At 43.7% G+C, this 288,358-nt stretch overlaps 1 protein-coding gene across 1 annotated transcript; it reads right to left on the bottom strand.

Annotated features, from left to right (window-relative positions):
• Nucleotides 1-65,256: 65,256 nt before the first annotated feature.
• TET2 (tet methylcytosine dioxygenase 2) lies at nt 65,257-213,010 on the bottom strand. Its single transcript, XM_075350340.1, has 10 exons — nt 212,743-213,010; nt 97,285-100,276; nt 95,724-95,814; nt 95,100-95,193; nt 92,637-92,845; nt 92,378-92,528; nt 83,424-83,513; nt 83,116-83,253; nt 81,498-81,864; nt 65,257-80,845 (listed from the first exon to the last, which is right to left on the bottom strand). The coding sequence occupies exons 2-10, from the start codon at nt 100,229-100,231 to the stop codon at nt 79,470-79,472; spliced, it is 5,463 nt and encodes a 1,820-aa protein (XP_075206455.1). The 5' UTR covers nt 100,232-100,276; nt 212,743-213,010; the 3' UTR covers nt 65,257-79,469.
• Between the last annotated feature and the right edge of the window lie 75,348 nt (nt 213,011-288,358).

The following is a 288,358-nucleotide window of genomic DNA, read 5'->3' as shown; positions in this document are numbered from 1 at the left end:
TAGGTGCGTGTACACCACAGGTTGCAGAAGAACTCACACACAGTCTAGAAATGTCTTTCAGGGTTTTTATTCACTTTTTGCTGGTAGAGTGAGACAACTCAGGCGATGCTATGATGAACCAAGTGGAACCAGGTATCCCTCAGGCTGATATAGGGGTGACTGCTGACTCGCCTTCCTAGCACCTTTGTTTCGGACCACTCCTGACTTGAAGTATATCGTGGGATGCATCCAGGGAAGTCGCTGCTGCCTTTCTCCCCTTTCTGACCCGTTTGCTGACAGTGTGGACCAAGGATAAGATGGCTCCAGGCTTGATCCTCCTTATGGGCCCCCTCGTTGCTGTTGATGCTGTGGGTTCTGCGTTGGTTGGCGTGGAACCTCTAGTCCCACCGCCTACAGGATTTAGCAGACCACTAAATGGAGGTCTGACTCTAGGGACCTGTACTCCATGTGTGCGTTCATTACCAGCAGTCCCCGTACTCGACTCCTTATTGCTCTCCTTCTTCAGCTGTCTTTCAGTCTGACTTGGTGGTAATGTTCTCCCCCGCCAGCAGCCACTGCACGTGCAGGGTCTGACAGTGTTCAGCTCTTCATCCCTACACTTCAGACACGGCTGCTCCACTCCTTCTCCTCTGACTGCCACTGCACAACTCTCCTCCAGCTTCACTACAGCACCACACTAACTGAGATGCGAGGGTTACACCCCCTTCCTGGGTCTGTCCAGGGGTCCCCTCTAATGTGTGTGTGTGTGTCCTGGTCAAAGGGTGCCTCTGTGTGTCCACACCCTACTCAGCCTTTGGGATTACCTGTTTGTACTGACCCAGGCGTGGGTGCAGTACTCAGTGGTGCCTGACCAGGTCAGGGGCGCCACATTTCCCCTTAGTTATCAACAGCACGTTCTCGGGCTGTAAAGAGAACATTTTTAAAGTGCAAACTTTTCACATAAAAACATTTAAAATCATAAAACATTATAAAACATTGTACCAAGTACCACTTTTCACCACCCTTCAACCACAAGTCCATTACGCACCCAAAACCCTCTCATCTTCTTTTCCTGAGGATGGTGGTAAAAGATAGGCCCCATAAACAGGCATACCCGCTTCCGTGTGGTGGAGAGCCAGCCCCATAAACAGGCGTGCTCCCTTGTCGTAGGCGAGCCAGGCCCCATAAACAGGCGTGCTCTTGGCTTTTGGACAGCAAGCGCCATCAGTGATCACACGCATGCTTCCTGGTGGTGCAGAGCCAGGCCCCATAAACAGGCGTGCTCTGAGTTGGTACCTCTGGGGTAACTTTATACACTGCGAGAGTTTGTGGCTATAGCCAGTTCATAGCCTTATGGTCCGTATTTTCAAAGTGCACAACAAAACCAGGTGCGTAAAAGAATTCTTCAAAGGTTCTCACAACAGTACTTGTGGGCACATTATCTTGAACTTTAAACATTGCTTAACTGGTAACACTGTAACTTTTCTTTACTTTTATTTTACTCTGACTCTTCAGCTACATGGACCTCTTCTTCTGGTGCATCTACATCCAATGCTGCATCTTCCTTGGCACTTTGTACTGTCTCTTGGGCTGTATCTTGTTCTTTGTCTTGTAGGTCTTTAGCTTGTGCTTCTTTAGCTTGTGCTTCTTTTGGTGGCGGTGTCTTTAGGGACCCGGCAACAGCAATAGAGGTGAAGTTTGGTCTTGCCACGGCGCTCTTTGGGCACTGCATTACATCCAATGCATACCAGCCTCTCTCACCCTGGTGCCTGGTGTATTCCACGAGGTCTCCTATATATAGATCGCGGCCAGGGTGTCCTCTCTGCAGGTGGGACTGGACATCCCTTCTGGACACAAATATGCCCTCCTTGACCCCAGGCTCCACTATAAAGCCGTAGCCGGTACATAGGTTGAACTCCTCGACTACCCCACAGTGGAGAGGACCTCTGACCTGGTGCTTGGCTCGTCGTAGGGACTGCTTCTCCTCTAGATCTCAGCCCATCACCAGCTCCTTCTCTGGGGAGGTTGCACTGGAGGTTTTCTTGCCCTTACGAGGCACCGTCCTCTGCTGGCTGGCCTCCGCATCTCCATTACTTCACTGTCTGTGGGCTCCCAGGTCACACTCATGTTGGGCATGAAGACGGTCAGCTCTTCATCCTCACTCGGGGTTGCTCTGGGCTCCTCTGGCTGCTTGTGCAGCAACTATTCGGAGGAGCTGTCGTTAGCTGGCCAGGGTGGTCGTGGTCGTGCTGGCTGTCTGTAGCTTCTGCTCTTGGCAAGCAGCTCAGCCCATGGCAAAGGTGTCGGCTCCTCTTTCTGCTGCTGGTATACAGGATCCGCTTCTGTCTTGAGCGTGGGACCCGGTTCCTCAGTCAGCGACTGGGGCGCTGTGACCGCTTCTGATCTGGGGGTAGAAGTAGAAGGCGTTGCGGCCTGGTCTGGTCTGGCCGGACGGGGCGTTGCTGCGGCCTGGTCTGGCTGGACGGGGCGTTGCTGCGGCCTGGTCCGGTCTGGCCGGACGCGCCGTGGCTGCAGCCTGGGACGTCACCGCAGGGGTCGCCTCTGGGATCGCAGTGGGGATCGCCTCCAGTACCTCTGGCTGCTGCATTAAGAATGGACTGTAGAGGAGAGAGTCTAGTTAGGGGGAGACCAATTAATAGAGAGTTTCAGTAGTCAAGGCGAGAGTGGATCAGGGCCACAGTGAGGGTTTTTGTCATTTCCATTGTGAGAAAGGGGCGGATTCTAGAGATGTTCTTGAGGTGCAAGCGGCAGGAGCGGGCAAGAGATTGTATGTGGGAGGTGAAGGAGAAATCAGTGTCAAGTATAACACCCAGACAGCGGGCTTGCTGCCTTGGACTTATCGTTGTGCCACACACAGAGCAGGAGATGTCAGGTTTAGGAAGGTTGGGAGATGGAGGGAAAAGAAGAAGTTCAGTTTTGGAAAGGTTAAGTTTCAGATAGAGAGCAGACATGATGTTGCAAACTGCAATCAGGCAGCCACTAGTGTGTAGTACAGCGGGGGTGAGCTCAGGGGATGAGGTGTATAGCTGTGTGTCATCAGCATAAAGATGGTACTGAAAGCCAAATCTGCTGATGGTCATTCCAATTGGGGCAGTGTAGAGGGAGAAAAGAAGGGGCCAAGGACTGAACCTTGAGGGACCCCAACAGTGAGAGGAAGAGGAGAAGATGTGGAGCCAGCAAATGATACACTGAATGAGCGGACAGAAAGATAGGAAGAGAACCAGGAAAGCACAGTGTCCTTTAAGCCGATAAAATGGAGCATAGAGAGAAGGAGATGGTGGTCAACAGTGTCGAAGGCGGCAGAGAGGTCAAGAAGGATAAGCAGAGAGTGGTCACCATTATGTTTTGCTGTTTGTCTCCTTCCTCACTGGAGGGACAATTTGAATAATTCCCAGAGGGGCAGTGCAGCTATAAGTCCCCTTATTGACAGCCAGACTGGTTTTTCAGGTCTCCATAATGAGAATAGTCTTCCCCGTGGTCCCCACATAGCTTCTCATAAGCCAGATCAGATACCCACACTTTCTACTGATGAGGGGCAATCACCCCGAAACACCGTGTCTGCAAATTGGTATTCTGATCTGGCAATAAATCCTAAAGGCTGCTTTACACGCAGCGACATTGCTAACGAGATATCGTTGGGGTCACGGAATTCGTGACGCACATCCAGCCTCGTTAGCGACGTCGTTGCGTGTGACACTTACCAGCGACCGCTAACGATCCGAAAATTGCCAAAAATCGTTGGTTGTTGACACATCGTTCGTTTCCCAAAATTCGTTGCTAGTTTGGTACGCAGGTTGTTCGTCGTTCCTGAGGCAGCACACATCGCTACGTGTGACATCCCGGGAACGACGAACAACAGCGTACCTGTGTCCTCCGGCAACGAGGTGGGAGTGACGTTCATGCGGCTGCTCTCCGCCTCTCCGCTTCTATTGGTGGCCTGGTGTGTGACGTCACTGTGACGCTGCACAAACCTTCCTCTTAAAAAAGAGGTTGTTCGCTGACCACAGCAATGTCGTTAGGAATGTAAGTTCGTGTGACGCGTACCAGCGATAGTGTTCACCACGGGCAGCGATTTGTCCGTGATGCGCAAACAACAGGGGCGGGTGCGATCGCTAGTGACATCGCTAGCGATGTCGCAGCGTGTAAAGTGGCCTTTAGTCCTATGTAAAGGCTTGTTTAAAAAGCCACATTTGACTTTTAGGATTGCTACTTCCAATAGGTGGCGCTAGAGTTTGTCTTCTTCCTCACTGGAGGGACAATTTGAATAATTCCCAGAGGGGCATTGCAGCTTTAAGTCCTGTTACTGACAGCCAGACTGGTTTGTCAGGTCTCCATAAGGAGAATAGTCTTCCCTGTGGGATTCATTGAAGTGTTCCAGAGTTATAACCTCATAACATGCCACTGCCATTGAAACACTTAACCTAGTCATGAATGTGAAAACAGTCTTTGGAGTGAAGGGGTGTCTTAAAACTAAAAATGACAAAAATTTTGTCGCAAACATTAGTGTTTATTCCTACTATCCAACATTCTTTGTCTCTAGCATAGTTCTAGTACGGTGAAAACTGATGAGAAGGGGAACCCATCCAAACAAAGTATCTTTGACTGAGTTGAATGACTATGTAAGGACAAGGGTGGCCAGTATGCAGCTTCTATATCACAGTCTACTAGAATTTATTCTTATTTCTGTTTTTTGCAGTGGATTTGGGGACAGAAGGATGACTACAGTTAAACGCACTTTAAAACCTCAAAAAAAAAAACATAACGCAAACACTAGATCAGTATTTTCTCGGGCTTTAATGTTTCCTGTGAGTATTCTTAAAGAGCTCATTGATTCTTTGCAGATGTTCTTTGAATGCTAGTAGTCTGAAATTCCATTCCCCAGAACCTTTCAGAATATTGGCATGGATTCAAGTGCTTGGCTTTCTGTGTTTCCACTGACAGCATGCAATATATTGGCAAACTGTTTAAAGCATTTCTAGATTCATGCAACGTGCGAAGTAAAGATATTAAGATATCCCCAATTACATTACTTGGAGATTTATTTAAGAGATTCTGCATAGTCACATTGAGCTTTGTTGCCACCAGTAAATCTATAGCAAATCTTCCCTCTAGCAGATTTTGTCATTACTATTGCTGTAAAGAAACAATGAGGTGAAGTGATCACATAGACTGAGGTCATTTTTAGTGTGGTAAATGATCTTCTGGAGGCGTTCCAGTATAAACGTAATCCCTCAGACGGTAAAGAGCTGTTAGAGTGAGCAATGCAACTTTTACCATGATGTGCAAAACCAAATAAAGACAAAAGACATGATGACCTAATGGTGAGGTTGCCACGTTCATCCTTAGTATGCTTAAAGCATTCTGCAGTCATCCTTCAGTTATGACAAGAGAACCAAGTTGTAGGAGTCTACCAGCCATTTAGCTCAGAAATAAATGGTTTCCTGTTTCCCCTGACGTATGTTTTTCCCATTGCCTACATAGCTTCACAGCACTCATATCAGTTCCTGTCTTCAGTGGTACCACAAATCTTCATTTTCATATCTCAGACGTGCACAAGAAGCGAACTGGCTATGATATTGAGCCATCAGCATGTTTTTACAGTTCAAAAGGAAATCCAGGTACCTGGGGAAAACCTATCACTCCTTGTCTAATTCAAACCTAAGACCGCAGTATTGCATCATAAAGCACTGCCTATGATCTTTAAAGGAGTTTTCCACTACACTACCGGGGCAATCCTTTCACAATCTGTATGTTTCTTGTTTTTAAAATAACGACAATTACACTCCCCTCCGATGCCAGTGACGTTCCCGCAGTGTCAGCACTCGCAAGTAGTGGACAATCCTTGTAATGTAACATTTAAGGAGAAAAATTGTTAGATTGTGTAACATTGTGGTACTAATAGGACTTCTACACATACAAATAAACAGTTTTTATTATTGTTTTATTTTTAAAGTCATACATTTATTTTTAAAAAAAAAATGTTATTTGTTGCATTTAAAACATGAGTTTTTTCCGGTCCTATAGATAAACATTTGAGAAGAATTCCAGATAAAACCCTATATGGAGAGGGTTCCTCAAAAAATGTACTATTGCTGACTAGTTAGACAATAGGTTTGCACTATGTTTTGACACTAAAATTAAGCATCAAACATAGGTTAATCAAATAGTGGTATTACACACTTAACACTCAATGAGTTTCCCCTCTGAAATAGGCACATCAAGAGTGACAGACATTTTAAATAATCACTTAACTTGAGATGGTTCTGCTGAAATGTTAGTTAGGCATTCCAGTTCACGCACAGTAATGTTGATTGTCCCATTGGTAGCATGTATCTATTACTCTCATGCCCGGCTTAAATCTTCCCTGACCGGAAGTAATTATAAACCAAATGTGATGCCAAGTGTGGACCATCCTGCGTTCCACTGCACGTTTTGTAGACAGCGTGCACGTGCATAGGATGCAAGGCACCAGTGCCTGTAGGCATGCATTCCACTGTGGTCAGGCTGTGTTTCACGCTCCACAGTGGGTTTTATTTGTTCTATATACAGCCATAAAGATTTGGGCCCAATTTACCTACCGTAATGCTTAAAGGGGTTATCCGGCTTCTTTGACTTTTTTTCATTATTACACTATTGGGCTACATTGGGGCAGGTAAGTAGATAGAGACCACTTACCTGCCCTGCTGTCAGCCCCTCTCCCCGGCTCAGAGTGGTCATGTGACCGCTCCTGCCGCGATTTTGCTGCTTCCGGTCATTTCATGTCTACATGGGCAGGGCCATGTTGACATGCAAATCTGGAACAGCATGTCACCTCCCTGCTGGGCTGTACAGTGCGTGGAGTCCCCGCCCCCATTCCCTGCACCCTCCCACACATTCCCCTGCACCCCGTACTCTGCCCACAACCTCCCACACACTCCGTAGTCTCCCTCCTCCGCCTCCTGTGCCCAGCTACGTGCGCCCTGAATTCCAGCCGATTCAGTGTTCAGTTCAATAAGGCAAGGAACACTTGCTGTCAGATACACTGTCAGCGCTGTGTCCCCAGCGCTTTATCATGTTTACTGCCTGACGCCCTGGGAACTGTCTCCCCCCCCTCCCCCATGCGCACTGTCTGTGTCATCATGGGTCACCTGTGTGTGTGCATCAGTCTGTGTCCCGCACCAGCCCCACAGATGCCCGCACTGCAGCGTGTCAGTGTTTGCCCCCCTCTGCAGTATAAGCTGCTTCTCACCCTGCAGTGCGTGCAGCCGCGGGGATGACGAGCGCTGCTTGTCATCACTGCCCGTGCAGTCTGTATCCCGCTCCCTGCCAGCCCCGCAGCTGCCCGCACTGCAATGTCAGTGTCTGCCCGCAGTATCAGCAGCTTCTCACGCCGCTGGGCTGGCGGGGAGAGGGACACTGACTGCTAAAGGTGGTGTCACACACAGCGAAAACAACGTCGCTGCTACGTCACCATTTTCTGTGACGTTGCAGCGACGTCCCGTCGCTGTCGCTGTGTGTGACATCCAGCAACGAGCTGGCCCCTGCTGTGAGGTCGCCGCTCGTTGCTGAATGACCAGCTTTATTTTTTGGTCGTCGCTCTCCCGCTGTGACGCACAGATCGCTGTGTGTGACAGCGAGAGAGCGGCGAAATGAAGCGAGCAGGGAGCAGGAGCCGGCATCTGGCAGCTGCGGGAAGCTGTAACCAAGGTAAACATCGGGTAACCAAGGTGGTTACCCGATATTTACCTTCGTTACCAGCCTCCGCCGCTCTCACGCTGCCAGCGCCGGCTCCTGCTCTGTGCACATGTAGCTGCAGTACACATCGTGTAATTAACCCGATGTGCACTGTAGCTAGGAGAGCAAGGAGCCAGCGCTAAGCAGTGTGCGTGGCTCCCTGCTCTCTGCACTGTGACATGTAGCTGCAGTACACATCGGGTTAATTAACCCGATGTGTACTGTAGCTAGGAGAGCAGGGAGCCAGCGCTCAGTGTGCGCGGCTCCCTGCTCTCTGCACATGTAGCTGCAGGTTAGATTAGATGAGATAATTACCTGCTGTGACGATCTCCTGCCTCCTGACGTCACTGCGATCACTGCCTTCTCTGCCCGTCTCGCGGGCGGCCCGAGACTGTCACTAGCAGTGACGTCACGGGCTCTCGCAATACTGCGTAGAACGTGGCAGCATAGAAGTCAGTGACTGCGCTGATGTCAGGAGTGCAGGAGATCGTTACTGCAGGTAATGATCTCATCTAACCCCCTGACGGCAGCGCTCGGCATCCCCTGCAGTGACCTGGGGTGACCTATTGATGTTAGCTCAGGTCACTGCATGGCTCTCCCAGCCAATGGGGAACATTTTGTTCTTCATTGACTGGGAGTCTCATTGACTATGGTATGGATCGCCGTGCGACCCCCTTATTGGATTATGCCGGACCCGGATTGGATTGTTCTTGTCAATAAATTGTTGAAAGAGGGAATGTGGGGAGTGTTTTTTCAAATAAAACTTTTTTTGTTGTCTATTTTTTATTCCTTACTGACTGGGTTGGTGATGTCGGGTATCTGATAGACGCCTGACTTCACCAACCCCAGGGCTTGATGCCAGGTGACATTACACATCTGGCATCAACCCCATATATTACCCCGTTTGCCAACCCACCAGGGCAACGGGATGAGTTGGGGCAAAGCGCCAGGATTGGCACATCCAATGGATGCGCCACTTCTGGGGCAGTTGTAGCCTGCTATTTTTAGGCTGGGGAGTGTCCAATAACGGTGGACCTCCCTAGTCTGAGAATACCAGACCACAGCTGTCCGCTTTACCTTGGCTGGTGATGCAATTTGGGGGGGACCCCACGTTTTTTGTTTTAAATTATTTATTTAATTTTAAATAGCGTGGGGTGCCCTCTGTTTTGGATTACCAGCCAAGGTGAAGCTGCCAGCTGTGGTCTGCAGGCTGCAGCCGTCTGCTTTACCCTAGCTGGCTACAAAAGATAGGGGGGACCTCACGTCGTTTTTTTTTTAATTATTTATTTATTTATTGGCTAAATACAAGGCTAAGCACCCTTTAGTGCCACATGAAAGGCACTAAAGGGTGCCAGCTTAGAATATGGGGGGGGGGTAGGACATTATATTGGTCTTTCTCATCTATTATCTATCCCTCTATCTATCCCTTGATTCATTCATCCATCCCTCTATTTATCCCTCTAGCTATCTGTCTCTCTCTATCCCTCTATCTATCTAGCTGCTTCCGTTTTTTTGCAGTATGAAAAAAATAGGAAGGTACGCAGATGACACACGGACCATATACAGAACGGAACGGATGCCACACAGTTGCATCCGTGAAAAAACATGACCATTTTTTTGCAGACCGCAAAAACGGGGCAGTCCTGTGAATGTAGCCTAATCAAGAGGCTTATGAGGGTGATGCATTTATTTACAAAAAACAGTTTTTTCTTGGTGTATGTGTTTATTTACTGTCACTTACAGATTACTAAGGGGGGGGGTGTCTCATAGACCCTGACGATTAATATCTGGCTTAGAGGCAGCTGTGGGCTGTGATTAACTTCATATTAGCCTGATTGCCACCGCCCCAGAGCAACCAGGAAGAGCCAGGTAAAGTGCTGGGATTGTCACATCTAATGGATGTGACAATCCTGAGTGGCTGCAGGCTGCTATTTTTAGGCACGGGGCGGCTCAATAAATAGGGGTCTCCCCAGCCTGACAATACCAGCCCCCAGCTTTTGTGGTTTATCATGCCTGGGTACCAAAATTCGGGGGGACTGAATTTCGTTTATTTTTAAATTATTTTTGTAAATCAAGAAAAAAGCCGCATGCAGTTCCTCTTATTTGGATACACAGCCAAGATAAGCGCACGGCTGGGGGCTGCATACTGTAGCCATATGCTTTGTCTGTTCTTGGTGTCATAATATGGGAGAAAAACACAGTGAAAAATTTTATGCGTTTTATACCACAATAATGATCCGCAGAGTTGAATTGCTTTCCCGCTCATCAACCGTCTTGGCGCCCGTGATTGGTTGTAGGCAGATGCTGTCACATACGCTAAGGGTGCGTCTGACTGCAACCAATCACAGGAGACAGGACAGCCGGAGGACGGGGAAAGCAGTGCATATGAATGAGCAGTAATTAGCGGCCCAGCAAGTGCAGGAGAAGCCACGGGAGCAGTGTACAGCTGCAACGGAGCCTCGGTCAGTATGAAGCGCTTTCTTCTTTTTTTTTTTTTTACTTTACTATTCATTTTTAATTTCACAAGTGCCTGATCCGGATCACACATCCGGAATCCAGGTCCTGGTTCTGCGCAACAATAGCCTTTGATACTCTGAAAAGAGGGCTGTTTACCCCTACACTGACTGATAGAACGAGTTTTTTCAGTAGCTACTCTGAAAAGATGATGCAAAGTTTCGTGAACCTCCATTTTCAACAACCCACAAAGTACAGTTTCATCAACACAGTATGATAGCACCGACACAACCCACCACATTTGATAATGGCTCACACACAGTATAATGCGCTTCACATAGACATCCAAATACTATAATGTCCCCCTCATACAGCCCAGCAAACTATATTTTGGCCCCTACACAGATCAAAACAGTATAATGGCTGCCCCACCTAATGATTAAAAAAATTACTCATCTCTCCCCATTCTCCCGCTGCTCCAATCTTCGCAGCAGGTGTCCTGAATGTTCGGCACTGGTCTGCAGAGGGTGCGTTGAAGTGACATCATTGTGCCCTCTGCACTGAGACATCAAAGCTCATAAGCACAGGGAGAATAATGGAGGAGGGAGCCGTCAGATCATTGCTTTCAATTATATTGGCATTTATCGTTCAGTTGAACGTGCAATACAGGACGGAGGAGGGTCCAGTGCAGGCCCTGGAACTGGCCCCCTGACTCACAGGTCCCTTAGTAGCAACGTGGTCTGCCGCCATGAGCGGTACACAACTGTATATATCTTTCAATTTTAAATAAATATTATATATATATATATATATATAATCTAATATATAAAGCTGAGTGTGTGAGTGTGTAAGTGTGTGAGTGTGTGTGTGTGTGTGTGTGTGTGAGTCCGCTAAAGGAATCCGCACTCTCATTTACAATAAAGTTTTTTTGCACAGATGACCCATGTGACCCAGGGAACGTCGTAGACTACGGTTTCTCAGGAAAATTTAACCCTGCGCTTTACAGTTACTCTCCAAAAAACATGACTCCATTAAAGTGAATGGAGCCTGGAACTACAGTTTATTAATCTCAGCTGTGATTGGTTACTATAGTAACAAAGGACAGTGTTAGTATAAGAGGTAATAAGATGTCAGTGGGGAGACGGATAGAGAGAGACAGACAGGGAAAGAAAAGGGACGGAAAGCTAGAGACAGACAGAGACAGACGGTGAACGAGACAGACGGTGAATGAGACAGTGTGGAAATGAAAGCCACCTCACAGACCTGCATCATGCTAGTAGTGACATAGGCATGCTGCGATGTATGACAGCATGACCAAAATATCATGTAGCCCAAGGAAAAAATAGTGGTCAAGATTTTTCACAAAAATCTGCAGTAACTATATTTTATTGTAGATGATGATGATTATTATTATTATCGCACTATTTCTTGCTTGCTGCTACACAGTGTAGATATGTGAATCCTCACATCACATGCAGCAGACACAGTTGTCGACAGTCAGAATGAATGGTCATGTGACCACTCGTATGCAATCTGCACACTCTACATTCGGAGCCCAATGTGTCAATTCATATAGTGACACATAGAGGGATAAGCCTGGAGAATCTGTGTGCATATATATATATATATATATATATATATATATATACACATAACTATATGACGCAAACCACGCACCCACACACACACACACACATGTACCATACATACATGGCGTATATATCTACTATAGACTCACATTGGGTGCTATATATAGTCTGCCTTAGGCCCGTTTCACAAGTCAGTGAAAAACAGTGACGTTTTTCACTGGCGTGTAAAACACGCACATGTCCCTCCGTTTGCTGTGAATCACGGCACACGTGGGTTGTCTAAGTGCAATCCGGGCTCCGTTCTCCGTGGCCCGTGATTGCACTTAGTAATCAACTCACCTGTGCCTGCTCCCGCTCTCCATGGTGCTGAATCTTCCCGCGGTGCAGCATCCGGCCGGTGCTGACCCCCGCAGCAGCTGCTTCCGGGTCGGCTGTGTCGCGCATCATGAATATGCGCGACAATAATGAGCCGGCTCAGAAGCAACAAGCTGCACGGGCTGCAGAGGACATCGCTGGACGCCGGGTGAGTTAAAATGTTTTTTATTTTAAAAGCACGTTTTTTTCTGGCACATGTCTCACAGATCACACCACTGCGTCGTCCGTGGAACATCAGTGATGCCAGAAAAAAATGGACATGTCTCCGTGCGGCAATCACGCACACGCGGGTACGCCGCACGGAGACACGTGCAGTGAAAAATCACTGACGTGTGAGCAGACCCATTCATTATAATGGGTCTGCGTATGTCAGTGATTCTGGTACGTTTAAAAAAAAGCACAAACTTACCAGAATCACTGACGTGTGAAAGGGGCCTTACACAGTATTCATTTACCTATAAGGGGTGAGGAACATGTAACAACTCTTTCTGTTACCATTGTGGATGGGATGTGAGGTGATTGCTGTGTCACAGATGAGAGAAGCTGGATCTCTGCTCTGTCACATGCTGAGAGGTCAGGTGCTGGGCTGAATACTGACAGCCATTGAATGTGCAGAGGGAGGGCAGGGGGCGTTTCTGGACACTGAGGCCGGGCAGGGGGCGTTTCTGGACACTGAGGCTGGGTGGTGCCAGCTCTGACTGAGGTTTGGCAACCAAGAATACAGGAAATTGTCATGTTTGTTGGAGCTGAATGTAAACAAGGAGCTGCAGAGAATAAAGGGTGAATTCAAGAGGAACAAAAGTTAGAAAACTAAAAATAACAATGTAGGGGTGATTTATATGACAATACAGCACAGATTAGATTACAATTTTTTTTGGAGTGTATGTCGGATAACTCCTTTAATGGTACAGCATGGTGGCTCAGTGGTTAGCATTGTTCCTTTGCAGCACTGGGTTCAAATCCCACCAAGGACAACATCTGCAAGGAGTTTGTATGTCCTCCCTGTGTTTGCGTGGGTTTCCTCCCAATATTCCGGTTTCTTCCCACACTCCAAAGACATAGTGATAAGGAATTTAGATTGTGATCTCCAGTGGTGAAAATGGTGATCATCACGTCTGTAAAGCACTGTGGAATTTATAGCGTTATGTAAGTGAGGAACTAAATAAATCCTAGTGGGCACATTTTACCTTATATTTAATGGTACAATACTAGAAGGTGTTGGCCTCTGGTGGAGTAGATATGTTAATTAAAAAAAATGGTATGGTATTGTAGGTAAAGTACAGTATAGCCAAGCTCTCTAAGTCAATTGATGGATTATATATTACTCATTTGTACCAAAATCAATTAGAATAGCCGTAGGTGAAAACTGATACAAATCTTATGTCTAGAACCACGCTTGATTAAAACACCGATTAGATCCTACAATAATGTTGGCATTCATGGTTCTCTCAATGAACTGTAGCTCTCCACAGCCAGCAGCACTCATGGAGCTCCCACCACCATGCTTGACTGTAAGCAAGACACACTTGTTTTTGTACTTCTCAACTGGTTGCCACCACATATGCTTGATACCATCTGAACTAAATACGTTTATTTTGGTCTCATCAGGCCACAGGACATAGCTCCAGTAATCCATGTCCTTAGTCTGCTTGTCTTCAGCAAACTGTGGTTTTTTTTGTGCATCCTCTTTAGAAGAGGCTTACTTTTGGGATGACAGCCACACAGACCAATTTGATGCAGTGTGTCGCATATGGTCTGAGCCCTGACAGGCTGACCCCACACCCCTTTAACTTCTGCAGCACTGCTGGCAGCACTTACACATCTATTTTGAAAAGACAACCTCTGGATTTGACGCTAAGCATGTGCACTCAACTTCTTTGGTCTACTATTGCGAGGCCTGTTCTGAGTGGAACCTGTCTTGTTAAACTGCTGTATGATCTTGGCCACCATGCTGCAGCTCAGTTTCAGGGTATTTGCAATTTTCTTATAGCCTAGACCATCTTTATGTAGAGCAAACATTTTTATTTTTCAGATCCTCAGAGAATCCTTTGCCATGAGGTGCCATGGTGAACTTTTAGTGACCAATATGAGCCATTCTAGTGACCATTTTGACACCAATTTTAATACACCTGCACCCCACTGACACCTAAGACTTTGTAACACAAATGAGTCACATGACATCGGGGAGGGAAAATGGCTAATTTGCTCAGTTTGGCTATTTTTACTTAGAGGTGTACTCACTTTTGTTTAGACATTAACCCCTTTACGACCCATGACGTACTGGGTACATCATGGATCTTGTGAGGTTAATCCCCACCATCTACCATGGGCAGTCTGCGGCGATCCGCACACATATCAGCTGATATCAATAGCTGACATGTGTGCGCAAGTGAGTGGAATCTGGCAGGGAGATGTACTATATATGCGCACAGCCATAACGATAACTTACCCGCCCCCATTGAAAGTCACGAGACATGATCACATGACTTCTAGTGGTTGCCATGGTAGCACAGGGTCATGTGATGACGGCTGTAGCTATCATGAGTCACTTTCTCTCAATGCCGGCAGAGCGCCAGCAGTGAGAGTAAAACAGCATATTTGCAGATCTCAGCTGTATAACTGTGATCTGGAGAAATGGAAGAGCGATCAGATTGCTGATTGTTATAGTCCCCTAATGGACCTAGTAAAATAAAAAAAGTTAAAAAGTTTTAAAAAATTAAAAAAAATAAAAAAAAATAAAAGTTCAACTCACCCCCCCATTCGCCCCATTGAAAATTAAAGGGTTAAAAAAATAAAAAATATACGCATATTTAGTATTGCAGCGTTCAGAAATGCCCGATCTATCAAAATATAAAATCAATGAATCTGATCGGTAAAAAATTCCAACCGCCGAAATTACGTTTTTTGGTCGCTGCAAATTTTGCGTAGAATGCAATAACAGGCGATCAAAACGTAGCATCTGCACAAAAATGGTTCTGTTAAAAATGTCAGCTCAAGACGCAAAAAATAAGCCAGTTGGAACCTTTGTCCCAACTGTATCACTCTTCTTGGGTGCAGGGTGTCCACAACTCAATTTTTCCTCCTCCCAAGTATCATCCTCGCTCACAACTGCCTTCTCCTGTCTGACTCAGTGCTGACACCACCAGAATGGTCATCTTCTCAGCTTCCAAACATAACTGATTAGTGCAAGGCTCTTTTCTAATCTCATTTACACATCAAATACAAGACAGAATCAAGGCAGGCATAAATATTGGAAAAACATTAAACACAACAGGTGGGCTCTCTTACGACTGGCGGAACAAATTAAGAGGCTGTATCACCCCTTTATATACTGTACATGTTTTTAATCCAATCTTTAATCCGGCAGTGCATGCTCGTGCTTATTGCAGAATTTTTCACTTGAAAGTAATGAAACCTTATGGCATGAGCGCCATATGCAAATAACCAAATATTAGTTGAGGCTCTGCTGAATTTTTATTTCCCCTGATAAATGAAATAAGCTTAGTACAATTTCCGTAATTAGCCACTGGCTGTTTTCAATTTGAGGTTAATTAGAGTACACTTTAGAGATCAGTTCGGTATGTAGAATGCAAAAGTGTACTGTGTAAAATGTTACCATGTTCACAGCATATTAGATGTAGTAAAAGTCTAAGGCAGTGTTTCCCAAACGCCAGTCCTTATGGCTCCCCCACCAGATTATATTTTCAGGATTTCCCTGGTATTGCACAGGTGAATTATTATTAAGGCATCAGCTGTGCAGTTTTAAGGAAATCGTTAATACACGATCTGTTGGGGGGCCATGAGGACTTGCATTTGGGAAACACTGGTGTAAGGAATACTTTGAGTAAGGCTGGTAACACACACCAATTTTTTCTGGTCAGTAGCATCGACAGTCAAGTTAGGTATTGCAATCCAAGCATGTATATACATATTATGTAATATGTACAGTATATACACACATACAGTGGGGAATATAGATATTTGATGCACTGCCAATTTTGCAAGTTTTCCCACTTACAAAAAATGGAGAGGTCTGCAATTTTTATCATAGGTACATTTCCACTGTGGCAGACAGAATAAACAAAAATTTAAAAAATCCAGAAAATCTCATTGTATGCTTTTTAAATAATTAATTTGCATTTTATTGCATGAAATAAGTATTATATCACCTACCAATCACCAAGAGTTCTGGCTCTCACAGACCTATTATTTTTGCTTTAATAAGCCCTCCTACTCTACACTCATAATCTGTATTAATTGCACCTATTTAAACTTGTTACCTGTATAAAAGACACCTGTCCGCACACTCAATCACATTCCAACCTCTCCACCATAGCTAAGACCAAAGAGATGCCTAAGGATACCAGGGGAAAAATTGTAGGCCTGTACAAGGATGGGATGAGCTACAGGACAATAGGCAAGCAGCTTGGTCAGAAGGCAACAACTGTTGGTGAAATTACTAGAAAATGGAAGAAACACAAGATGACTATCAATCTTATTTGGTCTGGGGTTTCACGCAAGATCTCACCTTGTGTGGTAAGGACTATTCTGAGGAAGGTCAGTAATCAGCATAGAATTAAATAGAGGACCTGGTCAATGACCTAAGTCTCAAAGATTACCATTACGCCATCATGGATTAAAATCCTGCAGGGCATACAAGGTCCCCTGCTCATGCCAGCAGATGTGCATTCCCATTTGAAGTTTGCTAATGACCATTTGGATGATCCAGAGGAGGCATGGGAGAAGGTCATGTGGTCAGATGAGACCAAAATAAAACTATTTGGTATCAACTCCATTAGCTATGTTTGGAGTAAGAAGAAGGATGAGTACAGCCCCAAGAACACTGTCCCAACCGTGAAGCATGGGGATGGAAACATCACACTTTGGGGGTCCTTTTCTGCAAAAGGGACATTATGATTGCACCATATCAAAGGGAGGATGCACGGTGGATGCATGGTGTCATGAATCGTGAGATTTTGGCCAACAGCCTCCTTCCCTCAGTAAGAGCATTGGCTTGGTCTACCAGCACGACAATGACTCGAAACAAACAACCATTGCAACTAAGGAGTGACTCCATAAGAAGCATTTCAAGGTCCTGGAGTGGCCTAGCCAGTGTCCAGACCTGAACCCAAAAGAAAATCTTTGGGGGGAGTTAAAGCTCAATGTTGCTCAGTGACAGTCCTGAAACCTGAAAGACCTGGAGAAGATCTGAATGGAGTGGGCCAAAATCCCTGCTACAATGTGTAAACTTACAGGAAACGTCTGACCTCTGTAATTGCAAACAAAGATTTATGTACCAAATATTAAATTCTGTTTTTCTATTGTATCATATACTTACTACTTGCAATAAAATGCAAATTAATTACTTAAAAATCATACAATGTGATTTTCTGTTTGTGATTTTTTTTTATTCTGTGTGCCACAGTTGAAGTGTACCTACAATAAAAATTACAGACCTCTCCATGCTTTATAGGTGGGAAAACGTGCAAAATCTGCAGTGTATAAAATACCTATTTTCCTTCTTGTATATAAATGAAGCAGTTAGCTCAGCCAAGCAGAACTGATGGTTTCCAGGTATCTACATATCAGCACAGTCTGTGTAATAAGTAATAGTATGCTGAAAGAATATTGACAATATCATCGGAGCTATAGGAGGCTTCTTTACATATCGACTGTTGGCTAATCCCGTTGATATCTGCAGGTTTGCCCAAATTTAGTCTAATCTGTATTGAGATTAGCAGAATGGTTGCTTTGTTTGAGTCCTCTTTCACAACTGTTTCAGTGATATTTTCTAAGGGGCTGGAGTTTCCAATACACAGTGGCAGTGGTCACTGTTATTCGATTATATGAGCAAGCAAATGCATCCTACGGTGAGTCTGGGATGCTCAGATCACGTAATTGAAGATCCAGATACTTAGGAAAGCGTTAATCAGCTGACACTCTTAACCTCTTCACCCCCGGGTGATTTTTCATTTTTTTTTATTTTGTTTTTGCTCCACTTTCTCCAAGCACCAAAACTTTTTTATTTCCCATCAATTTCGCCATATGAGGGCTTGTTTTTTGCAGGACGGGTTGTGCTTTTAAATAAAACTATGAGTTTTACCATACAGTGTACTGGAAAACAGCGATAAAATTCCAAGTATGTATTAATTGCAAAAAAAGTGCGATTACATGATTGTTTTGGAGGTAGTTTATTCAACGTATTCACTAAATGGTAACACTGATGTAGCAGTATGATGCCTCAGGTCGGTACGAGTTTGTAGATACCAAATATGTTTTGGTTTACTCTTATCTAAGGTGTCAAAAACAATCAGGTTTGTCCAAAAAAAGTGGTGCACTTTTTGCACCATTTTCTGCGACCTGTAGCATTTTCATTTTTCGGGATCTGTGGCTCAGTGATGGTTTATTTTTTTACATCTCGAGCTGACGTGTTTAATGGTACCATTTCCGTTCAGATGCCACATTTTGATAGCCTGTTATTACATTTTGCGCAAAATTTGAGACAATCAAAAAATGTAATTTTGGTGTCTGGAATTTTTTTGCCACTACGCCGTTTACTGATCAGATTAATTGATTTTATATTTTGATAAATCGGAGATTTCTGAACGCGGCAATACCAAATATGTGTATATTTTTTATTTTTTTAACCCTTTAATTTTTAATGGGGAGAATTGGGGGTAATTTGAACTTTTAGATTTTGTATTTTTTTTTACACTTTTTTTTTTACTTTTTTTTTATTTTACTAGCTCCCCCAGGGTACTATAACGATCATCAGCCTGATCGCTGATTCATTACTGTTGATCAGAGCTGCACAGCTCTGATCAGCTGAAAAGCTGCGTTCTTGTTACAGCCAGTGCTCTGCTGGTTGTAATAGGAACTACATCATGATAGTGACAGGAGTCATCACATGACCCGTCACTACCATGGCACCATGAAAAGGCGATTTCCCTGCCGCGGCCATTTAAATTGCGCTGTCACATTTTGATAGCGCGATCTAAGGGGTTAACATGCATGAGTGGATCGCAGATCCCCCTGCACCTGCGAGGCACACATGCCTGCTGTTCAAATCAGCAGACAAGTGCAAGGATCTCTGCCAGCTCACTGCAGCACCCGTGGTGATCACTCCTTTATGATTTAGGACATTCCAGTATATCCAGTATGGCCAACATGAAGGGGTTAAACCATGTTGATCTGGGAAAGCTTTGTCATTAATTTCGGCTTGAAATCAATGGAAGGATTTTGTACTTTACAGATGTGCTATATCTGTATTAGTTATTTGACTACTTTTGTTTCATCTATATTGATTCATATCTTGGGTTGACTGTTTGTCTTCAGAACCATTAAATAAGTTTTTATGGTGGTAAAAATGGCCGTCCCAGTGCAAATCAATGTTGTAACTTAAGGGAACAATGTATTGGATGAAAACACCATTCATTTGGCTCTATAGAATAGTTTTACATGAATTTTGTTTTGCACCATCTCCAGTAATATGTAAGAGTTAGATGACTGAGAATTGCACATGAAATATGTAATCCGACAAGCTGTTGTATATCCTGTGCATTATTTTTTTATTTGGATCAAACATTTTCTCATTTGTTGACAGGAGAAACCCAAAAAGCCATTTAAACAATGCAGTATTTTTTTTGTCTTCTTAGTCACTGAGAGCTAAACAAGGCATATGTGTAACCAGGAACACAGCAATAAAAACTTGAACTCCTAATCCCTAGTGCAAAACAAATTAATATCAGTTGACCTTAAAAGGGTGGTTCACCCCTTTTCATAACTGGCCACATCCATATGTTGAGAAACAAGGTTTCTCTCAAATACCTTGTATTGCCAATAGTGGGTGTGAGCAGTGCTACTGCGGTGCTCTCACCCCCTTTGCGTGAACCCCGGGCTCCGTGACTTCTGATGCCCAGTGATGTCATGTCAACTGTGGCGGGCCACAGTCTTCCTGAGTGACTGGGCTGTGGGTGGCGTTTCACTGCTCGTCACAGCCCAGCATCTCCCTGCTCCCTTCTTCACTGCAGAGCACCACAAGCTGGAGCGATGCTGGGCTGTGATGAGCAGTGAAACGCTGCCCACAGCCCACTGATTCAGGAAGACTGGGGCCGGCCGCAGTGATCTCAGGTCAACAGGAAGTTGACGTGACATCACTGGACATCAGAGGTCACAGAGCCCGGGAGTCACGTATAGGGGGTGAGAGGACCACAATAGTGCCGCTCACAGGCACTATTGACAACACATGGTATTGCACTATTGACAACACATGGTATTTGAGAGAAACCTTGTTTCTCAACATAATATCGACGCGGCCAGTAATGAAAAGGTGTGAACAACCTCTTTAAAACTTCTTTAAAATCACTTTCTAGTACAAACCCACTTTGCAAAAAAGAAAAAGGATACAAAAATATAGCAGAGGCATTGAATGTTTCTAGAAATATAGCTGAAGGTAAAGTTTGCAAGTTCACTGTTGTATTTACATACGCTAAGTATTTGGTTGCAGAAAACTCAAATGCGCACTACACATCAGGTTTCTCATTATCTTTGCTGGCATAAGGATTTGCTTGCAGTTTTGTGACAAAACTGCACAAAAAATGCATTAAAAAGTAAGATAAAAATGCACTCTGTGCACACAGCCTGAAAGGAACACTGACTAAACTACTGGGAAATATAAAAAAGAGAAAGGCTTTGATGCCTGCCACCAGATTCCTGAATAATACTATAAGCAACAAAAGAGTAGCGATAGGGAGGCATTTTATTGTGATTTTTTACCCGATGAACACTTTGGTACAAAGTAAAATAAAAAAAAATGTATTTGCACTTTTAGTAAAATATTATACTGGACTTTACGTAAGCAATAACCTAATTTAAAAATAGAATCAAGCTCTATGCATTCTGATACCAGCTGATAGCACTTGATAGAAACTCATTCTTCTACTATTTGAATTTAGTAAAATACTGAGGAATTAGATGGTCAAAAATTCTTAAGTGACTGCAAAATATCTGCTGCAAATTTGGAGGAAGCAGATATTGAGGACTCAGGTCATGCACATATCAAATGCATTCAATATTCATGGTCAAACTCGAGTACACATTCCTCCTCTAGCCCAAAAGCACAAGAATAGCTGGCTCCAATATACGCAAAACAAAACAAAAAAGCCACAGAGGTTTTGTGATCATTTTCTGTGAAGCAATGAAACAAAACCAGAAGCTTTCAGGCCTATGGAAAAGAACGAATGAAGCATATGCTGAAAATACCACCATGCCTACAGTGAAGTATGGTGGTGTCTCGGTAATGCTCTGCTGCTCCTTTGCTTGATGCCTTAAGAAAACGCTTTACCTTCTGTGGGAAACTGATGCTTTAGGGTATGTTCACACTTCCGTTGTTTTGCTTCCGTCACAATCCGTCACCTTGAGGAAATAAGGTATTCTGCAAAATATTTTGCAGGAATCCATTTTTTCCCCATAGACTTATATTAGCGACAGATTGTGACTGATGGCCTTGTGTTGCATCTGCTGCGTGACAGATCAGTCGTTTACTAACTGACCGCCAGGCGGGAGTAATGCTGAATATAACGTTTTTTGGAGCGGCAAAAAAACGGACTCCGCAAGTGTCTGTCTCCATCCAGCAAAAGCTATAATGGATGTCTACGGTGCTAGATTCTGCCACAATCCATCACAGAACAAAATCCAGTGCTGGATTCCGTGATGCTCTACTGAGCATGCCCAGCATGTTTGGCACACCCATTGGGCTGTCCCAAACACAAACGGATCACGACGGATCCGTCAAAAAATGCACGCACAACAGATGTAAGGCCCCACTCACACTTGCGCTATTTCGACACAAACGGAATCCGTCAGTAATGTAGTACAGTTCATTTATTTACAGTGGAAGCGCGACACCATGTGGACACAAGCGGGTACTGCATGACACACACACGCGGCATATTAACGCGCTTCCACTGTAAATAAATGAACTGTACTACATTACTGACGGATTCCGTTTGCGTCAAAATAGCGCAAGTGTGAGTGGGGCCTAACGGACACGACGGATCAGTTTTTTCACAGGATTCCTGTGAACGGAATCCTGTGAAATAACACATCAGTTGCGTCATTTGACATCTAAAAAACAACGGATCCGTCGTTGCAACCTGACGGCTGTGTGCCCACGCTGCGGAAAATTTGTGGAATTTGCCGCGATTTTTTAGAAAATCAGCAGTACAGCAAGTCCCCAGCCATTTCTATGGCATTTTGGAACTGCTGTGCCCATGCTGCGTTTTTTTCCGCAGCAGAAATAATGCGAATTTCCCTGCGGAAAAATCTGCAGCATGTGAATTATTCCTGCGGATTTCTCCTCAGGATCCCATACTTACCTGCTTTGATAAAAGACACCGGAGTCACTTCCTCTGGTGCAGAGAAGCACGGTGGAGCCAGGAGCAGGAAGGGAGGAGGTGGAAGGGGCCTGCATGAGCTCCGGTCATGTGACAGCCAGAGCTAGTTCAGGCCCGCCCACCTTCTCCTGCACAGTGTAGACACAAGACCGGAAAGTGAAGTGCTGCGTCATGGAGGTAAGTATGAACTCACTGATCACTGCAGCACTTGGTCTGCATTGAGGATGCAGTGCCGAAGCCATGGTACTGTATCCTCAGTGCAGATTTCCCGCAGCATATCTGCAGGACATTCCGCAAGACATCCGCAGCACATCCGCAGCATGAAAACAGACAAAGTTGTGCTGCGGATTTCTGGGAGCTCCTGCGGAATGTCCTGTGGATATATCCGCAGGACACTTTCCCCGTGGGCACATAGCCTTAGTGTCGATAGATGTTCCAACAGGACAATGATCCCCAGTTCATAAGATGCTTGCTATGAAGGATGTAAATATTTTTGAGACTGCAATAGTCAGTAAAAGTTTCATTCTGATTTGAATTTGGAAAACCACTTTTTTAGGTTTTTTTTATAAATACTGTATATTTTGTTCATGTTTGATTGGTTTATTGCAAACATCGGAAAGTTTGTACACAGTGCCAAAGCAAGAAGTAGATAGAGATAGGCACCCATATAGAGTGCCATCTCATATTTGTTTGGAGAGCTTTAAAAAAACTATTAAGTTTTGGGACGCACCAGTCTGTCTTGGTCTGCCTGTGCACAGCTCCAGCACTGTACCCTGATCTCCATAGAAATTGTTGGATCTGCTGCGGCAGGTGAAGGCACTGAAAAAGAGTGTGTGTCATGCAGGAGAGGAAAGCTGGCCAAGGATCTTTGATAGAATCTCTTATTAGTCAGTGCTTCTGTCTTTCATGGTATGTTTATAAAGTTGATGACGGAGAGCTACCGGCGTCTATTGTAAAGGGTTGGCACTGCAAAATGAGCTGTTGCGGTGCTACGCTCCCTTAATAGCCTCCACTGTTCTCCTCTCCATATAAATAGCTGTTCCAGCAATCTTCATTGAAAGCTTCTAAATGCTTTTTACAGTTAAACAGTAAGGATACAGAATGAAGGAGCAGGGGAGGGTGTATGTGTGGCGCCCTGGACAAGCCAGGACGTCACAGGTACTGCAACAACACACCCCACACCCCGGTTAGGAACATCAAAGTCAGACACAAATCCTTGTTGCCTCCCTCCAGGAACTGATGTCCACACCAGGTGGGGTGGAGCCAGGCGGTTGGCTCCTCCCACAGAGGAGTTCACAGCCCTGGAGGCGGGAAAAGGGAGTTAGTTGGTGAGGGAAAGTGAAGGAGAGGGAGTAGTAGTTGAGGAGCTGGAGCAGACTGACCATGTCCGGGTACGTGGCCCGGGCACCTGAGAGCAAGGTTGGCAGATGGTGGTGACCGTCTGCAGGAGAGGCCGATTGACGCACAACCGTAAGGATCGGGGACAAGCGGTGGTCCGCCGGTACCGGATCGGGGAGCAAAGAGAAGCCAGCACCATCGGGCAGGGCCTACGGACCCCGACCAGGCTTGGAGTTGCCGTTAAACCGGTCAAATCCGTCAGCGACGGGAACCTCCGGGGTTTCCCAGCAGTAAAGACCCGACTGAAGGCAACCGCTCAACCGTGAAGGGAAATACAGCTACCGCCACAGCTAGGGTTCCCAGGGCCAGCGCCTGCGGGCAAAAGGGGCTCCTCTGACAAACACACCGCTGGGGAGCGGGCTACCGGTGGGAAGCCATCGGGGCCGAAAACACAACAAAGGTGCAGGGAGAGACAGTCACCGCCAACCTACCGGGAGTGATCACCGCAGCCGCCTGTGGGACCCGTCCATCCAGCCGTCTGTTTTACCAGAGACTCCATGTGCGTTACTGGCTGAGTGAGTACCACAGTGCCGGCTGGCACTGCGCTGCCGTCCCCGCGACTTTGCACCCCACCAAACCCTGCCATCCACCTTCGAGTCAACATCATCGGGCCCCAGGACCACCAAAATTCCCCCTACCCATGGAGGGGAGAGAACCATCCCAGCTGCTCCCTGTCATCGCTCCCGGGATCCCCGTACCGAGCAGCGGTGGTGTCCCAACCTCACCACATACCGTGGGTGGCGTCACAAACCGACATCCCAAACTCCTACAAACCACCCCTTTCACTCACGGGCGAGGAGCGCCGCTCGAGACAACTTGGCGTCACTAACAGGATCTTACCGTTCTACCGCCTGGTAGAAGTGCGCCTTGTGTCCCGCCGGAGGTGTCCGGCCGAAAATTTTCAGAAGCCGCCATCTTGGGCGCGAAAAGTTCCCCGCTTGAGCGTCTTCCCGAGCAGTAGAGGCGTGAAAGCCGAAGCTCCACCCCTGAAGAGGAGGTGCCGGAAAGAAACCAAAGGGGGCACAGATGGCGTCTGGCCGCATGTAGATTGCGGCTATAAAAGCAGGGACGCCAGAACTCTGCGGCTATCTTTTGGTTCCTGGAAGAGGCCGCTGCTAAGATGATAAATCCGTCCGGCAACACCATCGTCCCCGCGCCCACGCCTGGTACCGCGTCCAGCTAAGCAGCCGTCTGCAGGTCCGTGTGCAGCTCCTCCTGGAGGAGTGGGAGGCTGACATGGCGGACGTGGTGGCGGCTATACGGAGATGCGAGGTGGAGGAAGATCTGGAGGAGCGGGTAAGAGACCCACGCCCCTGTATTCCCAAGGGATCGGCCGCTGCGGCTGAGGGGCCCGGCCTGCATCCGCTCACCCTGCTGCCTCCCCCGCTACCCGTGTTAGTTGCTGCCGCCCCGCCACTAGGCCCGCTACCCGCCCCGCCACTAGGCCCGCTACCCACCCAACCGGTAGTGGTACCCTGTCCGTCCGCCCAGGCGGACCGACCTGCAGCAGAAGCCCGTGACCGTCCTGAACCGCTTCCCTGGAAGCTACTAAAGACCGTGTCTGTCAGGGATGCACCGGAGGCACCTGCAGTGAACGTGCCTAGTCCCGTACCGACCCTGGCAGCCCGTCCCGTGCAGGAGGAGACGGAGGTCAAGCGGGAGAGGATCCCTGTGCCCATCCCCCACGCCTCGGCTGAGGCTGCGCCGGGTCGCCGCTGTGAGGCAGCACCCCAGGCCATGACACTGCGGGACCTTCCACCCAGAATGCCAGTAATGGGCAGCGTAAAGGAGGTCTCGCGGGACCCGACCCGCGCGCAGGGGCTTGCAGCAGCCCCTTACTGGGACAGAGAGCCGACCCCGCTGGGCCAGGAGATTGCGGAGAGGGAGAAGAGGAAGGCGGAGCTGGTAGCCCGCACTATTAGAGAAAAAGAGAGCCTCCACAGGGCCACCTTCCGAGTACGGGGCCCAATCCATGAGGGGCAAGTAAGGAGATTTGATGTCTGTCGGGGGTACGGGTTCATATATGAGCCGGGCCTGGAGGCCGAAGTCTTTATAGCCCGACGGGACGTTAATGCCCACTTACCGGAGGACCACCCGGGCCGCAACCTGATGCCAGGGGATTTGGTCCAGTACACTAGACATTGCGGGGAGAGGTGCTGGTTTGCCCTGGACGCTAAGCTAAGGGGCAGTCAAGAGGCCCAAGTACCAGCCCAGCCCCCTCCTGTGGCCGACACCGTGGATTTGAAGTGAGTCAGCAGTCCTCCGCCGCAAGTTGTCCCCGTTGGGACCACCAGTACCGTTAAGAAACCGAATGATAAGAGAAAGTAATCAACCGAACTGTGACCAGATTAGCACCGTGATTGAACCGGCCGTTGCCGGCAACTAGTCCCCGTTGGGACTTTCTGCACCGTTTATGTAAGGAACTGCTTACGGATAAGCCTGAGAACTTGCAGGGCAACCACAAACTAGTGGCATGTAAATAAAAATGTTGGCTTATACCGTTACCGCCTCCGGAGAGGCAGATTGGAGGAAGGGCCCGCAGTGGAGTAGGCTGGGGCCCGGCCACCACCTGGACCGGTGGCCACCCTCCGGGGGTCAGGGGTCCCCCATGGACGTGGGTCCCCTGAAAGGGACCGTACCCGCTCGGGCAATTTGGTTCTGGACTGGGGCAAGGGGTGCTGCCCACTTCTTAGGGGCAGCATCAGGGCCAGGTTGTTTGAGCGGGGGGAGAGCGGAAGCCATATGTTTAATAAACTTGACTGCCGTTTAGTAACGTTTAAGAAAGTGCCTCCCATAAGGGAAGTTTTATAAAAATGCTTGTGTTTTACATGTTTTACCATTTTTCTACAGAATTGAGAAAATAAAACCGGTGATGGACGGGCAGCCCGCGGACGGTCTACGTTTAACCAAGGGGGAATGTGGCGCCCTGGACAAGCCAGGGCGTCACAGGTACTGCAACAACACACCCCACACCCTGGTTAGGAACATCAAAGTCAGACACAAATCCTTGTTGCCTCCCTCCAGGGGCTGATGTCCACACCAGGTGGGGTGGAGCCAGGCGGTTGGCTCCTCCCACAGAGGAGTTCACAGCCCTGGAGGCGGGAAAAGGGAGTTAGTTGAAGTTCCGTGAGGGAAAGTGAAGGAGAGGGAGTAGTAGTTGAGTTGCTGGAGCAGACTGACCGTGTCCGGGTACGTGGCCCGGGCACCTGAGAGCAAGGTTGGCAGACTTTGGTGACCGTCTGCAGGAGAGGCCGATTTACGCACAACAGTAAGGACCGGGGACGGGCGGTGGCCCGCCGGTACCGGATCGGGGAGCGAAGAGAAGCCAGCACCATCCGGCAGGGCCTACGGACCCCGACCAGGCTTGGAGTCGTCGTTAAACCGGTCAAATCCATCAGCGACAGGAACTTCCGGGGTTTCCCAGCAGTAAAGACCCGACTGAAGGCAACCGCTCAACCGTGAAGGGAAATACAGCTACCGCCACAGCTAGGGTTCCCAGGGCCAGCGCCTGCGGGCAAAAGGGGCTCCTCTGGGAAACACACCGCTGGGGAGCGGGCTATCGGTGGGAAGCCATCGGGGCCGAAAACACAACAAAGGTGCAGGGAGAGTCAGTCACCGCCAACCTACCGGGAGTGATTACCGCAGCTGCCTGTGGAACCCGTCCATCCAGCCGTCTGTTTTACCAGAGACTCCATGTGCGTTACTGGCTGAGTGAGTACCACAGTGCCGGCTGGCACTGCGCTGCCGTCCCTGCGACCTTGCACCCCACCAAACCCTGCCATCCACCTTCCAGTCAACATCACCGGGCCCCGGGACCACCAAAATTCCCCCTACCCACGGAGGGGAGAGAACCATCCCAGCTGCTCCCTGTCATCGCTCCCGGGATCCCCATACCGAGCAGCGGTGGTGTCCCAACCTCACCACATACCGTGGGTGGTGTCACAAACCGACATCCCAAACTCCAACAAACCACCCCTTTCACTCACGGGCGAGGAGCGCCGCTCGAGTCCCCGGGATCCGGCCCACCGCTCAAGCCACCGAGCAGCAGCAGCAGCACCGGACCCGGGCGTTAGCGAGCGCAGCGCCCCGCCGCCCGCGATATATGCAGGAACAGTACCAGCTGTGAGCCTCATCTGACGGAGGAGGCTGCTCAATATACACATCTGCTAAACTACGATGCCAGCTTTCCTGTATAAAGTGTGTGTTTGTTATGTACAACACGTTTCATGTAAATGTTTGTGTATATGGTATGTATGTAATGAGTTTTTGTTGTATGTGCTGTATACATGTATATAATGTACATACAGTGCCAGCAAAAAAAAAAAAAAAAAACAATCTTCACACTTGTGCGGGAAAAACACTTCAGATGTAAAATCCGCATCATGATTTCACTTCTTAAAAGTGCACACAATGGAGGAGATAATCAAAAACTGTAAATAGTAAAACTGGCTTTGTTGTCCATAACAATTAATCAAAGCTCAGCTTTCACTTTTCACACCCCTTTGGTAAAATGAGAGCTGCACTCTGGTTACTTGGGAAAATAAGCCAGTTTTGCAATTAGACAGTTTTTGATGATCTCCCCCAGTGGGTCAGAAGAAGCTTAAAATGGAAGATAAATCCTGAGCCTTGACTCTGCTAGAGAAGAGGGATTCGGTGATTGATGTAGCTAGAGATCTGGCCATGTCAAGAGAGGCAATTTAGCAATTGAAGCGGTCGGCGGCATCATTGTGTCCTGGGATGCTACCGCAGAGGAAGCTCTGGTGCACCTAAGAAGACATCACCAATGCCTGATAAGAGTGACACGATGTCAAATCCTTCTGTAACCGCTGTTGAACCCAAAAACAAGTACCCCACACTCCTACAGAACATCGTAACTAGGACAGTTTGAAGGATCTGGGTCTACCAAGTCGCCATGCCACAAAGAAGCCCATGCTCACAGCCCCTGCTCAAATGGAGAGGAAAGCCGTGCCTTTTGTAAGAAATATCAAGATAAAACATCTGAAAACTTTCAGGGGTCATTAAAAATTCTGCGGCGTCCGAGTACCATGTCACGGTATGACCTGAAATATATGGTTAAGACTGATAAACACCCTCATGGTATGATGGAGGGGGGTGCATTCAGTAGAAGCATGGATAGGGCAGGTCTGTACTACCTTCTCAAGAATGTAAGTATGAAAGCAAGCAGTTATATTAATGTTTTGGAAGAGCATTTGCTTCATTTTTGGGTGTTTCATCAGTGTGATTATTTTATGCATGAAGGAGCCCCTGCCCATAAAGCCAAGGCCACGACAAAGTTTCTCAATGGCCATTACGTTAACATTTTAGTACGGCCAGGTAATTCCCATGACATTAACACTATAAAAAAATGCCTAAAATTTTTTGAAAAACAAGGTTCAAGAGACACGACTCGGCAATATCAGCGATCTAAAAAAGGGACTAAAGACACTGTGGTTAACCGTCGACTCCACGTACTTCATGAGCCTGGCTGAATCCATACCTAAATGATTGCAGTTGGTGATAAAATGTATGGGTGACATGATAAAATGATAATTATAACAAAACATCCACAATAAAACCCCTGAATATTAAAATTTGCTGGTTTCATTCAACTTGTAAGGATTGGTTTTGCAGGCACATGTTTGTGTATATGATGGATACGTATTGACTTTTTTTTGACCAGTATGTATGTTCTGTGTATTCATGTGTGTTCATATGTACTGTATAGGTATATGTTTTTGTATATAGCATCATCAAGTAATATTCTGAAATATATATATTTCATGTTGTACTCTATTGAGATGATAAATTATAGGTTTTATTTACTATCCAGTCGCCATTGGAACTGTTCATGGTAGTTTCAGCTCATAGTCGATCATGTGCAGAGCAGTTTCTAAGCTGGTGTCACAATTGTTTCCTTGTTTTTGGAGACTAGTGGCAGCTTGAGGTCTGGAGCTCACTTATCTCCAGGGCTCTGCATTTAAATTTAATTTTGTTTCCTTTGGCACTGAAGTAGTTAATGCCAGTTTCTCTGTTTGCAGTTCTCCTGCAGTTGAGGTCAGCTGCACCTGTTTTCTAGTCACACCCCCTTGTGCTTAAATAGGAAGGTATCCCAGGAAGCTTTGCTGACTATACAAATCATTTGTGGAAAAGCTGCCTTAGAGGAAGGAAGCTGTTGCGGAGAGTCTTGGAGTCGTATCCTCTCTTCTTTTGGTTCTTTATTCCCTATTTGTCGACCTACCCTTTTGTCTCTTTAGTGCAGTGGTGGGTCTACTGAACCTCACCTGCCTCTCCCTAATCAGGGCCTCTATAGGGTTTCTTAGGGACCCAGTGTGCTGCTCGGAGACAATTGCAGAAACTGTATAGGGATTGGCTAGGAGAGCAGAGACTGCTCAGGTGAGGTTAGAAGGTGACCATCTATCCTCTCACTAGTGCCAGGGCCCAGCGTTGTTATTGTGTCCTAGGTGTTTAACCCTTGTCTGTGGTATTGTTTAGGTGTTTTTTTTGTTGTGCATCAGATCTCGGTTGGTCTGAACACGCTCACCACGCCCGTTGAGTGACAGCTGACTTGCATGGCTATGCTCTAGGATGTATCTAGAGTGGAGTTTCTACTGTGAGAGATGATGTTAGAGAAATGTCAAGGTCTTCTACATTACACTACAGAGATCTCATAACTGCAGGATATGGCACTGTATAAAGGGGCTAAAAGGAGAGCTATAATGTAGGATGAGACTCTATATAGATGGGTGAAAAGGAGAAGATACTGATGGATGGGGCTCTGTCTACAGGGGATAGATTAGTTAAGTTATGTTTGTTGCCTGGCACTTAAAAATCATAAATGTAAAACTACTAATGCTATTGATGCATAGGATTAATTTCTGTCATATGCATCTGTGGCGCACCAGCGGTCTGGTTGCCACAGTAGTTACATAGTTACATATAGTTACATAGTTACTAAGGTTGAAAAAAGACCTAGGTCCATCTAGTTCAACCTTCCTCCACCAGTTCTACACCTGGTCACCAAGTCATTTATAACCAACAATGTTGTGTGTACTGAGGAAATCATCCAGCCCTTTTTTGAAAGCTGTTATAGTATCTGCCATTACTACTTCTTGTGGTAGGGAATTCCACAGTCTGACTGCTCTAACTGTAAAGAACCCTTTCCTATTTAGCTGTCGGAATCGCTTTTCTTCCACTCGCAGTGAGTGCCCCCTGGTCCTTAGTATTGTCTTCGGAAGAAATAAGTCATGTGCCAGTCCTTTATATTGACCACACATGTATTTATACATATAAATGAGATCTCCTCTGAGACGTCTTTTTTCTAAGCTAAACATATCTAACTTTTTCAACCTGTCATCATATGGGAGGCCTTCCATTCCTTGTAGTAGTCTAGTTGCCTGCCTTTGAACTGACTCTAACTTCTGAATGTCCTTTTTAAAATGTGGAGCCCAAAACTGAATCCCATATTCCAGATGTGGCCTTACAAGTGATTTATAGAGGGGTAACAATACGTTGGGATCACGGGATCTAATCTCTCTTTTTATACACCCTAGAATCTTGTTTGCTTTTGCAGCTGCTGCTTGACATTGAGTGCTGCTGCTCAGCTTATTTGTAATGAGAATACCCAAGTCCTTCTCCTGTTCTGTAGTCCCGAGTTTACTTCCATTTAATGTATACGCAGTTATAGGATTACTCCGTCCTAGGTGCATTACTTTACATTTATCAACATTAAATCTCATTTGCCAAGTATCTGCCCATTCTGACATCTTATCCAGATCTTTTTGTAATATTATACTATCAAGTTCAGTTTTTAATATCCTACATAGTTTGGTGTCATCAGCAAAGACTGACACTTTACTATCAATCCCATCCACAAGGTCATTAATAAAGAGATTAAAAAGAATTGGTCCTAGCACAGATCCCTGCGGCACCCCACTGCTGACTATGGCCCATTTAGAGAATGTTCCATTTATGACTACTCTTTGTTTCCTATCTTTTAGCCAATTCCTTACCCAGTTGCATATAGTTTCCCCTAGTCCTTGCTTCTGGAGCTTTAGAATAAGGCTATTATGTGGTACAGTATCAAATGCCTTTGCAAAGTCCAAATAAATCACATCAGCTGCATTACCAATATCCAGGTTTGCACTTACCCCCTCATAGAATCCCAACAGGTTGGTTAGACACGACTTATCTTTCATGAATCCATGCTGTCTGTCAGTTATTATATTATTTTCTGCAACATATTTTTGCATGTCATCCCTTAAAATGCCCTCGAAAACTTTGCATACTACTGATGTCAGGCTTACTGGACGATAGTTGCCTGGATCTACCCTCTTACCTTTCTTAAATATTGGTACCACATCAGCAATCCTCCAATCTTGAGGCACGAACCCTGTTACAAGTGAGTCTAAAAAGATGAGATACAGCGGTCTGTCAATTACGGAGCTCAATTCCCTCAATATTCGTGGATGAATGCCATCTGGCCCTGGGGATTTGTCAATGTTTAATTTTCTCAGACGTAGGTGTACTTCTTCTTGTGTTAAATTAATTATATCGGGTGGTGAACTTTGATTTTTCACTTGTTGAATAATGCCTGGTACAGTCAGTTCCTTGGTGAACACAGATGAGAAATGCCTATTTAATATCTCAGTCTTTTGTTTGTCCTCTATAACTAACTTGTTATTATATTTTAAGGGGCCAATACTATCCTTTGTTTTCCTTTTGGCAATAATGTATTTATAAAAGATTTTGGGTTTTATTTTAATGTCATTGGCGATTTTTGTTTCAGTAACTAGTTTTGCTTGTTTGATTTCTTTTTTGCATTGCCTATTGATATCTTTATACTCCTGCAATGCTATTTCTGTATTCTCAGCCTTCAAGATTTTAAACGCCCTTTGTTTTTGTTTTATTATACTTTGTACAGTCTTATTTATCCATAGTGGTTTCTTTTTATTCCGGGACGTTTTATTACCAGAGGGTATAAGTTTATTACAGGATTCTAGCAGTATATCCTTAAACTTTCCCCATTTATGTTCAGTATCCCCAGTTACCATGACTTTGTCCCAATCTACACATTTAAGCTCTTCCCTTAATTTGTTGAAATCAGCTTTCCTAAAATTCCAGGTTTTAGAATTTCCCCTTTGAAATGTTCTATTGAATATTACGTTGAAGCTTACCATATTATGATCGCTGGTGCCCAAGTGCTCCCGGACCTGTAGATCTGAAATTGTATCCGGTCTTTTTTACAGGACCAAATCAAGCAAATTATCTCCCCTCGTCGGTTCATCTACCATCTGAGAGATGAAATGGTCTTGAATGGTAGATAAGAATTTACAGCTTTTAGCACAACCAGAAGATTCTATGTCCCACTGTATGTCTGGATAGTTGAAATCCCCCATAATAAGAACCCGATTATTATTATTAGCTGCCTTTTCATTTTGTTTCAGCATTTCACCCTCTATTTGTTCAGGTATGTTAGGAGGCTTATAGCAAACTCCAATTAGCATTTTTCCATTATTCCCCTCCCTATGTACATTTACCCATACTGAATCTACATTGTTGCAGTTCCCCCCAATGTCATCATTCAACACAGGTTTTAGGTTAGATTTGATAAATATACACACCCCACCACCTTTTTTGTCTTTCCTATCCCTCCTAAATGTACTATAACCCTGTATGTTTGTCACCCAGTCATGGCTTTCATCCAGCCAGGTTTCCGTAATGCCCACCACATCATAATCCATGGTTGACATAAGAGTCTCCAATTCATTCATTTTGTTTGCAAGACTTCTTGCATTTGCCAGTAGACATTTAATCCTATTAACACCTTTATTACTCCTAGCCTCCCTATGTTCCTTGCATGTCCCATCCCCCCTAATCCTTCATTGACCCCTACCATCTCACTGTCTCTATCTGCTCTATCTATCCCCTTTTTTGCTCCACTACCCTCCCTCCCCCCAGATCCTAGTTTAAAAGCTCCTCCATCCGTTTGACCATTTTCTCCCCCAGCATAGCTGCACCTTCCCCGTTGAGATGCAGCCCGTCCCTACCGTAGAGCCTGTAGCCGACTGAGAAGTCAGCCCAGTTCTCCATGAACCCAAACCCTTCCTTCCTGCACCAATTTCTAAGCCACGTATTTATCTCCCTAAGCTCCCGCTGTCTTTCTAGTGACGCTCGTAGCACCGGTAGTATTTCTGAAAACACCACCTTGGAGGTCCTGGACTTCAGCTTCTCTCCTAGTTCCCTGTAATCATTTTTAAGGACCTTCCACCTGCCTCTAACTTTGTCATTAGTACCAATGTGCACCATGACCGCTGGGTTATCCCCAGCCCCACCCAGCAATCTGTCTATCCGATCCGCAATATGCCGAACCTGAGCACCCGGCAGACAACACACTGTTCGGCATTCTTGGTCTCGGCGACAGATGACCCTGTCTGTCCGCCTAATTATAGAGTCCCCTACCACCAACATCTGTCTTGGCTTTGCTGCACTCCTATTTCCCTCCTTCCTACAGCAGTCGTTTTCCTGGTTGCTAGGAGCAACATCCTGCTGTAGTGACCCTAGTCCTGGCCCTTCATTCCTAATATCAGCCAAACAGGCATATTTACTAGGTTGCGCCAGGTCAGGACTAGGCTCTCTGACACTTTTACCCCTACCTCTTCTTCTAACTGTTACCCAACTACCTACCTCTTGGTCCAGATCTTCTCCACCTCCACCCTCCTCCATATCACTGGCCCCAGCCAGAGAAAGCTCAGTGAGCTCTAAACTCCTCTCCAGGTTTGCAATGCCCCTGAGTGTTGCAAGCTGCTTATTTAGATCAGTTACCTTGGCTTCCAAATACGCAACATGCTTGCATCGAGTGCAGACATATTCACCCTCGAACGGCTGCTCAAGGCATGCATACATCTGACAACATACACACCTGGTAGCATTGTCCATGGAGCACCTATTAAATGGGGATAAACGTTAAAGTAGAAAAACAAGAAAAAAACAAAAACAATGGGAAACGTATAAGGATAAATTCAAACTATGTTCTTGTGTTAAACTATGTAATTGTGTTGAAACTATGCCACACTTATTTTCAAACCTTGCACACTTTGCTTCAGAACCTCGCAGGCTCAGCACCTCGCTTGCTCTGGCTGGTTTATATAGTTTTACAAGGACTTCTAGAAGCTGCCAGAAGCTTCTAGAAACAGGTGTGACTAATGCTACTGATTAAATCCCAAGACAAACTTTTTTTTTTTTTTTAACAGTATCACAGACAAACAGACAATCAATTCCCTAATGAAATTAAACAATTACAGTTATCACCACTATGTAATTGTGTTGAAACTATGCCACACTTATTTTCAAACCTTGCACACTTTGCTTCAGAACCTCGCACGCTCAGCACCTCGCTTGCTCTGGCTGGTTTATATAGTTTTACAAGGACTTCTAGAAGCTGCCAGAAGCTTCTAGAAACAGGTGTGACTAATGCTACTGATTAAATCCCAAGACAAACTTTTTTTTTTTTTTTTAACAGTATCACAGACAAACAGACAATCAATTCCCTAATGAAATTAAACAATTACAGTTATCACCACTATGCAATTGTGTTGAAACTATGCCACACTTATTTTCAAACCTTGCACACTTTGCTTCAGAACCTCGCACGCTCAGCACCTCGCTTGCTCTGGCTGGTTTATATAGTTTTACAAGGACTTCTAGAAGCTGCCAGAAGCTTCTAGAAACAGGTGTGACTAATGCTACTGATTAAATCCCAAGACAAACTTTTTTTTTTTTTTTTTAACAGTATCACAGACAAACAGACAATCAATTCCCTAATGAAATTAAACAATTACAGTTATCACCACTATGTAATTGTGTTGAAACTATGCCACACTTATTTTCAAACCTTGCACACTTTGCTTCAGAACCTCGCACGCTCCCTTCAGAACCTCGCACGTAGTGTTGTTCCACAAATGTCAATACTAAGCCTGGAAGCAAGAGGGGTGAGTCCTTTGGCCAGTAAGTACCTATAAACAATACAGTTCCTACTCAGGTCAGCAGGGGTTGCTCTGACCTGGGAGAGGAGTTAGTGAGGTAGTGAGGAGAAGCAGTTAGAACCAGTCAATTCTGGTCAGAGTAAGAAAAGTGACGGTTGAAAGCAGACCGTTAAAGAGACTGGAGCTTGAGTGAGGAGCTGGAGTAATGCGGACACGCGAGCTGGGGTCTGGGGCTAAGATAGCTCAGCCCAGAAAAGCAAGGTCTGTAGAGAGGCACAGGAGGAAGATTCTGGGGAGAGTGGAGCTGAACCAGTTCGCCTCAGAAGAAAACGCTAAAAACTGGACATCGGAGTCCGTGGTTGTCAGGGTGCTTAAGTCCCGGTAACCGAATCCGAAGGGCAGGAGGACTGCAGGTCTCCTGGCCCCAAAACAACCTGAAGATACAGCGACAAATCAGGGACCTGGAGTTGTTGCCAGCAGAGAGGCACCAGTGAAGGCCCATGCAGCCTACCATATGGGTAACGGGTAGTACCACAAGTCCCAGCAGAGACGGCCTCCATTAGACTAACTCAGCGGAGTCCTGTAGAAGAGAAGAAGGGCGTAGACAGAAGGCCTCAATACTCACCTGGCCAGGGAGATACCCCTCAACTGCTTCCAGGCCAACCGGATCATTACCACCATCTGTACCAGTCTCCCAGGACTTCACCGGTTGTTGCAGAGTAAAAGGAAGGAGGTAAAGAAACTGTTGTGTTGGTCCGTTATTATCCATATCCCGACACTGCACCCTGAAGTTCACCAGGTTCCCAAAATAGACTTTGCAACCATGTCCCGAGGTCTCGCTCCACCTGTGGGGAACACGATCACCTCAGCTGCGCCATCACCAACTGCCCCGGGGAACCCGCAGCGCAGTGGCGGCCCACCTAGCCGAAAAAAACCACAGGTGGCGTCATGAATTTTACCTAATATTAACTATAACTCCCATCATCATCATCATCTCCCCTTATTATTAAAAGATACTGCCAGGGTCACGGAGCCGGACCCCACCACCGCTGACATCCCCGGACTAGTCCGGCCCGGTGCCGAGTGAAATTTGGGTACCAGCAGCATAAATAAGCTGATAGGTTCCCTTTAAGCCCTTCAGCCCCCAGCCTATTTTGACCCTAAAGACCAGGCCATTTTTTGCAATTTTGACCAGTGTCCCTTTATAAGGCTATAACTCTGGAACGCTTCAACGGATCCCGGTGATTCTGAGATTGTTTTTTCATGACATATTGGGCTTCATGTTAGTGGTAAATTTATGCCGATATTTTTTGCGTTTCTTTGTGAAAAAAACGGAAATTTTCCGAAAATTTTGAAAATTTTGTAATTTTCAAAGTTTGAATTTTTATGCTCTTAAACCAGCGATACATATGACACAAAATAATTTATAGATAACATTTTCCACATGTCTACTTTACATCAGCACAATTTTGAAAAAAAAAAATTCATAAGGAAGTTATAGGGGTTCAAAGTTTATGAGCAATTTCTCATTTTTACAACAAAATTTACAAAGCCACTTTTTTTAGGGACCACATCACTTTTGATTTCATTTTGAGGGCCCTACATGAAAGAAAACACCCAAAAGTGACACCAGTCCAAAAATGGCACCCCTCAGGCTACTCAAAACCACATTCAATAAGGTTATTAACCCTTCAGGTGCTTTACAGGAACTAAAGCAATGTGAAAGGAAAAAATGAACATTTTACTTTTTGCTACAAAAATGCAAATTTAGCCTCAAATATTGCATTTTCACAACGGTAGCAGGATTAAATGGACCCAAACATTTGTTGTGCAATTTCTTCCGAGCACACCGATACCTCATATGTGGCGGAAAACCCCTGTTTGGGCGCACGGCAGGGCTTCGAAGGGAAGGCACGTCATTTGACTTTTTGAACGGAAAATTAGATGAAATTGTTAGCCGCACCATGTTATGTTTGGAGAGCCCCTGATGTTTCAAAACAGTGAAAAATCCCCACATGTGACCCCATTTTGGAAACTAGACCCCCAAATGCATAAATATAGATGGGTAATGAGCACTTATGTGCTTAATACATTGAGCCGAAAAAACAAAAAAGTACTTTTTTTTTCCACAAAAATGTTATTTTGGGCTCAATTTTTTTAATTTTTACAGGGGGAACAGGATAAAATAGACCCCAAAATTTGTTGTGAAATTTGTCCTGAGTAAGCCGATACTTCATATGTGGCAAAAAACACTGTATAGGCGCACAGCAGGGCTCCGAAGGGAATGAGCGATGTATTTTATCAGGGACATGGTATGTCAATTTTATATTTGTGTTGTGTAGGTTTTGTCAAGTCACCGTCTTTGTCGTGTAGTGTGCATCAGGTCACCATCTTTGTCATGTAGTGTGTCTGGTCACCATCTTTGTCATGCAGTGTGCATCAGGTCACCGTCTTTGTCATGTAGTGTGTCTGGTCACCATCTTTGTCATGTGGTGTGCATCAGGTCACCGTCTTTGTCGTGTAGTGTGTCTGGTCACCATCTTTGTCATGTAGTGTGCATCAGGTCACCGTCTTTGTCATGTAGTGTGCCTCAGGAATTTTAGGTTGGCATATATCAATTTAGTACCCGGACAAATGATAGACTTTGAAGCAGTCATTCATACAAAGTCCGGGTTTGTCGGGACAGGTATCGCATTGATACTTGGTTTCCCGCCTCACCCCTTTTATATAGCACACCCGGCACCTTTTCTGCGCTCTTCCTCTTCCGGTGGTTTGTGGTACCTCACCAGGAAAATGTTGCCCTGGTATGACACGGGAACCTTCAGTTCTAGAGGTAGTAGGAACTGCTGCTTCTTCTTCTTCTTCTCCTCCTCTTCCAAAGATCATGGTCTTGATTACTACCTCCTTGAACTGAAGGAAGGTCTTGGTCTGGCCTGCACATCGTGAGAGCCCGAAAGCATTGTATAGTGCCATCTGCACGATGTGCATGGCCAGCTTTTTATACCACACCTTAACCTTCCGCATGGCATTATAGGGTTGGAGGACTTGATCAGAAAGATCAACTCCTCCCAAATGTTTGTTGTACGCCAAGCCACAGTCCGGTTTGCGAACCAGTGCTAAGGTACCTCGAACATTGGTGGCTGAGGTGCCGGGACCATGTATTGTGGTCAAGAAAAGGACGTCCCTTTTGTCCTTGAACTTAACTACAACCATGTTGTCGCTATATTGGGCTCGGCTCTCACCTTTTTGGAGCAGCTGCCCAGTTAGTGTCACAGAGAGGCCCTTCTGGTTTTTCCAGATCGTACCGCAAGCTGCGGTACCTCTGGAAGAGAGGGATTGGAAAAGTGGGATGCTTGTATATGAAGTTATCAACATACAGATGATAACCTTTATCAAGCAGTGGGTGGATCAAACTCCACACAATTTTCCCACTCACCCCAAGAGTAGGTGGGCATTCTGGGGGTTGGATCCACGTGTCCTTTCCTTTGTAAACACTAAAGCTGTGAGTGTACCATGAGGTACTCTCGCACAGCTTATAGAGTTTAATGCCATACCATTTCCTTTTACTGGGCAAGTACTGGCGGAACTTCAGTCTCCCCTTGAAGTGGATGAGGGACTCATGCACACAAATTTCCTTCTGGGGAACGTACACTTCAGCAAACTTTTTGCTAAAGTGTTCGATGACCGGACGAATTTTGAACAGTCTGTTAAAATTCGGGTCATCTCGGGGAAGACACTCCAAATTGTCCCTAAAATGTAAAAATCTGTGGATAGCCTCAAACTGTTTGCGGGTCATAATCATACCAAATACTGGAGTGTTGTATAAAACATCAACACTCCAATATTGGCGAAGTTCAGGCTTCTTCACTAACCCCATGTGAAGAGCCAGACCCCAGTACTTCATCATTTCTACTGAATCCGTTGGGGTCCAGCTAGAATATGATGAGCGAGGTTTTTCGGCCAAAAAATGTTGGGCGTAAAGATTTGTTTGCACTACCATGAGACTAACGAACTCTGCAGAGAAACAGACTTTCTAAAAGGGAGTTATGATGCAAGACTCTGGCATCGCTCTTACGTGTTGGCACTGGGCCAACCTTTACAATAAAAAAAACCAAAAAAACATGAGCAATTATGTACGTGATCACTAATCACATAGCTGATCAGCGCTTGATAGTGGTGGTGGGGGGTTAAAGGGGGTGAAGGAGGAAAGGGGGGGGGAGTGTGTGTGTGTGGGGAAAGTGGGGGAAAGCTAGAAAGAGCTAAGATCAATAATCACTCAGCAGCAGGAGAGATTGGAGCATATCGTCCACGCAGCTGATGGTGAGCCAGGACATGGGGGCAGCGGTGGATTGGGGGGTGAAGGGAGCAAGGGGGTCGGCGGTGGATCGGCATCAGAGATGGATGGGGGAGGGGAGCAGGCACTGGCAGCAGAGATGGATGGGGGAGGGGAAGCAGGCACTGGCCTGCGATTAAAAGCAGTCAGCGGAGCGGGGGCAGCGGCGGGGCGGTGTGGGGGCAGCGATGGTACGGTGCAGGGCAGCGGCGGGGCGGTGCGGGGGCAGCGGCTGGGCGGTGCAGCGATGGTACAGTGCAGGGCAGCGGTGGGGCGGGCTGCGATAGTACAGTGCGGGGCAGCGGCGGGGCAGTGCGGGGGCAGCGGCGGGTGGTGCGGGGGCAGCGGCGGGGCGGGGCTGAGATGGTACAGTGCGGGGCAGCGGCGGTGCAGTGTGGGGCAGCGATAGGGCGGGGCAGTGATGGTATGGTGCGGGGCAGCGGCGGGGTGGTGCGGGGCAGCGATGCGGCGGTGCGGGAGCAGCGGCGGGGCGGAGGAACAGCAGTGGATGGGTTGGGCAGCAATACTCACCGAGGATCGCGGGCTGGCTCAGCAAGGATCACGGCGGCAGGATTGCTCTCCTCAGCTTCCACAGATGGAATGAACCTGAGGTGAGCGGTAACCGGCAGTTCACCGGCACCCCGATTCACGGTGATTGGAGGGTTCGATCACGAGGACGATCCCTCCAATCAGAGCTGGGGGGGTTGAAACAAAGGTCAGCCAATGATCTGTGTTATAGAAGCACCGATCAGGGCTGGATTGCAATGTTTTAGCCATTTTTATTAGCTGACGCATTACAATGCCTGTGATTGCTTATTGTCACAAATCAGCCAATCACAGGCACCGTAGGTCCGGGGTGGAGAAACTACCCCTCGGAAGGTCAAGCAGAGGTCCCCTCCTTCTAGAAAACGCTGGAAAATTCCACCGATTGCCATTACCGGGACCACAGTGCCGCGATTCTGCCATGACGGAAAGATCCTTTAAAGTTTTTAAGTACCAGGCCATCATGACGGATCTTTCCGTCAAAGGTCGTGAAGGGGTTAAGCAGGGTTTAATAATAGTACAGAAAGTCTATATTATTTTTATTGTTGTGTATTTATTAGGTTTAGGCAGCGAAGGACTGCTACTTATGCCATTGTGCTACCTTTCCTTATGATGTCATCATCACAATACAAAAATCAATAAAAAGAGTAACGGAAGATAAAAAAGAACTTAACAATCACCTAGTCTCTGTGCCCTGCAGCATCTGATTCCTGGGTACGCACAGGTTGGTTAGAGACCAGTTGTGCCTCGCTGTTCTGTACACTTATAATGTGTCACCAGGTTTATGCTGCCCCTATCAAAGCAACATGAAGAGAACAGAGAGACCCTGACATTAATGTTGGGTCACAGTGATTTTAATGAAATCAATTGTTTTGTTGTAGCTCTGCCAGTTCTCTCAATGATGAGCTTGTGCTACAAAGTCCTTTATCATTCTCCATCCCCAATATTGATTGACAGCTACTTACTGTACCAAAGCTGAAGCCTCCCATCAGCAACCTGGGCAGGCCATTCGAGTTCTAGTCAACCTCGACCCCCATCGCTGATTGACAGCTCAATTTTGTATGTTACACAAAACAGAATAGAATCAAGGAAGAAGAATTAATGCATCTCTTTGTGTGTGACTTCTAAATTTTATGTTTTTTTAACCATTCCCAAGCCTCTGACCAGTCAAAGAGAATGTATATTAGCAAACAAATCAAAACATATAAAGAACAGAGATAAAAATAACTATTGATATTCAGCAGAGAACGTCTTATTAACAGGTTAATATTGCCCAGAAGATTTTCCTAGCAGGCATAGTGTGTCATGCTTACTAATTGGTGCCTTGAACAGCAGAGGTTTACAACTAGCAGCGAAAGTTTAATTACAAGGGGACCAACCCAGGGCAAAGTTTGCCAAGGTTTTCACGCAAGAGCAGATTGCACATCTCAGCCTCTTTAACAAAGAACCAAATGAATTGGACATTAGGGAAATAAAAGGAGAAATCTGATTAAGCATCCATTGATTCTGAGAAAGAGCCACAGGGCCAACAAGCCATCGTTAGCATCACCACATCTGCCACTTTGAGCTGCATTAATAGATATTCATGAACAAACCCAGGAGCTACTATGGTGCCGATGTGTGCTGTCTCAGGATATTATCATGTCTCCACAAAAACATCTGAATGATCCATCAAAGTTTGGTTAAAGGCTGTAAAAACTCATACTTCAATTAATTCAGTGAGAAGTGATTCCTTCCAGACCTCACTAACAACGAGTAGGCTAGAATCACAGTAATGAGATAACAGTAACTGTCTTGTGTGGTCCTACAATTGTTTATGCCAATTTGATGCAGACAGAGTGAGGTTCCAGGCATGTATGGATGATTTTAATAGCAAAAACTGTCTCCTTCTGTCAATAATTTATTATTGTAGTTAAAGGGGTTGACCACTTTCAAGAAACAAAAAAACTCAGGAGGTTTTCACATGGTGTCTGGCTCAAAACTTGCCGAGTGTCAGTACTATGGATGCTGTTCACACAGCAGAGTCAGACGCTCCACACGATGCTGCTTTTGAGTTGCACAGACAAGGCTTGGGCATTGACCAGTTCAGCTCTTGTTAGTAATTGGGTTTGCTGGAGTTAATTTCTGCCAGCCAGTGGATTACTGCTTGAGTCACATGTTGCAGGAGACCTATCAAAGTCACCTCTGCCCTTTTTAAGATGGTGGAGCTTGGTCTCCCATGCCGATGATAGCTTTTGCGATCTTGTTCCTTGTGTTTTGATATTCTGTTGCTGGTGAACTTTTGTGTGCTGTTTGGTGTGTTGTGGAAATATTCTTGTCTGACTATTTCATTTTTTCCTTTCATTTCCTCCTGATCACATATTGTCTATACCTCTGTGAGTGATTGCTGTGAGTTTGAGTTTTGTTTTTTCCCCATCTGTTTATTTGTAAGGGATTAATCACTCCCGCCAAGGCCCTCTCCTGGGTGGAGGGAGGGGTACCACTAGACCAGGGTTTTTCAAGAGCTAGGGTAAGGAAGGAGGCCCAAACTTTGCCACCTTAAAGCGTATCTTTGAGATCAGGGTCAGCAAAAGTTCCTCTAGCCTGAGGGCCAGTTTAGGCTTCCCTGTTCCTAATGATCCCATCACACCCCATGACAGAGGAACTCAAACTCCTTGGGTCCAGTGCCTACTCTCCTCCAGTCTCAGTATTTTGGCTGTAGTGGTGACGTCTTGTCATCAGCATGCATCACCGGTCTAGCCAATAACTGAGTTCAGAGGCACAGCCTATGAACTCAGTGTCTAACTAGGAAGCCAGTGTTGGATCCAGGGAGGGTACCTACTGAAATTTTTATTTCAGTTATTTTATTGAGTCCTACTTTGCAAAAAGTGGATGACCTCTTCAATGAAATTGCCAAAGATTCACCTATACATTTATCTTTATCTCTTAAAACCACCTTAAAAACACAACACACTTTCAGAACACATATTGTGACAGCATGGATGATAGGGACAGGCTCTAACTAGAGTTGAGCGCGGTTCGTGGTTCTCCAGTTCTAGGCTCGAGTGATTTTGGGGCATGTTCTAGATCGAACTAGAACTCGAGCTTTTTGCAAAAGCTCGATAGTTCTAGAAACGTTCGAGAACGGTTCTAGCAGCAAAAAACCAGCTAAATCCTAGCTTGGTTTCTGCTGTAATAGTGTAAGTCACTCTGTGAATCACACTATTATGACATTTCAGTGTATAGTGTGCGTGAACAGCGCCTTCAGATCACTGCTGTTTCTATAATGGCGATCGCCATTTTTTTTTTTTTTTTTCTTGTCTTCCTTCCCTAAGCGCGCGCGTCTTGTGGGGCGGGCCAGCATGTCAGCCAATCCCAGACACACACGCAGCTAAGTGGACTTTGAGCCAGAGAAGCAACGGCATGTGTGATAGGATGTCCATGTCACATGTCCCTGCATTATAAAACCGGACATTTTCTTCCAGGATGCCATTATCTGCCTTCTGCGTCTTTGGTGTCAGACATCACTGTCGCAGCTCCGTCCTCCTGAGTCCTATCGCCGATACAGCTGTATGCGCTGCATACACAGCGTTACACAGCTTAGGGAGAGCACTTTATAGCAGTCCTTTTAAGGGCTCAAACCGGCAGGGTCAGAGAGCCATAGGTGACAGGTCCTGAAAACAGCGCCAGCGTCTGTGTAGCCAAGGTCAGGGATTTCCTCCCTGCATTTCACCATTAGGAGGGAATAGAAAGGCAGGCTTCCATTCCTCTACTCAGAGCACCACAATCCTGCCACTGTACCCTCTTGTCCTCTGCACACTCCAACTCATTATAACTAAGCCATTATACTAGCAAACACTCAGTGTACCTAGTGGCATCCTAAACGTGGCTATTGGACTTTGCTATAGTCCCACTAGTGCAAAGACATTTGCAGAGCACGTCTGCCTGCATTGCACACTCCAACTTTTTTAAACTAAGCAATTTTACTAGCAAACACTCAGTGTACCTAGTGGCATCCTATACGTGGCTATTGGACTTTGCTATAGTCCCACTAGTGCAAAGACATTTGCAGAGCACGTCTGCCTGCATTGCACACTCCAACTTTTTTAAACTAAGCCATTATACTAGCAAACACTCAGTGTACCTAGTGGCATCCTAAACGTGGCTATTGGACTTTGCTATAGTCCCACTAGTGCAAAGACATTTGCAGAGCACGTCTGCCTGCATTGCAGACTCCAACTCTTTTTAACTAAGCCATTATACTAGCAAACAGTCAGTGTACCTAGTGGCATCCTAAACGTGGCTATTGGACTTTGCTATAGTCCCACTAGTGCAAAGACATTTGCAGAGCACGTCTGCCTGCATTGCACACTCAAACTTTTTTAAACTAAGCCATTATACTAGCAAACACTCAGTGTACCTAGTGGCATCCTAAACGTGGCTATTGGACTTTGCTATAGTCCCACTAGTGCAAAGACATTTGCAGAGCACGTCTGCCTGCATTGCACACTCCAACTTTTTTAAACTAAGCCATTATACTAGCAAACACTCAGTGTACCTAGTGGCATCCTAAACGTGGCTATTGGACTTTGCTATAGTCCCACTAGTGCAAAGACATTTGCAGAGCACGTCTGCCTGCATTGCAGACTCCAACTCTTTTTAACTAAGCCATTATACTAGCAAACAGTCAGTGTACCTAGTGGCATCCTAAACGTGGCTATTGGACTTTGCTATAGTCCCACTAGTGCAAAGACATTTGCAGAGCACGTCTGCCTGCATTGCACACTCAAACTTTTTTAAACTAAGCCATTATACTAGCAAACACTCAGTGTACCTAGTGGCATCCTAAACGTGGCTATTGGACTTTGCTATAGTCCCACTAGTGCAAAGACATTTGCATAGCACGTCTGCCTGCATTGCACACTCCAACTTTTTTAAACTAAGCCATTTTACTAGAAAACACTCTGTGTACCTAGTGGCATCCTAAACGTGGCTATTGTACTTTTGTCTATTCACACTATTGGAACGATATTTGCAGCACGTCTGCCTGCATTGCACACTCAAACTTTTTTAAACTCAGCCATTATACTAGCAAACACTCAGTGTACCTAGTGGCATCCTAAACGTGGCTATTGTACTTTTGTCTATTCACACTATTGGAACGATATTTGCAGCACGTCTGCCTGCATTGCACACTCAAACTTTTTTAAATTCAGCCATTATACTAGCAAACACTCAGTGTACCTACTGGCATCCTAAACGTGGCTATTGTACTTTTGTCTATTCACACTATTGGAACGATATTTGCAGCACGTCTGCCTGCATTGCACACTCAAACTTTTTTAAACTCAGCCATTATACTAGCAAACACTCAGTGTACCTAGTGGCATCCTAAACGTGGCTATTGTACTTTTGTCTATTCACACTATTGGAACGATATTTGCAGCACGTCTGCCTGCATTGCACACTCAAGCTTTTTTAAATTCAGCCATTATACTAGCAAACACTCAGTGTACCTACTGGCATCCTAAACGTGGCTATTGTACTTTTGTCTATTCACACTATTGGAACGATATTTGCAGCACGTCTGCCTGCATTGCACACTCAAACTTTTTTAAATTCAGCCATTATACTAGCATACACTCAGTGTACCTACTGGCATCCTAAACGTGGCTATTGTACTTTTGTCTATTCACACTATTGGAACGATATTTGCAGCACGTCTGCCTGCATTGCACACTCAAACTTTTTTAAACTCAGCCATTATACTAGCAAACACTCAGTGTACCTAGTGGCATCCTAAACGTGGCTATTGTACTTTTGTCTATTCACACTATTGGAACGATATTTGCAGCACGTCTGCCTGCATTGCACACTCAAACTTTTTTAAATTCAGCCATTATACTAGCAAACACTCAGTGTACCTAGTGGCATCCTAAACGTGGCTATTGTACTTTTGTCTATTCACACTATTGGAACGATATTTGCAGCACGTCTGCCTGCATTGCACACTCAAACTTTTTTAAACTCAGCCATTATACTAGCAAACACTCAGTGTACCTAGTGGCATCCTAAACGTGGCTATTGTACTTTTGTCTATTCACACTATTGGAACGATATTTGCAGCACGTCTGCCTGCATTGCACACTCAAACTTTTTTAAATTCAGCCATTATACTAGCAAACACTCAGTGTACCTACTGGCATCCATAACGTGGCTATTGTACTTTTGTCTATTCACACTATTGGAACGATATTTGCAGCACGTCTGCCTGCATTGCACACTCAAACTTTTTTAAATTCAGCCATTATACTAGCAAACACTCAGTGTACCTACTGGCATCCATAACGTGGCTATTGTACTTTTGTCTATTCACACTATTGGAACGATATTTGCAGCACGTCTGCCTGCATTGCACACTCAAACTTTTTTAAATTCAGCCATTATACTAGCAAACACTCAGTGTACCTAGTGGCATCCTAAACGTGGCTATTGTACTTTTGTCTATTCACACTATTGGAACGATATTTGCAGCACGTCTGCCTGCATTGCACACTCAAACTTTTTTAAATTCAGCCATTATACTAGCAAACACTCAGTGTACCTAGTGGCATCCTAAACGTGGCTATTGGACTTTTGTCTATTCACACTATTGGAACGATATTTGCAGCACGTCTGCCTGCATTGCACACTCAAACTTTTTTAAACTCAGCCATTATACTAGCAAACACTCAGTGTACCTAGTGGCATCCTAAACGTGGCTATTGTACTTTTGTCTATTCACACTATTGGAACGATATTTGCAGCACGTCTGCCTGCATTGCACACTCAAACTTTTTTAAATTCAGCCATTATACTAGCAAACACTCAGTGTACCTACTGGCATCCTAAACGTGGCTATTGTACTTTTGTCTATTCACACTATTGGAACGATATTTGCAGCACGTCTGCCTGCATTGCACACTCAAACTTTTTTAAATTCAGCCATTATACTAGCAAACACTCAGTGTACCTACTGGCATCCTAAACGTGGCTATTGTACTTTTGTCTATTCACACTATTGGAACGATATTTGCAGCACGTCTGCCTGCATTGCACACTCAAACTTTTTTAAACTCAGCCATTATACTAGCAAACACTCAGTGTACCTAGTGGCATCCTAAACGTGGCTATTGTACTTTTGTCTATTCACACTATTGGAACGATATTTGCAGCATGTCTGCCTGCATTGCACACTCAAACTTTTTTAAATTCAGCCATTATACTAGCAAACACTCAGTGTACCTAGTGGCATCCTAAACGTGGCTATTGTACTTTTGTCTATTCACACTATTGGAACGATATTTGCAGCACGTCTGCCTGCATTGCACACTCAAACTTTTTTAAATTCAGCCATTATACTAGCAAACACTCAGTGTACCTAGTGGCATCCTAAACGTGGCTATTGTACTTTTGTCTATTCACACTATTGGAACGATATTTGCAGCACGTCTGCCTGCATTGCACACTCAAACTTTTTTAAATTCAGCCATTATACTAGCAAACACTCAGTGTACCTAGTGGCATCCTAAACGTGGCTATTGGACTTTTGTCTATTCACACTACTGCAAATCTATGTGCAGCACCTCTGCATGACAACCTCCTGCTCTGTTTTTAATAAGCTATAATGATAGCACAAAATACTGCCATTTAGTGGCATCATAGAACTGGCTGTTGTATTCCATTAGTGCCCCACTGGTGACAAGCTATTTCTAGCACCTCTACATCACACCCTCATGCACATTTTGCTACGCTAATGTTATAGCAAACTCATGGAATTCATTGCTGCATTTCATAATTCGGAGGGATAGAAAGTCAGGCTTCCCTTAGCTTTTCCTTCTGTTCATAGACAGCATCTCCAAGAGCAATTTCCCCTCCACGTCTAAGTGTGGAGAGGCAGCTAGTGCGCATGCGTGTGCCGATGTACCCCAGCTGCAGCATAATTACAGTGTTTCGCGTAGTGAGTATGCTCAGCCTGACTGTGTTATTCCTGACGCTAAGTCTTCTTTTCGGGATACAGCGCATGCTCCCACACTAAGTGTGAAAAGCCTCTTTGCACAGGTGCTTGCATTCCGTGCCGGGTCTAAGTCCTGTTTTGTGCCTAGACACCATGCTAAAGCTGATAGTCTTTTTTCAGAGACTGTATTTCATGCTACTGAGCATGCTCAGGCACTTCCTGCATCAGAGACTAGGTCCGGTAATGAACTCTTTGGCCCTGGCCCTGATGTGGGGGTCCCATATAGACCACAGGGCATCAGGTGTCCTCCCAAATGGCTTGCAGAGGCCCACACCTATGACTTGTCACCGCATTATTGATGGTCAGACGATGACTGGTGAGGTGTTTGGGTCATGGCAGCCATGAGGTCATCATTGAAGTTGCGTTTCCAAATAGGACGCTAGTTATGCCACTCATGACGTGTCACTCTACTTTTGTCTCCAGGAGGTGCATTGTGGTTCACCCTGGTTTGGGGCGGACCCAGGTTATAAAAGGGGCTGGAGCCAACAAGGAGGTGCGCAGTCTTCTATTATGCTCCGAAAGAGCACACCTCCATGTGTTGAACCCATTGCGGCTTTAGGCCAGAGGTAGGCAGGGATAGGGTGGTGGATGCAGGCCACCACCACAGTTGGTAACGCAGAACGGTTAAGACCAGCTCCTGTCCTACCAGTCCTGCTTGTGCAGCCCAGTGGTATTAACAGGCCTGCTGCTGCTGATGCGCCTGCTGTCCACAGGTGTGGCCCCTACGCACACGGTCAGCGTACTCAATGGCCCCTGTGTTGTTAACAGGGAGTTCCTGGGCTGGGTGGGCATGTGGACCCTGTGACGCTAACAGGGCTCACAGTCTCCAGATCCGAATGGCGTCTAACTCGGTTCAGGCTACTATTAGTTTCATAGCCACACAGCTCTGTATCCTCCACCAAACCTTCCAGTTGCCAACCTCTCCTTTTCCAACTGGGAGCACGGTGGACACTGACTGCTGATGGGGATATATACCTTTCTCTTTCTTTTCTTATTAATTTTCGTTATATAGCGGTCACAGATTATATACCACTTTATCCAAATCTGCCAGTCCCACTGTAACAGATGGTGTTTCTTCAGCAAATGTTACAGTTGCTTAACCACCAAATCCACGGACCAAAACTTTTTTCCCCTTTCCAACACACCTGTTCCCCTTTCCAACAGCATCTGTCCTTTTTAAACTCATTTTGGGATATGACCAAAAGTGCAACTGTGCAGGTCCCTCCGATGTGGACAAGTAAAAGACCATTTCCTCCTATCCATGACAAAGCATTGAGATTCACTCTGTGCAGCACTGGTGTTTAGTGGAAAAGTAGATCTAAGATTGCGTACCACATTCTGCAGATACTCCTGTATACGTGCGTCCATTTCTATGGCAGGAATTAGTTCGCCAAATTTTGTCTTGTACCGGGGATCTAACAGTGTGGCAACCCAGTATTCAGGATTACTTCAAATTCATACAATCCGAGGGTCATGTAGGTAGTGCAGCAAGAAGGCGCTCATGTGTCTTGTGCATCCAGGAGGACCAAGTCCTTGGTGTGTTGGTGGCAGAGAGGTGAGAATCGTGCATCCTTCCTCTGCCCTCTCCCCACAACCTCGCACAACCGAAATGTGAGCAAGCTCTCACTCATCTGCTGAGTCTTCCATGCCCATCGCCAGTTCGTCCTCCATTTCTTCATGGGCTCCTGCACTTTCATCAACACTTTTTGCTGATACTATGCGCCCTTGTTAATCCCTCTCCCTCACCATGACTGCCGCATAGGTGCCGCTGACCATCTGGACCTCGTAGATCTTGTTATCCCTTCCGCATATGACTCCTCCTGTACTTCCTCCCCTTCCTCTTGTCCCAACACCTGACTCCGAATAATAATTACAGTGTGCTCCATCATGTAGATGACCAGAATTGTCACGCTGAGAATGACATTGCCAGTGCAAAACATCTTCGTCGACATTTGTGAACTTTGTAGCAGGGTGCATAGGTCCTTGATCTGACACCACTCCAGCAGCGTGATCTGCACCACCTCTTGATCAAGTTATCCCAGGATATATGTCATACCGTATTTCAGCAGGGCTCTGCGGTGCTGCCACACACGCTGCAACATGTGCAGATTCCAATTCCTGCGTGTCGGAACATCGCATTTCCGGCGTTTAACTGCCAGACCCTAAGACTTCCGGAGTGATGAAAGTTGTTGAGCTGCTGTGTGCGCACGATGGAAGTGAGCACATAGCGAGCGTGCCCGCTGCACAAGGCCATGTAGGCCGTGATGGTGTTTTAAAAATTGCTGGAGAATTCGGTTCAACACGTGAGCCATACAAGGCACGTGTGTCACATTGCCCTGAGGATGGCCCGCAGCCAGGTTTGCATCATTGCCGCACACGGCTGTTAAGTCACCAACGGAGTCCGCTCCGTCAATTTGTACTCCGGTCGCCAGGTGACAACGTGTTCCTTTCATGAATAGTGCTGATGATGGGAGAGTAGTCGATGCCAGCGGCGCAGGTGGACGCAGGTTATGCTCACCCACTGGGCTGCATTACCTTGACAGATGCAGAATCTCTGGCTGAATGTAGCTGGTGGGTATCTCACAGATGAAATACCATCATTCAGCTACAACCAATGGGAAGACACCACACCCTTTTTTATGCCCATCCTGTCTGCAGACCACTGCCAGACATAGCTATGAACCTCTGGTTAATTTTACCCCCAGTTCAGTTTTAGGATTTTGTGTGCTTGTTACCTGACTACTTTTCCTGCTTGCTGTTTATGTACCTTGTTGGCCGATCCGCATTTCACCTCTGCTTGTTTTCTGATTAAGTCCTGGCCGTCCCATTGTGTTCCTGTTCCTCAATTAATGTTTTGACCCTGCCTGACTACTATTCTCTGGAATAGCGGTGTGACTCACATTTCCCATACATTTCAAAGTAAAACTTTGACCGCCTGATGGCATTGAGCTCTGCTGCCAGCATAGTAAGGAGGTGTGTGGTAGTCCTTGTACGCAGTTGCAAGGAAGGGTGGCCTGACCACACAGGGTTTGCGCCAAGGTGGAGGACCCACACGAGGTTGAAGAGGCAGAAGCAGTGTATTAACTTCTACATACAGAAGAAGGATTGAAACAACTCGTGGGGACGGCAAGACTTGTACAGCAGACCCTTCTCCATCTCTCACCATAGTTTGCCAGTGCCCAGTCAGTGACATGTAATGACCCTGTCTATGCTTACTGGTCCAAGTATCTGTGTTGAAATGCACCCTGTCGCACACAGATTTTCTCAAGGAAGTGGTGATGTTGTGTGCGACATGCTGGTGTAGCGCGGGCATGCTTTTCTTGGAGAAGCAGTGGTGATTGGGCATCTGGTACTGGGGCACAGCGACAGACATAAGGTCTGTAAAATCCTGTGTGTCCACTAGGCGTAAAGGCAGCATTTCGGTAGCCAACAGCTTACAGAGGGATAGAGCCAACCACTTAGCTTTGTCATGGGTCGCAGTAAGTGGCCTTTTATTTGACCACATCTGAGGGACAGAGATCTGGCTGCTGTGTGTAGACGGTGTTGAGTAGGGTGTCCCTTGAAAAATGCAGGTTTGTGAGGAAAGTGCAGGCGGAGACATGATGTTGCCTTCATCCAACGTTGGTGCTATCGATGTTTGAGAGAGCTGTACACAATCACTTGTTTCCCCTTCCAAACCAACTGACGACCTACCAAGCAAACTGCCTGTTGCGGTTACAGTGGTGGAAGTTGTGGGTGGAAAAACAGGTGTGACAGCTGTCCCCACAGTCCTAGAAGATGACGAGCGCGCGGATGCACTGGAAGGGGCAGGCGGTGGATGGTTGGCTCCGCTAGGCCGCATTGCAGCACGGTGAGCTTCCCACCAGGCCATATGATATTTATTCATGTGACGATTCATGGAAGAAGTTGTCAAACTGCTGAGGTTTTGACCTCTAGTAAGATAACCATGCCAAATGTTACAGATCACATAATTTGGGCGATCTTTTTTTATGTCAAAAAAGGACCAGGCTAGGCAAGGCTTAGAGGCCATGCGACCTGTTGATCCACCCCGAATAATGCTCAGAGGCAGAGTGGTGGCTGAGGATGCAGTTGTAGACGTGCTACCAGTGCTCCGACTGTGTCCAGGAAGGCGCAAGGTTACTTCGACGTCGGTTGCATCCTCCTCCACCGCCTCTGTTGACCTCCTCGAGTGTCTGACTGTGGGTTGACAGTAGGTGGGATCTAGAACTTCATCATCAATTGTTGTGTTTGCACTCCCCTCCCCCTCAGACCGAGCCTCTTCTTGCCCTGACCGAATATTTAAGTTGTCATCCCAATCGGGTATCTGCGTCTCATCTTCATCAGTATGTTCCTCATTGTCTATAACCACAGTTGTTGGAAAGGCAGCATTTTGGTAGCCAACAGTTTGCAGATGATGAAAGTCAACCTCCAAGCCATGTCATGACCTTCTAAAAGCATGTAAAACACAGCGAGGGGACTCCAACCACAGTCTCCCTTGTTTCCACTAACTGGGCCACACACACCCCACTTCACTGGCATCGGTTGAGCCCCCTTTTGAAAAAGAAAAAGATGCTTTGCATGAAGCACTCTCAAAAATACGCGTGCCTTTCCCGTCCCCTGGCTGACCCAGGGGAAGAAAAGTCCTCTGAGAGCCATGACTTGTTCATCTTGGTTCTTTTAGAGACACAGCGAGGGGACTCCAACCACAGTCTCCCTCGTTTCCACTAACTGGGCCACACACACCCCACTTGACTGGCATCGGTTGAGCCCCCTTTTGAAAAAGAAAAAGATGCTTGGCATGAAGCACTCTCAAAAATACGCGTGCCTTTCCCGTCCCCTGGCTGACCCAGGGGAAGAAAAGTCCTCTGAGAGCCATGACTTGTTCATCTTGGTTCTTTTAGAGACACAGCGAGGGGACTCCAACCACAGTCTCCCTCGTTTCCACTAACTGGGCCACACACACCCCACTTGACTGGCATCGGTTGAGCCCCCTTTTGAAAAAGAAAAAGATGCTTGGCATGAAGCACTCTCAAAAATACGCGTGCCTTTCCCGTCCCCTGGCTGACCCAGGGGAAGAAAAGTCCTCTGAGAGCCATGACTTGTTCATCTTGGTTCTTTTAGAGACACAGCGAGGGGACTCCAACCACAGTCTCCCTCGTTTCCACTAACTGGGCCACACACACCCCACTTGACTGGCATCGGTTGAGCCTCCTTTTGAAAAAGAAAAAGATGCTTGGCATGAAGCACTCTCAAAAATACGCGTGCCTTTCCCGTCCCCTGGCTGACCCAGGGGAAGAAAAGTCCTCTGAGAGCCATGACTTGTTCATCTTGGTTCTTTTAGAGACACAGCGAGGGGACTCCAACCACAGTCTCCCTCGTTTCCACTAACTGGGCCACACACACCCCACTTGACTGGCATCGGTTGAGCCCCCTTTTGAAAAAGAAAAAGATGCTTTGCATGAAGCACTCTCAAAAATACGCGTGCCTTTCCCGTCCCCTGGCTGACCCAGGGGAAGAAAAGTCCTCTGAGAGCCATGACTTGTTCATCTTGGTTCTTTTAGAGACACAGCGAGGGGACTCCAACCACAGTCTCCCTCGTTTCCACTAACTGGGCCACACACACCCCACTTGACTGGCATCGGTTGAGCCCCCTTTTGAAAAAGAAAAAGATGCTTTGCATGAAGCACTCTCAAAAATACGCGTGCCTTTCCCGTCCCCTGGCTGACCCAGGGGAAGAAAAGTCCTCTGAGAGCCATGACTTGTTCATCTTGGGTCTTTTAGAGACACAGCGAGGGGACTCCAACCACAGTCTCCCTCGTTTCCACTAACTGGGCCACACACACCCCACTTGACTGGCATCGGTTGAGCCCCCTTTTGAAAAATAAAAAGATGCTTGGCATGAAGCACTCTCAAAAATACGCGTGCCTTTCCCGTCCCCTGGCTGACCCAGGGGAAGAAAAGTCCTCTGAGAGCCATGACTTGTTCATCTTGGTTCTTTTAGAGACACAGCGAGGGGACTCCAACCACAGTCTCCCTCGTTTCCACTAACTGGGCCACACACACCCCACTTGAATGGCATCGGTTGAGCCCCCTTTTGAAAAAGAAAAAGATGCTTGGCATGAAGCACTCTCAAAAATACGCGTGCCTTTCCCGTCCCCTGGCTGACCCAGGGGAAGAAAAGTCCTCTGAGAGCCATGACTTGTTCATCTTGGTTCTTTTAGAGACACAGCGAGGGGACTCCAACCACAGTCTCCCTCGTTTCCACTAACTGGGCCACACACACCCCACTTGACTGGCATCGGTTGAGCCCCCTTTTGAAAAAGAAAAAGATGCTTGGCATGAAGCACTCTCAAAAATACGCGTGCCTTTCCCGTCCCCTGGCTGACCCAGGGGAAGAAAAGTCCTCTGAGAGCCATGACTTGTTCATCTTGGTTCTTTTAGAGACACAGCGAGGGGACTCCAACCACAGTCTCCCTCGTTTCCACTAACTGGGCCACACACACCCCACTTGACTGGCATCGGTTGAGCCTCCTTTTGAAAAAGAAAAAGATGCTTGGCATGAAGCACTCTCAAAAATACGCGTGCCTTTCCCGTCCCCTGGCTGACCCAGGGGAAGAAAAGTCCTCTGAGAGCCATGACTTGTTCATCTTGGTTCTTTTAGAGACACAGCGAGGGGACTCCAACCACAGTCTCCCTCGTTTCCACTAACTGGGCCACACACACCCCACTTGACTGGCATCGGTTGAGCCCCCTTTTGAAAAAGAAAAAGATGCTTTGCATGAAGCACTCTCAAAAATACGCGTGCCTTTCCCGTCCCCTGGCTGACCCAGGGGAAGAAAAGTCCTCTGAGAGCCATGACTTGTTCATCTTGGTTTTTTTAGAGACACAGCGAGGGGACTCCAACCACAGTCTCCCTCGTTTCCACTAACTGGGCCACACACACCCCACTTGACTGGCATCGGTTGAGCCCCCTTTTGAAAAAGAAAAAGATGCTTTGCATGAAGCACTCTCAAAAATACGCGTGCCTTTCCCGTCCCCTGGCTGACCCAGGGGAAGAAAAGTCCTCTGAGAGCCATGACTTGTTCATCTTGGGTCTTTTAGAGACACAGCGAGGGGACTCCAAACACAGTCTCCCTCGTTTCCACTAACTGGGCCACACACACCCCACTTGACTGGCATCGGTTGAGCCCCCTTTTGAAAAAGAAAAAGATGCTTGGCATGAAGCACTCTCAAAAATACGCGTGCCTTTCCCGTCCCCTGGCTGACCCAGGGGAAGAAAAGTCCTCTGAGAGCCATGACTTGTTCATCTTGGTTCTTTTAGAGACACAGCGAGGGGACTCCAACCACAGTCTCCCTCGTTTCCACTAACTGGGCCACACACACCCCACTTGACTGGCATCGGTTGAGCCCCCTTTTGAAAAAGAAAAAGATGCTTGGCATGAAGCACTCTCAAAAATACGCGTGCCTTTCCCGTCCCCTGGCTGACCCAGGGGAAGAAAAGTCCTCTGAGAGCCATGTCCACATTGTCAGTGGACAGACATGTGTGCTTATCTGCCAGCAGACCCCCAGCAGCACTGAAGACAGGTTCCGAGAGAACGCTGGCTGCAGGACACGACAAGATCCCCAAGGCGTACGTGGCGAGCTCAGGCAATTTATCAAGATTGGAAGCCTAAAATGAGCAGGGCTCAAGTTGCACAATAATGGAATCGATGTTTCCTTGCATATACTCATATATCTGTGTGTCCTCCTCTTTTTCCTTGTCCAGCTCTTTTGTTTTCACATGAGTATATGTCCTTGTCACTTTCCCATGTGTTGTGAGTTGTTTGTCACCTTTTGGACACCTTTGAGGGTGTTTTCTAGGTGTTTTTCTGTGTTTGTGATTGCCTGCCATTGTTTCCTATGCAGTTCGAGTTCGGTTCGTCGAACGTTCGACGAGCCGAACTCGAACGGGACCTCCGTTCGGCGAACCGACCTCGAGCCGAACCGGGACCGGTTCGCTCATCTCTAGCTCTAACATCAATTTAGAAAATCTTTTGAAAGGTTGTCATAACTGGAAATATACAAGAATGAGTACACTCCTCACTTTTCTTGTAATTTTTTTTATTATAACTTTTCACGTGGCTACACTGAAGAGATGATAGTTTCACACAATGTAAAGTAGTCAGTGTACAGGTTGTATAACAGTGTAAATTTGGTGTGCACTCTAAATAACTCACCACACAACAATTAATGTCTAAACCGCTGACCCACAAAAGTGAATACACCCCTAAGTGAAAATGGCCAAATTGTGTTCAATTAGCCATTTTCCCTTCACAGTGTCATGTGACTCATTAGTCACATGACTCATGGTCTCAGGTGTCATTGGCGTGCAATTGTGTTAAATGTTGTGTTATCACTCACATACTCTCTCATACTGGTCACTGAAAGGTCAACATGGCACCTCATCGCAAAGAATTCTCTGAGTATCTGAAAAATAGAATTGTTGCTCTACATAACGATTACCTATGCCAGTTATGGTGAACCTATGGCACGCATTCCAGAAAGGGCACACGTTCCAGAAAGAGAACGCAGAGCCCTCTTTGTTGTAGCTATACCAAGATAGGGCTATGATGGGGACATATATACCAGGATGGGGGACATTTACCAGGATGGGGAACATTTACCAGGATGGGGGATATTTCCCAGTTTAGAGGTTATTTAGCAGCATGAGGGACATTTACCAGCATGGGAGACATTTACCAGGATGGGTAACATATACCAGGATAGGGGACAGCTATACCAGGATGGGGCTATGATGGGGACACATATACCATGATGGAGCTATATACCAGGATAGGGAACATTTACCATGAGGGGGGACATTTACCAGGATGGGGGACATATACCAGACTGGGGCAAAGATGGGGACATATACAAGGATGGGCCCAAATATATCAGAATGTTGGGCATATATATCAGGATGGGGAAAATATATATCTGAAAAGGCCCACGATGGAAGACATTAGTACAGGATGGGGGACATTACTACATAATGAAGGGGGAGGGGGCAACTCTTTATAGTATTTAGAGATGGTCACAGTTTGAAATGAAGATGTAGATTTCAGGGTGGAATCTGCTTGTATTCCATGCTAAAATCTATCTCCTATCTATCTATCTATCTATCTAATATTCTGCATTTTGTTTCCATAAAGATCAATCCAACTTATGTGCCTGGAAAGGGCAGTGGTAGGGACTCAGCTTCAATGTGTGGTAAGCATGCATGAGCTTGATGCGTCCCTGATTAAGAGAAGGCTGCAAAGATAAGTTTAAAATCAATTAATTGTTTACATAGTAGAATTAGTTAAATTGCCATGTTGGCACTTCGCAATAAAACGTTGGGTTGCAGGTTGCAGTTTGGGCACTAGGCTCTGAAAGGTTTGCCGTCACTGGCCTAGGTTATAAGAAGGTTGCCAACACGTTGAAACTCTGTGGCCAACACCATACAGCAGTTTAATAAGACATGTTTCACTCAGAACAGGCCTCGCCATGATCTACCAAAGAATTTGAGTGCATGCGCACAATGTGATATCCAAAGGTTGTCCTTACAAATAGATGTATGAGGCTGTCAGCATTGCTGCAAAAGTTACAGGGGTGGGAGGGGTCAGCCTTTGAGTGCTCAGACCCTATACTGCACCCTGCATCAAATTGGTCTGCATGACTATCATCATAGAAGGAAGCCTCTTCTAAAGATAAGGCACAAACAAGTCTGCAGTTTGCTGAAAACAAGGAGACTAAAGGCCCCTTTACACTAAACAACTTACCAGCGATCCCAACAATGATACAACCTGATAGGGATCGCTGGTAAGTTGCTAGGAGGTTGCTGGTGAGAGGTCACACAGTCAGACGCTCCAGCGATCCCACCAGCAACCTGACCTGGCAGGGATCGCTGGAGCATCGCTACACGGGTTGCTGGTGAGCTGTCACCAGCAACCAGTGACCAGCCCCCAGCCAGCAGCGACGCACTGAAGCGATGCTGCGCTTGGTAACTAAGGTAAATATTGGGTAACTAACCCGATATTTACCTTGGTTACCAGCGCACGCAGCTACACGTGCAGAGAGCAGCGCACACTGCTTAGCGCTGGCTCCCTGCTCTCCTAGCTACAGTACACATCGGGTTAATTACCCGATGTGTGCTACAGCTACATGTGCACAGAGCAGGAGTCACGCACACTGCTTAGCGCTGGCTCCCTGCTCTCCTAGCTACAGTACACATCGGGTTAATTACCCAATGTGTGCTGTAGCTACACGTGCAGAGAGCAGGGAGCAGCGCACACTGCTTAGCGCTAGCTCCCTGCTCTCCTAGTTACAGCACACATCGGGTTAATTACCCAATGTATGCTGTAGCTACACGTGCAGAGAGCAGGGAGCAGCGCACACTGCTTAGCGCTGGCTCCCTGCTCTCCTAGTTACAGCACACATGGGGTTAATTACCCGATGTGTACTCTGCTACACGTGCAAGGAGCAGGAGCCGGCACTGACAGTGAGAGCGGCGGAGGCTGGTAACGAAGGTAAATATCGGGTAACCAAGGACAGGGCTTCTTGGTTACCCGATGTTTACCGTGGTTACCAGTGTCCGCAGAAGCCGGCTCCTGCTGCCTGCACATTTAAGTCCCCTTTACACACTGAGACTTTCTAGCGATCATGCTGCACAGCGGGAAACAAAGGACCAAAGAATGGTCCTGAACGATTTGTAGCGATCAGCAACTTCACAGCAGGGGCCAGGTCGCTGATGTGTTTCACACACTGCAATGTCGCTGGGGAGGTCGCTATTACGTCATAAAACCGGTGACGTTACAGCGATGTCGTTTGCGATGTTGCAGTGTGTAAAGCCACCTTAGGCCCCTTTCACACGTCAGTGATTCTGGTACGTTTGTGCTTTTTTTTAAAAGTACTAAAATCACTGACATACGCAGACCCATTATAATCAATGGGTCTGCTCACACGTCAGTGATTTTTCACTGCACGTGTCTCCGTGCAGCGTACCCGCGTGTGCGTGATTGCCGCACGGAGACATGTCCATTTTTTTCTGGCATCACTGATGTCCCACGGACCACGCAGTGGTGTGGTCCGTGAAACACGTGCCAGAAAAAAACGTGCTTTTAAAATAAAAAACATTTTAACTCACCCGGCATCCAGCGATGTCCTCTGCAGCCAGTTCTCCCTGCTGCTTCTAAGCCGGCTGATTACTGTCGCGCATATTCATTATGCGCGACACAGCCAACCCGGAAGCAGCTGCTGCGGGGGTCACCGCCGGCCGGATGCTGCACCGCGGGAGCGATCAGCACCATGGAGAGCGGGAGCGGGCGCAGGTGAGTTGATTACTAAGTGCAATCACGGGCCACGGAGAACGGAGCCTGGATTGCACTTAGACAACCCACGTGTGCCGTGATTCACGACACACGCAGGGACATGTGCGTGTTTTACACGCCAGTGAAAAACGTCTGTGTTTTTCACTGACGTGTGAAACGGGCCTAAAGGACATGAATTAATGGAACAATGTCCTATGGTCTTTGAGACCAAGATAAACATATTTGTTTCACATGGTGTCAAGTGTGTGTGGCGGCAACAAGGTGACGAGTACAAAGAAAAGTGTGTCTTGCCTACTGTCAACCATGGTGGTGGGAGTGTCATGGTTTGGGGCTGCATGAGTGCTGCTGGCTGTGGGGAGCTACAGTTCATTGAGGGAACCATAAATGCCAACATGTACTGTGACTTACTGAAGTGACGCATGATCCCCTCCTTTTGAAAACTGGGCCGCAGGGCAGTATTCCAACATAACAAACCCCAAAACACCTCCAAGACGACCACTGCCTTTCTAGAGAAACTGAGGATAAAGATGCTGGACTGGCCAATCATGTCTCCAGACCTAAACTCTATTAGCATCTGTGATGGAAGGTGCAGGAGTGAAAGTCTGTAACATCAACCAGCTCCATGTAATCATGGAGTAGTGGAAAAGAATTCCTGCAGCAAACTATGAAGCTCTAGTGAACTCCATGCACAAGAGAGTTAAAGCAGTACAAGGTACATCTATAGATGTATAAAATATACTCCCCACTATAGCGAAAATATGGATATATATATATATATATATATATATATATATATATATACTGTGTATATATATATATATATATATATATATATATATATACATTCCTGATATACAGAGGCATATCGAATAGAATATCATCAAAAAGTTAACTCATTTCAGTATTTCAAAAAAGTAAATACATTTCCAGAAGCACCTCCGAGATGGCAGCCGGTTGAGAAAGCCAGGAGGCCACAGAGCTCACCATCTGCTTCAGAGAGTCCCCCATGATGCCCACTGACTGGTCTGTCTCTTACCCCATCGGGAGCTGGGGTCTTCAGGTGGCCCACAGCCCTTTGATTAGCAGCTGTCTGCTGGTTGGCAGTGCGAGCTGCCTTGTGCATGGGCCAATCTGGGCCCTTTTGTACCTTTGCCGACCTGAGCCCTGGGGACGGCGCATCATGAACTGGTCTTCACTAGACCTAGTGGGACGGTTTCCGAGGGGTTCCAGCTCTAGAATGTGAAGAAGCTGACCCCAATGTTCAATTTCTGCCTTTGCCTACGTTTACAGGCTAAAGTTCACAGGAGATACCCCCCCGTTATATGACTCCTTAGCTATATGTTGTATAGCTACATGGTCAGGGGGCAGGGGGCACAACTCATTCTCGGCTCCCTCTCCTCAACCATGGTGCGAGAGATGGGTGTTTATATCTCTTTGATGCACAGTTGATGTAACGGATGCATACCTCACCTTTATGTGTCCTCCCTTTTGTGTGTACCCCGAGCCTTACTCACCCTATCCTCTCTTTCCTTTCTTCTACCATTCCTGTCTGTTACCATCCACTGTTTAGGAAATTAAGGGCTCTCCAAACGTGACATGGCGTCCGCTATCTATTGCAGACAATTTTACACTCTAAAATTCAAATGGCACTCCTTCCCTTCCCAGCAATGCTATGCACCCAAACAATAGATTTCAACCACATATGGGGTATCAGTGAACTCTGGAGAAATTTTACAACAAACTGTATGGTGCATTTTATCTTTTTACCCTTATGAAAATACAAAATGTGAGGCTAAAGTAACATTTTTGTGGGAAAAAGTAAAATTTTCATTTTTTCCTTTTACATTGCTTTAATTCCTGTGAAGCACCTAAAGGGTTAATAAACTTGTTGGTTGTAATTTTGAGTACTTTGAGGGGTGCAGTTTTTATAATGGTGTCACTTTTGGATATTATCTGTCACTTAGGCTTCTCAAAGTCACTTCAAATTCGAATGTGGTCCCTAAAAAAATGGTTTTGTAAATTTTGTTGGAGAAATTAAAAATTGCTGATAAACTTTGAACCCTTTTAACTTCCTATAAAAAAAATTGTTTAAAAAATTGTGGTAATGTAAAGTAGACATGTGGGAAATTTAATTTATTAATCATTTTGTGTTATATAACTCTCTGGTTTAAGGGTATAAAATTCAAAGTTTGAAAATTGCTACATTTTCGCCATTTTTTTCACAAATAAATGCCAAAAATATTGTCCTAAATTTACCAGTAACATGAAGTGCATTATGTCATGAAACAACAATCCTCTAATCACTGGGATCTGTTGAAGCGTTCCAGAGTTGTAACCTCATAAAGTGACACTGGTCAGAATTGAAAAAATTGGCGGGGTCAGGGAGGTGAAAACAGGCTCAGGGGTGAAGGAGTTAATGAAAAAATGTTTTGTTTAAACTTTTCCACAAAAATGCATATCAATCTGATTAGCTCCTCCTGCTCTATAGCATCCTGCCAGCAAATACAATAGTGTTCAAAATAATAGCAGTCCAATATCACTAACCAGATTATTCACTGTTTTTGGTAAAAATTATATTACCACTTGTCAAACAATTTACCAGTTGGTGGCGTAGATTCTTAAGCCTGCTTTACACGGTACGATCTATCGTGCAATTTCACGATCGATAGTACCCGTCCCCGTCGTTTGTGCGTCACGGGCAATTAGTTGCCCGTGGCGCACAAAGTCATTAACCCCCGTCACATGCACTTACCTGCTGTGCGACGTCGTTGTGGGCGGCGAACATCGTCTTCCTGAAGGGGGTGGGATATTCAGCGTCACAGCGATGTCACACATTGGCCGGCCAATAGAAGCGGAGGGGCGTAGATGAGCGGGACGTAAACATCCCGCCCACCTCCTTCCTTCCGCATAGCCGGCGGGTGCTGTGGGACGCAGGTAAGCAGCTGTTCAATGTTCCCGTGGTGTCACACGGAGCGGCGTGTGCTAGCCCGGGAACGATGAGCACCCGGCTCCATTTTAATTAAACAAGATTATGAAACCGAGCAATGAGTACACGACTCCCAATTTGTGAGCGATACTGTGTCGCTCGGAGGTGTCACACTGCCCGACATCGCAAGCGATGCCGGATGTGCGTCACAAAAACTGTGACCCCGACAATCTATCGCACGATAGATCGTCTCGTGTAAAGCACCCTTTAGAACAACCCCAGACTCAGCATTCATGATCTGTAGGTTTTTGAGTCCGTGAATAATTAATTGAATGGGGTGTGTTCAAAATTATAGCAGTGTGGAGTTTACATTAGTGAGGTCAATCATTCTGTGATGAAACCGGTGTGAACCAGGTGGCCCTTATTTAAGAGTGAAGCCAGTATATGTTGTACATTCATTTCGCCTTGAAAGACTTAGAAATATGGGTAATTCGAGACATTGCTCAGTAGAACAGCGTACTTTGATTAAAAAGTTGATTGGAGAGGGTAAAAGTTCTAAAGAAGTGCAGACAATAATCGGCTTTCAGCTAAAATTATCTCTAATCCTTTAAAATGGAAAGCAAAAACAGAGACATGGAAGAAAATGGAAGACGACAATTCGAATGGATGGAAGAATAGCCAGAATGGCAAAGGCTCAGGCAATGATCAGCTCCAGGATGATCAAAGACGTCTCAAGTTACCTGTGAATACTGTGATAGTGAGAAGACACCTATGTGAAGCTAATCTATTAGCAAGACGTTCCCGCAAAGACCCTCTGTTAAAATAAGACACATACTGAAGCCGATACAATATGCCGAAGAACACATCAATTGGCCTAAAGAGAGATGTAGAAACATTTTCTGGACCGATGAATGCAAAATTGTTCTTTTTGGATTCAAGGACTACAGACAGGTCATCAGACGACCCCCAAACTCTGAATTCAAGTGCCACGGTACACACTGAAGACTTTGAAGCATGGTCGTGCAAAGATCATGATTGGGGCATGTTTCTCTTACTATGGTGCTGGGCCTATTTACCGCATACCAGGGATCATGGACTAGTTTGCATATATCAAAATACTTGAACAGGTCATGTTGCCTTATGCTGAAGAGGAAAGGCCCTTGAAATAGGTGTTTCAACAGGACAACGACCCTAAACACACCAGTAAACAAGCAAAATCTTGGTTCTAGTCCAACAAAATTGAGGTTATGGAGTGGCCAGCCCAATCCCCGGACCTTAATCCAATAGAACACTTGTGGGGTGACATACAAAATGTAGTTTTTGAGGCAAAGCCAACAATTGCGAATACATTGTGGGATGTAGTCAAAACATTCGAGGCTGGAATAACTCGTTGACTCTAAGTTGGTTGACTCTATGCAACATAGATGTGAAGCAGTTCTAAACTGTTGTTATACAACTAAATATTAGGTTAGTGATTCACAGGAATGCTAAATCCTAAATAAAAAGAGGTCAGATTTTGAGTATGTAAAGACTAATGCAGACACTGATATTTGTTGGAACAGCCCAGTGTTCATGTTTTGATATTTTCTGTAAAGTAGTTAAAAATTATAAACATTTCTTTGCATGTATTGATTTAGAAAACAGTCTGCAATGTTCCCAATGCATGAAAATAAAACTATTAGAAAGATTTTGGGCTCAGCTCATGTTTATGTACACACTGCTATTATTTTGAACACAACGTTATCAGCATAGTGGTCTTGCAGCGCTGGGGTCCTGGGTTAAAATCCCAAGGACAACATCTGAAGGGAGTTTGTATGTTCTCCTCATGTTTGCGTGGGTTTCCTCCCACACCTCAAAGACATACAGATAGGGAATTTAGATTGTAAGCCCCAATGGGGACAGGGTTGCCAATGTATGTAAAGCGATGTGGAATTAATATCGCTATATAAATGATTAAATATTATTATTATTATATAATTTCAACAACATCACAGGTTCCCTTTTAGAATTAATTTTGTTAATGTTTCATATATAACATTTTTCACTATGGTAGTTTGTAAGTAAGAAACACCTGACTGATTACATTTATTACAGACACAGGAATAATAAATTATGCCTTACGTACTTTTGTTGAAATCATACACCAGCCGATCAGCCAAATGCATTAAATAAATATAAATTTTATTAAAAACACCCACATCTCAGCATTATCAGGAATGATATAATAAACAGTTTTCAAATAGCCTGCGTTCATTACATTACATTACAATACTTACAGTATTTATAGCCATCATTAGATTTTATACACATACCAACATTTTATGAAAAAAAACAAAACAAAAAAACAAAAGAAAACAAAAGAAACTTAAAAGATAAAAAAAAGCCTCTATAAAGTACGCAGAGAAAATGCACACATTAAATCATTACTTTAGTGTCAAATTGTATGGATTCCTATACACATTAACTATTAGCTTTAGAAGTGACGACACTACTGTGCACCTATTAAGATGAAAAGGTTCGTTCAAGTAAAGTTGACAACACTCAAAGCATTTTCAAGTATGGCTATAGTCAGCCTTGCAAACCCTACACTAGCGCTTTCACGTTTGCTTTCTACCGTTTCTGGATCTGTACACCAATTTGCCGATTTTATTTATACAATACGCTGATCCTTTAAGCCAACCTTGGTTTATTTATTTTTTTCCGTTTTGTTTTTTTTCCATTCATTTTGCAAGCAGTTTGGCAAATGATGTGTGTTGCTGCTTTATAATTTTAATTTTATTTTTTTTTTTTTATAAATAAAATAACAGTAATAAAAAGTCACATGAATGATAACATAAGCATGTTCATCTCTTTATGGGGCACAACACTCTTTCTATATAGCCTACTACAGACTAGGTACAAGTAAGAGTTTTATACCTCATTTGGAAACACCGTAATTTTACATGACAACAAAACTGACTTATCTAAATTAAACAGAACACAATATTACAAAATAAAGTATTAAAGGTATTATAGTGTGCACAGGCACAATGTTCATACAAAATTAATGTACATATATACATTATGTGACTGGTTAAAAACACAAATTCCCATTCCATTGCAATGGGGACCAGACTTAAATTGAAGATGAATATTGCACAGTATGACAACTTGTGAAAAGGGATTTCGACTCTGAAGAATGATCACGGAAGCCCAGTGATGTATGTATGTATGGTGTCCATACCGAAATTATGTACACTAAAGTTGAAGGGTGCTATGCACTGAATTACATTCTAGCAAGTCACTTCTCCACTCTCAGCTCCATGGTAGTCATCTAGATGAGGGGTAGAAAAGCTTTGACTACAATGTACAGGCCACCTAAGCCAATTATACCAGCTTGAAGTTGGCCATCCCGTATGAGAACATAATGTGACAGATTAGAAGATCTATATGCCTATTTTATTCTAACCTGTGTACTATAAACTCCCAAGACTGACTTCTCAAGGTTAGCAAATCTGAAGAGCAGTTACCTTCACCCCGACTAGGCATTGACATATCCCTAAAGGAAAAACTGTCATTAGCTGTGTCTAAAAGTGAGAGACTGCCATGTAGACTCGTTAATAGTGAGTAGAAAGGACTGGGATCTACAATTTAATTAAATATTCAAATGCTTAAAACACACTATATATACAAAATGACTTATCATTCATCATTACTTCACTGCTGGCATGCTACCCACACATAGGGCAGCATGTTAGTCTTGATAAGTCCAATTTAAGGCCAAACAAATATAGGGCCAATGGATATATAACTTTCGAGATTCAAGTTAGTCATACCGTTTAGATGGCTGTTAACTGAATACTTGTTTAGCCAACAGCTTTTCCTCTCGACCTCCTGATATACATGCTCACTATGATCGAGAATACTGAAATCTAACATTCCTAATCCTTCTCTCTCCTGAAATCTGTTGTCAGAGAAGAATTGGGACACCTCAATACTTTCTAGCTGGTCGGCTGGATTAGCCAAGATTCATCCAATGGTTATGACCACTTTTACATAAGAGGAGTCAGCATCATCCTATCTTTCATTCATTCATTAATGATGAGTTCCCAAGTGCTACATTACGGCACACTTGCTAAAACCATGTCAATGGAATTAACCAGTAATGCAATTTGGTGCATGAGCCATAAGAGCTGCCAAACCTTTGCCTTACAACCTGTCCCTTTCATATATCTCAGTGCATTTAACTTCCACTAAAAACATTCTAAACTTTACATATTTTACAGTTTGAATTTTTTTTTACAAAATTGGGTTTGGTTATACTGTATGTGTCAATACTTTTACACATACAATGGAAATTGGGATCAGAACAACAGAAAATGATAGGATATAGCCTACTAGAGCCTTACAGAAACATGATCGGTTGGCGTTAAAAGAATCCAAGCTGAAATATCCCTGAATTTTTAGAAGAAAAAGACTGAAGTTCAAGTTATACTTGTTACGTTATCAAGTACTTAGAAGAGTCATCATGTAAGTTTCTGTTTCTTTGATTCATTTTCACTCTAGGTGTTTGGGACACAATGATGGTATGCCATGCAACACACTTCGCCCCGTGCCCTACTGCCAAACTAGTGCTGAGGTAAATGACAAGTAGGACATGCTCTCAGACCTATTGTGTATCCTTAGCTCACATTGTGAAAATTGGTAGCAGGGTGAATAGCACCATCTCAAATAGGCTTAATTTTTACAAGATTCTAGATGTATCTTTAATCTGAAAGAAATATATATATATACAGTACTAAAAGAAAAAACTAAAAAAATATACGTTTATAATTTTTTTCTATACAGATTTTACTTGTTAGTTTATTTGAATTTTCTTCTACAAATTCATCATCTAAACTTAGTATACCAAGACAGCTGCCTTACATTGTGCAGCTACATTTCTAGGTGTAGCTTGGTTTGAAGTAACAGTAGGCAAGTTATCGGACCTGCTTCCCTGAGGAAAGCAGGCTATATGTGGACTGCAAGGCAATCAATTCAGACCAATAAGAATGTATGTGCCTGTCAAATATAACAAGGCATTTAATGCGTCCAAGAAAATAGTTCTCCACCTCCACACGTGAAGTATTTGAGCACCAAGAGTTCTGAAAGATTTCCTCCACTTTACGCAAACAAAATGAATAATTTGTAACAAAAAAATACATATGTTCATGTACTCCATGTGTCACTTTAATTCACAGGGAGTAAAAGTACCTATTACCTGTTAACAGTTTGTTTTGACCTAAATACATTAATTGGCAAAATTAAAAAAAAAATCTAGTAATGAAAAAATGAGCACTAACTTGTCTGGGCAATGCAAGGTACGAATAAGGATTTCATAGTAGGCTCTAGATTTTGTGATAAGAGCACTGCAATGCTCTGCTATGTTTGTCAAAGCAGACAAACCTAGTAAAGCTATAAATTACTTTAATGGAATTGTCCAAAATTAGAAACTGTGCCACACATATCCACAGGGGGTTTGTAATATTGCAGCCCCGTTCCCTTCAAAGTAATTGAGCTGCAATACCAGATATCACCCTTGAACAGACGTTGTGCTGTTTTTGGAAAAATACATGTATATTTTTCTTTAACATGACATTTATAAGCTGTGCCCTACCTGGTAGATGGAATCTATTGCGACAATCTGTGCCTTCTGGCTTCTGACATGTACATTTGGTACTAGTCTTAAATGTTTTCTGAAATTTTGAGGCATTAAACAAAAAAATACATATATAGGGAAGTTACTGTCTTTCTAAACCTTCCTGGAGACTTCCAATTCGGAGTTTGTGACCCCCGTCTATAATTACTAAAAATGGGAACAGAAACCAGTTGAAGGGGAGAAGAGAAACATTCAAATACATATATTTTATCTCTCCTTCACGGGATTCCATCCTCAATTCTGATATTTATAAACCTACCAGAGAATAGATCACCCAACTGCAAGTGAACATGGCATCTTATAAACTAACTTCGAACTTTAAGACACATTAAGGGAATTGTTTGAGACTAAACAATTAATGACCAATCCATAAAACAGTACAAATAAATATTACCAGCTACTCCTAGGAGAACAAAGCAAGTGTAAGCAGTGGTAAGCTGCTGTGACTGCATTATTAAAAATAACCTTAAGCTGATGGGAGGAGGGCTTAGTCAAATATGGAGGCAGTCACCTCTTCAACTAGTATACAACAAAAATAAAATTCTGGGCTAAGAACCTTCGTTTCATAAGTATATTTTACATAGCAGTTATGCAGTACAAATTCATAGTTCATGGTTTTTAAGGTTGAAGGTAGACTTAAGTCCATCAAGTTTAACCTATTTGATGGCCATGCTGAACTCGTGCCTGTACTCGTCTGATTATAAGTTTAACCTATAGCCTAACATGTTGATCCAGAAGAAGGCAAAAACCCCATAGGGCACACATACCAATAGCTTTATATTAGGGAAAAATTCTATACATTCAATGTTTGCATACATCTTAGCGCTTACATTGTGATACTGTATTCTTTTGTTTTTACATTATGCAGTCATTGCAGTTTGCACCTCTTCACACTTGATTTATTCTGTTTGAAGGTGATTGTCAGTTATTGTTTTTGTTGTAGTATACTATTGAAGGTGACTGCTTCCATATTTAAATGAGCTTCTCCCATCAACATAAGGTTGTTTTTAAATTAGTGCTGGTTCCCAACTGCCCTTTAATTTTGTAGACTTTTAGCCCAGGAGAGGCATGTTTGATAAATATTCAATTTTGGATACTACCAGAGAACAGTACGCCCTGCCATGGCTAATAGGCACACATGAACTGGCCATTTTATGCTCTAAGTACTTTCATTTACCTTATCAGCATGTTCAATATATCAGTGATGTAATTTACATTTCATGTATTCATTGCTTTCATACAACTTAGCATATATAGAATGCAGCTGTATTCTTTTGTCTATCTATAGGGTAATAAATAGATCAGTGGGGTACCAAAACCCCCACAAATCATCTGAAATTTGCTTTGGCAGGTTGTAAAAAAAAGGTGGGCAGTAGTCCCACTCCAGTCTAATAGCATCAGGAAATGGGCATTAACTTCTCAAATACTTTATATACCAGGTATGTAGGTATTTAGACTAATTTTGATTCTTAGGGGAGTTGAAATTAGCCAGAAACAGAGATAAGGAAATCATTTAAAAGATAATTGAATTCAAGTTGATTTTCATGAAATTCACAATTTCTGATTCCCTTTGCGCAAAATCTCAAAAAAATCCTGTTGATTTTTTACACATTGCAGAAGTTTGCACTAGCCATAGAAGACTGATATGACCTCAGAAATGACAATGCGCTTTCCCATAATGCCTTGTAGGCATCAGATTACATGGTATAGTAATGGTAATCATCAGGAACTATCATAGCCTGAATAAAAGCTTAGGCAGGAAATGCATCAGTCATTTTTGGGTAATTCAGAACAGAGAGAGGACATCATACCTCACAGCAATGGAGATCGGAATAAAAAGCCTGAGAGCATTGGATAAATACTTCACACAGTAATGTGTTGTACAAGTACAGCAGTAAAGAAGAGGAGTGTAGTAATTTGTGAACAAAACAGATTAATTTATAGAGAGAGAAATAGAAATAGCAGCAGCAATGACAGACTCAGGGTAATTGATCAGTGATCTTGCGTAGCTGTCATCTTTCATGCTGCTTTTAAATTACAATATGATATTTTTAGTTCTTCACTCTTAATGCACTAGAAAACAGCAGCTAGACAGCACTATATTTTTTCTGAACTCTGTTTCAGTGGCTAGCCACAAGTAACTTCACTGGGTTAATAATTTTTTTTTCTGATCGGGTGGGGGAATATTTGTTTATTTAAAAATCTAACAGAAAATTTCCCAAAATCCGAACATTTAACTGCAACTGTCTACCTCAACAAATGTGTGTGTCGCACTGCTACAGGTGTTGATTTTTGGATGTATACCTACCTAGCATTTATACTCATGTTATTTTTTCACAAAAGGATTGACTTTTGTTGCAAAAATAGAAAAAAGTTTTAAAAAATGTAGATATTTAATGGTGCATGTCTGTTTTTGCACACCTGTTTTAATAATACAATTTCACAACCATACAAGCCACACCTAAATTGAGGAATGCTGCCACATTTTGCTATCCTATGTGTACCTATCCACCTAGCATTACTTGTTACAACCTTTTTTGTCAAGGGTTGAATAGCTGGGGTTGAAAAGATTGACAAAAGATTGTCATAGTGTTCTACAAATTGTATGGTAAAAAATAGTGGCAATGGCAATGGACATAGTTACATAGGTTGAAAAAAGACCTAGGCCCATCTAGTTCAACCTTCCTCCACCAATTATTTGTCACTACGTCATTTATAACCGACAATGTTGTCTGTACTGTGGAATCATCCAGCCCTTTTTTAAAAGTTGTTATAGTATCTGCCATCACTACCTCTTGTGGTAGGGCATTCCACAGTCTGACTGCTCTAACTGTAAAGAACCCTTTCCTATTTAGCTGCCGGAATCTCTTTTCTTCCACTCACAGTGAGTGCCCCCTCATCCTTAGTATTGTCTTTGAGAGGAATAAGTCATGTGCTAGTCCTTTATATTGACCACACATGTATTTATACATATAAATGAGATCTCCTCTGAGACGGCTTTTTTCTAAGCTAAACATATCTAACTTTTTCAACCTGTCATCATATGGGAGGCCTTCCATTCCTTGTAGTAGTCTAGTTAGCCGCCTTTGAACTGACTCTAACTTCTGAATGTCCTTTTTTAAATGTAGAGCCCAAAACTGGATCCCATATTCTAAGATGTGGCCTTACAAGTGATTTATAGAGGGGTAACAACAATACATTGGGATCACGGGATTTAATCTCTCTTTTTATACATCCTGAAATCTTTTTTGCTTTTGAAAACATGTACTATGGCTAAGAATGTGGAAGTCACTAGCAGCAGCATAAACTAAATCCAGGCCACAATTGACAACTTTTGCCTCTGACAAGTGTATGTGGGGAGGAAACAGAGGTCGTTATGGACTATCTGCACATCACTTGCCTCAGTAAAAGCAAGATGATGTTACGTCTTACAAGGAGTCAAATGTTTAGGAAAAATTTCATGAACCAGGCAAATTTGAATTTGAAAAGATTTTATCATCTCTAAATGGGAATTTTTTTAATATTCTAAATTTTCTAGCAGTGGTCTGTCTTAATGTCCACAGATGAATATTTACTATGAGCTTTACAGGTACTTATATTCTTTGAAACGTAAGGGTCAATGGGGCCAATTCAACAATGGCATAAAAGCTTTAAAATTTTGAAATTTTTAGGCAACGATAAGATGCACAAAAATGTTCAACTTTCAGTGTTTTCACACGCAGAAATGGGTGGAAGTGGGACAGCGGTGTGGCCATGCCTGCCCGTCAAACTTTTCAAAAATGGCAGAGCTTTGTTTGCCAGAAATGCTACTCCACTGGAATAGCATTTTTGGTAAGATGCACTGAGGCGCACGCCACAGAAGAGATGTGCCGAACTTGGCTCAGGGTACTCCAGAATGGATGGCATAGCATGAGTGTGCGCTACGCCAGTCTCGATTAATTGGCTCCTATATGTGCACTCGGTTCTAAGTTGAAACGATATAGTTGGCTTACATGTTTGCATAGCCACAAATTTTACAGTTAGAAAAACAGCCAAAAATAAGTTCAAACCTATGAATACCCCTTAGTATTTGTGTAGCTTTGAGGCACATGTACTACTGAGCCAGTGCTATTTATGGTAGCTTATTGTATTCATCTGTAAACTATGACATCAAATTCAACATTGTATAAATGAAAAATAATTCTGAATGAAAAACTTTGGTAGAAAAAAATTATAAAACTACCTATCAATAGTTTAAAACATAAAAACCTTGCTTAATCCTAAAATGCACCTTTAGTTATATGAACATGTATTCTCCCAAGTAAGTCAATGCTGAGAAATTCACTATAACCAGTTGTGATAAGATTATTGATAATATCTAAACTTCCAGATCGCTTCCACAAGGATTAATAAAATGTATTCTACATTAACCTTCACCATTAAGATATCAAATGGATTATGTGCTGTCAGAAAACAAATTAATTATACATAGCTGGCGGTTACGCCACCAAGGTATGAAATCTAAACAGCCTCATGGAATCCAACATAATCTTGGCTTCAATTAAAAATTATAAATTAACGTCTAATTGATTTTTCTGATTTCTGTAAAACATGACGTCGTCAGCGCTTATTTTGCTCTTGTTTTCCACAAAATTCATATAGTTAATATTTCATACATATAGTAGGTAAAAGCACAACAGTCCGTTATCTCGCTGGAACGCAATAAATGTAGATATTTACAAGCAAAAGAAACCAAAATGAATATGACTACTCATGTAACACTTTTACTGATGGTTTTGATAAAGGGGTTATTTAGAAGTGTGCGAATAGAAATAAAAATGAGTACATGTATTATGATCATCAAAAAAATCTAACAAATTAATGGGGCTTGAAATAAAGTGTAATTGACATCTCGACCACATTCCGGTTTTGGGTGATCACTGCAGACAACTATTTGCATTTTTAAATATTATTCATACATGTATATTTTTGTGTGTTTTAAAGAGGACCAACTACCAGGATTTTGTGATATTAATTTAAGACAGTGCCAAACCGGAACTAAGATGCTGAATCTAGGCATACCTGTTGTAGAAAGATCCAATGCTTGGTTGCATCTTTAATCAAAGTTGTAGAAATACACTGCACTTTGACAGGTGCAACGGTTGCAGGCCTTCGTGGGTCAGGTTCTTGCTGTAAAGTCCTCCTACAGCTTCCTCTATGACATGCCCCCTTTTCATTATTTGAATCTAGCTCCGCTCTGCCATTGCTGTTGTTGGCGGCGCATGCACATTGACACAGTGATTCTGTTTTCATTAAAATGGTGCAGGAGTCCGCACATGTGTGAACCGCGATCTCAGGCACGATTTTATTGAAGTTACCACTGTGGTGAAGACTATGAGAGGCATTGGCGCATTTGCAGATGTAAAAAACAAAAAAAAAAAAAAAAGGCGCACCCGCCGGTGCCTCTCACAGTCTTGACCGCAATGGCTTCATTAAAATGGCACTGGAGAGTTTGTCAAAGAATGCTCCCTTGCAGCAATCACAGCTTTGCAGACCTTTGGCATTCTAGCTAATTTGCTGAGGTAATCTGGAGATATTTCACCCCATGCTTCCAGAAGTGATGGGCACTTTTTGCGTACAATACGGTCAAGCTGCTCCCACAACAGCTCAATAGGGTTGAGATCTGGTGACTGGGCTGGCCACTCCATTACATATAGAATACCAGCTGCCTGCTTCTTCCCTAAATAGTTCATGCATAATTTGGAGGTGTGCTTTGAGTCTTTGTCCTGTTGAAGGATGAAACTGGCTCCAATCAAGCGCTATCCACAGGGTATGGCATGGCTTTGCAAAATGGAGTGATAGCCTTCCTTATTCAAAATCTCTTTTACATTTACAAATCTCCCACTTTACCAGCACAAAAGCAATGCCAGACCATCACATTACCTCCACCATGCTTGACAGATGGCGTCAGTCACTCTTCCAGCATCTTTTTAGTTGTTCTGCGTCTCACAAATGTTCTTCTGTGTGATCCAAACACCTCAAACTTTGATTCGTCTGTCCATAACACTTTTTTCCAATTTTCCTATGTGCAATGTCTGTGTTCTTTTGCCCATATTAATCTTTTCCTTTTATTAGCCAGTTTCAGATATAGCTTTTTCTTTGCCACTCTGCCCTGAAGGCCATCATCCCGGAGTCGCCTCTTCACTGTAGACGTTGACACTGGCGTTTTGCGGGTAGTTTTTAATGAAGCTGCCAGTTGAGGACCTGTGAGGCATCGATTTCTCAAACTAGAGACTCTAATGTACTTGTCTTGTTGCTCAGTTGTGCAGCGGGGCCTCACACTTCTCTTTCTACTCTGGTTAGAGCCTGTTAGTGCTCTCTCTGAAAGGAGTAGTACACACCGTTGTAGGAAATCTTCAGTTTCTTGGCAATTTCTCACATGGAATAACCTTCATTTGTAAGAACAAGAATAGTCTGTCGAGTTTCATATGAAAGTTCTCTTTTTCTATCCATTTTGAAAGTTTAATGAAACCAACAAATGTAATGCTCCAGATTCTCAACTAGCTCAAAGGAAGGTCAGTTTTATAGCTTCTCTAATCAGCAAAACTGTTTTCAGTTGTGCTAACATACTTTCACAAGTGTTTTCAAGGGATTTCTAACACAGCAAACACAATGTACCATTAGAAAACTGGAGTGGTGGTTGTTGGAAATGGGCCTCTATACACCTATGTAGATATTGCATTCAAAACCAGACATATGCAGCTAGAATAGTCATTTACCACATTAACAATGTATAGAGTGTATTTCTGTTTAATTTAATGTTAGCTTCATTGAAAAAAATGTGCTATGCTTTCAAAAGTAAGGAAATATCTAAGTGACCCTAAACTTTTGAACTGTAGTGTATTTCTGCAACCAAGCATCACATTATTCTATCACAGGTATGCCTGACTTCAGCATCTTATCGCCTGTATGACACTGCCTTTAGTTCATATCACAAAATCCTGGTGGTTTGTCCTCTTTAAGATGATATTTTACAAATTATTAGTGTGGCAGGCTGTTTCTAGACATGTAGTAACTTGTATATTATCCAATTGTATGCTTTTTTCCCTTACATTTGCTGTTTATTAAATATTAACTACTAGAATTCAGACTACGCCTTTAATACAAAAGCTATGCCCCACATTTATCAGTGTATATGCATTGATTACTTTGGTGTAATCCAAAATATTGTCTTAAAGAGTCAATAAACTTATTATTTTATTGAATTATCATTCAGGCATTGAAAAGTCATGAATTTTTGAAATATACTTCAATGTTGCTTCCTTTTCTCACAAACATTATGCTGCAGTGGTGATTCAATATCCATGTTTATGCTTCTTTAGAAGCTCCTTTCAACTGCTGCTCTGCAGTAGCTGTAGAATATATCAAACACTGTGTGTGGAAATTCTTTTTCCTGAATACCGTGGTTGGGAGCAGAGATGCTCAGACAGGGAGAGTCAGGTACAGATATTGCTGAGCAACAGTAGAAAGGAGATTCTAAAGGAGCATAAACTGGAATCTTGAGTTCCATATTTTTTTGAGAGAAAATGAAACAAAATGAGTTAATGAAGTGTAATGCAAAAATGTATAACTTTGCAATGCCATGAAGATAAATAAATAAAAAAATCTTTCACAGCTTTTTTTGCAGCTATTTGAGGCTTGCTCATCAATTTGTAAAAATGAGGTGAAAACATGTGTGGCTTACTGCTTTGCTAGGATTTAGTCTTTAAGCATTAAATTTAAGATTAAAGGATTTACGAAAAGTGACTTTTTAATATGGTCCAAAAAAAATTGCTCAAATCATCAAAAAGTTGCATCTGTACATATATGCCCTGGCACATAAACCGTAACCTGATTTGAGCCAGTGTGAAACTTGCTATATATTGTGACAGATTAGGCATAGAAGATAACTTATAGTCAAAAATGTGTCATTACATACATTATGTCAATCATAATGAAATGACACTACTTTGATAAAAGTGGACCTTTGTGTTTGTAGAAGTAAGTGCTATAGAGAAAGTAATTAACTTGAAAATAGCAAATGTAGAATATAGGATAATGTTTAAAAAAAATAAATAAAAATAATAGTATATGGTTCAGTACTTAAAATTATAAATAAATCTACACCTCAAATTTTGGCATGTGAACTGTTCAATATATCACATAGATTCCATCTACATATCCGCTATTTCGTATATGGTTGTTTCTACTGTACAGTAGTAAGTAATTTAAAGGGAACCTGTCACCAGATTTGTCCCTTATAACCTGTGGCCACCACCAGGCTGATGGGGGCACTGGACAGAGACCAGCGACACTCATCTGACTGGACCGCCCCCTAGGAAAGTATAATAATGGTTTTTTTCGTTATACAGAGTGGCTTGTGCTGTTAGATACAGTATTCTAGACTGCTGTATATAAGAGCCTACTGGTGGTGGCCACAACTTATAAGGGACAAACCTGGTGACAGGTTCCCTTTAAGGATGAGTTCAACTATAAGTTGCTTTACCTTTAAAAAACTTTAAGGGGTTGTCCATGTCCAGGAAAATGGGCCCCAAACTGTGTAATCCCCTTAAAATAATAAATCCAGTAGGTACTCACCCTCTCTCGGTTCAGAGCTAGCTCCACACCGTTGCACAATCCTGGTATTTTGACTACGGTGGTGACTCCACATCAGGAGCGCAAGTCATTTTTCTAGCCAGTCACTAAGCCAAGCATCCTGGTGATTGAGCTCAGCATTGTTTGCCGACAACTTCAGATTACGAGCACGCAGCACAGTGAGGGGCTTGATTGGTAACGCTCTTGACATGATATCACCTCTCTATACAAAACATCGGGATTGGAGAAATGTTGGGGAGCCATGATGGACCCAGGTATAGTGATTACCTGATGAGTTTATTGTTTTATGTGTTTTTCACAGTTTGGCACCCACTTTCCTAGAAGTGGACAACCCCTTTAATATTGGAAGGTACAGTTTGTGATAAACATTCTGAAATAAAAATAGAACTTGAAGAGGAAGGATTATTAATATAATTTCTTTAATGCAAAGTTTAGGCCATATATCTAAGAGATATTTGTGGAAAGGAACACAGTTCTTGAAGACATAATGGTTTAGGATAGTTCGATACCCATATATCACCATCATGTTTCAACGTGCAAAGATACATTTTTTTTATTTTGCTGTCTTGTTTTCTGCAGGTGTCCACATCAAAATACCAAATAGGTATCTGCTAAGATTGTATTTTACTGTATTTTTTGCAGCGTTTTCTCCTTTTTTATGTTTTTGATCTTTGTAATGCAGAATTTCTGTGATTCTTTGATTAAAATGGGGTTTTTTGCCTGTGTTTTTTCAGGCAGGCCCACTAGAGAGGCCGATAGGAGAAAAAAAATACAGCAAAAAATGCACAGTGGGAATGAATTTTCATGAAATCTCATTGATTTTGCTGCTTCAACATTTACATTTTTTACATAATGATCGTCACCGTTCAAAATTAATGAATTTATCATCAAGGTCTTGAAAATCTCATACTACAAAATTATTTTAATCCTGTGTTTTTCAAGTTTCATGTATTTGACCAAGGTTAACATCAAAGAATAGTTTAAAATGGGCCGTCCAGACAGAAGACATCGATGACTTCTCGCGGATTGGTAGTGGTCCAACACATGGCACTGCCACCGATATGCTGGTTCTCAGCATTTACATCTGGACACTGGTGGAGATTAAGTCAGCTGATCGACGGGGCGCCGGGTTTTGGAGCACTACGATCTGATTGGTCATCAATACCTTCTGACCAGACAACCTCTTTATGGAAAAAAGATTTGTAATAATTTAAGAAATCCATCATTTAAATGAATTGGTTATTATAAAAACATAGTATGTACAAATTAGATATGTGATATAGGACATAGCAGGTTATATAGTAGGCTCTTTCACTTGTGATCACTAAATGCTAAGAATTTAAGTTAGTATATAACAGACCGTATATAAAACAATTAGAATTGATTTAAAAGTGTACTTTTTCTCTTTTTCTCTTGTTTAATTTATATATATTCATTAAATGGTATTATTCTTTCAAGGCATTAAGAATTCATAAAGACGCACATGATAGCACCAATTTTTCTAAATGTCCAAATATTTTCAGTGTTTTTTTTTTTTAAACTATGAATTGTGTATCTACATTACTCAGTACATTGGAGGTCATTATTAAGCTATTATAGCGTAGGTTAAAAAAAAGTTGCAATTCCAGTATCGTTTAGCACATTGAGAAGTCAGCACCACAAGGTCTTTGTAAGATTCCTGATGTAATACTACAGCAAGTTTATTTCTGGCTCCTACCTAGGCATTTTTTTTTTAAATAAAAAAAGTGGTCACAGATGTACAATGTTGTATGGTCAAAGATAGAAAATACAATTTTTCTTCATCCATTAAAACCTTTTCTTGATATCCGCTGACACCATTGCATAGGGTGATTACATTCTTTGACTTATTCTGTGACCTGTTAGTCAAAGAAGAGATAACTGATGATGAAAATACCTTTTCTTGGTTTTGCTGGTATTCATTCCCATAGATCACATTATTGATTAGTCAAATACTGTCCCTTCTCAGTCACAGCATTCCACACAACTAGATGAACAATCCTATCAGAAAATGGTGCACCAATCTGAAGTATGTGAGGTAACCCAACAGACTATATGTATCTGTTGTAAGGACCAGTAACCCGTGTTAAGGCGTATGGAGATGTGGTGACTTGTGTGTCTGTGGTCATTGACATTGTTCTCTGTGTGAGTGATTTGATGAAACGTAGGTAAGTTGGTTCAGCAGGCTCATGGGTTGGTTCAATAGGTTCCCGTTTAGCCTTTTTATTATAAGTTTTCGGAGCAACATAATCTGGACCATACCTTTCACAGTCCTCTTCTTTTTCCCTGGCTTTGCCTGCCATCTTTGCTTCCCACAATGCTAAGCCATGCTTTGGCTCATTCATGCTCTTATGTTGATAAAACACAAGAGATATCCTAGTAGGGTGATTCCTATTGGGATTTTTTAAGGGGGTTGTGGCGTGAAGCTCACGTTTCGCACATTCAATGAGGATTGAACCATGAGTTGGGGCTACTGCCACTCCTCCTATATCAGGATCTAGAAAACTTTGCTCACTATCTGACCAAACTTCTTGTGGGTCTTCTTGGACAGTTGCGGAGGCCTGTGATAGCTTTTCCTGAACATTAGCACCATTAGCTCTACTTTGACCTCCCATAGTAGTTCTGTCATGATTAAGACTTGGAAGCATTTCAGGTATCCCATTCATTACATGTGATTGCATGTCGTTGTTTTTACCATGAAGGTGCAGAGGGCCGGCTCTGCCTCCTGTGGATACATTGCTTTCGTGAGCCCGGAAGGAGTGTGGAAGGGAGTAATCACCATTCTTACTCAGAGAATTGTAGTCTGTATTAGTAAGGTTAGGATTTGCCTTTGAAACAGCTTCCATCATGTGATTATCTCCTTGATGTAAATGGTAAGGGTTAATTGATCCCATGGGGTTAGAGTTTGGTTTGAGATTGCAGCCATTAAAATCCTCAACTTGCGTGCTTTGGTTTCCATAATTCATGTATTTATGACCATAGGCCTTATTATTAGCAAACCTCTGCTGGTTCAATGACTGACCTGGAGGCATACTAAGATTAGCCGCTGGATCTTGGTTTTTAAACCTGTAAAACATATGTTGTTGAGGTGGAGGATAATGATTGAGATACGGAGAATAGTTGTCCATATTGACATTTCCATTACATGGATACGGGGGACATGGACTACTTTGATTTAAGGATCCTTGGTAAGGGTTCATTGGAGTGGAGGCACAGGAAACTGCTGAGTTTGGAGGTGTATGAAAAAGATCTGTGTGATTAGAACCGGGAAAGTTGGAGGAGGCATTCTGATAAGGGTCGGCCAGGTTAGGAATTCTTGCATAATGGTTATTTGGATCTGCTGTAGGAAATGAATTCATATGGTTCGTTTGACCAGGGTTAGGAATAGGGCCTTGTTGCATGGTGGGTCCTGAAATTCTTAAAAGTTCTGCAATTAAAAATAAAAGTAAATTATGAGTTCACTTTACAAAGATAATTGTATATTCAATATACATTTTCATATGCTATATGAGCAGTTTTAAGGATAGTGTATAAGTTTGCAGAAATGAGTTCACCAAAGAAGCCAATCACTGCAGTGGTACAAAATTATATTTATCACGTCTAATTATAGTTAAATTCCCAGACAATGTGTGCTGTTTTTACACTGATAATTCTGAAATGATTTAATAGAGCTGCACACATAGTAAACTAAACACTGTACACTCAAAATCTCTTATGGAAGAAGGATTTCTGTTTTTTCACTTGTGTTTCCATGCTGATTAAGAAGAATTGCCTAAAATTGACCATTTGCCATCATTTAGGTTCTCAGGTCTATACTTATATATTTGGTTGCAGAATTGTATAGAGGAGTGCACAGGGACACATAGAATAGCATACTTTGTTCTTGATTGACAGCCTCCTCTGGTTTAGCATGTATACAGAGAGTCACATCACTCTTTCTTTTTCGAGGTGATGTAAGACGCACTAACTCATTGCGTTTCCCAAATACAATTCTTTACTAATGGGTAAGCAATGAGTATTACATCCCAGTGTGCCGCTATTAATGGCTTCCAAAACAGAGCAAATATTTATTTCCTTACCTGCAAGCTGTTTTTCATGGTTAGTCAATTCAGAATGTGCATTTTGTGCATTCTTGTATCGAGAAGATTTCTCTTTTTCACTTTTGCTTGGGCCGTTTTCTGAGTTTGCTGACTGTCTTTCTGCTGCTGCTTTCTTGGCTTCCATTTTCTTTTGCCGGCAGGTTTTCACAGGTTCCGCCAACATTCTCACTTGCCTACGGAAAGAACTCAGAACCTGGATAGCACCTGTTCTCTTTTTCTCTTCCTGTGCCTCTGTGCTGCCAAATTCATCCACATGGGAGACTTTATAAAGAGGTAACACGTGCAGCTGCTCATCCTGGGGACGTTTCCCAATTTCTCGATTGTCTTCTCTGGTTAAAGTGCAAACCTGAAGGACAGTGGGAAAACAATTTTACTGAGTTTGTTGGACTGATATAATAAAACAACAATTATATGCAGAGTCATTTTGATTACTATATGGATAGCTGCTTCACATTTGTATGAAGAAAGTCCAAGAAATAACATATATAAATGTAAGTTGCATATGTAGAAGAAAAGGAGCAACATATAAAACTAATATTGCCCCAGTTACTTTGCTAGTTTCACAGGTATAGGAAAAGGCTCATCTGGGACCATGCACTTTAAACGTAGTTTTTCCTTTTGGCTTATTAAGGGTTAATTCCTTCTCTGGTGCAGCAGCAGACTTGCTCAGTAGCAGCAGTTATTCGTCTTCCAGCCAGAATTTAAGGCCTCTGCTTTCTGGGCTTGGTGCTGGTTATTCTATTCAGTTAGGAGCTAGCCTGGGAGCAGAGAGGATATGGTTGTTACTGTCTGCTGTGGTTTGTTGCAAGTTGTATTGTTTTTGTACTATCACCTTTCCCTTGTTATCCCTTTCCCGTTCATCCTTGGTTGTTCACTAGTGCAGGTTTTAGGTGTACATTAGGTTTTATTTTACCCCTGTCTGCACTTTGTTGCTTTAGGGGTTTTGGTGATCTCTGTCCTGGTCAATCCCCTGGGTGGTGGGTGGTGAGGACTTGTCATCAGGGTCAGGACAGGAGTCAGGGCCAGGTTGGGGGCCCAGACCTTCCTACCTTCAAGGGTACCTTCGGGTGTGAGGGTCAGCTCAGGAAACTCAGCTTTAGGGTATCCATAGGTTACCCTGTCTTCCCTGGCCATCTTCTGCACCCAATTCCTAACAGCTAGGTTGCCACTTGTGACTGGTCTCATATTCTCTGCACCCCTTTGCTTGTTAACTGTGCCATGAACTCTGGTGCCTTGGTTACATTTCTTTATGGATCTCTGGTAACAGGCGGAAAGTTGTGCCAATGGACCATGGAGTTAGTGTCGCAGCATATGAGAGAGAACAACCTGAATTAATGCCAAATAGTCATTTTTACTACCAATGACAAAGGGAATGGGACCCCCAGAGCTGAGCTAACATTTTTCATTTAACTTGATGAGGTTATTTTGCAGAATGTCTAAGCATCATTCAATTTACAGACACATTTGTAGTATAATCGTTTTTCTGGATATACTAGACTTTCAGGTGTCTTTTTGATTAAATATCCAGGAGTCTATCCAACATCTAACCTTCATGTATGATTTTACTAATTAGTACAAAAATTAAAATCTGAGTTACCATTGTGCTGCCATTTTGCATATTGTGCAAATCTCTGTGGGAATGAGCGCAAAAGTCCAAACAAGCTGTAACTCCTGAGAAAGGGCGACCTTCCTTTTTGCCAAGTCGACAATCTGGAGCTCTGTGTTCATGTTCAATCTACAAAGCAATGACAGAGATTGCGTGGGTTATTAAGGAGACAACTTTTTTAAAAGCGAGAGAACAATTGGTGTTGCCCTTTAGTTATTTTTGCCGAAACATGTGTTCTTACTTAAATGTGCAGCAAATGTAAGCATAAAAATATTCACCTATAATAGAATATTAAATACCTGGTTATTATAGGCATCTGGTGCAAGCTTCCTGTAGATTGGAGCCATCAATGTCGACAAGTACTGAAGACTGTCTTCCAACTTCTCTTCCTATGTTAAATAACATATAACAATAAATTAATCTCGTCTTTTCAGAATTATTTTTCCCATAGAATTTGCAGCCTAGAAAAAAAGTTTATAATTTTAGATCTAATTGTATATTTCATAGATAAACAACTTAAAATACTATTCCAAGCCAAAAGAATGTATAATATGATTAGTAGTGATGGGCGACCACAAAAATGCTCGAATTCTCGCTGCTCAATTTGAGCTGGTCAGAAGCTTGGACGAGCTCAACACGAGTAAAGAGTATTATGGAAAGTCAATAATTGGCCTGTTCAGGTCTCCGCCCACATACAGCCTGCCATAAACAGAGCATTTCTGGAGGGAGGGCGTTTTTTTTTTCCTGTTGGCCACACTACGTCCGGTTTTATCCCCCGGGAGAGCCATTCCCAGCCTGTGACTGGCTCTCCCTAGGGCGCCTTCTCACATCATGCAGTGAAGCAAGCCTGTGTGTTATGGTCTTGTTTCATAGACAAAACATTTGAGTACCTGTGAGTACCCGAGCACGCTAATGTGCAATCAAGTAGCTAACAGTGCCGAGCACGTTCGTCCATCACTAATAATTAGGTAAAAGGCTAACCGCTTCATTCTGGTGATTGGTGAGTGTATCAATAGCCAGACCCCACACATCATTTATTGGTGGACTATCTTGAGAATAGACTATCAATGAAACATCTTGGGAAATCCCTTCAAACATGTAATCTAACAAATTGTACAGTGATATGAAAACTATTTAAGAGTAGACATTTAGAAGAGTTGGCCAAGGGACAACCCCTTCTCAACTGCTGAATTCCTTAAAATAAGAAAACCATTTATTCACCTTTTGCACCAGCACTGATCAGCCACCACTGATTGGCTGCAGTGGTCACAAGACATAATATCACATTAACCACCAGAAACCGCAGTGCCAACATTGCTGGAACTGTGCTTCTGCAGGAGGTGATTATACACTGTTTTTACTTTCTTTGGGGCACTGAATAGATTAGGAGTGGTTGTTCAAAAATTTGGAGAATTGCAATTTTGTAGCATGAAGACTGTTTCTGAAGTATAGAATAATGTGTCTAAGATGTTTTAACGTAAATGAAAAATGACACATCTTTTCCACACAATATTTTTTCCATTTTTTCTATTTCACATTCTGGAATAAATAGAGCCAAGGGTTTTAAGAAAATATATTGAATATGATTTTCTAGTGTGGGTGGTTAAGTGGGATGTTGAAAGTTAAATTAATGACCATTATTCTTTTCGTGGATGTAGTAACTTCACTATATCCTGTTTACATGAGCAATTTTGTAGAGTGGTTGGCCAACTTGAATTTTTCTCTTTTCTCATCGATTAACCCAAAAATTGATTCGGAAAACCTGGTCTGTTGGCCATGACCATAATCTCTGGCTGCAGTATAGGAGGTCTAAAATCTGCCTGATAGCATCAGTGGCTCTTCTTCTAAATAGCCTGCCTGGCGTAACGTCATTTGCACAAACTCTACTCTCTGTAGATGCCAAATATCCATTATAGGAAATTGTCAGCAGGTTTTCGCTCTGTAATCTGAGAGCTGCATGATATAGGGGCAGAGAGCCTCATTTCAATAAAATCAGTGTTGTATCAGCAGGAGATTATCACTACAGGACTAGGTGTCTCCTGCCTTCTAGTCAACAGCTCTGTGTAATCCTGCCCAGACCACTGATTACCAGATTTTTCCCTCTACAAAGTGTACATAGAAAGCTGCCGTATCATGGTGTGTGTGTGTGTGTTTGTGTGTTATACAGGGATCAGCATTCAGAGCACTGTGAAATCTTGAGAAAACAGTGATTGTATCAAAATCACATCCTGCAGACCAGCAAGTGATACATCACTGTAGTCATGGTCTCAGCCATTTACATCATGCTGCTCACTGATTACATAGCAAAAACCTGCTGACAGATTCCCTTTAAACATCAAAGTTCATTTAAAGAATTTTTCCATTTTCTTGTATTGAACTGTTTATTGATATTCTGGAGCTATGTCTAATTTTCAGTTTGTTTTTGCAAAGGTAAAGTAAAATTGAGCAACTGAAATCACTGTATGAAAGCAAAAGGCAGCAGAAAGCATACCTGTTTGGGGAAAAAGAGCAGTGGCATTGAGATATGTTCCTACAGTTACCGTGAAATCAGTCACTTAGATTAAACCAATTAGTATGGAAACACTCCGCCATTCCTGCTGGAGCCTGTCACTCTGATAGTCTGACTATATGTATAGACATAACAAGATGATACACCAACACTACCAGCAAATTACCAGCTGCAAGGCGCTAGCAGCTCTAATTGTCATCAAAACACTGAATACACAGAAGGGGACCATAAATAGCGAGAAATGGCACCTACTGTTTAGGTGGCCCAGCTTAACACTAACAGTCATCATGACATGTCAGAAAATTACGCATTTCAAGTCATACCGCTCATAATTGCAAGAAGACAGGTACACAATAGATGGCAAATGCATGATGCGGAAGTGTGAATATGTCATTTCATTTATAATAGACAGTACACACAGTTTTCCACCCAACAGTACAGTAATACATTTCAATGTAGAGTTCCATCAATTATCTGCCATGAATTGTTCTGGGAATGAATTTCCTAGTAAACACATCAGACAAAAAATTATGTGTCCCAGTAAGTGAGGCATATTTATTTTAACCCCATCACGACCTAGGACATACCTGTATGTCCGATGTTATATCTGGCCCTTTAATGTGGGCAAATGCAGGGAACCCGCATTATTTCCCTATCATGTCTGCTAATCTGATCAGCAGACGTAAGCAGATAACAGGCGCGGGTGTATCAGTGATCCACTTGTGCCAGTTAACTAGTTAGATACCATTGTCAAACTTTGACAGCGCAACTAACGCGCTCCTCCCGGGATCGTTCCATACCCTGCTGCCATTGGTGGTGTCATGACGTGATCACAGGGCATCAATAGCTTGTCATAACAGCTTATGACCCCTGTGATAACTCACTTCCTGTAAATGTAGGCAGAGCGCTGGCATTTACAAGAGATCAGCATTTTGTACAGAGGGATGATGAGGCATCGCTCTGAACAGCAGAAGCGATCAAATAGTGCAGGCTTCAAATTCCCTAAGGGGACTAGAAAATCAATAAAAAGTAAAAAAAAATGTTTTAAAAAAAATATAAAAAACCTAGAAGTTCAAATCATCGTCCTTTTACCCAAATGAAAATAAAAAAAGAATAATAAAAAATTACATATTTGGTATTACCGTGTTCATAAATGCCAGATTTATCACAATATAAAATCAATTACGGTAATCTGATCAGTACATGGCTTAGTGAGGAAAAAAATAAAAAATGCTAGAATTACGTTTTTTTGATTGCTGCAACATTGAATTAAAATTCAATAGCAGGCGATCAAAAGATTGCATCTCCTCAAAAATGGTATAATTAAAAGCACAATTTTTTATTTATTTTTTACACCCTTCTGAATTTTTTCACCACATAGATAAAAGTAAAAGTATACATGTTTGGTATCTACAAACATTTTCTGACCTACTGAATCAATCGGTCAGGTCAGTTTTACCATATAGTGAATATTGGTAAATAAAAACCCCAAAAAACAATTGTGCAGTTGCATTTTTTTCCACAATTTCACCGCACATGGAATTTGTTTCCCGTTTTCCAGTACACTATATGGTATAATGAATGGTGTCATTTAGAAGTAAAACTTGTCCCACAAAAAATAAGCCCTTATATGGCAATATTGAAGGAAAAATAAAAAAGTTGTGACGGGGTATGCGACAGAGCAGGCAGGGACACCAGGCCGATGACTAATCCAACAAGTTTTAATGAGGCAGGGAGCATAGAACATCCAATATCAAAATGGTTCTTTAGAGTCCACAATGAGGCCACACAAAGGAAACAGATCCAGGGGCGACTCCCAGCAATCCGACGCCAAAGAAAATGCAACAACAGTCCTTAGGTGAGTTCCTTAAATCCAGCAGAGTGGCCAAGACAACACAATCCCACGTACCAGACGATCTTCAACGTCCAATAGTCCATACATGGGCATCAAGACCTGGTCTCAGCAACAGATCGCAGCCCTTCACCAGACATAGCATCAACTAACTAACAAACATGTGGCTGATTTTTCTACCTCTCCTTAGATCCACCCCCTGGATGGGAAAGGGTTCACACCCACTTTTTGAGTATGTGGCTTTATATGGAGACGTTCCTAGAAACTACAGGCTTGTATTGGATGAGTCCCATGCGGAGAAGAACAAAGACACAGTCACCCACTAGATGTTGACCTAGGCCTGATTACATTAAAGTCCAGACACATAGGCCAGGGAGGGACACGCTGTTACTGTTATGACTCTTGGATGTAGGGGAAATAAAAACGAAAAAGTGAAAATCGCCGGGTGGTAAAGGGGTTAACAAACATTTGTTATGCTCTACTACCCCAAAAGGAGAATTTCTAGTCATTTGTTTAGGCATCATTTGTTTACGTGTCCAGAGGGGTAACTTGAAGCTACTTAGCTCCAATGCAGAATCTGGAATATGCCCATGTGACCTTTATAACACCAGTGACTTCTTTAGTGGGGGGGCCTTTGTTCCTTAATAGAGCCTAGTGTCTGGGGCCTACTGCTACTTCTGCACCCTCCTTGACAATGCCCTTGCCTATGTTTAATTAATCACTGACTATTAGACCAGAAATTATTGTAGTGAGTAAAACTCTGTGCACACTGTGCATGTAGTGAGATTACATTATGTTACCTCTATAAACCACATGGTGGTATTAAAAGTCAATGGACAGTTTTGTGATTACTGGGAACATTTATTTAGGAGTACTTTCATGGCGTTCTTTTTTTCATATGACAGTCTGTATACTATAAATATACTGTTGTGTAATGTAACAACTGTTTTTCCATTTTAGCACTACGTGATACAGATCAGCTTTTACTCTCGTAGTGAAACAGTATGAACCCCTGGGAGGTATGTTCGGACACCAAGTCTCTTAAAATTATTATTTATAAAATATATCTACAGTGCCTACAAGTAGTATTCATCCCCCTGCAGATTTAGCAGGTTTGATAAGATGCAAATAAGTTAGAGCCTGCAAACTTCAAACGAGAGCAGGATTTATTAACAGATGCATAAATCTTACAAACCAACAAGTTATGTTGCTCAGTTAAATTTTAATAAATTTTCAACATAAAAGTGTGGGTCAATTATTATTCAACCCCTTTAATATTTTGTGGAATAACCCTTGTTTGCAATTACAGCTAATAATCGTCTTTTATAAGACCTGATCAGGCCGGCACAGGTCTCTGGAGTTATCTTGGCCCACTCCTCCATGCAGATCTTCTCCAAGTTATCTAGGTTCTTTGGGTGTCTCATGTGGACTTTAATCTTGAGCTCCTTCCACAAGTTTTCAATTGGGTTAAGGTTAGGAGACTGACTAGGCCACTGCAACACCTTGATTTTTTCCCTCTTGAACCAGGCCTTGGTTTTCTTGGCTGTGTGCTTTGGGTCGTTGTCTTGTTGGAAGATGAAATGACGACCCATCTTAAGATCCTTGATGGAGGAGCGGAGGTTCTTGGCCAAAATCTCCAGGTAGGCCGTGCTATCCATCTTCCCATGGATGCGGACCAGATGGCCAGGCCCCTTGGCTGAGAAACAGCCCCACAGCATGATGCTGCCACCACCATGCTTGACTGTAGGGATGGTATTCTTGGGGTCGTATGCAGTGCCATCCAGTCTCCAAACGTCACGTGTGTGGTTGGCACCAAAGATCTCGATCTTGGTCTCATCAGACCAGATAACCTTGAACCAGTCTGTCTCAGAGTCCTCCAAGTGATCATGAGCAAACTGTAGACGAGCCTTGACATGACGCTTTGAAAGTAAAGGTACCTTACGGGCTCGTCTGGAACGGAGACCATTGCGGTGAAGTACGTTACTTATGGTATTGACTGAAACCAATGTCCCCACTGCCATGAGATCTTCCCGGAGCTCCTTCCTTGTTGTCCTTGGGACCCTCCACGATCTTGTCTCTGATGGCCTTGGAATGCTCCTTTGTCTTTCCCATGTTGACCAAGTATGAGTGCTGTTCACAAGTTTGGGGAGGGTCTTAATTAGTCAAAAAAAGGCTGGAAAAAGAGATAATTAATCCAAACATGTGATGCTCATTGTTCTTTGTGCCTGAAATACTTCTTAATACTTTAGGGGAACCAAACAGAATTCTAGTGGTTTGAAGGGTTGAATAATAAATGACCCTCTGAATAAACTTTTCACAATTTAAAAAAAAGAAATAAAGGAGCATTCCAAGGCCATCAGAGACAAGATCGTGGAGGGTCACAAGGCTGGCAAGGCGTACAAAACCCTTTCCAAGGAGTTGGGCCTACCTGTCTCCACTGTTGCATCATCCGGAAGTGGAAGGCTTATGGAACTACTGTTAGCCTTCCACGGCCTGGACAACCTTTGAAAGTTTCCACCTGTGCCGAGGCCAGGCTTGTCTGAAGAGTCAAGGCTAACCCAAGGACAACAAGGAAGGAGCTCCGGGAAGATCTCATGGCAGTGGGGACATTGGTTTCAGTCAATACCATAAGTAACGTACTCCACCGCAATGGTCTCCGTTCCAGACGAGCCCGTAAGGTACCTTTACTTTCAAAGCGTCATGTCAAGGCTCGTCTACAGTTTGCTCATGATCACTTGGAGGACTCTGAGACAGACTGGTTCAAGGTTCTCTGGTCTGATGAGACCAAGATCGAGATCTTTGGTGCCAACCACACACGTGACGTTTGGAGACTGGATGGTACTGCATACAACCCCAAGAATACCATCCCTACAGTCAAGCATGGTGGTGGCAGCATCATGCTGTGGGGCTGTTTCTCAGCCAAGGGGCCTGGCCATCTGGTCCGCATCCATGGGAAGATGGATAGCATGGCCTACCTGGAGATTTTGGCCAAGAACCTCCGCTCCTCCATCAAGGATCTTAAGATGGATCGTCATTTCATCTTCCAACAAGACAACGACCCAAAGCACACAGCCAAGAAAACCAAGGCCTGGTTCAAGAGGGAAAAAAATCAAGGTGTTGCAGTGGCCTAATCAGTCTCCTGACCTTAACCCAATTGAAAACTTGTGGAAGGAGCTCAAGATTAAAGTCCACATGAGACACCCAAAGAATCTAGATAACTTGGAGAAGATCTGCATGGAGGAGTGGGCCAAGATAACTCCAGAGACCTGTGCCGGCCTGATCAGGTCTTATAAAAGACGATTATTAGCTGTAATTGCAAACAAGGGTTATTCCACAAAATATTAAATCTAGGGGTTGAATAATAATTGACCCACACTTTTATGTTGAAAATTTATTAAAATTTAACTGAGCATTATAACTTGTTGGTTTGTAAGATTTATGCATCTGTTAATAAATCCTGCTCTTGTTTGAAGTTTGCAGGCTCTAACTTATTTGCATCTTATCAAACCTGCTAAATTTGCAGGGGGTTGAATACTACTTGTAGGCACTGTATGTATATTGGAGATGAGCAAATTGAATTGCACTGGAATTGTACAAAAACCTTATTTACCAAAATGCTAATTTTATTGTAACTCGCTTTGTAACTAAATTTTCTGAAATGTAAAAGGCCATCAAAATGTTGGCGAATAAAAAAAAACCTTATACCCACCTTAACACTCACACCGCTGACCCCTCCGTTCCTCACCGTTAAATCTCCGGCCCCTCCACATCACCTGTCCAGTCCTCCCTCCATCTTTGGGGTACTTTGCACACTACGACATCGCAAGCCGATGCTTGCGATGCCAAGAGCGATAGTCCCCGCCCCCGTCGCAGCTGCGATATCTTGTGATAGCTGCTGTAGCGAACATTATCACTACGGCAGCTTCACATGCACTTACCTGCCCTACGACGTCGCTCTAGCCGGCGAACCGCCTCCTTCTTAAGGGGGTGGGTCGTGCGGCGTCACAGCGACGTCACACGGCAGGTGGCCAATAGAAGCAGGGGGGCGGAGATGAGCGGGACGTAAACATCCCGCACACCTCCTTCCTTCCTCATTGCAGCCAGGACGTAGATAAGGCGATGTTCCTCGCTCCAGCGGCTTCACACACAGCGATGTGTACTGCCGCAGGAACGAGGAACAACATCGTAACATCGGTCCTTCCGAAATTATGGAAATGACCGACGCTACACCGATCATACGATTTTGACGCTTTTGCGCTTGTTAATCATATCCAAAACGATTTACACACTATGATGTCGACAGCGACGCCGGATGTGCGTCACTTTCGATTTGACCCCACCGACATCGCAGCTGCGATTTCGTAGTGTGCAAAGTACCCCTTTGTCTCCTCAGCTCATGATGGCTCACACTGAAATCCCCAGACTTCTCACATTTGGACTGGGACTTTCAACTGTAATGAGGTCCAATAGGTCTCTGCGGAAGCACGCCAAAGGACAGATTCTGTGCACAGTGACCTTGCACAAACATAAGCAGAACCTTCATTAAAGCTGGAAGCCCTGACCAAGTGTGTGATGCAAGAGGATTTCAGTGTGAGCAGTGGCCATCTGAAGATGCAGCAAGCACTGGAAGAGTGACGGTGAGGAGCAAAGGGGTCAGAGAGGTGAGTGGTAAGGTTATTATAAGCACATTTTTGTTTTACATTTTGCCTTTATATACTTTGGGGTCTGTAGAGACTCCGCATCATAATAACAGACATTAAATTTACTGAGAAGTTTTCTCCCTGGGACATCCGCATGAATAAGCAAATTCGGATTTTGCATGATTCGCTAAGTTCTAACATACATATTATCTATATATAAATGCAATTACTTATGAAATAAGAGACACTTACCTCCCTTGGGTCATCGCAAAGGAGTTTAAATTTTCTGGGGATTTTACTTCTAGCAAACTTGCACCCATTGTAATACATACTCCAAGAGCACCCAAAAGAAAATGAGGCACCACAGGTATCGGGGTCCAGCCCCTGGCAAGCACAGGTACGCCTAAATAATATGAAATATATATTAATAGTCTGATAAGATCATGAAATCCATTCTCTGTACTGTTATGATATGCAAAGTTGATTTTTCTATCACCCCCAATCAACTTACTCCTCATTGAGAGCGCAACGTCTGTTTGTCAAGGTTCCATACTTCCGTAGCGTTTCAGTGAGCTCAGAGTACATCTTGTCTGCTAAAGTTGTTGATATGCCTTCCCAAACCAGGATTAAAATCACTATCACAGCAGTTTCACAGGAGTGGCCTGCGCGTTCTCGCACCAAACACAGCATTTTTTCATCCATTCCGCTTCGTCGAATAACCTGTCAAAAAATCAGCAAGTATAAGGCCCAAGGTGAATAATTCAAAATGGTTTTAGAAAAGAAGATTAAGTGGTACTATGTTCTTTTAATTACCAAACTAGTCCATATACTGTAATTGTGCAAAACAGTACAAATAGAAGTATTACTATACATTTCTGAGTCCCTGGATCACATATTAGAGAAAAAATAATGGGTATTACATGAAGTATGGGTGGCATAAATAGAACTACTAACTAATTATTGAATGAACGAAATAATTTTACCTTTTCACAGTTTCTGTGACCAAAACCCCTTTTAGTTATATACTTAAGGACAGCAAGTTGTAAGACTAGTTATATAAAGGTGCCCACATGGAGGAAGAGCTGGTTCTCCAAGTATAGAGCCAATGCTGCATTGGAGAAGAGTATGCAAATAATCTTTCTCTCAGAGAACAAAAAAAAAAACTATCTTGAAAGTTTTTCTTGTCCTGATAATGAGCTAATTTCCATCCCTTTCTCCAATGGAGAATTGCCCTAAGACTTCATACTTTGGAAACCAGAACTTCCCTTATGTGGGCACCTTTATTAACAAATCTTAAAACTTGCTGGTCTTGGGTATATAACTAGGAAGAATTAGGGTTACAGAAACCAAGAAAAGGTAATGTTAATTAATTTGTAGTTCATTCTGATAGTAATTCTATTTTTGCTGCTCATATTTCATGTGATACCCATGGCCTTCATCGTAAAGTTGATCCAGTGACTCATAAATGTCTGGTTGTACTACTATATTTATACTCACATAATACTAAATAATCACAAAACAGGTTATCTATGGGTGATTTTAAGGTTTGGCATTGATCCCTTGCTTATGTTGGACACTGACTTATAAGGTATAGGTATTAATCTTTTTTTTATTTTGTGAGAAAACTAACTTGAATAAAGGTGCCCATCCACATTAGATTAATAATGTGCAAACCCGCAGATATTAGTGGGTAGAGTTGATAATCCAGTGTAATCCAGGAAGATTCCAACAATCAGGTCCAAAAAATTTTTTTCTTTAAAATATATACATTTTTATTTTTAAATCATGTTAAAAAGTCCAATACAGAGTCAACATCAGCCCAAAGGAGGACACGTTTCGAACATGTTGTGATTAAGAATAACACGTTCAAAATGCGTCCTCCTTTCGGCTGATGTTGACCCTGTATTGGACTTTTTAACATGATTTAAAAATAAAAATTTATATATTTTAAAGAAAAACCATTTTTGGACTGGATTGCTGGAATATTCCTGGATTACTTGTTCAAGCCTTGCCGACTTTCCTTCCGTGCACGGTCCAAAATTTAATGGTCTCCACTGAGCAGGTAAGCTGGACAAAACCGTTTTTTCTTTGATAATCCAATGTGTATGAGGACCTCCTGACTCTCCCCTCAAGGCAAACATCAGGAAAAAAGGATCCGGCATGTTGGATTTTAGCATACCTAATGTTTTTTTCTTACAGAAGTTACCGTAAGTCACTGGCAGAAATCTCCATTGCCCACACGTGATCCAAATGTCTTATCTAGCCCAAAATGGTATCTTTAAAAACATTGTCTAATCCTGCAAAAAATAAGCCCTCATGTCGCTTCAACCAAAAAATGAAAATGTTTTGGAATTGGAAAATAGCCCCTTAATCAATTTTTTTCTACAAATTTCCAGCATTTTATTGACTGATGCAATAATGAAAAATAATGGTATCGCCGTAATGATACTAACCTGGACAATCATATCGCTAGGCCTTTTTAGCAACACATTATCTACTGTAAAATAATTCCCCCCAAAATGTTTTTTTTTTATAATTTCACCATATTTGTAATTTTTTCCCTTTTTTCAATACACTATGTGACAAAATGATGAATGATGTTATTCAAAAGTACAACTAATCCTGCATGAAAAACAAGCCTGTATAAGAAAAACAAAAAAAAAATGATATGTCTTATCAAAATGAAAGGAAAAAACAAAAACGCAAAATCGTACATTGTCCACATCCACAAATGGCTTAATGGACACTGGAGCTTTGTGTAAATGCAAAATTAGAGGCTATGGTTGGGATTACATTTTTAATGGTAATGTTCTATAACCACAGCACTTTTCTGATTAGTAAGAAGAAACAATTTTAGTAGAGGATCCAAAATCAATTCTACTGACTAATGTTTGGGCAGATCTTTTATATGTATACATGTTTTTAACCTTTTAGTATATTATGAAATGTGTTTCATCTCACACATATCACTTACCCATTTTGCAATCGGACATCCCTGAGAGCTTTTCCCTTCTTTTCCTGTATATACAACTTTTTCAATCCTGATGGCCTTGCCCTTCTCACCTAACCTGAAAATGAAACCGCTTGTTAATGGAAATAGTCATATATTGGGCATGGAAGATTTAGACTAGTATGTTCAAACTATTATAGTGTAGACTTTAGTATATATACAAAAGCTGATTATGTCCATATTGTACCCAATGCAGTTAATTTAATGAGATTCAATGAAAATGATACAACACTTTTATTAACAGAAATTAGATTGACTTTTGCTTCTGATGACTAAGTTATTAATGTTTTAAAAAGATATTAAATTCTCTAAAAATATCTTTATAAGTCATAAAAAATGCACAAACTTTAGTTGCTAGCCCAACAAAAAAAAAAGTTAGGGTTGTAAAACCAACTGCAAAATATGCAAAATTGCTAGAAAAAACATCTGGTCATTTAGGACTAAAATACTTTGGCCATTAAGAAAGTGAATACTTATTTTAAGAAAAAAATATATAGTCACACCAGTTATGTTCTTGTTCCTGTGCATAAACAAAAAAATAAAAATGACAATAGCTCAAATCTTTATTTTTTAAGCTAAGGAAATTACCTCTCTTCCATAATCTCTCTTATAGCTGCCACATTAGGTCCAGCACCCAGATGTGTGTAATAAGGTCCTTCATCTTTCTCTATGATTTGATCTGTTCAGAGAAAAAAATAAAATATTTGTAGAATTGGGATTTTCCATATGTAAATAAAACATGCAGGTTTAATATCTATTAAAATTGTACAATTTTCTGGGCACTAGTCACATATGAATTGTGGATTCCATTCATATTGAAAACCACAACCCTGTGGTTGTTCCATTGTATTATTGGTCCCATTGGCATCTGACAGACCTCATTGACTTATATTGGAGTTTGGCAGAGTCCATCATGGCTTCCAGCATTATGATTGCCTGAATAGCATGGATACTAAGCCAATTTTTACATTAACTGTGTGAAAGCTGCCAGTAGATACTTTAAACACAGACTTCATTGAAAGTGTGAACATACCCCAATATACTGCTATTGTGAATATTCCTCCCTTTACAAAGCAAGTCAATCCATAGTCAATGCCAGAAGCTCTTGAAAAATCATAATTCCCATCATCTCTATACCAAAGACTGTTTGCTTTGTTATTAATTCCTCCAACTTGGAAAGACAGTGGTTCTGATTTTTTTTTTAAAGCTATATTAAGTATGCACCACTAAAATAAAATTCTTAAAAAGTGTCCATGGTCCTTCTGAGTATACAAGCCATTTTGCCTTTGCCAGAGTACTTGGGGAAAGAACTATGTGTCATGGGTGTACCTCGCTCAGGGAAGACCACGGGTGAATCTGGTGTCAGAAGGTGACAGTGCCATACTGCTGGCAGGTTCACTACTGTTATTTGTTTGTGGTTCTGTAAGCGTTAAGCACCCTTTCCTGCCTGGCTGTGGGCTGTAGCTGTCAATTTCAGGTGTGGCTCTTTGGGATCACTGCACTTCCCTATTTAAGTCATGTGATCTGATCGTATGATGCCTGTGATAGAAACTGAATCCCTCATTTCTATGTGGTCCACTTTGGAAGGAGCCTGCTCTGGAAGAAGTTTGTCTTGTTGTGTGTAGTTGTGGTGTTTGCTGCACTGAAGCTGTCTGAAGTGTCTTTTCCTTTGCATGTCTATTTCCCCTGTTTGTATTCCTATCCTCATGTTTCTGCATTGTAGTGGCGTGTCTAGTGATCTCGTCAGCCTGCTCACTAACCAGGGTGAGTGGAGGGTTAGCTGAGGGTCTAAGATATCCGGCTCGGTGACAAGTATCAAGAACCTGTATAGGGATGCTAGGGAGCTCAGGAGTTAGCTTGAGGTGAGTTCAGGAGGTGTCCCCTCATCCCTCTCCCTAGCGGCCGGGACCTCCGTTGTATTGTGACCCCTGTGTTCCCTGTGTGTTGTAACCAGTTACTAGGTAAACCCTGCTAGTCACGTGTGTGACATTATGGCAGCTGTTACCTTTTTTCCCTGAATCAATCCTAGCCTTACCTCTATAACTAATGGCCATGATTGTTTGACTTGAACAATTAGTTAATAAAAATATCTAATTTTATTTATGAAAGAAATAGCAGATCTAATATGAATGTATGCAATATCACTTACCTACACAGCTACATGATGGAAAATCATACTGCGTTTTCACAGGCGTATCCAATAGGTTTTTAATAGGGGTACTTAGAAGTTTTGAAGGAGATTCCAAGAAATTACTCAGAGCAGATCCTGCTGCTCTTTTCGTTGGGGTTCTTTCTTGTGGATGGACCTTGCTATTGTCTAGTGTTGAAGAATTAGTGTGTGTAGTTAAAATTGTAACAGGGCCTGAAGACTCCACTTTCATGTGCTTGGGCGATTTAATGGTAGACACATGATGATGAAACAATGATTTACTAGGATACTGTTTCATTTGTTGTTCCATTGTTTGAAGAATACTCCTTTGTTGTAGATGTTCTGGGCCAAAATGCTGAATTTCTTGTTTGATTGTTTTTCTCCCTGGTTTGCTTTCACTGGGGGTCCGCATGCATATAGACCGTGAGCTGTTCTCCATTTTGATAGATCTGCGTACAGAGCTTTCTTGTTTGGTTTGCTCTCTGCGCTGGAGTAAATGATGTCTTAGAGCCGCATGCTTCGGAATACAATTCATCTGATTTCCAAACTGAGGATGATATCCCGATTGATCTTGCAAAGACTGAGCAGCAGGATTACTTTGTGGTAAGTATCTATTTTGGTTTATTGTACTTTGTTGGGTTGACCCATCCGTGTTTTGTGTCATGTGGTTGGGGTTCAAAATGGGAAGATTGCTGTTGATTTTCTGCTCCTGGTAACCATGCTGGTCATGTTGCTGGGATTTGTTAGATTGATAGTACTGCCCAATAGTCTCTGCTTTAATTTGTATATGCTCTTTTCCAGCCTCTAGATTTTGTGAAATATACTGATCCTTTCTATGTGATCCAGATGGGCCCTGATTGAAATGTAAATTTGCGTTGTTTGAACTATGTCTCAGTTGCCCTTCATACTGATGCATATTTTGGTATTGATTGACCGCCTGAGAGCTTTCCTCATGTTTTAAATGATTCTGAGGACTTGCTCTATGTGTTGTGTTACTATAGAGTGATTGAGGATGAAAGTGCTCTTTGACCATGTTAAAATCTGGATTTTGTCTCTGCTGAAAATGCTGGTTTGGATGAAACTGTGAATTTCCATCCTGTTTCGAATGCATAACCTGTGGGTGCAGCGACGGTTGTACATTATGTGGAAAAAGTTCTCCTTCAGATGTTTCTAGGTTTAAGTGCCGTTTTAAAGCTAGGTCAAATGTATGCTCAGTTTGCTGTAGAAAAAAGTTACTACTATTTTTCAGGTCGTAGGATTGCAATTGTGTATCTGTGCCCGCTCCTTGGGATAAGTGCTTTTGGAAATTCAGTTGCTGCCCATGAGGTTGAAGTGGTGATACATCTCCATCTAAGTCCTGACTAGCATGCCCTCGACTCATGTTACCCTGTTTTCTTGTATATTGCCTAAGCTTCTTTTGACTTTGTGACTGAGAGTGCACAAGTAATTTCAGCAAGTCCTCTGAAGATTGTTTACTTTCTTCCTTCAGACAATCATGATTTCGTCGAAAATCTCTGTAGTTTGATTTATAAAAAGGTCTTCTTTGCTCCATCATATCCATAGTATCTCTTTCCATCCCGTTGCAATGATCTTTCCCTTTTTGTGGATTATGCTCAATTAGCTTTTTCGGATACTTGTCAATTGCACAATTTGTCTGTTTGTGTTCTTGGGGTGGATCTGTTCCTGCCGAACAGTGAAGAGGAGGCATCCCGCCTGTGGGTAAAGTCTTGATGTTCTGAGACTGCAAAAAAGCTGGTTGAGATATCATTCTAGGATCAAATGACTGACATGATTCATTATTTTGTGAGGGTAAGAAATTATCACCACATAAGTTTTGGTTGGTTCTGTAGCTTTCAGTTTCCTGGGCAAACAGTAACTTATTGTCATTCAACTGCATTAAAGTAAAATGATCCTTATTGAAAGCCTCAGAAAAGCTGTCATTAGGTCTGTTATTGAGACCTTGGTATGGTGGATTTGCAGAAACAGAAACTTGTTCCGAGCACATTGGTTGCCCAGTCTCAAGTGCATCACAGTTTTTTTCATTTGTATTCTGGGAATAGTTGGGCATCTCTTCTGGAAGTGGTTTCTGCTCTGGTATGTGAAGTGAATAGCTTCCTGGTTTCACAGCTGACTCGCAGCATTTGTCACCATTGGGGGCCTCAACAGCCATAGCACCTGGCCCTTGAGACAGCACCGAGTTCAAGGAGAGTTGGGAAGTAATCTGCCCTGAGGTATGTTGTGAATGATTTGTCTGTGGAGACAGATCATTGCTAGCATCATTTAGAGTTTTAATGGCAACAGTGTGAGGTGTGTTATTCTGCACCGCAAGAGAAACCTTTTCAGGGTAATATTGAGAAGATGCCTTCTCCAATATTTCACTATGCGTCAACTTCAAGGAAGAGGCAAATCCAGTAGCACCATTGGACAATGGAATTGTCTCATCTGACAAGACATTGTCATTGTTTTGGGAATTAAGGTCTTTGTTCTGCTCATGGGGAACCTGAATGTGTGGGTTTTCTTCTATTCTCACAGCTTTGTCTTGCCTACTCAAATCAGAAACACTGGGTTGGACATGGACATGTTGTCCATTGACTTCACCCTCATTTTCTCCATTCACCTCTTCAACTGTTTTTACTTTTTTCTGCTGAAGATACTCTAACAGCAAAGGTTCACTAAGCGTGCGTTTTAATGCACCATTGTGTAAATTTGGATATACTCTGTTTTCATGTATGAGATCAGAGCAGTCCTGGTTTCCCTTCATGTGTGTAACACCATAGCTGTTCTTTGTCTGTAGACAACTGTCTCCATTTACTTGGGGTTGGATTTTATCAGTTGGCAGGTTCCCATTTTGTAACTTTGCTGGATTGTTTTGGCAAGCAGATGATGGATGTATTAGCAATTGACTCAATCTACTGTCCTCATCATGGTGGCTTCTTTCCTCTTCCATCGGGCCTGCTCCGGGGCCATCCACAAGGCTGCCCTATGAACACGTCTAGAAGAGAATGAAAAAAAGATTAAATGAAAAATGTTTCATATGCACAACATGAGTGAGACATGCATATATTTATAATCCTCCATTTTAGTACTTAAATATTTAATTTGATTACTATTTTTTAATTTTAAAGCACATCTGTAAATTGAACATGATGGGAAACTTATTTTTTCTTCCCAGAAAATCTATCTTTGTAAGTTACTTCCCAATGTATCACTAGATTAAAAGGTTGTGAAATAAAATGGTTGTGGTGACCATATGTTGCTGAAGCATCAAGGTTCACATCTCAATGGATGGACAGTTTAAGTTTGGTTCTCTTACAACGATTGCTTGATAAATCACTATTCTATACAATATCCTCTTCTTGCCGACATACTGTAGGTTATGAAATAAAATGCAAATTGATTATAGGCAAGAGGCAGGTTGCAATGTTGACGTGCTACAGGATAGCCTTCATGTAGTAAAAAACTATAGAAGATAATGTTCACCTAAATTGTATGTTGTTAGTAAGAATTTTTTTTTATGTATACTAAGCAACCATTTTCTCTGACGTCTGCTTTATATCTACTCCCAAAACTTACTGCTGGCAAAAAATGTAACCTATAAAAAATGAGAACAATTCCAAAACAAAGATTTACAGAGTTCTCTGAGAAATAATTCTAGGCAACATCAGTTGAAACCATGGATCAGTAGCCAGAAGTTGATCCCTTGAAAGGAGCTTACACTTAGATTACTGCTCCATTGCAATAGAGAAGAATGTCAACCATGTTTCTAGATATTGTTGGGTGTAATTTCCAAAATTAATACTATCCTTCCTATTTTGGACAGTTATTTAAGGCTATTAAGTCCTTTCCTGCAATCTCTTCTTGGACATCAACTGAACCCTTGTAATCCATCGGAACTGCTACAAGTGTTTGTGTGACAGATTTGTTACTATTGTCATTGGTTTCTTGGTGATGGTCACAATACAAGGGGAGAGAAAAGTTAACTTTTCTCAATTACTATTTTTTCCCTCTTTCGCATATTTTTAATTCAATGTTAACGATTATAATATATTAGGATAGGTCCACTTTAATTTGCCAAAACACAGTATTATACTTCTATAATATACTAGAAGGTGGCCCGATTCTACGCATCGGGTATTCTAGAATTTACGTATTGTGTAGTTCATGTATGATTTTTGTTATATATATATATATAGATGTTGTTGTGTGTAGTTACCAAGTGTTTGTGTAGGGCGCTGTACATGTTCTGGGTGTTGTCTGGGTGTGACGGGGGGTGAGAGCGGTGTTGTATGTGTGTTGCGTGTGTTGCATTGTTTGTGGAGCGCTGTGTGTCTGTAGCGTTGTGTGTGTGTTGCGCGGTTTGTGTGTGTTTGGTGTGTTTTGGGGGGAGGTATGTTTTGTGCAATGTGTGTGTTGTGCGGTATGTGCGTATATTTGTGTGTGCAGCGTTGTCTGTGTGTGTGGGTGTCTGTGTAGGGCAGTAGTTTGTGGTTCCCAGTGTGTGTGTGTGGTGTGTTGTGCAGTGCGCGTGTGTGTGTGTTGGGGGGAGGTGTGCACTTCCCATCGTGCTCCATCCCCCATGCAGCGCACTCCCCATCGTGCTCCATCCCCCATGCAGCGCACTCCCCATCGTGCTCCATCCCCTATGCTGCGCGCCCCCCATCGTGCTCCATCTCCCATGCTGCGCACTCCCAAACGTGCTCCATCCGCCATGCTGCGCACTCCCAAACGTGGTCCATCCGCCATGCTGCGCACTCCCAAACGTGCTCCATCCGCCATGCTGCGCACTCCCAAATGTGCTCCATCCGCCATGCTGCGCATTCCCAAACGTGGTCCATCCGCCATGCTGCGCACTCCCAAACGTGCTCCATGCGCCATGCTGCGCACTCCCAAACGTGCTCCATCCCCCATGCTGCACACCCCCCATTGTGCTCCATCCCCCATGCTGCACCAGCATCAGCCTCTCTACCCGCAGCATCAGCCTCTCTGCCCGCAGCATCAGCCTCTCTCCTCCCAGCATCAGCCTCTCTACCCGCAGCATCAGCCTCTCTCATCCCAGCATCAGCCTCTCTCATCCCAGCATCAGCCTCTCTCCTCCCAGCATCAGCCTTTTCTGTCCCCAGCTGATGCCTTTTCGGTCCCCAGCATCAGCTTCTCTCCTCCCAGCCTACCCCAGCCTCAGCCTCCCCCAGCATCAGCCTCTCTTCTCTCAGCCTCCCCATCCCAGCCTTCCCCAGGATCAGCCTCTCTCCTCCCAGCCTCCTCCAGCACGCAGTGCTTTTCTGCCGACACTCACAGATCCGATCACATACACTCACACACACCCACACACACCCGATCGGATACACTCACACACACCCGATCGCATACACTCACGCACACACACATTGACGATATTGCACATACGCGCTCATACTCACAACATCCGGAGATACCACATGCTTCTGGCCATGTGATCCTCCGGCAGGTCCTGGAAGCTCACAGCACAGTATCGCCGCCGAGAAGCAAGCGATATCCCAGGATGTTGTGAGTATGTGGATGCGATGTGATGTGTGTGTGAGAGTGAGTGTGATCTGATTTGTGTGTGTGTGTGTGCTGTTATGTGTGTGCGTGTGTGTATTTTCCGCCGCTGCAGGACCTTGATGCGCTGGTAACTATGCTACCATGGTTACCAGCGTATCTCGTCCCCCGCTCACACGGGAGCCCACACCAGCATACGCCGGCCAGCCCCAGCAATGCGAGGGTATGTGTCGGCTGGTTTGGCGGCGTACGCTGATGTGGGCTCCCAGGGGTACAGTACTCACCTGGTAGTCGTCGCTCCGTCATGTACTCATGAAGAACAAAATATTTTATCAAGATTAATTATTTGTTCCAAATTGTTCATCTATTATACTTTGATCTTCCATATGATCAAATCACAACTATTTGATCATATCGCAACTATGCTTAAATATTACTATACTATTCCATACTGTTCCTACTTCTATTAGGAACCCTTATGAAGATTATCTACTGTATGACTGAAGTCAAAAACAACTTTACATTGTCAAAGAATATCAGAGCTCCAGTAAACCCCACAAATGTCAATGAGATCTGTAGATGACCTATTGGATACATCAGATAATGTATCTTTAACGGAACAGCAACATAACTTTCGCAATAAGCTCAATCGATGGTGGAAGTATGAATAATTCCTTATACTCTAAATTATGAAAAACGGGTGATCTACATAGCCTCAATTTTAAAGGAGGGTCCTTTTATATTCAATATTTTTTTACTCTATGTAGATGGACTCTACCTCTAGTTCTCTCCTCTCTTTCTACTTCTTATCTCATCTGTAGTAAGTGCCATCTCCTATCTCAGTAATGCAAAAATGTATCTTCACTGAATACAGATTTTACCAATGGATTGAGAATTTTGAAAATGATTGATCATCCCTGAAGGGGAAACAAGCAGATTTCTCTGATCAGATATATTACAAAGTTACGTGCTTTCACATGAATTATTGATTTTTGTCAGGGTCCCCAACCTGTGACATGGCGGTCACATGTGGGCCCATGATGTGTGGCTTGTGGCTGTTTGTCACCTTGGTACATTAGCACCAAGTCTAGCTAACAACTATGGAGAGCTGGTGTCTAAATGGGGACTTCTGTAAGTAACCTTTCACAGAAAAACAGATCTACATGAGCATGTACTGGTATAGGATAATACTGCCGGTCAGAAAAGGTGCTTCAAGCTGGATTGTCTTGTGACTGTTCGATGCGAAAATCTCCAAGGTTGGTAAGGTGGGTGTGCCGCCCTGGCAAAACCAGGGTGTCACAGAGGTCTGCATCCATGTTTTGGTGCAGATCTCACTTTCCCTTGGGGAGTTTAACACATAAAAACACACCAGTCAATCAGGTCCCACTCGCCCCTTCTCAGGAAAATGGGAGGGGGGAGAGAGGAGCTTGGTGAGAGCAGAGTGTAGTTTCAGTCAGTCTGCAGGAGGAGAGGAGCCCGGAAGCAGCCCCTGTGTGGGGCTAGGAGAAGTGGTAGTGAAGGCCTCAGGAATAGGCCAGCCGCTTGTGGGCCCGGAAGTGGACTGGGAGAGGGTAGTGCCCCCCCCCCCCGGTGCCAGCTGTCGGCACCCTGTCCGGACCGCTGCACGGAGCAGACACAGACACAAACCTCAGGCAGGGAAACAACACTTGAATTACACACACGGGTGTGGGACCCGTCCTCACAGCATCCGTGGGCACCAGTTACCAGCAATTTGGATTACAAAAGACTCTGTGTATTTCTTCCATCTGAGTTCCTGAATCCTGACCCTCCACATCAATCCAGCTTCATCCAGCACCACGATAACCGAACTGTGAGTGTACTATTCCCTGCAATCCCTGCCACCACCACAACTCCCAATTGGGCCCCGGGACTACACCTCCCCTATCCGTGGAGGGGATTCCACCTTGCTGCCCCACACCACCAGCCCCGGGCATGGTCCCCAGAGGCAGCAGCGGTGCCACCATCTCATCACCACAACCCACGGGTGGCGTCACGGACAATTCCCCTGTACATAATCCACTTTTTGCTGTGGAGCCTGGGATCACAGACCGGGTCACGCCACCGTACATCTACAAAAGTGACCCCTTGGCCCAGATCTGAGTACCCCTTATAATTGGGGCGACACATGGGAACCTTTGGATCTAGATATACTGCCTTGGTGTGATTTCTTTAAATATAGTTTTGGCTGGGGAGTCTGGGTGTCTATTGAGGAGGGGAGGAAAAACAAGACCTGGATGTCACTACTCGAGGGCGCTTGCGACCCACTAATGAAGCTGAATGTGTCCCCTATGGTAAGAAAGGTTGTGAACCACTGATTTATGGAATTAAAATTTAAAATGACGCTTACTGTTAGAGAGAAAATGATCTGCAAATACAACTTGGGAGTCAGTGACAAAACTATAGATTTTCTGGTCCTCTGAATTTTTACAGAAGTGTCTTAATAGTAGAAACTGTATTGGTGATAGTGGGCACTGATGCCTGGTGCCATTCCTGATTGACCAATATAAGAAAGATAGCCTTAAAAAAAAGTTAGTGGAAAGTTGAACATGTGGTACAAGAATTCCTATACAACTTTGTATGAAGTACCTTTTTTGTATTTAAAGGATTTTGGCATATGTTAGTTTTCATTTGGGAATAGTTTTTCATTTGGGAATAAACATCAATAGTCGTTTCCGAGAAACCAAGCATGCATGTGTTCTAAATGTTGAGTTAGGAAAAGACATTTCTGGTGACGGTTTATCTTCCTTAAGAACAAAGCATTGACCATACTTTTATCTACAGTTTTTAAAAAGGTATACTCAGTTATACAGTTAGGTCCAGAAATATTTGGACAGTGACACAAGTTTTGACATTTTAGCTATTTACCAAAACATTTAACCCCTTCAGCCCCCGGGCACTTTCCGTTTTTGCGTTTTTGTTTTTTGCTCCCCTTCTTCCGAGAGCCGTAACTTTTTTATTTTTCCGTCAATCTTGCCATATGAGGACTTGTTTTTTGCGGGACAAGTTGTACTTTTAAATGAAACCCTAAGTTTTACCATATGGTGTACTGGAAAACAGCAAAAAAATTCCAAGTGTGGAAAAACTGCAAAAAAAGTGTGATGACACAATAGTTTTCGGGATGTTTTATTCACCGTATTCACTATATGGTAAAACTAATGTATGGGTATGATGCCTGAGGTCAGTACGAGTTTGTAGACATCAAACATGTATAGGTTTACTTGTATCTAAGGGGTTAAAAAATTCACAAGCTTGTCCAATAAAAGTGGAGTACGTTTTGCGTCATTTTCCGAAACCCGTAGTGTTCTCATTTTTTGGGATCTATGGCTCAGTAATGGCTTATTTCTTGCATCTCGAGCTGATGTTTCTAATGGTACCATTTTTGCGCAGATGCTACGTTTTGATCGCCTGTTATTGCATTTTACGTAAAACTTGCGGCAACCAAAAAACTTAATTTTGGCGTTTGGAATTTTTTTTGCCGCTACGCCATTTACCAATCAGATTAATTGATTTTATATTTTGATAGATCGGGCATTTCTGAAGGCGGCGATATCATTTTTTTTTTAACCCTTTAATTTTCAATGGGGTGAAAGGGGGGTGATTTGAACTTTTAGGTTTTTTTTTACTTTTTAAAACTTTTTTTTTTTTATTTTACTAGTCCTCCTAGGGGGCTATAGCGATCAGCAATCCGATTGCTCTGATTTATCTGCTGATCACAGCACAGCTATACAGCTGTAAACAGCAGATATGGTCACTTCCTGCTTCACTGGCCTCCGGGCCGAGTGAAAACGAAAGTGACTCATCATAGCTGCAGGCGTCATCACATGACCATGTGCTACCATGGCAACCACCGAAAGTCACGTGATCACTCACGTGACTTCCAGTGGGAGCGGCGTTAAGTGAAAATCATGACCGCGTGTATAAACATGTCGCTGACAGAATTTGGCAGCGAGATGTAAGGGGTTAATGTTACGGATGGAATGTGATTCCTCTCGTAACATGCAGGCACACATGTCAGCTGTTGAAAACAGCTGATATGTGCGCGGATCGCCGCATCCTGCCCGCGGCAGGGGGCGGGGCTTAACATGACACACTCCATGACGGAATGGAAAGATCCAAAGGTCGTGAAGGGGTTAAAGATGCATTTATATGCATGTAAACGTTTAAGGAATTACAGCTCTTTAATATGTAACTGCCTTTTTTTCAAGGGACCAAAAGTAAATAAACAAGTATCTCAAAAGCTTTCGAATGGGCTGCATGGGCTATTTCCTCATTAATCCATAGTAAATTAAGCATGTAAAAGGTCTTGAGCTGATTCCAGGTGTGGCATAAGCATTTGGAAGCTGTTGCTGTGAACTCACAACATGCTATCAAAGGAGTCTCAATGGAAGAGAAATAGGCCATCATTAGGCTAAAAAATTTAAGATATTCACCAGAGAGATAGCAGAAATATTAGAAATGGATTAATGAAACAATAACTTGGTACATTATGCAAACAAAAAGAGCAAACTGATGAGCTTGGGAACGCAAAAAAGCAAGGACATCCGCATAAGACAACAGTGATGGATGACAGCAGACTCCTTTACATGGTGAATAAAACCCCCTTCAACTTCCCTACCAAGTGGAGAACATTCTCCAGGAAGTAGGTTTTTCAGTATATACTGTAAGTCTACAATAAAGAAAAGACTTTATGAGAGCAAATACAGAGGGTTCACCACAAGATGCAAACCATTAATCAGCCTTAAAATTAGGAAAGCCAGACTAGACTCTGGGAAAGCATAATTTTGGACAGATTAAACTAGAACCTATACCAGAATGCTCGGAAGAAGAAAGTATGGGGAAGGCTTGGAACAGCTCATGATCCAAAGCACACTACCTCCTCTGTAAAATATGGTGGAGACAGTGTGATGGAATGGGCATTCATAGATTCCAATGGCACTGGGTCACTAATGTTTATTGATGATGTGACCGAAGACAGACACAGTTGGATAAATTCTAAAGTGTACATAGCTATAATTTCTGCTCAGCTTTAACCAAATACAGCAAGGTTGATTGGACGGTGCTTCACAATTAGAGATGTTCGAGGTTCGCCAATTTCATGTTCGAGTGATTTTGGGGGGTGTTCGAGCCGTTCGACGAACTTGAACGATTTGCTAAAAGTTCGGCAGTTCGAGTTACGTTAGAGAACGGTTCGATCACCAAAAGTGTGACTTTTTACAGCTACGTGTGCAGGGAGCCATCGCTGGCAGCCTGTTGTAAGCTGGTAACCAGGGTAAATATCGGATATCCAAGCAAAGCGCTTTGCTTAGTAACCCGATGTTTACCCTGACTACGTGTGCAAAAATCCCCGAAAGCCACACAGAAGCACTTCCGTGTGACTTCCGTCGGATGCCGCTGCAGTCTGTGTCCCGCTTCAGTCCCATCCCCAGCCCCGCGGCTGCCCGCTCAGCAGTGTCCACAACTGCCCGCACTGTACGGTGTCCGCAGCTGCCCACACTGCAGTGACAGCAGCTGCGGGTTGACAAGCGCTCCCGTCAGGAGGTTAGTGAAGTTCCTTACCTGCGGTGATGAAATCCTGCCCTCCCGACATCAGCGCTGTCACTGTCCTCCATGGCCGCCGCTTGTCACATCTTCTCTCGCTGCCGACCCTGTCACTAGTGGTGATGTCACAGGCACCCGCGATACTTGGTTGTGATGGCGGCGGTCATTGAACTCAGTGACAGCTCTGCTATCAGGAGTGCAGAGATCACCACAGGTCATGTACCTGATATCCTCCTGACAGCAGCACTTGTCATGCCCTGCAGTGACCTGGGCTGACCTATTGATGTTAGCGCAGGTCAATGCATTGCTCTCCCAGCCAATATGGAACATTCTGTTCTTCATTGACTGGGACATTGACTATGGTATGGATCGTCATGGGACCCCCTTGGATTACACCAGACCTGGATTTTTTTTCTTTCTAATTAATTGGTGAAAGAGGGAATGTTTTGGGGACTGTTTTATCCAATAAAAATGTGTTTGTCGTCTATATTTTTTTTATTACTGAATGGGTTGGTGTATCTGATAGACGCCTGACATCACGAAGCCCAGGGCTTGATGCCAGGTGACATTACACATCTGGTATTAACCCCATATATTACCCCGTTTACCACCGCACCAGGGCAACAGGATGAGCTGGAGTGAAGCACCAGGATGAGCTGGAGCGAAGCACCAGGATTGGCGCATCTAATGGATGCGCCCCTTCTTGGGTGGCTGTGGCCTACTATTTTTAGGCTGGGGAGAGTCCAATAACCATGGACCTCCCTAGTCTGAGATTATCAGACCCCAGCTGTCCGCTTTACCTTGGCTGGTGGTCCAATTTTGGGGGGACCCCCACGTGTTTTTTTTTTTAATTATTTATTTAATTTAAAATTTCAGCGTGGGGTGCCCTCAGTTTTGGATTACCAGCCAAGGTGAAGCTGCTAGCTGTGGTCTTCAGGCTGCAGCCATCTACTTTACTCTAGCTGGCTATCAAAAATAGGGGGAACCCAACATCATTTTTTTTTTAAATTTATTTATTTTTTTTTGGCTAAATACAAGGCTAAGCACAAGCACCCCTTAGTGCCACATGAAAGGCACCAAAGGCTGCAAAATTACAAAATGCAGGAGAGTGGGACATTATGTGTCTTTCTGCCATTATAATGACAGAAAAGACTGATATGAAGTGTACAAGCACAGGAAAATCACCAGAGCGGTCTACGCTGTGAAAAGCAGTAGAAAATGGCACTGGAGTGAACATGTGACCGCCTCATATAGGTTGAAGCTATGGCTCCTGGATAAATTTATGTATTTTCCCTCCTTCAGTTTTTTTGCAGTACGGATGACATACGGACCGTATACGGAACGGAAACGATTGCCACATGGATGCATCCGTGACAAAAACGGACCGTTTTTTGCGGACCGCAAAAATGGATCGGTCGTGTGAATGTAGCCTTATTCTGATCTGCTGTTTATAAACAGCAGGCAGAAATAAGTCAATAGTGCCCCCCAGCATCAGAAAATCTCCGGGGTTCCAGGGGGTAGCTGAGACCCTGGAGATTATGATTCAGGCTGGTTTTTCCGATCCCCGCTCACGTGATCACCAGTATACACTGTATACCGATGATCACGGTACAGTAAATGACAGCGCCGGTAAAAAAATATTTATCTCCCATCTGGCATGAACAAACATGTCAGATGGGAGATAAATCTCCTCCCCGGTCCCCCGGTGTTGCCAAAGTGCCCCCCCGACCCCCTCCCGGAAATCCAGGATGGCCGCGCGCACAGCAGCGCGCCAGCCGCATTCACCCTACTCCTCTGATTTCTGTCGCATGTGCCATGACACAAGCGACAGAAAACTCCTCCCCAGGCCCTGCCAGGTCACCCCCTATAACCCGACCGGGGTTCCCCGGTGTCCCACGGTACCTGTGCAGCGTTGATCCCCGCGGCCCCCTTCTTCACAATAGACGTTGCCGCATGCACAGAGCGGCTGTCAGCTCAGCTTCCTGTGTTCAGACACAGTGAGTGGCGGTAACCATGCATCTGTAAGCTACTGCAATGCCCGACAGTTATGACATGGACTCTGCTGCTGTGGACCCGGGGAGAGTGGGTGCAGATTCATTGCACCCACACTCCTCACATGGAGGGCCTGCACTCCTAGAAAATGGGGGATACGTTCCCTGAGCGAGTCCCCCCCATATTTTAGACGGTCCAGATTCATCGTGGGACCCCCTTATTTTTTCCTTGCAATAAATTGGTGAAAGAGGGAATGTTTTGGGGAGTGTTTTTTCAAATACATTTTTGTTGTCTATTTTTTTTGTTAGTACTGCCAGTTTGTGATGTCGGGTATCTGATAGACGCCATGACATCACAAACTGCTGGGCTTGATGTCAGGTGACCTTACAGCTAGTATCAACCCCATTTATTACCCCGTTTTCCACTGCACCAGGGCACGGGATGAGCTGGGGTGAAGCGCCAGGATTGGCGCATCTACTGGATGCGCCACTTCTGGGGCGCCTGCGGCTTGCTATATTTAGGCTGTGAATGGCCAATAACAATGGACCTTCTTACCCTGAGAATACCAGACCACAGCTGTCCGCTTTACCTTGGCTGGTGATCCAATTTGGGGGGGACCCTACTTTTTTTTTGTAATTATTATTATTTATAAAATAATTATAAAAAAAGAGCCTGGAGTGACCTCCACATTGGAGCACCAACGACGGTAAAGCTGCCAGCTATGGTTTTCAGGCTACAGCCATCTGCTTTATACTAGCTGGCTATCAAAAATGGGGGAATCCCACGTCATTTTTTTTTAAAAAAAACCATTTTTTTAAATAAAAAAAATTAATGGGCTTCTCTGTATTTTGATTGCCAGCCAAGGTAACGCCAGGCAGATGGGGGTGGCAACCTGTAGCTGTCTGCTTTATCTGCGTTGAGAATCAAAAATACCACGGAGCGCTACGTCATTTTTTTTAATGATTTATTTTTACAGTACTGTGATGTCAGGCAATCAAAATACAGGGAAGCCCATTTTTTTTAAGTTATTTAAATAAATAGTTAAAAAAAATATATATTGGCTCCCGCTGCATTTTTTGTATTGCTAGCTAAGGGTAATCCAAACAGCTACTGGCTGCTAACCCCCACTGCTTTGTGTTACCTTCACTGGCAATGGAAAATCCAAAGAAGCATTTTTTATTTTTTTTTGCCAAAAAACTAAAAAAAAAAATGACGTGAGCTTCGCCATATTCTTGTATGCTAGCCAGGTACAGCAGGCAGGTACGGCTGCCCCCAACCCCCAGCTGCCTATTTGTACCCGGCTGGGAACTAAAAATATAGGGAAGCCCTTTTTTAATTATTTCATGAATTTCATGAAATAATTTAAAAAAAACACGACGTGGGCTTCGTCCCATTTTTGTGTCCAGCCAGGTACAACTAGGCAGCTGGGGATTGGAATCTGCAGCACAGGTTAGCCCGAGCTTTCTGGGACCCTATTCTGCTAATTTCAGTCCGCAGCCGCCCCAGAAAATGGTGCTTTCATAGAAGCGCCATCATCTGGCGCTGAATCCAACTCTTCGAGCAGCCCTGGTGGCTTGCTGGGTAATAATGAGTTAATACTAGCTTTGTTTTACTAGCTAGTATTAAGCCAGAGATTCTTAATGTCAGGCAAGTTTACCCGGCCATTAAGAATCTCCAATAAAGGGTTAAAAAAAAAGACACCACACAGAGAAAAATACTTTAATAGAAATAAATACACAGACACACTTAGAAAACTCCATGTTTATTACTCCCTCTCATCCCTCCACAATCCATGGTCTTCTGTCTTCTTTCTCCTTCAACCCATGCAGTTCTGCTACATCAGACAGCACAACATGGGAGGAAGAATGCTGCTGCTCCTGTGCAGTCTATTCACTCAGTGAGTGAGCAGAAGCTGCGTGCTGTAAGCGATGATGTCACCGCTGACAGGTGGGTTACCATAGAAATGGTGCTCTGATCACGTGTTTCCCGGTGCCGGTATTTACCAGATGTGACAGCTAGTCCCTGTATGTGAGCTGACTCTGTAAAGAGCGCCCACATGCAGGAATGGGGAGTCGACCATGTGGCAGAGCATTTCGCCGGTACACAGAGATGCTTGAACGATCACCGCGTACCGGAGAGATGCAATAGCAATGACGTCTAGCCATGTGACCAGTCTGTAGCCAATGAGATAATAGACACGGTCACATGCTATTTTGACGTCACGATAGGTCCTATCATCAGTGCTGGTTACTGGGAGGACACAGCGATTATCGGAAGGAAAAGCGGCAGGAGACAGAGTGCAGGACGCGTTGCGGGGACCTGTAAGTGTTATGGTAATGTTTATTAACTGTATGTGTACAGACACCACGGCCCCCCAAGGAAGCCAACGAAACGTGCGTGTCGGGGCACGTTCTCCACTCTAGCCTCCACCCCAGCATGGGTAAGTGTACTACCGGGCGGCACGGTGGCTCAGTGGCTAGCACTGCAGTCTTGCAGCGCTGGGGTCCTGGGTTCAAATCCCACCAAGGACACCATCTGCAAGGAGTTTGTATGTTCTCCCCGTGTTTGCGTGGGTTTCCTCCGGGTACTCCGGTTTCCTCCCACATTCCAAAGACATACAGATAGGGACTCTAGATTGTGAGCCCCAATGGGGACAGTGTTGCCAATGTATGTAAAGTGCTATGGAATTAATAGCGCTATATAAATGAATAAAATTATTATTATTATTATTATTACCAGCAATGTGCTTTAGATTAGACTTTGGGATTTAGCTGTGGATGGAATACAGGTGGCGTTAAACGCCCTACAGCCCCAATCTCGTGATAGTAAAGAAGTCCATCCCTGTACTTCTATACCTATATATACCTCTATGGAAGCTCACAGAGTATAGTTATTATTCTGTATATAGCCAAAATGTATATTGATGGCTGGTGTTTTTACTGAGCAATACACTGTGGTCTACCGTATTTAATAACCTGGGATTTTATTGGACCTGGAATTCTACCCCCATGCTGGATACTGGACCCTAGTGATATTTTTGTCAGGATTCCCCCTGTGTACCTTAAATTTGTATGTTATTTGCACAATAATATTTCCGAATTGACTTATATCTTGCTATAATGTAAATTTGAAATAATACATTTTTTTTATACTTTTGCAAGATACTTGTTTAAATCTAGTGTTTATTCTGGGCTATGATCCCCAATCCCCTCTTTTGTTTAATGCTATGACTTTATTGGGTTTAGTCCCTTGATAAAAAGCAATGGTCCTATATTCTGTCCTTGCTATATTTATGTATAATGTGTTTTTATGTGTTTGCCTCCCATTGTTTTCAATGGGTTCGAGTGGTTCGTCGAACGGAGCATCCGTTCTACGAACCGAACTCGAACACTAGGGGGGTGGCTCATCTCTATTAACCATACAGCTGGACAATGACCCAAAACATACTGCAAAAGCAATCCAGGAGCTTTTTAAGGCAAATAAGTGGAATATTCTGCAATAGCCAAGTCAGTCACCATATCTCAACCCAATCAAGTATGCATTTCATATGGTTACGGCAAAAAATAATGGAAAATATCCACAAACAAGCAACTACAGTATAGGCTTAGCAAAGCATCACAAAGGAATATACACAGCAGCGTTTGGTGATGTCCGTGGCTTCCAGACTTCAGGCAGTTATTGCCTGCAAAGGATTCTCTACAAAGTATTAAAAATTAACATTTTATTTATGGTAAAGTAAATTTGTCCAATTACTTTTGAGTCCCTGACATGAGGAGACTTTGTAGAAAAATGGTTGTAATGCCTAAACATTTCCCAGGATATCATTGCTCAACCCCTTTAATTAAACCTGAAAGTCTACACTTCAATTGCATCTCAGATGTCTCATTTTAAATAAAAAATAGCGGCCTGCAGAGCTGAAATCACATTCATTCACTGTCCAAATATTTCTAGTCCTAAGTGTACCTATCAGATGAAAAAAGAACCCTCTTTTAGCATCCGACTAATCCATAGGTTTTAATGGATACATTTTGCATATATACAAGTTGGTGTTGATGGAAATACTGAATACAAACAATGAATTTTTTTTTATACAGTGTACCCTTGAAAAATAAAACTGATGAATAATAATTTATTTTCAATTCCACCTAACAATGATTTTTTTAATCATTTTCCTATATATCATAAAAGAAATGGTGCCATTGTGAAATACAACTCCCACAAAGAAGCCAGTTATCAAATGGCAAAAAAATAAAAACGTTATGGCTTATGGAAAGCCGAGATTCAAACTGTTAACTGTCCATGGTAGGAAGATTAAATGGGACTTAACTATATTTTCACACAAAAAGTGTTAAAAAAAGTATCTAAAAAGGTGCCGTTTCCCTAATCATTGCTGTCGCTCTTTCCTGGAACCAATTACTCTAAATTGGACATTTAATATATCAACATCAATAAAATTCAAAATAAAGTCTATGTTGGGGCTGCACTATATCTGCAAGTGAGCAATTAAAGAGAATTTAATAAAAGAGTTTTTATTTAGTAAATATAGTTATAGGCTTAATACGAGGAAATTATTTACTTAAAAAATGTTAAAAAACCAGCATTGATCATAAAAAAGCAAAATGCAGTTTATAGCCTGACAGATAAAAAGGGCTCAATCAAACGTCTGTGATTTTTCTCATAGGCAATTAAAAACCCATTGATCTACATCAGTGTTTTGAATACAATTTTCATCATTTTTGCTTTTTTTCATCAGTATCTTTTTGCATCCAATAAGGTTTCACAAGCTTCTATCAACAAAAATGAAAATCAGACAGTACATGGATTGTACACAGATGGCTTTCGAGCACTGTGCAATATTTCAAGGACCTATAGACTTGCATCAGTAAGCTTGATCCACCACTTACACCAAATTTGTAGTGCAAAAAAGGTTCAGCACAAATGTGAAAAAAAGGGTAGATGATCAATTCTTGCTAGCAAAAAAAAAGCAAGAATTGATCAACATTTCCCCTTTTTTTTAAATTTAGTGTGTCGGAAACTGTTTTCACTACGTGTATATTTCAGTTTTGTTTATTGGCACCTGTTTAGCTAATAGTTGAGTCAGGTTTGACGTAATCTCAGTTACATCAAATTTGGACATGTCTCCATGCTTTGGTATGGACCACTTGGTTCCCCCCCAAAACTCAGACATGTGAAGAGCCCCATAGACTATAATGGGTACGAGTTCTATCAATGCAGAACACTAATAGAACTTGTATGTGAAGAAATGACGTCTGAATGAACCCTAAAGAATACCAAAATTACATCTGAACTGGTTACATTTGTATTTCAAAACTTTTGTTTGGCTCTAAACCTCTTACAAATACAGTATATAAGAGTTAGTACTAATCCTATAATTTGATTGTAAGGCGCCAGATTTTTCTTTCATGTCACTAAGTTTATTAACACATTAATGTGACAAAAAGTTTACTTTTTCTCTTCTTGTTTCAGAAGCCAGTGAAGTTTACAACAGAAATTGTGGTCACAAGGTTAAAGAGATTGTTCACTAGTTAGTTTTCATAGGCACATCGATATTAGGTTGAGAAACAAGGTTTCTCTCAAATACCTTGTTTTGCCAATAGTACCTGTGAGAGGCACTATTGTGCTCCGCTCATCTCCTTCACATTACCCCCCCCCCCCGGGCTCCATGACCCCTGATGTCCAGTGATGTCACGTCAACTTCCTGTTGACCAGACATCACTGCGGCTGGCCCCAGTCTTACTAAGTCACTGGGCTGTGGGCAGCGTTTCACCACTCATTACTCCTGCTTCCGGTGTTCTGCAGTAAAGGAGGAGTGAGCAGGGAGATGCTGGGCTGTCACACTGGGCTATGCTGAAACACTTCCCACAGCCCAGTCACTCAGGAAGACTGGGGCCGGCCATGGTGATATCCGGTCAACTAGAAGTTAATGTGACATCACTGGACATCAGAGATCACGTAGCTCGGGGGTCACGTGAAGGGGATGAGCATACCGCAATAGCGCCATTTACAGGCACTATTGGTAACACAAGGTATTTGAGAGAAACCTTGTTTCTCAACATAATATCAATGTGCCTATGAATACTAACTAGTGAACTAACCCTTTACACACTAAAGGGACACAAACAGAAAAGGGCCCCTGTGCACGAACAATATATGGGCCCTTTGCAACACAATAGCTCATCATAATTTGCCATACCTTCAGCTTCGAAGGTAGATATGGGCTCCCTTACTCCTTGGGCCCCTGTGCGGGTTGCTCACCAACATGGTGTACGCAAACAAAGAAAACTCCACTTTTTATCATTAGATGACTGCATCACAGACCATCTCCTCAGTCATCGGTACGACGCTTTGTAGTGTTTGAGTCACGGTTTGTCATGGTCCTGAGTCTGCTCATATATGAAATTAAGGTGGGGATATACACCCAAAGTCAGTGTGCATGCCTGCGGAGCTCATGGACAGTGTGCAAGCGCGGCATTTACTAGAAGATTGCTGTGACGTTGGGCCAATCATGGCAATCAATCAGCCTGCGATGGGCATGCATAATTTGCAGAGGACAGTGACTAACCATGACTGAAATGCTAGAAAATGCTACCCCAATGACTGAAAATGAAGGTCTGTGATCTACGCTTCCCGGCTTTAGAGGAGCACTGCGCTTGTCCAGTAGTGAAAAAGACAGCGGTTTCACTCCGGTACATGCGCAAGGAGCCTCTCTGAAGCTGGGACGCATACACCCGGCTTCAGATGCGCAATGATGTTAGTGAAGAAAGCCACGCACATGCGTGGCATTTGCAGAGAGCTGACAATGACATGATAACAGGGCGTGACTAGTTTGGAGAGCTAAACTATCTAGATCAACTAGTCAAAAGGCTCATTTTCAAATAAAAAAAAAAACCTTATAAAGACCTTTTTTCAATATGTGTTTAGGTGTCAGGTAGTATAAAAGGCTCATTAGGCAGGGTATTTAGTAATAAATATATAAATTCTGGTGGGTGGGAGGCCAGGTTCCCTTTAATTTTCTCCCTATTTAATAAAGAGTAATTGAATTCTACGTTTCATTTCAACTGCTTCTCCTTTCCTTAACCCCTTCACGACCTTGAACTGATCTATCCGTCATGGAGCGTGTGAGGTTATTAACAGCTGAAATGTGTGCCTGCATGTTCCGAGTGGACTCGCATTCCACCCGGAACATTTAACCCATTACATCTCACTGTCAAAGTCTGGCAGTGATATGTATATGCGCGCGGCCATGATTTTTACTTACCGCCGCCCCCACCGGAAGTCACGTGCGCGATCACGTGACTTTCGGTGGTTACCATGGTAGCACAGGGTCATGTGATGACGCCTGTAGCTATCATGACTCACTTCCTCTCAATGCTGGAATGCAGCTGGCATTGAAAGTAAAGCACCGTATCTGCAGTTCTCAGCTGTGTAGCTGAGATCTGCAGATAGATAAGAGCGATCGAATTGCTGATTGCTATAGCCCCCTAGGGGGACTAGTAACATAAAAAAAAGTAAATAAAAAAGTTTAAAAAAAATAAAAAAAAACAAAAAAAACCTAAAAGTTCAAATCACCCCCCTTTCGCCCCATTGAAAATTAAAGGGTTAAAAAAATAAAAAATATACACACATTTAGTATCGCTGCATTCAGAAATGCCCGATCTATCAAAATATAAAATCAATTAATCTGATCAGTAAACGGCGTAGCACCAAAAAAATTCCAAATGCCAAAATTACGTTTTATGGTTGCCGCAAGTTTTGCGCAAAATTCAATAACAAACGATCAAAACGTAGCATCTGTGCAAAAATGGTACCATTAGAAACGTCAGCTCAAGACGCAAAAAATAAGTCGTCACTGAGCCATAGATCCCAAAAAATGAGAACGTTATGGGTTTTGGAAAATGGCGCAAAACGTGCGCCACTTTTTTTGGACAAGCTTGTGAATTTTTTTTCACCCCTTAAATACAAGTAAACCTATACATGTTTGGTGTCTACAAACTTGCATTGACCTGAGGCATCCCACTGACATATCAGTTTTACCATATAGTGAACACGGTGAATAAAATATCCCAAAAACTATTGTACGATCACACTTTTTTTGCAATTTTTCCGCACTTGGAATTTTTTTTACCGTTTTCTAGTACACTATATGGTAAAACATATGGTTTCATTTAAAAGTACAACTCGTCCCGCAAAAAACAAGCCCTCATATGGCAAGATTGACAGAAAAATAAAAAAGTTATGGCTCTCGGAAGAAGGGGAGCAAAAAACAAAAACGGAAAGTGCCCGGGGGCTGAAGGGGTTAAATATATGTCAAAGCCTAGCAGAAGGACAGGTCAGAAAGCTGTCAAATGCAAAAAATTAACACCAGCTCCTATATTTCAAAAGACCTAGAGCGCAGAATCAGATTTGAAAGTTAATTTAAAAAGGAAATTTAGACAGTGTATTTGTTATGGATTTTTGTAAAAATGGGAACCATAAACCTATGTGAACAGAGTCTTATATTTGTTTTATAAATAAATAAAATGCCAAGTTTTAACCAAAATGCATCTCTTCTGCAATGGACATTAATACATAATTACCGATCTAGTAACGGTAATTAAAACTATCAAGGCCAGTATACACTAAAATAATAACATGATTATGGTAATTGCGCAGTAGAATATAAAAGGTTCTCTGTGTAATACTCAATAGGAGGGAGCACAAATGTCATGCTTGGCTTGATAACTCGCTATTTTACTGAAAATCATAGTTGCTTATTCAACATGGTCTGGTCACAAGCTCAACTTGTGATGAGAACACATAAATCCTACTTCCTATAGCAGCAGAAAGATGTAAAAGATAGAAAGTGTAAGAGCACAATCAAAACCTTCCAAAAATAAACCTAATTATTCATTAAAATAAATTCTTCACAAAGTATCTATCTCTCTATCTGCCGTGTATATATATATATATATATATATATATATATATATATATATATATATATAAAATATATAAAGCTGAGTGTATGTGTGTATGTATGTGTGTGTGTGTGTGTGTGTGTGTGTGTGTGTGTGTGTGTGTATGTCCGCTAAAGGAATCCGCACCATCGCATTTACAATCACGAAATTTTGCACAGACTCCTAATGTGACTCAGGGAACGTCATTGACTATGTTTTGACCGGAAAATTTAACCCCACGCTTTACAGTTACTCTCCAAAAATCCTGCCTCCATTAGAGTCAATAGAGCTGGAAGCCACAGGTTATTATTAGCAGCTGTGATTGGTTGCTATAGGAACGAAAGACATTATTAGTATAAGAAGCTTATGTGTGAGGTAATATGATGTCGGTGGAGAAGGATAGAGACAGATAGACACAGACAGACGGAGACAGACAGAGACACAGAGACAGAGGCAGACAGACAGAGACAGGGAAAGTGACAGGCACAGACAGATAGGGAAAGAGACAGAGTGACAGATGGGGAAAAAGACAGAGATAGACATAGACAGACGGGGAAAGAGACAGATTGGGAAAGAGACAGACGGGGAAAGAGACAGACAAGAAAGAGACACAGAGATAGAGACAAGCAGGCAGGGAAAGAGACAGAGAGACAGACAAAGACAGATGGGGAAAGAGACAGACCTGGAAAAGAGACAGACCTAGGAAAGAGACAGGCTGGGAAAGAGACAGACCTGGGAAAGAGAGAGATGGGGAAAGAGAGAGACAGGGAAAAAGAGAGACGGGGAAAGAGAGACGGGAAAAGAGAGAGATGGGAAAAGAGACAGGCACTGACTGACAGGGAAAGAGATAGAGAGAGAGACAGAGAAACAGACAGGGAAAGAGACAGACGGGGAAAGAGACAGACAGGGAAAGAGCGAGACGGGGAAAGAGTGAGTTAGAGAAAGAGAGAGACGGGGAAAGAGACGGGGAAAGAGAGAGACAGGGAAAGAGAGATGGGGAAAGAGACAGAGAGAGACAGCTAGAGAGACAAAGAGACAGAGACAGAGATAGAGAGAGACAGAGAGACTGATACTAAGACAGAGAGATAGGCACAGAGACATAGACAGACACAGAGACAGACAGGGAAAGAGACAGAGAGACAGACAGAGACAAACAGACAGAGACTAGGAGAGATACAGAGACAATTACTATCCCGGGCAATGCCGGGGTACTACAGCTAGTATATATATACTGGGTATATATATATATATATATATATATATACTGTATATATATATATATATATATATATATATATATATATGTGCGCACAATTATACTGCATATCTTAAAGTGCAAAACTTTTGTGTGGAAAAAATGCCAAGAAGTAAGGCTGGTTTAAATGGAACCTGTCAGGTCCCTTATGCATTCTAACCTACCTAGAAGCAGGGTGATGTGTGGCCTAGTAACCCCTTCCTACCCATCCCTGTGTTGTAATATTGTGTAATATGAATGTATAAAAATACGTTTTATTACTTACATGTTCCCTATGTAAATGGTCAGAGGCTCTATTCCCATGGCGTTTGCAAGCTTTCCGTGGTATCCACAGGAGTGTGATACCATATCAAGGTTGCGGGAATGGCAAGCATGTGCGGGATCTCAAGGAGCTGAGGGTGACGTTGCTCATATAAATATATGGTATCACGCCCTCAAAGGCGTGATACCACGGAAAGCATGCAAAATGCCCATGGGGCGATGCGACGCCCGGGGACTAGAGCCTCTGATCATTTGCATAGGGAACATGTAAGTAATAAAACGTATTTTTATACATTCATATTACACAATATTACAACACAGGGATGGGTAGGAAGGGGTTACTAGGCCGCACATCAGCCTGCTTCTAGGTTCCTTGACAGGTTCCCTTTAAGAAATGGAAGTGTTAATAGTTGATATTTATTAACTAACAATATGCAAAGTGAATAAAAAAAGAGAAATCTAAATCCAATCAATATTTGGTAAGACCATCCTTTACCATCAAAACAGCATTAATTCTTAAAGTCAATGCTTCTGTAGGTCTTTAGTCAAGTGTATGGGGCACTTTGTACACTACGAAATCGCAGCTGCGATGTCGGTGGGGTCAAATCGAAAGTGACGCACATCTGGCGTCGCAGTCGATATCGTAGTGTGTAAATCCTTTTTGATACGATTAACGAGCGCAAAAGCGTCGTTATTGTATCATCGGTGTAGGGTCCAGCATTTCCATGAATTGGGAAATACCGATATTACGATGTGTGAAGCTGCAGGAGCGAGGAACATCTCCTACCTGCGTCCTGCGGCTTACGCCGGCTATGCGGAAGGAAGTAGGTGGGCGGGATGTTTACGTCCTGCTCATCTCCGCCCCTCTGCTTCTATTGGCCGCCAGCCGTGTGACGTCGCTATGACGCCGCACGACCCGCCCCCTTAATAAGGAGGCGGTTCGCCCGCCAGAGCGACGTCACAGGGCAGGTGAGTGCATGTGAAGCCAGACTTTAGTTAAAAGTTTGGTTCCCAGACTTGACCTGAACTTGAACACAGAACCCTAACCCTATATATGTTACCTATACATGGCCTCTGATTTTCTACGACAGATTCCTGAAATAATTCAATCACAACCTATAAAAAGACTCTGGAATCTAAATATTGATATTCAAACAAGTAGAAATTTATTATTACAAAAGGTGCTCGTGCAAAATATTACATAAAATTCATTATACTTTAGGATGACTTATAACAATATCATGTTACCTATACATGGCCTCTGATTTTCTACGACAGATTCCTGATATAATTCAATCACAACCTATAAAAAGACTCTGGAATCTAAATATTGATATTCAAACAAGTAGAAATTTATTATTACAAAAGGTGCTCGTGCAAAATATTACATAAAATTCATTATACTTTAGGATGACCTTATAACAATATCATGTTACCTATACATGGCCTCTGATTTTCTACGACAGATTCCTGATATAATTCAATCACAACCTATAAAAAGACTCTGGAATCTAAATATTGATATTCAAACAAGTAGAAATTTATTATTACAAAAGGTGCTCGTGCAAAATATTACATAAAATTCATTATACTTTAGGATGACCTTATAACAATATCATGTTACCTATACATGGCCTCTGATTTTCTACGACAGATTCCTGATATAATTCAATCACAACCTATAAAAAGACTCTGGAATCTAAATATTGATATTCAAACAAGTAGAAATTTATTATTACAAAAGGTGCTCGTGCAAAATATTACATAAAATTCATTATACTTTTGGATGACCGCAGCCAATAGCAGCCATCAGTAAAACCTTTATATATACCCTAAGCCCCAGGTATTGAAATTTCTATGTCGTCAGAAATGCCTATTTATATATGTCCATTTATATATAGGACATCATTGTAGGCTAACTGGTCCAGAAAGTATAGTCATCACCGGATTTGCACTATCCCCTTTAGTGCGGTTATACATCCCTCCCAATACTCCAAATGTCATCCTAAAGTATAATGAATTTTATGTAATATTTTGCACGAGCACCTTTTGTAATAATAAATTTCTACTTGTTTGAATATCAATATTTAGATTCCAGAGTCTTTTTATAGGTGCCCTAACCCTATATATGTCAATGATACCTAAACTTTGGTGCTGTAAAATGACTGTAAAATGATCACAGTAAGGGCTAGGGGGCTGCAAAAAGAAGCAAAATGGTGGTAAGAGCAGGACAATTTCCCTGGAAAAAAATGTGGATAAGGAATAAATAAAAAAAAAAATGACTTAGGGCCCCCCTATTTTGATAACCAGCCAAGGTAGAGCAGACAGTTTTGGGCTACAGCCCTCAGCTGTCTGCTTTACCTTGGCTGGTTATCAAAAATTGAGGGGATCCCACACTATTTTTTTTTAAATTATTATTTAGAAAATAATAATTTTAAAGAACAACGTGGGATGTCTGCTATGTTTGATAACCAGCCAAGGTAAAACAAACAGCTGGTGGCTGGTATTATAAGGATGGGAAGGCCCATGGTTTTTTGGCTCTTCCCAACCTAAAAATAGCAGCCCTTAGCCACACCAGAAGTGGCGCATCCATTAGATGAACTAATTCTGGCACTTTGCCCGGCTCTTCCCGATTGGTGTGGTTGCAATCGAAGAAATATTTTTAGCATTGATGTCACTTGTGAATTAACAACTGGCATCAAGCAGGAGTTAGAAATGGAGAGGCATCTATCAGAGATCCCCATTACTAACCCAGTAAGTGTACAGTTAAAAAACAAACACACGAAAAAAATATATATATATATTTAAATAAAGACTCCCCCACACTCCCTCTTTCACCAATTTATGAATTTTTAAAAATGGGTTAGTAATGGAGCTGTCTGATATATGCCTCTCCATTACTAACCCCTGGGATTGATGGCAGCAGTCAATTCACAGTTGACATCAACCCCAAAAATAAAATCCAGATTGCCAACGCAACAGGGCAATCGGGAAGAGCTGGGCAATGCTCAAGAATCTAATGGATGCACCACTTCTGGGATGGATGTTGGCTAGTATTTTTAGGCTGAAAAGAGCCAAATAACCATGAGCCTTCTTAGCCTGATAATACTAGCCCCCAGCTACCTGCTTCACCTTGGCTGGTTAAAAAAAAACAGGGGGGACCCCATGCTGGTTTTAAAAACTGTGGGATCCCCTCGATTTTTAAAAACCAGCCAAGGTAAAACAGACAACTGAGGGATGCAGCCCACAGCTGTCTACTTTACCTGAGCTGGTAATCAAATTAATGTCTTATTTATTTTGTTCACAGCATGGTCCAGGCGTCTTTCCCATGGTGAAAGCTTAATATGCTGCGCAGTATCAGCATCCGTACTCTGAAAGCCTGACCACTGCAACTTTAACCTAATTAGTCTAACGCTTACAAAACTCTACACCACTCTCAACTCTAACATCACTGCACCAATGCCTCCATCTTGTGCCAGTCATTGCACTAATTACCGATCCATTACAGAGTACAAATTTAGCTGATCATTTTTACCCACAAAACTCTCCACAGTTCTGCACCACCCAACATGTTCTCCCTCATTTCTGTGTACACCTTACTTATGCTCTCAGTTTCACTAATGACCTAAGACTAATATTCTCTGTAAGTCGAACCTCCCAGTTCCATGTCCAAGGCTTCTCTTGTGCTACATCAGTTCTCTGGAATGCACAACCACATTTCTTTCTTTAGACTGGTGTACCACCTCACCTCCCTCATTTAACTATTCCCTGTTCTCCCTTCCTCATCTTACCTCAGAATTTGGTAACTATTATACAGGACTGCACACGGACTAAGTGGATCTTCACATATTTCTTGAACTGGATGTTTTTTATGCTTGGTTGTGTCTTATTGGCATGTTAGTGTTTTCCTTCCCCACATTGACTAACTGTTTAGCTAGCACTTAGTCCATTCTTGTAGCTCAAAGTAGGTACTGCACCTTAATATTTCACTAACTGTATTGTAGGTGAATATTGTCTATTCATATTTCAAAACCTGTTTTTTTCTGTGAGATCACTGATGGGTAAATTTGATGTTTTGTTTTTACCCCATATCTAATACTATCACGTTAGTACTATTGTAACAGTGTTTTTCAGCTGTTCACATATTCAAAAAGCGTGGCAGCACCATAGTTTTTACTTTGTATTCATTACCATTTCTCACAGTCCAGCACACAGGGCCCTTTGGTTTGTGAGCAGCTATTAGCACGCATTTATGTTTACCCACCTTGGTGGCGCTAGTATTATTCGTGTATAGATAAAAATACAAGTCTAGTTGTTTCAGGGTTCCTCCTTTCCTTAGAACTGCATGTGAAAGGGAACCTGTCACATGAAAAAATGCTATCACCTGCCGATATGGGGTTAATCTGAAGGTTAATAGCATTCTTAACCTGTTGAGCACAAGTGCTCGGAGCCCCACTGCCGGGAGCAAAAGATTTTTTTTGCTCCCGGCAGCATTCAGCTTACATTCATAGAGTGGCGCTGGAGTGGGTTCAGTCACTGCTCTTTGTATAGTCAGCAACAGCTGCAACCATGCCCCCAGCAGTGACTGACAGCTTGCTTTGCATTAAAACTTGACTTCAGTCAGTGCGTGGGGGTGCAGTTACAGCCACAGTTCACTATACACAGAGCAGTGACAGAACCTGTGCCAGCGCCGCCCCTATGACTAGAAGCTGAAAACTGCCAGGAAGACTATAATTGTTTTCCTCCCAACACGAACTTCCAAATGTCGGAGCTGGGCATGTTCGGAACACTATTAATTGGCAGATTAACCCCTACATGTACAGGTTAATAGTTTTTTTACATGATAGGTTCCCTTTAAATTATGTACAATATCTCACGAAAGTGAGTACACCGGTCACATTTTTGGCAATATGTTATATTTTTTCATGGGAAAACACTGAATACATGACAAGGACTGTTATTGTTCACATAATCTCTCATATTAGTCACTGGACATTCAACATGGCACCTCATGGCAAATAATTCTCTGTGGATTTGTTGCTCCACATAAAGATGGCCTAGAATATAAGAATATTGCCAACACCGTGAGACTGAGCTGCCGCATGGTGGCCAAGACCATACAGCAGTTTAACAAGACAGCTTTCACTCTAAAAAGGTATCACCATAGTCAACCAAAGGAGTTCAGTGCATGTGGTCAACCTCCTATCCAGAGAATGTCTTTTTAAAATAGATGTATGAGTGCTGCCAGCATTTCTGCAGAGGATAAAGGGGTGGAGGGACCTTCTATCAGTGCTCAGACCATACGCTGCACACTGCATCAAATTGGTCTGCATGGCTGTCCTTCCAGAAGGAAGCCTCTTTTAAAAATGATGAACAAGGAACCAGGTCCTGTGGTCTGATGAGACAAAGATAAACTTATTTTGCTCAGATGGTGTCAAGTGGGTGTGGCAGAAACCAGATGAGGCGTACAAAGACAAGTTTGTCGTGCCTACAGTTGAGCATGGTGGTGGATGTGTCATGGTTTGGGGCTGCATAATTGCTGCTGGCTATAGGGGCAACATTTCATTGAGGGGACCATGAGTGTACTGTGACATACTGAAGTAGAGGATGAAACCCTCTTTTTAGAAACTGGGCCGCAGGGTAGTATTCCAAGATAATAACGACCACAAACTCACCTCTGAGATGACCACTAAAGAAACTCAGGGTAAAGGCGCTCAACTGGTCAAGCAAGTCTATTGGTAGACCTGAGCCCTACTGATCATCAGTGGGGCCTCCCCAAATAGGTGAAGGAGTGCAAGGTCTCTAATTAAAATATTACAGATTTCACAAAATGGTGACACAAAACAAACTTTTTTTTTTAACAAATATACAATTTTTTTTCACTATATAAATAAATGAATAATTAAACAAGCATGTTTGGATTACCATAATCGTATTGACAAGACAAAAAAAAATTAGCAAAATTGTAATTTTAACACCATTTCACAGCATTTTTTTTATTCATTTTTCAGTCCATTTTATGGTAAAGTGAATGATGTGATTAGAAGCTACAAATCAATCAACAAATCAGAGGGCATCAATAGGCAATGTTGATGGAAAAGAAAAAAGTTTGGGATTTTGAAAGAAGAGGAGGAAAACAGAAATTAGCGGCTGCAGGAAGGGGTCAAATACCAAATAAAGATAATTTTATAAAAATGTTTGGATAGCTATGCAAATATATTATATTATTTATTTTGTACTATACTCCATTCTCCTCCACAGCTGCATTTTGTAACTCTGCATGTGGCTAAATTCGAATCAAGCAGCATTTCCTACTCTTCAACATCTGCTTACTTTGACCCAAGCCGGGCTGGACATCAGGCAAGTCTGGCAAAAGTCCCTGTAGTGGTCCGCTTATTCTACAGTCACCGCCACACTCTTCAGTAATGTGCACGCCGCGCAGCATTCATTTGCCTTGTGCACTGTAGCATTGCTGAAAGCAGCAGGACCAGGAGGCAGCACGCTGTGCTGTGCTGCTTCGGGCCTGCTATGCAGTGCGATCGTGTGCGCAAGGCAAATTAATGCTGCCCAGCATACACACTGCTGAGGGGAGCAGCTCCCTCCTTCCTATTCAAATCTGTTTTTCAGGCATAAATATATTTGATCAGTGATAGTGCCTGGACTTGGGCTCTGACGTGCAAAAGCGTGATGACATCAGCGCCTTGCTGACGTCATCATACTGCTGCAGGCACCACAGAGATACGTCGGGCAGCGGTAAACGCTCCATGGAGGAGCCGAAGATTAAATGTGTAATCACTGCGGATGAGTGAGGAGAGGATTAGAGCACAGAACGGGGGAGCATTTGTGAAAGAGACACAGTTTTGCGAGAGGCAGTAGGGGGATTACTTTATTCAGAGGGGCAGTGTCTGTGGGAGGGAGGATTTCTTATATAATGGAAGTTTTTTGGGGAAGGGGTCAATATTTTGAAGAGGGGCAGTGTGGGGGTATTATGAAGAGAGACAATGTGAGGGAGTATATTATATAGAGAGGCAGTGGGGGTGTAAATTATATACAGAGGCAGTGTGGGAGGTATATTATATAGAGAGGTAGTGTGGGGTATATTATATAGAGAGGCAATGTAGGGGGTATATTATATACAGAAGCAGTGTGGGGGGTATATTATATAGAGAGGCAGTGTAGGGGTATATTATATACAGACCTGGTGTGGGGGGTATATTATATAGAGAGGTAGTGTAGGGAGTATATTATTAGAGAGGCAGTGTGGGGGTTATATTATAAAGATAGGCAGTGTGGGGTGGTATATTATAAAGAGAGGCAGTGTGATTGGTATATTATATAGAGACGCACTGTGGGGGTATACTATAAAGAGGCCATGTGGGGTTATATTATAAAGAGATGCAGTGTGAGGGGTATATTATATAGAGAGGCAGTGTGGGGTATATTGTATAGAGAGGCAGTGTGGGGGTATATTATAAAGAGAAGAAGTATGGGGATATATTATATAGAGAGGCAGTGTGGGGGGTACATTATAAAGAGAGGCAGTGTAGGGGTACAATATGGAGAGAAGCTGTGTGGGGACATTATGGAGAGGAGCAGTGTATAGGAGTATTATGAAGAAGGGCAGTGTGTGGGGGAATATTATGGAGAGGGGCAATAGGGGAGAATATTATGGAAAGGGGAGTGTGTGGGGGAATATTATGAACTGGGGCAGCGTGGGGGATTTTATGGAGAGGGGCCATAGTGGGGGACATTATGGAGTGGAGCAGCATAGGGGCTATATTATGGACGGAGGCAATGTGGACAGTATATTAGGAGGAGTGGCAGTATGGCGGTATGTTATGTAGAGAAGCAGTATGGGCAATATTATGGAGAGGGGCAGTATGGGGGTATATTATGGAAAGAGGCAGTGTGGGGTTATATTATGTAGGCAGCGTGGGGGGTATATTAAGGCAAGTGGCAGCAAGGGGGATATTATGGAGAGAGGCAGTGTGGGTGTATATAATGGATAGAAGCGGCGTGGGGGTATATTATGGAGAGAGGCAATGTGGGGGATGTAATTTGGAGAGGGGCAGCATGGGGGAATATTATGGGGAGAGGCAGCGTGGCGGTATATTAAGGAGAGTGGCAGCATTGGGGATATTTTGGAGAGAGGCAGTGTAGGGAAAATATTATGGAGAGGGGCAATGTGGGGGGATATTTTGAAGAGGGGAAGTGTGGGGTTTATTATAGCGAGGGGCAATGTGGGGGTTATTTTGAAGAGGGGCAGTGTTGTGGTTGATTATGAAGAGGGGCAGTGTGGGGGATATTTTGGATAAGGGCAGTGTGTACATGGGTGGAGATATATTGTGAAGGAAGCACAGCAATTATTTATTCAGGGGCGCAGCATGGGAGATATTCATATTAATGGGTCAGAATAATGATACTTTTATTTTTAAAGGCACTGTGTCTGGAAGTGCTGCTGAAGAACAAAGAGGAAGGTCTTCAGAGACAAGCTGTGGGCATGAAACCTCATCATTGCATCTTTGCAAGGGAAGCTATAAGGGACGGGTACAACTTAGATAAGAGAAGATATCATCTATAAGGTACCTGGATATAAATTATTATTTGTGACACTGCCTGCGTTTTATTAGTGCTGTGGTTCCTGATTGGTCCGTAGTCTGATAATTATTGATAACAACAACTTCGAGCATCTCCTTACCACTGTTAAGGACAAGCTGGGAGTTGTCTGTTCATGCGATACAATTGTACATGGTGATTTACTAACGTACTGACGTTGGTTTTTACACTGCATTCATGTGCTGACTATGCTTCTGACATTTCAATCATGTGCTGGTAGTGGTTCTGGCACTGCATTCATATACAGACGGTGGTTCTGGCACTGCATTTAAGTGCTGGTGGTGGTTCTGGTGCTGCATTCATGTGCTGATGATGGTTCTGATGCAGCATTCATGTACTGATGGTGGCCCTGGCACTGCATTCATGTGTGGATTGTGGTTCTGAACTTGACAATCCAAAACAAGTTTTATGGCTATCTTAAAGCTTAAAAATCCTCAAAAACTTGTTTTGAGATTATGAGAAGAATTTGGAAAGATTCTGGTCAGTTTCTGCTCCAAAAACATTGTAAATTAGCATATGTTTACACATATTTTTTTAAGCAGAATGTCTCCAAATCCTCCTCAAATATTTGGTTCTAGTGATATATTCATATGAGTACCCCTTCTATGACGCTGACTGCTCACATCCTCTAGATGTGTGATGCGTTTTTTTGTCATAAAAAATACAAACTACTGTTGCATCTGGCGTCTATAATTGTCTGCATCTCTGGCATCACATCAACAGGGCTGTAGCCAATCAGTTAGCTGCTGAGATCCTTGATTGGTTGCAGCTCTGTTATTGTGATGTGACATCAGCGCTGCAGACAATAGCAGACCTGGGGAGTGAATAAAACAAACAAACAATGCAGGAATGAGTTTCCAAAACCAGAAAATCTAAGGGTATGTGCACACAAGGGATTTTAAACTCAAGCAAAATGGCCACATTTCAAGCAGAAGATGTTGAAAACCATGGCGTTCTTTTTCCTGATCTGTCTTCTGTGTAGTTTTACAGTAGTTTACTTGGCATTCTTTCTATGGTTTTGACCATCTTTGTTTTTTTAGTGCTTTCCCATTGTTTTTGTCCCATTTTTTACTGTGCTTTTAAGAAAAAGTGATGGTAAAACACAAAAAAAGATGTCCTGGCATCTTCTGAGCCTTCCCATTGACCTGCGTTGTAAAGTACAGAGCGTCTTCTGAGTGGAAAACACCAGAAGAATGAACCAGTCACTTCTTTTAATCGCTTGGTGGTTTTAGAAACCTAAAGTAGTGAAAAGATACTCAAAAGCCTGAACCTGTGCACAGCAAGTAGAGGCATATGGTCATTAATTTAAGTATTTTTCATAGTGGTAGCCATGGTGGGATCTGCCCCCAAAAATGTCATTGCACATACTACCTAAGTAGTATGCACCCAATATTAGCACCAGTGAAAAACTACAGCTTACCTAATCACCAATCTGTAGAATAGGTCATCAATATTAGTTCAGGGGGATCTGATTTTGCATCACTGCCCATCAGCTATATGACGAGACTGCAGCACTACGGAGAGCAGCATTCTCTTCATTATCTGCGAGACCCAGCTCTGTAGGGAAAATAGCATCTTCACCAAGTCCTGCAACTACACTGTGTTTAGAATTATTAAGCAAATGAGTATTTTGATCACATGATACTTTTTATACATGTTATCCTACTTCAAGCTGTATAGCCTTGAGATCCAACTACCAATTAAGTAAATCAGGTTATGTGCATCTCTGTAATGAGGAGGGGTGTAGTGTAATGACATCAACACCCTATATAAGGTGTGCTTTATTATTAGGCAACTTCCTTTCATTTGGCAAAATGGGTCAGAAGAGAGATTTGACGGGCTCTGAAAAGTCCAAAATTGTGAGATGTCTTGCAGAGGGGTGTAGCAGTCTTGAAATTGCCAAACTTTTGAAGCGTGATCACCGAACAATCAAGCGTTTCATGGCAAATAGCCAACAGGGTCGCAAGAAGCGTGTTGGGCAAAAAAGGCGCAAAATAACTGCCCATGAATTGATGGGTCTAGATGCCATTTGCCACCAGTTTGGCCATATTTTAGAGCTGCAACATTACTGGAGTATCAAAAAGCACAAGGTGTGCCATACTCAGGGACATGGCCAAGGTAAGGAAGGCTGAAAAACTACCACCTTTGAACAAGAAACATAAGATAAAACGTCAAGACTGGGCCAAGAAATATTTTAAGACTGATTTTTCAAAGGTTTTATGGACTGATGAAATGAGAGTGACTCTTGATGGGCCAGATGGATAGGCCAGAGGCTGGATCAGTAAAGGGTAAAGAGCTCCACTCTGACTCAGATGCCAGCAAGGTGGAGGTGGGGTACTGGTATGGGCTGGTAACATAAAAAATGAACCTGTGGGACCTTTTCGGGTTGAGGATGGAGTGAAGCTCAACTCCCAGACGTACTGCCAGTTTCTGGAAGACAACTTCTTCAAGCAGTGATACAGGAAGAAGTCGGCATCGTTCAAGAAAAACATGATTTTCATGCAGCACAATGTTCCATCACATGCATCCAACTACTCCACAGCGTGGCTGGCCAGTAAAGGTCTAAAAGATGAAAAAATAATTACATTACCCCCTTGTTCTCCTGATCTGAACCCCATAGAGAACCTGTGGTCCCTCATAAAATGTAAGATCTATAGGGAGGGAAAACAGTACACCTCTCGAAACAGTGTCTAAGAGCCTGTGGTTGCTGCTGCATGCAATGTTGATTGTAAACAGATCAAGCAACTGACAGAATCTATGGATGGTAGGCTGTTTAGTGTCATCATAAAGAAAGGTGGCTATTTTGGTCACTAATTTTTTTGGGATTTGTTTTTGCATGTCAGAAAGGTTCATTTCTAAATTTTGTGCGGTTATATTGCTTTACCTGGTGAAAATAAACAAGTGAGATGGGAATATATTTGGTTTTTATTAAGATGCCTAATAATTCTGCACAGTAATAGTTACCTGGACAAACAGATATCCTCCTAAGATAGCCAAATCTAAAAAAAAGCACTCCAACTTCCAAAAATATTAAGCTTTGATATTTATGAGTCTTTTGGGCTGATTGATAACATAGTTGTTGATCAATAATAAAAAAAATCCTCTAAAATACAACTTGTCCTGCACATAGTGTAAGAGCAATACATATGACTGAGCTGTAATACTGTGACTGTATGTTCTATGGTCGTGTTACACAACCTAAAAGTGCACTAAGATATTACACATTCACCATGCGACAAGTGGCCTGTGCACCTCCAAATGCCAGGGCTGAATTTTAGTCCTAGTCTGGCCCTGCTTTGATCATTTACATTTATTTACTTAGTCTGGTAGACTTTATGACAAATACTATACAGAAATCTGCCAGATACAAAACATATTCTTCCCAAATCCAAGGCCGTATTTATAGTATATGCTGCCCACTGAGGCACCAGCCAAATACCGCCATGATTCTCATGTTCTTGAACAATTCCAATTGATAAATATAAATATAGTGCCCCTGAAGCCATCAGGGAGCTACAAGGTACTGCATCCCAACCATGATGCAGTGCCTACCTCCAGGCACCCAGAAGACTAGTGCCGTAACAACAAAAACATTCCAGTTAATCCCTGTTTTTCCGCAATTCCCCCAAAGACTGGTGCCAGACTAGGGTTGGACCTAATTGATGGCCACTTAGGGATGGAGCCGATCCAGTACATTGGATGACCAGGTGGGAGGGTCAGACAGTGGACAGTCAGAGTCAGAGTAGTCGGTGACCGTGTGAGTGACTGGAAGCACTGACAGGAGTGTGACAGTGACCTGAGGGCCCAGACATGTGGTTGCCAGTAGAGTACGGTGGAGTACTCCCGGAACCATAGCACCAACAGAGTACAGAATCCTAGGTCAGGCAAACGCTCCAGGCAGACCTGATAAAATCTGCACACTGAGGGGACCATCAAGGACCTCACTGACCTTGACGTTTGGGACACAGTAGCAACGGGAGAACCAGGGACCCGGACCAGAGACACCGACCCCACAAGGTTCACGCTACCGTCATACGGATTACCGTTGAGAGACTACCAGGAGGGGACTCCCAGACACTCCAAGCATGGGGACCTACTAACCAGGGACAGGTGCAGGTGAAAGAAAAGCCACCAGGTCACTAAACCGGCACTGGGACTAAGGGGACCAGCGGTCAAGACAAGCCTTCCTCGGGTGACCAGTTTCCATCTCACTGTGAGTAAAGGAACCAGTTACACTGCAACCCCTTGTGTGCCCTACCTTCTTTCTGCACCCATCAACATTATCTATGATCTGGAGCCTGGCCCTACTAGTGGAGGGCCCAGTATCCAGGCTGCCACTAAACACCAGCCCCAGTAGTGAGAACTGTGCAGCTGAGGCCCCACTTAAAGGAGTGGTTCACCCATATTTTTTATTGTCTAGATCGATATTATATTGAGAAACAATGTTTCTCTCAAATACCTTGTGTTGTCAATAGTGCCTGTGAGAGGCGCTATTGCAGACCGCTGCTCCCCATCCAGTGACGTACCCGTCCAATGCTGCCTCGTCACATCCGTGCAGCCGGCTACATTCTGAGCCCATCTGCTCCCTGCTCCTCCTCCCTCACAGCACGTCTCTTGCTTGCAACGTTCTGCGAGGAGGGAAGAGGGAGGGGGGAGCAGGAGACGCGCCGTGCTGTGCTAGGAGGGAGGAGGGAGGAGGAGGAGGGAGCAGATTGGCTGTGACAGCAGTGAAACACCGCTCACAGCTCAGAGTCTGGAAGAATGTAGCCGGCTGCACGGATGTGACGAGGCAGCATTGGATGGGTACGTCACTGGACGGGGAGCAGCGGTCTGCAATAGCGCATCTCACAGGCACTATTGACAACACAAGGTATTTGAGAGAAACATTGTTTCTCAATATAATATCGATCTAGACAATAAAAAATATGGGTGAACCACCCTTTTAAGTAGCCGCAACCCGAAAGTGGTGTCACGTGATAAACTTTCATTTAATCTCCCCTGTAAATATACCCCTTTTAAAAAGCGTCAAAGCAATACACCACCCAGGACCGAGTGCCCCATAGCCCTGGTCGATACATAAATGCGGCTCATCCTGATATTTAGTGCATGGTCAGGTCCTGGTTTTTAGTAGTGTAGTCTATGTGTATGGTCATTGGTACTTGCAGTACAGTTTGGCTGTTGAAGGTGCTAATTCTCTACTTTCAGCACTCAGATCCAGCGCCCATCTCCCTGTGTGTCGGTGCTGTGTGGACATCATCGGCAAAGGAGCAGCACCTCACCCATTTGATACAAAAATCTAAGATAAGAGTTGTGCCTGTTGATGCTGCTAAGGTGGAAGCATAACCTTCTGTACCTTCCTTTTTTCATCTTTGCGTTTTATTACTGAATCTTGTGGCTTGTGTATATTTTTATTTTCTTTACAGCATCAACTGAAAATGCGAGAAGATCCCCATATGAAAAATATAATTGTAACAAATCTTTTATTTATTAATGCTGTTTAAGCTCTATAATGTAGTCCACTATACAAGGACATTTTTTTAAGGCTACGTTCCTATGATCAGGAGACACTGCTTTATAGGTGCAGTGTCATTCCTCATGTGGAGACGCCAGTGTTCTCCACAGGTATTTGCAGCATCCGTGCCCATGATCAAGGGTCCTGGGCGCAGCGGATTTCTGCTGTGTTCTCCTGCTGAGAACACTTGCGTCTCCGTGAGAATAAATTGACATGCTGCAACTTGGAAAGCCCCACCGCATGTCAGTTAACGCAGCAAAAAAAAAGAAGCAGAGTGGGCACGGGATTTCTATAAATCCCATCCACTGTGTTTCTACTGTACAACGCAATGTTTTGGAAGCAGCAATAATGCAGTGGATCCAAAACACTGCAAACACTGATTGTGTGCATTTACCCTATGAAACATATTTCTATGTTACTGTTAAGCATGTTTGTTACATATTCAAGTTAGGAAAAGCAAAGGATCTGTAGACATGTTAATGATACGCAAATGCTGAAAATATGGAAACAAATCTTTTAAAACCTCCAGACTTATTCAGTATAAGAACCATGTGCAGAAATACACACATTTATGCTCCTTACCATACTATCAATGAGGTTATTACCGTATTTTTCGGACTATAAAACACACTTTTTTTCCCCAAACTTTTGGGGAAAAGTGGAGGGTGCGTCTTGTAGTCAAATGGCTGCGGGGAAGGGGGGTGCAGTGGTGGTGGAGTGGGTCATCAGAGGCAGGAGCAGGCTGTAGCAGCACCTACTATGACCACGTGGGCCTGCTCATTAGCCTCATTTCATATGCACTGCATGCTGACGCCCATCATTTCTCAGCCCTGAAGCCGTCGCTGAGAGGCGAGTGGGATGATGGGCGGGGGTGCGCACATACTAACCAGCCAGCCTGCGTGATTATTCCTGGCTCCTACAGCCTCGAGTGAACATGTGTGGCTGTATTCACTGCCCCCCACGTATCATCATCAGCGCGGGGGCAGTGAATAGGAATACTCACTGGTCACCGTTTCATGCAGCATCGCGATGACCTACTGTCTGCCTGCCGGCGAATGTGTGTGGAAAGCGATGTGCACAGCGATGACATCATCTCTGTACGCACAGCTCCACACAGGTCAGCGGCGCTGCTGCTGGCACAGACAGGAAGACGAGCGATGCTGTTGGAGTGAGGGAAGGTGAGTATAAACCTTTATGTTTTTATGTGTGCCACAGAATGCGGGCCATATACCAGGATGAGGACATATACCAGAATGGGAGCACAAACCAGGATGGGGGTATTTATCAGGATGGGGGTATTTATCAGTATGGGGGTATGTACCAGGATGGGGGACATATATACAAGGATAGGGATAATATACACAGGAGGATCATTACCAGGATGGGGTACCTTAGTAGCGAATTTGGGCACATTACCCCCATAACAGTGTCAGCAGCAGATCCTCGCCCCATAACAGTGTCTCATGACCACATTTTTTGCTTAAAATTTTATTTTTCTATTTTCCTCCTCTAAAACCAGGGTGCGTCTTATAGTCCGGTGCGTCTTATAGTCCGAAAAATACGCTAATGGTTCTGTGAGAAATGTTCTGCTATGCAGAATGCATTTGGACATCAACATCCACTGCTGGCAGCTTCTTTAGCAAATGGCGATCAATGATGTCCCAAATATACTCACTGGGAAATAAGATAAGTTCTTAAACACTGCAGGCCATGGTATCATGTTTAGGCTATCAGACAGTAGCACAATAATCATGATGCCAGTCATTGCCATTTTGAAAAATTGCTCTTTGGCCATTTCGGTGTTGCAATTTGAATGTTGAGTAATGTAGTGAAATCACACACTAAAGGGCAATTTACACGCTGTGACATCGCTAACGATATATCGTCGGGGTCACGGTGTTTGTGACGCACATCCGGCGCCGTTAGTGACCGCAGCGTGTGACAGGCTGGAGCGACCTTAAACGATCGCAAAAGAGGCAAAAATCGTTTGTCTGAGAGAGGTCGTTTATTTATGAAAAATCGTTGCCTGGTCAGTAGCGATGTTGTTCCTCGTTCCTGCGGCAGCACACATCGCTATGTATGACACCGCAGGAGCGATGAACATCTCCTTACCTGCTTCCACCGGCAATGAGGAAGGAAGGAGGTGGGCGGCATGTTCCGGCCGCTTATCTCTGCCCCTCCTCGTCTATTGTACGGCTGCCGTGTGACGTCGCTGTGACGCTGCATGAACTGCCACCCTTAGAAAGGAGCGACGTCGCAGTGAAGGTAAGTCTGTGTGACGGGTGTTAGCGATGTTGTGCGCCATGGGCAGCGATTTGCCCGTGACGCACAACCGACAGGGGCGGGTAGGCTCGCTAGCGATATCGGTACCGATATCGCAGCGTGTAAAGTACCCTTTAGATAATATCAAAGGGTTCTCATCTATACACACTGCTATTCAAAAGCCTTATTTGTACAAATAAGCTGCTGGAAATAGTGCCTCTTGCTCTGTAGAACTACTGACTTCTTTACAATACATAGATACACAATGATTTCATGTGGTGCAGTATAACACTCCCTGTGTTGTATTACATTATTTCACAAGTGAAAACCATTTATTAAGCACAAAATTGCTGCAGTATGTTTTCTGAGAATGGAAAAGATATTTCCAAAGAGAAACATCATACAGAAAACTTAATTTTATGAGAACCATCCTTTTGTGTACGTACAATGGTTTTGTTAATTGGTGCAGACGAATCTTTAGAATATGATGGGCATAAAGTATCTGTGCCCTGTGTTTGGAAGGACAAGTACAAACATTGGTAATGCACTCTTGTTAAACAAGGGATTTTTTGTTGGTAAATGGATGGTTGTGGAGTGGAGGTTCCATGGCTGGCATCTAAGAACTCAACCCCCACTAGGGTGAACTTTATACAAAAATTTCTTAGTATACTTATAGAGTGTGGGAGGAAACAGGAGGACATAGAGGAATCTCACGCAAACTCTGGGAGAACATATAATCTCTACACATATCGTATTTGTTCAATTGTAAACAGAGAAATCCAGCACTATAAAGCAACAATGCTATTCATCTGTTTTTGTTTTTTAGTTTTAACTGTTTAGCTTGAAATTTTGCTTCTGTAACGCTCACCACCAGGGGACACAGGTACACTGGAATGGTGTGGAGTTCCTAGGTGTAGTGAGGCTCTTACCCGCTAGGGGTCACTAGTACTTTGCAGAGTAGTCGTCGATCAACCAAGAGTCCGAAGTTGGGAGGTCACGTCAGTACAGAGGAGCAAGAGAAGCCGAGGTCGCGTGCAAGCCGGTGGTTAGTAAGCCAAAAAGTAGCGTCAGGTACAGAAGGGAAGCAGAGCCTTGGCCAGAGTACAAGCCAGGGTTGGAAGCCGAGAAGACACAAATGTACAGAGGCAAGAGCGGGGCCAGGGTCACAAAACAGGGGGACAGTCAGGGAGACAGGGAGTACAGACAATACGGAAGGGACGAAAGTCAGGGAACGGGACGCAAGGTAACAGGACAAGATCAGAACAACTCACGAAAACCAGAAGCGTACACTGCAGAGCAGGAACTATTACTGGTGGGCCTGAACCCGGAGAATACAGACAACAAGAAAACACCTAAGACTCAATGTCTCTGCATAAAGCAGAGGCATAAATGAGTCACGACAGCTTCATTGTTTGGGTGCTATCTTTGCCTTTTAACCCCTAACAGCCGAAGCCTGGTTCCATCTTTCTGACAAGGTCAAATTTTACAATTCGGGCAAGCATCACCTTAAGGGTTAATAACTGGAACATTTCAACGGATCCCAGTGATTCTGAGATATTTTTTTCAGGATTCATTGTGCTTCATGTTAGACGTAAATTTAGGTAGAAATTTTTTACATTTATTTGTAAAAATATTGGAATTTTGGCACAAATTTAGAAAACTTTGCAATTTTCAAATTTTTAAGTTTTTATAAATTAAACCAAAGCGTTGTCACACAAAAAAGTTAAGAAATAACATTTCCCATATGTCCACTTTACATCAGAATCATTTTTCATATTAATTTTTCTTAGGAAGTTAGAAAGATTAAAAAAACGTAATTTCTCATTTTTGAAACAAAAGTTACAAAACCAATTTTTTGAGGGACCCCATCACATTTGAAAGGACTTTGAGGGACCTAGGTGACAGAAAATACCCAAAAGTGACGCCACTTTAACAACTGCACCCCTTAAAGTACTCAAAACCATATCCAAGAAGTTTATTAACCCTACAGTGCCTACAAGTAGTATTCAACCCCCTGCAGATTTAGCAGGTTTACACATTCGGAATTAACTTGGCATTGTGACATTTGGACTGTAGATCAGCCTGGAAGTGTGAAATGCACTGCAGCAAAAAGAATGTTAACTTTTTTTTTTTTTTAAATTGTGAAAAATTTATTCAGAGGGTCATTTATTATTCAACCCCTCAAACCACCAGAATTCTGTTTGGTTCCCCTAATGTATTAAGAAGTATTTCAGGCACAAAGAACAATGAGCTTCACATGTTTGGATTAATTATCTCTTTTTCCAGCCTTTTCTGACTAATTAAGACCCTCCCCAAACTTGTGAACAGCACTCATACTTGGTCAACATGGGAAAGACAAAGGAGCATTACAAGGCTGTGAGGCAAATCCCGGGATATGAAGATGAATTATGACTCCAGTCATAGTCCCTCATCACTCCCTGGCAGTGCCCCCTCCCTTCTTGTTCTCAGTGTTCCACTTACACCTCCATGGCCATGTCCTGTGATATGGAAATTAGGTGGTGTGGGAACAATGGACACAGGATGACTCCCTGCCGTCACCCTGTAGTAGGAGCTGCTAGCTAGTTAGCAAGGCTATGGAAATAGCCAGACAGAACGACTCCAGTAAAAAATGGTTCATATCTCGCAAGCCATATTTCCGATAAATATGGCAACCATAAAAATGGTGTCTCTGCATGCGGACGATGCCGGCACACCCTTTTTATGGGAGCAGGACATTGGGAAATGCCCCAGGCGTGATATCAGCCAATGGGGAACTGGCAGACAGGTCATGAGTCCCCTCGTTCTGTAGCTAAATTCATAACTGTCACAATGAGAGCATTGGCGTCCGCCTACGACGCTCCCAGGCAAAGTTATGGCCATATTCCATGTTGTGGATTGTCCATAACTCAAGCCAGGGGTGGAGCAGTGCTTCCCTGTGAGGTCACTAAGGTAGGAGGGGACCTGGATCTGCCCAGGTTGATAACCCTACTTCGGCCATTTTCCAGTGTTCTTCTCGCTGGGGGCACGTGTAGGAAACATCTGTGGGAAGGATCCTAGAAACCTGGGTACAGCGCCCCCCTGTGGCCAGACGCAACAAGGTAACTGCTGGAACTGTGTATGCCTGTTTGTAACCCATGCTTTGATTGTAACTGTACTCTGACATATGTATATTCTGTAGATTCCCTATTGTATATATTGTAGTTTCTAGTGTGCTTTAGGCTGATTAAATTATATAATTAATCTTGGGCTGTTCTGTTATCTCGATCTTGAATCCCACGTCTGTGTGTTCGGTTAATAGTTACCGTAAATCGGTTGGTGGCAGCGAATTGTGCCAAGGATTATTGTGGGGAGGCCAGTGAGATTCGGGGAGATTTTATATATTCCGCCCGCGGAGGTCGGGGGAATATATACCTTACTCTCACCGGGGACCCTTCAATAATCGGCATAAGTAGTATAGCGGCCTCCTTGCTTATGGTCGGGCAATTCCATAATTGGCCTGACTATAAGAGGGGCGCTAGAGAGCGCGTCACGTGCTCTGTCTGTCGGTCGGGAGGTATAAAGGAGGGGTGACCCCCACTTGTTACCCCCCGATTGTGACGTACTGGTAGCCAGCGCGGGGGATTTCTGAGTGACCCCCCCGGTGGTTTGTGACATATTGGTGGCATAGCGGTGGGATCGAGATAATAGTGTGTGTGAGTGTGAGACCCATACTCCCAGACACTAAAGACTGCCTGCAGCAGCTGTGGCTGCTGGGGTCTTCAGACTAGCTCAACACTAGAGTGTCAGAGTGCAGATACTGTAAGGTGTGTGGAGGCATCAGGTGTCAGTTCTGTGTCAGTGACCAAAAGTCTGCAAGAATGGCTGATGGCACCAGGAGCAGAGCTATGCAACTGGCCAATGCTAAGGCAGGAGCCGAAGAGAGGGAGGACGGTGCTGTGGACAGCAATGAGGAGGTTGCCCACGAGTCCTCCAGGAGCTCGACGCCAGAAAACCGTTCTGCCGAGGACATTGCACAACCTGGCAATTATGGACAAGATGAGGAGCAGCTCACCCAAGGTTCCTCAACGAGCCAGATGCCAGCCCTCCGCTCTGAAAGGGACAGTGAATCGCCTAGCTCTGCAGCGTGCCGCAGATCACCACGTGCCATTCCACCGAGCCTGGGAGGCTCGGATAGCCTTCTTCAAATGGCTATGGCCCTTCTCCAGGCTGGAGACCAGAAGGGCTACAAGGAACTCCTGGCAGAGCGCAGGGCAGAGCGGCAGGCAGCGCGTGACGCTGAGGCTGCGGAGCGGCACGCAGAGCGTGAGGCTGCGGAGCGAGAGCGGCAGGCAGCGCGTGAAGAGCGAGAGCGAGAGCGACAGGCAGACCGTGACTACCAGCTGCAGCTAGCTCAGCTCCGGCCCTCATCAGCCACACGTGACCTTCGAGACACCAAACTTCCAAAGGTCCGTGTTGAGGACTTCCCAGTGCTGGAGAAGGATGGAGACTTGGACTCTTTCTTGACTGCTTTTGAACGGACTTGCCTGCAGCACCATCTGGACAAGGACCAGTGGGCCAAATACCTGACCCCCCGTTTAAGGGGTAAGGCCCTGGATATCCTTGGGGACTGGCCTGCTGAGGCAGATCAGGGCTACGACACCATCAAGCGGGCCCTGATCCAACAGTACAACCTCACTCCGGAGTCCTACCGCAAGAAGTTCCGGACCCTGCAGAAGGGACCAAAGGACTCCTGGGCTGACCACCGGCGGGCACTTGCCCGAGCTGCCGACCACTGGACCCAAGGCCTGCAGCTTTCCACCGGACCAGAGATCCTGGACTTGGTCATCACGGAGCAACTCTTGTGGAACTGCCCTGAGGATCTCCGCCAGTTCATCCGAGACCAGAAGCCAAAGGGGTCCACGGCTACAGCTGCCCTGGCCGATGACTACACCAACAATCGGGCTCCTGAAGCCAGGAGAGCAGCCACCAGCAGCACCTGGAGAGGGGGTAAGATGAATTCTGCGACTGCCCCACCTGCCCCTAGACTGCAGGGGGTGTCCCCCTCAACTCCCCTCTCCAGGCCCGTGGCAGAGCCAAGACGGTGCCACCAGTGCAACCTACCTGGACACTTCAAGGCCATGTGCCCTCAGCGTCCCAAGGCCCCGGCTCCGTCCCCGTCCCAAGGGCCGCCCAAGGTGTATTGTGTGGGTGGGGGTGGTGGTAGGTCCCTGGACAGCTTCCAACCTGTCACCGTCGGCCGGTCTGTGACCATAGGACTGCGAGACAGCGCCTCGGAGGTGACTCTGGTGCGGCCTGAGATGGTGTCCCCCCAAGACTTGATCCCTGGAAAAACCCTCGCTGTCTCCGGGATTGGAGGCACTGACCCGGCGCTGCCTGTTGCTGACATTTATGTGGACTGGGGCGCAGGGCGAGGGGTGAGGGAGGTGGGGGTAACTGATCGGATCCCTGCAAACGTGCTACTTGGGACAGATTTGGGGCAGATAACCTCCCAGTTTGGGCCCCAACCAAGGGCTGAACCTTCAGCCAGTACTGACATGCCTCCGGACAATGTTAATGTGTTATCTATGAATGATGTAAGGGAGGAGGGAGTGAACTCTGATATTTCTGCTTGCACAGACACCATAGACACACACGCAGCTGCAGCTGTGACAGGAGGGGAGGGGGTCAGAGAAAGGTGTGACAATGCCTCTACAAGTAATCAGCCTGTGAGCTGGGATCTGTTGCCCTCTGCAGGGATAAGCAGAGAGCAGGGTGCTGCAGGGGGAGGACCAGTGTGTGGGGTGGGGGCTACCACAGCAAATGTGGGGTCCCCAGAGATTTCACAGCGGGGTTCTGTTGCTGCAGGAGGGGAACAGGCAGGTGAGATTGGGGCCGGTCCAGGAGCGGAAGTGCTCCCAGGTAAGATCTCGGTGCATGGTTCCCCCACAACCGGGGTGTCAGGAAGCCAGGTAGGTCTGCCTGAACCGGCGACTTGGTCAGGAACGGAGGAGGAGCAGGCACGACCCACGGTCGCAGCGGCTGTGGCCGCTGTCACCCGCAGTGGGAGTGCTGGGAGCCAAGGGGCCTCCCGGAGGTCCGATAGCTCTTCCCCTTCTGACCAAGTGGCAGCCGAGTCAGGTGGAGGCCAGGACACAGGTCCCGGGGTACTGACTGAAGATGTGACAGTCTCGTCGATTCTGGCCACATCTAGTCAGGGGTTTCAGGCAGCGTTAGAAGCTGACGACAGCCTGAAAGCTCTTAAGGAGCAGGCGGCACAGCCTCCCTCGGACTCGGACCCGGAGCGAGTGGTCTGGGACCAAGGACGGCTGTACCGGGCCACGGTCCAGCAGGGTTCACCGGAGGCGTGGCCCAGGGACCGACAGTTGGTGGTACCCTATCCGTTCCGGACGGAGTTGTTGCGGATCGCACATGAGATTCCGATGGCCGGACACCTAGGGATCGCTAAGACCAAGGCCAGGCTAAACCAGCATTTCTACTGGCCAAAAATGGGGGCCGATGTGGCTGCCTACTGCCGTTCGTGTGAAACCTGTCAGAGAGTGGGGAAGGCGGGGCCACGCCCCAAAGCCCCACTAGTATCTCTGCCAATCATCGATGAGCCTTTCAGGAGGGTGGCTGTGGATCTGGTCGGCCCGCTGGCCATCCCCAGCAGCTCCGGGAAACGCTTCCTACTGACGGTAGTGGACTATGCCACCCGGTACCCAGAAGCAGTGGCCTTGTCGTCCATTCGGGCTGACAAGGTGGCCACCGCATTGCTGGAGATTTTCTCCCGAGTGGGTTTTCCCCAGGAAATGCTCACTGACCGGGGGACCCAATTCATGTCCCAGCTGATGGAGGCCCTCTGTAAGCAAGTCCAGGTGCGACATCTGGTGGCCAGCCCGTACCATCCACAGACTAATGGCCTGTGCGAGCGGTTCAATGGCACCTTAAAGCAGATGCTTAAGATGTTGGTCGACTCCCATGGGCGTGACTGGGAGCGGTATCTCCCACACCTGTTATTTGCTTACCGGGAGGTTCCACAGGCCTCAACAGGATTCTCACCGTTTGAGCTCCTGTACGGGCGACGTGTGCGGGGCCCCCTGGCTCTGGTGAAAGAGGCTTGGGAAGGGGATTTGGCCACCCCTGGAGTGGCGGTTATCGAGTATGTCATGCGCTTCCGGGACAAAATGCAGGCCTTGACGCAACTGGTACACGACAATATGGCTCAAGCCCAGGCCGATCAGAAGCGTTGGTACGACCAGAACGCTTGTGAGAGGACCTACCAAGTGGGTCAAAAGGTGTGGGTACTGGTCCCCGTACCACAGGACAAGCTTCAGGCAGCCTGGGAAGGCCCATACCTCGTGTACCAGCAGCTCAACCCTGTGACGTACCTGGTCACCCTGGACCCTGCCCGTGGAAGGCGGAAGCCCTTCCATGTGAACATGATGAAGGCACATCATGAGCGGGAGGCATGTGCGCTCCCCGTGTGCAACCTGCCCGAGGAGGGAGAAGCGGAAACCCTCTTGGATATGCTAGCCCAGGTTAGGGCAGGCGGATCCATTGAGGATGTGGAGGTTGGCCACCAGCTCTTGGAAGACCAACGGTCCCAGCTGTGGGCCACCCTCCTCCCCTTCCGGGGGTTGTTTACCAACCAGCCCGGAAGGACTGACTTGGCTGTCCATCACGTGGACACTGGGGATCATCCCCCGATCCGGCGTTCAGCATATCGGGTCTCCCTGGAGGTGCAGCAACACATGCGCCAGGAGATTGACGAGATGCTGAAGCTGGGGGTGATCCAGGCATCCAACAGCGCTTGGGCCTCGCCTGTAGTCCTCGTCCCTAAGAAGGACCGAACCACTCGGTTCTGCGTGGACTACAGGGGGCTCAATGCGGTCACGGTCGCCGATGCGTACCCAATGCCACGCATCGATGACCTGCTCGATCAGTTGGCCGGGGCTCAGTACCTGACCATCATGGATCTGAGCCGGGGATATTGGCAGATCCCCCTGACTCGCAAGGCCAGGGAACGCTCTGCCTTTATTACCCCATTTGGACTGTACGAGTCCACGGTGATGCCATTCGGGATGAGGAATGCCCCTGCCACTTTCCAGCGGATGGTCAACACCCTGCTCAAGGGACTTGAAGGGTACGCGGCCGCGTACCTGGATGACATTGCCGTCTTCAGTCCCACCTGGGAGGACCACCTAGAGCATCTAGCCCAGGTGCTCAGGCGGATCCACCGGGCAGGTTTGACCATCAAGCCGGGAAAGTGTCAGCTGGCCATGAGCGAGGTCCAGTACCTCGGTCACCGGGTAGGTGGGAGAACACTGAAGCCCGAGCCTGAGAAAGTGGAAGCCATCGCATCCTGGCCCACCCCCAGGACCAAGAAGCAGGTGATGTCCTTCTTGGGGACCGCTGGGTACTATAGGAGGTTTGTTCCATGCTATAGTAGCCTGGCAAAGCCCTTGACGGACCTCACCAAGAAGAAGCTGCCCTCTGCAGTCGATTGGACAATGGACTGCGAGACAGCCTTCCGGGCCCTAAAGGACGCCCTGTCCAGCCCGCCGTGGGACGAATGGGCGATTGTTGCGATGGAGCCTTGCGCTCCAGCAATACAACTTCACCATTCGCCAAAAAAGGGGCCGTGACCACGGTAACGCAGACGGGCTGTCCCGACAAGGAGAGGTCGCGGACGGGCGCACGGGGGAACACCGGAGTGTGCTGCCCCCTAGCGCCCTCAAAAGGGGGGAGGTGTGAGGCAAATCCCGGGATATGAAGATGAATTATGACTCCAGTCATAGTCCCTCATCACTCCCTGGCAGTGCCCCCTCCCTTCTTGTTCTCAGTGTTCCACTTACACCTCCATGGCCATGTCCTGTGATATGGAAATTAGGTGGTGTGGGAACAATGGACACAGGATGACTCCCTGCCGTCACCCTGTAGTAGGAGCTGCTAGCTAGTTAGCAAGGCTATGGAAATAGCCAGACAGAACGACTCCAGTAAAAAATGGTTCATATCTCGCAAGCCATATTTCCGATAAATATGGCAACCATAAAAATGGTGTCTCTGCATGCGGACGATGCCGGCACACCCTTTTTATGGGAGCAGGACATTGGGAAATGCCCCAGGCGTGATATCAGCCAATGGGGAACTGGCAGACAGGTCATGAGTCCCCTCGTTCTGTAGCTAAATTCATAACTGTCACAATGAGAGCATTGGCGTCCGCCTACGACGCTCCCAGGCAAAGTTATGGCCATATTCCATGTTGTGGATTGTCCATAACTCAAGCCAGGGGTGGAGCAGTGCTTCCCTGTGAGGTCACTAAGGTAGGAGGGGACCTGGATCTGCCCAGGTTGATAACCCTACTTCGGCCATTTTCCAGTGTTCTTCTCGCTGGGGGCACGTGTAGGAAACATCTGTGGGAAGGATCCTAGAAACCTGGGTACAGCGCCCCCCTGTGGCCAGACGCAACAAGGTAACTGCTGGAACTGTGTATGCCTGTTTGTAACCCATGCTTTGATTGTAACTGTACTCTGACATATGTATATTCTGTAGATTCCCTATTGTATATATTGTAGTTTCTAGTGTGCTTTAGGCTGATTAAATTATATAATTAATCTTGGGCTGTTCTGTTATCTCGATCTTGAATCCCACGTCTGTGTGTTCGGCTAATAGTTACCGTAAATCGGTTGGTGGCAGCGAATTGTGCCAAGGATTATTGTGGGGAGGCCAGTGAGATTCGGGGAGATTTTATATATTCCGCCCGCGGAGGTCGGGGGAATATATACCTTACTCTCACCGGGGACCCTTCAATAATCGGCATAAGTAGTATAGCGGCCTCCTTGCTTATGGTCGGGCAATTCCATAATTGGCCTGACTATAAGAGGGGCGCTAGAGAGCGCGTCACGTGCTCTGTCTGTCGGTCGGGAGGTATAAAGGAGGGGTGACCCCCACTTGTTACCCCCCGATTGTGACGTACTGGTAGCCAGCGCGGGGGATTTCTGAGTGACCCCCCCCGGTGGTTTGTGACAAAGGCCATCAGAGACAAGATCGTGGAGGGTCACAAGGCTGGCAAGGGGTACAAACCCCTTTCCAAGGAGTTGGGCCTACCTGTCTCCACTGTTGGGAGCATCATCCGGAAGTGGAAGGCTTATGGAACTACTGTTAGCCTTCCACGGCCTGGACAGCCTTTGAAAGTTTCCACCCGTGCGGAGGCCAGACTTGTCCGAAGAGTCAAGGCTAACCCAAGGACAACAAGGAAGGAGCTCCGGGAAGATCTCATGGCAGTGGGGACATTGGTTTCAGTCAATACCATAAGTAACTTACTCCACCGCAATGGTCTCTGTTCCAGACGAGCCCGTAAGGTACCTTTACTTTCAAAGCGTCATGTCAAGGCTCGTCTACAGTTTGCTCATGATCACTTGGAGGACTCTGAGACAGACTGGTTCAAGGTTCTCTGGTCTGATGAGACCAAGATCGAGAACTTTGGTGTCAACCACACACGTGACGTTTGGAGACTGGATGGCACTGCATACGACCCCAAGAATACCATCCCTACAGTCAAGCATGGTGGTGGCAGCATCATGCTGTGGGGCTGTTTCTCAGCCAAGGGGCCTGGCCATCTGGTCCGCATCCATGGGAAGATGGATAGCACGGCCTACCTGGAGATTTTGGCCAAGAACCTCCGCTCCTCCATCAAGGATCTTAAGATACATCGTCATTTCATCTTCCAACAAGACAACGACCCAAAGCACACAGCCAAGAAAACCAAGGCCTGGTTCAAGAGGGAAAAAATCAAGGTGTTGCAGTGGCCTAGTCAGTCTCCTGACCTTAACCCAATTGAAAACTTGTGGAAGGAGCTCAAGATTAAAGTCCACATGAGACACCCAAAGAACCTAGATAACTTGGAGAAGATCTGCATGGAGGAGTGGGCCAAAATAACTCCAGAGACTTGTGTCGGCCTGATCAGGTCTTATAAAAGACGATTATTAGCTGTAATTGCAAACAAGGGTTATTCCACAAAATATTAAACCTAGGGGTTGAATAATAATTGACCCACACTTTTATGTTGAAAATTTATTAAAATTTAACTGAGCAACATAACTTGTTGGTTTGTAAGATGTATGCATCTGTTAATAAATCCTGCTCTTGTTTGAAGTTTGCAGGCTCTAACTTATTTGCATCTTATCAAACCTGCTAAATCTGCAGGGGGTTGAATACTACTTGTAGGCACTGTAAATGTGCTTCACAGGAATGAATCCCTTTACGAAAAGCCAAGTTAAGTTTGCGCTTTCCGCTTTTTTTTTTTGCTATTTTTCTTCCAAAAGATGTAAGTTTTTTTATTTTTCAGTTAATATGGTCATTTGAGGGCTTGATTTTTGTGGTATGAGCTGTACTTTTAAATGAAACCATGAGTTTTACCATATAGTGTACTGGAAAGTGGCAAACAAAATTCCAAATGTGGAAAAATGGCAAAAAAGTGATTGCACTATTGTTTTTGAGATATTTTATTCACTGTGTTCCCTATATGGTAAAACTGATATGTCAGTGTGATGCCTAAGGTCAGTACAAGTTTGTAGACACCAAACATGAATAGGTTTAGTTTTATCTAAGGGGTTAAAGAAAATCAGGAGTTTGTCTGAAAAAAGTGGCGTACGTTTTGCGCCATATTCCACGACCCGTTATGTTCTCGATTTTGGGATCTATGGCTCAGTGATGGCTTATTTTTGTGTGTCTCGAGCTGATGATTTAACGGTACAATTTTTGCTCAGATGCTATGTATTGATCGCCTGTTATTGCATTTTGCGCAAAATTTGTGGTGACCAGAAAGCTTAATTTTGGCGTTTGAAATTTTTTTGCCGCTATGCCATTTACCCATCAGATTAATTGATTTTATATTTTGATAGATCGGGCATTTCTGAATGCGGCCATACGTATATTTATTTTTTTAACCCTTTAATTTTCAATGAGGCGGAAGGGGGGGTGAGTTGTACTTTTATTTTTTTTATTTTTTTTTACATTTTTCAAATCTCTTTTCAAAACTTTTTTTTTATTTTACTACCCCTAGTGGCTATAGCCTAGCTGTCTGATCGCTCATTAATTTCTCCTGATCAGAGCAGTACCACTCTATCCGGGAGAAATGATCTTCTCTTGTAACAGCCAGTACTCAGCTGTTTCTTACAGGATCTGAGTCATAGGAGCTACAGGAGTCATCATATGACCAAGTGCTACCATGACCACGACCGGATCCACGTGATTATGTCACGTGACTTCCGGTATCAGTCTGTGAGTACAGATGTACCACGATCGCCATTAACATGGCGCTGGCACATCTAAACAGCGCCATTTTAGGGGTTAAAAGGCACGGGTGGATAGCAGTTCCATTCGTGTATGGCAGGCACACATGTCAGCTGTACAAATCAGCTGACATGTGCGCTGATCGCCGCAAGATGCTTCCAGTAGCCTGCGTGGATTAACACTATGACCGCTAGGACATAATATTACTGCCCGCGATTGTTAAGGGGTTAAAGCAATGTGGGAGAAAAAAAAAAAATTTTAACACAAAAAATGTTCCTTTAGCCCCAAATTTTGCATTTTAAAAAGATTAGAAGACTAAGGAGAGAGAGCGCAAATAGTGTCTTACCAGATTAAAAATAGTGGTGTATAAGGAATAATACTCACCTAGCAGAAAGTCACAACCCCTATGAAGGCTTAAAAGATGGTGACGTAGGTTAATATTCAGTGCTGGAGAGGAGAAGAGGGGATGATGCCGCGCTACCGCCAATATGGAAAATTGTTGATTAATAATAAATGTGTTTATTCCATAGGTCAATGCGTTTCAGGGGTCCAGTCCCCTTCTTGTTATTGTTGATTCTTGCTTGGTCCTGTAGAAGGGGACTGGATTCCTGAAACACTTTGACCTATGGAATAAAATAATTTATTATTAATCAACAATTTTCCTTACTGGCAGTAGCGCAGTGTTATCCCCGCTTCTCCTCTCCAGCACTGCATTTTAAAAAGAGTAACTGGAAAAAATGGAATGTGCAATTTGTTGTGCAATTTCTGCAGAGTTCACCGATACCCCTATTTTAGTGGAAATCTACTATTTGGGAGAACGGCAGAGCTCAGAAGAAAAGGAGCACCACTTTTGCAACACAAAATTGTCTGGAATCCCATTTTGGAAACTTGACACCTCAAATTAATTTATCTAGATGTTTGGTAAACACCTTGAAGGCCCAGGTGCGTCACATAATTTTATAACATTGAGTCGTTAGAAAAATAGCTTTTTCTATACAAAAATGTTTTAGCCCCAAATTTTTTATTTTCACAAATGTAACAGAAAAAAATGGACCCCAAAATTGTTTGCACAATTTCTCCTGAGTACGCTAATACCCCATATGTGGAGAAAAACTACTGTTTGGGATACGCCATGGCTTGGAAGGGAATGAGCACCATTTGATTTTTGGAACACAAAATTGCCTGGAATCGATACCCAATGCCATGTCGCATTTGCAGAGCCCCTGATGTGCCTAAACTGTGGAAACCCCTACAAGTGACCATATTTTAACCCTTGACCCTTCAAGGAATTTATCTAGATGTGTGTGGGGCACCTTAAAGCCCACGGTGCTTCCCAGAATTTTATAACGTTGGGCCATGAAAATGAAAAAATAAATGTTTCCCACAAACATGTTGCTTTTCCCAAAATGATTAATTTTTTACCCCATATGTGGCCGAAAACTACTGTTTGAAGAAGGGCTTAGAAGGGCTAGGAAGGGAAGGAGCACCATTTGACTTTTGGAATGCAAAATTTGCTGGAATAGATAGTGGACGCCATGTCGCATGTGCAGAGCCACTGATGTACTTAAACAATGGATACCCCCTCATTTTGGAAACTACACTAAACAAGGAATTTCTTTAGATGTGTGCTGACCACTGTGAACCCACAGATGCTTCACAGAATTTTATAACGTTGAGCTGTGAAAATGAAACATTTTTTTTTCCCTAAAATCATGTTGATTTTGTTCCAAATTGCTAAATTTCACAAGGTTCAACAGGCGAAAACTGACTGTTCAATTTGTTGTGTAATTTCTCCTGAGTACACCAATAACCCATGTGTGGTGGAAAACTACTTTTTGGGTGCAGGGTTCAGAAGTAAAAAACCACTATTTGAATTTTGGAGAGTCATTTAGGCAGGAATAGATTACAGACGCCATATCACATTTGAAGAGTTACTGACATGCCAAAATAGCAGAAAACCCTACACATAACCCTATTTTGGAAACTACACCTCACAAGGAATTCATGTAGGGATGTAGTGAGCATTTGTAACCCTCAGGCGATTCACAGACTTGTACAACAAGTTTTTAATTTTTTAAAGGGATAATAGAACAAAATGAACATTAAAATTTGTTAAGCAACTTCTGAATTGTGGTCGAAAACTACTTTTGAGGCACAGTGTAAAGCTCAGAAGGGAAGGAGTGCTGTATTGGAGTGCAGATTTTGCTGGAATGGTTTGAGGGTACCATGTACCATTGGCAGAGCCCCTGACATGCCAGAAAAGCAGACCCTCATAAGTGATCCAACTTTACAAACTACACTCCTTAATTAATTCATCTAGGGATTCCGTGAAGATGTTGACACCACATGAACCTCACCGAATTTTATACCTTTGGGTGGTGAAGAAAGAATAATTATATTTGCCACTAAAATAGATTTAGCCCCAAGTTTTTAATTTTTATATTTTTTTAACAGTTAAGACAATGGACCACACAATGGACCGCACTTACATTGCAATACATTAGACCTTTCAGTGTGACACTGGATATATGCCTGTTAAACCATGCTCTTGACATGGTCTAACAGGCCACCATAGTTAACAGTTTAGGAGTTCATGATTTGACCTTCTGCTGTCATGGAAACCATCGTGGTCCCGTGACTGCATCATGGAGGTCCCGATCTGGTGAGAGAGGGTTCCTCCTGCCTCTCAACCTTCTAAATGCTGCAATTGTTATTAATTGTGACATTTAGAGGGCTAAACAACTTGAGCTCAGCTATTACTTAGGCCCCTTTCAGACGTCTGTGTTTCAGGTATTTGTGTCATCCGTTTTTAACACGGATACCACACATACCCATGTTATTCTGTGGTGTAACTCACACATTTATGTTTTACACGGACTGTTTGGCCCCGCACGCAGACACGTCCATTTTTTCTCCGGCAGCACGGGTGTCACAATGCCCACACACTGATATGATCTGTGGGACATCAGTGTGACAGGTACCAGAGAAAACACGTGCTTTTGAAATAAAATGAATTTCTAAACTCACCTGCCTCCAGCCCTGCTGTCTTTGGCACTGCTTTCACTTGCTACCCACCTCATTATGCTCATTGCATATGCACTGCACCGACGACCTGGAAGTAGCAGCATCGCCGGAGTCATCAGTGCCAGGGACAGGTGAGTATCCAGCAGTGTGTATGTGCAGTGAAGTCAGGAGGTCATTGGAGTATCTAAGAAAATCGGATGACATCCTGACGACACTCCTGTGACATCCACGCTACCGCGGATGTAGCGACAGTAACTTCATGGGTTCATCAGAGTTCATTGTGACATTACTGCCGCAACACCCACGGTAGCGTGGATGTCACAGGAGTGTCGTCAGGAGGTCATCCGAGTTCACTGCTGCACCTGCACACACACTGCTGAAGGCACCACTGCAGTTACCTGGGCTGACCTTATGAGGTCCAGGTCACCGCAAGGAAGCACACATTGCTAATGGCATGCCTGCGGTGATCTGGGCAGACCTTATGAGGTCTAGGTCATCGCAGGGAAGCACACATTCTGCTGAGGGCACCCCTGCGGGAATCTGGGCTGATCTTATGAGGTCCAGGTCACTGCAGGAAAGCATACACAGCAGTGTGTGTGTGCCCACAGGGGTTGCTCTCACAATCAATGGGGAACGTTTGGTTCTCCATTGAATGTGGCAACAGTATGGGATTAATGTGGGCCCCCTAACTGGATTACGGCGGACCAGGATTAGGGCTTTGACAGGGAAATAAATTGGAAAAGAAGGTGTCTCTTTATTGAATAATTTTCACTTTTTATGTATTTTCATTTTTGCTTTTGAGAAATGTCGTGGGACCTCACCATGGATTACGGCGAACCTTTTGTACTTTTTTATGAAAAAAAACCCAGTCGGGGGGGCGGGGGGGTTTGTTCAAATAAACTTTTTTATTCTCCTTTCAACTACTGGGTTAGTAATGACACCACTCATTACTAATACAAGGGATTGAAGCCAGCTGGAGATGGAATCAACTCCACAAATATTATACCGTTTGCCACTGTACCAGGGCGACGGGAAGAGCCTGATCCAGCACTAGAATTGGTGCATCTAATGGATGCGCCACTTCTGGGGCAGCTGCTATTGTTAGGCTTTAAAGGGCCAAATGACCATGGCCCTTCCCACCCTAATAATATTAGCTCCCAATTGTCTGCTGTACCTTGGCTGTTTTAGTAAAATGGAAGGAACCCCATGCCATTTTTTTTTATCTAAAATTTTTAAAAACAAGCGTGGTATCCCTTCTATTTTTAATAACTAGCCAAGGTACAGCTGACAGCTGAGGGTTACAGCCCGCAGCTGCTGCTGTTCCTGTGCTAGATATGAAAATTGGGGTGAACCCCACGTCATTTTTTTTAAATTAAAAAATAAAAATGCTATAAAATAGCTGGCCAAACTACCTACCTTTATATCTATTGAACTATTCTATCTGTTCTTTCTGTCTATTTTAAATGTTCTTTCTTGTTTTCTTTCTTTTATATATATATATATATATATATATATATATATATATATATCTTATCTGTTCTACCCATCTATTTTATGTGTTCTAGCTAACCATCTATCTATCTAGCGATCTATCTATCTATCTATCTATCTATCTATCTTATCTGTTCTATCTATCTACCTATCTATCTATATTATCTTTTCTATCTATCTATCTATCTATCTATCTATCTATCTATCTATCTATCTATCTTACAGTCATATGAAAAAGTTTTGGCACCCCTATTAATGTTAACCTTTTTTCTTTATAACAATTTGGGTTTTTGCAACAGCTATTTCAGTTTCATATATCTAATAACTGATGGACTCAGTAATATTTCTGAATTGAAATGAGGTTTATTGTACTAACAGAAAATGTGCAATCTGCATTTAAACTAAATTTGACAGGTGCATACGTATGTGCACCTCAACATAAAAGTGACATTAATATTTTGTAGATCCTCCTTTTGCAAAAATAACAGCCTCTAGTCGCTTCCTGTAGCTTTTAATGAGTTCCTGGATCCTGGATGAAGGTATATTTGACCATTCCTGTTTACAAAACAATTCCAGTTCAGTTAAGTTTGATGGTCGCCGAGCATGGACAGCACGCTTCAAATAAACCCACAGATTTTCAATGATATTCAGGTCTGGGGACTGGATTGGCCATTCCAGAAAATTGTAATTGTTCCTCTGCATGAATGCCTGAGTAGATTTTGAGCGGTGCTTTGGATCATTGTCTTGCTGAAATATCCATCCCCTGCGTAACTTGAACTTCATCACTGATTCTTGCACATTATTGTCAAGAACCTGCTGATACTGAGTTGAATCCATGCGACCCTCAACTTTAACAAGATTCCCGGTGGCGGCATTGGCCACACAGCCCCAAAGCATGATGGAACCTCCACCAAATTTTACTGTGGGTAGCAAGTGCTTTTCTTGGAATGCCGTGTTTTTTTCCCTCCATGCATAACGCCTTTTTGTATGACCAAACAACTCAATCTTTGTTTCATTAGTCCACAGGACCTTCTTCCAAAATGTAACTGGCTTGTCCAAATGTGCTTTTGCATACCTCAGGTGACTCTGTTTGTGGCATGCTTGCAGAAACGAATTCTTTCGCATCACTCTCCCATACAGCTTCTCCTTGTGCAACATGTGCTGTATTGTTGACCGATGCACATTGACACCATCTGCAGCAAGATGAAGGTGCAGGTCTTTGGAGGTTGTCTGTGGATTGTCCTTGACTGTTCTCACCATTCTTCTTCTCTGCCTTTCTGATATTTTCTTGGCTTAACAAGAACTGTACCTGTGTTCTTCCATTTCCTTACTATGTTCCTCACAGTGGAAACTGACAGTTTAAATCTCTGAGACAACTTTTTGTATCCTTCCCCTGAACAACTATGTTGCATAATCTTTGTTTTCAGATCATTTGAGAGTTGTTTTGAGGAGCCCATGATGCCACTCTTCATAGGAGATTCAAATAGGAGAACAACTTGCAAGTGGCCACCTTAAATAGCTTTTCTCATGATTGGATACACCTGCCTATGAAGTTCAAAGCTCACTGAGGTTACAAAACCAATTTAATGCTTCACTAAGTCAGTAAAAATTAGTTAGGAGTGTTCAAAACAAGAAATTGATAAGGGTGCCCATACTTATGCACCTGTCAAATTTAGTTTAAATGCAGATTGCACATTTTCTGTTAGTACAATAAACCTCATTTCAATTCAGAAATATTACTCAGTCCATCAGTTATTAGATACATGAAACTGAAATAGCTGTTGCAAAAACCCAAATTGTTATAAAGAAAAAAGGTTAACATTAATAGGGGTGCCCAAACTTTTTCATATGACTGTATCTGTTCTATCTATCTATATCTATCTATGTATCTATCTATCTATCTATCTATCTTATCTATCTTTCTATCTAGTCTATCTATAATTTTTCAGGCTTTGTCCATCTTTTACACATTAAAAAAACATTCATTTCAGTATCATGCATTTTTTTCCTGACACCAGTCACACGGAAGTCACACGGACGTCACACGTATGACCCACAGATATCACACGGATGACCATACTGGTATGTGTGGCTTGCATCTGTTTAAACACGGACATCTGAAAAGGGCCTTAAATCGAGTTTCCAGCAGCGAACCCGCATGAACTGCTCAATCACCATGACGTACTGGTTCATCCATTTGCGGTAATGCTGTGGAAAATAGGATATACCGCTATGTCCAGTGTTGGGAAGGGGTCAACCTCATGGAAAAATAAAAGATGAAGTTGTCACGATTCCTCTGCTCAGCGCGTCTAGGATGCAATGAGTGACTTTCTGATGTGACTATAGAATCAGTGCATTCTGAGCTGTCAGTTTGATGAATTTTAGCTCAGTCATTCAATCAAGTACTGGGGCATGCTGAGCTGTCGGTGAGTTGAATGACTGCTCAGTTGTACAGTCTGGTTCTGAGAAGTGCTGAGTTGTTCATGTGTTCCATATTCCTAGTGATTGCCCAGCTACTTAGCTGAGCAGTCTATCTCAGAACTCTACCAGCTGTAGCATTCTGTTTGAGTGATGCTGTTGGCTGAATTCATGTGCTCTGATTGTTTTGATTTTTCCTATCTGACTCAGTACCTTTGCCTGACTACTCCTCTGTTTGCTCCCTGTACCTACGACATGTCCTCATAGTATTCTGATTTCAGACGGTTACCTAACTATGCCTCTGTTTATTGCCTGTACCCATGATGTCTCATCTTGATATACTGACCTCGGAGCGTGACCTAACCATGCGTCAGTTAACTTCTTGTATCAATGAGCTCTCCTGTTATCCTGACACGGACTGTCACCTTGGCTAGGTCTTAGTTTACTTTTTTTATATCCATGATGACCTCTTCTGGTATCTGAACCTCGATCATTTGACTACTCTGCCTGCAGACTTGTTTTTGAATAAGTGACTAGCGTCACATTACCACTGACCTTACCTTTTTTCCCCACCTATGGATCCAGTGCGTACACTCTGTGATCAAGTGGCAAATCTGACCCAGATGTATGAGGATTTCACGATGGAACAACAGGAGTTAAAATATTCACAGACCTCGTTATAGGGTAAGTGTTTTTGTACAATGGGTGCTTCCCAGAGTTCCCTACTAGGACATGTAGTTATGACTTGTGAACCTTCTGACATGCAATTGTTCTCCCGATCCTGTGGTGACATTTCCTGATAAATTATCAGGGGAAAAAGACCAGTTTAGAATTTTCAGGGAGAGCTGTAAACTATTTTTTACTTTATGACCACAATCCCATGAGTCCCAGCAGGTGGGAATAATCATATCTTCATTGCAGGGGGTCCTCACACTTGGGCATTTTCTTTGTTGCCACTAGCCCCAGGATGGTCTTATGTTGACACCTTTTTGATACTTTAGGAATGCTCTAGGATGAACCTGACAGGGTCCAGGTGGCAAAGGCAAAGATCATGAACCTGATGCAGGGGAGCCGCACCGTTGTGGACTGTAGTTCCAAGTTTTGACAATGGTCCTCGGAATTCCTGTGGAATGATATCAGTTCCACAGAGGTCTCTCAGATACTCTTAAGGATGCTCTGGCTCTGTATATTCCTCCTTGTTCATTGGAGGACGCCATGACTCAGGCTATCCGTATGGATCAAAGAATTTGGGAGAGAAGTGATATATGACAGGAGGTTTCGTTCAATCCTTCTGGATCAGTCCAATCACCTGAGGCGGAACCTTTGGAGGTAAAAGCAGCCAGGTCAAGGGTCATTGAGAGGTGATGATGTGGCAACCTCGTTTACTGCCTCTACTGTGTTCACATTGGGCATTTCCTTAAGGACTAGTTAGCATGCCCTTCAGCAAACAAGATGTCAGGAAACGCCCAAGTCTGGGCAATTATTGAGGAGGTCACCCAGACTTCCAGGTATCTTTTTATTCCTCAGTTAAAGTACTGATGAATGTGAAACTACTTTTCAAAATTCAGTCGTTATCAGCATTTGCTTTTATTGACTTTGGGTCTGCAGCTAATTTAATTGATTCAAAAACTAGTTCTGAATCTAGGATTACCGACAGTTAGGTTGGAGGGACCCATTTAAATTATTGCCATTGACAGAACGCCATTACTCCAGAACCATGTCCCGCTGATAATGGTGGAATTCCCACTCAGAGTGGGAAGATTTTACTTCGAGTCCATCTCCTCTTATATATTAACTAACCAGCGGGGCTACTGTTGAGAATCTCATGGCTGCATATTCATAATTCTGTCATTGATTGGTGTTAGAGGGATATTGTTAAGTGTGGTTCTTATTGCCATAAGAAATGTCTTAATTTTGTACAGGTTTTCTCCACTAGTCTGGAGGGTCTGACCAGGTACCTAAAGGACTTTGGAGATGTTTTCTCAGAAAAAGAGGCAGAGATATGACTTCCCCATCGGCCTTATGACTGTGCTATAAATCTTATCCCTGATGGCAAATTACCGAAAATATAATTTGTCAGGTCCTGAAAAGGCCACCATGAAAGAATACATAAGCTAAAGTTTGCGGAAGGATCATATTTGTCCTTCCTTCTCATCAGTAGATGCTGGATTCTTCTGTGTTAAAAAAAAGATGGGTGTGTCTGTCCTTGCCTCAATTTCCGGGAATTAAACAGAATTACTGTTTAAATATACCTACCCACTTTCACTTATCCATGACCTATATAATCAGCTTACAGGTTTTAAATGTTTTTTCAAACTTAATCTTAGAGGGGCTAATAATTTGATATGGCCAGAAGATGGCGTTTTTAATGTATAAAGGCCTACGTAAAAATCTTGCCATGCCTTATGGATTAACCAGTGCTTCAGCAGTTTTTAAAAACTTAATGAATTATATTTTTTTCTGATTGTATTGGCAGGTTCATTGTAATTTATTTGGACAATATTCTAATTTTTTCCCATTATGAACATGTCTGTTTTACAAAAGCTTAGTGAAAAAGTTTATCATTCCTTGGGTTTATTGTTTTAGCTGCTGGATTTAAGATAATTCCTGGAAAGGTACAGTTGATTGGGTTCAACCTTAGGACCTTCAAGCATTTCAATGTTTTATCGAGTTTGCAAATCCCTATAGAAAATTTTTTAAGGATTTTTCTCAGATCATCAAACCTTTTACTCATCTCACAGGTAAGGAGGCGGGTCTGAGAGTTTGATCGCTGGATGCTGTTGAACATTTAATAAATTGAAAAAATGTTTTATGTCTGCTCCAGGTCTTATCCAACCTGATCTCTAGAAACCATTCATTGTGGAGGTGAATGCATCTGAAATTGAAGTTGGGGCTGTATATTTTTTAAGTTCCAAAATGGTAATTAACTTGCGACCTTGTACCTTTCTCTCTAAGAAATTCTAATGTTATAATGTTGGAAATCATGAGTTGCTTTCTCTCAAATAAGCACTTGAACAATGGAGACATTTTTTGGAGGGAGCTATTCATCAAGTCATGATTGTGATGGAAAATTGAGCTTATATATTGAATCAGCCAAACAGTTGACCCTAAAGAAGTCAAATGGTCTTTATTTTTCTCTAGATTTAATTTTGCTATCACGACCAAGGTTTGAGAATGTGAGGGCTGATGCTTTGTCATGTAGCCTTGATTACATGTCTCCGCAAGATCCTCCATCCTCCATTCTTCCTAAGGGTATTGTAGTTTCCATGGTATCTTAGTTTGAAGCAGAAATCCATGAAGCCTAGTCCTTAGCTCCTTCCACTTGTGTCCAAGTTATTTGTTCCTGTGTACCTGACATCTGTTTCAGGAATCTCATGATTCTATGTTCAATGGTTACCCTGGGGTCACAGCTACCTAGAAAGCTATTGTTAGACTCCTTTGGTGGGTATCCATGCATAATGATATTAAAGATTTTGTAACTGCATGTGAAAGTTGCGGACATGCTGATGTCTGTCTTCATTTGCTTTCACACTTGCATTGTTTTCCATCAGTTGCAATCCGCCGCCTTGAGAAATTACGGTAACCATCAAAATATTTTGCAGGAATCCGTTTATTCTTCATTGACTTCTATTTAGGGTGGATTGCAACTGAAGGTCTCGCATTTCATCCGCCCCGGGGCGCATCAGTCGTTTTGGGACTGACCGTCTGGTGGGAGGAACGCAGAATGTAACGGTTTTTGCAGCTGTGAAAAAACGCACTTCGTAGGATTCTGTCGGGATCTGTCAAGAGGTATAATGAATGTCTATGGTGCCGGATTCTGTCGTCATGCGTCACACGATGGATTCCAGTGCAGGATTCCTTCACATTCTACTGAGCATGCCCAGCATGTCTAGCAGAATGTTCTAAATCGTGTAAAAGCAATCCTGCTGTCTCTCTCTCTCTCTCTCTCTCTCCTTTCTTTACCCGCTAAGGGAATTAGAAAAAAAATCATAAATGGGAAAATGTTTTTTCACAGTTATCGGTTGCCTTTATTGTCACACTATTTACAACGCATCAGTCACATCCGTCACACAACGCATTGTGACTGATGCTAAACAACGCAAGTGTGAAACCACCCTTAGCTGGCCATGAAATTGGCTCCATTGCCAATTCCAGAAATACCGTGGACTCATTTGTCCATGCATTTTATTACTGATTTGCCTTTGTCTGGTGGAAAAACTGAGATTTGGGTACTAATTGTTCAATTCAGTTAACAAGCCTACCGTATTTTTCTGACCATAAGACGAACCCTGGTTTTAGAGGAGGAAAATAGGAAAATAAAATTTTAAGCAAAAAATGTGGTCATGACACACTTATGGGGCGAGGATCTGCTGCCTACACTGTTATGGGGGTAATGTCCCCAAATTCTCTGCTAAGGTACCCCATCCTGGTAATGATCCTCCTGCCTTGTATATGTACCCCATCCTGGTATATGCCCTTATCCTGCTATATACCCCCATCCTGCTATATACCCCCATCCTGCTATATACTGCCATCCTGCTATATGCTCCCCATCCTGATTTATACTGCCATCCTGGTATATGCCCTTATCCTGCTATATACCCCCATCCTGTTATATACTGCCATCCTGCTATATGCCCTTATTCTGATATATACCCCCATCCATCCTGCTATATACCCCATCCATCCTGCTATATGGCCCCATCCTGCTATATGGCCCCATCCTGCTATATGGCCCCATCCTGCTATATGGCATGTATCCTGTATCACACAAGAAAATAAACGTTTATACTCACCTTTCCTCGCTCCATGCAGCATCGCTCCTCCACCTGTCTGTGGCGGCAGCAGCACTGCTGACCTGTGTGGAGCCGTCACTGTTCCCTGCAGCATCCCTCGCCCTGCTGTCTGCCGGTCAGCTGACCTGTGTGACTAGCGGCGCGCTCAGCGATGACGTCATCGCTGTGCTCACCGCTCGCTACACAGATCAGCTGGACGGCAGATAGGAGGAGATTGTGGTGCTGCAGGAAATGGTGATGGGTGAGTGTACTGATTCACTGCCTCCGGCACTGGCCTGTGTGGAGCCGTTCCCCTGCAGCATCGCGATGTCCTCCTGTCTGCCGGCTGATGTGTGTGGAGAGCGCACACAGGGATGACGTCATCTCTGTGCTCACCGCTCGCTACACAGATCAGCTGGCCGGCAGACAGGAGGAGTTCACAGTGCTGCAGGGGAACGGTGACGGATGAGTGTACCGTACTTATTCACTGCCCCTCGCGCAGATGATGATGCGCGGGGGGGCAGTGAATACAGCCGCACATGATCACTCTAGGCTGTAGTTGCCAGGAGTGATCACGGCCGGCTGTTTAATATGCACGCACCCCCCGCCCATCACCCCACCCACCTGTCAGCGCTGGCTTCAGCGCTGAGAGATGATGGGCGGGATGATGGCCGTGCCTATGTAATGAGTGGGCCCAAGTGGTCACGGCAGGCGCTGCTAGAGCCTGCACATGCCACCGATGACCCGCTCCACCACAGCAGCCTCATTCCTGGCCGCAGCCCTATATTCAGACCATAAGACGCATCCCCTACTTTCCCCCAACATTTGGGGGAAAAAAAAGTGCATCTTATGGTTCGAAAAATACGGTACTTTGTTTCGTTATCAGGGTTATCTAAGTCCAAAACACTTTCCAAGTTGTTCATCAATTACGTGGTAAGATTGGATGGAATCCCTCTGAACATTGTATCTGATAGACGGGCGCAATTTTGTAAAAAATTGGGGACTGAATTGTCATTTTCCTTTGGCCCACCTTTGTCAGAAACGGAAGGCCGATAGGAAGCGGTCAGTAGGTCCTGTTTTCAAAGAAGAAGATAATGTTTGGTTGTCTTCTAAAAGTATTAAGCTGAAGGTGTCATCGACGAAGTTGGGTCCTAAATTCATTGGCCCGTACGAAATTCTGGAAGTGGTTAATCCGGCTGCCTTTAGATTGAAACTCCCTGAGTCTTTTCGTATCTAAAAAAAATTTCAGAATTCCCTTTAATATCTGATTCATTGGAAGGAATACTGACCCAAGCAGAGATTCTGGGTTCTGGCTCGTTCCGTGAAGGCCAATCGTTTGGTCAGGGCCTTAAATCGTAGGTTTCCTGTGAAACCTCGGGGTCCAGTGGCCCCCCTAAAAGAGGGGCTACTGTCGCAATTCCTCTTCTCAGTGCATCTAAGACACAATGAGTGACTGTCTGCTGTGACTATGAAATTAGAGCGTGCTGAACTGCCAGTTTGTTGAATCACAGGTCAATCCTGCAATCAAGTACTGGGAGATCTTGAGCTATAGGTAAGTTGAATGGAAGTTCAGACATTTAATCTGCTTGTGGGAGGAGCTGGGTTGTTCAGATGCACCATATTCCCAGTGATTGCCAAGCTACTTAGCTGAGCAGGCTCTCCCAGAACTCTGCCAGTTGTAGCATTTTGAGTAGTGATGTTGGCATGCATAACTGTGCTCTGCTTGTCCTCATTATTGCTATCTGACCCTGGACCATTGCCTGACTACTCCTCTGTTTACTCCCTGTACACGATGCATCCTCCTGGTATACGTACCCCGGACCATGACCTGACTATGCCTCATTAACTCCTTATATCCACAAGGAATTCTCCTGGTATCTTGACCCCTAATCATTACCTGACTATGTCTCAGTTTACTCCTTGTATGCATGCAGAGTTATCCTGGTATCTGAAACCGGATCATCTGACTACCCTGCCTCCAGACTTGCCGGTGAGTAAGTGATGAGCATCAAAGAAATTTCAACCTATGTCTGATGCCCTGAACTCTATAATAATGTTTCTTCAGCTGGGGGGAAAGGCAAGCTTATATAGAGATCTCCTTGTAGTGCATGGGACTATTCTCAAAATACTTAGAAGACAATGGATTATATTTATCAAGCTAAATGGACTAAATGTGCAACAAAAACTGACTTTGATGGCTTCCAACATATTAATTATTTGGTTTAAACACTTCCAGTGCCTTGGCCGACAAGGGAGTGTGTCTCCAATATACAACTATTTGTGCCCAATTCATCAAGACTGGCAGAGCACAAGCTCATGCTATGCTAGTTTTATCGGAATACACAGCATCAAATTCATTACTTTGTGCACATCACTTAATGAATTTGACACTGGCACCAGAGTAGCATTTTTGGCATATAAAATGCAGGCACATATTATTAATATTTACCAAAGTTCCTCGCCAGCTTCTTTTCCTTTTGGCGGAGCTGATCAAAATGCCAATAGTCAAAAAAAAATTGTGACACTTTGTGTTGTACAAAAGTTTTGCAACTTTTCAAAGCTTTTACTCCACTTTTGTGCTGTAAAAGGTTTGATGAATCGCTTCTTCTGTGCCTAACAATGTACCACAATTTGGGCTCACATTTCTGGCACAAAGTAACCCATATAATAGGTAGACGAAACATCCCGTATACATTGGACTAGCATTGGCCAAACCTGCCAACACTGACAGTCTAATGTGTATGGCGGCTCATGACAGATGATAGTTGGGTTAATTAAGAATCTGACATGTCTGATTTCAGACTGCCGATCCTTTTGTTCTGGTAAGCTGTTGCAAGACAAATCTGCTAGCAAGTCTCTCACTGAGATCACAGCAGAGCTTAAGCTGGGTTTACACACTGCAACATCTCAAACGACATCGCTGTAACGTCACCGGTTTTGTGACGCAATAGCGATGTTGTTTGCGATGTTGCAGTGTGTGAATCACATCAGCGACCTGGCCCCTGCTGTGAAGTTGCTGATCGCTACAAATCGTTCAGGACCATTCCTAGGTCCTTTGTTTCCCGCTGTGCAGCATGCATCGCTACAAAGTTTCAGTGTGTGAAGACTTTGCAGCGACTTTGTTAGCAACTTCCCTTTCAAAAAGCTGCTTATCAACGTCCCCAACAACCAGCTAGGTCGCTCTGCAGGTCCGGATCTCTGTTGCGTTGTTGGCCAGGTTTGCCTGTTTGACAGCTCACCAGCGACTCACCAGAGACTTAGGGAGGTCGCTGTTACGTCACAAAACCGGTGACGTAACAGCGATGTCCTTTGCGATGTTGCAGCGTGTAAACCCAGCTTAAGTCGAGAGATCTCTCATGTGTATAGGAAACACTGGTGAGATATCTGTCGACTGAACTATTGTTTGGCTAACAGCTATATAATGTATATGAAGCGGCTGTGGACTGTACAAACAAAATAGCAGCGTTTCGGCTACTATTTATTCTTATATTGCTTGGCAAATGTCATGTGGCTGAAACATTGCTACATTGTTAGCTTATTATTTTTGTCTTTAAACTGATGGTACTAATAAAGGTGACATGCTCTCCTATCGCAAGTGCTTTTGACTCCTGGACATAACATTGTCAGCCTACTAGAAAAACAAAGTATTTAAGGTAAAACAGGAATCTGCATAGATAATATAATGTAAATCTCTTCTTAACTAATTAGTTAGACTCACAATAGCAGTGCCCCTGAAGTGAAAACAAAGTATTTTAGGGCTTTCACTGAGATCAATGGAGCATGCTGTGTAGTGTTTTCAGTGTGTCACAATATGGTCTTCTGGCAAAAGGACAGCACTGGAGTTAATGCTCTTATACACATTAGACTAAAGTTATCCTAACCTGCTAACATCAGCAAATTTGGCCAACACTCTTATGTATATAGGGGTCTGTCGACTCCATGGACAGATGATGTCAAGAAGAGAAGGATCCAGCCTGTTGAATTTCCCATGAACAATCCTTTTGTTCTCCACAAGATAAGAGGATGTTTGGTAGAGGCTATAGGTACCTTCACACTGACGCTCCAGCGATCCCACCAGCAACCTGACCAGGGATCGCTGGAGCGTCGCTACACGGGTTGCTGGTGAGCTGTCAAACAGGCAGATCTCACCAGCAACCAGTGACCAGCCCCCAGCCAGCAGCGACGCATGGAAGCGATGCTGCGCTTGGTAACTAAGGTAAATATCGGGTAACCAACCCGATATTTACCTTGGTTACCTGCGCACACCGCTTAGTGCTGGCTCCCTGCACTCCTAGCCAGAGTACACATCGGGTTAATTACCCGATGAGTAGTCTGGCTATGTGTGCAGGGAGCAGGGAGCCGGCACTGGCAGCATGAGAGCGGCGGATGCTGGTAACGAAGGTAAATATCAGGTAACCAAGGAAAGGGCTTCTTGGTTACCCGATATTTACATTGGTTACCAGCGTCCGCAGAAGCCTGCTCCCTGCACATTCAGTTGTTGCTCTTTCGCTGTCACACACAGCGATGTGTGCTTCACAGCGGGAGAGCAACAACTAAAAAATGGTCCAGGACATTCAGCAACAACCAACGACCTCACAGCAGGGGCCAGGTTGTTGCTAGATGTCACACACAGCAACATCGCTAGCAACATCACTGTTACGTCACAAAAGTCGTGCCTCAGCAGCGATGCTGCTAGCGATGTTGCTTAGTGAGACGTGGCCTTATGTCATAAAGAATTGCTCTTGGACGAGTATTCTTGTTTATGGAAGAGTCAGAGGACATAGTTGTTGGTTGAACAATCGTTTAGCTAACAACTTTTTAGTGTGTAGGGTCTTTAACACTCGGCTTTACTTGAGCAGTGAAGAAGTCATAATCTGACCCTCCTGATGAAGAAGCCTCTATGCTCTGTAAGCTTGCAAATATAATTTTTCTGGTTATCCAATAAAGGTATCAGTCCTGTAATACGGTACTTTTGTCTCTTGTTGGACATAAAAGTATTTACACCGATTTTTGTGTCTCACACAGTGTCACAATATAATTTTTATTGTACATCTCACTAATAACATAATTTTTCAACAGGACAAATTATATATGATAAATATTTTAGGGCACATTTGATATAATTCACATGACTGTTAGAATTAATTAGTGCCTTCTCTTTTTGGGTGACGATGGTGAGGAATCATACATAACAGTGGATGAGCAGGTCACTCATTTTATAGTTGGTTATACACATAGGGTAACTGACAGCCCATTTGGCCATCATTTAAAAGGAACCTGTCACTAGATTTTGGTGACTATGTGACTCCCCTGATCTTATCAGGGTGTCACAGGGAACTGCACATCTTTTCCTTATGGTGCAGAACTCACCCTCCATGGTTCTGGGATCCTAACTATTGGTATTGCTTCCATCAGCATTCAAATCCTAGCCACACCTCACACCACACCCTGTCAGGCACACCAGTGGGTGGTCTAGCTGGAAAAGGGCCACCGGCCTAGGGGTCAGGCAGACTGGTGGGAGGGGCATAGTCAGTTTAGTAGTTGCCCTCAGAGAGTGAGGAGCTGGAGGGAGTTGTAGCTCCCTGGGAGATGTTGGCTAGGTCGCAGGCGGTGGTCTGGGACCGGAGGAGTCAGAGCACCGGTCACAGGGTATTGGAGAAGGGTGCTCAGACTTAATTTTGGAGAACAGTCGGCACCGGAAAATCTAGTAATCGGACTGGTACTGAGCACGGCGGGGTACTGAACCCTAGATCAGGGAGTAGCTTCACGCAACCTGATAATTAACCTGTGGAGGATAGTCTCTTTATGAACTTTCCTCAAGAGCTCAGAAATCGAAAGCACCAACACAATGAGGGGGATCGGGCTTTACAGCTTATGCAGCCCACTGAAATCCCAAGTGTCAGCCATCGAGAGCACAGCTCCTATATTTAATCATAGGGAGCGGGACCCTGACAGCTTCAGGCCAAGGAGTCACTCAGAAATGTCTAAACACAGTGCATGGAGGCAGGAGCAGAACCATCAGCAATACCAACGGGGACAGATTCCCGGACGAGCTCCCCAGAGTGGCAGCGGCACCCAGAGACTTGTTTTACCTCTGTGTCAGAGTCTGCTTAATGGTCGCACTAACATCCACACGGTCTGAGTGAGTACGTTGCTCTTCCCTGAGTCCTGCCTGCCTGCCTGGCCTGCACCACGCTCCACTACACCTCAACCATCCAGAGTCCAGGGGCCTCCCCTACCCATGGAGGGAGCATCATCTGGCTGCCCCACTCCATCTCCCCCGGGTACTCTCATCGGCGGTACTCCCCTTACCGCAAACCACGGGTGGCATCACGAACACTAATCCCCTGTAAGTAGTCCCCCTTTTATTTTCGAGTGGCCGTAAGACCCCGGGTCTGGAGACTTCGAGCCACAGCAACCCAGATTTGAGCAGTCTGACTGCTGCAGGGGTGGTACAACTATAAGCTGCAGCCGCCACCACCACTGAGCTCTTATATATATAGTATTCCAGAATGTTGTATGTAAGAGCTCAGGCCGCACTGTATAACCTACAAAAACACTTTTATAATACTCGCCTAGGGGAGCGATCGAGTCCGATGGGTGTCACTGCCCTCGGGTCCGGCACCTCCTCTATACGACAATCACCGTAATCCTTCTTCTGAGGTCCGTGTGCATGACGTGTCCTACATCATGCACACTAGCTGGCATTGAGGTCCTACGCAGGCACACTTTGATCTTCCCGCTCAGGGAAGATCAAAGTATTGTAGTGCACATGCGCGGGCGGTCCTTAACCTTTTCTTGTGCCTGCACGTTACAGTACTTTGATCTGCCCTCAGCTGGACAGAAGGAGGACGGAGATCGCAGCAGTGAGGAGGCGCCGGACCGGAGAACAGTGATACGCATCCGGCTGGACTGCCCCCTAGGTGAGTATTATAAAAGTGTTTTCTACATTATACAGAGCTGCCTGGGATCTTATATACAGTATTCTGGAATGCTGTATATAAGAGCTTATTGGTGGTGGCCGCAGCTTATAGTCACCAAATTTTGTGAGAGGTTCCCTTTAACATTTGCCAACTATTTTCTGGTTCCAAATTGTTGCTGCAGTTTCTGAAATGAAAGTCAAACTCTAGCTGATGCGCTAACTTTTACTTTATTTACTTACATTTCCTGTCAAATAAGATGTTGTTAAACTTTCCGGGGTGCATCATAATCCTTAATAGACATGGAGGGGCGATTCATTAAGACTGGTGTAACTCATATCAGTCTTAATAAACTAAGGGGTACTTTGCACACTACGACATCGCAAGTCGATTGTAGCGATGCCGAGCGCGATAGTCCCCGACCCCGTTGCACATGCGATCTCTTGTGATAGCTGCCGTAGAGAACATTATCGCTTTGGCAGCTTCACATGCACTTACCTGCCCTGCGACGTTGCTCTGGCCGGCAAACCGCCTCCTTCCTAAGGGGGTGGGACGCGCGGCGTCACAGCGACGTCAGACGGCAGGAGTCCAATAGAAGCGGAGGGGCGGAGATAAGAGGGACGTAAACATCCCACCCACCTGCTTCCTTCCTCATTGCAGCCGGGACGCAGGTAAGGTGATGTTCGTTGCTCCTGCGGCTTCATACACAGCGATGTGTGCTGCCGCAGGAACGAGGAACAACATTGTACCTGTCGCTGCAGTGACATTATGGAAATGCCCGACACTACATCCATCATACAATTTCGACACTTTTGCGCTCGTTAATCGTATTAAAAACGATTCACATACTCCGATGTCGACAACGACGCCAGATGTGCTTCACTTTCGATTTGACCCCACCGACATCGCAGCTGCGATGTCATAGTGTGCAAAGTACCCCTAAGTCAATGTACTGCAGTGAGTGCTTCATTAAGTGGTGACTGATTTCCAGCATGCGCCACCGCCAGAAATATTGCCAGTCAGGGGCTAGCGGTACATTTCTGTAGTACTTTACGCCACTTTAGTGTTGTAACTTATGAATTTGATGGATGGGCGTCACCATTCCATCCTTATTGGTATAGTTGGCCAGGACTGGCGTATAAATGCCAAAAGTCGCAATATTTTTACACAACTGTGGAGTTGCGCAAAAAGATTGTGACTTATTAAAGTGTTTACACCAGATTTCTTGTGTACGCAGCTTGATGAATTGGCACTTAATAGTGTTGATAAGTTAAAGAAACATATAATGCCTTTAAGGAAAAAAATATTATTAATGGCTTTATGAATAAAAAACCATATACGATATGCAGAGGAGATATATACCCATCATTGGCCACTATTAGGAGAGGTGCAGAGACAGATGGTTTGTAGGGCAAACTAATATTTTGTGCTGACAAAAGATCATCTTTCTCAGCTGCGCATCATCTTGTGTAAACAGAACTCATGCTGCCAAAACCAATGGCAGCCTACGTGCCCTGACAATCCATTATAGATCAGTCAGTGTGCATCTGAAGTTGGGCTGATCTGCATAACCAGGCTAGTAAATGACTGTCAATTATCAAGCATGTTGCCAATTGGTGGTCGCCTAAAGGCCACGCCTCACTAAGTAACATCGCTAGCAACATCGCTGCTGAGGCATGACTTTTGTGACGCAACAGCGATGTTGCTAGCGATGTTGCTATGTGTGACATCCAGCAACAACCTGGCCCCTGCTGTGAGGTCGCTGGTTGTTGCTGAATGTCCTGGACCATTTTTTAGTTGTTGCTCTCCCGCTGTGAAGCACACATCGCTGTGTGTGACAGCGAGAGAGCAACAACTGAATGTGCAGTAAGCAGGGAGCCGGCTTCTGCGGACGTTGGTAACCAATGTAAATATCGGGTAACCAAGAAGCCCTTTCCTTGGTTACCTGATATTTACCTTCGTTACCAGCGTCCGCCACTCTCACGCTGTCAGTGCCGGCTCCCTGTTCCCTGCACACATAGCCAGACTACACATCGGGTAATTAACCCGATGTGTACTCTGGCTAGGAGTGCAGGGAACCAGCGCTAAGCGGTGTGTGCTGGTAACCAAGGTAAATATCGGGTTGGTTACCTGATATTTACCTTAGTTACCAAGCGCAGCATCGCTTCCACACGTTGCTACTGGCTGGGGGCTGGTCACTGGTTGCTGGTGAGATCTGCCTGTTTGACAGCTCACCAGCAACCCGTGTAGCATCGCTCCAGCGATCCCTGCCAGGTCAGGTTGCTGGTGGGATCGCTGGGGCGTCGCTTAGTGTGACTTTACCTTAACACTGGGCATGGGCAGTATTAATGGACCCTTCTAGCTGTAACCGTGCATTGCTGTCTCCTTTTTGCTTTGACAGTTGACTTATCTTCCAGTCTGTTTAAGCTGTGCAGTGAACATGCATGCTGGCTGTCAGTTATTTAATAGCCTGTTTACACAGGCCGATACAGCTTCAGATGCATACTGAACGATCTGGAAGCTCCCCTTCACAGATTCGTGTTTCCGGTATGTGTGGTGCCATTTCCACACATACCGGAGACACGGAAACCTAAACCCATTAAAATCAATGGGTTTGCTCACGTGTCCTTGTTTTGACACAGACCGCACACTGATGTGATCCATGTGACATCAGTGTGACACGTACCGGAGGACACACATTCACTGAAATTAAATGGATATATTACTTACCTGTCTCTAGCGCTGCTGTATCTTCTGGGTTCCGCTCATTATGCCTCATGAATATTCACTACACTAAGGGGTACTTTACACACTGCGACATCGCTGCTGATATATCGTCGGGGTTACGTCGTTAGTGACTCACATCCAGCGTCGGTAGCGACATCGCAGCATGTAACACTAATGAGCAACGATCACAAAATCGTTCCAAAACGGTGATCGTTGACACGTTGTTCATTTCCTTAATATCGTTGCTGCCACCAGTACGATGTTGTTCATCGTTACTGTGGCATCACACATCGCTATGTGTGACACCGCGGGAGCGACGAACATCTCCTTACCTACCTGCGTCCACCGGCAATGTGGAAGGAAGGAGGTGGGCGGCATGTTACGTCCCGCTTATCTCCGCCCCTCCGCTTCTATTGGCTGGCCGCTTAGTGACGTCACGGTGATGCCGAACGCACCTCCCCCTTGAGTGAGGGATTGTTCGGCAGTCACAGCAACATCGCTGAACAGGTATGTGCGTGTGACGCTGCCGAAGCAATAATGTTCGCTACGGCAGCAATCACCACATATCGGCCGTACGACGGGGGCAATTGCTAGCAGTGTCGCAGCGTGTAAAGTACCCCTAACTGTGGACCCAGAAGCAAGTGTGACCTCAGCGCCGGACACTGGTAAGTATACAAGTTCTTGTTGTCTGTCTGCTATCCAGATGTACGGATAGCACATTGAGCACAAACACAGTGACACACTGACTTCCATACAAACCTTCACCATGGACCATCACACAGGTGTGTTTCATGTATGGACATGTGAGGGGGACCTTATAGATCTTTCACTGCACATAGGCTGCCATTATTCTTGGCCGCACATAGCCTGAGTCCTGTTCACACAGCATGATGTACTACTGAGCCCAATAATCTTTTATGCAGCACCAGATCATATCTGCAGATACAGATCATTTCACCCTGCGATCAAGTGTTTTGCTCGCTCGTAGAGGAGGAATTGGCAAGCTGTTTAGACTGTACGATTATCGAAAAAATAGTGTTCCCAGAAACACTCCTTTTAGTTTAAAGTCCTGATTCCTACTAGTCTTTGCCTAACCCATAAATTAAAGGTTGGTGTAGAATGGGCTCAGAACTTATTAGGCTTTTGTTCAATACGTTATAATTTGGTACAGATGTTAGATATGAAGCATGAGTGTGCCTACTCAGCAGTTATCATGTGCAGCTTCAGTCCACTCAGCAACTAAAACAATAAAGTATACACCCCCACATACAGTCATCTATTAAAAATCTTCCTTTATGGCCTTAGTATTGTATGTTCAGTTCCATACGTATAGCAATGAGCCTTATATGCAATGTCTATACATTTGCAGGATGGTGTGGATGTAGAATAGTTCTTTGAAGAAGAATTTAGAAGAATTTATCCACATACACGCCCTTCTCGTGTGCTTCGTTTTATTCTTCTTGAACTGTCCAGCAACGAACTGCTGGTAAATTAGATTGTGGTGAAAATGTACATCTGACAAAGCAGAAATGTAGATTCTGTTTGTTGAACACACTAAACTAAACCTACTTCAATGCTTTAGGGTGCATTGTGCAATACAGTAATTTTAAGGTGAAAAGCAAATTACAACAATTCTCACGACCGTTTATTTTTATATCCTAATAAATTATCTTTTATCTAAAGACAGCCAGAAGTGTCGCACCACACCCAGCAATTGTCTAATTCTCGGAGAAAAGATCATGTGAATTATAAGATCCCTATTTGGAACAACTTTAGTAATCAGAATCATTAATTTTTCCTTATGCACTATCTTAGGGGCCCCATACACAATAGATAGCGGTCAGCCACATGATGGTTCAGCTGATCGTTCCGCCAGCAGTTATCTCTCGCGACTCTTTCAAACACAGGAGTGCTAGATCTACCGAGCACTTTTGTGTTCTTTACACAGAGGCGCCTCCTAGACTTTTCTAGCAATGGCTTTTCTCTCAGAGAACAAAAAGATTGTTAGTCCGAGATATGCTGGATAGTTATCTTTGCCGCCATAAGCCTGAAGTGAATGGTCCATGTGGCGACATTTCGGTTAATAGTGTGAAACTTTTGCAACCTCTGAGATCTTGCCCTCTATCCATCTATATTTCCAAAACTGTTCTGAATTAGAGCAAAGTATAGCTAAATTTTTCCTCAGAGGTCTAAGCACAAGGAGAAGTGAGTCTTTTAGCATTATGGTCCTATTTAAACAGGGTCATCTTGTAGTTCCAGATGAGCTCACTTTCAATTATTAAAATGTGTGCAACAGCGTATAGTAATAGTGAAGTTTATGTATATAATGTTTGTAAAAGGGTGTATGAGCAGGTTCGGGAGCTGGGCCTACTCCACACAAGCCAGATACCAACTTTGTTACACAGCCAGCATCTGCCTCTACCGGAGGTGATCAGAACTAACCCCTAAATGCTACTGTTAATCACTAGAAATTAAGCAGTGCAATTCTGTCCAAACATCTGTTCCAAGCGTCCATTGCCCCTCCAACACAACTGTGGACTGCTGATATAGTGTATCGGCAGCTAGAATATTGCTGAGCTTTGCTGTTATGTTGGAACCACGGTGGAGCTCAGGGCATCATAGGAGACCTTTCCTAGAACTAGAACCTCTGTATATACCTCAATACTGTGTTTCTGCAGTATACAGAACAAATGATCAATCTCTAAAGAGACTAAAAAGTTGAATAGCCATCATTGCTAAAGTAGCACCAATGAAGATCAAATATAAGAGGTTTTTAACTGATTTTTTTGCCTTATCTACACTGGACAAAGAGAGGCCTTCTATACAGTTCGATAAAAGAACGATATATGAAATCGATTGGAGTTCATTTAAACAAATTATTTGTTATAATAATTTGAAGGTGGTACATACTAATGACCATTTGGGCAGTAGTGTTGCCAACCAGTGCTAATGTTTTGCCAGAGTAAAAGAAATAAAAACAAAATATTTTATTATTTGAATGCTGGGCAGGTTTACACTGAGCAATGAATATTTGTATAAGCTAGAGGATTGCTCTGCGTAAAAAGCCATTTAGTATCACAATTGCTTAGAAATTTGTTGTTCATGTTGGTCAATGTTAACAGGCCTTTACTACAGGGCTTCTTAGCTTCTTTTTGCAGATGCTTTATTTTTAGAATTAGTTTACAACTGAGTTCAGACAGGAACAAACATAAATAGAAGTGATAAATATAAAGTATATGCACAGTAACTGTAATGCCGGCATCCTTATCCCTCCAGCTTAGGGTCTCCACACGCTTACTCCCCGCCTCTTAAAGGGGAAGCGAACACACCTTGCAAAGGTGTCCCCAGCCTATCGCTTGGAGGCAACAGGTATTTAAGGCACCCTCCACCTGATGGAAGGGACCCGAGCAACACATTAGGTGTCTAATCTAGTATCTGTGTGTTGGTCTAGCCTGTTGCAATGGTTTGCCTGTGTCAAGCTTCAGTCATTTTTGTAGCAAGTTCTGTGTCTGCTGAAGTCTTCAACCCATCCTGTCTGTGTTCCTGGATCCAACCAGCCTGTGTTCCTGGACCTGTCCTTCCTGTGTCCCTGTATCCTATTACGAACCTGAATTCTGCAGCCGTTCCTACGTTGTGTACCTGAAGTCTGAAGTCCTGTTCCTGATGTCTGATGTCCTGTACCTGAAGTATGTCCTAAACCTGATATCTAGTACCTGAATTATGTCCTGCACCCATTCCTATGTCCTGTACTTGAAGTCTAAAGTCCTGTTCCTGATGTCCTGGACCCAAAGTATGTTCTGAACCTGATGCCCAGTACCTGAAGTATGTCCTGCACCCATTCCTATGTCGTGTACCTGAAGTCTGAAGTACTGTTCCTGATGTCTGATGTCCTGTACCTGAAGTATGTTCTGAACCTGATGTATGTCCTGCACCAGTTCCTATGTCCTGTACCTGAAATTTGAAGTCATGTTCCTGATGTCTGATGTCCTGTACCTGAAGTATGTCCTAAACCTGAAGTCCAATGTCCTGCACCTGAAGTTTGATGCCCTGTACCTGAAGTCCAATGCCCTATGCCTGAAGTCCGATGCCCAGTACCTGAAGTCCAATGTCTTGTACCTGAAATTTGATGTCCTGTACCTGAACTGTGTCCCGAACCTGATGTCCGAAGTCCAGTACCTGAAGTGCGATGTCCTGTGCCTGAATTCTGATGTCCTGTACCTGAAGTCTGATGTCTTGTACCTGAAGTCCGATGTCTTGTACCTGAAGTCCATTGTCTTGTACCTGAAGTCCAATGTCTTGTACCTGAAGTCCGATGTCTTGTACCTGAAGTTCGATGTCCTGTACCTAAATCTGTTGTACTGTACTTGAATGTGTTGTACTGTACCTGAGTCTGTTGTCCTGTACCTGATCATTGTTCTGTATCTGAAGTCCGGTGCCCTGCCTGAAGTCCGGTGCCCTGCTTAAAGTCCAGTGTATCAGGAGTCTGGCATATCCTGAGTCCAGTGTTACCAACCTTTCCTATGTAGCTGCACCAGCCTCGTCTGTGTTTCCATATCTGGTGGCCTGTTCCTGATGTCCTTTGTCTGACATCTTGTGCCTGACATCCAGTGTCCTTCCTGATGTCCTATGCCTGCTGACCTGGACTTGATGACTTGGGCCTAATGACCTATTACTAATGATCTAGGGAAAATGACCTGGGCCAAATGACCTGGGCCTGATGAGCTAGGCCTGATGACCTGGGGCTGATAACCTGGGCCTGATAACTTGGACCTGATGATCTGGTCCTGATGTCCGGTGTCATGCCTAATGTCCTGTACACATTCTGATGACCCGTGCCTGATGACCCATGCCTGATGACCAGTATTTGTCTTGTACTCCTGCTTAGTTCCTGTTTTTGCCCTATCGGACTCTAGTACCAGTCTAGTCCATAGCTCCTCTCCTGTCATGTTGTCACCCAGCATTCCTGGATGTTGCCATGGGAGTGGCACCTGGCATCTACCGGCAGAGAATCCCAACCTCACCATCAGAGACTCTGGTGAATATCCTATGGGGGCTTAGTTAAGCCCTCCCACGTTAGAGAAAGCCTGGGTCCCTCCTGTGGTCCAGTGAGTCCACTCCCGCTCGCAACTTTGGCGAGCGTAACAGTAACATAGTACACAACCAAACTGAAAACTCAGTACTGTAAGCAAGAGCAAGATAAATTTACAGCTATATATCATTTGGCAGAATGAAGACGTACTAGCATTCAGTATGCTTATCTTAGGTAATGAGATGATTGGACATGCTATTATCATCTGGAAATGGCTTACATCCCCTACAAACAAAAGGATTGTTGAATTGAATTCCAACCATCTGATCCTCATGACCACAAACATAATCTGTCAGGGAACAACTGAAGGGCTCCTTATGCATTAGATGGTTTGGGAGATCCTGCCAAAATCGGCGTGTTCATCCGACTTTTCTCTAATGTATATGGGGTCATTAGTGAGTTTTGAATCTATTTGAAGAGAGGAGGGAATAAGAGGTTCTGTGGATATGCAATGAATACTCAGCCATCAATATATCCTGTAAAAATCTAAGGTTATCCAAGGGCTAACGATCACAAGATGATCATCTGTCTAACATGAAAAGTTTAAAGTGATGCACCACTAAAGGGTACTTCTCACAAAGCGAGATCGCTAGCAAGATCGTTGCTGAGTCACAGGTTTTGTGACGTACCAGTGATCACATCAGCGATCTCGCTGTGTGTGACACTAAGCAGCGACCTGGCCCCTGCTGTGAAATCGCTGATCGTTACACACTGTTCTGGTTCATTTTTTGGTCGTCGGGGTCCCGCAGGGCAGCATGCATCAGTGTGTTTGACTGCGGGAGACCAACGAGCACCGACTCTGTGTAAGCAGCGTACCCTGGTAACCAGGGTAAATATCGGGTAACTAAGCAAAGCGCTTTGCTTGGTTACCCGATATTTACCCTGGTTACCAGCGTATGCAGCTTACAGGTTGCCAGCGCTGGCTCCCTGCACACATAGCCAGGGTAAATATCGGGTAACTAAACAAAGCACTTTGCTTAGTAACCCAATGTGTACTCTAGCTACGTATACAGGGAGCCAGCGCAGGCAGCCTGTAAGCGGTGTATGCTGGTAACTAGGGTAAATATCGGGTAACCAAGCAAAGCGCTTTGCTTAGTTACCCGATATTTACCCTGGTTACCAAGTGCAGCATCGTTACACAAGTCGCTGGTGGCTGGTGGCTGGTGGCTGCTCACTGGTGAGATCTGACTGTTTAACAGCTCACTAGCGACCCTGTTGCAACGTACCAGCGATCCTGACCAGGTCGGATTCGTTGGTATGTTGTTTAGTGTGACGGTACCATAAGGGTCCCAAGGACACTCACTGTGCTATTTAGGACTGTTCACATGTAGACACTATACAAATATTTGATTTTTGAGAGCATTAATAGCAAATACACCTCAGGAATTTTTCTAGTGGATAATAGTAAAAAATTATAAAATAATAAAAGTAATAGTAAATAAATAAAATTGCAAGTGCTCTGTCTAGCTTTATAGGTAGGTTTGTCTCTAGAAAAAAAACCCTTTTACAGTTGCATACACAAATAAATGAAAGGTCTCCCTCATGCACCAGGCAGTACACGGACCCCATAGATCTGATACGTTAATAGCCTGTAGTATTATGTCATAAACTTGGGGTATTGGGATACTTTTTAACGGCTTCTCACAAGAATGTGTCTTATGTGTGATTACTTCGATTACTTTTATACCTTATAGGGGAAAAATTCAATGCGACCCGCACATATCACGTAGGAGCCATCATGTGGGGTTTCTGCAATTATCCCATGGTCAGCTCCAAGGAATAATGGAAGACATAGTGAGCATATTACTTGTCTCTAATGCTGGGATGACATTCTGATATTGCTTTTCCTTGTACAGTACATTTCTGTCCTATGTAGGCAGGGTGCTGGAAGAGAATCCAGGAGCGAGAGGGTTACTACAAAGGCATGTTTGTATACTATCCCTGCTTCCTTGGCCATGCCTTACTGTAAACAAACCAAGGAGTCCTGTTACAGCCGTGACCATAGCGCTATACACACCAATGTCGTAAGCTGAAGGGCAAGCTGATTTTTTTCAATATGCCAAGCTACAGAATATAACCTTCTGAATTGTAATATAAATCTGTTAGACTCTGTTCACATCTCACTTTATTCATCCTATATATACCACTGTCTAGGCAAATACTGGCATCGATTGGGTAGATCTGTCAATCATCCCTAGCTGTGGCGGGAGAAGCCAGATGGGTGGGGTGTCAGACTAGTCTGGTCTCTGCCCATGGTCCCTGGATATTGGTGTCATCAGTTGTACCTACATATAAGTAAAGGACCCTCTCAATATGATGTCTGATCATGACAAAAAAGAAAACTTGCGTGCATCCGCATGAAATTTGGGGCTCAATATAGTACTCATTGAAGTTTATGCGCACCACATTACAAAAGCCAAATTGCTACACTACTCGAGTACATAAGATCTGCACATGAAGTGTAAAAATTGGTCCTGTCAGGCACAGTGCAATCCAAATCAAAGGTATAAGAAAATAAAGTAGCATAATAAGGCTATATGCACACAAGAGGGTTTTTTAGGCAGATTTCACCTGGTATCTGCCTGAAAAAGCAATACAAAAATGCTGCAATAAATGAACATAGTGATCTGCAATGTGAAAAAGACATCGCTATGCATTTTCTCAACCCTTTTGTATAGTGCCGCGAGGGTGAGGAATTGAAGCCAGGACGCCCTGGCACACTACATGAAATAACTGATCCTGGCTGGGTGTATGGACTTTGGCTGTGTGGGCTGGTAACCCATGTAGGCCGCATACTGCCGCTGGTGTCTTCTGGCCAGGACCGGACAAAGACAGCACCCTTGTTCTCGGTGCTGTCGGTGGCAGCTGGTGGCCCAAAAATGATCAGTTCTGTAGCTGCTCTGAATTCTGATAGTGGCCACAGCTGGGTGCTGCACACGCCTCCTATTCAAATCAATAGTTGTATTGGATCCCAGCCGATCAGACATTGATAACCTATTCTAAGGCGGGCTTTGCACACTACGACATCGCAGGTGCGATGTCGGTGGGGTCAAATTGAAAATGACGTACTTCTGGCATCGCATGCGACATCGTAGTGTGTAAAGGCTCGATGATACGATTAACGAGCGCAAAAGCGTCGTAATCGTATCATCGGTGCAGCGTCGGCGTAATCCATAATTACGCTGACGCGACGGTCTGATGTTGTTCCTCGCTCCTGCGGCAGCACACATCGCTGTGTGTGAAGTCACAGGAGCGAGGAACATCTCCTACCGGCGTCACCGCGGCTTCCGTAGGATATGCGGAAGGAAGGAGGTGGGCGGGATGTTTACATCCCGCTCATCTCCGCCCCTCCGCTCCTATTGGCCGCCTGCCGTGTGACGTCGCAGTGACGCCGCATGACCCGCACCCTTAATAAGGAGGCGGGTCGCCGGCCAGAGCGACGATCGCAGGACAGGTGAGTCCATGTGAAGCTGCCGTAGCGATAATGTTCACTACGGCAGCAATCACAAGGATATCGCTGCTGCGACGGGGGCGGGGACTATCGCGGGCGACATCGCAGCATCGGCTTGCGATGTCGCAACGTGCAAAGCCCGCCTAAGGATGAGTCATCAATGTAGTGGACAAAATCTTTAACTGTTTCTGTCCCTGTGGTTTGTTGTTGGGCAGACTTAACCTTTTACCTATATAAGATTGTCATATAAAAACTATATATTTCACATTCACTACATTATTTTACACCTCAGCCTAATACACATGCATTACATTATACAGAAACACAATACATCACAATACATTACACTTCACATAACACAATATTTACAAAAGACAAAATATTGATTTGATTGATGTCTTCATTGCCAGGAATGCAACCACCATTGTCCACCATTCTTACATTTTGTTACTTCTTTAAACTGCTTTAGGATTCAAAAATTGTGAAGTAGTTGAAAGATGTAACAAGCACTCTTTTCCAATAGGAAGTCGCTCACCACTATAGTGTAAAATGGAGAGAAAAGCCACCAGCACTGGAGAAGTGGAGAATGACTGTAACCATGCTGGCACACCTGCATGACTGAAAGCCAGAGCTTCTTAGGAGAAATAAAGTTAATTTTTTCCTGGGTGCCGCACTTTGAGTACAGTGGCCATGCACCTTTCTAATCATGCCACATTGCCGGACCAGCCGGCGGCTCTCCTGACAGGAGCGGGTCAGCTTCATGTATTTCTATTCAGTTGACACTCTTCTGTCAGGAGATTCGCCATCCAGTCCAGACGATGTGATGTGATTTTCGCTTGTGACTCCAGCTTTAACCCCATATCTGCGGGTTAATGGTATTACCCGACCAGATAGGAAACTGTATTTGACCTTTCATTATTTATAATTTCTTTTTCTTTATAAGTCCTTGCAAATATTGGATGCCATAAGCACATTCAAAACAGACAAATTACATATGGATGAAAATTTTTGCATACACTTGTCTGAACCCGGCCTTCGGGACATAACCACAATGAAATCCACTGCATTTTTTTGCTGCAGACTTTCAGTAGTGAATACGGTGACTTCCGTTCCAAAAACACAATCAGTAAACTTGAATCACACGAGTGTATAAGAGTAGTTTCACACTTGCGTTTTTTTCCTTCAGTCGCAATCCGCCGTTTTGGAAAACAGCGGAATCCGTTAACGGATTCTGCTGCTTCCGATAGACTTGTATGGAGGATGGATTGCGACTGAAGGATCTGCATTGCTTCCGCTGGCCGACGCTGTGTTGCTTCCGCCGGGCGGAAGGAACACAGCATGTAACGTTTTTTGAGCGGCAGAATCCTTTATTTTTTCACTGCGCATGCTCTTCTTTTTTTTTTTTTTTTTTTTAAATCACAGAAACTTTGTTTTGTCTCTCGGTGGCCGAATGATCAGCTGATCGCCCGGCAGCCGGCTTTTGAAAGCACTCAGCTGATCGCCCGGCAGCTGGCTTTTCAGAGCACTCAGCTGATTGCCTGGCAGCCGGCTTTTGAGAGTGCTCAGCTGATTGCCCGGCAGCCGGCTTTTGAAAGCGCTCAGCTGATCGCCCGGCAGCCGGCTTTTGAGAGCACTCAGCTGATTGCCTGGCAGCCGGCTTTTGAGAGCACTCAGCTGATCGCCCGGCAGCCGGCTTTTGAGAGTGCTCAGCTGATCGCCCGGCAGCCGGCTTTTGAGAGTGCTCAGCTGATCGCCCGGCAGCCGGCTTTTGAAAGCGCTCAGCTGATCGCCCGGCAGCCGGCTTTTCAGAGCACTCAGCTGATCGGCCGGCAGCTGGCTTTTGAGAGCGCTCAGCTGATCGCCTGGCAGCCGGCTTTTGAGAGCGCTCATCTGATCGCCCGGCAGCCAGCTTTTGAGAGCACTCAGCTGATCGCCCGGCAGCCGGCTTTTGAGAGCGCTCAGCTGATCGCCCGGCAGCCGGCTTTTGAGAGTGCTCAGCTGATCGCCCGGCAGCCAGCTTTTGAGAGCGCTCAGCTGATCGCCCGGTAGCCGGCTTTTGAGAGCGCTCAGCTGATCGCCCGGCGGCCGGCTTTTGAGAGCGATCAGATTCCGTTGTTTTGTACGATCCGTTGCATCCGTTGTGCCACTATATGCAACGCATCTGTTGCATCCGTCACACAATGCAATGCAACGGATGCCGTTCAACGCAAGTGTGAAACTAGCCTAACTCGCATAAGTATCGTAACGCATCACCTTGCACGGCCGGCTTCTCTGCTGACAGGAGCAGGTCAGCTGCATGTATTTCTATGCAGCTGACATGCTCCTGTCCAGAGAGTGTGCGGCCACACCGGGTGATGCGTTCCAATACTCATGCGAGTTATACGCTCGTGTGAGGGCACCAGTCAGATATTTGCGGAGTAGAGTGTAAACCGCGCCTTATTGATGCTCTTTACACGATGTGTGTATATTTGGAACAAAGAAGTACAATGACAATTCATACGTAGTGGAATAGTAAAAATAGCTTTGGTATTGGCAGTTTAATAATGTTAGGTGGAATCCAATTGTTGGCCTGCAGCCTTGGTGGCAGCGTCCTCTCCGGTATATACACTTTACATTCCACACTAGGGCCCTGGTGCTTTGTTTATAGGCAGTGTGACCTAGTAGCCTTAAACAAGCACAGAGGTTGTCAGAAAATGAGCACGTTCAGCCCTCCTACTCTCCTCCTTTCTTTCTTCACACCCTGTTTGATAAGCTAGCAGGCCAGAATTCATTTCCCAGTCTGCCATCCTTCATTAGTGATTTAATGGGGACAGCTACTACTCTGCTACTCCACAGTGACATTCATCTATACATTCTTTGTATAAATCTCTCCACTCTGTTACACATTACACAGGCACATATCCTCTAGAAGAGGATACGAATAAAATAACACTAAGATGTCTCAGGAAAACAAAGCAGCTTCTCGGTTTAGTGGGAATAAATTGTATGGCAGGCACTATTCAGCTGCACAGAGCTGCAGACTCCGGTTCCAGCAGCGATCCAGCCCAGAGCTTCACCACTACTGCTGCTTACTGGCTGCTGATGTCACTTGTGCAACACCCATATTTCTTTCATGCTCCCCTCCTCCCTCCTCAGCATTGCAGAAACAAGACAACTGATGGGATCTTTTCTTATAACCTTTACACTAGTACAGTGCAAGGCTTTTCAGACTGCACAAAGAAAAGACAAGTCATCAAATGTTCCCCTTCACTGCACAAATAATAAAAATAAAACAAAAATCCAAAAAGATGATAGAAATATATATATTACATCACAATCTGACTGAAAAGATTCAATACACATATTTAATACGTTCAATGTAGCCATAAAGTCACAACTGAAAGGACATGTTTCTGCTAGATGAAGTAATCTAAGGGATTAATAAGCGCAATCTGCCACACTACATAATATGGTGGTGCTCAAAATATTGCATAAAAGCCATTGTTCCCAATCAATGGCTGATCACCTAAAACAAATTGTTGTAAGCTTTGGATGTGTAAACTGTTTTGGAACTGAATGATCATATAAAATATGTTCTCTGAGAATAAAAAATAATAAATGGTAATACCAAAACAATAACGAATAAATTCTTAAATAATTTAATTAACATAACACTCTCTTTTTGTCATGAGAGGTAATCATGATAGAATTAAAATGGCCGCTGTCTTGTTACACTGACTAACCTGTCCTAGAATGTTCATAGAGACATCAAGTGTAGTAGAAAGATCCACCTTCCTTTCGTTATGTATATGAAGATCTGCTCCCAGTGAATAATTTGATGTAATACTGAAGATACCAGAGGTGCTAAGGTAAGATGAGGCTGCTCACACTGCTGTCTACTCTGTTATTCTAATCTAATACTGAAGAAACCAAAGATGCTGAGTAAGATAAGACTGCTCACACTGCTGTCTACCCTGTTATTCTAATCTAATACTGAAGAAACCAAAGGTGCTGAGTAAGATAAGACTGCTCACACTGCTGTCTACGCTGTTATTCTAATCTAATACTGAAGAAACCAAAGGTGCTGAGTAAGATAAGACTGCTCACACTGCTGTCTACTCTGTCATTCTGATCTAATACTGAAGAAACCATAGGTGCTGAAGTAAGATGAAGCTGCTCACACTGCTGTCCACCAACTCATTTTGATCTAGTACTGGAGATTCCATAAGTGGTGTTGTAAGAAGATGCTCATGCTACTGGCCACCTTATATTTCTGATCTAATATTGGAGATAACAGTGGTGGTTAAATAAGAAGAGACTGCTCACACTGGTGTCCACCCTGTCTTTCTGACTTAACACTGTAGATATCAGGGGTGGAGAGGAGGCAAGAAAAAGTTGCTTACTCTGCTGTATACCTTGTGTTTATAATCTAGGTGTGTAGATAAAAGGATTGCTTATGTAATAAGAGACAACTCACACTGCAGTTCAATCTGACCTAGTAATCGAATACTAAGGATTCCAGAAGTGCTGAGCTGAGGTAAAAAGAGGCCAATCACACTGCTGTATTACCATGTGTTTCTGACTGGAGATACCAGGAGTGCTGAGGTAAGAAAAAAAAAACAGTCATACTGCTGTCCACCATGTAATTTTTATCTAATACTGGAGCTTCTAGGGATGCTGAGTTAAGCTGGTGTCACACATAACGACAATGACAACGACATCGATGTTACGTCACCATTTTCTGTGACATAACAGCGACCTTGTAAGTCGCTGTTATGATCGCTGCTTAGCTGTCAAACACAGCGACGCAGCAGCAATCATAACGTCGCTACATGTGCAGAGAGCAGGGAGCCGCGCACACTGCTTAGCACTGGCTCCTTGCTCTCCTAGCTACAGTACACATCGGGTTAATTAACCCGATGTGTACTGCAGCCACATGTCACAGTGCAGAGAGCAGGGAGCCGCGCACACTGCTTAGCGCTGGCTCCTTGCTCTCCTAGCTACAGTACACATCGGGTTAATTAACCCGATGTGTACTGCAGCTACATGTGCACAGAGCAGGAGCCGGCACTGGCAGCAAGAGCGGCGGAGGCTGGTAACGAAGGTAAATATTGGGTAACCAGGGAAAGATCTTCCCTTGGTTACCCGATGTTTACAGAGGTTACAGCTTTCCGCAGCTGCCAGACGCCGGCTCCTGCTCCCTGCTCGCTTCATTTTGTCGCTCTCTCGCTGTCACACACAGCGATGTGTGCGTCACAGCGGGAGAGCGATGACGAAAAAATGAAGCAGGACATTCAGCAACGAGCAACGACCTCACATCAGGGGCCAGCTCGTTGCTGGATGTCACACACAGCGACAGCGACGGGACGTCACTGCAACGTCACAGAAATTGGTGATGTAGCAGCGACGTCATTGTCGTCGTCGCTGTGTGTGACACCACCTATAAGAAGAGATCATTCACATTGTTACCCACCCTGTATTTCAGGTCTAATACCTAAGATACCAGGGGTGTGGAGGTAAGAGAAGGCTATTGACACTGTTGTACAGAATACCTTTCTGATCTAATACTGGCAGTACACCAGTTACTCCCATCTTTCTGATTTACTAATGTACATAACAGTGATGCTAAGGAAAACGATGTCACCACATTGTGTTTCGTCATGTCTATCTGATTTAATAGTAGAGATACTATAGGTATGAAGAGTCTGCTCACACTGTAGTCTACCCTGTCTATCTGATATACTGCTGTAGTAATGAGAGGTGCTGATGGAGAAAGACACTGCTGTGCACTCTGTTTTTCTGATCTAATAACTGGTGTCCTTCTGAATGCTGAGCAGCTGCTGTGACCTGGAAATTAGCAGTACGGGGTATAGGTATCTCTAGGTCACAGCAGTGGAGCATTCAACTGCACATGCTCAGAGGAACCTGTCTTACATTCGAGGACAGTTTCTGTCAGTAACAAGATGAAGGTAATTTTGAAGTACTACAGTGATTACTTCTCTAGACTAAACAAATGTGATTAAGGAAAATATTTATAACTAGCTGTACTACCCGGCTTCGCCCGGGTTAATAACTGCTGTTAACAAAATAGAATGTATTAACAAAAATATATTCTGCACACAAAAGCCACAAAACAAATAGATATAAATGTAATTATTAAAAGGTAAAAACTAAGCTAATAGAAGCATTTCACAACATATATTTCAACACCACAGATATTCCACACAGATTTAACTAAATTGGCCAAGTAATGTGCTACATCTGTCTCTTTCCAGGTCTGTCTCTTTCCAGGTCTGTCTCTTTCCAGGTCTGTCTCTTTCCAGGTCTGTCTCTTTCCAGGTTTGTCTCTTTCCAGGTTTGTCTCTTTCCAGGTCTGCCTCTTTCCAGGTCTGCCTCTTTCCTCGTCTGCCTCTTTCCTCGTCTGCCTCTTTCCTCATCTGCCTGCCTCTGTCTCTTTGTTTCTTTCCCCATCTGTCTCTTTCCATGTCTGTCTCCCCGTCTCTTTGTCTGTGTCTTTTCCTGTCTGTCTCTTTCCGTGTCTGCCTGTCTTTGTCTGTCTCTATTTCTCTGTCTCTTTCCCCATCTGTATCTATCAAGGTCTGTGTCTTTCCCCATCTATCTTTGTCTGTCTATCTGTCTGTCTCCTCCTTCCCTGTCTGCCTGTTTCTGTCCCTTTCTGCATATCTGTCTGTCTCTTTCCCCATCTGTCTATTTCCCCATCTGTCTCTTTCCAGGTCTTTTTCTTTCAGGTCTGTCTCTTTCCAGGTCTGTCTCTTTCCAGGTCTGCCTCTTTACTCATCTGCCTCTTTCCTCCTCTGCCTCTTTCCTCATCTGCCTGTCTCTGTCTCTTTGTTTCTTTCCCCATCTGTCTCTTTCCAGGTCTGTCTCCCCGTCTCTTTGTCTGTGTCTTTTCCTGTCTGTCTCTCCGTGTCTGCCTGTCTTTGTCTGTCTCTATTTCTCTGTCTCTTTCCCCATCTGTCTCTATCAAGGTCTGTGTCTTTCCCCATCTATCTTTGTCTGTCTCTCTGGTTGTCTCCTCCTTCCCTGTCTGCCTGTCTCTGTCCCTGTCTGCAAGTCTGTCTGTCTCTTTCCCCATCTGTCTCTTTCCCCATCTGTCTCTTTCCAGGTCTGTCTCTGTCTGTCTCTTTCCCCGTCTTTCTCTGTCTCTCTCTTTCACCGTTTGTCTCTGTCTGTCTCTTTCCCTGTCTGTCTCAGTCTGTCTCTCTCTCTGTCTGTCTCTCTCTGTCTCTCTCTATCCGTCTCCCCACCGACATCTTATTACCTCACATATAGGCTTCTTATACTATGAATGCCTCTTGTTCCTATAGCAACCACTCACAGCTCCTACTAATAACCTGTAGTTCCAGGCTTCATTTACTATTATGAAGGCATGTTTTTTGGAGAGTAACTGTAAAGCGCGGGATAAATTTTCCTGCCAAAACATAGTCTACAAGGTTCCCTGGGTCACATGAGGTGTCTGTGCAAAATTTTGTGATTGTAAATGCGACGTTGCGGATACACTTTTCGTTTTCACTTTTTCCTCATTATGTAGATAGGGGCAAAATTGATTGGTAAATTGGAACACGTGGGGTTAAAATTTCGCCTCACAACATAGCCTATGATGCTCTCGGGGTCCAGACGTGTGAGTGTGCAAAATGTTGTGGCTGTAGCTGCGATGGTGCAGATGCCAATCCCGGACATACATACACACACACATACACACATACATACACACATTCAGCTTTATATAAAAGATAGCATTTAATTTTTTGATTCTATTCTCAGAGAACCCCTTTCACAACAGATCAGAAGCATATGGATTACGTTTATGGAAATGTGTAGCTGTCCCCATACAGTGTGCATCTGTCCATGTAAAAGAGCCTTTAAACAAATGCCAATCAACTTGCCATACTGTTGATCAGCATTTGTTCGAGTAGGTAAGTGTTGCTTTACTGTAATCAGTGCTTTAAATAACCTTACGTATGAGGGCATGCTAAAGAGGATCTGTCACCTGGTCAAAAGTGGCCAGTTTTCCTCTTCTTGTATTCCCGTTGCTCCCTCCCGAATATGATATTTTTTTGTTTTTAAAAATACGGCTCTAGAAATATGAGCCTTTATATTTAGTGTTAATTAGTATTGTTACAATGGGGCGTGGCTCTCAGAATTTTATGAGTACATGTCTTTAGGTTGTTCAGCATTATTACCCTGCGACGCACGCCCCTTGGTTAAGGCCATACTAAGTAAAAAGACCATAATAAATAAATAGCATACTTCTCAAAAGAGCCACAGGAATTAAAAAAAAAAAGCAAAAAGGCCATCATGGCTTGATTTCAGAAGAAGTTCCCAAGCTTGAACCCAATAGGAAATATTGGTCTGGGATTTGAGGAGGGCGGTTGTAGCTCACAAGCCAAAGAAAGTAAAGATTGGTAAAGTGTAGGGTATAGCCCATGTGTAGTGGGTGAAAATTCTCAGGAATGCTGCCAGAAGCTGGTATATAGCTACGTATCACATTTGCAGAAGGTCACAACAACCAAATGTGATCTACTAAATATGCTTTTCCTAAAGGGGTTGAATAATTCTGAGACTGCAATAGTCATTAAAGGGGTTGTCCACTACTTTGACATTGATGGCCTAGCCTAAAGGGGGCTTTACACGCTACGATATAATTAATGTTCTATCGTCGGGGTTACGCCGTTAGTGACGCACATCCGGCGTCATTAACGATATCGCAGCGTGTGACACTTTTGTGTGACCTAAAATGATCGCAAAAGCGTCCAAAATCGTTTGCCATGGAGAGGTTGTCCTAAAACCAAAAATCGGTCACCTCTCATTAGCGATGTTGTTCGTCATTCCTGCGGCAGCACACATCGCTATGTGTGACACCGCAGGAGCGAGGAACATCTCCTTACCTGCGTCCACCGGCAATGCGGAAGGAAGGAGGTGGGTGGGATGTTTACGTCCCGCTCATCTCCGCCCCTCCACTTCTATTGGATGGCTGCCGTGTGACGTCGCTGTGACGCCGCATGACCCGCCCCCTTATAAAGTAGATGGATCGCCGGTCATAGCGACGTTGCAGGGCAGGTAAGCCACGTGACGGGGGTAAGTGAGGTTGTGCGCAACGGGCAGCGATATGCCCGTGTCGCACAAATGATGGGGGCGGGTACGCACGATGGCGATATCGTTACCGATATCGCTACCATGTAAAGCCCCCTTTAGGGGTACTTTGTACGTTGTGACATCGCTAGCATCAGCTAGCGATGTCCAGCGCAATAGCACCCGCCCCGTCGCACATGCGATATCGTGTGATTGCTGCCGTAGCGAACATTATTGCTACGGCAGCATCACACGCACATAACTGGTTGGCGACGTCGTGGTGACTGCCGAACAATCCCTCCTTCAAGGGGCAGGTGCGTTCGGCGTCACCGTGACGTCACTAATCGGCCGGCCAATAGAAGCGGAGGGGTGGAGATCAGCGGGACGTAACATCCCGCCCACCTTCTTCCTTCCGCATTGCCGTCGGGACGCAGGTAAGGAGATGTTTGTCTTTCCAGCGGCCTCACACACAGCGATGTGTGACGCCGCAGGAGCGACAAACAAGATCGTACCTGCAGCAGGAGCGACATTATGAAAATGAACGTGACACAGATCACCGATTTATTTTTGACTGTTTCACGCTCGTTCATCGTCGCTCCTAGGATTTACACATTGCGATGTCGCTACCGGCGCCAGATGTGCGTCACAACAACCATGACCTCGACGATATTTCGGTAGCGATGTCGCAACGTGCAAAGTACCCCTTAGGATAGGCAATCAATGTCTGATCGGCCAGGGTCCGACACGCTGCACACCTGCCAATCAGCTGATCTTGGTCCCGGCGGCGGCAGCAAGTGGCCGGAAATGCTCAGTTCTGGAGCTGCTCCATCTTCTGATAGTGCCTGTGGCTGGGTACTGCACAACCGCCTCCTATTGATTAAAATGGGAGGTGGATGTGCAGTACCCTGCTGCGGTCGCTAAGATGGAGCAGCGCCGGAACTGATGATTTCCGACCGCCTGCTGCCACCACTGGGACAGAGAAAAGCTGATCAGCAAGGGTGCAAGGTTTCGGACCCTGGCCGATCAGACATTGATGGCCTATCCTAAGGCTAGACCATCATTGTCAAAGTAGTGGACAACCCCTCATGGCTCCTCCCAGAGACCAGAGATTATTGACCTGACTGTCGGACTGGGTTATGAATGGTCATGTTCATACTAAAAACTAGTGATGAACCACCAGTAACTATGGTTGTACCAGTACTTCTACATTTTACTGTGAATGCTTAGGCTCTGGTCACATGTTCATTTATCTTTTCTGTTTCTTTTGTTTAGAACAGGGAAATCTATCAGATAAATGGAATTGGCATCCTGTGCATTCCTATGTTAAAATGAAGCAGAGGTTCCCCATTGATTTTTATGGAGTCTCTGTGCTTTGTGTTTGATGTTTATTTTCAGAATGGAATAAGAATTCTGCTTGCAGGAATTTTTATTCCCTCATTCTAAAAATAAATAGAAATCAATGGGGCCCCTCTGCTTGCCTTAGAAACAGGCACAAGATACTAAATTTGCTTATCTGTTCTTTTTATCTGTTCTGAATGCAATATACAGATGGAAAACATAAACGGACATGTGAACAGAGTCTTAAAGTGGTTGTCCACTACTCAATCAGTATGTTTGCCCCTGTAAAAAAAACAACACTTATACTCACCTCAGATGGCGGTGCTGGACCAGTGGTGTCAGCGTTCACCATCCCAGGGTTCACATAACAATGTTATGTCACACGAGTCCTCTGCCCGATAAGCACTGGCTTCACTCTCCCCGCTACCTTCACTCGCCCCACTTTCGGAAGTATCAAACATCAAGGGAAAACGAAGGGACAGCTGCAACCCTGACTTTCTCTTAATGTTTGATTTGTCCGAAGGCAGGGAGAGTGAAGCTGGCGAGGAGAGTGAAGCCAGCGCAGGGCTCGCATGACATAACAATGTCAGGTGAGCCTCAGGAGAGTGAGTACCAACACCTCTGAAAGAGAGCTGCCACCTAAGGTGAGTATAAGCGTTATATTTTTTTACTAGGGGCAAACAAACTGATTAAGTAGGAGTTGTCTGAGTAGTGACAAGCCCTCTTAATTGCATTTACACCACATGATAATTGTGAATAAGTGTTGTTAAAAACGCTCATTTCATAATTATTTTAATGTTTTAAAAAAAGCTACCGATTATTCTATGAATGAGCACAATGCTTGCTCATTGCAGATCCTCCTTCTTGGCGCCACATTGTCGTGTGTAAACAGGACTCATACTGATGAAAACAGGGGTGTCCTATGTGCACTGAGCAATCTAACATTCCAGTATAGATCATTTAGTTTGTCCTACTTGTGTGAACAGGCATTTAAACATTCACTGATCAGTAAAAGTTTACCAATCAGGGGTCGTATCATGTCACCGGTTGATCCACATAAACCAGCCCTTACACTGCGCAGTGTAATACATAGTAATATACTGTGTTTGTTTTGTTAAAAACAAAAATAAAAACCTCCTCTATGATCCTTAAAAGTAACAAGAGCCTTAAAGGGGCGTGTCTCATGTGAAAATATTTCAGCATCCCCAGAATAGTCCTGGTTGAATACTTTAACTATGAACATCTGTTAGACTGATCAACTTGCTACTTGTATAACCAGCTTGATGAAATACCAAGATGACAACCATAAAAAAGTCACAACAAACATGAAGACATGGTGGAATATACTTCTATAAGGCTTCATGCACATGGTAAAGCTGAGTGCACAGATCCTGTCCAGCGATATGTGGTGACCTGGATGATCTATATTGTGAACCTGAAATGTGTGTGCTGTTTGGAGCCTCCTTGTGACACCATGGTCTACACAGAAGTAATGGTTCTCAGGCACATTGAGGTAGAGGATGACCAGTATCTGTATCTGGCCATAATAGTATTTACTTGGGTTATTAATAATGAAAGCGTACAACAATCGCAAGGAGTCAGAAAAATTGGTGTAGGCAGGTTGGCTCTATGGCTAATTGTTGGTGGTCATTACGCACACAGACATTTCATTGAATCAAAGTGTCATATCTTCAGTGTTGTCCCATGAAAAGATATAATAAAATATTTACAAAAATGTGAAGGGTGTACACACTTTTGTGATGTACTGTACCTTACTCTATACCACCACCTGTGCTGCTGAGCAGAGGGTGTAGGCCAGAAGATACGTTTAGGAACCTGTTTACTTGGTCTCAATGCCAAATGGCACAGTATCACAAGTCTGGCAAAACATTCTTGCTCAAAAATTGAATCATTATTACAGCACTTGGGCATAAAGCCAGGAGAGGCAAAGCGTGTCTGAGTCACTCATTAAAGGGAAAAGTGCCAGATAGTCAATGTCATGCATAACTGCAATTATCGAGGTCTAGGCATTGGCTAATTTAGCTTGACTAACCCCAAAAAAGTCATAGCAAAAGGGTGTGCTGCATATATCATTGCCCACTCTGGTGCAAACATAATACTGAAGACTGACGAATTCTTCCCAGTACATTCAAGGTCTTCTTCTCACCATTATAGCATTAGTACTGGAGGAAGCAAACATTCTTCTTCTGAACTACGTAAAGATCCATATATGGACAAATGTAGTTGTTTCTTTACTACTAGATGACGGGTGGAGAAACATTACATCGGATAAATTGCGGTGCAAAGAATGCATCACAACTTCTCAAGGTCAATTTATAGGTTTGATAGTTAGACAGGCTAACATTATCCTAGGTGCGGAAGGTATTTCCATGCAGCTGGACGATGCCGAAGCTGTGCCGAGTTCACGTAGGGACGGGCTCTACAGTAGCGGTACTGTGATAACTGAATGAACTGATGACTTATCAGAATGTAGGTCATAGGGTATACATACAGCGCTATCAATTTTGAGACATTAATGTGACAACGACTTAAATAGCTGTGGCTCAGGAAGTATGTTTCCCACAGTTTAATGTGCAATATATAACTTAACACATTCCTTTCCACTCTATCACCTACGTCATGAACTTCTCATACTAATGTATAATGCTCAAATATTGCTGGCCTGAACGAAGAATAGGTATACATAATCATTGTGTTAAAAGTCCGTAAAAAGATACACGTTGCCTCTATTCGGAAACTAAAATTCCAAGTTGTAGCTCTGTAGATTTTGGAATAAATGGTGACAGTGCATTCAAGCACATAGAAAATAAGAATAAATATCCAGAAAGTAAACACGCCTGACAATATTAAACAAAATTCAGAATGCCCATGGAAAACATTATATTTAGGGATTTTTAGTGTGGGTCATCCAGACAAAAGCTTTTCCAACAAAGATTTATTTTTACCAATTGAGGTGGCGTGTTTCGTTTGCTGATTGTTTGTGCATCCCAATGGGCCATTATGACTTGTGTATGTTGTAACATATGGTGCGTAGAAGTTTACACTAATTGCAAAATACGGATGAAGAACTGAAAAGCAGGTTTTATTTTTAACATCTTTTGTAATGAGTGACCCCAACAAATTAATGCTTCTTTTCACTGCTATTCTGAATCTACAGCACTTACATATCCCACCATGCTATACTCACAAGAGCCAAGGTAGCTGTAGCTGATATTTAGTGGACGCCTAGATTTCGTATCCTTTAAAGCAATGGTCCCCAATCTTTTTTACCTTGGGAGTTACAATAAGCCCTTTCAGATGGTTATGAGCTACATCCAAGGCCCTCCTTCACCTGTAGTGAGACCCAGAGTCTTCTATTACCGGTATAACAGCCGAAGCTCATCCACAGATAGCACACTGAAACCTTGTGTGCTACTTGCCTATAGGCTGTATTCTTCCCACCATCCAGGAGTTCCCACTTTACCCCCATTTGGTATTCTAACATGAAGAACACTAACCGCACTACTGCATCCAGTTTCAACCTCTGTCTGGCAGTATCTACCTACCATAAGCCATTCATATCTTCCTTCTACGACTGCTTGACAGCTTGTTGCATTAGCACCAAGTCTGCCAAACCTTCAGATGGTGACTTTTGTGAGTAGCCCTCTAAACAAAAGATGTGAATGCGCATATGCACTCAAATCTTAAACATGTACTCACATCTTCTCTTCTATGCAATGCTAATCACAAAAGCCACCATCTGAAGACCTTCTCCTCATAAACGTTCGACAGACTTGGTGCTAATGAAGAACCAACATGGCAGACAGCCGCGAGACATGCACTAACGGTTGGGACTCCTGTAGCGCCAATTTTCGTGTCCATGTCCCTAGTTTTGCCTAGCTAATTATAGAGCAGCTCCATGTATTAGCCCTGGAAATTATATTCTTTACGTCTGAACAATGGACTCCATATGTTTTGGGATTTTTTTTAAGCGCTAAAGGAAGACATTTTTCTATTTGTTTGCTTTTCCGCTTTGGCGTCTTTTATTTGGCTGCAGAAAAATGCAGTAAAGGAAAATAACCAATGTGTTTAGTCTAAACGACTTCTAGTATGACATAAATATGGTGCAACTCTTACAGTTTGATTTTAGGTAATAGTAAAAAATAATGTGATCACTGGGGCACAAATCCATTGGGAACAAAAAAAATCACATTCTGAGCAGATAACTTAGCTTATTATGGGGATGTATGTAGAAATTGAAATGTGCTTAGACATATGTAAAATGAGTATTCATACTCTGCAGGAACAACACTCACATCAAAACTTTAAAAGGGCACGGCAAGCTAGGTGTGTCTTTATTTTAACTTGCTAAGCAGGATTTTCTCCGTTCAGGTGACCAACCCTTGATAGTACTTGTACACAATTGTTCTTTGGAAATACTATTTGCATGTGCTGACAGCACTGCAGGCAACAGGCAGGTCACCTTGTCCTCAGAAGACTGAACACCACAACTATATGTCTCCTTAAATTACTATATTATGACTATTGTAAAGGTTAAAAATTACTATGATTCTCAAAGAAACTAGTTATGAAGTCAGTGACCTTTTATGCCAGGGTCTCTGGAGAAAATAGTACTTAGTGTGATCAAAACAATATAGGAAAAATAAGATATAGTCTTGTGGTCCATTTAAATGGGCTGATCCAGGCCTTTAAAAGACTGCAAATTGGCTGTACAGTCATGGCCGAAACTGTTGGCACCCTTCAAATTGTTCCAGAAAATTAAGTATTTTGGCCAGAAAATTATTGGAATTAAATGTTTTTTTATATACATTTTTGTTTTCTTTGTGTATATTGCAGCAACAGGAAAAAAAACAGAGAAAAAAGGCAAATTAGACATCATTTCACACAAAACCCCCAAAATGGGCTAGACAAAATTCTTGCAACCTTTCCAAAATTGTGAGTAAACAGCTTTGTTTCAAGCATGTGATGCTCGTTCAAACTCCCCTGTGGCAAGTAACAGGTTTGGGCAATTTGAAAATCACACCTGAAACCAGATAAAAAAAAGGGAGAAGTTGACTCAATCTTTGCATTTTGTGTCTGTGTGTGCCACACCAAGCATGAAGAACAGAAAGAGGAGAAGAGAATTGTCTGATGACCTGAGAAACAAAATTGTTGAAAAATATCAACAATCTCAAGGTGACAAGTGTATCTCCAGAGATTTTGATGTTCCTTTTCACAGTGCACAACATAATCAAGAAGTTTACAACCCATGGCATTGTAGCTAATCTCTTTGTACCTGGACAGCAGAGAAAAATTGATGAAAGATTGCAATGCAAGATAGTCCGAATGGTGGATGAGCACCCCAATCAAATTCCAAAGAAATTCAAGCTGTCTTACAGACTTAGGGTGCATCAGTTTCAGTGTGAACTATCTGTTGACACTTGAATGAAATGAAACACTATGCCAGAAGACCCAGGACTGCCCCACTAGCTGAAACAGAGACATAAAAAAGCTAGACTGCAGTTTGCCAAGATGTACGTGACTACGCCAAAATACTGTGAACAGGTGAGACCAAGATACAGTTTTTTCGTAAAGCACATCATTCAACTGTTTACTGAAAACAGAATGGGGTCTACAAAGATAAGAACACAGTTCCTACAGTCAAAGATTGTGGAGGTTCAAATGTCTTTTGGGTGTGTTTTGGCATTGGCTGTCTTGACTGCTGTGCAAGGTATCATCAAATCTGAAGATTACCAAAGGATTTTGGGTCACAATTTAGAGTTAAGGCCCCGTTACACGCAACGACGCATCTAACGATATATAGCCGGGGTCACGGATTCTGTGACGCACACCCGGCATCCTTCGTGACATTGTTGCGTGTAACAGCTCTGAGCTTCTGTTAACGATCAAAAATACTCACCTCATCATTGATCGTTGACACGTCATTCATTTTCAAAGAATTGTTGATTGTTGAGGATGCAGGTTGTTTGTCGTTCCTGGCATCACCTTTGCAGCCTGGAGAGCAAACAGCTTACCTGCGACCACCCGCAATGAGGAAGGAAGGAGGTGGGCGGGATGTTATGGCCGCTCATCTCCGCCCCTCCGCTTCTTTTGGGCGGCCGCTTAGTGACGCCACTGTGATGCCACACGAACCGCCCCCTTAGAAAGAAGGCGGTTAGCCGGCCACAGCGATGTTGCTAGGCAGGTAAATCCGTGTGACGGCTCCTAATGATATTATGCGCCACGGGCAGCGATTTGCCCGTGTCGCACAACTGATGCGTTGTCGCTGCGTGTAAAGCCCCCTTTAGAGTTACCGTTAAAAGGGGAGTGAAAGAATGTGTATAATGACGTTACGGAGTGCAGGGTACAGCCTCAGGGGAGTGCAGAAGGTTGCTCACTCCCCTATCCCTAGTTCCAGGGCCCACTGTTGTATCCTGTCCCCAGTGTACCCTAGTTTGTTGCAGCGCTCACTAATGGTTCTCATATCCCTGGTGGAATCCCAAGCACAGCATGACAGCATTCTAGGTCATGGGTCTTCCAGCAGGACAATGACCCAAGCACACTTCAAGAAGCACCCAGAAATGGATAGAAACAAAGGGCTGGAGTGTTCTGAAGTGGCCGCAATGAGTTCAATCTAAATGCCATTGAAAACCTGTGGAGAGATCTTAAAATTGCTATTGGGAGAAGGCATCCTTCAAATATGGCAAGAATGATCCAATCAACGAGTGAATGAGCATTTTGCTTGTTCATTTAGTGGTTGCCTTTCTGTTTAGATGGGGCAATAATTGGGAACGAGAGTTAATAGGAATGCTCGTTCTCAGGTTATCTAAATGAACCTTTAAAGGTCCAGTCACACATAACGATATCGTTAACGAGATCGTTACTACGACACAGTTTCCGGATCGTTGTTAAATCATTGGTGAGATCGTTGGTAAGATGTCACACGGTCATTTTCCCAACGACTTTAGTAACGATGCAGCGCGACCTATATAACGATCTCATTGGTCGTTGGGACCCTGTCACACAGCAGTTATGTAACGATTCCGACCTCGAATAGGGGCACAGTGTTTGACGCTGTGAGCCACGTAGGCGTGCATATGCGTCGCCTTTTCCACACCCCTCCGCTCCAATTGGTAGCCAATACTGCGTTCTGATTAGGCGGCCGGCCTAGAAGGCAACTTTGTATCACTTCATCCTTTGTCCCTTTTTGAGCCTTGCTTTGAGGATAGAACCTGCAACTCCCCCCGGATTCATTCGTACTTTGTTCCCGGTTGCTTGCTTGCTTTTCGGATCGAAGCTGCATCTGCACCCGGATTCATCCCTCATTCGTTCACGAGTATTTGCTTTGAGAATCGAAGCTGCGATTCCACCAGGATTACCTGTTCTTTACTGATAGACCTCAAAGCAAGGCTCAAAAAGGAACAAAGCATGAAGCGATACCCAATCAGAACGCAGTACTGTTCTCAGCATCAACCAATCAGTGCAGAGGGGGCGCGGAAAAGGTGACGCAACTACACGCCTACATGTCACAATTTTAAGTTCTCATCTAGGTCGTTAACGAGATCGTTGGTAGGTGTCAAACATACAGATCCATGCTGCCTCCAACAGGACTCCAACGAGCCAAAAGTGGCCCAGGACATTCATCAACGACCAACCATCTCACAACAGGGGGAGGATCGTTGGTACGTGTCAAACATAATGAGATTGCTGGTGAAGTCCTTGTTTCGTCACAGGAACTGTGACATAGCAATGATCTTGTTATGTGTGAAGTGGCCTTAAAACTTGTATACAATGGCTTGAAAAAGTATTTTTTCATGTTACAACCACAAACTTAAATGTATTATATTGGGAATTTATATTATATAACAACACTAAGTAGCAAGTTTTTGTGAAGTATAAGGTAAATGATACATGGCTTTCTAAATATTTTAAAAATATAAATGTGAACATTGTGACTTACATTTGTATTCAGCCCCCTGAGTGAATACTTTGTAGTACTACCTTTCATTGCAATTACTGCTACAAGTCTTTTGGAAACTAGAGTATGATCTCCAGCACTTCAAAGAAGGTTAAAAATATTTATTGAGGTTCTATTAAAAAAGATCCATCGATCATGAAAACAGTGAGGGGGGACACATTAAGAGAAATCCAACATGTTTCAGCTAGTAGAGCCTTATTCAAGGATTGCCAATCCTTGAATAAGGCTCTACTAGCTGAAACATGTTGGTGGTTTTACCGCCTATTTTGGGGGATTGACTGACCGTCTGATGTGTATTGGGTCTTCTGGACTCTTAGGGGTGCTTCACACACAGCGAGCTCGCTGCCGAGATCGCTGCTGAGTCACGGTTTTTGTGACGCAGCAGTGACCTCATTAGCGATCTCGCTGTGTGTGACACTGAGCAGCGATCTGGCCCCTGCTGCGAGATCGCTGCTCGTTACACACAGCCCTGGTTCGTTTTCTTCAAAGCCGCTCTCCTGCTGTGACACACAGATCGCTGTGTGTGACAGCAAGAGAGCGACAAATGAAGCGAGCAGGAGCCGGCATCTGACAGCTGAGGTAAGCTGTATCCAAGATAAACATCGGGTAACCAAGGTGGTTACCCGATATTTACCTTAGTTACCAGCATCTGCAGCTCTCACGCTGCCTGTGCTGCCGGCTCCGGCTCTCTGCACATGTAGCTGCTGTACACATCGGGTTAATTAACCCGATGTGTACAGCAGCTAGGAGAGCAAGGAGCCAGCGCTAAGCAGTGTGCGCGGCTCCCTGCTCTCTGCACATGTAGCTGCATTACACATCGGGTTAATTAACCCGATGTGTACTGTAGCTATGGTAGGAGAGCAAGGAGCCAGCGCTCAGTGTGCGCGGCTCCCTGCTCCCTGCACACACAGCTGTGCGCTGGTAACTAATGTAAACATCGGGTAACCATACCCGATGTTTACCTTAGTTACCAGTCTCCGCAGCTTCCAGACGGCAGCTCCGTGCAAGCGCAGCGTCGCTTGCACGTCGCTGCTGGCTGGGGGCTGTTCACTGGTCGCTGGTGAGATCTGCCTGTTTGACAGCTCACCAGCGACCATGTAGCGATGCAGCAGCGATCCTGACCAGGTCAGATCGCTGGTCGGATCGCTGCTGCATCGCTAAGTGTGAAGGTACCCTTACATAGTGTTTTGTTTACCAAATCATTTTGTTCTCCAGGCTGCGAAGCTGATGCCAGAGAAGTATGACAGCAGTTAATCCTTCTCTCTCTAAAGAGAACACATGAATGATTGGCTGAAATTAGTAATTATGTGTATGGGGTAGTCCGGTGACTTAGCTCTTAGGACGACAACTAACCAGCGTATTTGAGCTGTTTATATAGCTACTGAAGGTCAGGAAAACATGTGATTACAGATACTGCTGCCTGTTATCAGTAGTTTAAAGAGTAAGTAATCTTTGATCATTTATTATTTGCAACATTATGAATCTTTGTAACATACTCCATAACCTTATCATTGTTACTCTTCTCCCAATCTCCATGGTGAAGAAGCTGTTTCATCTGCCTTGCTCATGCACTGTTTTGAACTGTTAGTCTAACAAATATGTCCATTCATGTGTGAAGTTCTATGTTCCTCTCCCCAATGATTAGACACTCTTTACAGGTACCCCTCTACCTGTTTGGGGGAGTGAAACAGAGACACTGGAGCACACATTTTTGGTTCAGCTGCAGTTCAAATTAGCTATTCTAAGTGCATGAGCCAGGCAGTTGTAACAGGAACATAAGGAAGCAATATAAGGAAATGGAGTACATTACAAAAATTCAGACTGATTAATAATTAAAATATAAAAAAAAGTTACACTTTAAGTTCTTAAGCTATGACATATACAGCCAATATCACTTTTGGAATAATGCTATTTTTTTATTTCCAGCTTTTGAGACTAATCTGTTTCATAAAATGCTACTATATTTGTACTAAATTGGAGGTGTACATTGATTTTATAGATGCAGATTGCTTTAAGGACATGAATATTATCTTTGTGTTATACATTCTGTACAACTTTATACTATATACAGTGCCTACAAGTAGTATTCAACCCCCTGCAGATTTAGCAGGTTTGATAAGATGCAAATAAGTTAGAGCCTGCAAACTTCAAACAAGAGCAGGATTTATTAACAGATGCATAAATCTTACAAACCAACAAGTTATGTTGCTCAGTTAAATTTTAATACATTTTCAACATAAAAGTGTGGGTCAATTATTATTCAACCCCTAGGTTTAATATTTTGTGGAATAACCCTTGTTTGCAATTACAGCTAATAATCGTCTTTTATAAGACCTGATCAGGCCGGCACAGGTCTCTGGAGTTATCTTGGCCCACTCCTCCATGCAGATCTTTTCCTAGTTATCTAGGTTCTTTGGGTGTCTCATGTGGACTTTAATCTTGAGCTCCTTCCACAAGTTTTCAATTGGGTTAAGGTCAGGAGACTGACTAGGCCACTGCAACACGTTGATTTTTTCCCTCTTGAACCAGGCCTTGGTTTTCTTGGCTGTGTGCTTTGGGTCGTTGTCTTGTTGAAAGATGAAATGATGACCCATCTTAAGATCCTTGATGGAGGAGCGGAGGTTCTTGGCCAAAATCTCCAGGTATTCCGTGCTATCCATCTTCCCATGGATGCGGACCAGATGGCCAGGCCCCTTGGCTGAGAAACAGCCCCACAGCATGATGCTGCCACCACCATGCTTGACTGTAGGGATGGTATTCTTGGGGTCGTATGCAGTGCCATCCAGTCTCCAAACGTCACGTGTGTGGTTGGCACCAAAGATCTCGATCTTGGTCTCATCAGACCAGAGAACCTTGAACCAGTCTGTCTCAGAGTCCTCCAAGTGATCATGAGCAAACTGTAGACGAGCCTTGACATGACGCTTTGAAAGTAAAGGTACCTTACGGGCTCGTCTGGAACGGAGACCATTGCGGTGGAGTACGTTACTTATGGTATTGACTGAAACCAATGTCCCCACTGCCATGAGATCTTCACGGAGCTCCTTCCTTGTTGTCCTTGGGTTAGCCTTGACTCTTCGGACAAGCCTGGCCTCGGGACGGGTGGAAACTTTCAAAGGCTGTCCAGGCCGTGGAAGGCTAACAGTAGTTCCATAAGCCTTCCACTTCCGGATGATGATCCCAACAGTGGAGACAGGTAGGCCCAACTCCTTGGAAAGGGTTTTGATCCCCTTGCCAGCCTTGTGACCCTCCAGGATCTTGTCTCTGATGGCCTTGGAATGCTCCTTTGTCTTTCCAATGTTGACCAAGTATGAGTGCTGTTCACAAGTTTGGGGAGGGTCTTAATTAGTCAGAAAAGGCTGGAAAAAGAGAAAATTAATCCAAACATGTGAAGCTCATTGTTTTTTGTGCCTGAAATACTTCTTAATACTTTAGGGGAACCAAACAGAATTCTTGTGGTTTGAGGGGTTCAATAATAAATGACCCTCTGAATAAACTTTTCTCAATTTAAAAAAAAAAAATAAAAAAAGAAATAACATTCTTTTTTGCTGCAGTGCAATTCACACTTCCAGGCTGATCTACAGTCCAAATGTCACAATGCCAAGTTAATTCCGAATGTGTAAACCTGCTAAATCTGCAGGGGGTTGAATACTACTTGTAGGCACTGTATACAGTTCAATATATATATATATATATATATATATATATATATATATAGTTTTTTATATATATATATATCTATATATATATATATATATATATATATATATATATAGATATATATATATACTGTATATTAGTCAAGCCATGGAAAAGTGGTGAATTCTAAAAAATGAGTAAAGAAGCATGTATAAAGATACATCCCCTTTAAATGGTTCTTGTATGCCTGTAAACATGTAAAATATCCAACCAAATGCACTATCCATGAAATGAAACTGGCATTTAGTGATATATATCATTGTAAACTAGTAATCTTGGCATACCAAAAGTTTGTCTGATTTTGACAATCTCATTTTGTTGACAGGGTCCCCTTGCAAATAGTTGATCATAGTTTACTTAACCAGGCAACCTCTTTAAATTTTATATTGGATCGTGAATGGGTCGAATTGGAGAACCACCAGTTAATCACTCCAAACAAATATGGTTTAAACTTCCTCCCATCTGAAAAAATCTAAAAAAAAAAAGTAAAGTGCAGTTTCCAGTTACCAGTTCTTCACAATGTGAACAACCAGATGTACTATTAATAATCCCAAAAAGTTAAAGTCATGGGTTCAAAGGTCATCTAAGTACAAGGTATTTTCTTCACTGTGCTATGTCTATAAATGTTACGTAAAAATATTTTTCTAATAGTCACCTTGAAAAAGGCTATGAAAAAAAAAACAAAAAAAAAAACAACCAATAAATCTAGGCTGTAATGTTGCCTGAAAAAGACTCCCAGATGTTTTCAGCTCTTAGGTTTAGATGCATGCAGGCCTTTTTGGCAGAAAGACCCCAAGATGAAAGAATGTATTATTTTCCTAAGTACGGCTGATACCTTTCCTTAATCACAAGTTCCTTCAACCACAGAGACAGGGCATATAAGGATATCAAAGGCATAGGGACACTTGCTGTTTAAGCTTTACTTCAGGAGGATTTCTTGAAACTGTAAAAATATTCATTTTAACATTCCTGAGTCAGTGTTTGAGGTAATGCAATAAGCCATGGATAATGTAAAAGAACCCGGTAGAGTTTACGTCTGCTTAGAATGTGACTGGGGGATAGGCCTTGGCCTAATGTTCTACTCCATGGCTAATGGGGCCAACATAAAGCTATACTTTTCACTAGCAGTAGATATGAACTTCTATGTTGACAATGACCAAAGACATAAGAACAACCCCTCTGTGAACTCACATATTCAGCTTGGCCAAGTTTTCTAAAGGAAAGCTAAATATAAAACCTCTCTGGTCTCCTATAAGTCTTTGGAGGACAACTTGGGTTTACCCAGAGACAGTCAACTGGTGTCAGATTCCCTTAAATTCCTTAGAAACTATCAAGTTGTTCTGAAGACATCTGATAGTACCATACGTTTACCAGTGTTACTGATCAGTATGTAGACAAATAAGTTTTGGACTATGGGTACTATCTAAATTGCTATACTGTAATAGGAATCAGAGTTGCTAGCATAAAGAATTTTGATTTTATGATTGGATTAATTTGGTTATTTATAAGTTTATCATATAATAGCAACATATTCCACAGCATTGTACAGAGATTGTCACCATGACTTAAGATCACCTTTTTCAAACACACCTCACTATAGTCAATTTTATAGAAAGACAACCCTTTAGTAATCTGATTTCCCATACACTCTAAAAACTATACGGAGTAGAAATCCGTGCAAACATGGGAAGAACATACATTCTCCTTACAGATGTTGTTCTTGTAATTGAACCCAGGAACCAACTGTAGTAAGTCAACAGTGCTATGTACTGAGCTATGTGGGATCAGACCCGATTAAATTTTTTGCCAAAACATTGTATGAAAAGTGCAGCTAAAGAGTACATAGTAGAGATGAGTGGATTGCTTCTTGTAATCCCATTTTACAGTCAAGGTCAGTGCTCTCTTGCAATGGACAGTAACTGTGTGAATTTCCTGACTTTCTGAGTTCTTCAATGGGGCATTTTATTCAGCGCCCTCGTATGACGGCATCTTTGCACCGTGCAGGTGACGATGCAACAGCACAGGAAATTAGAAGAACCCAGAAGCTCGGGAAATTCACACAGCTTCTGTCCACAGCCAGAAAGCACTGATTTGGACTGTGGACTGGGATTACATTTAGTGATCCACCTATCTCTAGTACATATCTTATAGCTTTAATCACACATTTTGGAAGTGAGGTTTTTCATGGTTTCCACTGTGAGAATAAGACTTTAAAGGGGATATTTAGGCTTATGATATTGATTGTATGTCCACAAGTCATAGAATCATAGAATGTTAGCGTTGGAAAGGACATCCAGGATCATCGTGTCCAACCTCCTGCTCAATGCAGGATTCACTAAACCATCTCAGACAGATGACTGTCCAGCCTCTGTTTGAAGACTTCCATTGAAGGAGAACTCTGTTTAAAGTCATTTATATATAATAAGGTTATGTCGTCAAGAACAGATCCAGATCCAGGGGGGTCAAATACCCAGCACCCCCACCATTAGCAACTGCTGGATGTAAACAGTAAAGGGAGCCAGGACTGATCAGTTGTTTTCAGCTCTCCTGAAAGCCAGATGTAAACTGTGTACAGAGCATCACAGCTTCGTACCCTGTGTAGTAGATGTTGCCAAAAACTGAGCTCAGCTACTATTGAAATGAATAGTAGATGAGCTGCAGATCTTGGTAACAGACCCTACATAGTGAATGTAGCTGTGTTGTTCCTGCTCGTTCACTGTTTACATTAAGCTGCTGATAGAGCTGACAACAGCTGATACTTCTGGTGCCAAGTATCGGACTCCCACCGATCTGATATTGATGACCTATTCTAAGGAAAGGTTGTCAATATCATTAGCCTTCACAGCCCATTTAAGTCGATTTCATATGGTACAGCTCGCTACTTTATTTATTCAAATGAGTAATGGGTCATTAAAGAGCAAAAGTCTAAACGTACTGCCTCTAAATAAAGATTTGGTTACGGTAACTACAAAACTGTTCTTGACTACAAGACTGGTTAAAAAGAGTGTCTTGCTCTCTCCGGAGGATCAGTCCTACCTTGCTGTACACAGACAGCTCATCGATGTGAATGGGTACTGTGTAATGCATAATTTTTCCTCTGGGGGCACTGAAGGGAGACTGAACACTTACTGCCAGGTTTCCTCCCAGATTACAGCTGGTCACTGGGGTACTCCCCAGGAGGATACTTTGTGATCTGCTTATATTTAACTGATTATTTTACAATCCAGACTCCTTTCGTCACAATACACAATGTGATACAATACTGTATGTGTTATGTATATTTTCACTGCTATCACATTTAAATCTAGTAAGTGTATTATATATTGTTACTAAGGTCATTTCTCATAAAATATTTGCAAACTCTAACATATTAAACATGTTAGAAGTGCTTGGGGTAAAGTGACCTCACTACAAAACCAGGCATCGTTGTGTGTCCCTCCACACTCTGTAACTGGTTTTGGAACAGGTAATATAAGCAATCTGCTCCTAGCCACACAGAAAGGACTCATTGTGTGATGCTACTCCTTATGCTTTATTTCCTAGTGTCCCAGATTGACCTTCTTAAGACATGCGCAATGTTTTTCTTACATCCTGCACATCCTATGACCAATGATTCCAAACAGAACAGTTTATTTGCCTCGTCGTATCCTCGAAAAAAAAAAAAACTACACACACTGTGGCTTTCTGCCGAGACGTAAATGGCTCTTACGTAGCTGGATCCAAAAATACAACACAGCAATATTTATAGGGTTAACCATTACGAACAAGTCGCTAACGCAGTGATTAATCTCTCTAACAGGATTGTTCTCAGCAAGTTAGATGTTTGTTCATATCTGCTACTGGTCAGTATCGCTTCAACTGGGTTTAGTCTTGTGGAGACCCTTTAAGTTACTCTTTGGCAATAAATTCTGGACGTGCCAGATATCGTCATCTAACAATCTGGCAATCTTACAGTGTTAAACGTTGCCTGTTTTCGATGATAACAGATTAAAAATGATGTCCGATTCTGTCTCGGTCTCATCTAGACATTTTCGACACTTAATAGGACTGACACACCCTCCAATTTCCCCCCTCGTATTTCTGGAATGATGTTTGTAAACACTGTAGCCATGTGCGCGTCACCACGTGAGAAGGCGTCACAGTGACCTGGAATCTCCTATTCGTGGAGTCACCTCTGGCACCAATATTAGTGCAACAACGCCAGAAATCTTTAACTCCCTCCCTTCTTGTTTATTCCAACACTGAAGTCTAAAAAGCGGCACATGGGCTGCTAACATTAAGGAGGAACCTCAGCCACATTGTCAGCCAAATGCTCGCCTCTTTTGCTTTGCTCTATCAATCAATCTTGTTATGACTCAGCAGAACGGTAAGACCGTCTGAGCAGCGTCTCGACTCATTTACTACCGCGCGATCCGAAATACCATCCATGGTATCATTCATCTATTACACATATTCTTAATTCTATGATGACTCCGTTAACAGATTTTTTTTTTTCATCATGACCTATCTCCAAATTCATCCGTAACTCTTTTATCGGTTTAGTATAAATGTAGTTTGCCCTTTTTGTTGAATGACTTCTTAAGAGCAAAGAACGGAGGATAAGTAAGTTAATCGTGTCAGCAGTAAATAGGAGGGCACATCAGGACACAGCATCAGCGTTAAACAGTTACCAATAAGGTAGCATGAAAATGATCAAGACGAGAACTGTTTAACTCCTTTGATGCTAGTATATCCACATGCTATGAGTATAGCGACACCGTACCATTACAAAATACCATATAGTCACTTAGTGCTATTTTTTCCTCTTTTGTCTCCGATCCTTGCTTCTAATTTATTTATACGTAGAATAATAACCTTGCGGGCATCTAATGATCTGTCTGGGAAGAACAACAGAAACATATTGCTATAACATGGGATTGAGACAAGTCAAACGATCCCCCTCACAACAACTTTATTTAATGCTGAGCACATTGTTTACTGATTCAAAAGGTTTCTATGACTTCCAATTCCCTTACAACGCAGCCAAAATTATTTATAGGCTCTAGGCAGAAAGGTTTTTCTATTGCCAGTGACTAGCGCAACAACCACCAGACCTGTGTTTGCGAGACCGGTTAGAATCTATTTTTGGCTCACCGCAGATGACCTCTGTCCAAGTCACGGTGCTTGATATCACTCACATGATTATACAAAGACAAAATAAAGCTAAAATCCTGCTGGGTTGACCTTACTAGGGAAGCACGTTCAGGTAGGCTATGAGCACAGTACAAGCAGCACAATGTTTTTGAATCCTTCCACCTAGAGACAGCTACGTAAAAGTCCCTGGGATTTCTGGGTCGTCTTTTTGTAAACAGTGTAGACATGTGCGCGTATCACCCACGTGTCTCCCCGTAGTACATCACATTAACTCTTCTTTCCTCCATACTTGAGAATTCCTGTCAATAACGAATAACTTTTTTTTTCAGACAAGCAAAGAAGACCTTTTGTGGGATGTTCAAACCAGAATTACATACAAGGCCTGTAAAGAAAATCACCAATTGGATGCATCAGGTATTAAGGATCCTTAGTTTATATAAATGATGTATATATAACATTGGTATATCACAACTTCCAAAAATATATGGAAAAATAGCCAAATCCAAGTGCTGAGTCCATATTGTATTTTCTGATGTTTAACGTTTTGTTGTGTCCCTTGCACGGCCTAACAATCCATTTTTGGAACAAGTAACTGACATAACTGATGGAATGCATTATATTACCATATATGTATATTGTTCAAGTAGTGAACTTCATAAAAATGTAACTACAGAAATGAGGACAACTTAAAGCAGACCTGTCCCTAGCCATAAATATGTATTTTTTACCTGCTTTATTTCTGTTCTGAATCTGGGGTTACTTGTCTTTTAAGAAGAATAAAGTGAAAAATCCTGAGTAGGTCTTGAAATTCCAAATATATAAAACTTAAGTTTTATTGTGGTTAAAAATGGGAAGAGAAAGCAATCGCCACTGCAAATACAGACCAACGCGTTTTGGCAGAATGCCTTAGTCATGGTCACATGACAAAGGCGGTTTGCCGAAATGTGTAGATCTGTACCTACCCTACCTATTTGCAATGCCGATTGCTGTCTCTGTCCATTTCTAACTACAACAAAAGTTAAGTTTTATATATTTGGAATTCCAAGAACTACACTGAATTTTTCCCTTTATTTTTCCTATTACCCACGGTTGCTCCTGCCGGAACCGTTTGTTATTTTGATTGGAACCCATATTCTCGGAGACAGCATTATGCTGAGCTTATTACTTTAATATTTTTGTTACTTTTCTTTTGTTCCTGATTCCAGAGCTATGGCTCCTTCTTCTCTGTTTGTAAATCTAGTCTTGTTAGCGAAGTGGGCTTGGTCAGCAACTCTCCACTGTGGGCATGTTCCTGAGGATAAAAATCTAACAAGATTAGATTTTTATACTGAAACAAGGTCCATATCTTCAGGATGTAGAGGAGGAGTAAAGAAAGAAAAACAATGCCAGACTCAGGAGAACATCAGATTAGAAAAATACATATTTAAGACAAGTGATGCTTCCAATTTTAGCCTATTTGGGGAGTTCTCATAGTAAATTTAGCTATTTCTCCAACAGTTAAGCACTTGATGATCCAAAAGTTAAAAAACTCAATGTACTCTTAAGTCCTTCAACATCATAATAGTCAATAGAAACATAGTTGAGAGAGATCTGATGAGTTGGTTGCCAACATTGCCACGACTCAGGTGATATGAGGTGTGCTTTGTAGTTGCTTACTAAAGCTGATGTTTCTATAAGTAAATAAGTATAATAGTGAAGCTACCTGTTGCTACAAGTACAAGTGAACTTGGCCTAAACTTGGCAGGATAATTGGTCTCACAAAGTCTGAAGTCACCCAACAACTTTAGGATTCACTATCTTCACAAGACCACAGCCGAGCTCGATGAATAGAAGCAGAACATCTACTAATAAAGCTTTAATCTACAAAGCTCAGAACTTTCATATCACCTTTTTTGAATCAAAGCAGACTCAGTTCCTTATTTTACATACATTTCAATTAGGAACAAGCAAACGCTATATAAAGTATATTATATCATGTATTCTATTATTCATACATATTTAAGAGGTTGCCCCTGACAAAGATAGTGATACAAGTGAAATTGTGTCTTTTTTAATGGAATGTTTAATGCAAAAAAATATAATTATTTAACTAACGACTTTATTAAATATTGTAATGAAAGTCACACCCTAAGTAAAACGAATGTTACATAACTTGTTTTAAAGCTCGCATCATTACATAATACCAGTCAAGCAACATCACGCTACATTTAAAGAGCCACACGTGGAGTCCCAACCCTTACTTCCAACGCTACACATGGGCAGTAAGACGCCAGATGTGCTATTGTTGTTGCATTTAGTCTTGTATGTGTATACCCAGTATGTTTAGAGACAAAAAAGGCCTCGGCCTTCATTTTGCATAGCAAGATGAAAAAGCAGATTTGGGAATACGGGCTCGCTTAGATTTCGTACAGTATGCTTATTTTATCAGTCTGACATGCAGGAAAACGATCGAGTAGCAGAATGATAGGACATCAATATTTCAGCAATATAACACTCTTTCAAGCTATTTTCTCTTATTCCACCATAAATACTATTATAGGTTAGTCAATAGTATCATTATACAGGACCAGTACATACATACCCTATGACTCCGATATTACACTACCACAGAGTACCCAATTAATTGTTCAGTAGAAAGACATAATAACAACATTAGGCTATTTTCCAATACTAAATTGATAATATACAGTTACATAGGCTGAAAAAAGATCTAGGTCCATCAAGTTCAACCTCCCTCTTCAAACAAGCCCAACTTTTTCAACCTGTCATCATATGGGAGGCCTTCCATTCCTTTCAATAATCTAGTTACCCACCTTTGAACTGACTCTAACTTCTGAATGTCCTTTTTAAAATGTGGAATACAAAACTGGATCCCATATTCTAGATGTGGCCTTACAAGTGATTTTTAGAGGGGTAACAATACGTTGGGTTCACGGGATCTAATCTCTCTTTCTATATGCCCTTATATCTTTGCTTTTTCAGCTGTTGTGCTATACTTGCAGCGTCAGACTGGCTACCAGAGGAATCTCCTGTAATACCAGGTCTGGATTCAGTTACCTGCATTGCACTTCAGAGCTCTCACCTGAGCTCCGGAGTGCAGCCTAGACTGCACTGCGAGAGCCGAGTGATTGATTCCCCGGCGATAGCGGTTCAGTTCATGACAGCTGCAGACATCCCGGACTGATCTCCGGTGCTCTCACCTGAACTCCGGATTGCAGCCCGGCCTGTCCGCAGCTGTTATGAACTGAACCGCAATCGTTAAGGAATCAATCACTCGGCGCTCATGGTGCAGTCCTGCAAACTCTGAGATCAGACTAGGCTGTATCTTAGCGCTCCGGAGTGGAAAGTAGGTAACTGAATCCAGGCCTGGCATTACTGGAGATTCCTCCGGTAGCCAGTCCGACGCTGTCTACTTGTGTCTACTACACAATAAAATAAACAACTTATTTCCATGCCCAATGTCACCAATCATCAATACATTCTTACTAATTATTATGGAAGTTTGATTATACTACCACATGGCTATCCTTATTCATTTTGCCCCTTGTCAGTTACTAGTCTTTCTAAAGTTATGCTTCTTTGCGGCCTACAAGGTGCATTTCTGGCAAGCAGTGGTTTGTGGATGGTAAAGAACTGTATTCTGGACTTCTGCCCTCATGTGATTATACACCACAATGAGAAGTAGGGATACTGTGAATCTGACTAAACAATTTGTGGTAATGTTTTGCAGAATTATTTCCAAAGATTACCACTGACATTCCTATTTCCTTGGCAGCTCTCTTCCTTGAACACAAGGCTCTGTATATTTTTTAGTGACTTTTCAGATATCAGCTGAGAATACAGTTAACTGTAATAATCATTACACTTCACCGAACAAGAATTTTAACTCAAACTTAACGGAGTTGAAGCCTTTTCAGTAATGAAAGACAAGAACAAGAATAAAAAAACCAGTCTGATATCTAAAGAGGTTAAACAAAAATAATGGAGAAAATAGAATTATATATTTGGAATTACATAATAAAAGTTTAAGTTATAACTTAATTACCGAGTTCAACCATAAATCCGACAAACAACCGTCCAATCTACCTCCGTCATAACGAGTTTTGAGCCAGCGCATGTTGCCTGCTCTTTAAACAATGTTGACATTGCCAGAGTTCCACACCGCATCAAGACTATTTCAGTGACCTGGCTAGACGCCAAAAGTCATAGAAACAATGCCAACACTATACCTCGTAAAAAAATAAAAAAGCAAAAACTTTCCAACCAGATATTAAGAGCTGATTTAAATGATGAGACCAGGGATATATAAGGGCAAATATCACTTTTCTGTTCAAGATCACTCTCTAAGTATCAAAAACACAACACAACACAACAATATGTGCATACATTATGTTGAAAAACAAAAAGATATCTAAATTCAATTTATCCAATGCAAGTTTAGAATGATAAAATGTCTTATAGATACTTAAGATAAAACAGCTAAGTTGCACATTATCATTTCAAAAGAAGGCGCAAACAAGGTGCTAACTGCCCATCTGCAAGCACATTAGTGATGCCTGATTGTAAACACTGATGCCTTTCACACACCTTTCTATGGCCATTGTCTTGCCATTAAGAATTAACTTTCCCGACATGTTGCCAGTTCCAGGATAGAAGTCTCATTGAAATGACAAGCCAAGTTACTGTATATAATTGTCCCCTTTTATCCAAATCTTTGTCAGGTCCAAAGGAAAGTCCTATGTTACAATACACATGTAAATATACAATTGAATCTGCATAGATCCTCCCCACTATGCAGCACTGCAGACAGCCATTAAGATGCAAATGGAAACAACCTCCATTAGCTAACAACAGGAAACAGATCTTTTAATCCCAGGGAATGGAGAAAAAGCCACTGTTGGGAGATGAACTGGGGATGCGGTTTTCTGAATGAATCTGTGCTGTGCCTTACCTCACTTTTTATACGGTTCAGCCAAAGTGTGACGAAACCAACTGCATTGAAGAATTTCCTTGGGTGTCACATTGAGCAGTTCACCGGTTCTGAGATGGAGGTTCCCCATCTCTTTATTTATCCATTTCCAATGGCATAGGCCATTTTCATCTCAAAGATGGATTTATCCATTTTTTGTAGGTTTATATGGCCAATAAGCATCCAAAATCATACAATAGACCACCCACCGGAATGATCAGGCGTAAATATTCACCGTAGTACATGATCATAAAGTGTTATCACATGCTTATCTACCCAAAAGACCAATTACTGCCCTATAATTCAAGACCACAACAAAGCCCATTCTTCATGATTGTCAAATCTACATATTGACATTAGATCATTTCTCACAAAAAGAAGAAATAAAACACAAACTACATTTTGTTAAAGGGTGCAATACGATTACAATTGATAAAATGTACAAAAAATGTATATTTCTGGCTTTTCTGTCCATGTCCTTTTGACTGCGCCTGCCTTTGTGTCTGCTTGTCATTCACCGGCTATCTAAAGGAGAGCTGATTCACAGCAGCACAAAGGCAGAATGCTGCCTTAAAAATGTCCAAGGTATGCTGAAAGACACATGCCAGGCGGGCGACAGAAAAAAACAGAGCAAGATGTCTCTGTGTAAAGTATCTCATACCTAGTCACATGGCATGTAGGCTGACCATATAAAATGTATGGGTTTAGCTGTTCAACACATAAAAAAGAGGTAACAAAAACTTACACGAAAAAAGACAAAAGCAAAAACAATACAAATTCTCTCTAAAGAAATAAAACAAGCTGTAACAATTCACACCAAACCTAGAACTGTAAATGATAAAAGTAAATTCAAGCCGAGTTTAAGGCTCTTTAGACCTTACTTTTTCCTACACACAACAGGAAACATTGAGAAAACACAGCAAAAACTTAACATGTTCTAAAAAGCAAGCACAAAGCAAAAAGCAATCTGGAAAGACAGGAAAAAACATGAAAAGAAAAGGCTCTTTATTATTTAAAAACTACACTTGTCAGCCATGTTGGAGAAGGATCAGTATTTTCTCCTCTTTATTCTTGCACACACTGAACAAACAGATGTGTCTCCAAGAGTGTGAGAAAGAAACAGGGAAGAGAGAGATAGGGAAGGACGTATGGGCATAAATATAGCACTCTGACCTCTTAAATGTCCCTCTGCCTTGCAGAAATCCAGCAAACACAGTCTGGTCTCCTTTCTAACAAATCCTAAAGGGCAGCCATCTTGCTTCCTTCTGCTCCTCTACGAAAGCAGACTAGCCTCCACATCAATATTCATAGGGCAGTTTGACGTCTGCTCTCATCACTTGATGAAGCCCCGGTGTTGCTGTTCACTGTTCCAAATGGTGGACGTGACTGGCATGGGAACCAACCCCAAAGTAGTGTCTACTGACAAGGAGCTGTGCCTGACTGCTAGCCTGGGTAATGTAAATCAGTTCCCTACTCAGGGCTTCCCACATAAAGCCTCACATTTTTTTTGGCTGTACAATAGTAAGCAGAAGCCTGGGTTGCATGAAAGCTGCGGAGTGGATCACGCTGGTATTCTGGCTGACTCCTTGCTCTGCAAGCTTCATAGACACTGCCTCCAGCTACAACACACTAAACTGGCTTCTGTCATGCAGAGAGAGGGGGGAAGGAATTTGCAGGCAAGATTAGATAGCTGATTTTCTGAATATCACATTTCAGAACTGAGCTCTTGCTCTACTTCCCCCTTTTAGCTCCTCTTACACACACATTTCGACATTTCCTTCCAGCCGCCTCTCTGCAAATATTACTAAAGTCCATCCTTTAGTAATTGCATTCATTTTCTTCTCGGCATCCTAACTAGAGGACTGTAACACAGGTCTGTAAACGCTTGGTTGTCTTCTTGGTGGCCAACCTCTTGTTTACGCTGACCATGTGTAGTTCATGACACTTGGTCCCTAAGTCCTACCGCGCGGCTACACGGATGACACAACAGCTGACGCACGCCGGTGACAAACTTTGTTTTCCGTAATGGTGTGATGACACACTTTCTATTATTATGCAGTGAATGGGCTGCTTGCTTTTTCCATGGCAATCTTTTATTCATCATCTGCCATCTGATAATCTGAAACAGAACGAATACATACTAATCCATATAATGGACTGATAGCAGACTCTACAATCATATCAATAAAGTCACCATTTCTCCACATTGGACAATATGAAATTTTGTTTTTATACTACTCTGACTCCCACCATATATATATACCCAAAGGATGTCGATAGAGCATTATAATCACAGGAGTGTAGTACTTACTAATACTAAATACTAATATATACCATTTGTTTCAGGAGGAAGAATGAAATTTGATCCTGACCACTTATCTTCAAAGTTTACTAACACCCTAGACCGCTCTGGCCCCTGCACTTTGACCAAACCAGAAAAGGAAGTTAGAAAACTTAGGTACAGAAAGTGTCATTAAAAAATTGACATACGGTAGTGTCGTTATTTTTCATAGTACCTTGTAGACTAAGGAAACAATAAAACCCTGTGTATAGAAAAAGCAGATATAGGTATATAGAACTAAACCTAGAACTAATATACAGGTCATACACATTCTACAACTAACAGCCAGCCTACAAGCAACCTACCATTAATAGACAGCCTACACAAATCCTAATTCTACCAGCCATCCAGTACACATCCTTCAACTAACAGTTGGACTGTACACATGCTACAACTAACAGCAGACCTACACACATTCTACGACTAACAGCCAGCCTATACACATCCTACAACTAACAGTCGGCCTCTATACATCCTTAAGGTAACAACCAGCCTATACACATACAACAACAGTCAGCCTATACACATGCTACAACTAACAGCCAGCCTATACACACCCTACAACTAACAGCCAGCTTACACACATCTTACAGCTAACAGCTAGCCTTTACACATTTTTAAAACTAACAGCCTTAAAAAATCTACAACTAACAGCCTATATACAGCCTACAACTAACATCCAGTGCATTCACAACTTAGAACTAACAACCAAGCCTATACACATTCTACAACTAACAGTCAGCTAATACACATCATACAACTAACAGCCGGCCTATTCACATCCTACAACTAACATCCAGCCTATACAGATCCTACAACTAACAGCTAGCCTATAAACATCATACAACTAATATTCAGCCTACACACATCATACAACTAATATCCAGCCTATACACATCCTACAACTAATATCCAGCCTATACACATCCTACAACTAATATCCAGCCTATCCACATCCTACAATTAACAGCCAGCCTATAAACATCTTACAACTAACAATCAGCCAATACACATCACAAAACTAACAGATAGCCTGTATACAGCCTATAACTAATAGCCAGTGCATACACAACTTAGATCTGAGAACGAAGCCTATACACATCCTACAACTAACAAACGGCCTATACACATCCTACAACTAACAGCCAACTTATACACATCCTACAACTAACATCCAGCCTATACACATCCTACAACTAACAGCCAGCCTATAAACATCCTACAACTAATATCCAGCCTATAGACATCATACAACTAACAGCCAGCCCGTACACATCCTACAACTAATATCCAGCCTATACACATCATATAACTAAGAGGCAGCCTGTATACATCTTACAACTAATATCCAGCACATTATACAACCAACAGGCAGCTTGTACACATCCTACAACTAATATCCAGCCTATACACATCCTACAACTAAACGTCAGCCTATAAACATCCTACAACTAATATCCAGCCTATAGACATCATACAACTAACAGCCAGCCCGTACACATCCTACAACTAATATCCAGCCTATACACATCATATAACTAAGAGGCAGCCTGTATACATCTTACAACTAATATCCAGCACATTATACAACCAACAGGCAGCTTGTACACATCCTACAACTAATATCCAGCCTATACACATCCTACAACTAAAAGTCAGCATATAAACATCCTACAACTAATATCCAGCCTATATACATCATACAACTAACAGCCAGTCTGTACACATCCTACAACTAATATCCAGCCTATACAAATCCTACAGCTAATATCCAGCCTTTACTCATCCTACAACTAATATCCAGCCTATACACATTATACAACCAACAGCCGGCCTATACATATCCTATAACTAACATCCAGCATATACAAAATCTACAACTAACAGCCAACCTATACACATCCTAAAACTAACCTTCAGCTTATACACATCATACAACTAACAGATAGTCTATATATAGCCTACAACTAACAGTCAGTGCATACACAACTTACAACTAACAACCAAGCCTATACACATCCTACAACTAACAGCCATCCTAGAAACATCCTACAACTATTATCCAGCTTATACACATCCTACAACTAACAGCCAGTCTGTACACATCCTACAGCTAATATCCAGCCTATGCACATCCTACAACTAATATCCAGCCTATGCACATCCTACAACTAATAACCAGCCTGTGCACATCCTACAACTAATATCCAGCCTATACACATCCTATAACTTACATCCAGCCTATACAAAATCTACAACTAACAGCCAACCTATACACATCCTACATCTAACTTTCAGCCTATACACATCATACAACTATCAGCCTATATAGAGCCTATAACTAACAGCCAGTGCTTACACAACTTATAACTAACAACAAAGCCTATACACATCCTACAACTAACAGCCAGCCTATAAACATCCTACATCTAATATCCAGCCTATACACATCCTACAACTAATATCCAGCCTATACACATCCTACAACTAATATCCAGCCTATACACATCCTACAACTAATATCCAGCCTATCCACATCCTACAATTAACAGCCAGCCTATAAACATCCTACAACTAACAATCAGCCAATACACATCATAAAACTAACAGATAGCCTGTATACAGCCTATAACTAATTGCCAGTGCATACACAACTTAGATCTGAGAACGAAGCCTATACACATCCTACAACTAACAAACGGCCTATACACATCCTACAACTAACAGCCAACTTATACACATCCTACAACTAACATCCAGCCTATAGACATCATACAACTAACAGCCAGCCTATAAACATCCTACAACTAACATTCAGCTTATACACATCATACAACTATCAGCCTATATAGAGCCTATAACTAACAGCCAGTGCTTACACAACTTAGAACTAACAACAAAGCCGTTACACATCATACAACTAATATCCAGCCTATACACATCCTACAACTAATATCCAGCCTATACACATCCTACAACTAACAGCCAGCCTATAAACATCCTACAGCTAACTTTCAGCCTATACACATCTTACAACTAATATCCAGCCTATACACATCCTACAACTAATATCCAGCCTATACACATCCTACAACTAATATCCAGCCTATACACATCCTACAACTAACAGCCAGCTTATAAACATCCTACAGCTAACTTTCAGCCTATACACATCATACAACTAACAGCCTATATAGAGCCTATAACTAACAGCCAGAGCATACACAACTTAGAACTAACAACAAAGCCATTACACATCATACAACTAACAGTCTGCTAATACACATCATACAATTAATAGCCAGCCTATACACATCCTACATCTAATATCCAGCCTATACACATCCTACATCTAATATCCAGCCTATACACATCCTACATCTAATATCCAGCCTATACACATCCTACATCTAATATCCAGCCTATACACATCCTACATCTAATATCCAGCCTATACACATCCTACATCTAATATCCAGCCTATACACATCATACAACTAATATCCAACCTATAAACCCTCTATAGTGTTCATGTAGCCATTATCACCGATTGTTTGGGGTACTGTAACCCCTCTCCCTATATTTTACCTCTTCCTGCTCTTTTTTGTTTTTCAGAATTTTTTCATACAATTGATTTTTTGGCTGTTACTTATTTCCTTCACACTGTGTGCTTAATGACTGTTGTTAGGATTTTTGCTGCTCAGCTTTCCTCTCCGGACCCTATAGTGTTTATGTAGCCATTATCACCGATTGTTTGGGGTACTGTAAACCCTCTCCCTATATTTTACCTCTTTCTGCTCTTTTTCAGAATTTTTTCATACAATTGTTTTTTTGACATGTATATTAAATAAAGATTTATCTTTTTAATTGATATAATTTAACATCTAATATCCAGCCTATACACATCCTACAACTAACAGCGGCCTATACACATCCTCTAACTAACATCCCACCTATACAAAATCTACAACTAACAGCCAACCTATTGACATCCTACAATTAACAGTCAGCCTATACATATCCTACAACTAACAGCCAGCCTATAAACATCATACAACTAACAGCCAGCGTATACACATCCTACAACTAACAGCCAGCTTATACAAATCTTATATAATAATTTAAAGGGTTACTGTGGGGAGATAAACACATTTTGTACTGTCCCTGTCCTCATACAGTATGAATCTGAGCTGGCCACTGCAGTTCTAGTATCTTTAGATCACTTGTATATCAATAGAATAGTAGCTGTTCCTCACCCCTCCCATATGGTATGTTACATCACAGACCAGTGTAAAGCTCCATGCAGCAGCAAAGAACAGGAGGGTGTAGCAGGGGACTGGCTGCGGCTCCACGTTCTTCCTACCTGCCAGTACCCTGATACTTGCTTCTATCCAGTCTTAGAACAGGGGGCATGACAAGGGGTGTGGCAGGTAGCAATAGCATGGAGCCTGCGGCCACACCACCAGCATGTTCCTAGCTGGATAGATGCAAGCATCAAGGGACTGTCAGGTATGAGGAGCATGGAGTGGGTGGCAACGACCTGCCACGCCCCCTGTTTTTAGCTGTTTAGATGCAAGTATCAGGGTCTTTGGAGGTAGGAAAACCATGGAGCTGGTGGCCACGCCCCCACTATGCCCCCGTTCTCTGTTGCCGCACAGAGCTTTACACTGGTCTATGACATAACATCCCATATGGGAAGGGTGAGGCGTGAGGAGCTGCTACTATTTTATTGATTTACAAGAGATCTAAAGATACTAGAATTACAGTTGCCAGCTCAGCTTCATAGTGTATGAGGGCAGGGACAGTGCAACATCATTTCATCCCCCCGGAGCACCCCTTTAACAATACAATACATTCTTATTTAATGCATCAAAGGCCTTTAATTAATAGAAGTCGTTCCTTCTGGTAGGAGAACTTTACAGATGACACTGCTCTCATATTCACACATCCGTGTCTATTTCTACATTCATAAAAACAGGTAGTTTTTCTCTCATGTGTCATCCATTTTGCCTCCGTATTGCATCCTTTCAGAATGTGGCTGAAGTATGCACATCGCATAGTTATGGCCGGCACAGGAGAATACTGCGAGCGTGCTATGCATGATGGGGCAAGTCGCAAGTCTCAAGTCACAGAGAGTTGTTGCAGACTTTCATGCCAAATCTGTACAACCCCTTAAAGGAAAATAAAACCTTCCCTGAAGAAGCAACATCATTCCTACGCGAAACGCGCGTTGGAGGATCTTTTTTCCATGGTGGGCACCTTCACTTTAGAGTAAGCTGATAATGAGCTTTTATGCTTTATAATTGTCCATTGTGACTGAGTCATATTTCCTTCACACTGTGTGCTTAATGATTGTTAGGACTTTTGCTACTCATCTTTCCTCTCCGGACCCTCTATAGTGTTCATGTAGCCATTATCACAGATTGTTTGGGGTACTGTAACCCCTCTCCCTATATTTTACCTCTTTCTGCTCTTTTTTGTTTTTTGGAATTTTTTCATACAATTGATTTTTTTGACATGTATATTAAATATTTATCTTTTTAATTAATCCATCAACTCCGAATCTTTCTTTGTGTTTAAAACTGATTAATTGGAGTGATCTATTATGTTTTTCAAATTGATTGATGCATTATAAGCCTTATGGAAATGTTTGTGTTATTAACCCCTTGAAGGAGGTAGACTGTCTGAACTTTAACTTATCCATCAACAATAAACAATGGATCAATTAAAAACTCAGGAAACGCAGATGGAAAACTAAATTAAAGTATGACTTCAATTTTTCATCTGTGTTCATATCATGACTTAAATTTCGAAACGTGTTGGTTTGAGCTCAGCAGATTTAACGTTCAGTGGCTTATTTGTAAGTACTACATTTTTTTCAATAAAGATATTTTTCATGGGCTTCGAGTCTTTTTCTCTTCATCTATTTAAAAATTGGGGACATTTCAAGTGAGTATAAAAACAGGAGGGATCACTAACGTCATCCAGAGATATACAATCTATTGAGGTTTCCTTTCGGATGATCAGATCTTATTAGTAGTCCAATACACAGCCTCATGATTTTCTGGATCATTAAATTATAGGGAAAAATCAAGTAGTGTATGACCAGCTCAAGCAAAATCCCATTTTCTAAGCAATTTCACATGCAGCCCTACTATTGTTTGCTGCTTTAGCATATGTATAAAGCTAATTACATAATTGCTTCTATAAGTCTTTAATTAAGACACCTGTAAGATGACCTAATGACACTAATCAAGTGTTTGTGATAGAGATTAAAGACACTTTACACCTCCAATAAGCAATACTCAATGGGAAAAATGATTACTAGCCAAAGATGGACGAGTTCATAGCATTATACTAAAACTATTACATAATCAGCCATATTAGCAATGCTGTCTCAGATGTATGAAGAACTATTTTATGTATGAAAAAAACAATTTACATCAATTAACATTCAATATGTTGACAACCTTGAGCTTTAACACTGAGCAATTACCAATAACATGAATCAGAAATATATAATTCATAATGATAATTAGCACATGTAAATGGACCTTTATTGAACTGTCACCTAAACTGTAAATCAGGTCCTTAAAAATTTTATTATGTTCAAATAAGTGTGTCTCTATCCCAGCAGGGTTAATGCACCTCCTAATCTAACTATCATACATTTTATCTGTAATTATTGTTTTGATTGTACAATATAACATAACTCTTAGCCAAGATGCTCTCTTATGTCTGTAAGCTGATGACAATCTTCATTGATAGACATCCATTACTTTTTTTTGTGTTATTTGCATTTTGTTTCCTCACCGATTAGCCAATAAATTAAGGATTCGATATATGCGATGGAGCATTGTCCTGCATTAAAATAATGGTTCTTTTGAAAGATGAAAACTCTTTCCTGTACCACTGCCTGAAGAAAGTAATGTCTGAAAACTGGAAGTAGGTTTGGGAGTTGACATTGAGTCCAGCTTCAATTCAAAAAGGTCCAACTAGCTCCTACGTAATATTAGCCCATAGCAAGAGCCCACCTCCACCTTGCTGGCATATTAATTGAGGTCTGTGCCTGTTACTGAGCCAATCACAAGCCCATCCATCTGATCTATCAAGAGTCACTCTTACTGCAGGCCCTGCCTCAGTGTCAAGTATTTTGCTGCCAAACTGCTGTCAACTGCATACACGGTTACCCACTGCGATGGTGTCTTAGGCCGGTTTCAGACTTCTGTGTTTAATCAGGTACAAGTCACATGCATGGTTATGGTCATACGTGTGTGACACGTGTGACATCCGTGTTTGCATATATACCGGAGAAAACAAGGGTCTGTGAAATAAAAAGATATTCTATATTTACCTGTATCCAGCGCTGTTTTCTTCGGCTCTGCTGCCTCCTGCTCCTGTCCGCCGCCCATTATTCTCACTGAATATTCACCGCACTAAGGACCTGGAAGCCGAAGCAGCGCTGGGGACAGCGCTGGGTACAGCACCGTGGGGACAGGTGAGTATTCTGCAAGGAGAGTAACATCCAGGAGGTCATTGCAGTTCCCAATGAACTCTGATGACATCCTGATGACCCGCGCTACAGCTTTACGGGATCATCAGAGTTCATTGGGAACTGTGATGAGTCCCCGATGCTGTCGCCGCAATGCTCCGGCTTCCAGGTTATCACTACACACACACATACACACACACACGTATACACTGAGCACAAATACAGACATATGTATACACACATAGCAGACACACATGGATACACCGAGCACATACACACACAAAGCACACATGCATGTATACACTGAACAGACACACACACACAACTGGATACTCACCTGTCCCGAGTGATGCGGTCCCTGGCACTGAAGTGCCCGCGATGCTCCTGCTTCTAGCTCCACAGGGCACTGAATATTCGGTGAGTATAATGAGCAGCGGTCAGGAGCGGGAGGCAGCAGAGCTGAAGACAGCACCGCTGGATACAGGTAAATATAGAAAATATTTTTATTAAAAAGACCCGTGTTTTCTCCGGTACGTGTCACACTGATGCCTCACAGATCACATCAGTGTGTGATCCGTGTGACACCCGTGCTGCCTGAGAAAAAACAGACATATCTCCATGTGTGCTTGCAGGGCCATGAGGGGTCACATGGTCTGTGTGAAAACACGGTCTGTGTGAGTAACAGCATATAATAACATGGGTACTTGTGGCATCCATGTTAAAAACGGATGTCACCCCTACCTGAAATACAGACATCTGAAACCAGCCTTAGTTATTTTACTTGCTTGGGTGTGTTCTGGATAATATGAAAGCCTACGGAGACACCATCACATGTTTCTCAACGCTGGCAGGAAACTAGCCAGGTCTTTCACCAGGAAGGAACAACCACGGGAAGGGCAGTCTCCAGTCAAGGAGACCACTTATACCAAACATGGTATCCATCCACAGACAGCTGTTTCGGGGTATTTGCCCCTCATCAGTGTGGAGTAGGAAACTGGCTAGTGGGAGCAATGCCTAGTAGAAGACTACATAAGCAAGGATGGTTGACCTTAGGGAGATCAACATCCAACACCGCGGAGACACCATCACGTGTTTCTCAATGTTTCACCATGTTTGGCATAGGTGGTCTCCTTGACTGGAGACTGCCCTTCCCGTGGTTGTTCCTTCCCGGTGAAAGACCTGGCTAGTTTCCTGCCAGCATTGAGAAACATGTGATGGTGTCTCCGCAGGCTTTCTTGTTTTGAATATGTCCCAGGGAGCATTGCTCTAGAATCACTGCGTTGAGAAACACGTGATGGTGTCTCCACGGTGTTGGATGTTGATCTCCCTAAGGTCAACCATGCTTGCTTATGTAGTCTTCTACTAGGCATTGCTCCCACTAGCCAGTTTCCTACTCCACACTGATGAGGGGCAAATACCCCGAAACAGCTGTCTGTGGATGGATACCATGTTTGGCATAGGTGGTCTCCTTGACTGGAGACTACCCTTCCCGTGGTTGTTCCTTCCCAGTGAAAGACCTGGCTAGTTTCCTGCCAGCGTTGAGAAACATGTAATGGTGTCTCCGCAGGCTTTCTTGTTTTCAATATTTCCCAGGGAGCACTGCACTAAAATCACTGCGTTGAGAAACACATGATGGTGTCTCCGCGGTGTTGGATGTTGATCTCCCTAAGGTCAACCATCCTTGCTTATGTTCTGGATAATATGACTGAAGTACACAGTCAAATGAGAGGTCTCTCCAACAGATGAGTGATACTGCTGGAAACTGTGGCTTGACTCTTTGGCGGCGTCCCTATCAGCAATTTTTTCCCATCTGGTAAGGATTTGGATATGGATAGAGTCAGCTTCAGTTTTTTCATGGCTCTGGTCAATGTGAAAAACTTCTATCCGTGGAAATTGTTAACTCTCTGTCCAGCACGTTGTCTATCTTCATTCAGTAACTTCCATCTTACAACTGCTCCCAAGATGGCCGCCGCTTTACTTCCTGTGATGTCCATTTTATCCTAGCTTGTAACTCTGCCCTTGAGCTAAGCATTGCAGTATTTCATCTGTGCTGGAAAACAGCGGCCTCTTGTGGCCTCCTGTGACTGAATAACTACATTTTAATCCCTTATAAAGCATTATCATGTCATTACAGATAGCAAGCAGGTAAATAAATACAATAAATACAATGTTCACACTTATGCAACACAAAGATGTACATCTAAACCATGCATGTGAGCTGGTACAGGGGCTTGCCATCTGCATCTTTAACCAGGTACATATTTCTGGCCATGAACAATGGGGGCTTTCCCACCATCTCACAGATGTATATACATTTCACCAGTTTGTTTAGTACAGAAAATGTCATTTTTAAACTTTGATTTCTCTCCTTCAACTTTACTTCGTCGGGCCTGGCTTGCCATTTTGTGTGGCAGCATGTAGTCTGCAGTGGTGTACTGCCACCCAGCCAGGAGACCTCTTTGTCTGTAGCATGGTAGGGCACACCAGTCACCCTCGGCCAGTGTTTCTCCGCTCGTTGCACACACAATTTATTCTCTTTACATGTCTGTATATATTTCCCTTTAGTTTTCAAATTAGAGGCTAAAGCCAAATGACCATTATAAAGTGTGATTCCAAAAAATGTCCCACCCTACAGGCTAATTGTCTTTGTTCAACACCCCAGCCCATTATATTTAGGTTGTGGCCATTCTTGTATTCAGTCTAGATATATTCTCGCAGTTCATTCAGTATCTTCATTTGTAACGAATTGTATTTTATTTCCTTTTGGAATTGCCTTACATTTTTTTCAAGTGACATCTGAAGACTTTAATATAAATTTCTAAGTATATTATGTCTGTCATGTGCAAAAGTGATACTTTCCTACATTGTGTACAGTCATTGTAACCAATCCAGTTTCTGTTTGCATTTTGATAAAATAAGAATGAGGAATTAAACTTTTACTTACATTTTTGCTTTCATATTGTAAAAATATTTATTTTCCAAATGTACCATGAACTTAATAAAACATATTATACATTGCAACTATATGAAGTGAAATATATAGACAGTCACAAATGTTTCCAAATGTGTTCAAGTTTCTGTCTCTGGTCACAAGTTGCTTGTGGCTCACTTGCTATATATTTCAATGCAAACGACATGCGACTTATACATATATACTTATACATGTACCGTATATTATACATATATACTTATATGTATATACTTATACATGCAACCTGTCAGCGATTTGGCTGTCTTTACAGCAAAATCATAGCTCTAAAACAGTCAAGCAACAGCAAGTCACAGACAAGTTGCTTAACCCGTTCACGAACTAGGACGTCACGGTACGTCCTAAATCATGAAGGGGTGACCACCACTAGCTGCTGCTGTGAGCCGGCAGTGACCCTCACACATTTCTGCTGATTTGAACAGCAGACATATGTGCCTCACAGGCGCAGGTGGATCCACGATCCACCCGCACCTGTTACCCTCTCAAATCATGCTGTCAAAATGTGACAACATAATTTAAATCACCACAGCAGGGAACGCACTTCTACCTGCCACTATTGAAGGTCCGGTGGCGTGATCACGGGGAACCGATCGTTGTCATGGTAGCAAAAGGTCATGTGATGACTCCTGTCGCTATCATGACGTAGTTCCTGTTGGAGCCAGCAGAGCAGCAGCTGTAACAAGAACACAGCATTTCTACTGATCAGAGCAGTGCTGCCCTGATCAGTAGAAATGAATGAGCGATCAGACTGCTGATCCTTATAATATACAAGGATAAGGCTGCACATCAAACTTAGATAATGGTATAATGCCTCAAGCATATGGAAAAATATTGGAAAATACAATGAAAAATGCTACTTGCTAACTTGAACATGTGAATAATGAATTGCATACCTGCCATGAATATTAGGAAAAGGAGATATTTAGCAATCGCATTGATCAATGTAACTGAGCCCCAAAACCTCGTCAAGGTATATCTCTATATTGGGGTCCCTAGCTCCGTGACCCTTACTGTGTGTCATCTCATTGCAATTAAAAACTGCTGTGGGTGGAGATGGGTAACCAAGGACTTTCTTATATAGGAGATGGAAAAAACATGGCCGAAAGGGGCGGAGCTGTGTTCACATTCAGAAAAAAACTACATATAACTGAATAGGATAACTGAAGTGAGCACTAATATATATATTCTGAGTGCAAGCCAAAAAAATACATACTATACAAGGATAAGTCTGCACATCAAACTTAGATAATGGTATAATGCCTCAAGCATATGGAAAAATATTGGAAAATACAATGAAAAATGCTACTTGCTAACTTGAACATGTGAATAATGAATTGCATTCCTGCCATGAATATTAGGAAAAGGAGATATTTAGCAATCGCATTGATCAATGTAACTGAGCCCCAAAACCTCGTCAAGGTATATCTCTATATTGGGGTCCCTAGCTCTGTGACCCTAACTGTGTGTCATCTCATTGCAATTAAAAACTGCTGTGGGTGGAGAGGGGTAACCAAGGACTTTCTTATATAGGAGATGGAAAAAACATGGCCGAAAAGGGCGGAGCTGTGTTCACATTCAGAAAAAAACTACATATAACTGAATAGGATAACTGAAGTGAGCACTAATATATATATTCTGAGTGCAAGCCAAAAAAATACATACTATATAAGGATAAGGCTGCACATCAAACTTAGATAATGGTATAATGCCTCAAGCATATGGAAAAATATTGGAAAATACAATGAAAAATGCTACTTGCTAACTTGAACATGTGAATAATGAATTGCATACCTGCCATGAATATTAGGAAAAGGAGATATTTGCTGATCCTTATAGTCCCCTAGGGGGGCTAGTAAAATAAAAAAAAGTAAAAAAAAATAAAAAAAATAAAAAAGCCTAAACGTTCAAATCACCCCCACCATTCGCTCCATTCAAAATTGAAGGGTTAAAAAATTAACAAATATACACATATTTGGTGCAGCCATGTTCAGAAATGCCTGCTCTATAAAAATATACAATCAATTAATCTGATTGGTAAACGGCATAGCGGCAAAAAAAATTCCAAACGTCAAAATTATGTTTTTTGGTCATCGCAAATTTTGCGCAAAATGCGATAACAGGAGATCAGAACATAGCATCTGCACAAAAGTGATATCATTAAAAACATCAGTTCGAGACACAAAAAATAAGCCATCAGTGAGCCCCATACCCCGAAAAGTGAAAACTATAGATCATGGAAAATGGCTCAAAAAATGCGCCTGCACCACTTTTTTGGACAAAATTCTGAATTTTTTTAACCCTTTAGATAAAAGTAAACCTATATATCTTTGGTTCCACAAAATCACAAAATCGCACCGACCTGAGGCATCATATCAACACATCAGTTTTACCATATAGTGGACATAGTGAATAAAATAGAATTCTTTTGCGGTTTCCAGGACATGTATATGTGTATATATATATATATATATATATATATATATCTATATATATATATATATATATATATATATATATATATATATATATATATATATATATCTATATATATATGTTAAAACTTATGGTAAAGTAAAACTCATCACTCATCCTGCAAAAAACAAGCTCTCATATGGCAAGATTGACCTAAAAATAAAAAATGGCTCTTGGAAGAAGGGAAACAAAAACAAACGAAAACCAGAAAATTGCCTGGGGTGAAGGGGTTAAAGGCAACTTTTTTTGGTCATGCAATCCGTTGAGAATCATTGATGCATGATACAGGTCACTGCGTATCTCCAACCTTAATATGATTCCAATAACTTTCTAAAGTACGTAACCAGTAAAAACTGAAATGACAAGGAGGGGGTGCAAATGGTGTCTTATCTGGTGGTACTAGAAAGAATATAAATAGGTACACTAACCTAGTATGGTTGTGTTATAGACACAACCACTATAATTATATAATCTCGTGATAATGATGGCTGCTGCAGAACCCAGGAGAATAGCATTGAAGGAGATGGAAGAAAAGGGTTAATCCGCGCTGCCAGAAGAAGATCACTGAAGATCGATGGGGATTAAAACATCTGATTTTATTGTTCTACGCATTTTGGAGTTGTACATTATTGATTTTTTTTCCTGAAGAAGGGTTTATACAACTCTGAAACGCGTAGAACAATAAAATCAGATGTTTTACTCCCCATCGATCTTCAGTGATTTTCCTCTGGCAGCACGGATAAACCCTTTTCTTTCATCTCCTTCAACACTAAAGTATGTAACCAAACATGTTACCATCTTGGAGACTAAAGAGCCATTCACATCATGCTTCTGACATACAGTTAAAGGCAACCTTTTAGTTAAAAAAGGCTATTAACTTGCAGATATGGGGTTAATCTGTAGATTAACAGCATTCTGAATCTGCCAAGCGCTTGCACTGGGAGCCCCACTGCCTGAAGGAAATTAACTTTATTCCTCCTGGCAGTTCTGGGCTTTCAGTCATAGATGTGGTGCCAGCATGGCTTCAGTCACTGCTCTGTGCACAGTGAGCTGTAGCTGTAACCACACCCCTGGCACTAACTGATAGCCAGCTCACTATGTTTCGGACATGCAGTTGAGGTATATGTATTTCCAGTGTAAAGGTCATGGGCCCCAGTGCAAAATTTCCATCGAGGCCCCCAATTATTGCACGTCTTTAATAGTATTGGTATTTTCATATAGGCCGAAGGGACTTTTGAAGCCATTAGGCTCCAAGGCCCAGGTGTGATTGCAACCCCTTGACCCTATTGTATTTACGCCTCTGTGTATGTCCAAAACATAGTACAAACAGAGCTTTAGACTCCAAGATGATTAGATGTTTGGTCATGTACTTTAAAAGGTCATTGGCGTCACATATACTGTATATAGCTCAAGTGTATGTCCAAGCCTTGGCGTCAATAGAGATTTAAACTCTTTCATATATGCCAAAAACAAACAATTCTGTAACCGGGTTTTTTGCTATCCCTTCTTAGAGCAGCACGATATAGGGGCAGAGATTCTGATTCCGATGAGGTATCACTTACTGGGCTGATTGCTGCAGTTTTTATTAAATACATTTTTTGCTGAAAATCTTAGTTATCTAAATGCTGAGTTTTGTATAACCCCACCCACATCACTGATTTGCAGCTTTCTGTGTATACTTTGCATAGGCAGAAAGCTCTCAATCAGTGGTGGGGGCGGAGTTACAGAGAATGCAAGAAAGTTGAATAGTATCCAGCTCACCTGTTCCTCCAAGTGCATGGCGTCCGTCCAACTAAAACATTTATGGTGAAAGCCACTGGAAAATCTCATGAAATCAAACAGTTTATAAATTGTAGTAGCGACCATATAGTATATAAGGTACATTGTTCTATATCTATCTAGATTTGTCTTACATTGGATGCACTACAAGAAAATTGAGGCAGAGAATCAATGAACATGTATGTGATGCTAACAATGAAAAAGCTGTAAACCCTGCTAATGTGTTTTGCAGAATCATGGAGGATGTTTAAATGGACTCTCATTCCTTGGCATTGAGTCTTCAAGCCTAAAAGAGGAGGAGACTGGAGGAGAAAACTCCTGAATAGGGAGGCATACTGGACTCTCCTCATGGAAATGTGCCGCCCCAGCAGCGTATCGAGCCGCTCAGATCTGTGGGCAATGTCCGTTCGTGACGCGAGGGTCTCTGGACCCGGGGAGCTCTTGGCCACACTCTAAAGTGAAAGGGGATATTTACAGGGGGATGATAGTTCGTGACGCCACCCATGGTGTGTGGTAATTGGGAGTCCCACCGCTGCCGTGGTTGGGAGTACCCGGGGTGATGGATTGGGGCAGAAAGGTGTTATTACCCTCCATGGGTAGGGGTAGGCCCCGGGGCTCTAGATGGTGCTACTGGGTACCGTGATGGGGAGATCACTCATGTACTCACTTAGCCAATAAGCAGACGCTGATAACCCGGTAAACCAAGTCTCTAGGTGCCGCTGCCTCTCTCGGGGAGCTCGTCCGGGTCCTGTCCCCTGCAGTGCTGCCTGGTGTTCTGTGACCTGCCTCCTGGCACAAAGCTGAGATTTACTGAAGTGGCCCGGTAGTGTGGAACTTGTCGGGTCACGCTCCCCACTGTGGCTAAGTGTGGGAGCCTGCTCTCAGGGCTCACGCTTGGGATCTTGTGGGCTGCGTATCTGGAAGGCCCTATCCCCCTCGTTGCGCTAGTGCCCCGATTCTGGAGCTAGTGGGAACAGTCCATAAAGGCACCGCTCTCTGCAGGTTAATTGCCGGGTTGCCTGAAGCTTCTCCCCAACCTAGGGTCCGTGTACCCTGCCATGCCTTCGGTCCTGGAGTGGAGATAGGACCAGGCTGCTGACCGTCCTCTTGACAAATCCTAGGCACCTCGCCTGAATCCCCTGCGATCAGGGGTCCGACTCTTCTAGGCCCAGAAACCACCTGCAACCTAGACAGCTACTTTCGGAAGCCACCGCTCCCTCCTTCACTGCACTCCTTTCTCTCCACTCTCCTTCACTTCACTGACACTCTCCTGACCCTCCCTTCCTGACCCCTAGGTGGGCGACCCTATTCCGCTCAAGCCGCCCACTGGTGTGTCTGGTGGGTGTGGTGCAGGGTGTTCAGAGGATTTGATTTGCTGTTGGAGGCAGCACTGTAAGATCAGGACCCAGAACCATGAGGGATTTGAATACTGCATTAGGGGAAAAGAACGTGCAGTACCCTGTGACGACCCGTTAGTCCAGGGGCGTCACAGAAACTTCTCAACCCACTGGTCTTAAGAAAAGAACAGATCTGATTCTATATTATTCACTGTCCATTGTATATTTGTATTTTTCAGATTGTATTTTACTTTTTTCTTATGTATTGATGTGCAATGTAAAATTTCCTGGGAAAGTAGGAAAAAAAATATATAAATAGTTTTTAATGATATGTGATGTAAAGTTCTACTTCCTGTGACTATAAACAGCCTGAATCACAGGAGTAGTTTGGTATGATTAAGAGGCGTCAGCCTCGAAACGTGTAAACCGGTGTTTCTGAGGCCAGTTTGCTGTTTTTTCACCTACCATCCGTGTGTGTTTTTTACTATATTTATTCAATAAAAACAAGTTTATACTCCCTATGTGCTGGAACAAAGTTTTTTACCTCGGAGTTATAGAAACCTCATGAATGTGGAGTACTACAAAGCAGTTCTCTTGTGATAATACCCCTACTGGTTAAACAGTGAGTTTATCAAAACTACAGCATGCAGCCCAGAAAAATTATATATGACTTGAATTGGGGTCTCTTTTCCTATATTATGCTGCTCTCAGATTAGGTGGCAAAAACCTGGAGACCGATTCCCTTTAATATTTTAACATAAAATACTCTAGAACAGGTGACTGGTTAATGTTTCAGGTCACAGTATGAGAACTGCTGAATGCTTCTGCTGCTTTGATCAGCAATGTTCCCTCTAAGCCTTTGAGGCTAGTATATGGGGCAGTTGGGGACCTGGCCTCAGCACTTATGATAGGAAATCATCACAGTCTATGGAAACTCACAGAACAGGTGAGACAGAGGCAGACTTAAGGGAAAAAAAATACAAGGCAGGCGTTTGCTTTTTCAGCCTTTCTTACTTAAATGTTTATGTGTAGTTCATTTAAAGGGGACTTTACATGCTATGATATCGCTAGCGATCGCACCCACCCTTGTCGTTTGTGCGTCACGGGCAAATCGCTGCCCGTGGCGCACAATATCGATAACAACAGTCACACGTACTTACCTTCCTAGCGACGTTGCTGTGGGCTGCGAACAACCTCTTTGTTAAGGGGGAGGTTCGTGCGCCGTCACAGCGACGTCACACAGCGGCCGACCAAGAGAAGCGGAGGGGCGGAGAGCAGCCACATTAAGGACACGCCCACCTCATTGCTGGAGGATGCAGGTAAGCTGTTGTTCGTCATTCCCGGGGTGTCACACATAGCGATGTGTGCTGCCTCAGGAACGACGACCAACCTACGTCCACAACGACCAACAAGATTTTGAAAAATAACGACATGTCAATGATCAACGATTAGGTGAGTATTTTTGATCGTTAACACTCGCTCGGAGCTGTTACACGCAACGACGTCGCTAACAACGCCGGATGTACGTCACGAATTCCGTGACTCCAACGACATATCGTTAGATATGTCATTGCGTGTAAAGCCCCCTTAAGTCTATGAATATTAGTATTTTATTTATGGAACAGACATATATTCTGCAGCACTAAAATTCATATTCATAGAAAATAGCTAAACAATTGCCCAATACATAAATTCATAGAAAGTAAAATTTGTTCTTGTATTGTTCCTGCTGGCAGGGACTATAAAGGGCAATGCTCCCTGGGAACAAATATGCAAAACAGCTCTCCTCTAGAAAAAAAAAGAAAACTGTCTCTCTAGTGCCACCTACAGGCAGCCACCATGCAAGTCAGAGTTTCACTTTTTTTTTGAGCCTGGAAACAGGACTATAGTTATTAGCCAAACCAAAAATGAGTAAAAGAAGATTCTACACTGCAAATATTTAACAATGTAGCAGTAATACAGTATAATTTTTACAGAAAATGGCATCTCCTTGTCTTTTTATCTAGCTGCTGGTGAATGACCAGTTTTTCCATCCACAAGAGTGTGCAACCTGTTGGCACCGTAAGTAGACGCTGTCTTGTCATTTTTGACATGAGCCTGTGAGGCTCAGCATCATTCTGTACTAAGTACCGAGCTGTCATTCTAGATAAAAGACAAGGACACAACACAAAGTGCAAAAATCCAATAAAAAACAATCAAAACATATTCTAATATACAATCTTATTCCAATAGGCAATTCTTGCCCTTGAGTACCGGCCGAGAGTTTCACGACGTCTGAGCCAAAAATATATAATAGGTTAGATTTTACCATATTGGATTGGTTACTTATTTAGTTGTTTCTTATAGCAATAAGCAGTAATAGAACTTCTGCTCTTTTACAAGTAAAAGCTTTTTTGGAAGAATTAAGTGCTATTTGGGGAATCGTGGGGATACCTGTGTGGGTTACCAATAACCATATGGAATGTCTTAGATAGCCTGTGAGTTAAAAAATAAAAAAATTTTACCAAATTTTTCAAATATTATTTTTATTTTACCCGACAAGATGACACTTTCAGGATCCTAGAGACATACACATTAAAGGGATGTTGGCTGTCTCTGGCAGTCACTTATTTTGCGAGAATTCAAACGGATCTTTTTTACAAGTTTTCAGAAAATTTACAAAATACATAAGCAATGAGATCCCTCGGTGGTGACTTGTTGAGTAGCAAAGAATTGTCATCTTGGAACTGCTTGTTAATAGAAACAACATTCCATTGGAATTATTCCTCATTTCCTTATGCATGATTTCTTAGTCTGAATATCTTTAGGCCACTACTTAACAACATATGACACCACCAGCACAAAGCAATCCCGAATCTACACGTATTGTCAAGATCCATTGTTCTCATCCTTATAGAAAAATGTGCCATGGTGGCACCTATGATGTATTTCATGTAGCAGATTGTGGGCGCAGAATTCTATGATTTGTTTTAACCCTTCACCATACGGCAATTTTTCGATTTCCATTTTCATTTTTTCCTCCCCTTCTTACAAGAGCCATGACTTTTTTTAATATTCCTATCAATATAGCCATATGAGAGCTTGTTTTTTGCGAGACAAGTTGCACTTTTGAACGACACCATTCATTTTACTATATAGTGTACTGGAAAACGATTCCAAGTGCACTGAAATGGCAAAAAACTGCAATTCCACTATTGTTTTTTTTTTTAATTTACCATGTTCACTATATGGTAAAACTAACCAGGTAATATGATTCCCCAGGTCGGTACGAGTTTGCAGGTACCAAACATGTATAGTTTTATTTTTATTTAAGTGGTGAAATTAAATTTCTCAAGAAAAGAATTGCGCTTTTGTCACCATTTTCCGAGGCCAGCAGCATTCTTATTTTTCAGGATCTAGGGCTGTGTGATGGCTTATCTTTTGCATCTTGAGCTGACATTTTTAATTATGTAGATCCACTGTTTTGATCACCTATTGCATTTTAATACAATGTTGTAAAGAGCAAAAAAGCGTAATTCTGTCGTTTTGATTTTTTCTTGTTACGACCTTTAATGATCAGATTCATTTAGTTTTTATTTTAATACATCAGGCATTTTTGAAAACGGTGATACCAAATATGTGTATTTTTATTTTTTTTAAATTTTTTTATTTTCAATGGTCAAAAAGGGGGGTGTCATTTGAACTTGTGTTTTTTTATTTTTTCAGAATTTTTAACACTTTTTTTTACACTTTTTCTTACTAGTCTCTCTAGGGGATTTGAAACTGCAATACTCTGATTACTTGTGCTGTACAGTGCGATGCTTCATCAGCACTCTGAACAGCAGAAATGCTGATCTCCTGTGAATGCTGACGCTCAGCCGACATTCATCAGGAACTATGTCATGACAGTGACAGGGATCTTCCAATGGCCCCAGTCTGTCATGACAACCCATTGGATGCTGATGGCAGCGGGGAATGGCTCACTCCCTGCCGAAGCTCGTTAAATTCCGCTGTCAGTGATTGATAGCGGGATTTGACTAGTAAACAGGTGTGGGTGGATCTCCTATCCATCCAAGTCTATTAGGTGCACATGTCGGCTGATCGACATGTGCGAGGAAAAAGGCGGACTCGTCGCGCAACCCCGCATTAAAAGGCCAGACACAACCTGGGATGTATTAGTACGTCCAAGGTCATGAAGGGGTTATACATAATAGATCTGAATAGGGAACAGTGGGTAAAAACAGGGAAGATGTCATCTGGACCCATTTTATTATGTTGGTGGTAATAGCCAACCATTTAATGTGTATGGCGGTGTCTCCTTTATTCTTCAATGGCAGATATTAGAGCAAAGAAGGTTTCAATGATGTTTCAATTAATGTGATAATTCCCTTATTCTCAAAGAGATGCAACAAGATAATCCAGCTCTCCATTGAAAATAGGTCTACATCAAAAGAGAATGTGTCATCAGAAAAAAAATCTTGTTTAAATCAGGTTTTTGTGTTAAATGTATATGTCATTTTAACTTTTGGCAATTTTTTTATCATCAATATCACATTTCTTTATTGAAAATAAAAAATGAATTTTCACACTAGTGCTGGGGCTGTTCTAACTTCCTATTGTTTCAGGAAATCCACATGCACATTAGTCATAATTGACTCTGTTTTGTAAAGAAGCATCTATTGAGCGTGTGCAAAAGTCATTGTAAAGTGAAGGGGGATAGTGGGAGCTGTGACATTGACTATTGTGATTGATTCATGTGGTGTTACCTGTCATTGTAATCCTGTCTCTGATCATAAGGAAACTGTTATAAACTCCTTTTGAAAATGTATAAGTCAAAAATAGCCCCAGTGGCCACTGTGAAAATTGCGAGATTACTTTTTTCTTTTTTAATAAAAAAAAAAAATTTAAAACATGCTTATGTCACAAAAATGTGACCCTTTCTGAAAAAAACATTCCTTTTAAAGGGGTTGTCCGACATAAACTCAAAAATTTTTGTTAAGCTAATCTGTGCTGTATTGTCATATAAAACACCTCTACATTGTTATTTTTTGTTTACTAACTTTTGTTCCTCTTGAACTATGACTTTATTCTCTGCAGCTCTTTGTTTACGTTCAGCTCTAGCAAACATGACCACTTCCTGTGCCAAACCTCCAAGTCACAGCTGGCACCGCCCAGCCTCAGTGTCCAGCGCCACCCCAGTGTCCAGCCTCGCCCCCTGCACACACATTGCATGTCAGTATTCTGCCCAGCACTGACCTGTTATCACTACAGCATTGCAAATAACAGCCCCACATCGGGCTCTGCACCGCACACACATATGGCTCTGCACCACACACACATCGGACTCTGCACTGCACACACACATATGGCTCTGCACCACACACACACATATGGCTCTGCACCGCACACACACATCGGGCTCTGCACCACATACACATATGGCTCTGCACCGCACGCACACACGGCGCTCTGCACCGACCCCCCCCTAACCCCATAGGGAACACATGTAGGGAGTACATACTCACCCCTCCTCGGTTCCCGCTGCTCCTGCACGTTCGCGCGCTGTCTGTGCTCTGGACATATCAGCATAGTAGTGGCATCACCGCTGTGCTGAAGAGAGCACAGACAGCGGGGCAGTGATGAGAAGCAGCGCTCTCTCTCATCAGCGCTTTCAAATATATCGGCATCTGTGATCTGTGATGCCGGTATATTTGAATGTGTGATCCTGAGCAGGGGCCCAGTGCTGGCGCTGACACCGCTGCAGCCGCCGCCAGGCCCCTCCCCCAGGTCACGGACCCCACAGCAATGCAGGGGGAGGTTGTGGGGAGAGTACGGGGTGTGGGGGAATGTGTGGGAGGGTGCAGGGAAGGGGGGCGGGGACTCACACACTGTACCCTCCCAGCAGGGCGGCAACATGCTGTTCCAGATTTGCATGACAACAAGGTCCTGCCCATGTTGACATGAAATGACCGGAAGCAGCAAAATCGCGGCAGGAGCGGTCACATGACCACTCTGAGCCGAGGGAGAGGGGCTTACAGCAGGGCAGGTAAGTGCTCACTATCTACTTACCTGCGCCAATGTAGCCCAATAGGGAAATAATAAAAAAATGTCAAAATAAGCCGGATAACCCCTTTAAGCTGGTCCTTTTATTCTCCACAATATTGCAGATCCAGCGCAATTGTGTTAGATTTGTGGTCAGCTTTAATATGTCTAAAGCCTGCTTTACACGTTGCAATTTCGCATACGATATCGTATGTGATTTGCAACGCCCCCATCGTATGTGTGGCACGTTCAATTTGTTGAACGTGCCGCACAAACGATTAACCCCCATCACACATACTTACCCGTCCATACGACCTCGATGTGGGCGGCGAACGTCCACTTCCTGGAGTGGGAGGGACGTTCGTCATCACATCGACGTCACGCGGCAGCCGGCCAATAAAAGTGGAGGGGCGGAGATAAGGGGGGCGTAAACATCCCGCCCACCTCTTTCCTTCCGCATTGCCGGCTGGAGCCGCGGGAGGCAGGTAAGATCTGTTCAATGTTCCCGGGGTGTCACACACTGCGATGTGTGCTGCCTCGGGAACATTGAACAACCGGACGTGCAATTCTTCAGGATTCAACGACGTGTATGCGATGAACGTTTTAATGTTCAATCGCAATCGCACGTACCTGTCACACACTACAATGTACCTTACGATGCCGGATGTGCGTCACTTACGACGTGACCCCGCCGACACATCGTAAGATATATTGTAGCGTGTAAAGTGGGCTTTAGGAGGTAATACACTAAGGGGTACTTTGCACACTACGACATCGAAGGTGCGATGTCGGTGGGGTAAAAACGAAAGTGACACACATCCGGCGTCGCTGTCGACATCGTAGTGTGTAAATCATTTTGGATATGATTAACGAGCGCAAAAGCGTCGAAATTGTATGATCGGTGTAGCATCGCTGTGTGTGAAGCCGCAGGAGCGAGGAACATCGCCTTACCTGAGTCCCGGCTGCAATGAGGAAGGAAGAAGGTGGGCGGGATGTTTACGTCCCGCTCATCTCCGCCCCCTGCTTCTATTGGCCGCCTACCGTGTGACGTCGCTGTGACGCCGCACGACCCGCCCCCTTAGGAAGGAGGTGGTTCGCCGGCTAGAGCGACGTCGCAGGGCAGGTAAGTGCAGGTGAAGCTGCCGTAGTGATAATGTTCGCTACGGCAGCTATCACAAGATATCGCAGCTGCGACGGGGCCGGGGACTATAGCGCTTGGCATTGCTACTATCGGCTTGCGATGTCGTAGTGTGCAAAGTACCTCTAAGGATTATCAGCAGATCTTAGCAAAAATAAGCTGGATCGGAAAATGATCTGCAGATAAAACTCTAGGAATAATTTTTAAATGGAATATTTCTAAGGATGAGTGAATGTATTCGCCACTATTCGGTATCTGATGGATAATAGGGTATTGGAGGTATTCACTATCCGACGGCTAATATGGTATTTGCTTCGATACTTTAATTTTCATTTCTGCCTTCCTGGCGCCTTTTTCCAGCCAATGAACATATCTGACATTGCTTGCCCTCACAGTAACGCTGCAGCCATTTTGTTGTGGTGTTACTGTGATTGGCTTGGCCGCACAGCGTAATCGTGGCTTTATAAGGCTGCCGCCATTTTGTGTGCACGCATTCATTCCTGAGCTGCCGGTGTAGTTAGACTGTACCGTGTGCAGGATAGCGTTTTTCCAGCCAACTAATACTAGTCCTTCTAAGGGCTTAAGATATTTAGCATTAGCTGCTAGCAACTGTGTAAATCATAGAAACAGGTATAGGGACAGTGCAGTTTGTTCTATGAGATAGTGTTCCTGCTGCCGAATCCAAAATAGTCCTTAAAAGTGCTTAAGGCCTCTGCCACACTCACGTGAAATTCACGCACGTGCCGAGAGACACGTATTTCCCCTGCGTGTTGCGTGCAGATAAGTACGTGTCTCTGGTACGTGCGGGACACGTGTGTTCTACGTGTGCTATCAGCGATAGCACACGTGGAACCGGTAATTAACATACTCACCTGGTCCTTCCTGATGTCCGCGCTGCTGTCCGTGGTGCTGATCCTCGGTCTCCAGCCCTCCCGTCTCCCCGCTGCTGCTGCTGCCAGGCAGTGAAGTGAATATTCTATGAGATTAATGAGCGGCGGTCGGCAGCAAGCGGCAGCAGCAGCAGAGACAGGAGGGCTGGAGAAGGTGAGTTAATGTTTTTTTTTTTTTTCACTGACACGTGTGTTTTCTCCGGCGCGTGTCACACGGGACAGCATCCACACTACACTCGTGTGGTACGGGTGCGGGCCGTGTGACACCCGTGCTGAAGGAGAAAACACTGACATGTCAGCGCTTTGAAAAACGCACACACGTACAAACGCACACGGACACACGTTCCGTGTGGTTTTACGTGTGTGTGCCTGCTACAATAGGGTAGCATTGCTGAACGTGTCTCCGTGCCGCTGGTACGTGTAAAAAATGACAAACATGTGCCGGCGGCACGGATGTGTGTTGCAGGCCTAAGACAGTGCCCACTGTGCTAGCAGCTGTGTAAATCATAGAACTACTGCTGTAAAAAAAAATAAATCCACTTATTAGTGCTGCATATGGTCTGTTACTGCAGTGTGTGATATAGTGATAGCTTATTCACAGGCAGGGAGAGATTTAAAGCTGTCCTTACATCTGCTACTAATAATCAACAATCTCAGCACTGCTACATTCCTTGTGTCTGTAATACTAGCAATAGGTATTACAACTTGCAAAAAAAGGTCCCAAAATTGTAAAAACAACGGGTTCAGGTGTAGCGTAGTGCCTGTCAGCCACCATCTCAATTTACAGTTTGAGTGTTACCCAATTTTTATTAATACTCGGTGTCAGTGGCACAACTTATGCCTCAGGCGGGCTTTGCACACTACGACATCGCAGGTGCGATGTCGGTGGGGTCAAATTGAAAGTGACGCACATCCGGCATCGCATGCGACATCGTAGTGTGGAAAGCCTAGATGATACGATTTATGAGCGCAAAATCGTCGTAATCGTATCATCGGTGCAGCGTCGGTGTAATCCATAATTACGCTGACGCGACGGTCCGATGTTGTTCCTCGCTCCTGCGGCAGCACACATCGCTGTGTGAAGTCGCAGGAGCGAGGAACATCTCCTACCGGCGTCACCGCGGCTTCCGTAGGATATGCGGAAGGAAGGAGGTGGGCGGGATGTTTACATCCTGCTCATCTCCGCCCCTCCGCCGCTATTGGCCGCCTGCCGTGTGACGTCACTATGACGTCGCACGACCCGCCCCCTTAGGAAGGAGGCGGGTCGCCGGCCAGAACGACGGTCACAGGGCAGGTGAGTGCATGTGAAGCTGGCGTAGCGATCATGTTCGCTACGCCAGCTATCACACAATATCGTACCTGCGACAGGGGCGGGGACTATCGCGTGCGACATCGCAGCATCAGCTTGCGATGTCGCAAAGTGCAAAGCCGCCCTCAAGGCCAGTACCTTCCTACAAGCAATCTAGCATACTTTTGGGGGCTTCATATCTTACAGAACTTAGATAGTGGCTTGCTGCAACTAACACACAGTCTCAGTGTTACCCAATTTTTATTAATACTTGGTGTCAGTGGCACAACTTGTCCCTGAAGCAAAATACCTTCATAGCACCAAACTAGCCTAATTTTGGAGATCTTCATATCTTACACAACTTAGATAGTGGCCTGCTGCAACTAACACACAGTCTTAGGGGCACTTTGCACACTACGACATCGCAGGTGCGATGTCGGTGGGGTCAAATTGAAAGTGACGCACATCCGGCGTCGCAGGCGATATCGTAGTGTGTAAAGCCTTTTTGATACGATTAACGAGCACAAGATCGTCGTAATCGTATCATCGGTGTAGCGTTGGTCATTTCCATAATTTGGAAATGACCGATGTTACGATGTTGTTCCTCGTTACAGCGGCATCACACATCGCTGTGTGTGAAGCCGCAGGAGCGAGGAACATCTCCTACCTGCGTCCTGCGGCTCACGCCAGCTCTGCGGAAGGAAGGAGTTGGGCGGGATGTTTCCGTTCCACTCATCACCGCCCCTCCGCTTCTATTGGCCGCCTGCCGTGTGACGTCGCTATGACGTTGCACGACCCGCCCCCTTAATAAGGAGGCGGGTCGCCGGCCAGAGCGACGTCGCAGGGCAGGTGAGTGCATGTGAAGCTGGCGTAGCGATAATGTTCGCTACGCCAGCTATCACCATGGTATCGCTGCTGTAACGGGGGGCGGGGACTATCGCTCTTGGCATAGCAAACATCGGCTTGCGATGTCGTACTGTGCAAAGTGCCCCTTAGTGTTACCCAATTTTTATTAATACTTGGTGTCAGGGGCACAACTTCTGCCTCAAGTCCAGTATCTTGCTAGCAACAAGCTAGCATAATTTGGGGGCTTCATATCTTACAGAACCTACATAGTGTCTTGCTGCAACTAACACACAGTCTTAAGCCCCTTTCACACATAGCGACGCAGCAGCGATCACGACGGGCGACCTGACCTTACCAGGATCGCTGCTGCGTCGTTACATGGTCGCTGGTGAGCTGTCAAACAGGCAGATCTCACCATCGACCAGTGACCAGCCCCCAGCCAGCAGCGACGCGTGGAGGCGATGCTGTGCTTGGTAACTAAGGTAAATATCGGGTAACCATTACCCGATATTTACCTTGGTTACGAGCGCACACCACTTAGCACTGGCTCCCTGCACTTCTAGCCAGAGTACACATCGGGTTAATAAGCAAGCCTTTGCTTATTTACCCGATGTGTAGTCCGGCTACGTGTTCAGGGAGCAGGGAACCGGCACTGGCAGCGTGAGAGCGGCGGTGCTAATAACTAATGTAAATATCGGGTAACCAAGGAAAGGGCTTCCCTTGGTTACCCGATATTTACCTTGGTTACAACTTACCCCAGGCTGCCAGAAGCCGTCTCCCTGCTCCCTGTTCGCTTCAGTTCGTCACTCTCTCGCTGTCACACACAGTGATGTGTGCGTCACACACAGTGATGTGTGCGTCACAGTGGGAGAGCGACGAGCAAAAAATGAAGCAGGACATTCAGCAACGAGCGGCGACCTCACAGCAGGGGCCAGCTCATTGCTGGATGTCACACACAGCAACAGCGACGGGACGTCGCTGCTACGTCACAGAAAATGGTGACTTAGCAGCGACGTCATTGTCGCCGTCGCTGTGTGTGACACCACCTTTAGGCTACTTTCACATATCAGTTTTTTGGCATCAGGCACAATCCGGTGCCTGATGCGTCGGATCCTTTTTTTGCATCCGTTTTGTCCGTTTTTTTTGCCGAATCTGTTTTTTAACAATAAATTGGAGCATGCTCAGTTTAAAAAAATGGATCCGGCGTCCGCATCCGGTTTTTGCCGCATTACGCCAGATCCGGCGTCCATAGGCTTCCATTGTAAATCACGCTGCATCTCGCTGTATCCGTCGCGATGCGATTTTTTGTCAGAGACAAAAAACGTTACAAGAGACGTTCCATCCGGCCGCAAATTATGCCAAAAGCAAAAGCTGGATGCAACGCAATGCCATCCAGCACAATCCACTAATACAAATCAATGGGGATAAAACGGATCCAGCGCCGGATCCGTTTTATCTGTTTTTTCCGGATTCTGCCTGATGGAAAAAAACTGATGTGTGAAAGTAGCCTAAGTGTTACCCAATTTTTATTAATACTTGGTGTCAGGGTCACTACTTGTGCCTCAAGGCCAGTATCTTCCTAGCAACAAGCTAGCATACTTTGGGGGGCTTCATATCTTACAGAACCTACATAGTGGCTTGCTCTTACTAAAACATAGTCTGAGTGCCAAAAAACAATACTAAAATAAAAGTGTTGTCAAACCCTGTTTTCTTTTGGGGCTGAAAGACATTCACAACACAACTTTGTTGACTCCTCCAAGTGGTAGTTTGTCCAATAAAGGTACCTTTTGGTTTTTAGACTTACAGAAACAGCTATCGTGAGAAATTATTGAAACTATTAACACAAGTTTAACAACCCGGCCTAAGGGTTGTTCCACTACCTGTAGAAAAGGTCACGTTAAAGTATTCACCTTCAATAATAAAAACAAAAAAATGGGAAAAAGAGGGGGTAAGGGCCATGGACGAGGTGGTAGTGACAGTGGTGGCCGCCCAAGCAGTGTGATTGAGCCAAAGAAAAAGGTTCCTGCTTTATCTACCTCTGCATTCCTATCCCAATTTTCTTGTCCACATGGGAAAGCACTCTTGCGCCCTGAACAGTGCGAACAGGTAACGAGTTAGCTAGCAGAAAATGCCTCAAGTTACTTGTCGAGTAGCAAATCCCAAGGGTCTACACAGACAGACTTGAGTAGCCCAGAGGCTGGCCCATCGAATCCTCAGCCTGGTCCTCCTTCCTCACAACATCAGCATTCTAAGGAAACATATGACACCAAAGCAGGTTACTCTGAGGAACTGTTTAAGGGACCCTTTGACCTTTCTTGCCTCTCACCGCGCAACACCACTAACGCAGGTGAGGCCGTGATGTGCAGTGATGCACAGATGTTTAAGCACCTATGGCCAGAAGAAAGCCATGTTGTTGGCCGTGACATGCTGGGCAATCAGGTGGAAGTGTTGGAGGATGATGAGACACAGTTGCCCTCAGGTCAGCCTGAAACCTCCATTGCCGAAGATATTGACCTTCAGGAATTTGAAGACGACATTGTTGATGATGAGGTGACTGATCAAACATGGACGGGTGGCATGGATTGCGAGAGCAGCAGTGCAGAGGAGCATATGCCCATAGTCCGCAAAAAGGCTGTAAGACATAGGGTTTTGACCACTGCCAGAGGTCAATCAACTGTGCACATGACACCACCACCTGTGGCATCTCAGAATCCAAGGGTCCGTGCACCACCTGTGCCATCTCAGATTCCAAGGGTCCGTGCACCACCTGTGCCATATCAGAGTCCAAGGGTCCATGCACCACCTCAGCCATCTCAGAGACCAAGGGTCCGTACTGCGATTGTGTGGTAGTTTTTCTCCAAGAGTCCTTTGGACCAAACGGTTGCAATTTGTCAAATCTGTCAGATCAAGCTTAGCAGAGGCAAAACTACTTCCAGTTTGGGCACGTCCAGCATGAGAAACCATATGTTAGCCAAGCACACCACTAGGTGGTTGACAGCTCTAGGTGAAAAACACGATTTCCAAACTCAAAACTTTGCCACTTTCCCTGCGCTGCCTGCTTCCCAAACTGGTGTGCAAGAAGGTGGTGCTGATGCCTCCTTCTCACAATCTGATGTTGGCCAAACTCAATCATCAACGACCACATCCGCTTCGGTGTCTCAGCGTTCTGTTCAGTTGTCCATACCACAGACCTTTGAAAAGAAGCGAAAATACCCCGTTACGCACCCAAGGGCAGAAACCATAACTGCACACATTGCACGATTGATAACCCTTGAGATGTTGCCGTATTGGCTTGTGGGCTTTCCACGACATTTTGGCAGTGTTAGAACATCAGTGCTCTGTGCCTAGCCGTTACTATTTTTCTCATTGTGCCGTCCCCGTGCTCCACAATCACGTGTCTGTTACCATCAAACGGTCTCTCACCAACGCCATAACAGGGAAGGTCCACTTAACCATAGATACGTAGACAAGCGGAAGTGGACAGGGACGCTAGATCTCACTGACGGCACACTGGGTAAACCTGGTGGCGGCTGGTACAGAGTCTGAGCCGGCAACATCCCATATAATTCCCACACCCAGAATAGCGGGGCCCACTTCAATCACAGTTTCAGTATCCTCCTACACAGCAACAACTCCCTCCTCCTCTCACTCTTCATCTGGCTCCTGTGCATCCTCCTCAACATCCGCTGGTGTCCAACCGTCAACATCATTTCCCAGCTGGGATCTCTGCAGCACTGCCTCGGCTAAGTGGCAACACGCTCTACTGAAGCTCATCTGTATCGGTGACAAATGGCACATGGCACCTGAGCTTTTGAAAGCAATAACTGAGCAGACACATGAGTGGCTGGAGCCTTTGGACCTCCATCCAGGGATGGTAGTGTACGATAATGGTCGTAATCTGGTGGCGTCTTTAAAGCTTGGAAAGCTTGTACACGTCCCTTGTATGGCCCACGTTGGAAATTTAGTAGTTCAGCACTTTCTGAAGAAATAGCCTGGGATACCAGACCTACTTACCAAGGTACGACGTATTAGCGCACATTTCCACAAGTCATCTCCCTCTTTTGCTGGCCTGGCAGTGCTGCAGCAGCGCTTACACTTGCCTTGTCACAGACTAATATGTGACCTCCCTACGAGATGGAATTCAACCTATCATATGTTTGCCAGGATCCATGAGCAGCAGAGGGCAGTATCCCAATTCCAGCTGGAACATGCCCATCAGATGCAGCTGCCAGACATAAGTACTGCCGAGTGGGTGTGTATTGCAGACATTTGTCAGGTCTTGGAGAATTTTGATTACTGTACCAACATTGTGAGCAATGAAGATGCTGTTATCAGCATTACCATTCCACTGATTTGTTTATTGAAATGCTCTCTGGATGGTCTTACTGACCAAAGTGTTCATGCACCCGAGTTGTCTGTAGATCCAGACTTCCCAATGGTTGCCAGTAATCTGCACAATTTCGGCCAACAAGCTCAGGCCACCTTTAGTCAGCATCATGAATCATGAAGATGAGGATGAGGAGGATGATGAAGAACAGGAATGCTTTGAAGTTGGTAACCAAGGGACTGACAACCCAAGCTTCAGGGCTGTCCAGCATGGATGGCCTGAGGAGGAGCAGGAGGAGGAAAGAGAGACTGAGGAGGAGAGGAGGTTTAGGGAGACAGAATGTATTCTTAGCAGTGACACACAAAGGTTTCCAGTTCGGAGTCTGGGACACATGGCACAGTTCATGTCACACTGCCTTTCTCATGACTGTCGGATGGTCCACATTTTGGCAGACAACAAATACTGGTTATGTACCTTCCTTGACCCACGCTACAAAGACAAATTTGCTTTGCTACTTGTGGAGGCAAATAAGGATTGTACTACGGAAACCTTCAAGAGGGCTGTAGTGGAGCAGTTGATGAAACGATTACCCTCAGATTATGCTGGCGTCAGAGGTAGCGTGTCATCTCACGCAACAGGATTAAAAGAGAGGGCTACGCATAGTAGGAGCAACACAGGCGGGGGACTAATGTGCCAAAACTGGTCAATTTTCCACAAACCGTCAAATGCGAATCAGATACCGGTTGGGGGAACGATGAGAAGGAGGGAACAGTTAAGTAAGATGGTGAGGAACTATGTAGGTGACCGTATCAGCGTGCTTTCCGAGTCTACTGTTCCCTTTAACTATTGGGTTTCCAAGCTCAACACTTGGCCAGACCTCGCGTTATACGCTTTGGAAATGATAGTTTGCCCTGCTGCGAGTGTGTTGTCTGAGCATGTTTTCAGCTCAGCGGGGTCAATAATAACAGATAATCGCACACGACTATCAACGGAAAGTGCAGACATTTTGATGATGATAAAAATGAACCATAGATGGATTGCCGCAGAGTATCTCAGGCCGCCTGTTAACAATACCCAATAATAATTGTAACCCCAAAATTTGGATTTCTTAAGTTCAAATAACTTCCCATGTTTCTCATTCAAGACTAGTTTGTCTTCTATCATCTAATGACACCGCATGACTAATGTAACTTGTTATGATGCTGCCATGTAATTGTTTGGCCCAATCTCACAGGGCAATATTTTTCAAGCCTTTGTACATTATGCACTGGCACAAGCACTGTCGAGGCTATACTGTCTAGAACAATTGGTCAGGCAGTCTCTATTTGTGTTGTTTACTGATCCTGTGCTCCACGGTGTGTTACACATGGCCCCCTGCCAAATCAGAATTTTTTTTAGCTCCTTGGCATGTTATGCCCTGTTGCTTATGCTACCATTTTTTTTAAAAGCTGTTGGTAGTACCTACTGATGCAGTGCTCCATAGTGTCTGAACCATTATCCCCTGGGGAAACTGAATGTATTAATCTCCTTGGCATGTTATGCCCTGTTGCTTATCCTACCAATTTTTTTTAAAAAACTGTTGAGAGTTGTTGGGAGTACCTTGTGATGCTTAGCTACATGGTGTCTGAACGACTACACCCTAGGGGAACTGAATGTATTAAACTTCTTGGCATGTTATGCCCTGTTGCAAATCCTACCTATTTTTTTTTATAAAAAGCTGTTGGGAGTACCTACTGATGCAGTGCTCCATAGTGTCTGAACCATTATCCCCTGGGGAAACTGAATTCTTTTAAATCCTCGGTGTTAGCTAGTGGAATAAAGCCTGAGTTCCACACTCAAAACTCTGACACTTCCTGTTCTGCCTGCTTCCCAAACTGGTATGCAAGAAGGTGGCGTTGATGCCTCCTTCTCACAACCTGATGTTGGCCAAACTCAATCATCAACGACCACATCCGCTTCAGTGTCCCAGCGTTCCGTTCAATTGTCATACCACAGATCTTCAAAAAGAAGTGAAAATACCCCGTTGCGCACCCAAGGGCAGAAATTTTAAATGCACACATTGCACGATTGATAGCCCTTGAGATTTTGCCGTATCGGCTTGTGGGAACAGAGGCTTTCTGCGACCTTTTGACGGTGTGAGAAAATAAACGTATTAAACTCCTTGGCATGTTATGCCCTGTTGCTTATCCTACCATTTGTTTTTATAAGCTTTTATAAATAAGCTGTTGGGAGTACCTTGTGATGCCTAGCTACATGGTGTTTGAACCACCATGACCTAGGGGAACTGAATGTATTAAACTCCTTGGCATGTTATGCCCTGTTGCTTATCCTATCAATTTTTTTTAAATAAGCTGTTGGGAGCTGTTGGGAGTACCTTGTGATGCTTTGCTACATGGTGTCTGAACCACTACACCCTAGGGCAGTGATGGCGAACCTATGGCACGCGTGCCAGCAGGGGCACGCAGAGCCCATTCTGTTGGCACGCGCGCTGTATCCTCATCCTACCGCTGTGCACTGCTGGTGTGGTCGCGCCGGCAGTACAAAGCTGTGTTGGAGTGGAGGAGACATTTCTCCTCGCTCTGACACTCCTCCTCTCCCAGGCCGCAGGTCTGTTGCCTAGGAGACGGAGGAGCATCAGTGAGTGGCGCCGGCGTAATGATGTCTTCTGGCCGCGTGGGAACTGAGGACACAGCGGCGTGCAGCGGGGGAGCGGGTGCTGGAAGGTGAGTTGTGTGTTGTTTTTTTTTTATAACTTGTGTGTGGCTGTGCCAAGGTGGGGATGAGGGGGCCAGTGCCAGCATGGGGGGGAGAACATACATGCCAGCATGGGGGGGAAACATACATACCAGCATTGGGGGAGGTTAACACACATGCCAGCATGGGGGGAGAACATACATGCCAGCATGGGGGGGAAACATACATGCCAGCATGGGGGAGGACATACATGCCAGCATGGGGGGGGGACATACATGTCAGCATGGGGGGAAACATACATGCCAGCATGGGGGGGGAAACATGCATGCCAGCAGGGGGGGAAACATGAATGCCAGCATGTGGGGGAAACATGCATGCCAGCATGGGGGTGAAACATGCATGCCAGCATGGGGGGGAAACATGCACGCCAGCATGGGGGGGGAAACATACATGCCAGCATGGGGGTGGAGAAAACAAACATGCCAGCATGGGGGAGACATACATGCCAGCATGGGGTGGAAACATACATGTCAGCATGGAGGGGGCATACATGCCAGCATGGGGTGGAAACATACACATGCCAGCATGGGGAGAACATGCATGCCAGGATGGGGGAACCATGCATGCCAGGATGGGGAAAATATACATGCCAGGATGGGGGGAAACATGTATGCCAAGATGGGGAAAACATACATGCCAAGATGGGGGGAAACATGCATGCCAGGATGGGGGGAAACATGCATGCCAGGATGGGGAAACCATGCATGCCAGGAAGGGGGAAACATGCATGCCAGGATGGGGAAAACGTGCATGCCAGGATGGGGAAAACATACATGCCAGGATGGAGGAAGCATACTTGCCAGCATGGGTAAACAAACATGCCAGGATGGGGAACAATGCATACCAGGATGGGGAAACATGCATGGCAAGATGGGGAAACATGCATGGCAGGATGGGGAAAATATACATGCCAAGATGGGGAAAACATCCATGCCAAGATGGAGGAAACATGCATGGCAGGATGGGGAAACATGCATGGCAGGATGGGGAAAATATATATGCCAGGATGGGGAAAACATACATGCCAAGATGGAGGAAACATGCATGGCAGGATGGAGGAAACATGCATGCCAGGATGGGAGGAAACATGTATGCCAGGACGAGGAAAACATACATGCCAGGATGGGGGGGAAACATGCATGCCAGGATGGGGGAAAACATGCATGCCAGGATGGGGGGGAAACATGCATGCCAGGATGGGGGAAACATGCATGCCAGGATGGGGGAAACATGCATGCCAGGATGGGGAAAACATGCATGCTAGGATGGGGAAAACATGCATGCCAGGATGGGGAAAACATGCATGCCAGGATGGGGAAAACATACATGCCAGGATGGAGGAAGCATACATGCCAGCATGGGTAAATAAATATGCCAGGATGGGGAACAATGCATGCCAGGATGGGGAAACATGCATGGCAAGATAGGGAAACATGCATGGCAGGATGGGGAAAATATACATGCCAGGATGGGGAAAACATACATGCCAAGATGGAGGAAACATGCATGATGCATGGCAGGATGGGGAAACATGCATGGCAGGATGGGGAAAATATACATGCCAGGATGGGGAAAACATACATGCCAAGATGGAGGAAACATGCATGGCAGGATGGGGAAAACATACATGCCAAGATGGAGGAAACATGCATGCCAGGATGGGGAAAACATACATACCAGGATGGAGGAAACATACATGCCAGGATGGGGAAAACATGCATGCCAGGATGGGGAAAAGATACATGCCAGGATGGAGGAAACATACATGCCAGGATGGGGAAAACATGCATGCCAGGATAGGCAAAACATACATGCCAGGAGGGGGAAATCATACATGCCAGGATGGAGGAAACATGCATGCCAGGATGGGAAATACATACATGTCTGGATGGAGGAAACCTGCCACGATAGGGTACATTTACCAGGAAGGGGAACATTTACCAGGATGGGGAACATGTTAATATGGGGAATATTTACCAGGATGAGGAACATTTACCAGGAAGGTGGACATTTACCAGGATGGGGGTACATGCTAGGAAGGGGGACATCTACCTGGATGGGGGTACATTTACCTGGATGGGGGTACATTAACAAGGATTGGGAACATTTACCAGGATGGAGGACATTTACCAGGAATGGGGTACATGCCGGGATGGGGGAACATTTACAAGGATGGGCAATATGTCAGGATGGGGTACATTTACCAGCATGGAGGAACATGCCAGAATGGGGGACATTTACCAGGATGAGGTAGATTTACCAGGATGGGGCCATGATGGGGACAAATATACCAGAATGTAGGAAATATATATCAGGGTGGGGGAAATGTTTACCAGGAAGTGGCCCAGGAAGGGGGACATAACTACACAATGAAGGGGGGGGGAGCAACTCATACGTCTTTATGGGATTTCAAGATGTTCAGACTTGGAAATGTAGATGTGGATTACAGGGTGAAATCTGATTGCATTCCATGCTAAAATCTCTGTCTAATATGCTGCATTTTTTTCCAGAAAGATCAATCCAACTGCTGTGTCTGGAAAGGGCTGGAAAGGGCTCAGCTTCAATGTGTGGTAAGCATGCATGAGCGTAATACCCCCTGCTTGAAGAGAAAACTGCAAAGGTAAGATTAAAATCAATTATTTACATAATAGGATTGGTTGGCACTTCGGAAAAAAAATTGGGTTTAGGGCTACAGTTTGGGCACTCGGCCTGTAAAAGGTTTGCCATGACTGCCCTAGGGGAACTGAATGTATTAAACTTCTTGGCATGTTATGCCCTGTTGCTTATGCTAACAATTTTTAAAAAATAAGCTGTTGGGAGTACCTACTGATGCAGTGCTCCATAGTGTCTGAACCATTATCCCCTGAGGAAACTGAATGTATTAAACTCCTTGGCATGTTATGCCCTGTTGCTTATCCTACCATTGTTTTTTTAAAATAAGCTGTTGGGAGCTGTTGGGAGTAACTTCTGATGCTGTGCTCCATGGTCTTTGAACCATTCCCCCCTGGTGAAACGGAATTTTTTTAAATCCTCATTGTTAGCTAATGGAATAAAGCCTGAGTACCAGAGTGAAACAACTGCCACTTCCACGGTGCTGCATGCTTCACAAACTGCGGTCTAGGAAGCAGGCGATGATGCCTCCTGCTCTCAACCTGCTTTTGGTCAGATGCAATCATCATCAACGACATCAGCTTCGATGTCCCAGCGTGGCGTTCATTGTCCATAAAACATACATTTCTGAATTATTTGAATAGAATTTGAATAGAGGGCCACTGGAGCCGGTGGTGTTGGTGGAGGAGGAGGAGGAGGGCAAGGCCAACATCCAAATGGCCACATTGGCAATAGCACTGTAAAGTGTTATGGAGTACGTGTCCCAACTGTCACACTATTGATATAGGGGACGCAGAAAACTACAAAGGACTGCTATCCCTCCCTAATGTATGTTACAGGGCCCACCTGAGAGCCCTAAGAAGTCTGAGATTTGAAGACAGCCAGTGGCCCTTAGAGGGCCACTGGAGCCAGTAGTGCTGGTGGTGGAGGAGGAGGAGGGCAAAGTCAACCTCCCAACAGGCACATTGTAGCTGACCTTTTAAAGGGCTGTCAAATATGTCCCAAAAAAGGAGGTGTGAGACAGACACCAATATAATGTATGTTACAGCCCTTTCTAATTGAAAAAGAAGGAAAAATATAAGAAACGAAACGTGTGAACATATGCTAATGTGTTTTTTTTTTTGAAGGTCGAGGCTTGATTTGACATTTTATTACAGTGATTACGCTCTAGAAACTGTTTCTTAGCAATTTCCCCTCTTTTACTTTGGTTTGAGAGCTGTTCTGGCGACTATGTAAATGCCACGTGCTGCTCTGACCACGTTATTCAAAGACACCAGAAATGCAGTGAGTCACCTTCTACAGGCTGTGCTCATACTGTTTCAGCCTTTTCCCATCCATTTCAGCCTTTTACTCAGTCACCACAGGTTACTGACAGGTCCGACGTAAAATTATTCTGGTTTCCCATAGACTTACATTGGGGGTCGAATATTTGAGAATACTCGAATAGCGGCGAGGTATTCACCGGATATCCGTCGAAGCGAATAATAGGTTATTTGATCATTCCTAAATATTTCTCAATTTGACATTCAAAATTTCACAAGAATCAAACCTGTTAATTTCATGTAAATTTTTTTGCAGATGACTATTTCTTGTAAAACAAGTTTCTTGATTTCTAGAACATTTTTCAGATAACAGTTTCTTGACTCAACAACTAAATTTCCTTTGCAACAATTGATTTCTTTCTGTTCTATACTTGAGTCATTGATCTTAGAGGTCTTATAACTTTTATACCTCATTTGTTTTTTTTTGTCAGTACTGTAATTCTTTATGAAAAGTATAAGTTGTTGCTGCAATAAGGGAGCTATTTAGTCGTAAGATCTTTTTTTATTCTGATTTTTTTTAATATTTCATGAGTAAATTTATAAATCTAAGTTGCATTTACACTTACCGATAATCGGTTCAATTCTAACGTTAAGGAGTCATCATTAACAATAATTGTGTAATGTTAATAGGTTGTGTGTTAAACAAAACGCTCGCTGATCGTCTATGAAATTATTGAATGAGCAAAAAAAATTTTGTTCAACTTTTAAAAATTGTATAATGTAAATGTTTGCTCATTCAATGATTTGAAGGGCAAAAATGAAAATTCAAGTATTAAATGGGCATGGCTTTTGTTGATTGGTTGATTGTTGTTTTAAGGCAATAAATAGTTTAGTTGCATTTGGAGCATGGGGACAGGTACATATTTGTGATTGATGAAAAATTTATTCTTGGCTCATTTGATTACAATTTCTATGCATAGTGTCAACTGAAAAATTAGTAAAATATTTTATTGATTTATGTACTCAAAACAGAAAGTATAACATTTGGAATTTGAACGTTTAATACACCTACACTTCAGAAGTTTGTGAACACAGTGCTCCAGGTTCAATGTTCTCAAGTAATATTCACTGTCCAACCATTTCATTCACGATATTGATCCTACATAAACACCTGTCTGACATCGATTGCTAGTTGTAACTTATAAACTCATCTGTCATCTTTTAAACAATTTGCTTGTGTAAACGAGCCCATACTGTATGTCCGGTATGTCCACACTAGTTTGTTTCGTTGTACACTTTGATGAGTAAAGGTACCGTCACACTAAGCGACGCTCCAGCGATCCCACCAGCAACCTGACCTCGCAGGGATCGCTGGAGCGTCACTACATGTTCGCTGGTGAGCTGTAAAACAGGTAGATCTCCACAGCGATCAGAGATGAGCCACCAGCCACCAGCGACCCGTGTAATGACGATGTGCTTGGTAACCATAGTACACATCGGGTTACTAAGCAAAGCGCTTTGCTTATAGTTACCCGATGTGTACCTTGGCTACGTGTGCTGGGAGCAGGGAGCCGGCTTCTAGAAGCTGCGGACGCTGGTAACCAAGGTAAATATTGGATAACCAAGCAAAGCTCTTTGCTTGGTTACCCGATGTGTACCTTGGTTACCAGCGCCCGCAGAACCCGGCTCCCTGCACATTCAGATTGTTGCTCTCTCGCTGTCAAACACAGCGATGTGTGCTTCACAGCGGGAGAGCAATAACCAAAAAATGGTCCAGGACATTCAGCAACGACCGGCGACCTCACAGCAGGGGCCAGGTTGTTGCTGGATGTCCCACACAGCGACATCTCTAGCAAGATCGCTGTTGCATCACCGTGACTCAGCAGCGATGTCGATAGCTATGTCGCTTAGTGAGACGTGGCCTTAAGATGCATCCTCAAGGTGACACAGTACCTTCTTTATCTTCTTGGAGAACAGCATGTTCTGACATTCAGTGTATAATCTTACTATAAGTATTTTTTTCATTTTTCTTTTTTAACAAGAATATTGCCATCTTTTCTTGACTTTCTTATTGGTGTTAATATAATTTATTTACTTTTGATCTAAATCCTTATTTTTGACCCTTTAAGCAAGTCATGTTGTACTTAATACTTTATTAACATTTCTATTGTGTTTTTCCCAAAATTAAGACGCTGTCTTATACTTTTTTTTGCCCCACAAAAAGCACTAGGGCTTATTTTTGGAGTAGGTCTTATTCTTGGAGAAACATGGTTGGGGGTAAGTTTACCCCCCAAAAAGCAGACCCTCCCTTCCCAGGAGACTCATACGTAAATTTACCGTGTAAACACAAATTCCTTTCAAACATTATCTTTATTTAAATTGAAATATTAAAAATTTTTTTGCCCAGGTGAACACCCGCACACACATATATTCATGAAGGGGAGTAGAAATATTTCAAAAATAAATATATATTTGTATCACAAAAAAGGAGGATCAGCAGGATAGCCTTATTTAGATGCCTGAAGCTGACCCCTACCTGTCAACGGAGGGTATGAGACCCTAAATTAGCCGAGCGCCCCCGTTCCATATTGACTCGACCTCTCTCACCCTTCACTTACCCTATCATGTGAAGACTACATTACACCCCTTGATATACTGATGCAAAATGCAACTGACTACATGTGCCTGGCGGACATCAGCATAGGAAGAGCTTCCTTTTCCTTTTTTTTCATCCCTTAGCCTCCTGAAGATCCGGAAAACGGGTGGAGAAATGCGTTGAGGCAGTGCAGTATGCATAGTGTTTAAGGGAAGTGATTTATTTTATTAATATATGTATCTCTAATCCTTTGTATGATGCTAAAGTGATATATTTCATTATTGTATGCATCTTTAATCGCTTGCATGATGCTAGGCTGGTTTTGGACCAGTATATAGTGTATGCCCAAGGCATATGGCTATTGTTTGGATTGAATTTCAGCCAATGTTGAATATCGGTCTGTGAATAAGGCGGGGATGATCAATACATGTCTTGTCACTCCTTAATTATTGATTGATATCCATATGGATTGATTATCAATATAAAGTGTGATTTATATACATTGGCTGTGGCACAAATAGTCAGTTGCATTTTGTATCAGTATATCAAGGGGAGTAATGTAGGCTTCACATGACAGGGTATGTGAAGGGTGAGTGAGGGCAAGTGGACGTGGAACGGGGGTGCCCGGCTAATTTAGGGGGTCATACCCTCAGTTGACATGTAGGAGTCAGCTTTAGGCATCTAAATAGGGCTATCCTGCTGATCCCCGTTTTTTGTGATACAAATATATATTTATATTTCCCTTCATGAATATATGTGTGCGCGGGTGTTTACCTGGTCAAAAAAATATTTAACTATTTATATTTAGATAAAGAATGTTTTAAAGGGATTTGTGTTTACACAGTAATTTGAGTTTTGTGACTATCCCCATACTATTTTGATTTTGTTAAGCTAAGCAAGACTCATACTTACCAGACGCCAGACGTCTACCTGGCTCCCAGGTCCTTCCTGTAATCTCCGGTGGGCACTCCCAGCAGGTATGCTGTTCGCTGCCTCCCCTACTTCTGGCCGACACACTCACATACATCAAATCACACACGCAATCACCGATCAGATCACACACACACACACACACACACACACACCAGGTCACACACTCGTACACACACATCAGATCACACACACGTACACACACATCAGATCACACACACAATCACCGATCAGTTCGTATCCACACCCACACTCACTAGTCACTCACCACATCTGATGGTAGAGAATGCCTTCAGCTACAGGGAAAGATGGGTCGCAATGCAGTGGAACGCGTCACAGGTCCTGTAAGCATTCCATAAACAGGTCCTTGTGCTCCCCAAAACTGCATTTCAGAATCCTGCCGGTCAGAAAAAAATCGGTATCGCTGGATGTGGTGAGTGTGTGATCTAATGGGTGATTGTTATGCGATCTGATGTGTGCGGGTATGAGATTTGATGTGTGCGGGGGTGTGTGATCATGGCAGGTCCTCCCGCTTGGCATCTGGTGAGTATGATTGCAGGGTCTTCTGTCTTCTTTCTGCTCTTTTTTGGTGGTGTCCGCTGTCTATAATGAAGTGTCCTACAGTATCTTTAACTTTTTTAGCTGCATGGACACTTCATTATTGAACCACAACTAAGGCTTAGTTTTGGCGTAGGGCTTCTATTTAAGCCTTGCTCCGAAAATGCTTATTTTGGGGGAGGTCTTATTTTTGGAAAAACACAGTATTAATATAAATTATTGAATATTTCAAATTCTTTCAAAGAAACCCCATTTCTGCTAGTATTTTTCATGCTTGGCTAACTGTTTATTCCAGTTGCTTCAGCATTTTTCTAGACTAGCCTGAATGTGATCCAACTGTTATGGTATTTTATGTTTGCCTTGATAGTTATATTAAATTGTTAAAATACTATACATGTTACCTTTATCATCAAACATTCTGATAATAGGAGAAAACAGATAATTATGGACTAATTTTGGCCTACTATTTTTGGAGGAATAGTTTATTGGGATAGATTTTGAGCATGAACTGCTTATTAACCCCTTCAGCCCCCGGGCACTTTCCGTTTTTGCGTTTTGTTTTTTGCTCCTTTTCTTCCGAGAGCCGTAACATTTTTATTATTTTGTCAATCTTGCCATATGAGGGCTTGTTTTTTGCGGGATGAGTTGTACTTTTAAATGAAACCATAGGTTTTACCATATATTGTACTGGAAAACAGCAAAAAAATTCCAAGTGTGGAAAAACTGCAAAAAAAGTGTATTCGCACAATAGTTTTTGGGATGTTTTATTCACCGTGTTTACTATATGATAAAACTGATCTATCTATGTGATGCCTCAGGTCGGTGCGAGTTTGTAGACACCAAACATGTATAGGTTTACTTGTATCTAAGGGGTTAAAAAAAATTCACAAGTTTGTCCAATAAAAGTGGCGCACGTTTTGCACCATTTTCCGAAACACGTAGCGTTCTTATTTTTTGGGATCTATGGCTTAGTGATGGCTTATTTTTTGCGTCTCGAGCTGATGTTTATAATGGTACCATTTTTACGCCGATGCTACGTTTTGATCGCCTGTTATTGCATTTTGCGTAAAACTTGCGGCGACCAAAAAACGTAATTTTGGCGTTTGGAATTTTTTTGCCACTACGCCGTTTACCAATCAGATTAATTGATTTTATATTTTGATCGATCGGGCATTTCTGAACGTGGCGATACCAAATATGTGTATATTTATTTATTTTTTAACCCTTTAATTTTCAATGGGGGAAAAGGGGGGTGATTTGAACTTTTAGGTGTTTTTTTTATTTTTATTTTTAAAACTTTTTTTTTAACTTTTTTTTTATTTTACTAGTCCCCCTAGGGGGCTATAGCGATCAGCAATCCGATCGCTCTTATCTATCTGCTGATCACAGCTATACAGCTGTAAACAGCAAATTCAGTCACTTTGATTTTCCCTCTGCTCTCGGCCGAGGGAAAATGAAAGTGAAACATCATAGCTGCAGGCGTCATCACATGACCCTGTGCTACGATGGCAACCACCGATAGTGATAACACATGTGACTTCCGGTGGGGGCGGCGGTAAGTAAAAAACATGGCCGCGCGCATTTAGATCTTGCTGCCAGATTTTGGCAGCAAGATTTAAGGGGTTAATGGCCGCGGGTGGAAGCGATTCCACCCGCGGCTAGTAGGCACACATGTCAGCTGTTGAAAGCAGCTGATATGTGTGCCGATCAACGCCGCCTGCCCGCGGCAGGGGGCGGGGCTTAACGGGACACGATCCTGGACGGATAGATCCGTCCAAGGTCGTGAAGGGGTTAAAAAGGGTCATGTGACTGTAATGAGTGGAGCTCAGCAGAGAAGTGATATTGAAGCAACTGTGGTGTAATCAATTATAATGTTGGGGCGTGACTAAGATAAAAAACAGGAATCATGCCTGAACCTGAGTGACAGTGATTGATCCCAGCAAAAGCTCCACCCCTATGACTGAAATCAAAGGTATTTGCTTCATTCATCTAAGCACATAAAGTCTTTTTTAATATAAATACATGACATTTTTTTAAAACCATGTTAGTGATGCATCTTGAATGATTTAAAACACATTGAGGGTGGTTTGATATAAAAAAGGATTTAACAGGTTCCCTTTAAGGGCCTCCCAAAGCATTTTATAATATAATGAGATAGTTTTTTGTATTATTATTTTGGATGAATTATATTTTACAACCTTTTTCTTCTTTTCAAAACTATCTTGACTTCCTAAAAGTGTGCTGCTTGTTCAGTCAATTAAGTTTGCTTTACATTGCTTAAAGTGTTCTATTGAAAGGGGTTGTCCCATCTTGGACATGTGTCGCTTATCAACAGGATTTCCTACAAATGTCTAAAAGTTGCAGTTTTAAGTGCCAACATCCGCATCTATCTCAAGAGTGGTGCCTCTTCACATGCCACTGGAAATGGAGAAGTGACTGTATGTGTGCAGTCTTCTCTATTCAATAGCATTGGAGTTCTGATATCACTGAGAATGCTTGCTGATCATGGCACTAGTATTCCTTAAAACTGATATTTCTCTGCAAAAATAGCTCATAAATGAATAAACATTTGAAGACCATGAAATGGAGTTTAGGGTGTACACTTGGCATCCAAATTGCTCATATCTCAGTCCAATTAAGATTCTGTAGTATGTGCTAAACACACAAGTCCAATCCATGGAGGATTCCGCTTACAACATTTTGGTGCCATATATTACAGGACATCTTTTGGAGTCAATGCTTTTATGGGTCACAGCTAGAGATGATTGAATCTTTTAACATTCAAATTTGACAGATACAACTAATTTTTTTTTCCAAAAAAATTAAATTAGTCAGCCACCAATCACAATACTGCAAAGCCTCCATTGCAGTGAAAAGACATACTGTTAGGACAGCATCCAAAATCTTTCAAGTTCATAACACAAAAATAACAGAATTAGCAATGTCAAAATGACCTCATCATAGAAATGGATGATATTGTGGCATTAATTCAGAATGGCAGTAAGAAAATCCATTAAAAGGCCACTCATGGCGCTTTGCTCCGGCTCATCCCGTTGCCATGGTGCGGTGGCAAATGGGGTAGTATAAGGGGTTGATACCAGCTGTACTGTCATCTGGCATTAAACTCAGGGGTTAGTAATGCCAAGGCATCTTTCAGATACCCGACATTAATAACCTAGTCAGTAATAAAAAGAAATAAAGATGACAAAATTTTTTTTATTTGACAACACACTCACCAACACATTCCCTTTTTTACCAATTTACTGGAAAAAAAAATCCAGTCTGCCGTAATTCCATTTTGGAGGTCCCACGACGATGCTGAACTTTCCAGGATATAAGGGGGCATGATCTCTCCCTAGGTGACACTGAGGGCATTGTAAACTGCAGTAACCTGAGTCTCACTGACCACAGGGAGCCAGCTGAGAGCCAGCTCTCTGCGCATGTGGCCGTCATTTTTCTAATGCAAGGAGAAGGAGGGGCCATGGGGGATCAGTGCTGCAGGAGGTACTGGGAGATCGGGGGGAGAATGGGGATGACAGGGGGACCTGAGGAGAACTTTTTTGTCTCATCTGACATGTCAAATGAAAGAGAAATCAGAGGAGGAAGATGAATGCAGCGGGTGCAAAACTAGTGCACCTGCTATTTTAGATGATCGGGAGGAGTAGGGTAACCGTGGAGGAACTTTGGCAACACTGGGGGACCGGGGGAGAACATTTATCTCCCATCTGACATGTTTTATCACACTGGGTAGGAGATAAATAGTTTTTTTTTTACCGACACTGCATTAACTTTCACGTGGCCACTCTTATACAATGTATAATGGTGATCACGTGATTGGGGACCGGAAAACTGACTTAGATCCTGTTCTCCAGGGTCTCAGCCTGGTAGCTGAAACCCTGGAGATTTTCCGACGCTGGAGGGCGCTATACTCTGTTTCCTGAGCGCCATTCAAAGACGGTGCTGAAAGACTGCTGCTGTTAAAAGGCGTATTGGGAGTCATTAAGGGGTATGCATCAATATGCCTTCAGGGATGTAACTATATACTCTAGAAGAGCCTGGAGAACAAATCTATAGCCATAAGGGTGCAAGAGAAACACACTATTACCTAGCTGAAGTAGTGGTGGAATAAAATACATGTAAAACCACCTAGAATGACAAGAATCAAATAGTCCCCAAAAAGAAAACATATGACTTATTTTTCAGTTTTCTACTGTCATGCCAATATGTTTCCTCCTTAAAGTAACTGGGTTTATAAGTGTATAGATGGGGCTCATAAGAGATAAAGAATAATCTAGTTGAAACGCTGCCAAATTCTCCCACTAGTCTCTGTTTCATTGTATGTGAGAGCAGCCAATATTAAACATTTCCTTGATTCCTTTGATGGGTTCATTTTTTTAAAAAGTTAATAGAACCATTTAATGACACTGACAGACATTTCATGTTTTTTAAATGAAAAAAAAGGTTCCATTTCAGTCTTAGTCATTTATGACCAGACAGACGATTCTGTGCAGAACACTGACTCAAACTGAAGAAGTCGCTGTCAGAGGTAACATCAACCTTGTCTGACTGAGACAAGTAATTTGCCATAATACCCTCAGCGCTACTGCAAGGAAGAGTGGGCAAAGATTGACAATGCTAGATGTGCCATCCTGATGGACTCCTAACCAAAAAGACTGAGTGCTGTCATAAATTCAAAGGGTACTTCAACAAAGTATTAGGTAAGGGTGTGCATAAATATACTATCACACTATTTTAGTTCTTTATTTTTCTTCTTCCACCCGCAAAGATTTGTTTTAATTTTCAATTGAATTGTACAGATTATGAGACATATTAAAGGTCATAATCTGAAATGATTCTTCTGGGTATGATGTTTTTACATGTCCTCTCACAATGTGCTGTTATTTGGTAACAGGAAACCAGTCTTCTGTATGTAGCTTTAGATATGACTGATAGCTAGGCATTAGCTTAAAACTGATAGGCAACTAGTAAAAGGAAGTGTAGAAGTCACTCTTTTATCTGATAAATGTTATAACCCGTGTTTTCCTTTAAAGGTATAAGTGTTTAACTCAAAGTCTATGTGCTTTAATTTTCATTCTACTTAGGTTTGTAAAATAGAAAAATCAGTTAAGATATATTTTAGATGCTCATGCATACATGCTTGACGCTATCATCATAACATCAAACTAGAAAGTTTTGTGCAGATGTGCAATAAATTTAACCAAAGCATTAAAAAACGCAGAAAATGCACATTTTAGATCCATAAAGCAAGTAGAATGTTTACCTGTTAGCAGTCATCACAAATCATACATTTGAGATAGCAGTTGAAGGATTTGTGAAGGAATGCAGCAATCTTAGTTTTTTGTAATTCTTGTGATTCTTGTGAAATGTGATACTGAACGTTGCGAGATAATACTGTATATACAGTCATAAATGGTCACATCTAAATTACTTTAATAAACTTAAGTTAAACAAGATGTTTGTCAGCAGATATCTCTATATGCACTTATAGGCCGTACAGTTTAATAATATAAATTGTTCAAAAAAACAATCAAATACACAAAGAAGCAGAAATAACATTTCAATGAGGAAATAACTTCCCATATACAGTAAAGTACAGCTCTTTACAACATTTACACTGCATAGCTTCTGATTGTTTGTGTGATTTCAAAGTGTTAGAAAGTCAGTTTGTTCATCCATTTTCTAGAGAAGCAAGTTCTTTATAAAAATGACACAATATATGCATCATTAAATAAACCTGGTGTCTTGTCTAATGCTTCTAATCATTTCCTCTTATTCTTAACTCCTTTAAATTTGTGTAAACTTTAGTCTAGCCTGCTTTAAATGTATTATGTTTAGGTAATAGCTACAATGAGCTGCAATTTAATAACAAAAACATCCAAAAAATAAAGAAAAATAAGAAAAGTAATGTCCATATACCACTAGTGGACACAAACAGAAGAGGGCTCCTGTGCAAGAACAGTATACGGGTGTTTTCCAGCCTCAAAACTCATCAAAACACACAATTCTGCCTGTTTTGAAGGTAGATATGGGCCCCCCGTACCTCTTGGGCTGCACAGTTTGCATCAATGATATGTTCGTCACTGCAATGTAGCCACAAAATTACCATTCATTAATATCAAATTGGACCCTGAAGAGCAGTCGTAATAAAAATCATCAATGTGATGATTAGGAGCAGTCCCCACATGATCAGAGGTAGGATAGTGGTTGTAATTGACAGGCATACTCTTAGATTAGCGGTGAAGATCAGAGAAAATGCTGATCCTGGCCAAAAAAATCTCTTAAGCATTACAGTCAACATTAATTGAAATCCAGCACAGCCCCTGGCCAGCTTTTCCCAACCCTGCTAGGTGATTGACAGATCTTCCCTATAGTGAGAGGCTTGTCAATTACTTAGAGTGGTGTGGGGAGAAGCCGGCTAAAGGTAGCCAGAACTTTTAATTATATTTTCTGTTAAAAGTCAGAGTGTTTCAAAGAAAAATATCTGGCCACAGTCATGCTGCTAGGCTCTGATTAATGCTGCTTGTAGTTTTGAGAGCATGGATCACTACACTTCCTTTGTCTGATCCCTCCCATCCTTGGCATTTTGATCATCAAGTGTCATGAGTTATATATTATAGGCCATTACCTAAAAAAGCTTTGGGATGCACTTAGGTGTGGAAGGGAACCTATTACTCGAAACTGTATATCTCCCATTGAGAAATTTGAAAACAGTCTGAAAGGGGCTTCATCAGAGAAAATAACTTTGCACGAAGAACAGGAATTGGACTGCAGAGGATTATTGTCTCTGACAAATACTCCTTCAGACTATTTGGGACATCTGGAAGAATGATTGGAGAAGAAAATGTGAGATTTACAATGACTCCTATGTCATGCCAACAGTAAAAGTCATTCATATGTGGGGTTTCTTTTAATCCAAGGGAGTGGGCTCATTCACAATTTTGCTTAACAACACTGCCATGGATAAGGAATACTATCTAATCATCTTCCAAGAGCAACATTTTCCAACAATCCAGGATAAATTCGGTCATGAACACTGCTGTTTCCACCATGATGAAGCATAGTATCACAGGGCAGACGTGGCTCAGTGAACATAACATTAAAACTTTGGGTCTATGGGAGGAAAATCCCCAGATCTTATTCCCATGAATAACATGTGGTTAATTCTCAAAAAGCAATTGACAAACAAAAACACAAAACTTGTGATAAACTCCAGTCACTGATGAGTCATCAGTCAGGATATGGCCCAGAAGCTGATATCCAGGTGCCATTGTGAATTGCAAGTCTTGAAAAATGGGGGTCAACACTGTAAATATTAAGTCTTTACATAAAAAAATTATATATTGGTCAGCAAAAGTGTAAAAAAATTATGAAATGCTGATAATTGTACTTCAGTAACCATGGAAACATTCGGGTTTGGGAGCATTTGGGATACAGTGACTCTAATAGGATAAGTTTCAATGTAATTCAATATAAGTCAATAAAACATTTCAAAGGGGAAATGCAAAAACCTGGATCTTTAGGAAAGCTGATTTCAACAAATTAGGGGAAGAATTTAATCGTGTAGAATACGACCGTGTCATGGTAACTGGGGATACCGAACATAAATGGGGCATATTAAGTATATACTACTAGAATCCTGTAGAAAATGTATACTCTCTGGTAATAAAATGTCCAGGAATAAAAAGAAACCACTATGTATAAATAGGACAATACAAATTTTAGTAAGACAAAAAAAAGGCAGTCAAAAACTTGAAGGCCAAGAATACAGAAATAGCATTTCAGGAATATAAAGATCTCAGTAGGAAATGTGAAAAAGAAATCAAGCTAGCAAAGTTAGCTACTGAAACACAAATCACCAGTGACATTAAAGTAAATTCCATAATTTTTTATACATACATCACATCAATGTTACTAAGAAAACATTGCATGGTATTGGCCCCTTAAGAGATCATAATAAAAAATATAATTCCAGAAGACAAAGAAAAGGCTGAGATATTAAACAGGCACTTTTCATCCATGTTTATCAATGAACTGACTGTTCCAGATATCATTCAGCAAGTCCACTACCTGATATAATTACTTTAACACAAGAATAAGTACGCCTGAATCTGAGTAAATTAAACATTGACAAATCCACTGGGCCAGACGGAATTCTTCAACGTCTATTGAGGAAATTGAGCTCAGTAATTGACAGACCACTGTATCTGATATTCTTAGACTTTCTTGTAACACGGTTAGTACCACAGGATTGGAGGGTGGCTGATGTGGCACCAATATTTAAGAAAGGTAAGAAGGTGGATACAGGCAATTACCATCCGGTAAGTCTTACATCAGTAGTGTGCAAAGTTTTTGAAGGCATTATAAGAGATGACCTGCAGAAATATATTGGAGAGAACAATACAACTGACAACCAGCATAGATTCCTGAAAGATAAGTCATGTCTAACCAACATGTTGAGTTTTTATGAGGAGGTAAGTGCACTAGCGGAAACTATATGCAGATTGGTAAGGAATTTGCTAAAAGACAGGAAATAAAGAGTCAATGTAAATGGTACAGTGGGTACGGAAAGTATTCAGACCCCTTTAAAATTTTCACTCTTCACCCATTTGACCAGTCTGCACCGGAGCGACCTCCTAGGTGGGTATTATAAAGTGTTTTTTATGTTCTACACAGTGGCCTGGGCTCTTATATACAGCATGTTAGAATGCTGTATATAAGAGCCCACTGGTGGTGGCCGCAACTTATAGGCCCCAAATCTGGTGACAGATTCCCTTTAAACAAAAAAAAAAATGAAATAACACATGGTCATAAGTATTCAGACCCTTTGCTCAGACACTCATATTTAAGTCACATGCTGTCCATTCCCCTGTGATCCTCCTTGAGATGATTCTACTCCTTCATTGGAGTCCAGCTGTGTTTTATTAAACTGATAGGACTTGATTTGGGAAGGCACACACCTGTCTATATAAGACCTCACAGCTCACAGTGCATGTCAGACCAAATGAGAATCATGAGGTCAAAGGAACTGTCCAAGGAGCTCAGAGACAGAATTGTGGCAAGGCACAGATCTGGCCAAGGTTACAAAATAATTTCTGCAATACTCAAGGTTCCTAAGAGCACAGTGGCGTCCATAATCCTTCAATGGAAGAAGTTTGGGATCACTAGAACTCTTCCTAGACCTGGCTGTATAGCTAAACTGAGCGATCGTGGGAGAAGAACCTTGGTGAGAGAGGTAAAGAAGAACCCCAAGATCACTGTGGCTGAGTTACAGAGATGCAGTTTGAAGATGGGAGAAAGTTCCACAAAGTCAGCTATCACTGTAGCCCTCCACCAGTCAGGCCTTTATGGCAGAGTGGCCCAATGGAAGCCTCTCCTCTTTGCAAGACATATGAAAGCCTGCATAGAGTTTGCAAAACAACACATGAACGACTCCCAGACTATGAGAAATAACATTCTCTGGTCTGGTGAGACAAAGATAGAACTTTTTGGTGATATCCTAAGTGGTATGTATGGAGAAAACCAGGCACTGCTCATCACCTACCCAATACAATCCCAACAGTGAAACATGGTGGTGGCAGCATCATGCTATGGGGGTGTTTTTCAGCTGCAGGTACAGGACGACTGGTTGCAATTGAAGGAAAGATGAATGAGGCCAAGTATAAAGATATCCTGTAAGAAAACTTCTTTCAGAGTGCTCTGGACCTCAGACTTGGCCGAAGGTTCAAGTTGCAACAAGACAATGACCCTAAGCACACAGCTAAAATAACAAAGGAGTGGCTTCAGATCAACTCTGTGACCATTCTTGACTAGCCCAGCCAGAGCCCTGACCTAAACCCAATTGAGCATCTCTGGAAAGACCTGACAATGGCTGCCCACCAATATTTACCATCCAACCTGAGGGAACTGGACAGGATTTGCAAGGAAGATCCTCTCCCGATTTTTTTCTGATTAATGAGAAAAAAAAATAACTTTTTTGAATTTACCAAATGACTGGAAAGAAACAAAGAGTGAAAAATGTAAAGGGGTTTGAATATTTTCCGTACCCACTGTATATTCTCTAAATGTGCTATAATCAGCAGTAGGTTACCACAGGAATCTGTGCTAGGACCGATTTTTTAAAATCTTTTTTATTAATAATTTAATTGAAAATAAAGTATCGGTCTTTGCTGATAACACCAAACGATGTAGGATGTGAAAAATGGACTCTGATAGTACAATATTACAAAATGATCTGGATAAGATGTCAGAATGGGCAGATACTTGGCAAATGAGATTTAAAGTTGATAAATGTAGAATAAATGCACCAAGGCCGGAGTAATACCAATGCTGCATATACAAAAAATAGAAGTAAACTCGGAACTACAGAACAGAAAGACAAACAAGATTTTAACCCCTTCATCCTCTCGTAATTTTTCATTTTTCGTTTTCGTTTTTTCCTCCCCTACTTCTAAGAGCCATTTTTTTTTATTTTTCTGTCAATATTGCCACATGAGGGCTTGTTTTTTGTGGGACAAGTTTTACTTTTGAGTGCAACCATTAGTTTTACCATATAGTGTACTGAAAAATGGGAAAAAATCCAAGTGTGGTAAAATTGCAAAAAAGTGCAATTGCACAATTGTTTTGGGGTCTTTTATTTATCACGTTCACTATATGGTAAAACTGATATGTCAGTATGATGCCTCCCGTTGGTACAAGTTTGTAGATATCAAACATGTAAACTTTTACTTTTATCTAAGTGCTGAAAAAAAATTCTGAAGATTGTCCAAAAAAAGAATTGTGCTTTTGTCGTCATTTTCTGAGACCCATAGCGTTCTCATTTTTTGGGATCTGGGGCTCAGTGATGGCTTAATTTTGTGTGTTGAGCTGCTGTTTTTAATAATACCTTTTTTGCATAGATGCAACATTTTTGTCGCCTGTTAGGCTAGTTTCACACTTGCGTTGGGTTGAATCCGCTGGGTCCGTTGCTGCGTCGTTTTGACGCAGCCGTTATTTTTGTGTTGTCAACGGATGCAAAGGGTCCATTATTTCACAGGAAAACGTTAGCTGATTCCTGTGAAATAACGGACCCGTTGCATCCGTTGCATCCGTTTGGCGTCCGTTAGGTGTCCGTCTAACAGAATGTGTCGGCTCCGTTTTTTTTCATTTTTTCCATTTTGGGCATGCTCAGTAGAAATTAGCGGAATCCAGCAGCGGATTCCGTTGTAAAGCACTTTGCAACGGAATCCGCCACCATAGGGATCCATTATAACTATTGACAGATGTAACGGAATCCGCCGCTCGCCGTCATTTTAACGCAAGCAATTAACGTTACATGCTGCGCTCCTTCCGCTCGGCGGAAGCAACGAAGCGTCGGCCAGCGGAAGCAACGAAGGTACTTTTGGCACAATCCGTCATCCATACAAGTCTATGGGAAACAGTGGAATCCGTTAACGGATTCCGCTGTTTTCCAAAACGGCGGATAGAGACTGAAGGGAAAAAATGCAAGTGTGAAAGTAGCCTTATTGAATTTTAATGCAATTTTGCGGTGACCAAAAATGTTGGCATTTTGATTTTTTTTCCAATTAGATTAATTGGTTTTATATTTTGATAGATCGGACATTTCTGAACAAATATGTTTATATTTTTAATTTTTTGACTTTTATTTTTAGTGAGGTGAAAGGTGGGGGGTGATTAGAACTTTTAGGGTTTTTTAATTTTTTTGTATTTTTAAAAACTTTTTTCTTGTTGATTTTACTAGCTCTCTCTATGGACCTGCAACACTAAAGGATTGTTAAGTTAAAAAAAATACTCAAATCTATTAAAAATCGTACGTTTTACAACTCGCTGACATAATCAGTTATCGAAATTGCCTTATTCTTCCACTATCTCTTCTTGCCCCAGGTCCCCGATGGTGTGCTTTTAGCTTATTCTTCTACTATCTCTTCTTGCCCCAGGTCCCCGATGCTGTGCTTTCAGCTTATTCGTTCACAATCTCTACTTGCCCCAGGTCTCCGATGGTGTGCTTTTAGCTTATTCTCCCACTCTCTCTTCTTGCCCCAGGTCCCCCATGGTGTGCTTTTAGCTTATTCATCCACTATCTCTTCTTGCCCCAGGTCCCCGATGGTGTGCTTTTAGCTTATTTTTCTACTATCTCTTCTTGCCCCAGGTCCCCGATGGTGTGCTTTTAGCTTATTCGTTCACTATCTCTACTTGCCCCAGGTCCCCGATGGTGTGCTTTTAGCTTATTCTCCCACTATCTCTTCTTGCCCCAGGTCCCCCATGGTGTGCTTTTAGCTTATTCTCCCACTATCTCTTCTTGCCCCAGGTCCCCAATGGTGTGCTTTTAGCTTATTCTCCCACTATCTCTTCTTGCCCCAGGTCCCCCATGGTGTGCTTTTAGCTTATTTGTCTACCTCTTCTTGCCCCAGGTCCCCGATGCTGTGCTTTTAGCTTATTCGGTCACTATCTCTACTTGCCCCAGGTCCCCCATGGTGTGCTTTTAGCTTATTCTCCCACTATCTTTTCTTGCCCCAGGTTCCCCATGATGTGTTTTTAGCTTATTCTCCCACTATCTCTTCTTGCCCCAGGTCCACCATGGTGTGCTTTTAGCTTATTCTTCCACTATCTCTTCTTGCCCCAGGTCCACCATGGTGTGCTTTTAGCTTATTCTTCCACTATCACTTCTTGCCCCAGGTCTCTCATGGTGTGCTTTTAGCTTATTCTTCTACTATCACTTCTTACCCCTGATGGTGTGCCTTTAGCTTTTACAGCATTTCCTGTGTTGGCATGCTCTAAGGAGGTTGGCTGACTACTTATCCCAATGGTTTAATTAGCCTCCCTCTTTGCTGGGCAGAAATAGACAGAAAACTGATCTGTTTAGATAGTGAAGCCAGCCCCTTTTTACAAACCGCACCTTTATCAAGAAACACAAGCATAAGCCATAATTAGACCTGACTAAAAATTTGTGAACCCTGTATAATTAAAGCCCCACTGTCCCTTTGTTTAACTGATGGAATGGTGCTTCTAATCAAAGTGGCCTGCACCTGGTCTTATACTCACCCTCCGGTATCCTCACCTTTTATTGGAGCCACTCCTGTCCCACGGCGACATCTTGTGACCACAACTTCTGACTAGACAGAAGTCGGAAGTAGCGGTAACAAACTCTCAATACAAGTCTATGAGAGCCAGAACGAGGCTTTCATAGACTTGCATTTAAAAGTGACCTCTGGCACGCTCAATGAAACACTGGAGCAATCCTGCAGGTCACAAACTGTTGGATATTTACAGGAGCGGCGGTGACAGAAGGTGAAGACGACGGCAGGTCAGTATATGACCATGGAAAAAGGACTTAAGTTACAAGTATCATTCCAGAAGTAAAACAAAAAAATAATGATGGAGTGGTGCTGTGAAGTTTATTAGTAAGTTGTACAGCTTACTAGTTTAAACCAATTATAAGTATATTTTCTAATGGGACAATCAGTTGTAAGGCTTAATCATACAAGTAGAGTACTACAAATACTATCATGTAGAGGAAGATATATCCATGTGTTACATAAACAACATAAAAGCCTGATGATATTTTTTAAAACGTAAGCCGAAACATAATGATTGCTATAAGGAATGAGGACATTTTAATAAAAGTAAACTTTTTGAGCATATTACTGAATACCAGCCACATAGTAGGTTACTATCAGAGGACGATTTACGTAACCTCAAGAGACACTGCCCTATACTGGGAATCAGTCTTGCACAATGTGTTACACAGGGTTGTATGACGAGTAGAACCTGTCCTCAGTGCAGCTTGCACACACCACCACCTATGGTTTCTAAAGCCTTTTTAATCTGCCCTTTTAACAAGATAACGTGAAGGATTCTAATTGCCAGAACGAGGATGCGTTTCGCCATTGACGTTTATTAATTCACACAAAAGCTACGATTGTGAAATAAACGGAAGACTCTGAAAATAGCTATGCAAGGTGTGTCACTGTGGAAAGAAGAAAACACTCGGCTAGAGTGACTGTAATACGGATATTTAATTAAAGCATTACCATTCGTAGGTGTCTTCTGGCTTCGGAGACATGTGTAGATATGGAGAACCTCCTTTCCCATGATATTCTTCATGCGTACATAGGTGGTTGGGCTCAGCATGACCTCGAAGCGGTCTGAGCACGCTATTGTATTCTTCCCTTGTGAATGTTGTCACGTTATTAGTAGCAAACGAGTCAGCAGATCTTATAACTCCAGCTGCAGTTACATTCACATGAAGTACAGCGCTGCTCAGTGAAATGCTATGCTGTAATTAGGATCTTCGAGGAATGGAAATCTTTAGCTGATGCAGAGGAAAGCAGTTTTCGCATTAGTCCTTCAATGATTGCGGTGTCACAAAGCCTGTTAGCAGACTTGCCACATTCACAAATTTTACATAGTCCATCATTTCGTTATTTTGTCCATCATTTCATTATTTTCACTGCAGTACAAAATGTAGCGCAGATTAATTATTAAAAGGTTTGTCCGAAAAAACAGGTTTATGATCTTAAAATCCAAAATCAAGATATTTACTAGTGTGTTTACATTTTGTAAGTCCACCGATCACCCCGAATTCATAAGTGGTTGTGTGGCTCCTGAAGAAAAGCTTCTCTTGAAGTAAGTACTAAAGCCCAGGCTCTGTTTGCTTGGACTGTGCAGACCTGTGTGTCTGAAACGGTGCCTTCCCCTCTTCCCACCAGTCCCCAAATGAAAACATGGCCAGGCCTTGATGGGGTGAAAACAGTTCGGTCACAGTTTATTAAATTCATAGTAAGAGAAAAGGGCCTTCCATGTCGCCACGAGCTCATCGCCGCACCTTGTCTGCGACCGACTGGCGAACAGCCAACGAGCAGTTACGACCCTTGCCCCTCTCCACCTTTTCCGCAACGGAGGATCATGTGTACCGCCTACACAGGACTCCAACCCCACCCTTCACCTTGAGGGCCTGATCCACTCCGTCCTGTATCCCGGACAACAAAATGTCTTGACCAATGTCCGTAAGGTGCACTCCGTCTGCTCTCAACAGTGCAGAGTTATTGCCTTCCAACTGGTGGTGACGCACCACAATACCACCTCTTCCTCTCACAAATTTTGCCATCCTTGCATTGATCTTTCTTCTTGACCGCTCTATGCCATTTGCATTTATTGCTCCGTGCCATATCGCTCGTGGTACAATCTCTGACCACACCCATACTGTATCCGGGAAAAGGTAGGTAAAACGTTCGATGTCCGTCTTCATCACTGTAAGTAATTCGGCCGTACTGCGTTTCACCAAATCATTGCCACCAGCATGTATAACCAATACCAACGGCCCCGTGGCCGACCTGGAGATGTCCACCATCTCCGGGAAAACTTGCTGCCATCTTAGCCCTCTGATGCCTCTCCAATTGACCCCAACGTTTCTGAAGCACAGGTTATTTCCTCCTGGTCGAATCATGGCTCTTTTTGCTGCCCAGTAAATATAAGAATGATCAACTACCCAGACTGCCGGTCTGCAGTTGCCTGTAATAGATAAACGTGTTATTTCAGCAAATCCGGTCTTATATATCTGGCAAAGCAAGCGGACTTCCAGCGACCCATTCTCTGCACTTCAGCCTCCGTTACTCCTGCCCTAGCTGCCTCAGTGGCTGCCCCAATTCGGAAAGAATGGGTCCCATATTCCTTCGGATTCTCCCCAACTTTCGCTAAGCATTGCTTGAAATTGATACTCGGTAAGCGGGGACCCGTCCGTATGGGAAAGGAAAAATCTGCTTGCGTGTCTTATCAGCGCGTAGTGTTTGACTATTTTTAGCGGGGCATACTGGGCCGTCTGCTGAGTTAACCAGGACCCACGTGCCCCTCCCGGTGGGGTCGCATTTAGATTTACGCACGCGATTGCGCAGGGCGTTGCTGCATATGACTAAATCCTCGTTGAGTAACCCGCCTTCGGATGCTGTTTTTGAGCATGGTAACAATTCACTAATGCGCAGTGCGCCGAAAAAAACAATAGCGAAGGCTGCAGATAAGAGGGTTGTCTCGTATTGAGACTTGCATACTGAGGGGGATATTGTAATCATGTCGCGTAGCAATTTCAATGACATGGGGCGACGACATTCCTGACTCGGTTGAAGCCTTTTCCAGCCTTTTAATGGCTTGCTTAATGACAAAGAACTTCGTCACGTCCAGCCACCCTGCTAATTGAAAAAAGAAGGCTATCCCCGATAAATGCCGTTGAGCCGACGTGCCCGACGCCCCTTGTTCTTTGAACTGAAGCAAAAATTCCGTCGTCACTTGGCTTCTTGAGCGGTCGCAGTTATGAACGGGCCTACCCTGGATTAGTGAACACCACTCCTCCCAAGCCTTACCATAGACCTGCCAGATAGCCGGTGTAACGGAGGCACGGATTAAGGGCATCAGTGATTGGCTACAGTGTCCCATAGGGATGGAGGACACGGGATACCCTCTGGATGCGCCATTGGGAGATGGTCTGTGAAGGCCTGCCAATCGGAACATAAAAGAGAGTTAACAAGGTTATCATCTATGTCCGCCGTTAGTTGAGCTCGGCACCAGATGTTGTGTCTCAGACATAGAAGTGCAAGCCTGCGTAACAGAGCCAGTAATGGCAGGGACGCAGACAACATGTGATTTAAGCTCTTCGCCGTTATCGGATTTTTTGTTGGAAATCGAATGTTTGAGTTTTCCAGTTGATGACCCCATAACTCCACGAACAATATTATTGTGAATATTTCTAGCAGGGCTGGATCACTCCCCCAGCTTGATGTGGCCCACAGATCTGGCCAGCTGCCTGTACACCACTGGTTCTTGTAGATAGCTGCGAAACTCTTTTTATTACATCCTCCTACAGTGAGACCTAGGTCCGTGCTTGACGTCTCTTTAGCCATGACGCAGGTATGGCCATTGAAGGATTGAAGGAATGTCTTCCAGACTAGTAAGTCTGCCTTCAGTGAGCGAGTGAGCCTGATTCTATGGCCTGGTTGGGAAATGCCCTTTGTTGCTAACGATAATCTTCGAGAGAAGGCCCTGCCGACCAGCATTACGTGGCTGGCAAATGTCAGCAGACCCAGCAAGGACTGCATCTGCTGTAGGTTAACCTTTTTCGCCTCGCAGAAACCCTCCAGCATATGCAGTGTTCTCTGAATGTTTTCTGCTGGCAAGCGATAAACCATTGCGTTAGTGTCTATTTCGATGCCGAGGAAAGGCAAAACGTTACAGGGGCCGACTGTTTTTTCGGGTGATAGCGGGACGCCGAAGCGCTGAGCTATACATTTAAATTTTGTGAGGAGGAGGGAGCAGAGTTTAGAGTTTACGGGGCCGACGAATAAAAAATCGTCGAGGTAATGGATCAGGGAATTGCTGCCTGTTTTGTAGTAACGGACTACCCAGTGCAGGAACGAACTGAACAGCTCAAAGTAGTGACATGAAATGGAACATCCCATTGGCAGACACATATCAAAATAATAGTGTTCGTTCACCTTGCAACCTAGCAGGTGGAAGCATTCGGGATGCACGGGTAACAGGCGGAATGCCGCCTCTATGTCAGATTTAGCTAGCAGGGCACTGGGCCCCGCTGCACAGACCAATTCTATTGCTTTGTCAAAGGACGCGTATGTTACCGATGCTATTTCTGGGGGGATTCTGTCGTTAACCGAAGCGCCTTTTGGGTGAGACAGATGATGGATTAGCCGATACTTTCTGGGTTCCTTTTTTGGGATAATGTCTAATGGGGAGATCCTGATATTTTGAAAAGGAATTGATAGAAAGGGGCCCGCCATTCGGCCTAGGTTTACTTCATTTTGATTTTTTTGGCGCAAGATGTCAGGGAATTCGCAAGCGGATTTTAAGTTATTCGCCAAGGTTGGCGTTCTACTAAGTTTGAAGGGGATAATGAAACCGTGTGTAAAGCCAGAGTGCAATTGCCTTGCAGCTTCTTTATTGGGGTAGAGGTTTAACCAGGGGCCATTGCGGTTACGCTCACCAGGGCTCTGCCTTGTAGGCACCCTGTTTGCTGGACGGGTACTCCTTGCTGCTGGGTGTCCTCCTCCACAAGCAGACTAGTCGTGTCTGTATCTGCACGACGCGTGGAAACGGCAATTTCCCTTGTTAAATAGCCAGCAGGGCCCGTTTTTTCGTACAACCACTGGGTGTTTGGCTGCGGGGTAGTTAGTGGTCGTAGTTGAAAAGGGGGGCTGCTTCTGTGACAGCATTAGACGTAACCATACGTCTGTCGCTTTAACTCCCCAACCTAGGATGGGTTGCAGGGCCAGCCGCCTGCGGAACTCCTTGTCATACCGCCGCCAGGCTGATCCGTCATGGGCCTTGTATGAGTTATATATCAGATCCTTATATATATATAGGTCCGAGCAGCGTTCCGGATGCTTCTGGCCCATAATACAGCCTAAGACAGAGAAAGCCTGTAGCCAATTATTCATCGTCTGCGCTATTTTCGGTCTATTTCTGTCGTATGAATGGTCGTTTGTCCTCCTTTCTTTATCTATAGTCAGTTGGTCGGAGGATAATAAGGACCATATGTCTATATAGTCATTATTCCAAATTTTCTGTCTTGTCTCCTGATCTATGTGTGCACCTAGGGGGCTGATACCGCAGAAGAATGCGTCCTTGTGAAGGCTCACTAGCTGGGGTGTTGCTTTATCTTCTGGTGTAGCGCTAGAGCGCGTCAGCTGTTGAATTAATGCCTTAACGGTTGACGCTAGTTCGTTCCCCGCTGCGTTATGCCTGATATTATTTACAGTGTCGTGTGCATTGGCCTCGGAGAACTCACTGATGTGTGATGCAGGAAGAGTGACTCCCAGGTGATGGAGGGACTCTGGCTCGTGCTTGGGTGATGGTCTGGTGAATTTCGCTGGACGCCCTGGGAGATGACCGGTCTACCCGGCTGGCAGCCATGGATGCAGCTCGTGACAGCAGGTGTCTGTCGTGAACCCGGGCTTGTCTATCGGGACTCTCGAAAGCGTCGGACCATTGTGATGATGATGGGGAATGCCATCTAGAGGACCGCGATCTGTGGCGGCTCCTATGGGAGCTGCGTCTCCGGTGGTAATGTGGAGATCGCCTTTTAGAGGGACGTGGGGAATGGCGTTGGGACTCGTTGGAGGAGGATGGGGTGGACCTGCAGCACCTATGCTTACGCCTGCTGTGGCTATGGGGTGCATTGGGGGAGACTGAGGGGACGTTAAAACGTGTACTAATTGGTCCGCAGGGCGGGTTATGGACCGTACTTAAGTGGTTTCCGCTGGTTAATATTGGGATGTACACTGATTGGGGAGAGTTAGTGGGGATTACGTGATTACTGGTGTACTGAGCATTGCTGGTGGGCATGAGTGGTAGTATAGGGGGCATTGTATGTCTGTTAAGGGCTGTGTGAGGTGGGGCTGTTAGTGAGGATGTTGTGTGTGTGTCAGTGGTGATTGGTGCACTGTTACTCTGTGTAACGTTATAGCCCTGCTGCAGGAAGCTCTCATCGGTCAGGAGAGACCGAGCAGAGCAACCTGCAGCTGGGGCCAGCACACTGGAAACCTCCGCTTCCTGTGTAGACATCACAACGGAGCCTGCCGGAGGGGCGGAGCCTGAAGGAGAGGAGGTGCCTGCCTGCTGGCATTGCAACAGGGGAGTGGGCGGTGCCCAGGAATGATGCTGCATGGTGGGTGGAGACGGGACGCTACGCCTGGGAGAGGAGGTGGTGACTTGTCTCCTGGCTCTGGATCTATGCAGGGGGCGGGGCGCTTCCACGTGGGGCACAGCTTGCCCCGAAGCCCGGCGCTGGTAATGCTGGGGTTCACCGGTGACTCGGAGGCGCTGTGGGGGGCGAGTGCAGCGCTTGGAGCGTCTGCCTCCCTGGGCTGGCTGCTCACTACTCAGGGTTTGGGCTGAGGACGACGCTGCAGGCTGCGTGGGTGAGGGGCGAGCGACTGGCTGGAATGATGGGATCCCGGGGGATTTGGTGCTGGGGTGTGAGGCTGCGGGGGTGATATGTGAGGCCTGTGCAGCGTGATCTATGGGGAGGTTAGTAGGGGCTGTGGTGGACGAAGCCCCAGGGATGGATAATATTCCCTGAGAAGCTGGAGAGGGCGCAGGGAGGGGAGCGCTGAGGCCAGTAATAAGGGCTTGAAGCCAGTGCTCACCTTCCTGTGCCGCTCTCTGCCGCAGGGCCTCCATCAGGGGGTCAGCCATGACAATAGCCTCCATGGGGTCCTCAGGAACAAAAGCTTCTAGGGGGCAGCCTGAGGGAAAGAAGAAATCACTGACCCCGGGCACTGAATTTAACCCCTGTAGGTGTGGCTGGACCGCCCTTTCCCCTGTGATCCCATTGGTAGTGGCCCTCCTAGGGAATGGTGGAAAGAGGGGATATGGGCACGACTATGGTCTCCTTTAGCATTGGTCAGGTGGGCTCCACAGTCAAAGGCACGTTCCTTAAGCAGTACCGTGCCTGCCATTCACATAGTGGATGAGTGAAGCTGTTGCCCGCTATTGTAGTGCAGTAGCCTGGTCTGTAGAAAAGACTAATTAGTGCATGCTGCAATTTTTTTCACAAGGATCATTGGTGAATATGAAAACTCACAGGCACACTAGTTATTACCGGGTAAGATTGACCGTTGAGCATATGGACAGCACACTCATTGAATGTATGCTCATCTGACCAAACACTAGGTCAGACAGCTGTCTCAGAATCCTATGCAAATATACAGGGAGGGGAGGACGGTCACTGCTAGATTTGGCAATAACAACATGACCATACTTACTAACTTAACTAAGTTAACACCACTATTCTATCATTAATTTTAATAACTTATATAGACTATAAACATCCAGGCAGTCCACACTTTTTTCTACAATGATATTCTAAAATGTCAATGTAGAGTAAGTAGCTTCCTCAGAATCGTGCAACTGTGGGGACAGGGAGTCAGATGTCAGACACAGCCAACTTCCCATAAAGAAGGCAAACATTTTTTATTATCATATTTTCCTTCTTGATCTCTGTATACAGAATGTTGGACCAGTGCGTGTGCAACAGATTAGGAAGCACTGACAGTGCTTACTTCCCTGGATCCAACTATCATGTGACCATTGTGTTGTGGTGGCAAGTGGAGGCTGTAGTCATCATCCTAACAGGGGCTACTAGGCCACAGTGAGACTGGACATTAACCCTTCGAGTCCCAGTCACCACTCCAGTGTAAAGCAGTTCATTCACAAGTCCATTCATCCGTAGAGTCAATAAATTTGACACAGGGGGTTTCTTTCCAAACTTTGCAACTTTACTTGGTAATTTCTTTACAACATCATCATCATTATCTCGCACCCTGATGGTGCTGCTTCTGACCCCAGTGGGGTTCCCTTTAGTCTTCACTACTTGCAATTTTCCAGCTGACCGCTTTCCTGGCACCTGGGTCTCCATAAGCACCGCTATGCCTCTCATCCCCTGCTCTGACCTTGCCATACATTGCAGGCTCATCCTCTGGTCACACGTTGGTTCCCACCCTATCTGTAAGGGACAGACTAACTATCAGTTAGTTCCAGGGAATCGTTGGGAATTATTTTTAGGGAGACAGCCGCCACTCACACCATCCAGACTATAACCCCCAGCAGAAAATGCAATTATCTTCAGTCATGTTTTGATTTTGACCTTGAGGATCAGATCGAATCTATGCCTATGGTTCTACACACTTGCTCCTTCCTTGGGAATCTCCTGCTCTCTTCCTCTTACTTGCCCTTTTTATACCTACATCCCTCCCTGTAACTAACCCCTTCCTAACCAAGGAGTACCAGGGAAGCAGTCACTTGGGCCATGCTGCCACCTGGTGGCCACACACCATACATCAATAAACCTTATTAAGCCTTACTGCCACTTCGGCTACTTCTGCAGGGGTGGCAGAGCCTTACACAACTTACAATTGCAACAAATGAAGAGGAAAAGGAACGTCAATCTGGATGTATTAAAAGAAAAACTTTATTTAAAATCCATTAAAAACAGCTAATAAAAGGATCCATCCAAAAATATATGATCAATCTGACGTGTTTCTGGCAAAATCATCCTTACTCATAGCATGCTTCATAAATAAATCCCCCATTTTCGTTAGTTAGTGTTAGTTAGCCAAATAAAAACATAAGGGAGCTTGTCATGTAAAAAAAAATGCTATTAACCTGCAGATAATGTAGATGTGTAGATAAATAGCATTCTAAAGCTGTGAGGCTAGCGCATCGGAAGCCTTAGTCTTCTAATCACAGAGCCACGGCTGGACCAGTTTCAGTCACCGCTCAGTACATAGTGAGCAGCAGTTGTAACCATGCCCCCGGCACTGAGTGACAGCCGACTCTGCACTAATGCACTGCAGAGACAACTGTCAGCCAGTGCCGAGGAATGGTTGCGATGACTGCAACTGTTCCAGCTGTAGCTCTACGATTGGGCTAAGGCTTCCATTTTGCAGTGGCCGCACGGCTTTAGGCTATGTGCGCACACTGCGTTTTTTGTGACCACAAAGATACAGCATTTTTGTGCGTTTTTGGCCGCAAAAAAATGCACAAAAACGCATCCGCGGTAAAAACGCATACAAAAAATGCATGCCTATTTGAGAGTTTCTGTGCATTTTTTGCTGCGTTTTGCTGCGTTTTTGTTGCTGTGTTTTTTACCCATTGCATGGGTGAAAAACGCTGGCAAAAACACAGAAATAAATGACATGTTGCATCTCTGTGGTCACCACAAAAATGCACCTAAAACAAAACTGCACTGTGCGGACATCAAAAATAAAAACTCATAGACTTTCCTGGGGAAACAAAGTCATGCAGTTTTTAGAACAAAAACGCTCCCGTAAAAGGCGCAAAAAAGCTGCGAAAAAAGCAGCATGCGCAGTTAGCCTTAGGGGCACTTTACACACTGCGACATCGCAGGCCGATGCTGCGATGCCGAGTGCGATAGTGCCCGCCCCCGTCGCAGCAGCGATATGTGCTGATAGCTGGCGTAGCGAAAGTTATCGCTACGCCAGCTTCACACACACACTCACCTGCCGTGCGACGTCCCTGTGGCCGGCGACCCGCCTCCTTGTTAAGGGGGCGGGCCGTGCGGCGTCACTGCGACGTCACACGGCAGGCGGCCAATCAGAGCGGAGGGGCGGAGATGAGCAGGATGTAAACATCCTGCCCACCTCCTTCCTTCCGCATATCCTACGGAAGCCGCAGTGAGGCCGGTAGGAGACGTTCCTCGCTCCTGCGACTTCACACACAGCGATGTGTGCTGCCGCAGGAGCGAGGAACAACATCGGACCATTGCGTCAGCGTAATCATGGATTATGCCGACGCTGCACCGATGATACGATTACGACGCTTTTGCGCTCGTTAATCGTATCATCCAGCCTTTACACACTGCGATGTCGCATGCGATGCCGGAAGTGCGTCATTTTCAATTTGACCCCACCGACATCGCACCTGCGATGTCGCAGTGTGCAAAGTGCCCCTTAGAATGCTTATATCCCCTAGATTAACCCCATATTTGTGTGCTGCCCCCGTGCCAGCAGCCGGTCGCTGCTCGGGCCCGGACCTTCATGGGTGGTGGCTCGAGGATCTCCGGACCCGGGGGTCTCGCGGACACGCCGAATAAAATGGGGGGGACGTAGATGTACGGGCTAGGCCGTAATAGGTTCGTGACGCCACCCACAGTGTGTGGAGAGGAAGGACACGACCGCTGCTGTTACGGGGCACCCAGGGGAGATGTTGTGCAGCAAGTTGTTAACCCTTCCGTGGGCAAGGATGGTGGCCCTGGGACCCGGTGAGTCTGGTGCAGGGAGTGACGGCCGCAGGGGGATGCTGGTGTACTCACTCTGAAGGAAACACACGAGTCTCTGGTAAACCAAGATGGTGGTGGCCGGCGCCGAGGCCGGTTGCGCTCGGTACTCCCTCCAGGCTGGTGGTCTCTATCCTTTTCCTGCACCTTTTTGTGTTCAATGGACTTCCCCGGTATGGAACTCGGGAGTCCACTCCCGGCTGGATGTGGCCTAAGAAGCCGTGCCCGCAGACGCTGGCCTGTGGGATCTCTGGGCCTCTTATTCCTATTCGGTGGGCTGTTGACTTCTATGAGGGACTTTGGGTGTTAGGGGACCTTTAGTCCTGGCCTCAATCGGTTAATTAACCAGTTTCAGTAGGTTCTGGTTCCTGGCTTCAGGGTCCAAGTACCCCCCTTTGTGCACGGTTTCCAGTCGGGTCCCCGGTGTCGGTACCGGCGGGCTACAACCCTGTCCCAGTCCACCTTGGTTCTGCCGAGCTGTCTTCCCCACTCCTGCTGACGGAGACCACTGTCTGCCTCCTAGCCAGTGGCCCCAGGGCTCCAACCCTGGTACCTGTCAGTTTGCTTCAGGCCTGACACACAGGCCTGACCTCCACTCTCACTGCACTCTACAACTGCACTCACTGAACTAACTACTTTCCCGCCCCGGGCTGTCTAAACCCCTGGGTGGGCGTGTTCCAACCGCCTGGTCACGCCCACTGGTGTGTCTGTCTGTCCCTAATGGGGGGTGACTAGGGTTTAACGGTTGGCTGTGTGTTTCCTTGTGAGGGAAGGTGTTATGCAGGGGCCTATTTGTGACTACCTGGTTTTGCCAGGGCGTCACACTCCCCCTTGGTTAAACACAGACCGTCTGCGGGCTGTCCGACCACCACCGGTTTATTTTTGTAACTGCAAAAGATAAAAAGTAACAGTTTACAAGTATAATAACTTTTGTACAATAAAGCATATTTTTGTTTTCTTCCCTTACGGGAGGCATATTACTTGAACATTAACGTTGCACATACAAAACCGTGACGAGACGGACCGGACCTTCTCACTTCACCCACCCAAAACAACCTATCCCTGGTGCCACCACTAAAGCACAGGTTGCCATCCCTTTGCCCAAGTCCAGGATAGGTCCGGGTGTTGCCTAAACGGGCCGGGTAAAAATTTCTTACAGGCAGTCCTTTCAAGGGCCCCACGTCCAGGGGACCCCTGACCCGGAGGGTAGTCACCGGTTTTGCGAGTGACAGGGCCTCGGCTGACTCTACCGCAGGCCCATCCTCCAATCAGCCTCTCCAGAGACTGCAGCTTAGTGAAAAGGTCGGTCTAGGGTTATTTACAAGGCCCAATAGTTTATGGGTTGGACTGCAAGTTCTCAGCCATTGTCTTTGGTAACTTAATAAACTGGAACTGTAAAACGGGACATTGGACGGTCCCAACGGGGACTTAACTTATGGGTAGCCGCGTTTCACTACCACTGCTTCATGAGGCCGTACGGCTCACTTTTACCCCGAGGATCAGCATTCTGGGACCAGCTGCAATGCATCCCGGAGCTTTGGACTTCCATCAGGAACGGAGGTGGTATAGCAGGTACTGCCGCTGCTCCAGGGAGTGGTGCCGGCAGGCACTCTCCCATCACGTAGAAAACAGGCTCTATCTCCGGGCAGGTCATCGAAGTCGAGTCGGTCTGGGTACCTTTCTCCCGACGTGGTGCCACACTGGTAATTCGGCTCTCACGGGCCCACACCACGGCCACCATTCTGCGGACCTCCACTTTCCACTCCAGCACCTGTTGCAGTGACTGCGACCGCACCCGGACACAGAATCTCGCCAGCTCCCGCTCCAGCCAGGCAGCGGTCCCCATCGGTAGGCGATATGCTTCCTGCTCCTCCGTGGGAGTCACCACTCCTCTCGGGGCGCCGCCGCTTCAGCGTTTGGCGCCGCTCCAGCATTACATTTTGCATAGGACATCTTCCTGCTCGTCCCTCTCGGTCATTTGCTGGCACTTCTCTTTCAGGCCCGTAAGTTTCGTTTCGCAACTTACGGCCTTGCTTTCCGGCCGCATTCTTAGGGGGCGGGGCTTCGGCTTTCTCGCCCTTTTTGCGGGGAAGAAGACGCTGGGCTGTAGTTTTTCGCGCCAAAATAATGACCAAAATGGCGACTTCTGAAAACTTGGCAACGGATCACCGCTGACTGTCCAACACAAGGCGCACTTCCACAAGGTAAGTGGATGGGTAAGTATCCTGTTTGTGACACCAAGTTTCGGGGTGTGCCGCCCCCGTGCCAGCAGCTGGTCGCTGCTTGGGCCCGGACCTTCATGGGTGGTGGCTCGAGGGTCTCCAGACCCGGGAGTCTCGTGGACACGCCAAATAAAATGGGGGGGACGTAGATGTACGGGCTAGGCTGTAATAGGTTTGTGATGCCACCCGCGGTGTGTGGTGAGATGGGACACCACCGCTGCTGTTACGGGGCACCCGGGGGAGATGTTGTGCAGAAAGTTGTTAACCCCTCCGTGGGCAGGGATGGTGGCCCCGGGACCCGGTGAGTCTGGTGCAGGGAATGACGGCCACAGGGGGATGCTGGTGTACTCACTCTGAAGGAAACACGAGTCTCTGGTAAACCAAGATGGTGGTGGCCGGTGCCATGGCCGGTTGCGTTCGGGATCCCCCACCCAGCTGGTGGTCTCTATCCTTTTCCTGCACCTTTTTGTGTTCAATGGACTTCCCCGTTATGGAACTCGGGAGTCCACTCCCGGCTGGATGGGGCCTAAGGAGCCGTGCCCGCAGACGCTGGCCTGTGGGATCTCTGGGCCTTGGCGGTGACCTCTTATTCCTATTCGGTGGGCTGTTGTCTTCTATGAGGGACTTTGGGTGGGACAGGAACTCTAGTCCTGGCCTCAATCAGTTAATAAACCAGTTCCTGTAGGTTCTGGTTCCTGGCTTCAGGGTCCGAGTACCCCCTTTTGTGCACGGTTTCCGGTCGGGTCCCCGGTGTCGGTACCGGCGGGCAACAAACCTGTCCCAGTCCACCTCGGTTCTGCCGAGCCATCTTCCCGTCTCCTGCTGACGGAGACCACTGTCTGCCTCCTAGCCAGTGGCACCAGGGCTCCTACCCTGGTACCTGTCAGTTTGCTTCAGGCCTGACACACAGGCCTGACCTCCACTCCCACTGCACTCTACAACTGCACTCACTAAACTAACTACTTTCCCACCCGGGCTGTCTAAACCCCTGGGTGGGCGTGTTCCAACTGCCTGGTCACGCCCACTGGTGTGTCTGTCTGTCCCTAAGGGGAGGTGACTAGGGTTTAATGGTTGGCTATGTGTTTCCTTGTGAGGGAAGGTGTTATGCAGGGGCCTATTTGTGACTACCTGGTTTTGCCAGGGAGTCACATTTGCTGGTTAATAGTGTTTTATTTACCTGACAGGCTCTCTTTAAAGAAAATTTACTCTGAGGATTTAACAAAAAAGTGACAAATGTTTTCAGTAAAATCTGATGATATTCAATCAAGAGGACTCAAGTCTATTAATAAGAGTTTACATGTTTTTAATCAATGAGATTTACATGTTTGAGGATTGTCATTTTTGACCTATTTTTTTTTATAAACAGGGAAGAATTTCATGTTATTTACAGCAACGAGTTCTACACTCAAAATAGTCATCTATGCTCAATATATTTTTCAATGCAATGGACTACTGCCTTAAGAAGATGATCTACATTGTAAAGAAGCTCTCTGCCAAGTGGCCAGCTGATGAGAAATAAAAATGGAGGAATGCTAACCGCATTGTAGAAATTTATTTTCTATATTAATATATACTGTATGTAGAGTTTTAATCTTTTTATTCAATCATAAGATGTACTTTGTTCATGCACAAGATAAAACTATCAGGAACGTATGACTTACACAAGGTCGAAATTAACAAAGAAGAGGATTCTTCAGTTGCCGACTATCTGATAAAAAATAACAAAGTAGTTATTGTATTTTGTGATCAATTCTTTTTTTATCATATATATGTTGTATAATGGCAGTTCAACTTGTTCCTTTTTTCCTTGAAAAAGAAAAACTATAATGGGCTCCATAGCACTGCAGAGGGCCCAAATACAGAACCAGAGACACAGCCATACAGTGAAATACTGCAATTATTTCTTTCTACAGCCATCAATAGGGGGAGATTCTTACCTACAATATTAAGGGGGTTGTACACTATTTGGACAATCCCTTCTTAAATGCTTTGTCCCCCATGTAAAATAAAAAACATATACTTCCCTTTCTCATTAGTGATGTTGGTGGGGGGGTCTTCCATCACTCACATGACACTATGTCAGTTGACATGTCAGACACTAAAATGCTGCAGAGCTTACGCATCTCTCGGATGAAACTCAGACATCTGATGAAAGTGTAAGTGAAGCAGCCCAACAGCTGACACTGACTGGCTTCAGTAATCACATGGCATAACAATGTAATACGAGTACGAGACCCAGCGCCAACATAACTGGAATGGCGCCAGTGCCGGAGATAAGTATATAGATTCTTTTTATTTTACAAGAGTAACTGACGCATTTAAGAAGGAGTTGTCCAAGTAGTGGACAATCCCTTCAAGAAGAGCTGGGGCAAGAGATAGGCAGGGTAGGCACTCACCTATGGCGCTGCGTCTTGCCTCCCTTAAAGGGTACAGTTTAGCAAAAACCTGAAATTGCTCATTGCCTGCAGCCACCCATCACCTGCCTCCTGACAGGCAATCAGCACACCGATGGTCAGGGTGCAGACACACAAGTGAGCAGTATTAGTGAGTCACCTCACCAACACTACTCACCACTTACGCCATGACCGGTATTCCCTGTATTTTCTACACTCAATTGTAGCCTCTTTTTTAAAACGCATATACAACTGATGTGAGTGCTGAGGCTGGAGCAGAGTAGCTGTAATGACTCCCTGGTCTGCCGGTAACTCCAGCAAGATGCAGCCTTCCTCCAGCCTGCAACCTGTTGGAGGATGGCGTCACGCAGGGGACCTCGGGTGGGGTGATAACGTCACTGCGTCTTGCTGTTCAGGACCCACAGCTATCCAAGATAGTAGAAGAAATGACAGCCATGGTGAATAGGGAGCCTAAATGAGGTGAGTATAAGCTTTTTTCTTTTCTTATATTATTTGGCCACTAAATGGAAGCTTTCACATAAGGGGCCATCACAAGAGAGGCTGTGGGGGACATCACAAGAAGGACTGTGGGGGACATCACAAGAGGGGCTGTGAGGAACATTTCAAAAGGTGCTGTGGGGACATTAAAAGAGGGACAGTAGTGGGGAACATTACATAAGGAACTGTGGAGAACATTAAATGAGATCCTGTGTGGAACATTGAACACTGTGTGGGGATCATTTCATGAGGGTTTGTAGAGGACATTACATGAGGAGGACATTTTATCAGGGGCTGTGGGGGATACCTCATTTTATGAGGGGCTAATGGGGACAGCATATCATATGATGGGCTTTGGAGACAGCACATTATATTAGCTGATCTTTGTGACATTATACCTGGGTTGTGGGGACTTCATAGTGTATAGGGGGCTGTGAAGGAAATTTTATTTTATTTTTTTATTTTATTTTATTGGGGGCTGTCAGTGACATTTTACTATGGGCTGTGGGGGACATTGTACTAGAAGCTGTGGGAGACATTATACTGGATTCTGTGGGGGACATTATACTGGAGATTGTGGAGGACATTATATTGTATAGCAAGCTGTGGGGAACATTATACTGGAGATTGTGGGGGACATTATATTGTATAGTGAGCTGTGGTATACAGGGGGCTGTGGTTACACAATAAAGTATAAGAGGCTGTGGGGGACATTTTATTGGGGCTGTGCAGACATCATACTGTATTGTGGGCTGTGGTGACCATACTATTTATGGAACTGTGGGGAAATTATACTGGGGAGATGTGGTACCCATACTGTATAAGATGCATTAGGGGACATTATACTGGAGGTTGTAGTGACCATATTGTATAATGTGCTGTAGGGGATATTATGCTGGAGGCTGTGGTGCCCTATGTAGGGGGTTGTGGGATCCATTATACTGGGGTTTGTGGAGACCATACTGGATAGGGGGCTGTGGTGGATATCATACTGTGTGAGGTGCTGCGGGGTACATTATACTGAATATAAGTGACTGGGGGCCATCATACTTAATGGTGGCCTGTGGTGGACAGCATACTGTATATTGGGGGCTGTTTTGAATACCATATTGTTTAGACAGCTGTGGTGGCTATCATACTATGTAGAGGAATACAGTACTGTGAGGAGAAGGTACAGTTTGGAAAAGGCAACATGGTTGGCAGTATGAGGTATAGTGTGAAATGGGGGCGTAGATATGGAGATTGAAAGGGGGCATACTAGGGAGAAATCTTAGCATGGTGGGTGGACATTGTGGAGATATAGAGACTATAAAGGAAAACAGTGGAGAGGGAACAGCCATGGTATAGGATGTGGTTCATAGGTGGCAGATGGTGTTGCATTTTACCTGATAATCTGATAATGACAGACAATGTTATGGTTTTAGCTCATTAAGTTGGACAGTGTAGTGGGTGTAGCTCATAATAGCAGACAGTGTGGAGGCCATATAACATTAGAAGGTTTAATCAGCGCACAGTATGGACTGATATGCTGAGGGCATTTTAATAACTTGTATTAAGGGCGCCATTCCAGAATGTAGTGCAGAAAACCAGAGAAAATGACGTCTGCAGAGACAAGCTGTGTATGTGAAAAGTCATCATGAAGTCTGGTCAAGACAAAGAGGAAAAGAAAGGGAGCAACTCAATCAGAGAAGATATAGTCTATAAGGTACATGGGTGTAAATGTTTATGAGTGATCCTGCTTATGTGTCAGTACTGTGGTTCCTGTATGGTCCAAAGTCTGATGATTAGTGTTAACAAACATTGATGATGGCTCTTATCATTGATAAGGACATACTGTGAATTGTAGATTCATACAATACAAATGTATAAGGGATTGACTTGATATTATTCTTGTACTAAGCTTGGCTCTTGTATCCAAGTACTTATGGTGGTTATGATGATGTATTCATGTACATTTTTCTGGTGATGTATTCCTGTACTGATGTTGGTTCTGGTGATGTTTTTATGCACTGACAATGGTACTAGTGTTGTAATCATGTACTAATGGTGGGTCTGGTGACACATTCATGTACTAATGGTGGTTTTGTGATGTATTCATGCACCGATGATGGTTCTAGTGCTGTATTCATGTACAGATTGTGATTCTGGTGCCATATCTCACGGATGACATAGAGTCATGTAGTTTCTGGCTATAGAAGGTCACAGCATTTTACAGTGCAAAATGCTCCCTTCTATTGTTCCTGCTGTCAGTATTCCTTGAATTAGGTAGCTTTCCTGCTGGGTTTTCATCTCTCCTTTTGTACCCAGTAGGAGGTTGCCTTCCACCCACCTGCTGATCATCAGTATTCTCTTGGTGCTTAAATACTCCCTTCTTCCCTCAACTTGTGCTGGTGATATTATTTAGTTCATTTTAGCACTGGCTGCAAGCAGGTGGCTTGCTCTCATCTGTAGTATCATTGCTGAAGCTTGCTGAACTCCTGCATCATCTGTGGATAAGTAGTTCATGCTTTTTTCCCTATGTGTTCCCCTTGTGTCTACATTTAGCGTTTAGTGGGGTTGATGAAGAGCACATCCCACCCATTCCCTATTTAGGGTGTACCACTAGGGATACCTAGGGTCAGGTATCCAGCTCGGCACATAGGTGGGAACTTATCTAGGTTGGTGAAGGACCCCAGGTACAAGCTGTAGGTTTGGTAATGGAGCACCATCTCCTCCTTCCATAGACGCAGGGGTCCCATGGCGGCAAAGTTTTTCTTAGTTAAGAAGAAAGACGGGGGTCTCTGTCTTTGTTTGGCTTTCTGGGAATTTAATCAGATTACCGTCCAAGACCCTTAAGGTCCAGTCACACTAAGCAACTTACCAGCGATCCCAACAACGATAGGGATCGCTGGTAAGTTGCTAGGAGGTTGCTGGTGAGATGTCACACTGCGACGCTCCAGCGATCCCACCAGCAACCTGACCTGGCAGGGATCGCTGGAGAGTGGCTACACGAGTTGCTGGTGAGCTCACCAGCAACCAGTGACCAGCCCCCAGCGCCGCGTGGAAGATGCTGCGCTTGGTAACTAAGGTAAATATCGGGTAACCAACCCGATATTTACCTTGGTTACCAGCGCACGGAGCTACACGTGCAGAGAGCAGGGAGCAGCGCACACTGAGCGCTGGCTCCCTGCTCTCCTAGTTACAGCACACATCGGGTTAATTACCCGATGTGTGCTGCAGCTAAATGTGCACAGAGCAGGGAGCAGCGCACAATGCTTAGCGCTGGCTCCCTGCTCTCCTGGCTACAGCACACATCGAGTTAATTAACCCGATGTGTCCTGCAGCTACATGTGCACAGAGCAGGAGCCGGCACTGACAGTGAGAGCGACGGAGGCTGGTAACAAAGGTAAATATCGGGTAACCAAGGACAGGGCTTCTTTGTTACCCAATGTTTACTGTGGTTACCAGCCTCCGCAGAAGCCGGCTCCTGCTGCCTGCACATTTAGTTGTTGCTGTCTCGCTGTCACACACAGCGATCTGTGCTTCACAGCAGGACAGCAACAACTAAAAAATGGCCCAGGACATTCAGCAACAACCAACGACCTCACAGCAGGGGCCAGGTTGTTACTGGATGTCACACACAGCAACATCGCTAGCAACGTCACAAAAGTTGTTCGTTAGCAGCGATGTTGCTAGCGATGTTGCTAGCGATGTTGCTTAGTGTGACGGGGCCTTTATCCTCTCCCTCTGATTCCGGATTTATTCAAACAGATTCTGGGAGCAAAGTGGTTCGCCAAGTTGGAATTAATGGGGGGCTACAATCTGGTTAGAATCAGAGAAGCGGATGTATGGAAAATGGCTTTCAATACACTTTGAAGACATTTTGAAAGTCTGGTCATGCCATTTGGTCTCACTAATGCTCCTGCCGTTTTCCAACATTTTGTGAATGATATTTTTCACCATTTGATGGGCAGGTTTGTGGTGGTTTATTTGGACAATATCTTGATCTACTCACCTGATATGGAGACACATCGGAGACATGTAAAAAAGGTATTACAGATTTTAAGAGATAAACTGTATGCCAAACTGGAGAAGTGTGTTTTCGCTGTCCAAGAGGTACAATTTTGGGGTACCTATTGTCGTCTTCAGGTTTTTGGATGGATCCTGAGAAGGTCCGTGCTGTACTTGACTATGATCGTTCAGAAAACTTATAAGCATTGCAGCTCTGTCTAGGATATTCCAATTTTTATTG

This window comes from Anomaloglossus baeobatrachus, chromosome 1 (assembly GCF_048569485.1).
Source record: "Anomaloglossus baeobatrachus isolate aAnoBae1 chromosome 1, aAnoBae1.hap1, whole genome shotgun sequence".
Lineage (NCBI taxonomy): Eukaryota > Metazoa > Chordata > Amphibia > Anura > Aromobatidae > Anomaloglossus > Anomaloglossus baeobatrachus.
The sequence above is the reverse complement of the archived record's forward strand: the minus strand, read 5'-3'. Positions and strand labels throughout refer to the sequence as shown.

Bases quoted from the DNA above. Each gene is read 5' to 3' on its own strand.
- TET2 (XM_075350340.1), bottom strand. From the start codon at position 100,231: ATGGAAGAGGAAAGAAGCCACCATGATGAGGACAGTAGATTGAGTCAA. The intron at 95,194-95,723 runs GTAATTTCCTTA...TTTCATTTTCAG, and splicing joins AGAGAGATTATGGAAGAGAG to GTTAGGTGAGAAGGGCAAGG. The intron at 80,846-81,497 runs GTAAGGAAATAA...TTTTAATTGCAG, and splicing joins CCATGAAAAACAGCTTGCAG to AACTTTTAAGAATTTCAGGA.